Source organism: Calliphora vicina, chromosome 1 (genome assembly GCF_958450345.1).
Source record: "Calliphora vicina chromosome 1, idCalVici1.1, whole genome shotgun sequence".
Lineage (NCBI taxonomy): Eukaryota > Metazoa > Arthropoda > Insecta > Diptera > Calliphoridae > Calliphora > Calliphora vicina.
In genome coordinates, this window is record NC_088780.1 from 401,236 (window position 1) to 689,593 (window position 288,358).

Genomic DNA, 288,358 nt, shown 5'->3' on the forward strand with positions numbered 1-288,358 from the left:
ATTAAAAAAGTTCTTAACACATTCATATTGTATTTGAATTCAGGATCATGTCCAAATACCTCAAATTTTTTAAAGCATAGCTCCAAAATGGAAACCAATGGATTTGCTAGTCAATTGTTTTGTAGATTGTTCGGGAGTTAATCTGATTTTAATGATGGACTTTGTTTTTGAATGTTGTTTAACATTATCAATACTTGAATTGTTAACTTTTACGTTATTTTTTGTTTTTCTTTAACAATAAAATATTAAAAAACCGACATCAAAACTTCATTCTTTACTTTTTTAAAAAAATGTAAATTATTCGAATAGTCACCTTTCTAAGTGTGCCCTGGTTAAAGCCTTTAACTTAAAGGTATTAAAAGAATTAAACACAACAATCGAACAAAAAGCTTTTTCTGAAATGTTTGTTATTTACTTTCATGGTTAAAAACGGCTAAACAAAATAGAATAACAATATGGGAGTCAAGGCGAATTGTTTAAACAAGTGAACTGTCAATTCACTTGTGGTTGTTGTGGCGAAAAATACAACCAACTCAAAAGCCAGGTTCAAGGCGTATTTAACATGGTGACAGCAGTGGCGAATTGAAATAAATACAGGCGAATTCACTTATTTTTTATATATAGAGTTTGACATACGGACGTACGGGCGAATATTTTTTATATATGTAGTTTGACATTTGTGCGTGCTATTTCTATAATCAGCTGTGCTGCCGATGGCACCTTATTAAATGCACCTTGGCCAGGTTCAAAAGGCGAATTCATATAAGGTGTCCTCATTAGCCCAGCTGATCATCAACTGTTTTATCCGAACTGTCAAAATTTATGTTTGTGTTGGTGCGCGCCATATATATGTATTTGTGTGTTTGTATTTGTGTGTTTTTAATGCGTCCAATATTTTCTGTTTTATATATTCAATTTCTTCTGTCTCTCCACGCGTTTTAACTCATCATCGAATATTTTAACATCCTCCACATGAAATGAAGCAAAAAAAAAATATATTTCACTTATTTTTTTGCTAAATTCCACTTCAATATTGAATTCGCCATACTTGTGTTTTTTGACAGATTGGATAAAAAGCAAAAACAAAATGTATGTTGTTTTTGTATTGTTGTACTTGTTGTAGGGATGAGGACACCTTATATGAATTCGCCTTGAGCCAGGGCACACTTAGAAAGGTGACTGCGATGAAACAGCTGATTATTTTTTTATTCAGTTTGAATCGTCAATTCAATACAGCAAACCCAAAAGCAAAAACAACAACAGACAACTTTGACAGTTCACCTACTTTTTAACAAAAACAAAGTACCTGTTGTTTTTGTATTGTTGTAGTGATGCAGTCACCTTTCTAAGTGTGCCCTGCCCAAAAGCAAAAACAACAAGAGCAAGGTGCATTTAATAAGGTGCCATCGGCAGCACAGCTGATTATAGAAATAGCTCGCACAAATGTCAAACTACATATATAAAAAATATTCGCCCGTACGTCCGTATGTCAAACTCTATATATAAAAAATAAGTGAATTCGCCTGTATTTATTTCAATTCGCCACTGCTGTCACCTTGTTAAATACGCCTTGAACAAGAGGAAACTTTGACAGTTCAATTATCTTTTAACAAAAACAAAGTACCTGTTGTTTCTGTACATGTTTTAGTTCTCGCGTCACCTTCTTTAGATTCGCCTTGATGGGAGTGCAAGGTGCCATCGACAGCACAGCTGATTATAGAAATAGCACGCACAAATGTCAAACTACATATGTCAAACTCTATATCAAGGTGCATTTAATAAGGTGCCATCGGCAGCACAGCTGATTATAGAAATAGCACGCATAAATGTCAAACTACATATATAAAAAATATTCGCCCGTACGCCCGTATGTCAAACTCTATATATAAAAAATAAGTGAATTCGCCTGTATTTATTTCAATTCGCCACTGCTGTCACCTTGTTAAATACGCCTTGCTCTATATATAAAAAATAAGTGAATTCGCCTGTATTTATTTCAATTCGCCACTGCTGTCACCTTGTTAAATACGCCTTGTATAAACCTTTGACAAATTTAAAAAACTGTTTATGCATATGCGGGTAAATATGTAATTGTAGATAAGTAAATAGTTATTTTATAATATGTGCAGAACTATAATTGTGACGATTTTCAACGGTTTATCACTGCAAAAAGTTTAATGTTCGGGATTGGAATATTGGGCGTGGCACACCCTATACAAAGCATATAATTAATTTCGAGTATCTGTAGAACTATAATTGTAAAAGTGTTTAAACTTTTTACAAATTAATTTCTTATTACTGTGCGGAGTTTAGCTGAATATAGACGGAATTAGATTAGATGGCATAGCACTCAAAATGGGACAGGTCGGAAAAGGATGTGAGTCACCTCCCATAAAAAGTAATAATTGCAAGGTTTTTCAAACTTTGTCCGCATAGCTCTCTTACCATTTTACACAGATTGGCTGAAAATGGTCGGGATTGCATTAGTGGTTAGGCGCAAAGTAAATAATTAATTTTGAATATCTGGAGAACTATAATTCTAAAAGAAGTTATACTCTTTATTGCCATTCTAAGGAGGTTAGCTAAAAACGAATTTATTCCTGATACCTGTTCGAAGTTTAGCTAAGCATGATCGGCTTAGTAGGAATGATCCCTCCCTTATAAAGGAAAGTTAAAGTAAAGCTTGATATTTACATAAAAGGTTTAAAAATGGGTGGGATCAGAGCAGTGGAGTGGTATCTCCCATACAAAATTAGTTAGTTATTTTCGAATATCAAGTGAACTGTAATTGAGAGATTCTTAAATTTTGTATGTGTTATTTTCGTATTTCCATTCATATTTTTTTAATTTTACTAGGGTAGGAGTAGCGAAGTGCACCGGATTATGCTAGTATACATAGATTTTTTAAAAAAGGCCCAAAAAGTCAATCGTACGTATACTTTAGTAACTGTGTGTATGTACGTATATTTCCCCTTTGACTTTATTGCAAAATTCAGTTATCAAAACATTAAGTCAAGCAGGTGGTATTTTGCGAATACATATTATACAAGTATAAAATCAGATACATATGTATAAAATCTAAACAACTGCTGTTTGCTTTATGTTGCTTACTATTCACCGGTATATGTAGATGCATACATACATAAATACTTGTTTATACCCAGCGGGAAAAAGATGCAGTAAAGAGGCCTTCCTAAATGCCTCATTTTGCAGACACAAGGACTTGCAAAATCATTTTGCCGCATTGCAAAATCATTTCAATTTTACACGGCGTGTCATTGCGAGCCAAGGCCTTGCATACTCGCTGCTGTTAGAGGGCTGAGAGAAGGCCTACTTATGATGGGCTGTTGGCAGCCAACAAGCTCACTTGTTATTAGAAGGGGATTCATAGGGCTTCTTGAACACCTTCTAAGAGCAGGCAGGGTGGAATGAGTATCGGATCTTTTAGAATGTGTAAGTATGCCTTTTAGAAGGCCTACAAATTGAAGTCCTATCATTTTTTCCCGCTGGGTATGAATACATATACACTGTACATATACATATTTTTTTTTTTTTTTGTTAAAACGATCCCTTTTTTTTAATATGTATTTGGCAAAATTTGCACCTGTTCCCAAATAGCTAGACGTATTACTAAGTATATTTAATGAATAATATACAAAATAAGAGCTCTTTTCATAGGGATTCAAAGGATTTCAAAATTGTTAATTATTAAGTATTTTTTTCTCATAAACATCAAACATAAAAGTAGGAACGTTTTCGTAAAAGTTAATCAAAGTTTTATTTTTTAATCCATTGATTTCGAAAAAAGTTTGGTATAGTTAAATTGGTTAAATTGGCCTATTGAAACTGGCTGAAATCGATCCATTATTTCACCTAGCCCCCATACATACATATGTCCTCCCGCAATTGGACTTTTCGGTCATAAATGTTTAATTTATGTAGGTATCTACACTAATTTCGCTCCAAATAAGTTTTATATATACCGAATTCATGTCACCATATTTTATTATGATCGGTCCATAATTAGTCATAGTTCCCATATAAGACCCGCTTCCGTAAATTACTTTAACGTTCATAAATCTCATAAAAATGTTGGTATACACATAAAATTCAACAAAAATAACTTTCATATAGACATAAACTACGACCTAATTTCATGGTGATCGGTCAATAATTGGTCATAGCTCCCATATAAGGCCCACTTCGAAAATCACCCACTAATATAAATTATTGAATTTTTAAAAGAAAAATGTTACTTAGTGTACGGTATTATATGGTCGGGCTTGACCGACCATACCTTCTTACTTGTCTGTTAAGGAAATTTGAAGATATTTATGGGAAAATGCATGGTGATAATAATAAAAAACATATGGAAAAAACGTACGTTCGCTACCGGTACTTAAGCCAATTAAACAAAAACCAATGGAGATATTTTATTGTGAAAATATCGGATACAGACCTACATTAATACACATTTAAAATAAATTAATAGCCTTTAAATATTCCGTTCCATTTCGCAGATTTTTACATTTGACTACTGTCAGCCAAAGTTGACTTCTATTTTGCGTACGTTCGTTACCACATGTTTATAACTATCATTATGAAAACTTAAACTCGATGAAATCCATCGTTTGCACTAAACATAGGACTACCAAATGCTATCGAATCGCCAAAAAAATATGCTAGGAAATGTTTTGCTTTCTATATTTTTTAGACATCAAAAGTGTACGAACGTACGTTCGTGACCCCAATAAATGCCCATATACTAAATTCATGTCACCAAATTTTGTTACGATCGGTCCATAATTAGTCATAGCTCCCATATAGACCCGCTTCCGCAAATCACTTTAACCTGCATATGGGAGTATCCATATCAAAACGGACAGAAAACTGCTATTTTCGGATTTGACATCTTCGATTTTAATGAAATTTACCACACATATTTCAAAAATATCGCGAAGATATTGTCCTTAAAATGGTGTGAATAAAATTGTTTACTTCCAAAAGGTGCTGTGGCTTAATTGGTTAGCGCGTTTGATCATTAAGCATGATATGGTATTTGTGGCCTGGGTTCGATTCCCAGCCACTGCCAATCAACAAACAACAGTTTATAATAATTATTAATTAGTTAGTTAGTTTACTAATTAATAACCAATATTTATCACAGCGCCCTCCTTCGGTGGTATAACACTAAAACGCCACCGAAGTAAAATAATTAAATAAAGGTTGTTGGCTTGACTAATGCGCCATCTCACCACCAGGCGCTGCAACCGGCACTACTAACAAACATAACGCGCAATTGCAGAGTTGTCAATTAAAAGCGTTTCTCCTCCTTTCACCTGCAAAAAAATTTCGATGGAGACTCGATTAGTTCAGGAGTTATAAAGAAAAAGCTTATTAAAAATACGTTTTTTCATATAAATTCATATAAAAATTTAAGCACCTGTGTTTTACCATATATGTACATAAATTGAAATTGATTCAACAGTGTTCTGTTTTCTATTTGCTTAAATTTGTTTATGAATTCATATGAAACAACGTATTTTTAATAACATTTTTCTTTATAACTCCTGAACTAATTGGGTCTCCATCGAAATTATTTTGCACGAATATAGTAGAGTTTAGGTGTCCTCATACCATGTTCTTTTTGAATTTTTAACACCGCGATCTTTGATATTTTTTACATTGAAATATATACTCCGAATATTGACCATTAACCTTTTGGAAGTAAACAATTTTATTGACACCATTTTAGGGACAATATCTTTGGTTTTAGAATGTAGCCAAAAATTATGCTGGTCTTTGATTTTAAAAAAATTTTCAATTTTCAAATCGCGATATTTTTTAAATGGAAAGGGTTTTCGATGAAAAAGTCATTGATATGAAAAACATATTGGATATATTATATACAGTAGCCCAATAAAGTCTACATACAGGAATTCAAATTAAATTTCTTTCGTTGAAAGCTGCATTTGTAAGTTAAAATTAATGAAATATATTTGTTTAAAAAATAAATTCATATTAAAAAAAATTAAAACAACATCACTTAATTCGGGTTTAGCAACATTTCCTATCACGTCCAAAATTGCACCGTTATTAGAATTATTGATTCTGAGCCAAATAACGAAATTTTTTTTTGGTTTTTTTGGGCTTTAATGTTTAAAATATTATGAAACATAATAGCACCGCCCACCCAAAAGTAGGCGTTATTTTACTCAGAATCAATAACACTAATAACGATGAACTTTTGGGCGTTATTTGAATTTTTTTTTGCTAAAATCGACATAAGACATGTATTACTATATCTCATAAAAAACTGCTTTAAATTAAAGTAACACATTCATTTTTCCTGTATGTAGACTTTCTTGGGCTACTGTATGTGGTAAATTTCATTAAAATCGCAAATGGTAAATCCAACTGCTGTCTGCTTTCACATGGATCTTCCCATATCTCTTAAAAATATTGGTATACACACAAAATTCAACATAAATAACTTTCAAATAGACATATGTAAATCACACGACCTAATTTCATGACGATCGGTCCATAATTGCTCCCATATAAATTATTAATATTATAAAAGAGAAGTTTTTTTGCTCATTTACTTAGTGTGGGGTATTATATGATCGGGCTTGACCGACCATACTTTCTTACTTGTTTTTATTTATAACAGTGTTCTTGCAAATGAGCGGTATGTGTTGCATCCATACATAACCCAGCCGTTCTGGATGACTGTCCTGAACTAGTGATTTTACCTATCATTTGAAGTGACTATTAGTTACATAAATAGCTACGTGCTTTGTTAATTTAACACGTGCGTATAATAAGCATATAAGCTGGTCCGAAGTAGTTTACGGATTGGATTCACATACCGGTTACATATGTTTGACCCACAGAAAACTGATTGGTCGGAATTCGGTATTAATTATAAAACAAATAGTAAAGTAAACTAAAAATATATATGGGGGATTCAAACTGTCTCCTATTAGGTCGTATTGTCATAATGTCATAAAATATTTTTTTAGTTTAAATAAATTTTTGTTGGGTTTCAAACAAAAAAGTTATAAACTAATAAGACTTTTAGACATAGTTCTAATTATTGGTTTGTCATAAAATAACACTTTTTTTGTTTGCGGCACAACAAGAATTAGTTTAACCTAAAAAAAAATATTTTACGACATTATGACAATACGACCTAATAGCAGACCGTTTGAATCCCCCAATTATAATTATAAGAAAACTATATATTTAATAGTTTTTCTATGTAATTGAATTCCGATTTTAACAACTGTAAAATACATTTTCACACAAATTACAAACAAATAAAGTTATTAGGTCTGTTCATTTACTTTCCCAGTAAATACTTGCAACGAGAGAGTAAAATCAAAATTTACAAAATTCCTCTCTTAAATTCTCAATAATAGTAAAAAGTAAATGAACGCTTTTCCAGTAACAATTATTTTATACACACAATTTTCTTATTTTATTCCTTTTAAAATGTATAAATACTCACATTTTCTTCAATTTTATTGATAATTCTTTTTTTGAAATTTTTTCACCACAAAAATAAAATTGTAAATAAATAAACAATAATACAAAACATTTGAAATATAAGCTGCTAACTATTACTAGTTCCAAATAGAACTTGTAATAGTTTGCAACGAGAGAACACTCTCTAAAATTTATACGCTCTTGATTTTTTCTCTACTTGCAAGTTTTTTGAGTTAATGAACGCTTTTCCAGTAACAATTGTTACTAACTAGTAACAACTTTTAATTATTGAACAGAGCTATTGTTCTAAAAATTACTTGAATGAAAAAATGCTATTATGTATTGTGCAAAAATATTAAACTAATCGATATACATGTAGTATGTATATAAAGAAATAAATACACTTTAATGTGTGAGAGTCACATCTTATATTTTTGGGAAGTTTAATTTTTTTATTTTCTATTTCTACATCATCTAAATAACTTTCATCAGCCGAAATCCCAAACTCTTTGAATGCTTTAACAAAATTCGAAGCGTTGTCTGTAACAGTAGCCACAACCTGTTGAGGCTTAATTCCGAAAGTAGAATTTATTGTTGTTATAATTTCTGCAATTTTATCAAAAGTAATTGGACTCCAAAAGCGTTTGCATGACAATATCTTATCTTCTTATATATAAATAGACCACAGGTTTTTTTGTGGTACACTTTTAAGTATGTTATTGTCCACCATTATTGTTGAAACATATATGGTTTAAAAGTTATTTTCTCTAAATACCTATGCGCAATATACAATTTTTTCAAAATTCTTTCCATAAAAGTGGTAAAAAGAGTTTTCAAAGTGGTCGACTTGTCGACCACCAGGCGATCCTAGTATTAATTAAATGGGCGGTACATCCAAAGAAACTCTTTTTGTCAGCACTCCATATATCAGCCGTTGTGCAAATAAATCTTGGTTCTTTAAACATTTCTTTTACGCTAGTAATATATGGAAGATACTCTTTTTCCATTAAATTTTTAATTGAGCGCTACACGGAAATTTTTCATTTTTAAAAAAAATTGGAAAATACATATTTGGTTTCAACTATTGATACTGTGCTCATGAAAGACTATCATTTCAAAATTATAGTCCACAAATTCATTTACTAAATGGGGAGATTGATTTAAATATATTGAAAGTATCTCCAGCACTAAATTCACATAAAATATATCAGTCTGATTACATATACAGTAGCGAGCATAAAAAATGCAACGGCACTGATTTTGCTCAACAAGATATCCAATAGTCCACATCTGCTGTTTTTATATTCTTATTGATCATTGGCAATTATAGTATGACATTTTGTCCAACATTTTTTTAACGTAAGGATAATTATAAAATTTTTAGTAAAAACAGTGGTAAAATTGTGCAAGCAAAAAAAATGCAACCTACGGAAATTTACTTAATTTTGCATTACCATCATTTACTATTAATCTTATATATAAATAGGCCACACGTTTTTTTGTGGTACACTTTTAAGTATGTTATTGTCCATCAATATTGATGAAACTTATATGGTTTAAAAGGTTATTTTCTCTAGATGTGCACAATATAATTTTTTTTTCAAAAAATTCTTTCCATAAAATTGGTAAAAAGCGTTTTAAATTTGCTTGAAAAACAACAACAAGCATTTGTACACACACGTGAAAAATATTTTTGCATATATGTACTCAAAAGTAAATGTATAACATCGTTATTAGTGGTCGAATTTTGACTACCAGGCTGTCCAAGTCTTATATATAAATAGGCCACACGTTTTTTTGTGGTACACTTTTAAGTATGTTATTGTCCACCAATATTGATGAAACATATATGGTTTAAAAGATTATTTTCTCTAGATGTGCACAATATAAATTTCTTTTTAAAAATTCTTTCCATAAAAGTGTTTTTAAATTTGCTTGAAAAACAACAACAACATGTTTATGCACATCTAAATACACGTGTATTTGTACACAATCGTGAAAAATATTTTTGCGTATACTCAAAGTAACTGTATAATTTTGTTATTAGTGGTCGAATTTTGACCACCAGGCGATCCTAGTACAAATAAATTTAAGGACATTAAAATTCAAAAGGATAAACATTTTATCCAAAAAACCCCATACTTCTATTCCGTTATAAAAATTTAGATATAATTAAGAATTGTGTTATGATTAGAGTGCAGAAATAATTTTGATGGCTAGTTTTGAATTCGATTTTATTGAAATAAAACTAAAATATTAGACATAGAAGTAATCAAGGCTCTGTTACCAGATCCATGGAAGGTGACATCATATATTTGATGCTACCCAAACTAACACATGTGGACATTTATGGTTATTGCAACCTCCAAAAGATAATTTAATGATGCAAATATAATAAGGAGAAACCAATTCAATAAACCAGATATTATTTACAAAAATAAATTAAGCGCCTATGCTTTTCGAAGCAGGTCCTTTATGCTTAAAATGGCGCAGTCGCATGATATGGAAGGTCAATTAACGTAATTTTAATTTATTCATGTCTGATAGTTTCGATCTGTTACTCAGGCCGCTGGTCACAGATATTCGCTTAAATATTAAATTAAAATAGTAAAAAATTGCGATAGCTTAGTAATCACGTAAGCTAAATATAGGATTCTATGAAATAGGAACAGTGTCAAATTTAATATTATTTACAGTTGTCTTCCGCTGTTTTGGAATTCGTTTACTTACCAAAATAAATGGATATTTGAATATGATTTCATTATTTGTAATTTTTAAAGACCACATGATGTCATATGATTGTGAAAATATTATTTTAGCATTAATTTTCAGCACCCTTCTAACGTTAACTAGTCATATCCTTTTGATCTTGAGCTCTTGTGCACTCTGTTTTAGGCACACCACCACAATTATTTGATTTCTTTTTCATAGAGAATATCAGCAAGAATTTAAATTGTTAAAAAAAATAAATAAAAATGTTTAAACTTTCCTGGTTTTCGAAAAATTCACCATATTGAACGGAAAATGCTTCATTCGTTATCTTTTGTAGATTTCATATCCTTGAATTTATTAGCATGAACAGTAAATTACTGTATTGTAACATTATTATAGTTTTTAGCAATTTTTTATAATTATTTTTTTCAAAATTTTAAAAATCAAGTCAATTTTCTTACAGTTGCATTTTTTCTGCTCACAATTTTACCAATCCTATGATCAATAAGAATATAAAAACAGCAGATGTGGACTATTGGATACTTTTTTGAGTAAAATCAGTACTGTATGTACGAATTGTAATTTTAGTATGTACTTAAAAAAAGTTTTTTTGTTTGAAAATAAAGTTTTTTTTTAGAAATAGAATGTTTTTTTCAAAATTTATATGGCAACACTGCCATACATACATACATAATTTCTAAACATTACAAAAAAAACAGTTGCTTGCAAAGTCAAATAGCGCAGCAAAAAGCACAGCAAAAGTATAAGGGAGGCAATTGATGAGAAACTGTAAGCATAGCATTTTTTAGGTGCTTTTACTAATTTCAAACACTGATTTATTTTTCAGAACTATGTTTTCCCCTGATTCAAAAATAGAGACGAACGTTTATTTTTAAAAAAGTTTATGAAAATCAAACATTTTTTAAATATTTTTAAGTGTTAAAAAAATAATTTTCAATCAATCGGTAAACATAATTTTTTGTCTGCTGAATTCCTTAGCTTTTATTTGCATGTGCTAGTTAGGTTTAAATATCTAACACACATATTTTTTTTTTTAATTTTTGAAAGTACAACTACCCGATGAAGAAAAACTGAGTACGTGGTGTAATTATGTACTTCCACGTATATATGTATAAATTTTTACCAGCGTAAAATGTGCCTCTTCGAATTAATTTATTTAGTTTAAGCATAATTCACAAAAATCTTAATTAAAAAATGTCAACAATTTATTCCATAAAATCATTCCCAACTAAAAATAGTAAAAAGAGTGAAAAAGAAAAAAAAACGTATTGTTACGAAATTGTACTTGAATTCAAATATAAGGATTTTAACGTCTGATTTAAAGTTGAATTACGCTTTCAAATAGCAGTGCCTCTCAAACTGTAACACTGAATGTTTGCTGCGACTCGTATATTCGAATATTCAGTTTTGACAGTTAAAGAACATTGTAGAAAGTTCACCAGAGATGGCGTGTGTATTAGAAAGCTCTAGTCTTCGAATATACGAGCTTTGACAGTTAAAGAACGCTATTCAAATAAGAGACGCTATTCGAATAAGCTTCAACTGAGTGCCTTAAAGTGTGCTGTATTTTGCAAGTGAATTCGTGTACATTATAAAGTGTGTCTGTATTTCTGCGAATTTATAAACGTGTATAAAAAAAACACTGAGTGACTGACTATTTAATTCTGTTGTTGTACATTTTAAATAAATAAAGAGTTGTTACAATTTTCAAACTACTAAACGGCTTTTATTTGCAATCAAAAGTATCCGGTTTATTTAGAGGAAATAAACCAACGTTTTGAAAAGGTTAAAACGTAACAATTGGTGTCAGAAGTGGGATTGCAAAATAATAAGCATGATGTTTGGAGAACTAAAAGTTGAACAACTCAAGAAAGAATTGAGTAAGTTGAAGCTACCAACAGCAGGTAACAAGGCAGAATTGCAGAGAAGGCTCATAGATGAATTTAAGCGGCGTGATATTGACATTGGAGCTTATGAATTCGAGTATAAAGAAGAAATGGAAGTTTCTGCACGTGCAACAACAAGCAGCATGGATTTAAGCACAATGTTTGCTGCTATGGAACATTTGAAGGAAGTTAAAGCTGAAGTTCAGGAAAATTCTAGAGAAGTTCAAGAAACTTCTAAAATCAACAACGAGAAGCTGTTAGCTGAAGTTCTGGTCAACAATGAGAAGCTGGAAGCGAAATTTCAAGAAACTTCTAAAGCTACAGACGAGAAACTTCAAGAATTTTGTGTGGTTATAAAAAGCAGAGTAGATAACCTTGAAATGCAAGTATCCAAATTTGACAAAAAGGTGTCCGAATTAGAGAACGGAAGAAGTTGATAATAAATTTCTCGATCTGGAAATGAAAATTAATAATTTTCAATGTCAAGACGGACCGGTGCGAGTTATTTCAGAAACATCGCGTAGAATAAAGGCTCCTAGTTTTGATGGCACCACACCATTTAATGTGTTCAAGTTCCAGTTTGATACGGTGCCCATTAGAAACATGTGGAAAGACGAAGAAAAAGCTATCGAATTGATTTTGGCCTTAAAAGGAAATGCAGCGGTAGTTCTTGAAAGCGTTCCAGTGAGCAACAGAAATTGTTATGATGACATAATGCAGGCGCTACAACGTAAGTATGGTGGCGAACATAAAAAAGAATTATACCGAATGGAATTGCGTGGTAGAGTGCAGAAACCCAATCAGACGCTACAAGATTTTGCGTTGGAAATCGAGCCTTTGCTACAGCTTACTTATCCAGGGGAAAATAAACCATTACCATATCAAGACAGAGGCATTCGCCATCCTGAAATAAAACATGCGGTTTGTGCTACACCTAAACCATCATTTGCTGAAACAGTCTCATTTGCACTGGCGCAAGAAACGGCGAAAATAATTTCAAAGCCGCAAATATGCAAGGTGCGAAATATCGAGGTTGTTGCTGAAGATGAGAGAAATATAGTCGACGAATTAAAAATGGTCTTGGAGGCGTTTAATGATAAGCATAGCAAAGCCAGAGTAAAATTTTATAATTGCGGTAAATCTGGTCATATTCAGCGAAACTGCAAAGAACCGAGAAAACTAACCAGATCTGTTTCGCCTCCAAAAAACAACCAGCCTCAAATCATCAATCGTCACAAGAATCACCTTTAAACTAAATCGAGCTAGCACTATGGGGCAAGAGCTAGCTCCCACAATCTCCATATCAGTAATGCAGCAGAAAAATAGCAATATTACGGCTAGTGGATACATCAGTGGTCAGAAGCACATTTTTACTATAGACACAGGAGCGTCGCAGTCCATCGTAAAGAACACAATTGAACCATTACGTGGGGTAAGTCTGCGCACAACTACTGGGGAGCCAGCCACTGTCTATGGTAAAGTAAATGTGAAATTAACCATTGCCAATGTTAGTGTCAATCATGTGTTTATTGTTGCCGATATTGTGGACGAAGTAATCATTGGTGCTGATTTCATGATTACTCACGGCATTACTTTGGATATGGGACAAAAAGTTATGATTTGGCGAATTGTGGAAATACCCCTTGACGTGGGATATGAAAATAGGACTCAAGTAAGAAAGCTAATTACCGTCGAATATCAGAGACTAGGGACATTGTGAGGACAACAGTTTGTGGGTAGTAGAACCAGCAGAAATAAAAAGTGATCTTATAACAGCAAAAGCCCTCGTTAAACCCTGCAACAACAAAATAGTTCCTGTAAGAGTGCTTAACCTGTCCAGCTATGAAAAAGTCGTTAAGTCAAATTCCGAAATAGGTCAATGCACTTCAGTAGAGGCAGTAATCAATTGCGAGAAAAACCCGGATCCTGCCAATAAATCCACCAAAGAACATACGAATTATAATTTGATTATTGTATGGCAACAGTAAAATTCATTAGATATAAAATTCATATGCACATAAAACAATTCTGCAGGTATTTAGTTATAATTATAATAATTATACCCAATAAGTAATTTAAAATATTTTGGTATGGTATGTATATTTAGTTTACCCGTATTTTTTTATTATTAACTGTTACTACGTTTATACGCACGGCCTATTCGCAAATAAAAATATTGCAATTAGAAAAAAATGCCGCATAAACAGTGAATTAATTTTTTATTTGCGAATAGCTAACTCACGAAAACAATTCCTGATTAACGACACTATTTGCAAATAAGAGTTTAAGCATTGCCATATGTTTTAACGCTTTTAGTTTATTAAGACGTTTTTTAAATATTTCATTGCGTTTTTGAATTACTTGGATTGCTGTTTAACAGCTAGCTGTCAAACAGCATATACAATTTTTCGCATGAAAAAACCATGGCCCATAATCATAGTCAAACACTAAAGTCGGTTCTTTTTAAAAACAACTTTAAAATAAAAACCAGCTTTTTATTAATTTGCAACCATAGTCAAAATTAAAGTATGTTTTAAATTGAACCGACTTTAACTGGGTGCCACCGCAAATGTAGAAAATGTTTTCATACAATATACAACAAAAAACAGACAAGTGGCAACGCTGAACAGCCGGCATACAAAATTAAAAAAAAAAAAAACAAAAAAGGTAAACAAATAAAAGTAACCGGAACAACTAAAGAAAAAAAGTTATTTGTTGTGGAAAAATGGAAAAGATAAGATTAATATCATAATTAGGATATTTTGGTACTAATTTGATTGATAACTGTTCAATAATTGCAAAATCTCTACCAATATCTTGTAACTTAAACATTTTTAACTTTTTGACGAACTTTTTTGCTTGGTGAAGCTGATGCTGTTGTTAAACGAGTTAATAACAGCTTCAGCTAGTTTTATATTTAAAGTCGACTTCAACGTCAGAAGTATACTTTAACTTGTCTATGATAGACCTAAAGTCCACTCTTAAGTAAAGTCGAGTTTAATTCTCTTAAAGTATTCTTTATTTTTGACTATTATTATGGGCCCATAATTTTTCGCAAATATGAACAGAGTACTAGGCTTAAATGCCGATAAATGACGATTTTTTTGACAAACTTGCCGATTTTCCTTCAAAATTATCTGGCACCCTTGAATATATGTATGTGTGTATGTTTAAAGTAACTCATAGAGACGGATGCGGAAGAAAACAGTAGTATAAATATGTTTTTATTTATAGAGACATCGGTAAAATAAAACACTTATTTTCTTCTAAAGAATAAAACTTACTTTATTCAAGCTTATTCCAAATGTTACAATCCATTCAATCCAATAAGTTTTTATCCATAAGGAAGTGTCTCCTTTATTTTAATACTTATAGCATACATGAATATGTATACATATAAATTTTTTTCACTTAGTTATGTATATTTTTAGCAAGTTTTTTCACAAATGTTTTTTACTTTTCAGAATTAATCAATAATATTGAACACATTTTTATTTATTGCACTTTATGCTCTACGTACATAAATATGTATATTATTTATTAGCTTGTTTTTATTAGATTATTTTTTAAATACATATATTGTGTATTATTTTTAGTACAAATTAAATGTTATGTATCCGCTGCAAGGCACCGTACAATACGAAGTTTATTTTACGAATAAATGAACTCTCAATTTATCTAAATGCGCCAGTTACAGGGATGGAAAATTCAGTACTAATGTATTCATAGAGAATTATACATAGAGACGAGACACTACGATTTGTCAAACAAAACTACAACAAAAAATATATTTGATACAACAACAAAATACATTGACCAGCATGTATTTTGTTGTTGCGAGAGATAGGTTTTTGACAACAGACTTAGGTTTTTGACAATTACGTCTCGTCTCTATGTTACCCTATGATTGTATTTTTAAGTAGTCTTGACCAAAGTAAATTAATAAAGTAGACTCAGTAGAACAGCTGACTATTTTTTACTTTGGTCTGAACCAAGGCGAATTTATACAAGGTGGAGTCAGTCAAACAGCTGATAATTTTTTTTTCACTTTTTGGTTTTAACAGTTGTCAAAGCTTGTTTTTATATTTAAATATCTACATATTCTAATCGTATTAACAAAATATTTATTTTTTACATAAATAAGTAAAGCCCTCACTATACAATTATCTACACTACATTAAGTTTTAATACATATTTGTTTATTTTTTCATTTTTGTTTTTTGACATTTGTTAAGACCAATTGTTGTATTTGTAGAACTGATAGCACCTTGTATAAATTCGCCTTGGTCTGAACCAAGGTGCATTTAATAAGGTGCCATCGACAGCACAGCTGATTATAGAAATAGCACGCACAAATGTCAAACTACATATATAAAAAATATCCGCTAGTACGCCCGTATGTCAAACTCTATATATAAAAAATAAATGAATTCGCCTGTATTTATTTTAATTCGCCACTGCTGTCACCTTGTTAAATACGCCTTGGTCTGAGCTGTCAAAGTTGCCTGTTGTTGTTTTTGCTTTTGGGCTTGTTGTATTTTTCGCCACAACAACCACAAGTGAATTGACAGATTAGACCAAAGTAAAAAAAATAGTCAGCTGTTCTACTGAGTCTACTTTATTAATTTACTTTGTTCTACTGAGTCTACTTTATTAATTTACTTTGGTCTTGACCAAGGCGAATTTACTACAGGTGACGTTAATAAGCCAGTTGACTATTTCTTGCTCGATATGTGAAAACTGTGAATGTGAAACTTCTATCTGTCAAAGTTTGTTTACATTTCGTTATTAATTTAAATTAACGTTTTTGTTTCTTTTAATAAAAAATATAAAATAGTAGAAAAGTGAATAATTGATAATATAAAAGTGAATGGAGTACTTATTGAAAGTAAATTTCACGTATTTATTTATTTTCACCCCTGTTTTTGATTTTTGCAGTCTGCTGTTGTTTTAGACTTGCCACCTTTTGAAATTTCCAAAACGGGACACCACTAAATGATCTGGGAAAAATTATTTTATTATATTTTTATTAAAGTCAACAATCTAGACTTTAAAAAAACATAAACGTAAATAAAATAGGAATAGTTAATATTATAGGAATATGTTTATTTGTTTGTGACTTATAGCAGAATAAACCACTGGACCGATGGTCTTGAAATTTGTTATGTATGTTCCCCTATACCTGGATGGACCAATAGGCTATTTTAAAAATTCAAGTGTTCGTCGCACTTTCCATACAAAGTAAGTCTTACAACTTTATACAACCCAATTTCTTATCTGTGTATGAAGTCTTACCATAAATGGGACTGATCGGAATAGGGGGTGTGGCACCTTTCATAGAGTGTAAATAGTAATTATCGAATAGTGGAAGTCTTAAATTATTTCCCTAATATCACCCTTACTATTCTACATAGTTTGGGTGAATATGATATTGTGTTAGTGGGCGTGGGACCTCTCATATAAAGTAAATACATAATTTCGAATATCTGGAGTACTATAATTGTAATGTATTTAAACTAAGTATGAATCAAATTCTAATTACTGTACGGAGTTTAGCTAAAAATGGTCTGGATCGGAACAGTGGGTGTGGCACTTTCCATACAAAGTACATAGTCAATTTTAAATATCTGGATAATTAAGACTGCGAGATTTTCAAATTTTGTCTGACAATTTATTTTTTATAATTTTATCTAATTTGTTTCAAAAAATTGTTTATAAAATCTTTCACATTTTTTTATTTTACTACGATAAACTTTAATAAAGTTTAATTATTTCAGTCCATAATTTTGAATTTATATTTTTAATAAATTTTATCAGCTCTTATTAAATCTTTATTTGAAGTAATAAATTCAACAAATTTAGCACATCTTAGCTCTGAAATTGGAATGGACCAACAACTCAGCTTTAACTAAAGGTACAAGCATCCTAGAACGAGTATCGTGCCATTTATGTTTCATGAATGTATACTGTAAACATTATCTTCTTCATCTTGAGTCCCTGGATGGTTTAGATTCACAATTCGCACTTGATCAACAAGAGGGTATTAACTCAAAATTTTAAAATTTTCAGTAGAGGATAAAAACTGTTTGTGGTTACATTTTAAGAGAATTTGAAAATCTGAATACATCATAGTATGTAAATTCCATTTAAAAATATAATTACATTGTTTTTCTTTAAAAATTTTTCCAATTATTGCAAACAAAATCTGTTTTTTGAGTTAATACCATTTTTCTGAAAAAATGTGAACAATTTTATTACAAAAAGAGTCACAATTCGAATTAAAATCATAAAGTAAAACAAATTTTATCAACAAAACAGTATCAACTCAAAATACAACCAAGTATAAATAAAACAATTTGATTATTTTTAACTGGAATAAAGGCTCAACTCAAAATAATACCTTTTTTGTGAAAATATACGATGTATTTCTATTTAAATTTTTGTATTAACTCAAAATAATACCTTTATGTTGTATAAAAGTAGTCACTAAATTATCACGAAAATGGTCTCAAATGTTGTTTTCGAGATGAAAGAGTAATCGGAATACGTTGAAATTTTAACAGTAGATAGATATTGATGTTGTTAGTTGATTTCTTGAAAAAAGTGAAATTTTAAAAATTTTGAGTTAATACCCTCTTGTTGATCAAGTGCGAATTGACCTAAATAGGTACAATGGGCATGGCACCTCCGATACAAAGTAAAAATTTATTAATGCATATCTGGAGTACTATTATAGTGGGAGTCTTCAAACTTTGTGGGAGCTATGGTAGAACAACGTTTGCCGGGACAGCTAGTTTAATATATAATAGAAGTTAATGCACTAAAGGTTTATAAAAAATATTTTGTATGAAAATTTTATTTTATAAAGCTTTTATAAATTTAAAATATGAATATGGAGTAAGAATATGTTGTTAAATAGTGATTTTTTGAGAAAATACTATATTTCAGAAATTAAAGCATTCTTGTCTATTGGTATTTCCAATTTTTGATTTCTTTATATTTTTTGTGGTAATTAATGAAAAAGTTATGTTTTTTTTTTCAAAACGGGACAAATGGCGTCCCGTTCAGAGTATCGCCGGCACACGGGACATTCGACTCTAAAACTGGTCTGTCCCGTCGAAAACGGGACGGTTGGCAAGTCTATGTTGTTTAGCTGTTTGACAGTTAGAAATAATTTTACAAAAACAAAGTACATGTTGTTTTTGGTAAAGTTGTATTTGTTGTAGTATTGGGTATACCCAAGGAGAATTTATACAAGGTGAAGTCAGTCAAACAGCTGATAATTTTTTTTCGCTTTTTGGTTCTAACAACTGTCAAAGCTTGTTTTTATATTTAAATATCTACATATTCTAAGCTTATTAACAAAATATTTATTGTTTACATAAATAAGTAAAGCCCTCACTATTGAATTATCTACACTATATTAAGTTTAAATACTTATTTTCATTTTGGTTTTTTGACATTTGTTAAGACCAATCGTTGTTTTTGTAGAACTGACACCACCTTGTATGAATTCGCCTTGGGTATACCCAGGGCACACTAAGAAAGGTGACTGCATCACTACAACAATACAAAAACAACAGGTACTTTGTTTTTGTTAAAAAGTAGGTGAACTGTCAAAGTTACCTGTGGTTGTTTTTGCTTTTGGGTTTGTTGTATTTTTCGCCACAACAACCAAAAGTGAATTGACAGTTCACTTGTCTAAACAACTGAATAAAAAAATAATCAGCTGTTCTTCTGTCGTCACCTTCTATAGATTCGCTTTGGTGAGTGCGTCACGGCAACAAATACAACAATGCAAAAACAACAGTGTAGAGGTTTTCTTTTTATATAAAAATTTATTTTTATTGTTTTTTAAAAGATCTCTTACGAACAAAATATTTTTTATAAAGAAAAAATTTAACAGAAATTCAAAAGTAATTTGATTAGAAAAAATAATATTAAATGTTTAAAGTAGAAGTGCTACACTACATTGCTCCCCTCTGAATTTAAACTATGGATACAAATTAATTATTAGAATCTAAAAATGCTGGTTTAAGCATATCAATTGAAATATTTTGTAATCTGTTATTGATATTTAATGTGAAATATTTAGGGTTTCTTTTTGTTATTTCATATGGACCGCTATATTTACATCCCAAAACTCCAGTATTTGAACCAATTTTCATCCAAACATGGGAACATGTTGACAAATTCTTGCTTACAAAAATTTTGGGTTTAGAATGGATAGTTGTAGGGACAGGTTTTATTTGAGACATTGCATAACGTAAAGATGAAACGAACGAAAATGGATCCTCAATTATTGGATCTGTGAAGAAATCTCCGGGCAATTGTAATACTTCTCCGTAAATCATTTCAGCAACAGAAGATTTTAGGTCTTCTTTAAAACTTGCCCGAATACCAAGTAAAACAGGACCCAGTGAAATTGTCCATTGCGGATTTTCAGCACATCGTAATCCAGATTTTAAAGTTTTATGAAATCTTTCCAAAAGACCATTAGACTGTGGGTGATAGGGTGTTGAAAAACGATGAGTTATACCCATTGCAACATTTAATTCTTTGATGATACTTGATAAGAATTGTCGTCCCCTGTCTGATATTAAAACATTTGGACATCCATCCATTAAAAAAGGTTTTGCAAATAGTTTCAGCTTTTATGTCGAATAATGGAAACGCTTCTGGCCATCTGCTAAAGCGATCAATGCAGGTTAACAAATATGTATATTCCTCAGATGGTGGCAATGGTCCAACTATGTCAATGTGCACTTCTTTAAAGCGACCACTTTTAACAGGAATTGTTGTTATAGGACTGCATGTATGTCTTGACATTTTGTTTCTTTGACATGAAATACATTTACGTACCATTATACCAATGTCTTTATTCATTGAGGGCCAGAAAAATCTTTGTGTTATCATCTTTCTAGTATTTCTTATACCGCCATGAGTCAAATTATGGACACTAATAAAGACATCATTTCGAAAAGAAGGTGGAACGTAAGGGCGAACTGTTCCCGTTGAAACTTCACAGTATATTGCCAAATTTGTATTAGGAAAATTAACTAATTTTAACGAATATGAATTATTATTGTCAATTAACTGCTTAAGTTTATCATCTTCTTTCTGCAATTGTACGAGTTTTTGATAATCAAGACTTTTAACTGTGATTTCATCTATTCTTGACAATGTGTCTGCTACTATGTTCTCAACACCTGAGATATGATTTATATCCGTAGAAAATTGTGCAATATAATCTAAATGACGACATTGCCTTGGAGTGGCTTTATTTAAGTTTTGTTCAAAGGCAAAAATCAATGGTTTATGATCAGTAAATATTTTGAATGGCCTTCCTTCTAAAAAGTACCGAAAATATTTAATTGCTGCATATATAGCAAGTAGTTCTCGATCGTACGTGCTATATTTTAATTGTGCATCGTTAAATTTCTTTGAATAAAATCCTAAGGGTTTCCAACAACCATTAATTAATTAATTGTTCTAAAGAAGCTCCCATTGCAAAAGAACTGGCATCTACTTTAAGACCAATTGTCGCATTTGGAAGTGGAAAAGACAGAATAGTAGCTTGAGCTATCTCTTCTTTACACTTATTAAATGCTGCTATTGTTGCATTAGTCCAAGGAACAGGGCGTAAATCTTTCTTTTTGGCTCCAACTAACATTTTATTAAGTGGGGCTTGAGTTTTTGCACTTTTTGGTAGAAATTTACGATAAAAATTTATCAAAGCTAAAAATTGGCGAAGAGAATGGATCGTTTCAGGTTGTTTATAGTGAAGAATAGCTTCAACTTTCTTTTCCATTGGACTTATACCTTTATCAGATATCTTATGTCCCAAAAACGATATTTCTGTAACGCCTAACTCACATTTTCCGGCATTAATAACGATGCCATACTTTTGGAAACGGTCCAATAAAAGTTTGATGTGGTTAAGATGTTCTTCGGGAGAATTTGAAAAAACTAAAACGTCGTCCAAGTATACAATTACAAAATTTAAACCACGTACTACTTCATTTATGAAACGTTGGAACGTCTGAGCTGCGTTACATAACCCAAATGGCATTCTCACAAACTCAAATAAGCCAAATGGAGTTATGATTGCAGTCTTTGGAATATCTTCCTCATTTACTGGTATTTGATGATAAGCCTTCATCATGTCAAATTTTGAAAAGATTTTTGCATTTGCCATAACCATTGAAAAATCTGTGAGATATGGAATGAGATATTTATCGGGACCGTAATTTTATTTAGTGCCCGATAATCGCCACATGGACGCCAAGAACCATCTTGTTTAGGAACCACGTGGAGAGGATTTGCCCAAGGACTCTTACTAGGACGTATTATGCCTTTGTCCAATAAGTACTGAAACTCGGCTTTGGTGATAGCAAGTTTTTGTGGATCAAGTCTACGTGCGCGAGCTTTAACAGGACTTCCTTTTGTTATAATTTGATGAACTACAGTGTTTTCTTTCAAAATTTACATTATTCTGAGAAAGCAGTTGTGGATATTGCTTTAATAAATAATGAAAACTTGATTCACCAGAAACTATTTTAATTTGAATTTGTTCTTTATTTGATGTAAAAACCAGGTGATTTAAGCAATGTATTACCATCAACTAAACATTTTCGTTGAAGGTCTGGTAATAAATGCTAAAATTTTAAGAAGTCTGCCCCTATGATTGGTTTAGGGATGTCAGCTAAAACAAATACCCATTTAAATGCTCTTCTCAGTCCTAGATCTAACTCAATCAGTTTTTCACCATATGTATGAATAGGGGAATTATTAGCAGCATATAACGTTAATTTAGAGGGTGATTTGGATTTTTTGCAAGGAAAAATTGAAATGTCTGCTCCGGAATTAATAAGGAATGCAATTTTTGATCGGCGTTCAGTTAAAAATAAACGAGAATTATGTTTACCATCGCCGTTAGACGCCGCAATTTGAGACGATGGATATTTTAGTTTTTTGAATTTGCAAAATTGCATGGTTTAATGCATTTTATAGCTTTTTCAGCAAATTTCCAGTGATACCAACACATACCTGAATTTTTCCGGTTGCTTGAACTGGATCTTTCGGAAGACTTACTTCTACTACGTTGACGTGAATGTCTTTCTAAAGCTTCAATACGTGTTACAATAGTATCAAGCTTTTGAAATACGTCACCTGCTTTTTGAGGCTTGCCACTTTCAGAAATAATTTCCGATATTTGATTGAATTTGATGAATATTGTTCACATATCTTATCAGCTAAACCAGCTATTTTTTCTAAATCAGTAGATTCTGCTACAGCCAAGATACATTTGATTTTTTCAGGAAGACGCTCAATAAATAATGTTTTCAACATTTCATTACTTACTTTAGAACCAGATAAACATTTCATTTTTTGTAAGAGATGAGATGGTTTCTGATCATCGAGTTCGAGGCCACTTAATAATTTTTTTAGTTGTCCTTCACCGGATTCTGCAAAATGCTGGATTATTCTTGTTTTCATAGCTAAATATCTTGCTTCAGGGGGCGGATTCATAATAATGTCTTTTACAGCAAATAAAACAGATGGATCAAGATGACTTAAGATATATTCATATCTCGTAGAATCTTGATTAATTCCATTTAAATTAAAAGTGGAATCAACCTGTAGAAACCAAATTTCTGGTTCTTCACGCCAAAAAGGAGGTAACTTTGCAATACGTGCAGCACAAATTTTCGGATGTGATATTTCTCCATTATTTGAATGTTGAGAAGATTGTTGTTGTAGGCCAGAAGTCTGTGGATTCTCATTTGCAGAATGAGAAATTTGTACATCTTGTTCTCGTGGCGTCAACGGCATGATTTTTCTTTTTGATCGGGGTCACCAAATTGTAGAGGTTTTCTTTTTATATAAAAATTTATTTTTATTTTTTTTAAAAGATCTCTTACGAACAAAATATTTTTTATAAAGAAAAAATTTAACATAAATTCAAAAGTAATTTGATTAGAAAAAATAATATTAAATGTTTAAAGTAGAAGTGCTACACTACAAACAGGCAATTTGTTTTTGTTAAAATGTACGGTAAATGTCAAAATCAAGGCGAATTAAAATATTACTATCAAGGTGACAGCAGTGGCGAATTGAAATAAATACAGGGGCAAGGCCAAGGTGCATTTAATAAGGTGCCATCGGCAGCACAGCTGATTATAGAAATAGCACGCACAAATGTCAAACTACATATATAAAAAATATTCGCCCGTACGTCCGTATGTCAAACTCTATATATAAAAAATAAGTAAATTCGCCTGTATTTATTTCAATTCGCCACTGCTGTCACCTTGTTAAATACGCCTTGTGTCAAACTATGTTTATGTTTACATTTGTTATTGTAAATAACATAGTAATATATTAACGGCCATTTTCACAATGTACGATTATTTAATTTTAACCGGGAAATTAACTAACTGTCGGTTTGTTTAACGGGGACCATTTAACCAACGGTTACCGATTTACGTTTCACCATCATTTGATTACTTAACCAAAGCATTCAGTAGAAAGTATGGCAATAATGCATACATTTGTTTACGAAAAATAGTGTAATGAAAGATTGAAATATAAAAAATTGTCTAAAAGACGGTATAAAAGATAATAATTTGTGTTTTCTTAGTGGTATAATAAAAAAACGTATAAAACTCAAAAATATAAAGGTACCTAACTGTAAAATTTACAGAACAAACTGAACAACAATTACTGAAAACCAACAAGGAAAAGTGCACATTTGTTGTTTGGTTTGTAAGTGCAATATCCGGGTCAAGGTGCATTTAATAAGGTGCCATCGGCAGCACAGCTGATTATAGAAATAGCACGCACAAATGTCAAACTACATATATAAAAAATATTCGCCCGTACGCCCGTATGTCAAACTCTATATATAAAAAATTAGTGAATTCGCCTGTATTTATTTCAATTCGCCACTGCTGTCACCTTGTTAAATACGCCTTGATCCGGGTGGTATATGCAAAATTTACTTTTCTTCGCTTTACACTTTTAAAAATTATAAATATTGCAAAAATATAAATGTTTTTCCATGTTCTTTTATTACATTTCTTACAATTAAGATGCTAACCGGCGAAATTTGTTCGGTTATAGTTAACAGCAACTTTGTTGTTAAATAGTGTCAATTAAGAATTAATCGTACATTGTGAAATTCAAATTAGCCTAACTTGCGGTTAAAGTTCACGTTAACTTTTAATCGTACATTGTGAGAATGGCCGTAACTCGCCCAAGGCGTATTTAACAAGGTGACAGCAGTGGCGAATTGAAATAAATACAGGCGAATTCACTTATTTTTTATATATATAGTTTGACATACGGGCGTACGGGCGAATATTTTTTATATATGTAGTTTGACATTTGTGCGTACTATTTCTATAATCAGCTGTGCTGCCGATGGCACCTTATTAAATGCACCTTGCAGCTGACAAATAAATCAAAGCGAATTTTTGTTAAACAAAAAATGTTTATAAATTTGAATCTGTTTGTAATTTAAGTTCATGTTTTTAAAAATAAAACTAATATCGTGTAGTATTATTATTGGTTTTAAAACATAATCTAATTTAACAGCAAAACTGTGCCTTTAAATAACTCCAAAATATACCACAATCACACAATTCCACTTTAATCACAAATTTCACATATATAAAATGATAACAAAGTTTGACATTTACAAAATGTAAACAAAGTTTGACATTGATAATGTATTACGGCGAAAAATTAACATAGTAGCAAAAAACGATCAGCTGGTCTGATAACACTACCAAGGCGAATTCATACAAGGTGGTGTCAGTTCTACAAAAACAACGATTGGTCTTAACAAATGTCAAAAAACCAAAATGAAAAATTAAACAAATAAGTATTTAAACTTAATCAAGGCGTATTTAACAAGGTGACAGCAGTGGCGAATTGAAATAAATACAGGCGAATTCACTTATTTTTTATATATAGAGTTTGACATACGGGCGTAAGGGCGAATATTTTTTATATATGAAGTTTGACATTGGTGCGTGCTATTTCTATAATCAGCTGTGCTGCCGATGGCACCTTATTAAATGCACCTTGAACTTAATATAGTGTAGATAATTCAATAGTGAGGGCTTTACTTATTTATGTAAACAATAAATATTTTGTTAATACGATTGGAATATGTAGATATTTAAATATAAAAACAAGCTTGGACAACTGTTAGAACCAAAAAGCGAAAAAAAAAATTATCAGCTGTTTGACTGACTCCACCTTGTATAAATTCGCCTTGAACACTACCTTATAATTAATATACCTTGACACCTATCATTAGTTGCAAATCTGTATAATCTGTGATCACTGCCATAGGGTAACATAGAGACGAGACGTAATTGTCAAAAACCTATGTCTGTTGCAAAAACCTAACTCTTGCAACAACAAAATACATGTTACGGCCATTCTCACAATGTACGATTAAAAGTTAACGTGAACTTTAACCGCAAGTTAGGCTAATTTGAATTTCACAATGTACGATTAATTCTTAATTGACACTATTTAACAACAAAGTTGCTGTTAAATATAACCGAACAAATTTCGCCGGTTAGCATCTTAATTGTAAGAAATATAATAAAAGAACATGGAAAAACATTTATATTTTTGTAATATTTATAATTTTTAAAAGTGTAAAGCGAAGAAAAGTAAATTTTGCACGGGGTGATCCATATACCACCCGGATATTGCACAAACAACAAATGTGCACTTTTGCTGGTTTTCAGTAATTGTTGTTCAGTTTGTTCTGTAAATTTTACGGTTAGGTACCTTAATATTTTTGAGTTTTATACGTTTTTTTTTATTATACCACTAAGAAAACACAAACTATTATTTTTTATGCCATCTTTTAGACAATTTTTTATATTTCAATCTTTCATTACACTATTTTTCGTAAACAAATGTATGCATTATTGCCATTTTCTACTGAATGCAAAGTAAATTAATAAAGTAGCGACAGTACTACAACAAATACAACATTTACAAAAACCACAAGCAATTTTGTTTTTGGTTTAAGGTCTGAGCTGTCAAAGTTGCCTGTTGTTGTTTTTGCTTTTGGGCTTGTTGTATTTTTCGCCACAACAACCACAAGTGAATTGACAGTTCAGACCAAAGTAAAAAAAATAGTCAGCTGTTCTACTGAGTCTACTTTATTAATTTACTTTGACTGAATGCTTTGGTTAAGTCAAGGTGCATTTAATAAGGTGCCATCTGCAGCACAGCTGATTATAGAAATTGCTCGCACAAATGTCAGACTACATATATAAAAAATATTCGCCCGTATGTCAAACTCTATATATAAAAAATAAGTGAATTCACCTGTATTTATTTCAATTCGCCACTGCTGTCACCTTGTTAAATACGCCTTGGGTTAAGTAATCAAATGATGGTGAAACGTAAATCGGTAACCGTTGGTTAAACGGTCCCCGTTAAACAAACCGACAGTTAGTTAATTTCCCGGTTAAAATGAAATAATCGTACATTGTGAAAATGGCCGTTAGTCAATGTATTTTGTTTTTGTATCAATCATATGATTTGTTGTATTTTAGTTTGACAAATCGGAGTGTCCCGTCTCTATGTATAATTCTCTATGGCCTTGACCTTGTTAATACGCCTTGATAAACATATTAAAAGATAATTGTACTGCCAAAGTTGTCTGTTATTTTTTTCGGCACAACAAACAGAAGTCAATTGACAGTTAAAACATCTAAACAAGTGAAGAAAATAATAATCAGCTGTTCTACTTAGGTCACCTTATACTTTGTGGCCACCTTCTTGCGCCTTGTTTCTTTTATGTTTGCAATATTTTTTTTTGTAAAATTGTGCTGTTTTTATTATTCCTTATTCACAAAAATATAATATCTTCAGAATGGCTATGTGGCATGTAATGATGGGCTTTGGAATTGGGTTGCTTGCTACAATTTTAACAGTCATCGTAAATCAACGGCATTATCGAGGAATATCGCATAAACCTAATTCTAATTTCTTTTCGTAAGTTGGAACGATACAAAATTGTATTATGAAAAATATAATATGGATTTGATCCAATTGTAGACCACCAGGTGATAAATGTGCAATTTGCCTTGCTGATATGACAAATGACGAAATGGTTTATATGAATTGCGGACATGCAATTCATGAACAATGCTTGAAAGACCTAAGGAAACATGGAGACAATAAATGCCCGATCTGTCGCGAAAAAATATAAGTAACTAAAGCGGAATATATTTATAAGATTGTATATGGTATACTTACGTAGGTATATCCTTCTTTGATTTTATGAGATTGAATTGCTATTATTTATTATATACATCTAGATAAAACTTAAAAATAAAAGTACATACCTATAAAAAATTAATTTTTATTTCATACAAATTATTTAAATATGGGCAATGCGTGGTTTAGCCAGTTTTCGCGCCATCTTAAGCACTGGAATGTTTCGAAATTTTTTTGAAATAATTCTTTTGATTCCATCAAACTTGGGTTATTTGGAAAATTTTCAAACCAAAATATTAATTGTCGAGCAAGTTCCTGTTGACTTTCAAAGATAAAACCATTTTGCCCTGGACGTACCAACTCACTGAGACATTTAAAATTGTATGCACACACTGGCAGACCACAGCCAAACATGTCAACAACTTTCATTGGCAAATCCAATCCACTTGAACTCCAATGTAAGCACACACCTAAATCTGCAGCAGCCAATATTACAGGATAATCGTCAGTTTCAAGCCAAGGTGTAATTATACCAACTTTAGTGTAATTCAGTTTTTGTATTTGTTTCTGATATTTCTCCTTTTGTGGTCCTTTTCCAGTAATAATACATAGTACATACGGATACTTCTCTGGATGATTTGAAGCTTCTTTTTCATAAACTGAATGAATGATAAATATATGTATGTCAGAAAAATACGAATGCATTATTTTGCAATAAAAACTAATTTACCATCTAAAGCATTAAGTAATATACTAAAATCTTCGTCTGGAGTCCAACTAGTCGAGGACACTAATATGCCCATTCTCTGTGGTTTGTAGAACACTGTACCATTGCTAAATTTTTGTGTTAATGCGGTTGATTCTAATACGCCAGACTCCTTTAGATCATCATAACACTTAGGCAGAAATATAGGATTTTCCTTAGAGAGTTTCATAAATAAATCATGTTTTGCCGACAGATCTACTGGATGAAATTTGGAATGAGGTCTATCATACAGTACCGTAATATTTCTAAAAAAATGTATAAAATTTCAAATATAGTAAAACAAATGCAAGCAAATCGCACCTTATATTCCAGTTATCGGTTAAATCTTCTTTCATAGCTTTTGTGACACAGAAATTTGCATCGGCTTTACTTCCAAACCATTTTTCAATCCATTTTGCTATTCGACAAATCCTACTTTTTTCCCCATCTGGCATGCCTAGCCCCAATATTGTATACGTGTAATTATGCCAATCAATGATAAATCGTGTACGTGTTAACGCGCAGTACAAATAACACACTACTAAGGTTGGTATTCCTGGAGGATTTTGCACAAGTAGAAAATTCGGCCTTCTTATAGACACTAACGCAATCATTAGACTTAAAGTTTGCCAAAATGTTTTAAATATTAATTTTGGTATAGGTGTTAAATTTGTCACTAGTACTGGTGTCAGTTCATGGATCTTGCATTTTGATTCTGCTGCTGATAATTCCTCCAATGGTTTTGTTTCAACATACCCAATAAAATCAACATTATAATTTTCCTCCAGCAAGCTAACAGCATGATATTGCATGCGAGGACTTCGCCCAATATCTCCTAATACAATAATGCAAGCATTACGTCTTAATGTCTGTAGTTCGCCCATTATTGCTCTACGTTTCAAATGTAATATACATATATTTTAAATGATCTTTAAATTCTTTTAAGACACGATATCAAATTAATAATTTAATTCTAAAACCACAAAGTATCTAAAACAATAATATGATTAAAAATATGTCAAGAATTAAAAAAGTATACATGCTCATGGAAATGATAACACTAATATGACATTTGTAAAATATATGTTACCAGATTAAATATGAATTCTTTTAATTTGTAATCCCGTGCAATAATTCCCCAAAAGTTGTACTAAGTTTTTTAATATAGCTTATGGAACAAATCAAGATCACCGTAACAGTTTATATTTTCATAATTTTTTTTCTGTTAATATTCACATTTTCTGTATTGTCGGTCTTCGGCCGGGTGAATGGACTTTTAACTCTGGGGTGTATCGAACACCGGCTTCGCTAAAATCACTTTTCCGGTATATCAAAATTTTCTGAAGTACTGGCATATAAATTCAAAAAGGAATTTTTGGTTCACAATATTAATAAACTGTACCATATTATATATCATATTAAAGGTATAGTGAAGCACTATTCAATGATACCCATAACGATCAGTTTGTTTTCCAAATATATGAGAAATGTACAATTATATGTATTGACTTTAAATTCCTATAACTCTTAAACTAAGAGAGAGCAGGCAAAAATATTAACGTTTTTGTGCTTCTAATTATGAGAGCTATCGCTTATCTTGATTTATACCAAAGAATTTAATAATATCAAAAAAAAAACAATCATATCATTTCTTAGTACAGTTTTCACGGCCACTATCAAGGCGTATTTAACAAGGTGACAGCAGTGGCGAATTGAAATAAATACATGCGAATTATACCCGTGAAAATAACAAACTTTTTGAACAAATTTTTTTGTTTTCACTCATTTTGAAGAGAGTAAATAAAAAATACTCTCTGAGAATAATTTGAAGCAGAGAATTCAGTAGTTTCTGCCAAGGCGAATTTACTTTACAGGTGGCGTTAACAGCACAGCTGATCTACTTTTTTTTCTTCGCCTTTGTGGTCGACTTGTCAAAAGTTGTATATAGGGCTCCTGAGAAGATAACAAACTCTGGCCAACAAACTTTTTTGGTTTTAATCATTTTTAAGAGAGTAAATAAAAAATTCTCTCTGAGAATAATTTGCAGCAGAGAAAATTGAGTGTTTTCTGCTTTACAATCCGAATTTTAAGTGCTGCCAAGTTTAAATACACGAATTTACTACTTAATTTATATAAAAGTCAATTAACAGTGAATGCCTGTTCTTCTTCATTTTTGTGCATGGGAGAGGATTTTCGGCCTCTAACAAACTTTTATTAATTTTCTAACAAACTTTACAGTCACTTTAACTAAATTTTTAATTTATTTAAAATGATAATAAAAAATAAAATAAATTACATTTTTAATTTATATATTAAAAAAAAATTATTTTAAAAAACACTCATGTTATGTATGCTTCAAAAGCAAATAACATAGAGAACACATAGAGCGGAAACTCTGCTGTCAAAGACCTAACTCAGTTGTCAAAAACCTAAGTGGTGAGAAGGTATTAGTAAAAAAAACTATGTGAAAACAAAAACAACACTCGTATATGTAACTTTTTTGAGTAATTTTTTTGTTTGAGTTTTTTTCTAGTTTCCGCTCTATGTATATTTTCTCTATGGCAAATAATAACGTTTATACAAAAAAATCATTCAAACCACTTTTTAGCCTATTGTTTAAAAATGGTTACTTGTGCCAAAATTTGGAAAACGGGGCGTGATAGAGGAAGGCCTTGGCTACATTCCCCCATACTTTGTTTTTTCCTGTACGGGTAGTCGTTCGAACAAATTTTTCAAAAACCTGTTTTTTCAAAAATCACTCAAACTATTTGTGGACATATATGGCAAGAATGGTTATTTGTGCCAAAATTTGGAAAACGGGACGTGATAGGGCATGTTCTTGGCTACATTCCCCCAAACTTGGTTTTTTCCTGTTCGAACAAATTTTTCAAAAAACAGTTTTTTGAAAAATCACTCAAAATATTTGGGGATATATAGGGCAAAAATGGTTGTTTGCGCCAAAATTTGGAAAAAGGTCTGTGATAGGGGATGGTCTTGGCTGCATTCCCCCATACCAAGTTTCTTCCTGTACGGATAGGCGTTCGAACAAATTTTTCAAAAAACTGTTTTTGAAAAATCACTCTAACTATTTGTGGACATATATGGCAAGAATGGTTATTTGTGCCAAAATTTGGAAAACGGGACGTGATAGGTCATGTTCTTGGCTACATTTTCCCATTTTGGTTTTTTCCTGTACGGATAGGTGTTCGAACAAATTTTTCAAAAAACTGTTTTTTGAAAAATCACTCAAACTATTTGGGGATATATAGGGCAAAAATGGTTGTTTGTGCCAAAATTTGGAAAACGGGCTGTGATAGAGGATGGTATTGGCTGCATGCCCCCATACCAAGTTTTTTCATGTACGGATAGGCGTTCGAACACGTTTGTTTATTTCCTTTAAATAAACCGGTTACTTTTGATTGCAAATAAAAGCCGTTTGTTTAGTAGTACTCTTTATTTATTTAAAATGTACAACAACAGAATTAAATAGTCACTCAATGTTTTTTTTTTATGCACGTTTATAAATTCGCTGAAATACAGACACATTTTATAATGTACACGAATTCACTTGAAAAACACAGCACACTTTAAGGCACTCAGTTGATGTTTATTCGAAAAGCGTCTCTGATAAACTCACTAACGACTGCAACCTCTGCCACTATTTATAACACTGCCATCTGCACTCTAGATTGCTCTTTAACTGTCAAAGCTCGTATATTCTAGAGCTTTCTAATACATACGCCATCTGTGGTGTACTTTCTACAATGTTCTTTAACTGAATATTCGAATTCAAACAGCGTTGCCAACTTACGATCAATGGTCAACTGAAAGCTTTTATTTAATAATGCCCACAGATATGTTACAGTTTGCTATTACAGCACTGTTATTTAAAAGCATTATTCAACTTTTAAATCAGCCTTTAAAATTGTTATATTTGAATTCAAGTACAATTTCGTAACAATATTATTTAATACATTGTCGCCTTGATAATTTCAAAATGCGCATCAATAAATATATAAACCATTAATTGTTTACAAGATATAGTAAAAAGTCGATTAAAAAACAAGTCGAATGTTAGAAAAGTTGACTTTTATAAATTACAAAAGGTCGAAAAGTCGACTCTTTAATAGTCGATAAAAGTCAAAAGGTCGAAAAGTCGAGTTTTTGTTTCAACTAATAAATCCTATTATTCACAAATTAAATTTTACACAAACGAAAAACTTTTAAAGCAAATCAGAAAATGTCTTTATTAGTATTTCAGAAATTTGTAATAATATTTATTAAATTTATTTTATAAAAATTACTATTACATATATTTTTATTGGAAATGGAAATTTCTAAAAAAATAATGTGCTGTTTTTCTATAGCGAATGAGCGTTTTGAGTGGACGTTTTAAATGTATTTTGTTTTTGTTACAATAACAAAACACATGTTAAATTTCTACTCAAAGTTATAGAAAAACAGCACATAAATAAAATAAGAAATTTCTGAAATATAACCGAAATTTTCTGAAATACAATTAGAAATATCTGAAATACAGTATAAAATATATATTGAAATGTAGTTGTACAAATCACATAGAGCGGAAACTTGAAAAAACTCAAACAAAAATATTACTCAAATTAATCTCACATACGAGTGTTGTTTTTGTTTTCACATAGTTTTTTCTACTAATACATTCTCACCACTTAGGTTTTTGACATCTGAGTTAGGTCTTTGGCAGGAGAGTTTCCGCTCTATGTCTATTCTCTATGTTTAAAATGTTTGTATGAAAAACACTCAAAAATTATTTGAAAACTGAGTGATTTTCATACAAAAATTATAATATCGTTTTCCTTTCGTGTTTCTGAATTAGGCCCTTCTTTACAAAAAATTTCATGTAAAAGTTTTCTAATTTCAAGATTTTCAAAAATATTTTCTTAAGAAAATCTGATGTACAAAAAGATTTTCTTAAGAAAGTCAGTTAAATCAGTTGATTTTCTTAAAGGGATGTAGCCAAGAAATTCCTCTATCACGCCCCATTTTCTAAATTTTGGCACAAATTACAACAAATTTTTAACCAATTTTTAACACCTATCCGTACAGGAAAAAACCAAGTATGGGGGAATGTAGCCAAGAACATGCCCTATCACGTCCCGTTTTCCAAATTTTGGCACAAATAACGATTCTTGCCATATATGTCCACAAATAGTTAGAGTGATTTTTCAGAAAACAGTTTTTTGAAAAATTTGTTCGAACACCTATCCGTACAGGAAAAAACCAAGTATGGGGAAATGTAGCCAAGGCCTTCCTCTATCACGCCCCGTTTTCCAAATTTTGGCACAAATAACCATTTTTAACCAATAGGGCAAAAAGTGGTTTGAGTGATTTTTCAGAAAACAGTTTTTTGAAAAATTTGTTCGAACGCCTACCCGTACAGGAAAAAACAAAGTATGGGGGAATGTAGCCAAGACCATGCCCTATCACGTCCCGTTTTCCAAATTTTGGCACAAATAACCATTTTTGCCCTATATGTCCCCAAATAGTTTGAGTGATTTTTCAAAAAACAGTTTTTTGAAAAATTTGTTCGAACGCCTATCCGTACAGGAAAAAACTTGGTATAGGGGAATGTAGCCAAGACCATCCCCTATCGCAGCCCGTTTTCCAAATTTTGGCACAAATAACCATTTTTGCCCTATATGTCCCCAAATAGTTTGAGTGATTTTTAAAAAAACTGTTTTTTGAAAAATTTGTTCGAACACCTATCCGTACAGGAAAAAACCTGGTATGGGGGAATGTAGCCAAGACCTTCCTCTATCACGACCCGTTTTCTAAATTTTGGCACAAGGCCCCATTTTTAAACAATAGGCTAAAAAGTGGTTTGAGTGATTTTTTTGTATAAACGTTATTATTTGCTTTTGAAGCATACATAACATGAGTGTTTTTTAACATAAAATTTCTTTTTAATTTATAAATTAAAAATGTAATTTATTTCATTTTTTATTATGATTTTAAATAAATTTTTAAATAAATTAAAAATTTAGTTAAAGTGACTGTAAAGTTTGTTAGAAAATTAATAAAAGTTTGTTAGAGGCCGAAAATCCTCTCCCATGCACAAAAATGAAGAAGAACAGGCAATCACTGTTAATTGACTTTTATATAAATTAAGTAGTAAATTCGTGTATTTAAACTTGGCAGCACTTAAAATTCGGTTTGTAAAGCAGAAAACACTCAATTTTCTCTGCTGCAAATTATTCTCAGAGAGAATTTTTTATTTACTCTCTTAAAAATGAGTAAAACCAAAAAAGTTTGTTGGCCAGAGCAGCGTGGCCGTTTTGGGCTTTTCCTACAAAATTTGGTAGGATTTTTTTCGTTTGGTAGGAAGGTAGTTTAAATTGATTTTTGGTAGGTTGGATCAAAAGTATTTATTTACAAGATATATTTATAGCATTATTAGAGATCACTAAGGCAGATGCAGTTTCAATTTTCCAACTTATAACAGATTTCTTTTCGGCACATAACGTTCCTTTAAACAACTTGATCGGATTGGCAACAGACGGTGCTAACGTTATGGCTGGTGACGTTACTTACTAATGAAACTGACTTGTTTTACATTAAGTGCATATGCCACTCACTCCAACTCTGCTCTAGTTATGCATGTAATTTGTTGCCAAAACATATTGAGCTTCTTTGTGGTAATATATATACTTTTTTCTCACATAGTCCCAAAAGAATTAACGAGCTTAAAGAATTTCAGGAATACTGTTCTGTGAAATCTCATAAAATATTAGGTGCTTGCCAAACAAGATGGTTATTGCAAGAATTATAGAACAATGGGACAGTTTACAATTGTATTTTATATCATGTTTTTAAGACGTAAATGGTATAAGAGCAGCAGAAATGGCCGAAAGTATGTCTAATAAAGTCAAAACTTATTTTTTATTCTTGACATACATATATGTATGTATACATATGTATATATTGCCTATTATTAATAATCTCAATAAAGAATTTCATTCTGAAAGTTCACGTTTGCCATATTTATATACCAGTATAAAACTAACTTTTTACTAATTTTAAGTAATTTTATAAAAAAAGAACTGATTAACAATAATATTGAAATTTATTTCAAAAATAAAAATAATCATATTGAAGTTCAAAAAATTTGTATAGGCATACATAAAGCAGAAATGTATGTATATTGAAAACAATCTTAGCTCGGATGAAATATTTGAAGTTAATCATAATTAAAATTTAAACGATTCGAAATGTGTGCATATCTGTAGTTCTAATGAGATATAAAGGACAAAAACTGGTTACAAAATTTTAGAGACACGCCATTAACGTGTTTCAGGCCATTAGAACTAGAAATGTATGAACAGAATTAACATATTCTGAGAAATATTAAAATAAAAGATATTTTTACTTAAAAGATATCCATATTTACTTTTATTTGAATTTTTGTCTTCGTACGATACCGTTATCCTATTCGCAGGTATGACCCACAAAATTTAAATTTTTTTAACGGCAGTGTCAAATCTCCATTTCAAATTTAAAAAAAAACTTTGGTAAGAATTGTGCTGAATTTCCAATTATTGATAAATTCATAAAATTTATTGTTGGGGATAAGCTAGTTCCTATGCGCACTTCACTGGTTGCTTAGGCCAGATCATCATGAAACCTTTTTCCAAGGCTTTAGAAAAACTAAAGATATTATACATATAAAACTATAGAGTGAATGAGAATTACAGACGCTTTATTTGTAAAAATATCAAAGCTTAAACAAATACCAAATTTTGTTTAACAAATTTCAGAAGAGTATGAACAGAACAATGAACAGAAATATACGACTTGACAAAAAAACCGGTGACCGGCAAGAAATCAAATAGATGATTGTCCTCTAAAAAAAGGACGTATGGTCATCTTAACAAAAGTAATATTTCAATTGATCTTTTGAATCACTTTGTGGAAGTAGAATTTCACCAAATTTTGACCACATATAGAATCAGTTGTGTAGATTCGTATTATGCAATAAAAATAATGCTGTATATGCGTATACACTATTGTTTTATTGAGGGGACGATATGTAAATACTTTTTAAATAAAAAAATCATAATTTTCTCAAAAAAAAAATGTAGTATATGATTTTAAAAAAATGGTAGGTTTAAAACGATTTTGGTAGTTTTTTGAAAAAAATTTGGTAGGAATAAAATTTGTTCAGTGGCAACGCTGGGCCAGAGTTTGTTATCTTCTCGGGGGCAAACAATTTTGTGGTTTTTCGGTGTTTTTCGATGACAATACGTATTCATTACTTACAAGTAATTACTTGCATGTGGCAACGGGGGGTTACCATTGAAATGAAAGTGAGCCCGTTATTTTCGGTCTCTGGTATAAAATATAAAAAGGTTAATCATTTACAGTGAATTGATAGTTTTTTAGGTATAAACAAAACATAAATAATAGTTCTTGTAAAAATTACTTTAAAAATCAAAACGAAAATAAGAAGGAACTCGCGCGTCGATGCCATTATCGCATAAGGGAATTCGCTGCCTTCGAGAGTTTTGCGTTTAAATCCGTTTCTCAAAGTTTGCATTTGCCACATGCCTTCGGTTTGGTTATAGCTTGTAACATATGCCTTGCATGGTGGAGTACCAAACAAAACTCATTTTTGGAAATTGGTGAATAACCATATAAAACTCAATTTGGAAATTGGTGGAGAGCAAAATAATTAGAAGTTTAGTTCGAGAGTTTCCTCTTCCCATATGAAGTTATAAGTGGATTGGCAGTTCTTGGATAAGGCTCTTCCCATTCGTAAGCCGTAATTTGTGATGGCATTATGAATTTTTTCGAAGCCAATTTGTTTTCTTAAACATTTAAGTGGGCGATTTAGCCCTAAACAAACACAAATAAGAAAGTTAAGTAGGTATAGTAATAATTTGGTTTGGTCGTTAAAACTTTCCAAAACAATTTTCACTAAAATCTGTTTTATAAAATATATTTGGTCAATAACTGCACAAAAAATATTAAAAACAATAAGTTTAGTAATAAATAGTTTACTATCTACAAAATACAAGTTTTGGAGATATAATGTCGGTACCAGTTAAACGTAAACGTGGAAGGCCACGTTTAGATGAACCGAAGGAAATTAAAGATTTTGACAATAACCTTATTCTTGAATTTAAAAAATGTCCCGCTTTTTACGATCGGCAACATCCTCAACACCGCAATCGGGAGTACACGGATCGTGTTTGGCACCGTATAGCTCAAAATCTGAATGTATCGGGTTAGTATCATTAAAAAATTCACTTGGTTTGTTCGTTTGCTTGCTAGTTTTTAGTATTTTTAGTACTTTTGTTTCAACACAAAAAATCAGAGACCAAAAATAACTGTTAAATTTTTTTGAGACTGAAAAAGTTAGGCATAAATCAATGAATAATTTTTACGTTTTCAAATAAGAGTTATTCATAATAAATATTTTTTTCCTTGCTCATAACTTTTATTTTCGATTTATATTTTTTACGTTGCTAATAACTTTTATTTTCGATTTGTATGTTTTTAAGTTGCATAATAAGAGTTATTCTAAAGAATATATTTTTTTTCTTTGCTTATAATTCAAAAGAAGTTTCTATCGTCTCCTTGCTTGCATTTTATTAGTACATACATTGTATTTAACCTTTAAAGTCGCAAAAAATAAGCTTGGTATGAGACATTGGTATGGTTTTTATTGTGTGTTTTTTAATTATGAAGAATTTTGTTTCACAATCAATGTTTTAGCAAACGCATTGTCCGCCAAGTTGCACCTATTCTCAGTCAACAAAATACGCAAAGCAGAAAATGCTCTTTCAACAGAAAGCCGTTTAGCCGGCAGTGCATAGACAATATGAACCAATTTATTTAAAAATTGCAAAAGTATAATTTTTCACTTCCTAATATTGCAACAAATCGGCATCTACGTCCAGTCTCACAGGTTTAAAGCTCTCTATTTCAGTTATAGCTGCTTATAACTCTCGCGCTGTATTGCCTTTTTCATCTTCTGAAGATAAATCCACTTCAAGTTCTCTAAATGATGTTCCGAACAACGATGACGTATTTAGATTCGTCGTTTCGTCAATCAGAAAATCGGATATTTGTTGAAGTGGAGATACTTCAGGTGAAGTTAAATCGAAAATAAAAGTTATGAGTAACGAAAAAAAATATTTATTATAAATAACTCTTATTAGGCAACGTAAAAAAATATAAATCAAAAATAAAAGTTATGAGAAACGAAAAAAAAATATTTATTATGAATAACACTTATTGAAAAGCAAAACTTATTTTCATTGAGAATAACTATTATTTGAAGAAACAAAAAATTATTTCTACAATATAAATAACAGTTATGGCTAAATTTTTTTTGGATATTTCTTACAGTTATGTCTCTGCAAAAAATAGTAAAACTAGCTGGCAAACGATCAGACTGATAATTTATGAGTTCACTTATATCAAATATATCTTTTATAGCTAATCTTGTAAAGACACGAATGCTGCAGCTTCGAAATCGCTTTAATTTAGAAAAACGACGCGTCGAAGCTATGAAGGAGCAACAACCTCGCAGTTCCGTAGCATCACACTGGTCCCTTTATGAAAGATTATCATTTCTCAGTGATTATGTAAAAACTCGTCGTCCCTATTCTCTGCCAATAAGCTGTAACACTAAAGCTGATTCTACAGCTTCATCTAGTGATATTGATGAAGAAGAAAATGAAGAAGAGGATGAAGGCGCAAAAACGCAGGAGAGTGCCATAAGTTCTAATCAGATATTAACGTAACAATATTTAAAAATTTACTATCACTAATTATTAAATTGCAACTTCATTTATTTCCCTTAGAAATGGTAATCTGTCCAATAATATCCGAAATGCTGATGACTTTTCTACTAATGAAAACAATTTGGCTACTGAAATCGGAACTTCACAAGTTAATCGAACTTCACATCATCGACTGGAGGCAGCCAATGACTTTGGAAACAAATATAAAGCATTTGGTCAGTTTTTGGCATCTTCGCTTATAGAGATGAACGAGATTCAAGCATTGGGTTTGGTAGAAAAATTCACTACGGAACTTGTAAAATACCTGAAAACTGAGGAAAGAAAAAAGGAGTTGATTAAGTCATCTCAAATCAGTAATACAGGTGGAGATGATGAAAATAGTTTAACGGTTTATTGATGTACATTGTGTAAATAAAAAGGATAATGAAAAACATAATAAATAAACGAAGAGAATTTACTATGAATTCGTTTGCTTAGAGTTTGGTAGAAAAATTTACTATGAATCTTGTAAAATACCTGAAAGCAGAGGAGTTGAATGAGGCATCTCAAATCAGTAATACAGGCGGTGATGATGAAAATAGTTTAACGGTTTATTGAAGTACATTGTATAAATGAAAAAACATAATAAACTAAGATAGGGCCTTTTCGGAAATGCATCACTGCGCTGCATCTGATGCGCAGTACGTTCTAAAATGCAAAAGTTGGTAACACTGCAAATGTCTTGAGTTCTAAAAAGCAACAGAGAATCAGATGATGCGCAAAAAAACCATCAAACAAGCATCACAAAAATTGCCATCAGCTGATTTGCATCAGCATCGCAAACTAATCACAGATGCGCATCAAATGCAGTGCAGTGATGCATTTCCGAAAAGGCCCATAATTTGCGATGAATTCATTTGCTATTTGTATTTTGTTATTATACCCATCATCAAAAAGCATTGGGGTATAATAACAGCAGTGAAATTATAATGTAAAGTATGGCACAAATCGGCCAACATTTGTGCCTACCAACTTTTGTGAGAATCTGTCCATAATTATATTTTATTGTCAATAATTTTTATATAATAACATAAATTTCGACATAATTCATTTAAAGTTTTAAGAAATTAATCACTCTCAAATTCTGTACAGTTCGGACCATAACTGATTCAAATCCCCATAGAACCCCAAAACTACATATTGATGGTGGGTATACAAGATTTGGCACAGCCGTATAGAACACTTGCTTGAAAGAAATAAAATGATGTAATTGCCGAAATTGGTCTGGACAAAGTTTGAAATACATGTAAATTAAATATGTCAGTTGTTATACTCACTAAACATGATTTATGGATGTTCGAAAAAATATGTACAGTGCCGAACTTAAGTATTGGCACAGGATGATCATTGTTCTATAAGGTCGATTTAAAGGCCATATTGTTGACATTTTTAATAAAAATATATATTTATCAGATAGATTGATGAATTTCCTACAAAATACCACCAACTTCATTTCAACAATTTTGCAATATTATTTAAAAATAATAAAAAGACGAAAAATTCCACAATTCCGTAGAACAAAACTATTGGCACACTTAACCAGATTCTTCAAATTTGAATGATCTATCCACTTTTTTTCTTTGAAAATGCGATTTTATCTTCTTTTATTTAACAGTTTTCGTTTCTAAAACTGTTAATGTCAATTTGTAAAAAATGAGCACAATAATTATCAATTTTGCTGAAAATAGCTATCAAATAAAATGAAACAACAGAATCTGAGCTCAAAATCATACTTCACTTGCACAATCAAGGAAAATCATATGCTGAGATTGTAGAGATTATGGAAAGAAGCCGTTTTACAATTTGGAGTATCGTGCAACGTTTTAAGGCAACATCAACACTTGAAAGTGCTAAACATACAGGTCGTCCTAGATTCTTAAGTGAGCGTAAATACAGCCATATAATCAAAAAGGTCAAGTTATGTCCAAAAATATCTTCAACACAGGTTGCTGTAGAGATTAAGGAAGAGTTTGGGAAAGAAGTTCACGCAGCAATAGCCAGAAGAGTGCTCCAGAAGACAAACTATAGTTGTCGTATTGCTAGGCGTAAACCATTTATTTTATCTGTGAACCAAAAGAAGCGTTTAGTATATGCCGTTTAGGAATTTACGTAAGCCACATGATTTTTAGCACCAAGTGCTATTCTCTGATGCAAACAAATTTAATATTTTTCGTTCTGATGGCCGTCAAACGGTATAGAAAAAAAAACCAATAAAGAGCTGGAAAAACAAAATATTGCTTCAATAGTAAAACATGGTGCTGTTGAGGTAATTGTGTGGGGTTGTATGTCCGCTTCAGGGGTTGTAGAGCTGGTGTTCATTGACGAAATAATGGACAAAGTGAAATATACGGATACACCTCAAGAAAAGTACAGAAAAGTTAAATTTACCATTTTCTTTCACTTTTCAACATGACAATGATCCCAAACATTCGGCCTATACTGGACGTATGTTGCTTTCATACAATATTTCGCATGTCCTACCACACCCTCAACAATCTCCGGATCTCAACCCAATAGAGCATCTGTGGGAAGAGCTAGATAAGCGAGTGAAAAAGGCATTAGTTGAATAATGGCAAAGTATTGGGTTAGATATCACAAACAAGTTGGTAGATTCATGCCTAAGATACTCGAGGCAGTTATAAAGCAATAATCACTTGCAACTATATATTAAATTTTGCAATATTGCTTCCTAAATGAAATGTTTTTTTAGCTTTTAATGAAGTGTGCCAATAATTTTGTTCATTGAAATTAAGTATTTTTATGTAGTTTTGTTATTAATAAATAGTGGTATCAAATTGTTGAAATGAAGTTGTTTATATTTTGCAGGAAATTCATCAGTCTATCTGGTAAATATATTTTTTTATTAAAAATCTCTACAATACGGCCTTTAAATAGTCCTTAAAGTAAAATGAGCATCCTGTGCCAATACTTAAGTTCGGCACTGTATGTAATTTAAATTTTAAATTTGTATTTGAATTGAAACGGAAAAATAAATACAAAAATGTGTTAAAGTGCAAAAAAAGGAATTTCGGTTAATCGACACAAATTAATCGGTTTATACAATACAGTTAACCGTCCAAAATTAATCGGTTAATCGATTGAATACCCTAGTATATACATCAATCAAAATACTTAAAGGCTTACCAATTTAAAAGTTCTATTCGGATGTACAGCTTGAGTCCAAGTGTCGTTTATACATTAAGGCAATCATATTGTTACGTTTTAACCTTTTCAAAACGTTTGTTTATTTTCCTTTAAATATACCGGATACTTTTGATTGCAAATAAAAGCCGATTAGTAGTTTGAAAATTGTAACAACTCTTTATTTATTTAATGTTTTATTTTATACACGTTTATAAATGCTCAGCAATACAGACACACTTTATTATGTACACGAATTCACTTGAAAAACACAGCACTCAGTTGATGTTTATTCGAAAAGCGTATCTGATAAACTCACTAACGACTGCAACCTCTGCCACTATTTATAACACTGTCATCTGCACTCTAGATTGCTCTTTAGCTGTCTAGAGCTTTCTAATACATATGCCATCTGTGGTGTACTTTCTACAATGTTCTTTAACTGAATATTAGAATTCGAATATACGGTCGCAGCAAACAGCGTTGCCAACTTACGATCAATGGTCAACTGAAAGCTTTTATTCAATGTTAATAATGCCCACAGATATGTTAAAGTTTGGGCACTGCTATTTGAAATCATTATGCATCTTTAAATCAGCCGTTAAAATCTTTATATTTGAAATTAAGTACAATTTCGTAACACTGCCCCCGGCTTAAGCCTGTTCGTCCCGAATAGGCATAGATTCACTTCTCCCATAGGCAGCTAGTCGTTCCAGATGTTCAACCTCAATTCCCGATATCGGTCTCCCACATCTTTTCTCTGCTGGACAGACCAAGGACTCCAACAGGAACCGTTCTGTCGTTGCACTGTTCAACGAGGGCCTCCATTGTTACATGGCCACTTCTCACATCCGCTGGTTCCAACACCAATAAATCATTGTCTATAAAATCCTCCACTTCCTCACGGGCCCATACCAAATCCTCTGACTGCGGTGGCAACCTTTTGTGCTCAACAAAAACTAACTTTCTTACTTGAGACTTGCTCTCATATCCGACGTGAAGGGGTATTTTAACATTTCGCCAATTCATGACTTTTTGTCCCATATCCAAAGTAATGCTGTGACTAATCATGAAGTCTGCACCAATGATTACTTCGTCCACAATATCGGCAACAACAAAGACATGATTTACGCTAATATCACCAATAGTTAGTTTCACATTAACTTTACCATGGACAGTGGCAGGCTCTCCAGTAGCGGTGCGTAGACTTACATTGCAAATTGGTTCCATCGATTTCTTTACTAAATCTGTTCTGATGATAGATTGCGACGCTCCCGTGTCCATGGTAAGGATGTGCTTCCGACCGTTGATGTACCCACTAGCAGTAAGATTGTTATTTTCCTGCTGCAGTACTGATATGGAGATGGTAGGGCCATCAGGTGTGGGTGTCAGATCCTGTCCCTTAGTGGCTCCTGTAATGCTTGATGATTCGCCAGCTGGTTATTTCTTGATGCTGAAACATATCTGATTCGCTTTCTTAGTGCTCTGCAGTTTCGCTGAATGTGACCCATTTTTCCACAGTTATAACATTTAACTTTGGCTTTAGTTTGTCTCTTACTTAAAGCCTTTAAAACTGCCTCTATTAATTCCTTTAATTCGTTGACCATACTTCTATCATTTTCAGCGACAACCTCGATTTTCGCACATTACACATCTGGGGCTTTGAAATTATCTTTGCTGTTTCTTGTACCAGCGCGAATGAGACGGTTTCAAAGAATGATGACTTTGGTGTGGCACATACCGCATATTTTATCTCTGGATCGCGAATACCATTCACAAATGCCTCTATCTGTTACGAGTCCCGAAAAAGCACCATAACGAATTCGGTGCCGACCAGCTCACATGCATGATTCTTACTCACGGTGCGAGCACCTCCCTTCGTTATGGCCCAAAGAACTGTCACAATAAAATTTTGGTCGTTCGGTACTCTACTATCAAATGGAACACCTATGAAGTGGAGTTAGATGTTCACTCCAATCTGCCCTTTCCCTACCATAATCTCCCACACCTGTATATATTTACGGGGATCCCTTATGTTTCACAAACCACACCACTTACCTTCAATAAACCACTCTGTTAAATAAGATTATTCCTGCATTTTTTTCTTCATTCACTTAATCATAACATTTTCCTTTTATTTAATCTATTTGCTTAATATATAAATGTGAACTAATAGTATAAAACACTGTTTCAAAACTAAAAACTATAACTTTTATAACTATAACTATAAAAAAAAACGTGTAACACTAATTCCTTAATAATATTTCCTTGCCTCAACAAATACCCAAACTAAAACAATTAGATTTTCAAAGATCACAAAAAAAAATCCCTTTATATATTGGTTTCCTCATCAATTATATGCCCCAGCAATTTTGTTAGGGGATTCACTTTTAAATATAACCTAATATCAGCCTAAGAGAGCTCACTTAAACGATTTTTCTTCTGGCCTATTTATGCCTGATCTCTACTCTACAGGATTCGATGAGAAAACGGTGACGGGGATATTAAATGAATTTTAGGTAATCAAAACGTTAGGTATTTATCGAAAAGCTAGGGCACCTAATGATTAATATAATAACAAAAAAAATATAAAACACTAAAACTAACAAACTTAGACTAAAGACGTTAAGATTTATAATATATTTGTATTAAGATGGTTAAATTGGTAAAAGATAGAGGATTATTAGTTTTTATCACAAAACACTTCCTTGTTTAAAATGGCGTTTCCTTTGATGATATAAGAATGTCTTCGAGCTGAATTTGTTATGTAGTTGTTGCTTGTCCCAAATAAAAATGTTGTAGTCCCCTTGTTTTGTTCTGGCCCTGCTCCAGTTATAGGGGACTAAGGGTTTTAATTGTTCCAATATTATTAGTGCAGGGATGTCTTTAGCTTCTTGTTGTGACTCTAACCTGCTATAATTAATAAACTTAATCAGCATACATACTTCTATTAAATAGGCTGAGTCACTCTATCTTACCTTATTTCCTTGGCAAGTTTATTTTAAATATTTCACTATTCAGTCTAGTTTAAATTTACTATTCAGATCTTTATTTGTTTTACTTTTTGTTATGTTTAATTTAAATTATATTTTGTTTATTTAAAAATAATTCATGTATAGTGTTTATGGGCTGTTTACTTTCCTCTATCTCTTTAAGATGGCCGAGCAGAAACTTATATTTATACCCTATATGTTCCAAGAAATTGTATTCCAATTGGGCCTATTATATTCATGCTCCTTTAAATCATCCTTTTATCGCATTCTCACATTTCATATACAACCATCTTTTTCTAATTTTCCCACTCTTTGTATATAAACATTGAATAGCCTTATTTGAATTTAACGAACTATCAACATTTTTATTCATTCATAAAATTCTACGTACACATTTCTCTCACACTGTGTCCGACCATTCTCATTATATCAGATCTGGTAACCCTTTTTACTACTACATCTGTTACGGCGAATTCAATGCATGTGAGAAATCAAGGCGAATTTACTTTACAGGTGGCGTTAACAGCACAGCTCAAGGCGTATTAACAAGGTGAGTGCGTCCCGGCAACCTTGGTTCAGACCAAAGTAAAAAAAATAGTCAGCTGTTCTACTGAGTCTACTTTATTAATTTACTTTGGTAGACTCAGTAGAACAGCTGACTATTTTTTTTACTTTGGTCTGAACTGTCAATTCACTTGTGGTTGTTGCGGCGAAAAATACAACATGCCCAAAAGCAAAAACAACAACAGGCAACTTTGACAGCTCAGACCTTAAACCAAAAACAAAATTGCTTGTGGTTTTTGTAAATGTTGTATTTGTTGTAGTACTGTCGCTACTTTATTAATTTACTTTGGCTCAGACCTTAAACCAAAAACAAAATTGCTTGTGGTTTTTGTAAATGTTGTATTTGTTGTAGTACTGTCGCTACTTTATTAATTTACTTTGAGCTCTGTGGTTTAGTGGTTAGAGCATTTGACTAGAAAACGAGAGGTTATGTGTTCCACCCCGCTCTCAGAAAAATGTATTTTTTCTCAAATGCTGGAGTATTTTCACTATTGAATTTAATAGTGAAGTGTTATGCAGAGTGTGCCAATCGGCCACTTGCAATGACATCCCCGTGTTAAATTCACCAGTCAATAACGTTGCGAGTGGGTTGAAAATTCACTAGTAGTAGTTCTTAGTGGCCAACGAATTCGACGTAGCGGAACTAGTGCAATGAACTGCAGGGGGGTAAGTATTTATTAAAATATATTATAATTAATAGTTATTAAATTTTCTTTTCAGGAATGCTGGTAAAACTGTATCGTTTCAACCTAATTGAATTTCTTTTACTAATTTGACTGACTCCACCTTATATAAATTCGCCTTGAACAACGCCAAACAAAACAAAACACCAAAAAAAAAAACAAAAACAAAATACGCAAGGCAATGAAACCAACACATATCCAAACATACGTTTAATTGTATAAAAAACAACAACAACGCCAAAAGAAACTAAACACAAAAAAATACGTTTAAACGTCCCAGCAGTTAAGCAAGTAGTCAATGTATCCCTTAAAGACAGTAATTGTCACAAATGGCTGACTCCATTTTATATATTTTGGCCATTTGAAACGTGTGTGCACTTTGTAGTGCATAGAGAAGACAATTGGTTACTTTATGCACCCAAGTAATCTAGCGTGAAGACAATTGTCACTTGAGTGTCTCTAAGTAATCTAGAGTGTAGTCACTTTAAACGTTTTATGAGTAATTCGAACAAACTGGGTTTTTACAAATTGTGTTAATATAATTCTCATACAGTTTATTTTTATTTTTGCTTAAGTATACTTACATCCCATGTAACATAGCATGAAGTCAATAGTCACTTTAGTGTCTCTTAGTAACCTATGGTGAAGTCACTTTAAACTTTTTTTTGTACTGCACTTTATTTCACCCACCAGAAGCGTTGACTACTTTCGATCTGCTATCCGATAGTCACATTGTAATCAAATGGGTCAATTGAGCCCCTGCTTAGGACATGTACGTGTTAAAGTAACTAGTCAAGTAGCTAAACAAGTAACCAGTTACAAAGCTAGCAAGGTAATGACGCTATGTAACCAGTATGTGAATCGAAATACTTTGGACCAGCTATTAGACAGTCCCATTGTAATCAAAAAGAGACAATTGACCCCCTGCCTAGGACATGCCCGTGTTTAGTTTCTTTTGGCGTTGTTGTTGTTTTTTATACAACTAATTAGTTGTATAAAAAACAACAACAACGCCAAAATAAACAAAACACAAAATACTCAAAGCATGCACATCCAAACATACGTTTTGTTGCTTTTTTGTCAAAGCATGCAATACATTGTGTTTTTTGATGAAATTTTCAGAGGTTGTCTCGGATTTTTGCTCATATCTCCGTTATTTATGGACGGATTTTGCTGATTTTAAATAGCAAAATTCTCGAAAGTATGTCTGACAGAATTGTTGATTTGGATCCCGGAGATATGTGGGGCTTTCAGAAAACTGATTTCAACAGACAGACAGACGGACATGGCTTAATCGACTCCGCTATCTATATGGATCCAGAATATACAGTGAATGTCACTTAAAATCGTACACCATCGTAGTAAAATTTTATTCATTAGTTTTAGAAAGTTGATGTTTCGGAAATAATTTAAAATGCTATTTTTATATTGAGTGTGCTTTTACCTTTCAGAAAATATGGTATAATTTTAATTGCGCTTATCTACAAATAACAAAATTGGGTAATAGTCAGTGCCCAGAATATCAACGCTTCATTTAAAATCCTACAGGCACTAAAAAATAGCAAAGGATACCCTACAAAGTATTAGGATTATTTAATATTAACTTTTTTTTTAATTTTTAAAGTTTTAATTGTAATTTAATATAAGTGTACGAATTTAAGTGAAATATGAATTTTGTGATGTTCTTTAATTTTCATCAATATTTTTTTAAGGAATTGAGGTTTTGTTAACTTTTTTGTTGAAATACATAGTTTTTGTTCCAATTAATAAAATTACTTTTAAGTTTTTATATAATCACCTAGTATTGCCTGTATAATTTCATAATATTTAAAAAAAAATATGTTGTACGATTTTGAGTGACACTCACTGTATATACTTATAAACGGAATGACAAACTTATATATACCCTTCTCACGAAGGTGAAGGGTATAAAAACAGGATACTTATTTACAAAATGTGTATTCGGCCAATTATGTCCTATGGTTGCCAAGTCTGGTTTCATAAAGCTGCTAAAACTTATACCAGGAAATTGCAAATCAATCAAAATAAAAATCTGAAAATAATTCACAACCTACACCCCAGATATTCTACTGAATTACTGCACAGTAACTTTAACCAAATAATGTTCAACTCATTTGCAATGGAACTGACTATGTCATTTAATGAAAAATGCAGAAAGTCTACACATGAAATAATAAGAAATTTGCTAAATAACTCCTAAAACTCTTTTGTATATAAAGAGTAATAATTTAGTGGCTGTTTTTAAAATTTCCTATAACATTTATGTTTTTTACAAGGTTTTTTAGACTACTTTTCCTTAATACTGTGATATTAGTAGTTTCTTTATTTAATTATTTAGTTGTTAATTGTTGTAATACTTTTAAGTAAATCCTCAAAATATTGTAAATAATTATTTTATAAAGATTTCAATAAAGATCAATATATTATTATAAAACAATTAAGGGTGCTATATTCGGCTGTGCCGAATCTTATATACCCTTCACCAAATTATACTTCAAAATTTTAAATATTTTTAGGTAAACAAAATTTTATTTTTTTTAGTTATTTTTTTTAATTTTTTGGAAAAAAATTTATTTTAAATTTTTTTTTTTAAATTTTAAAAATTTTTTTTTGGTTTTTAAAAATTTTTTTTTTGAAAAAAAAAAATTCGGGTTAAAAATTTGTTTTCCCGATTTTGACCCATTGTAGGTCCAACTTAATATGGTCTTATATACGTCGTTGCAAATGTCTTTGAAATATCTATCATTAGATATCCATATTGTCTATATTAATGTCTTAGTAATCCAGATATAGGTCAAAAATTGGTCAAAAATCGAGGTTGTCTTGGTTTTTTCCTCATATCTCAGCCATTTGTGGACCGATTTTGCTGATTTTAAATAGCAAAATTCTCGAAAGCATGTCTGACAGAATTATTGAAGATTTGGATCCCGAAGATATCTGGGGTCTTCAGAAAACTGATTTCAACAGACAGACAGACAGATAGACAGAAAGACAGACAGACAGACAGACAGACAGACAGACAGACAGACAGACAGACAGACAGACAGACAGACAGACAGACAGACAGACAGACAGACAGACAGACAGACAGACAGACGGACATGGCTTAATCGACTCCGCTATCTATAAGGATCCAGAATATATATACTTTATAGGGTCGGAAATGAAAAATGTAGAAATTACAAACGGAATGACAAACTTATATATACCCTTCGCACGAAGCTGAAGGGTATAAAAAAAAATATATATAACAAAGTTACTTTAAATATATACATAATATAGTTTCAATCAAATATTCTGTTGTAACGCTTTTGGTTTCAGTGAGAAATAGAAGGAGAATTAAATAAATGGAACAAATCAAGATCCCCGCAACAGTTTATATTTTTATAATATTTTTTCTGTTAATATTCATATTTTCTGTTTTGCCGAAAAAATAATATGTACCAAATTTGATCGAAATATCTTCAAAATTGCGACCTGTACTCTGCGCACAAGGTTTACATGTACAGCCAGCCAGCCGGCCAGCCAGACGACTTACCAACATGTGCACAAACGCATTATACCCTCCCCACTATGGTGGTGTAGGGTATAAAAAACATATTTAATAACATAATAATTTAATAATAACATGCATTCTAACTGCATAATTTTATTAAAACAAGGACTTTTAATTTCTTTCGGTGTAGTTTCATTTTATTTTTCTTGGAAGTGTTCGGAATTTAATATCATCAAATTTTTCAGATACATACCGACCCTGTTTTATTTAATACTGTCATCAGGAAAAAATTTCTTGTTAGGCGTCGTGAGGAGGAAAATTTTAAGGATATTAAATTTTATTCAATTTGTTATAAATGAACATTTTTACAAAAGTATTTAAAAGTGCAACGTTTATCAGACAAGAAAATGTCTAGTTTATATATTTATATACAATAAGTGCAATATATTTGGCTTGAAACCGTCAACTTCATCACGAAATCGATTTTTGTTTATTTTCTTGTAAGAGCAAACAAAAGGCATTTTCTATCGAAACGGAATAACCATAGAATATTTATTTTCACCAGTGCATTGAGGTGTTTGTATGTAATACAATTTGTAGAAATTTAATGATTTTAACATATTAATATCAAAGAAATCAATTGAAAATGGCTCATTCAGTACATGTTGAACGTAGTATACATGAAATGTTAAAAGATACACCGTCCATGAATGAAAGTGATAACGCAGTACATACAGGAACAGAAGCCTCCAGTAGCTGTACACCTTTCAAAGCTCCACCTACTACTTTACCGCTCAGAAATCATTCAGGTATTTTTAAGTTATTTTTTTTTTGGTTATAAGTAACATCATATTGTTAAATATTATTTTAGCACCAACAACACCCATGTCACCTAAAAGTCCACAAATTGGTTTAGATTCGAATCTATTGAAAACTGGAGCATCAAAAATTGATAGCATAAAGAATTGGAGTATATCCACATACAAATGTACGCGTCAGATTATGCTTGAAAAACTTGGCAAATCTCAACGTACTGTGGACTCGGAATTGGAAGCCCACATTGAGCAATTGCGTGATACACAACGTAAATATTTATCTATATTGCGATTAGCACGGGCATTTAGCTCGCATTTTCATCATGTTGTGGTTACTCAGCACGCTTTGGCTGATGCATTTGCCGACTTGGCACAAAAAAATCCTGAACTACAAAAAGAATTTACTTGCAACTCGGAAACCCAACGATCTCTGACAAAAAATGGTGAACTTCTGTTGAATGCTTTAAACTTCTTTATATCCTCTGTCAATACACTGTGCAATAAAACCATCGATGATACTCTATTAACAATTAGACAATATGAGACCGCCAGGTACAATATTTATCAATCATTTAAATACATTTATAGTTTTACGATATTAAAATCGTAATAAACTAAACGTTATTATAAGGAAACGATATCATCTATGTCAAGTTGTATTAATACGCCTTTGATCTAGGTGATATAAACTATCATATATGATATCGTTCTTTTACCATAAACGACAGTATTAACAGACTCGTATTTACCCACAATTTAAATGATTTCCTATTCGTATTTATAATCAATTTTTAATTTTATAAAATGTTTATAAATCAACTTTTCCATACAAAATAGGTTTTGATTATGATTAAGGCCTATATTATTAATTTTGTTTTCATCTTTCGTATGTTTGAAAATGTTTAATTTAAATTATTTTTCTGTTTGAATTTTTTTGAAAAATAGAAGGTATTCTCACTTTCTCTTTTTGTCACCATATTAATGTTCTGACGTTTACTTTAATTATGAAAAATCGTGGTACCATATTCATCCTTAAAATCCCTTTATTTGAAATCAAATTTTGTATGGTAAATTTGCCTTAAAAGAATGTTTAAATTTAATTTTTTTATGAATACGGGGGTTAAACTATAGAATTTCGTTTTTGAAATAATTATAAAATAAAAAAGAAAAAACTATTTGTGCCATTGGTAAGGAAAATATCCCTTACAGACTCCTAGAAATAAAAAAAAAAACACAAAAAGTTACTGCCTAAAGATTCAAAATTAAACATATATTTAATTATCATAATGAATAACGATGTAAGATATTGCTATTTTTTTTTTTTTGCAACAAAATAAGATGAACATGTATCATATTGCTGAAGTCTGAGGGATGCCCCATCATAATATTAGTCTGCAAATTGGCCAAGAATACTTCTTCTGGTTCTGTTCTTCCCTTATTTATTGATTTTGTAAAAGTTGATTTCTTCAGACGGACGGCCAAACTCTCAGGCGGACATCGTCTCCCCTTATCCAGTAGTGTGTAAATTAATATATGTATTTATATTATAAAATTACAAAGCGAATGGCAAACTTATGTGAAACGTATGCATTCTGAAATTTATAAAAGCTATATGTATGGACGAAGCTATATTATCTAAGAACAATTTAAATGGTCGATTACATGTTTCTGATTTGACAAAATCTGGATGTGTGTGAAGATAAATATGCCGAGTTAAATACGTTTTTCAAAAATATCGCATGCGATAAAAAAGTACTCAAAATGTTAAATAGGCATATTTGCGTAAAATTTTAAGACTTTATTTTAAAAAAATTCATTACTTACAGTAAATTTATAACTTCTATAAACATTTTGTTCATAATTTCTTTGTAAAAAATTATATTCGTGCTTGAAAATATGACCGTAAAAATTTCTCAAAAATGAGTTCTCTGAGGTATCTGGACACTGTGACTAAATCCTACTTCCTCAAGGAATAAGGAATATAGACATAGAGCGGAAACTCTCCTGTCAAAGACCTAACTCAGTTGTCAGAAACCTAAGTGGTGAGAATGTATTACTAGAAAAAACTATGTGAAAATAAAAACAACACTCGTATGTGTGATTATTTTGAGTAATTTTTTCTTTGAGTTTTTTTCTAGTTTCCGCTCTATGCTTAGAGGAAATATACATAGAGCGGAAACTAAAAAAAAACTCAAACAAAAAAATTACTCAAAAAGTTACACATACGAGTGTTGTTTTTGTTTTCACATACTTTGTCTTACTAATACATTCTCACCACTTAGGTTTTTGACAGGAGAGTTTCCGCTCTATGAGTGGATCAACCATAAAGGAAATATACATAGAGCGGAAACTAGAAAAAAACTCAAACAAAAAAATTACTCAAAAAAAGTGTTGTTTTAGTTTTCACATACTTTTTCTTACAAATACATTCTCAACACTTTGGTTTTTGACAACTGAGATAGGTTTTTGACAGGAGAGTTTCCGCTCTATGTGTATTCTCTATGGGAGCAACCTTGTATTTTTGAATCATGGCTCAAATTATACAGATACAGTTGCCAACATGGTAATAGCAATACCACTTAATTTTGAAATATTTTAACTGCAGAAGAGGATGGAGAAGAGGAATATCTTGCTTACAGAATTTTCAAATAGACCAATTCATTTTTATATATATAGATATTGTTACGAAATTTCACATGGTTTGAGCTGAGGTGTTTTCGAGTTGATTTACGTTTGTTCAGCTTCCTAGCGATAATGGGGGCCAGTGCGTAGCCCCCCAAAGTTGGTCACCTAGTGTCTAAAATTTTTTAAAAAAATCGCCAAAAATCCATTTATGATCTGAATGAGCTGAAATTTGAAATATAAATAGTCCTTGAGAAAGTCATTTTTCACGAATAAAAATATAAAATTTGACTTAATGTAAAATTTTAACAATTAAAGATATCATAACAAAATTTGGAACCAATATAGACTCAAATGTCCTGAAATCAATGGCATTAGAATTTTTGACATTTTTATTTTCAAATCAAAAACAAGTAAAAACACTTAGTAAGTATTTAAGAAACATATGGGGTTATACAAACATGGAGCTTTTTCGTGGATTCGTGCTTTGCCTTTTTAGAATTTTCTACTCAAATCGAAATTTTTTTTTAAAAATTGGCAAAGTTTGGACAGGTCTGGGGGAGTGATATGTCTGCTTTAGAGCTAGTTTCTTACTTGTCAGTTAAACTCAGCTTAACACGCTGTTATATTAATCCTGAAACATAATTTGCCGGAATTTAACCAATGATTGTGTTTCTCACTAGTGGATTAATTTTGTTAGCATTGCCATACTTTTCAGTCAAATCACATGTTTATTCTTCAAATTTTTCCATATAAATATGGCAATACTATACATTTTATAAGAAAAAGCAACCGCGTTACATAACTTTTTTTGTAAATTTTAACTTTCTAAAAGAAAAAGCGACATAAAAGTATATAAAATGTATACTAAAAATTATATTGATGTTAATAAAGCAAATAAAAACAAAGAGCTGCTGTGCTGAATTGTTTATTTTATTTTCCATCTGTTTGTGCTTTGGCATTTTATACTTAGGTTTAACTCACCAATGATGCTCAGTTAAACCTAGATTATATAGCATATAAACAATAAGTGAGAAACACAATTTTTAGTTTAATTTAGGTTTAAGCGAAGAATGTAGATTATCTCTATCCCAGAAACTAGCTCTTAGTGAGCTAAATTTTTCTTAACACGCTTTTGCATTAAGTTATCTTTCCGAATCATAAAAAATTGTATATAGTCCCGAAAAAAAATTTTTTCTACAAAAGAAAAAATATATATGGTGTTTTTTGCGAAAAAACTTAAAAAATACGGCCCTTTTTACAAGTTCTAACTTCGCGAGATACCGAATTATTTCCAAAAAACCACTGTGCATCAGTGAGACACATTAATTTATGCATGTTATTGGTAAAAAAAACTGTCATATTGTTTCAAGATGATATCATATTAATTAGTAATGGGAGGTTGAATAATAGAGATCTTTCTCAAAACCTGCCACTAAAAGACTTCGGTTCCTGCAAAGTTTAAATGCATTACATTGAAATATATATAACACAATATTTAAAATAGACAATATAAACACTACAGATGTGGACGTGAGTGATAACTGGCTCCCAATACAAAACTTTAAAATTCGCGTGATCGCGCTAACTAAAATGATTTTTTTTATTAAGCTAAATTGCCTGCTATCGCATGACTTCGTATTAACCACAAGAAAAAACTTCGAATTAATCACAAAAAAAAACTTTTATGCCCAGTTTTTGACTTCGTATTTAAATACGTATTTAGTTAATTTTTACTTCAATTTAAGTGGTATTTTACAGTTTGAGTTTTTCAGTGCTATATAATTTTTCTTATTTAAATAAGATAAAAGTATGGTAGCACTACTAAATATCAAAAATTTATCGATAGTTTTCTTTAAATCGATAGTTTTCCCTAATAAGAAATAAAAGTTAATTAAACAATAAAATTACTGGTAGAAAAATGCACAAAAGAAGCTCCAAAGAAGCTCACTACAATAGAGTGAAAAAAACCAAACAACAAAAGTCAGCTGTCAAAAACATATGAAAAATGAAAATAGAAAAATGATTTATGTATCATTTAAAAAAGCACTGAGAAACTCATTTTCGTATTTAAATAGAACTTAAAAATAATTCATATTTAAATACGATCTCAAAAAATGGCCCTTAAACAAGCATATACAAGCGTGAGTGCGTGAGAGTTAAATTGTTAAAATCCCGCGTGCTATTCATTCGCGATTAGAAACTCAACTCAAGTAATTGGTATAAGTTTATTATTGTTTATCTCATTATAATACAAGAATATAGCATGGTCCAGGCCTGACTCACACATGACTCTCATATTAGTAATCACAACCTTTTCACATCTCTTATAAAACAAAAAATAATGACAATAACAACAACAACGACTTTTAGCAGAATCGAAAGGGCTTTTTTGTTGGTAGACTTAACGGGTGAAGCTGTTACTAATTTGCATATAACTTATGAGGCGCAGCGACGCATAACTGACCATGCTATTAAATTGTATTAAATTCCCTGTCCACTTCCAATATAAAAACTAATAACAAAGCGACTTCCGCAAATAATTCAAATTTAAACTTAACCAAAACATATCAATAAATACCTGAACTTGATGTTTGCATAATTAGATTTATTAATTATTTGAAATTACTTAGTACAAATAGTATTTATTTGCGCAAATTTTTAATTTTTTTTATCACTTTCGGTTTTTTCTCACAATATGTGATTTCAACACGTGACTATAAAAATACCATTTCATATTTCTCATTAATTTCTTGTCTGCTGATGTAGAATTTTGTGCTCTTTAAGCTGGTACTTTCAGTTTTCACGATACTTGAAATTTGTTTTTGCAATTAATCCGCAAAATTAGTATATTTTGCCCGAGTACCACTATGTATTTTTTAACAGTGGCTTTTTCCCCGGACTTCGGACAGCCATGTTTACATCTAGAAGTCTTCTCTTCTCAGTCTTATCGCTAACTTCAAAATTTACTTCTGTTTTTATTAGCATGGCAGATTTAAATGAATCACATTTGATGAGTTTTCTGTTTACACTACTTTATATTTGTTTCTTTATATTAAATAACCTTTGGTATAGATGTTGATATCTGTATACGATTCACTCGCTATGCTAATTTTTGTAATTTTTATTATTTTTTGTTGACGGTAGCTATTAGCTATTCTTTATTTATGTTGGGACTGGAACAATTTATGGAAATTATATTTCTAAAATAAATTTTCTATATGAGATTAAATCAAGAAAATCTATATAGAACTTGGTTAAATGTAGTATTTTATATAAGATTAATATATACTTTGTAGAATTGAATTTGATGCATATCGTATGGATTTGGAAAATGCCAAACCAGAACTGCCTCAATCACCAGTCGCAGAGGACATTCAAAAACAATATTCGCAACACAAAGAACTTTATGAAAAACTAAGGGCTGATGTGGCAATAAAAATGCAATTTTTAGATGAAAATCGAGTAAGTAATTATTTGAAATTTTTTAATTGTTTAACTCTTTATTCTTTTCCAAGATTAAAGTAATGCATAAGCAATTAGTATTACTTCACAATGCCATAGCTGCTTACTTTTCCGGTAATGCCACAGCTCTAGAAACAACATTGAAACAATTTAATATAAAGGTAGTTCTTATAGCCACATATAAAATAAATCTAACACATATTTTTGATTATTTTCAGCTTAAATCTCCTAATTCTGTAACAGGGTCTTGGCTGGAACAGTAGTAATTCTATTGTGTATTTGCATCACTATAAATATTCCTTAAACAAAACCAAACAAAGTATTTTTCTCTTGTCCACTTATATATTCTTATGGTTATTTAACTAAAAAACAAAAATAAATCGTATGTATATGTATTTAACATAAGAACTGGATGCTTTGTAATACGATTATGGTTCTTCAAATTAGTTAATTTTTTTATTATGAGTATTTCGCCTAACATCCTAAATAGATTTCAAATTAATATATTGCTGGCAAAATCGTAAATCAATACTTTCATTTCTTAATTGTATATTTTTGATGAATTATAATGCTCGTATATGTATATTTTTGATGACTAGTGTCCAAATCCTGTTTTAATAAGTTATACTGCTCGTAGTAACTTATCTTTTGCTACACTCGTTCAAAGTTCAATAATTTTTGTTAATTTAGCCTGAAGTGGCAAAAAGTGAAAATCAAAATATTTCAAGCGTACTTGTTATTTTTTTTAAAACTATTGCTCTTTTTTAATGGATCATCAAAATGTTGCAGAAATATTTTTAATAATTTTTTGAACAAAAAAATAAACAAATTTCCCTTTTAAGGTATCGTAATTATTTTTTAAATTTAAACAGAATATGTTTTTATTTAAGAATTATAGAACAAATAATTTTCAAATTAGTATAATTCTTATCTAATTGAATAAAATGATATTGATAATTTGATTATTTTTACAAAATCTGCTTCCCTGACCACGTTTTTGAGGGGGCGGTTAGTGTTTAAAAGGCAGATTATTTCTAATAAATTTGTTATTATAACATGTAAAAAAATAGATGTGAAATTTTTGTAATGATAATCTTAGAATTTTTTTAAAAAAAATTCACTATTTTCGACTGAACACATATGCGAAAAACTTACTAAAGTCAAGTTAAACAAGTAAGAGTGCTATATTCGGCTGTGCCGAATCTTATATACCCTTCACCAAATTATACTTCAAAATTTTAAATATTTTTAGGTAAACAAAATTTAATTTTTTTTAGTTGTTTTTTTTCATTTTTTGGAAAAAAATTTATTTAAAATTTTTTTAAATTTAAAATTTTTTTTTTTTTAAATTTTAAAATTTTTTTTTTGGTTTTTTTAATTTTTTTTTTTTTTGAAAAAAAAAATTCGGGTTAAAAATTTTTTCCCGATTTTGACCCATTGTAGGTCCAACTTAATATGGTCTTATATACGTCGTTGCAAATGTCTTTGAAATATCTATCATTAGATATCCATATTGTCTATATTAATGTCGTATTAATTCAGATATAGGTCAAAAATTGGTCAAAAATCGAGGTTGTCTTGGTTTTTTCCTCATATCTCAGCCATTTGTGGACCGATTTTGCTGATTTTAAATAGCAAAATTCTCGAAAGTATGTCTGACAGAATTATTGAAGATTTGGATCCCGAAGATATCTGGGGTCTTCAGAAAACTGATTTCAACAGACAGACAGACGGACATGGCTTAATCGACTCCGCTATCTATAAGGATCCAGAATATATATACTTTATAGGGTCGGAAATGAAAAATGTAGAAATTACAAACGGAATGACAAACTTATATATACCCTTCTCACGAAGCTGAAGGGTATAAAAACGGAAATGACAAAATTTAAACTTCAAGCCTGCGTCCTCTACGATTCGTTCAGAAATCATTTTGCAATCGGACCACTAGTTTAGTCGATTAAGATTTGTTACCAGTGAATTATTGAATTTAATCTTTATGAGAAATATATCTGTCAGGTGTATGTAAAATAATTGTTGAGTAATAAAATATTTAAATGTTAATTTAGCTTAAAAATAATTGTTCTTAAGGTAGGATCACACGATTGCCGCAATGCACCAATTATTTATTGGTCTATTTTATACGTCAATCGTGTGATTTCACAACTTATTGGCTCATATGTCAAACCACAACAATATTGTGCTTATTTGGCCCAATCAAATGCAACCCTGGTACGGCAATCATGTGAATGCTTGATAGGCAACATGCACCAATAAAAAAGTTAAAAATACACCAATATTTATTGTGTTCTAGTGCGGCAATCAAAGAAGACAATTAGCGCCAATATTAATTTTTGTAAATGAAATATTGTTTTTGTGAGCCACTCTCTGACCCACATACATCTTTTAACATTTCTTTATTAATTTTTTTATATGATAATTAAGGCCGACGCAATTTTCTTTTTATACCCTTCACCTTCGTGAAGGGTACATTTTTCATTTCCGACCCTATAAAGTATATATATTCTGGATCCTAATAGATAGCGGAGTCGATTAAGCCATGTCCGTCTGTCTGTCTGTCTGTCCGTCTGTTGAAATCAGTTTTCTGAAGACCCCAGATATCTTCGGGATCCAAATCTTCAATAATTCTGTCAGACATGCTTTCGAGAATTTTGCTATTTAAAATCAGCAAAATCGGTCCACAAATGGCTGAGATATGAGGAAAAAACCAAGACAACCTCGATTTTTGACCTATTTTTTTACCTATATCTGGATTACTAAGACATTAATATAGACAGTATGGATATCTAATGATAGATATTTCAAAGACATTTGCAACGACGTATATAAGACCATAGTAAGTTGGACCTACAATGGGTCAAAATCGGGAAAAAAATTTTGAACCCGAATTTTTTTTTTTTTTTTTTAAAAAATTTAAAAAAACAAAAAAAAAATTTAAAAATTAAAAAAAAAAAATTTTAAAAATTAAAAAAAAAAATTTTTAAATTTAAAAAAAAAAATTTTAAATAACAATCGAAAATTTTTTTTTTCCAAAAAATTCAAAAGGCAACTGCAAAAAAAATTAAATTTTGTTTACCTAAAAATATATAAAATTTTGAAGTATAATTTGGTGAAGGGTATATAAGATTCGGCATAGCCGAATATTGCACTCTTACTTGTTTTATTTAACAAATATTTTTTTCAAAAATAGATTGGTTTTACATTTATGTAAACAAAACAAAATTTAACATCTAGCACAACAGCTGTTTCTCTGAGTTGCCGTAAACTAGAACAATCGTGTGACTGAAATGCGACAATTATTGCCACTAAATCGCTTTGCGCCAATTTACGACAATCAAATTTATATAAAATGAAGCAATCATGTGACTGCAGAGAATTTGATTGGGACAATTTCTTTATTGGGCCCCAATTCAGCACAATAAAATTTGTATTAAATTGGTTCATTGCGGCAATCGTGTGATCCCTACCTTAAAGGTAGGAAGAACCAAAGTAAATTAATAAAGTAGCGACAGTACTACAACAAATACAACATTTACAAAAACCACAAGCAATTTTGTTGTTGGTTTAAGGTCTGAGCCAAGGTGCATTTAATAAGGTGCCATCGGCAGCACAGCTGATTATAGAAATAGCACGCACCAATGTCAAACTTCATATATAAAAAATATTCGCCCTTACGCCCGTATGTCAAACTCTATATATAAAAAATAAGTGAATTCGCCTGTATTTATTTCAATTCGCCACTGCTGTCACCTTGTTAAATACGCCTTGCTCAGACCTTAAACCAAAAACAAAATTGCTTGTGGTTTTTGTAAATGTTGTATTTGTTGTAGTACTGTCGCTACCAAGGCGTATTTAACAAGGTGACAGCAGTGGCGAATTGAAATAAATACAGGCGAATTCACTTATTTTTTATATATAGAGTTTGACATACGGGCGTACGGGCGAATATTTTTTATATATGTAGTTTGACATTTATGCGTGCTATTTCTATAATCAGCTGTGCTGCCGATGGCACCTTATTAAATGCACCTTGGTCGCTACTTTATTAATTTACTTTGTACCGTACACTACGTTTGTGAGATGATGTTCGCAAACACTACGAAACTATAGTATCAGTGAAAATGTGTTTGTATGTGTGACACCGACAACGCTTGATGGAAAATCAAAAACATTTTAATTTTTAGCATGCTTGATGTCACTTTTTGATAGTGTATGGTGCAAGGCGAATCTATAGAAGGTGACGACAGAAGAACAGCTGATTATTTTTTTTATTCGGTTGTTTCAAGGTGCATTTAATAAGGTGCCATCGGCAGCACAGCTGATTATAGAAATAGCACGCACAAATGTCAAACTACATATATAAAAAATATTCGCCCGTACGTCCGTATGTCAAACTCTATATATAAAAAATAAGTGAATTCGCCTGTATTTATTTCAATTCGCCACTGCTGTCACCTTGTTAAATACGCCTTGGGTTGTTTAGACAAGTGAACTGTCAATTCACTTGTGTTTGTTGTGGCGAAAAATACAACAAACACAAAAGCAAAAACAACCACAGGCAACTTTGACAGTTCACTTATCTTTTTACAAAAACAAAGTACCTGTTGTTTTTGTATATGTTGTATTTGTTGTAGTTCTGTCGTCACCTTCTATAGATTCGCCCAAGGCGAATCTATAGAAGGTGACGACAGAAGAACAGCTGATTATTTTTTTTATTCAGTTGTTTAGACAAGTGAACTGTCAATTCACTTGTGTTTGTTGTGGCGAAAAATACAACAAACCCAAAAGCAAAAACAACCACAGGCAACTTTGACAGTTCACTTATCTTTTTACAAAAACAAAGTACCTGTTGTTTTTGTATATGTTGTATTTGTTGTAGTTCTGTCGTCACCTTCTATAAATTCGCCTTGGATTCGCCTTGGTATGGTGTTTTCTCATCAATCACGAAGTCATTTACAAATATATTTCAATGCGTGAGGTTGATGAGTTTGTCGGATGAAGAGAATAATTTTTTTATTACATATTTCTCTTATTATTTAATTTTTTTTCTAAACATGTTGTCGATATTGCCATTAAAGTTGCATCCGATATTGAGATTTTTAAATACATTTTAGTCAATATAAAAATTAAATATAATTCGCGCTATTGGTGTTAACACTACACAATAAAATGCAGATTGACGAGTCATCAATACAGTGTACATCAAAGCATCAAATTACACGTACACGAAAGTGACATCAAGCATTTTGATAGTGTATTGTGCCCAAAGTAAATTAATAAAGTAGCGACCAAGGCGTATTTAACAAGGTGACAGCAGTGGAGAATTGAAATAAATACAGGCGAATTCACTTATTTTTTATATATAGAGTTTGACATACGGACGTACGGGCGAACATTTTTTATATATGTAGTTTGACATTTGTGCGAGCTATTTCTATAATCAGCTGTGCTGCCGATGGCACCTTATTAAATGCACCTTGGTAGCGACCAAAGTAAATTAATAAAGTAGACTCAGTAGAACAGCTGACAATTTTTTTTACCAAAGCGTATTTAACAAGGTGACAGCAGTGGCGAATTGAAATAAATACAGGCGAATTCACTTATTTTTTATATATAGAGTTTGACATACGGGCGTACGGGCGAATATTTTTTATATATGTAGTTTGACATTTATGCGTGCTATTTCTATAATCAGCTGTGCTGCCGATGGCACCTTATTAAATGCACCTTGGCTGTCACCTTGTTAAATACGCCTTGGTAGCGACAGTACTACAACAAATACAACATTTACAAAAACCACAAGCAATTTTGTTTTTGGTTTAAGGTCTGAGCTGTCAAAGTTGCCTGTTGTTGTTTTTGCTTTTGGGCTTGTTGTATTTTTCGCCACAACAACCACAAGTGAATTGACAGTTCAGACCAAAGTAAAAAAAAAATAGTCAGCTGTTCTACTGAGTCTACTTTATTAATTTACTTTGATTGTGCCCTTTATATTTTGAGTTATGACCCTTTTGCAAATAAGCGTCTAGGTCATATTCGTTATGGCAATACCAAGGCGAATTCATACAAGGTGGTGTCAGTTCTACAAAAACAACGATTGGTCTTAACAAATGTCAAAAAAACAAAAAGAAAAATTTAACAAACAAGTATTTAAACTTAATATAGTGTAGATAATTGAATAGTGCGAGCTTTACTTATTTATGTAAACAATAAATATTTTATTAATAAGCTTAGAATATGTAGATATTTAAATATAAAAACAAGCTTTGACAGTTATTAGAACCAAAAAGCGAAAAAAAAAAAATTATCAGCTGTTTCACTGACTCCACCAAGGCGTATTTAACAAGGTGACAGCAGTGGCGAATTGAAATAAATACAGGCGAATTCACTTATTTTTTATATATAGAGTTTGACATACGGACGTACGGGCGAATAGTTTTTATATATGTAGTTTGACATTTGTGCGTGCTATTTCTATAATCAGCTGTGCTGTCGATGGCACCTTATTAAATGCACCTTGGACTCCACCTTGTATAAATTCGCCTTGGGCAATACCTCGTTTACTTTACTGTGAATGTAAATTTAATGTTGACATTTTGTTTTGTCGAATTATTGTGATTGATTGCCAAAGATACAACTCAGGGCACACTTAGAAAGGTGACTGCGATGAAACAGCTGATTATTTTTTTTATTCAGTTTGAAGCATTAAACACATTCTAGACAGCAGGCTACCAACTTCAATCTGTCAAAAATAAAATGCACACGTTTATATGGAGACGATTATTTTAACGACAGCACAGCTACACGGCCACACGACTACTCATGCCGATGTAGCCGAATTAGGCTAATTTCTATTTTTGTCAGCTACAAAACAGAAATAGTGTTGCTAATATAATAAACAAATGTAAATCAAATTAGTGCTTAAAAAAAATATATTTTTTTACTTAATTAAGAGAAGTTTCTGATAACCATATTGAAATAAATTAATAACAGGTACATAATTAATTATAACCATATATATATTTTTACTCAAAATAATTGTTTCAATCTTAATTTGGAATTTTGTACGATCATTTTTTATTAAAGTGGCACCACTGAATTATAAATCAGCTGTTTACTTTGTAGCTGTCGTCTTTAAAATAATTCAGTAGCTGCCACACGACTACAACTGTAACCAGCAGAATTTGTGTTCGTGTAGTCGTGTAGCCTGCTGTCTTGAATGTGTTTAATGCATGAATCAAGGTGCATTTAATAAGGTGCCATCGGCAGCACAGCAGATTATAGAAATAGCACGCACAAATGTCAAACTACATATATAAAAAATATCCGCCCGTACGCCCGTTTGTCAAACTATATATATAAAAAATAAGTTAATTCACATGTATTTATTTCAATTCGCCACTGCTGTCACCTTGTTAAATACGCCTTGGTTTGAATTGTCAATTCCAAGGCGTATTTAAAAAGGTGACAGCAGTGGCGAATTGAAATAAATACAGGCGAATTCACTTATTTTTTATATATAGAGTTTGACATACGGACGTACGGGCGAATATTTTTTATATATGTAGTTTGACATTTGTGCGTGCTATTTCTATAATCAGCTGTGCTGCCGATGGCACCTTATTAAATGCACCTTGGTCAATTCACTTGTGGTTGTTGTAGTGAAAAATACAACAAACCCAAAAGCAAAAACAACAACAGACAATTTGACAGTTCACCTACTTTTTAACAAAAACAAAGTACCTGTTGTTTTTGTATTGTTGTAGTGATGCAGTCACCTTTCTAAGTGTGCCCTGATAGAACTCTTGCAAGGTGCCATCGGCAGCACAGCTGATTATAGAAATAGCTCGCACAAATGTCAAACTACATATATAAAAAATATTCGCCCGTACGTCCGTATGTCAAACTCTATATATAAAAAAATAAGTGAATTCGCCTGTATTTATTTCAATTCGCCACTGCTGTCACCAAGGCGTATTTAACAAGGTGACAGCAGTGGCGAATTGAAATAAATACAGGCGAATTCATGCATTTTTTATATATAGAGTTTGACATACGGACGTACGGGCGAATATTTTTTATATATGTAGTTTGACATTTGTACGTGCTATTTCTATAATCAGCTGTGCTGCCGATGGCACCTTATTAAATGCACCTTGGCTGTCACCTTGTTAAATACGCCTTGAACTCTTGTATGAGGTTGAGCAAGGCGAATTGAAATAAATACAGGCGAATTCACTTATTTTTTATATATAGAGTTTGACATACGGGCGTACGGGTGAATATTTTTATATATGTAGTTTGACATTTATGTGTGCTATTTCTATAATCAGCTGTGCTGCCGATGGCACCTTATTAAATGCACCTTGGCTGTCACCTTGTTAAATACGCCTTGGTAGCGACAGTACTACAACAAATACAACATTTACAAAAACCACAAGCAATTTTGTTTTTGGTTTAAGGTCTGAGCTGTCAAAGTTGCCTGTTGTTGTTTTTGCTTTTGGGCTTGTTGTATTTTTCGCCACAACAACCACAAGTGAATTGACAGTTCAGACCAAAGTAAAAAAAAAATAGTCAGCTGTTCTACTGAGTCTACTTTATTAATTTACTTTGATTGTGCCCTTTATATTTTGAGTTATGACCCTTTTGCAAATAAGCGTCTAGGTCATATTCGTTATGGCAATACCAAGGCGAATTCATACAAGGTGGTGTCAGTTCTACAAAAACAACGATTGGTCTTAACAAATGTCAAAAAAACAAAAAGAAAAATTTAACAAACAAGTATTTAAACTTAATATAGTGTAGATAATTGAATAGTGCGAGCTTTACTTATTTATGTAAACAATAAATATTTTATTAATAAGCTTAGAATATGTAGATATTTAAATATAAAAACAAGCTTTGACAGTTATTAGAACCAAAAAGCGAAAAAAAAAAAATTATCAGCTGTTTCACTGACTCCACCAAGGCGTATTTAACAAGGTGACAGCAGTGGCGAATTGAAATAAATACAGGCGAATTCACTTATTTTTTATATATAGAGTTTGACATACGGACGTACGGGCGAATAGTTTTTATATATGTAGTTTGACATTTGTGCGTGCTATTTCTATAATCAGCTGTGCTGTCGATGGCACCTTATTAAATGCACCTTGGACTCCACCTTGTATAAATTCGCCTTGGGCAATACCTCGTTTACTTTACTGTGAATGTAAATTTAATGTTGACATTTTGTTTTGTCGAATTATTGTGATTGATTGCCAAAGATACAACTCAGGGCACACTTAGAAAGGTGACTGCGATGAAACAGCTGATTATTTTTTTTATTCAGTTTGAAGCATTAAACACATTCTAGACAGCAGGCTACCAACTTCAATCTGTCAAAAATAAAATGCACACGTTTATATGGAGACGATTATTTTAACGACAGCACAGCTACACGGCCACACGACTACTCATGCCGATGTAGCCGAATTAGGCTAATTTCTATTTTTGTCAGCTACAAAACAGAAATAGTGTTGCTAATATAATAAACAAATGTAAATCAAATTAGTGCTTAAAAAAAATATATTTTTTTACTTAATTAAGAGAAGTTTCTGATAACCATATTGAAATAAATTAATAACAGGTACATAATTAATTATAACCATATATATATTTTTACTCAAAATAATTGTTTCAATCTTAATTTGGAATTTTGTACGATCATTTTTTATTAAAGTGGCACCACTGAATTATAAATCAGCTGTTTACTTTGTAGCTGTCGTCTTTAAAATAATTCAGTAGCTGCCACACGACTACAACTGTAACCAGCAGAATTTGTGTTCGTGTAGTCGTGTAGCCTGCTGTCTTGAATGTGTTTAATGCATGAATCAAGGTGCATTTAATAAGGTGCCATCGGCAGCACAGCAGATTATAGAAATAGCACGCACAAATGTCAAACTACATATATAAAAAATATCCGCCCGTACGCCCGTTTGTCAAACTATATATATAAAAAATAAGTTAATTCACATGTATTTATTTCAATTCGCCACTGCTGTCACCTTGTTAAATACGCCTTGGTTTGAATTGTCAATTCCAAGGCGTATTTAAAAAGGTGACAGCAGTGGCGAATTGAAATAAATACAGGCGAATTCACTTATTTTTTATATATAGAGTTTGACATACGGACGTACGGGCGAATATTTTTTATATATGTAGTTTGACATTTGTGCGTGCTATTTCTATAATCAGCTGTGCTGCCGATGGCACCTTATTAAATGCACCTTGGTCAATTCACTTGTGGTTGTTGTAGTGAAAAATACAACAAACCCAAAAGCAAAAACAACAACAGACAATTTGACAGTTCACCTACTTTTTAACAAAAACAAAGTACCTGTTGTTTTTGTATTGTTGTAGTGATGCAGTCACCTTTCTAAGTGTGCCCTGATAGAACTCTTGCAAGGTGCCATCGGCAGCACAGCTGATTATAGAAATAGCTCGCACAAATGTCAAACTACATATATAAAAAATATTCGCCCGTACGTCCGTATGTCAAACTCTATATATAAAAAAATAAGTGAATTCGCCTGTATTTATTTCAATTCGCCACTGCTGTCACCAAGGCGTATTTAACAAGGTGACAGCAGTGGCGAATTGAAATAAATACAGGCGAATTCATGCATTTTTTATATATAGAGTTTGACATACGGACGTACGGGCGAATATTTTTTATATATGTAGTTTGACATTTGTACGTGCTATTTCTATAATCAGCTGTGCTGCCGATGGCACCTTATTAAATGCACCTTGGCTGTCACCTTGTTAAATACGCCTTGAACTCTTGTATGAGGTTGAGCAAGGCGAATTGAAATAAATACAGGCGAATTCACTTATTTTTTATATATAGAGTTTGACATACGGGCGTACGGGTGAATATTTTTATATATGTAGTTTGACATTTATGTGTGCTATTTCTATAATCAGCTGTGCTGCCGATGGCACCTTATTAAATGCACCTTGAGTTTGAGTAAAAAAAATATAAAATTTTCAAATAAAAAATAATCGCTTAAGAAAAGTCTGTCATAATTTTAACAACATTAATATCTTGTATAATTTGACCAAAAAACTATAAGTAAGATCTAATACAATTAATAGGTAGGTATAAATAAGGTGCAAAAATAAAAAGATAAACTTTACAAAAGTGTTGTCGGATGTAGAAAATATTTTATTGCACTTTGAAAAAAAAATATTAAGAAGTATCTGTTAAGTTAATAATGTCGCAATGTATATTTATGCATTCGTTTGAATTCATATTTTCAATAATTTTGTTTTAAAATGTTAACAATTCGCAGAATTAACTTGTTTTATTTTTTATTATCGCCAGCAATATATGTACAATATTTAATCTGGTATCACTGTCTCATTTTCTAATAATCTTTTATTACGCGTCGTGGTTGTGTGTTTGCTCGTGTTTCTGCAGTTGTTTTTAGAGAATAAAAAATTGCAAATACAAATAAAATCGGAATATAACTTTAAAAAATATATTTATAATCAGTCATTGATTAATAGTTTCTAAAATAGTATTCTTTGTAAATGGTTGTGAGAGCTGAGTAAAAGTTTCATGAAAAAAATCACGTATAATAATTTATTAAATCTTCCATTGATAATAATGAAATAAAACAACAAAGGAACGAACAATTTATTCAGTAAAATCAAAATTGTGTCAACGTGTTAATTATTTTCAATGTTTAATTAAACAATATAAAACTACATACAAATAAATTAAATAAAACGACACAAAATAATACAACCACCAAAAAATAAGGTAATAAATAACTACATTCATTGTGAACACGGGAGATAATGGCCAAAATGTAAAAAAATACTATACACAAAAAATTAACAAATTCGCATTTCCTTCCACCATGTTCTTTAAAAATCAATGCTAACAAAACAATAACAATATAATTGTGTGGCATTGTTTTAATGCCATTGTTTTGTTTATATGAAAGATTTACATACTTTTAAAGGTATTTTTCATAAATTTATTTTAAATTTTCTGTCGAATTGTTGGGACATTGTTGCGGGCGTTTACCAAAATATTTATGTATTGTAGGTATATTGATAATTTTGCGAATAAAAAATATATTTTTTTCCTCTCATACATAGAAAATATTCATATGTAGGTATCTGCAGTATTAATGGAAATTCGCTTTTTTATGTTCATTTATTATTGTTAAAAAAGAATTTAATTGTGTCACTTATGGGTTATTTTACTATGAAATACTAAATAATAAAAAGTTATTTGAAAGCAAAACAGCGAGCCAAACAAAAGTTGACGGTCAAGCAAAATCAATTTTTAAGATCATTGAGTTCTGAGTTCCTAAACATAATTAGTTTAAGATGACTTGGAAAATATTGGCACATATGTATGAGTTTATTGATATTGCTCCGGGAGTTATCAAGGCCAATGTGGAAATATTCTTTATAATCAGCGAAACCGGAAATATGCTCTATAAAGTGTTTTATGCGCTTAAAAATTATCTTAAGATTTAAAAAATACGCTTTAAAAAAGAAAATCTATATACATATGGGCAATTCCATATCATCGTACGTGACATTTGTACGCCTACAGAGTGGAATAGATTTTGCAAAAATAAGAGTATCTGAAAAATAATTTGGTCTTTATGTTCCATTCAGAGGGTACTATATTTTAAAATAATAAAAAGTTCTTTCGAAATATTGTTGTCCAAAATATTGAGCGAAATAAGGGTATATCGTACGTGACATAAACCGGAACTCATTTTGAGGTACATGTTGAAATATGCGCAAATATTCGAATCGTGAGAGGCGTTATGTTTTCTTTTAATTCCTTACACTAAACGAAATATTTTTCCTTTACAATCCGTCATATTTAAATAAAAACAATCTTTGGATGATTTTATAATAAATAAAATTTAATATCGTACGTGACATACCGTACGTGACATAATAAAACAATATATATTCTGTTCAAAATAATAGATACACCAAAATTTATTTTTTAAAAACGAAAAAAAATAATGGTATATTGTAAAATTATAAAAAAAATTCAGTCGATTTTTATTTATAGTTAAAAGGAGAGTAAAAAACAAAAACAAAATATTTCATAATTAATAATAAATATTATAAAGTAAATTAAATTTCTTAAATTTCGAAAAATTTGGTGCTCATAATAATAGATACATTTTTAAAAATTCTTATTAAACAAAAGCTAATAAATTTTATCTTAAAAAAATTAGTTTATTATTAAAGTAAAGCTAGTATCCAGTATATCCACCTTTGTTTTGTAAAACATTCTCCACTCTTCTGGGCATACTGGATATCAAGTTCTGACACTTCTCCAATGGAATCTCGTACCATATTTTTTGCGTTTTCCCCCATAAATCGTCTTTATTTTTGAAAACTTCCTTCGAAAGCCTTATCTTTAATTCACTCCACAAGTTTTCTATTGGGTTTAAATCAGGGGATTGGCTGGGCCAGCTTAAAACAGGTACGTTATTCTCCAAGAACCAGTTTTTAACTAATCTTGAACTATGTTTTGGGTCGTTGTCCTGCTGGAATGTCCATATTAATGGCATATTTTCCGATGCATATGGAAGCATTACGTTTTCCAATATGTCTCTATACCCACTAGCATTCATGGTATCTTCTATTCGGAATATCGGACCAACACCATTCCATGAAAAGCAACCCCAAACCATTATGTTTCCCCCGCCATGTTTTACCGTCTTTTTTGTAAATTTAACGTGGAATTCTTTTCCTTTTGGTCGGCGTACATTTCTTTGGCAGTCGTGTCCAAACAAATTTATTTTTGTTTCGTCGCTCCATAAAATATTTCTCCATTTTTTTTCGCCTTCACACCCGGACCATTGTAAGTGCTCTTTAGCAAATTCTAATCTTGTCTTGATATTTTTTTGGCGCATTAGTGGCACTTTTCTGGCAATTCTTCCCGGCAATTTAGCTTGTAAAAGACGACGACGAACTGTTTGTGGACTGATTTCGTTACATAGCTCCGCAGAAATAGCTTTCGATGATATGAAAGGGTCTTTTTTAACCATAAGGCCGATCCGCCTATCTGTTTCTGGACTGGTTTTCTTTGGTCTACCGCGAGTTTCTCTTTTTTGTTTTTTAGATAAAGCATTTTGGACAAAATGTAAAGATCTTCCTATGCTCTTTGCTATTTCCCGTAATGATTTTCCTTGATTTCTCATCGTTTGAACAATTTTTTTCTCATCTTCGGTACAATGATGATTTCGTCCCATTTTCTTCAAAAGAGTCCTATTTTTTATAAAATTGTTGCTAAAATTTAAATTATACTTACTGTTTCACGTAAATAGGAACAAAAAATTGCACAAAAAAAAAATTGTATATAAACAAATTACAAATTACTGATGTGTATCTATTTTTATGAGCAAATAATTTTTTGTAATTAAATAAAATCGTTTTTAAAAATCAACATGAAAGCAAATAGTTGCCAGATTTTTGACTGACATGACATTGCCAGATAGAAATTTTAATAATATGATGTATTCTTAACCCTAGGTCTCCACGTAGCAATATTTATTGCTGCAATTGTCAAATTTGATTGCGTCAATGAAATTTGCGAATGTAGACCGCAAATTGCCATATGTAGCAATCCATTGCGCAATGATTGCTCTGCTGATTGTCTGAGCAATTATTGCTAAGCAATAAGCTGTCAGCACAGAATATACTTTGTGCTGTCAGTTCAGTTGTCATTAATGTAAAATTTCTTCTTTCTATGATTCGATGCGATTAATTCATCCATATTTAATTTATTTAAGAACCAAAACAAACAAAAAAACATAGAAATTAGTGAAAAAAATCATTTAACGTAAAATAAACCACAGTTTTTCATAGAACTTCTCGCTTTGAAAATTTTGTATTTGTGACGAACATTTTCTCCACCTAAAGCAATCAGCAATCACTCTGCTGTTGCTCTGCCGACGTTACTGCTTGAGCTTAGCAATAAAAATTGCTACTTGGAGACCTAGGGTAACGCTTGCGAGGAAATTTTCAATGTTACCGCCATTTAAATTTTTTCCAATTAGGTGTATCTATTATTTTGAGCAGATGTGTATGTATACAAAAACTAAAAAAGTGAATAGAAAATATACATTCGGTTTCAAAAAACAATTTGGCAATAGCAAAAAAACAATCAGAGTCAAATTCATTTCATACTACAAGCTAATTGGGAGCCTTGTTTTCGCCGCAATTTATTTTTGTCCTTAAAATGTTGTAATATGATCTAAATACTTTCACATAGTAACATTTTATTATTTTCTTCTATTCAAATCATCTTGAAAAAAGCTTCAAGTGTTTTCTTTCTGTCGTGGCACAGTGGGTTCCCAAAGTGGCGATTAATTCATAGAAGCCGTAGTTTTAAAATATAATTTTTTTTATTGATGAGTTATTATAAGCACATTAAAACACAGCATTTTAGTTTTTTTTGGAAAAAACACCTTTGTTAACAATTTATGCTGTAACTTTAGAATGGAAAGCGATAAATTATTGAATAAAATTGGAAATTAATGCATACTTAATGTGCTATTAAAAAATTTAAATAATAAATGTATTACATGTATTTATATTAGTATAAATTTAATTTAAATTTAAATTTTTGTTTTTCACAAAATTTTATAAATGTAAAATTTTTTTTTTAAAAAAAAAAGTCACAAAAGAGATTATTATAAATTTTTGTAACGAATAATCATGAATCATAAAAGCACAGCTTTAAAAAAAAAGATTTCAAACTGTTAGTCGTTTTTTGTTTTTCGCTGTAAGTTTGAAATCAAAATAAATTTAAAGAATAAGTTAATATATAATATGTATTGCTATTAGTATAAATTTGTATCCAGTTTTTCTTTCATTAATTCAGTAAATGTAAAAATTAATCTGAAAAAATAAAAAAATTAAAAGTTTTGGGGGAATCTTTGGTTTCGCTTTAACTTCTTAATAAAAAATACCTATATTAAAATATTTGTATTATTCTGCATTCTTAAATTCTCCACAAATATCCCAATTATCATAAGCTCATTATAATCATTATCTATATCATCATCACTATCTTCATCGTTGTTATCATTTACTGGTCTTGTTGAAAATGAAAAAAGGGCCGGGCATCGTCTGGGCTTTTTTTTTCTTAAACATAAGCTGATATCCTATACTATTCTAAAATCTATAAAACTAATTTCAACTATTACTAACTTAATACTTGTGGCCCATTAAATGCGGAAATGATCCCAATTTTGAACCTTTTTTAAAAAAATTATTAAAAATATTAGGTACACATAATTTCTATAAAAAAAAAAATTTACTATATTCTTTAATAACTGATGTTGAAGGTTCCATTATAAAAGATTTAATTTTAATAGATTTAATACTAACAATAATCACTTGAATTGTAAAAATGTCCAATTTTTTCACTTTTTTTAAAAACAGCAATAATTTGCTAACTTTGACCCACTGAAAAGAAAGTAAACAACTTAGTTGATTTATTTTTACAGCAGGTGATGTAGAATTTTATATACTTTTACCATATACCAAAATTTATTATCAAAACTTTATTTCTAAATTTGAATTAATCGCCACTTTTATACCATTTGAACCCAACGTGCGTGGTAGCGATTCTCGTGGAATTTCCCATATGATATTATGAAACCAAAACATAATTTTAAATAAAAAAATACGATACAATTCTATTATGTCGAACGTGACCGTCGCAAAAAAGGGAAATAAATCTGTAACTTCTAAAAAGTTGGTCCGATTTGAATGAAATTTGACATGCGCATAGAGGAAGTGTTGTCGAGTTTAAGTTTTGATTTTGGACCTCATAGCCAAAGTAGGATACCTCGGCTATGTTATTTTTAAAACGATCCAATTTCTTCGTTTTGGTCCCAATTCAAAAAAATATACATATCGCTCATTTGCTGCAACAACGTCATAATTCAAAAAAAGTCGTTTCAAGAAAAACGGCTTTGAATGTTTTATGACATTTTACTATTTCTTAAATAAATTTCCTACAAATCATGCAATTTTAGAAATAAATGCTGATTTTAATAGTAGATATCTTCCTAATCTGTATTTAAACAACACTCTCATAAAAAAATAATTGACTTTTTTTATAACTGATAAAACTATATGAAAGACTAAAGAACGGCGCATATCCCGATATCCCGACCCGGGGTTTCGGGATTTTCGGGAAATCTAAAATCCCGAAAAATTATAAGAAAGAAACGTAAATAATTATGTCTTTACAATTGAAAGTAAATTTTTTTATTTAGCAATTCATTTTTATTAGACACTAAAAAGCATACTATTACATCTATGGTTTCGTCTGCCATTCTGGAACGAATTTTGCTGCCGAAAAACATCTTTCACATTAAATCTTTGACATTGGCAAAACAAATCTGCCAGTATTTTCCTCTTGTTCCTTCAGAAATAAAGTGATCTATTTCTTTAGCAAGTTGCAAATCTACATTATAACTTGGTTTCGTTATTATTTGGGTTTTTTACATTTATTAATAATATGTTTTAGCCTTTGAGCAATCGAAATATTTTCATTTTGTTCGAGCTCCTCATCTGAGATAAAATCAATTTCGTTTGCAGAGGATTTAAATTGAGTTTTGTTAGATAACTTACAAAAAAAGGTGAAGAATTGATTTTCCAGAGCCCCACTCAAGGAAAACCAAAAATACCGCTTTCCTTTATTAACACAAAAATGACAATTTCCCCTATTTATTTATGAAAAACGGGACTTGGAAAATCCCGAAAAATTAAAATTAAAAAATCCCGGGCTTCGGGGTTGAAAAAATCCCGAAAACCCCGGGATTTTCGGGAACGGGATTCCCCGTTTGGCATCTCTAGTTATGACGTTGTTACAGCAAATGAGCGATATATGGAATCCATAGAATATATAATTCGCATGGGACAAATATGTATGTAATTCAAACGCCAATTTCAGCGAAACCTGAGGCAAAATTTCCTCATTTTAGAATATTAGTTATACTTTTTTTATTTATGAAGTTTCTGTTTTTCGAAATAATATATAAACAAGCAGAGTATAAATGTTTTTAAATTAACTGATACATGTATGTAGTATGAATAAAGTATTGTGTAGAAGTAAATACAATAAAAAAATAGTATCAGGATTATTAAACGCTGATTTTACTTCTTCACCATTGCAACAAAAGTATACCTTCTTTCCTTTTTTGTCTAAATTATATTGTTACGTTTTAACCTTTTCAAAACGTTTGGTTTATTTCCTTTAAATAAACCGGATACTTTTGATTGCAAATAAAAGCCGTTTAGTAGTTTGAAAATGGTAACAACTCTTTATTTATTCAAATGTACAACAACAACAGAATTAAATAGTCACTCAGTGTTTTTTATACACGTTTATAAATTCGCAGAAATAAAGACACACTTTATAATGTAGACGAATTCAATTGAAAAACACAACACACTTCAAGGCACTCAGTTGATGTTTATTCGAAAAGCGTCTCTGATAAACTCACTAACGTCTGCAACCTCTGCCACTATTTATAACACTGCCATCTGCACTCTAGATTGCTTTTTAACTGTCAAAGTTCGAATATTCTAGATCATACGCCATCTTTGGTGTATTTTCTACAATGTTCTTTAACTGAACATTCGAATTCAAACAGCGTTGCCAACTTACGATCAATGGTCAACTGAAAGCTTTTATTTAATAATGCCCACAGATAGGTTACAGTTTGCTATTACAGCACTGTTATTTGAAAGCATTATGCTACTTTTAAATCAGCCCTTAAAATTCAAGTACAATTTCGTAACAATATGTATGTACCTATAACAAGCAATGCTTTTCAAAGTCTCACTTTAAAAATTTGTATTAAAACAAAAAGTGGATTATAAATACATATTCAAATGAGAAAAGTTGACCTTGAGTGACTTTAAAAAAGTAAGTATATATATTTTAAAATAAAATTTTTTTGTTGGAAAAATGGAAAAGTTGTTAATGTAATTTTTGTTACAACAATCTCAGCATTTCTCAACATCAGAAGAATTTTTAAAAGCTAAAATTAAATTAACTTTACAACATTGTTAACCAAACTCTCACAACAATACATTTGCTTCGTATTCTACTGTTACGATATGTGTACACTAAACCAAATTTTCTTATAAAAATATGCTTCACTGCCAACTAGGGTATTCAATTAATCGGGTTTCTGGTTTAATCGGTTAATCGAGCAAATAATTAATCGAGGTTTAGATTTAATCGGTTAATTTAAAATTATTCGATTAACCGAATAATTTATATTTTCATTTCAAATTGAAAATACAACAACAAATTTTTTATACAAAAACATAAAAAATGGCAAATAAGGCATTTGAGATCATTTTTGTAAACATATCGCCTATTTGCTGCAACAACATCATTATTCAAAATCCGTGTTTATTGAACTGAGTAATACAAAATATGCGCTGTTCTATAATCTTTCATATAGTTTTATCAGGTTAGAAAGATATTAAAATCTCCTATTTAAATTTCTGAAATCGCATGACTTGTTTAAGAAATAGTAAAATGTCATAAAATATTCAAAGATATTTTTCTCGAAACGACTTTTTTTGAATTATGACGTTGTTGCAGCAAATGAGCGATGTGTGAGTTTATTATAGTTTTAGTGAGATCTTCTGAAATAATCTTTTATAAAAAGAATATAATTTAAACGATTTTTTCTTTAGATTTAATAAAACTTTTCTTGGAATAAACTGTCTCGATTGTATATTTTGGAGAAATCAAGAATATTCCTTTTTGGATTGTTTTAGATATTGATTAATTTAATAGTTTCGTTCAGTAATGATAAAAGACTCATTTCAAAAAAAAAGTTTACATGTAAATTAAATTTGTCAGTTGTTATACATACTCACTAAACATGTTTATTGGATGTTCAAAAAATATCTAATTTTAATTTGAAATTTGTATTTGAATTGAAATGGAAAAATAAATACAAAATAAAATTTAAAGTGCAAAAAAAGGAATTTCAATTAAACGGTTAATCGACACAAATTAATCGGTTTATTTGTTATTTGAAAATCGGCAATTTCAAATTATTCGAACAGTTAACCGTCCAAAATTAATCGGTTAACCGATTAACGGTTAATCGATTGAATACCCTACTGCCAACACTTGTAAAATAATTCATGTTCGTTTTTTAATTTCGGTTTCACATGTATAAGAAACTCACACATAGACGATGCCCGCGGGCGTACTGCCGGAGACCAATGCTTTAGAACCATTTAATTAGAGTTTCCATTTCGGTTTTAGCCGAAGCCGACAATTATTCTTCGGTTATTACTTTTAATCTACATATTTTCAGTAGACAAATTCAAGGTTTAGAAATTAGAAACAAACTTTTTCATCCAATATCCCTAAAAACAGATCGATAAAAATATCTTAAAATTTCTTTAAATTTTTTAAATTTTATTACTATAATTGTTTCAGATGATGTAGCAGGCTACCTTTCGCAGGCTATGCAAGGAAATAAAGAATGACACAAACTCATTTAAAAATATTGATCTACAAGTATTTCTTGATAATTAAACCAAATTACTCTTTATTTAATTAATTTAAAAAAATAATGTATAATTTTTGTAACAAAGACTTAGTTGTTTTCAAATATCTGATAAAAGTATGGAGTACTAGCTGGCTCGGTGCGCTTCGCCACCCCAATTGGAAGAAAGAAATAGTACTATTAAGTTTCCCTTAGTGAATTAATACTAATTCAGGATAACATTTCTCTAGTTTCTTGTTTATTGATTCATTGTAGTGTGAATTCTAGCTCATTCGCAACGTATTATTAGAATAAAAAAAGTACCATAAAGACCCACATTTTGTATTCCTAATCAGCATCATGATTCTGGGTCCATTATTATAGAAAATGCTAAAGAAAGATACCACTAAAGTCTCCTTTTGTTAATTCTAACTCATTCAGAGTCATATGTACCATTTTGAAGAACGAAAAATTACTCCTTAGTTTGGTTTAGTTCTCATTTTTTGTTATCATAATACCATTGAGTCCCCTATTCTTGATCATTTCTTTACTGAACAAGTAAGAGTGCTATATTCGGCTATGCCGAATCTTATATACCCTTCACCTTTGTTGTGGATGCATTATTATTTTTTATAATTAGTATATGGGGCATTTCACGTCAAGTGAACCAACTTTTGAAATCGATGTAACATTGGCACCAATGTTAGTTCTATTGGATAGTAATTCGGACACCATTTTTCAACAAGATCGGTAATGAACTCTCTGAGTTATAGGAGGTCAAAATTTGACATTTTGGCCAAACAGGTGTTTTTTTTTATCCATATAACTTATTACCTATTGTTCTTAGCAAAATGTGTCCCAAATAGTTTAGATAGCTATTTATGCAATCTTTCGAAAAAAAAAATTAAAAAAATTTAATAAAATATTTTTGATTTTTTTTTTTTAAATCAAAAATATTTTTGACTTTTTTTTCAAAATGGGCCCTTTTTATTTTTTTTAAGAAAGCTTAGGTCTTTTCCTAAGCGACCTATATGGTCGCTTAGTGGGATGCGAGTGGGATATCTATCAAAAAAAATATTTTGTAACTTAAGATTTAAAATTTTTGAATTTTTTTGCAAAATCAAAAACTTTGTTGACTTTTTTTAAAAAAATGGACCCATTTTTTAATTTTTTTTTTGCTCAGAAGAAAGCTTATGTGTTTTCCTTTAACACCCTTTTTGTCGCTTAGTGGGATGCGAGTGGGATATCTATCAAAATAAATGTTTTGTAACTCAAGACAAAGGTTTTTAAATTTGCACTATTTTAATTTTTTGGCCATTTTGGAGGAAGTCATTTTTCTCTGGAACCATTCACACGATTTTTAGCACGATTGTCTCATTATGTTCCAAAAACTGTCTTCTTTCATAATATATATGGCTTGTACCGAGCCACTTCCCATGTATCCCGTTATAAATCAGCAACGATTTTTTTTGGTCATTTTGGAGGCACCTATTTTTCTCTGGAACCATTCACACGATTTTTAGCACGATTGGTTCATTTTGTTCCAAAAACTGTCTACTTTCATAATATATATGGCTTGTACCGAGCCACTTCACATGTGTCCCGTAATAAATCAGCAACGATTTCTTTTGGCCATTTTGGAGGAAGTCATTTTTCTATGGAACCACTCACACGATTTTTAGCACGATTGTCTCATTATGTTCCAAAAACTGTCTACTTTCATAATATATATGGCTTGTACCGAGCCACTTCCCATATTTCCCGTGGTAGATCAGCAACGATTTTTTTTGCCATTTTTGATTAACCTTCTTATACCTAAATTCCAACTAGTAATTTTTGTTAAAATTAAATTATAGTTTTCTAGTATTTCTTAGGTTTTATGTTTTTTGCTTTTATTTCCATTTGCATTAATATTACTATATAATTGGGTATTTTTACTTCCCGATTTTCTTAATTCCCATAAATTGGGTATTTCGACTTCCCGGTTTTTTAAATTCCCAAAATCGACGCTATCTCGTCTATTGTTTTCAAGTTGCGTGCTGCCTACGTCACCGCTTTCAATTTTTATAAATTTTGACAAACAGTATATGTAAAAGACTATCAAGAAAAACTTGATCGTGTGGCTGCAGTGTTAGTGATCTCTAATAATGCGATAAATCTATCTTGTAAATGAATACACAGAGAAAACAGATTCGTGATAGCAACCGAATTTGTTGCCAATCGAATGCTACTATCTTAGTGACCGAATTTTACAGTTGTGGCTACCATATTTTGGAAGGGATAACTAAAGTTACCCCTTCAACTGAAATTCTGCCTCAACTGAAATTCTTCTTTATCAACTGACTTTTTGTTGTTAGAACTGAAAAATTCTATGTGTGCAACCGAATCATTCGATTGGAAACAAATTCGGTTGCTATCACGAATCTGTTTTCTCTGTGTACTTTTTGATCCAACCTACCAAAAATCAATTTAAACTACCTTCCTACCAAACGAAAAAAATCCTACCAAATTTGGTAGGAAAAGCCCAAAACAGCAACGCTGCTATTGACACACTCAAAGCTGATGCAGAAATAAACAAACATTAAAGAGAGTAAAAAGCAAATGAGAAAAAATAAGTTCTAACTTTTTTTTCTTCATGATTATGACAGTTAAAACTGTATATATTTGTTTTGTTTTTATTTTTAATCAGTATGTCCAGTTATTTGAGTTAGACGCAAACGGCTTAAAAATGTCGCTTCCCTGTCGGAATTTGAGTTAACTTAAAACAGCGTTGCCACTCATAAAATATTTTTCCTACCAAATTTCTAATTAAAAACTACCAAAGCCTACCAAAACCTACCAAATTTAAAATATTTGAGAAATGATATATGGATTCGTTTCAAAATTAATAGTTAACTATATAATTATATTATTGCTGCTATAAAATTACCCAGAGGAAGAAAGTTATTTAATTACACTACAATCATAAATATGTTAAAATCGTTCAGTTTTCGAGATTTTATTTTTGAGTCGATTTAACGATGTCCTTCGTACGTCTGTCTGGCTAGTTGTCCATGTATTTCACATAGCCCCCATATAAATGTCCTCCAGAAATAAGACATTATCCGTCATAAATGCTTGATTTATATAGATATTAAATAACATTTTTACAAATAAATTACACCTAAAAATTCAATTCAAGGGCCTCTTCCGAAAATTACTTAAACGAGCATAAAACTCCTAAAAGTGTTGGTATCCCGAAAAAATTCAACACAAATAAGTTTCATATAGAAATAAATTACGTGTCTTAATTTCCATAATTGGACATTTAAAGTGTCAGATGAAACAGAAATATTGAAGCAGAGTTTAACACATATTATTAGAAAATAAAAGTTTTGAGAGCGCTGTGGCATTTTTTGAACTCAACACTACTAAATAAATACACATTTAACTGACTAAACTAAATATTTATGAAAATGCTATCTTCATATTTTGCAAATATGTAGTTTTATTATTTTGGCTTAACATAAGTAGTTTTTTCGTTATTATTTCAATTATTTTGTTCTTAAAAATACTTATGTATTCAGAAATATCGTAGCCTACCAAAATACGACAAATATCGGAACAAACCAACCAAACTACCAAAAGTCAATTTGTTAACATCAAACTACCAATTTTGGTCCAATTGGACCAAAGCGGCAACGCTGACTTAAAACCAGTAATGCGCAGCCCATAGCACAATTGTGCAGAATCAAATCACACGTATTCTTATGCTCTTACATTTTAGTAGTCGTTGTCCACTCAACGAGACAACTAGGAATACGCATGAGTACATAAGAATACTTTTTCAACCAATTTTAATTTTCTTCACGAGGCAATAAAATATTTGCGTTTCTTATTTATGTATATGAATTTTTTGTGCTAACAAGTTTTTCGATTTTTTCATAGAAATGCTATATGCTTTTCTTTTTATAAACATATTTGGCTTTTTGGAGAGCATCTTGACTTTAACTACAGTAACTCAACCATTTGCCGATTTTCAGAAATATTTTTTTATGTTTGGAGGTAAAATTCATATCTTTCAAACAAAACAATTAAGTAATCAGTTAAAAAAAACATATTTATGATGTTTTCAAGTTGTATCACTAAAAAAATACTACACGAAGTGATCGAGAAAAACTAAAAAATCTATGGACTCCAACAAAACTGATTTGGCCATCTATTTCAAAAATATTTAATAAATTAAATCAAAACTGCATCCCTATTGTATAATGAACGATCATTCACTTATCAGTTGACCTTCATGTATCCAAATTATATACTAAGTATTTTTTATAATACTTAATCTACCATTTGTATTTGTTTGATATTTTTATAACAGGTTTTTTAAAGTGAAAGATTTTTGGATGGCTGTGAAGTTAAAAGCACATATTAATACTTGACATTGAAAGCATTTTCAGTTATAAACATTTTAAAGATCATTTACCATACACATGTTTTAAAATGCACTAGTGTTCAAATATTTGCAACTAAATCATAGACCGGCGGATAGAGCCCAGCGGCGAAAAGAAGTAGTAAGCAGGCCTTCTGGAAGGCCTTATTTAGCAGACACAAGGTCTTATTGACCCATTCCATACTCATATATTTTTTTACACACGATGTCCTAGCCAGACAAGGTCTTCTGCTTTACCTTCTTCAACAGGCCTGGTAGCAGGACTTCTTCACAGGCTTGTTTTCAGGCCTTATGTAAATAAATTTTGTTAAATAAATTGCATCTTTGATTAAGCCTAAACTATGTTTAAAATTTAATAACTTACCCGGCCTAAGCGATATCTTATTTATTTTAATTTTTTAATAATAAAAACCAATAATGACCAAGTAAAAAATTCGCACAACCGCTTTGTCCAAGAATTTAATCAAAACTATTTTAAGTTTACTTCTTTTTTTCTCTTCACTTTCTGCATTTTTTTGTATTTGTAGTTTTGTCTTTGGAATGTGAGTTTTTAACGGTATTTTCTGCTTGTACTACGTTTGTAGCAACAAAAAGAAGGGAGCAGGTAGGCCTTCCATAAGGTCTTCCTGAGAAGGCAAGCAAGCATGAGTACTGGATCTAATAAAAGGTCCAGGAAGGTTTTACAGAAGGCCTTATAGCCTCAAAAATTTCGCCGCTGGGAGAGAATTTACTATGTGCATGTGTATAGGTGACAGTGTTGCCAGGCAAAGTTTACCTCATATCCCCAATCTGAAAGTCGATGTCCCCAAAAAATCCCCATTTCAAAATTGAAATCCCCAATTTTGTCCCCATAAAAAAAATTAAATTATATTTTTAATACCAAATTTTACTATGTTGAGTTTAACAAGCAAAAGTTGCAATATGGCATAATTACATACGACAAGCATTTTTACATCTATTTACCTCATTGTCAGTTTTCAAAAAGTTGATTCATCGATTTTTTAACAAGTTGTTTGGAAGATGTCATTTACTTTGAAACCTTCCAAAGAATTCTTGATGTTTATCCGATTTTTGTATGAATTAGTTTTTATAACTCCTTGAGAAATCAAGAGCTTTATAATATTCGATTTTTTATTCCAGGAAAAAATGAACAAAATAAATAAATGAACAAAATAAGCCTTAATTTCACCGCATCGGTAGTGGAATCCATTTAAGTATAATTTAAAAACTCATTGTCGTATTAAAATAGAACTTAAAGAAAACACTCTGCTACAAAATAAAACTTTTTGTCAGAACTTGAAAAGCGACCTAATGGGAGTTGTAGGCCTAGGTGAGGGAATACTAAAACCGTTTTCAAAGTTTTTGAAACACCCTCAAAATTTTGAGTTATTTTGAAAAAACTGTTTTATGTAGTACTTTAGTACCTCTAACTCACACATTTTTAGACCGATTTAAAAATTTTCAAAATTTTTCAAAGAATTAAGCTTTCATAAAATGAAATGATGTATGTTTTTATAAAAAGTTTGCATATTTTTTTCGTCGTTTTTCAAATTCAACAAAGTTATTTTAATTTTTTTCTATGAAAACCTATTTTTTTACACAGTGTTTTAAAGACAATAGAATATAAATAAACATAACTTGTCGAAATCGGTTTATATTTGCAAAAGTTAAGTGCAAAAATATTGTCCCAACACCCACCTTAAAGTATACCAATCTGTTCTGGATCACTTTCTGAGTCGATTTTGCGATGTCTGTCCGTCCCTGTAAACCTTGTAATCAAACTACAGGTCGCAATTTCAAAGATAATTTGGTACAAGCTCTTGTATTGCCGCAAGGACGAAGCCTATTGAATTTGATTAGAATGGGTACATCATTTCTCATAGCCCCCACACGATTACCATATCTGATAATAGTTAAGCTCTCATAAATACCTTAGTTATATAGATATAAAAACCAAATTCAGCAAAAATAAGTTTTATATATGCCGAACTCGCCTCACCAAGTTTCCCATATAATGCCCACTTCCGAAAATCATTTTAATATTTGAGCAAATTAGCTTGTTTCAAGAATTCTAAACTAGATTTAAGCACGAATTCGTACTTGATATAATCCAAAAATCGGATTGATTTAAGAATGTCCGATATTGAATTAATCGCAAAATAAGCTTGTTTCAAGAATTCTGAACTAGATTTAAGCACGAATTCGTACTTGATATAATCCAAAAATACTTGATATAATCCAAAAATAGGATTGTTTTAAGCCCGAATTCGTACTTGATGTAAGCCAAACTAAGATTGATTTAAGAAAAACACATTATTTTTTATTTTTAATAAATTTTATTTTGTTTTTTTTTAATTTAAATTTAATACAATTTAACAATTATTACCTTGCTTAAAACTCGTTTGCCACGAAAGTCATCTTCTTCAATTAGTTCAGTTGTCAACTTTGGATTCAACAGAAATTGTGTCGTCATCGACGCCAAACTATAGATTAAGATTAAGATTTGTTAAATTATATTTGCAAAAATCTGTATTGTTAAATTCTTACCTGAATTTTGTCCACTTAAAAGTTTCTTCCTAAATTCGATTCGAAGACCAAGAGGAGGTATTGCTTCCTTAATGTTTTCACCATTGCAAGCTGTTGTATGTTACCTGAGAAGCTAAAAATGTACAAACAAATGATATAATATGAAAATTATTTATAAATTCATTTATAATATTAACTATACGATATTAAAGATTTACCCCCATATTCATAAACAATTTTCAAAGGTTTATAAAACAATGAAACAAAGTACCTAGATAATAATCGATAACGTCAGGATGATATTCTAAGCGATCAATCTAAGTACTTAGAGTATAATCTGTGCGTAATCCAACACATCATGTACTAATTATAACTTCGATTACGATTTAAGCGGATAGTCAGTAGCTATTTATTTTTTTTTTTGTTTTTTATTTTTCACTAAAAATAAATAAACTACCGTTTCTTTCTTGTTTATACATGAAAAACAAAATCGATAAAATTTATATTTGTGTTGTAAGTGAAGGTGTTGATTTTAGTTTAAGGTTTTTTCTCCAGAAATTTATATATGAAAATATACAAAAGTATTCCTTCAATTACGAAATCAGTATGCATGGTACTATTCCTTAACTTGCAAATGCAAATAGGATTGTAATCTACATTTATTACATTTTAATTTGCAAGTCTTTATAGGCGTATCATCAAGTTCGCTTAGAACTCCGCTTTTAATGTAAATTAAATAGTAGTGACACCTACTGATATTTTGGCTTACACTCTAAGTGAGAGCACACCGATTATACAGCCTATGACACTTTTATGTTAAATTGCTTAGATAAGCGCTTACGTAATGTGTATTTTTACCGCTGGGATGTTTCACTTTACTGAGTAAAGATTACTCGTCAATTCTGTAACATCCCAGCAGTTCGAGGAGACAGTACCGAACTAGTGATTTTACCCATCATTTAGGGTGGGAGCTAGTCACTTCAATAGCCACGTGACTAGTTATTTTAACACGGGCATGTCCTAGGCAGGGGGTCAATTGTCTCTTTTTGATTACAATGGGACTGTCTAATAGCTGGTCCAAAGTAGGCAACGCATTAAATTCACATACTGGTTACATAGCGTCAGTTACCTTACTAGCTTTGTAACTGGTTACTTGATCAGCTATTTGACTAGTTATTTTAACACGTACATGTCCTAAGTAGGGGTTCAATTGACTCTTTTGATACAATGTGGCTATCTGATAACTGATCGAAAGTAGTCAACGCTTCTGGTGGGTAAAATAAAGTGCAGTACAAAAAAAAAGTATGAAGTGACTTCTCCATAGGTTATAAAGAGACACTAAAGTGACTTCATGCTATGTTACATGGGATACCAGATACTTAAGCAAAAATAAAAATAAACTGTATGAGAATTATATCAACACAATTTGTATAAAACCAGTTTGTACGAATTACTCACAAAACGTTTAAAATGACTACACTCCAGATTACTTAGAGACCCTTACATAAGTGTCAATTGTCTTCACGCTAGATTACTTGGGATGTATAAAGTAACCAATTGTCTTCTCTCTGCACTACAAAGTGCACACACGTGTCAAATGCAGTGTTGCCACCAAGAAAATTATAAACTACACATGTCTCATACCTAAATTACACATACGAGAAAAAATTACACATGTAAATAAATGTTCGTGATTTCAATAGGAGAAATGGTCTAAAATGGTCATAAATATAAAAGGTTTGTCATAGTTGACTCTGGGATGTTTGGACCAAATACGATCACTTTATTGTTAATGGACAATTTTCACTTGCGGTGATTTTAATTTATCCAGGAATTGGATATATGAGGGATATTAAAGCAAGGTCTCTGTTTTTTAGTGAACTTTTCTAATTTAATGAATTCTTGAGATCGGTCAAATATATCAATTCCAAATACGCTTTTAACAAATATTAATCAATGTTCATTCGGAGATTGTTCCATTGGAAATTGTTACATTTCTATTAAAATTTAACAATATTTAAAAAATAGCACTCCGTTTGCTTTCGAATTTGAATTTATTCCTAATTTAAGTGCTTTGAAATCAGTTTTGTTTTCCGTTTCAAAGATAAATATTTTTTACTATTTGTTTAAAAATTATAGCTCTGATCATTTTCCTTCCCAGTAAATACTTTACCAGTAAAATCTTGTAACGTTTATATTTTTAAAATTTGTAGTTATAAATTTGAAATAAAGCTTCCAAAATAGTAAATCGTAAGTCAATTTTATTGTTTGTTATTTAAAACACACACCAGACACCAGACAGACAATAGCATAAACACAAAACAGTTCTTACGGGTATAAAAAATAACTAGTAACAATTTGTAAATACATTTTTCTCACACAAATTCCTACGTTCTTGTTTTTATACCCTTCACCTTCGTGGATATTCTGAATCCTTATATATAGCGGAGTCGATTAAGCCATGTCCGTCTGTCTGTTGAAATCAATTTTGTGAAGACCCCAGATATATTCGGGATCCAAATCTTGAATAATTCTGTCAGACATGCTTTCGAGAAGTTTGCTATTTAAAATCCGTCCATAAATAACGGAGATATGAGCAAAAATCTGAGACAACCTCTGAAAATTTCATCAAAAAAAGACATGTGTGTTGGTTTCATTGCTTTGCGTGTTTTGTTTTTGTTTTGACAAAAAAGCAACAATACGTATGTTTGGATGTGTGTTGGTTTCATTGCTTTGCGTATTTTGTTTTTGTTTTTTTTTTGTTTTGTTTCGTTTGTGACTTCTACAATTTTTAAAAGTGTTCTTGATATATTTAGGATGCTGTACTGAAAGTGGGCAATATACAGTATCGGCCATAACTAAAGCACCCCCTCAGTGAATTTTTTTCATATTATATTTTCTTTTATAAAAACCAATTTTTAAATTTCGAATATGTATTATTTTCATTTGTTAATATGTTTATTATTGATAAACAAATACTTTTAAAGTTAATCTTTTCATAAGTGGTAACATAAAATCAAAAAATATTTTAAGGTAGAAAATGAAACGGACAAAACTAAAGCACCCCTTGATGGATATAATATAACACTAATTTTAATTACTATTTTGTTGCAAATCCTTTGCATTGGATAACACAAACACATCACTTAGGCATAGATGATATTAAGTTTTATCTTGTCTTGCAATATTCCTTCCCAGGCTATTTTAACGGCTTGGAATAAATCGTGAAAATTTCCGATCCTTATTTCGGCAATTTTCACGTTTTATTTTCATATTAACAATATCCCTCAAGTTCTCAATAGGATTGATATTGGGAGATTGAGGAGTCCAATGAATAACTTGAATTTTATTGCTCTGTAGCCAAGTCTTACAAATTTTGGAGGTGTGCTTAGGATCTTTATCCTGTTGGAAGCTCCCTTTAAGTGGCCTCTCTTCACTGGCATAAGGCAACATTAACAATTTGTAAATACATTTTTCTATATCACGGTACATGAAATGATCCATAATCCCATTAATTTTATGAATTGGCCCAATTCCTTGACCAGAAAAGACACCCCAGACCATTACATGGCCTCCTCCATGTTTAGTTGTTCCTTTGCAATACTTAGGATTTAGTCTTTTTCCTTTTGGTCTGCGTACACGTCTTATTCCATCGGAACTTTTTAAGTTGTATTTGGATTAATCAGTGAATAGTACTGTCTTCCATTTTTTGACACTCTAGTCGATGTGCGCTTTGGCAAACTCCAATCTAGCTTTCTTGTTATTTGCTGATATAATGGGTTTTTTTTGCTGGTCGTCAACTGAATAATCCGACTTCTACTGCTCTTCAACGGATTGTTCTTTCGCTAACGCATAATCTTAAACTTGTTCATACTTGACTAGATTATGCTATAGGATATTTTTGAATTGCTCTTTTGATCAAGGAATCATAATACCGTGTTTTTTTTCGTGGACGTCCTCCAGAATGCACCGTTGATATGCGACCAGTCTGCAAAAACTTTGAAATGAGCCTGAAAAAAACTGATCTGTTAATTGAAAATTATTTACTCAATTCATGTCGTGATAAACCCGTCTTCCAGTCTTCAATAACTTTAATTTTAAATTCACTGGAGTACTTTTTCCATGCCATTGTTTTTATTACAATAAACTGTATAAAACTTAAATTATACACACTACGCCTTCCTTTATTTTTATCTTCTGGAATTTTTAAATCCATTCGTTGTCAGTCCCGTCAATTCACAATGCAAATATACAGTAACGTAGTCAAATTTTTAAACATCTTATAAGGGGGTGCTTTTGTTTTGTCCGTTGCGTTTTGTGTTTTTATATGATTTATCATTTTAAATTAATTGTTCATAAAATTATCTTTTACTAAATGAATGTTATATGGACATTAACAATATTAGTTAATAAAATATATACAAATCAGAATTCAAAAAAGAATTTTTTATCAAAAAAATTATGTTTTAAAAAAATCTATTGAGGGGGTGCTTTAGTTATGGCCAATACTGTACATACATATATACTAATTATTATAAAAAATAGTAATGCATCCACAACAAAGGTGAAGGGTATATAAGATTCGGCATAGCCGAATATAGCACTCTTACTATAACTGCAATTACCGTTACCGATATAATAGTTTATACCGTTATCTGTAAATACCTTTACCCTTATTCTATAAACAATTTAAAATTATAATTGAAAATTAAGTTTTTTCCAATAAAAATTTGTAATAACTTGTAAAAATGTATAAGTTATTGAATAATATTTGTTGTTTTATATTTTTTCATGTTGGAATTAAAAGTCTTTAATATAAACTAAAATTTAGTTTCTATTACCAATATTACGCAAACAAAACTATCACTAACGGCGAAATGTCCACTTGGAAAACCAAACATAGCAATCTCCAAATTACTTATCATATTTTTCTGCAAACCTTAATGTTAATTTTGTTAAAACTTGAGTCATATCCTCATACAATAATTCCATTATACTGAGTAACAAACGAGTACAATATAATAAATATGAATACATTTAGAGATACTGGATTTTTTATTTATCAACTAAAATAGAGGATATATGTAGCTACTTTCCCTCATATAAAGTACATATTTATTTCAGTCGGTTTTCAAATCTGAACAATCCATAATTCATTCATTCAATTAAAATCCAAAATGTAGATAAAAGACATACATTGACAATATATTTTGGATATAATTGGAATTTAAAATTACACATGAATTACACATTCACTCAATTACACATGGGCTACACATCCAAGTTAAAATTACACACAATATGTGTAATTACACATGAAGTGGCAACACTGGTCAAATGACCAAAATATGTAAATTGGAGTTAGCCAAGTGATAATACATTTGTGACAATTACTGTCTTTAAGGCAGCGAAATGCAATGAGCTTTCAAATGAGCTCTCTTGCTTTTATTTTCACATGTACGCAAGCACACACATTGCATAAAAACAGTCAGTCTCGCATGAGCATTGATAGAAGCAGGTTGTGTTACGCTTTTATGCTTGTTTATTTCATTATTTCAGCTATTTGTTTTTGCCAGAGAATAATTCTCAACTCATACAACTACAATATCTAAAAAGTGTAGTGGTGTGAGTTTGAATTTCGCTGCTTTAAGGGATACATTGACTACTTGCTTAACTGCAGTTCATCGCACTAGTTCCGCAACGTCGAATTAGTTAGCCACTGAGAACTACTACTAGTGAATTTTCAACCCAATCGCAACGTTATTGACTGGTGAATTTAACACGGGGATGTCATTCCAGGTGGCCGATTGGCACATTCTGCATAACACTTCACTATTAAATTCATTAGTACAAATACTCCAGCATTTGATAAAAAAAAAGAAAAAATAAATTTATCTGAGAGCGGGGTTGAACACATAACCTCTCGTTTTCTAGTCAAATGCTCTAACCACTAAACCACAGAGCTCTTATTTGTACTGTCTCTAATTGTTATTAAGAATAACATGTGAGTCTACTCTCAATTTTAGCATTTTCTACATCATCATTGAGAACGAAAACACAAACGGCCACATTCAGCATTACATGTGGCCATCGAAGTGGTATAATTTAGAAGATTTTATTTTTCTTGAATTTATTTTCAAAAACTAAAGACAAATATCTGACTATTGTTTATTACTGAATATGCTGGTGAAATGTAGTGCAAATGATAACCATTTAACTACCACTTTAGCAGCCACATCGAACTAGTTTGTTGTTCAATTAGTAATATAACTAGTATAAGGTTTTCAATTGGCACTTTTTAAACTGCTGGGTAGTAAGCCAAAAGAAAAAATGTAAAAAGAAACTTATCCAAAGTTTTCGATTGACTTGCTGTATTATGTTTTATAAATAGAATAACTGTATTATTTAAAAATAAATCACAATAATAAATAAATTATAGACATACCTTTTAAATAACCATAAACACTGGGCTGATGAAACTCCTGGAGAAGCTGGAGCAGGAGGGTGTCTTCTTTGTCCGGAACCACATCTGCATCACTCATTTTTTTCACACAACACAAAAAAACACAAAAGACCGAAAACAATACAGAACAACACGGAACACGGAACGCACAACCAGGGTTCTCAGATTTTTTTCGAGACTTATCCCCAAATTTAAATTTTTCATCCCCGTAATTCTCCAAAAAACAGTGTGATATCCCCAAAAATCCCCAGTGAAAATAATAGTTTAATTTTAATTCATACAGATTTATATATACTTTGTTTTACAATTCTTTTTATTTATGTAGTACAATAATTTAAAAAATAAAATGCATAATATATAAAGGTTATTTATTTACAAAAATGGAAAATTAAACTCTGATTTTTCTACACTTTTACACCAGAAAAAAATCCACAAAAAGTTGTATTTTTAACAAATTATAACCAAGTGCAAAAAAGAAAGTTCAGAGTGTAATTTTCCATTTTATTTTGAAATGAATTGCCTTCCTTATATACATTTAAATTTCAGATTTTATTCCATAAGAAATACCTTGAGCCCAATCTTCACTTTCCCAGGTGGAATTATGCTTTTTTGCAGTTGCAATTTTTTTATTGCCGTTTTTAACAATACAAATTCTTCTTCTAAAACAAACATTCACGTCTATTGATAACACATAATAAAATTTGTCGACTAACCACACTTAAATTTGTAGTTCAATGTTTTCTATTGATTTAAAATAAACTCCTACATAAATTAAATAGAACAATTCAGTAAATACGAAAACTAAAACGAAAAAATCAAAATCCCCAAAACATACAATATTGCCCCAACTGTTCCCCATATCCCCAAACCAAATTATTTATCCCCATTTACAAAATAAAATCCCCTAATCTGACAACACTGCGCACAACACAGACTGATGAAATTTATTCATATAACCAGTGTTGTCAGATTAGGGGATTTTTCCCCAAATTGGGGATTTTATTTTGTAAATGGGGATAAATAATTGGGTTTGGGGGTATGGGGAACAATTGAAGAAATATTGTATGTTTTGGGGATTTTTGGAATCTTTTTGGGAATTTTTATTTTCCTGTTTTATTTTTCGTATATTGAATTGTTTTATTTAATTTATGTAAGAGAATATTATAAAATCGAAAGAAAACATTGAACTTTAAGCCTGATAAGTCGTAAAATTTCAACAATATGCTATTTGACATTTTATACTGGCAATCCTTGTTATTATGTGTTATCAATAGACTTAAATGTTTGTTTTATAAGAAAAATTTGTAACGTTCAAAATGGCAAAAAAATAAAACTGCCAAAAAAGCATAATTCCACCTGGGAAATTGAATATTGGACTCAAGTTATTTCTCATGGAATAAAATCTAAAATTTATTCAAAAATTCAAAATTAAATGGAAAATTACACTCTGAGTTCTCTTACAGTTGGTTATAGTTTGTTAAAAATATAACGTTTTGTGTAATTTTTATTTTTTTTTTTATATAAGTAACCTTGGTATATGTATTATAATATATGTATTTTATTTTACATTTTATTTTTTAAATTATTATACATGCATACTAAATAAATAAAAAAGAATTGTAGAACAAATAAAGTACATATAAATATGTATGAATTAAAATTATACTAGTATTTTCACTGGGGATTTTTGGGGATATCACAAACTGTGATACTGTTTTTTGGGGAAATTCGGGAATGAAAAAATTAAATTTTGGGATAAGTCTCGAAAAAAATCTGGGAACCCTGCTTGTAACTAACCGACAGCGCGAGTAGAAAATTACTTTGAGAACAGCTCAGAGAGTAAATTTTATACCGCTCTTTTTCTATTATGGATCAATATAAGAATTTTTTTCTTATTTCAAGTTATCTTACTCTTAATTTGAAGTTTAAGAATTAACTACTTGATTTAACTTCTCACTTGTACTTAAAACAAGATTTTCTTACTTAATTGAAGAATTTCGTTCTTGTTTGAATTTTGTTTCTTGTTTTGTAATCAATCCCGTTTATACTTATTCTAAGTACAAATGAGTATGAATCGTACTTAAATTTTTAAGTACACTTCTGGCTAAATTTGAGTAAAATAAACTTAAATTTAGAAGTGCTTTTTTCTGTCTGTGCACTTATATGCAAAATGCTCTTAAGTGAAAGGCAGGTAAGTCAAAACTACTGTATACTAAAATTAATTAAGATCAATCCATTAGAAATTATAATTTTGAGTATATTTCTGAGTTACTAACCAAATTTAAAAACTTTCATGAGACTTCATAATCGTAGCAGCACATTTTATGGCGACAAAGGCAATTTGTAACAAGTAACAGAGCTATATTCGGGTGTGCCGAATCTTATATACCTTTCACCAAAGATTTTGATGTATCAATCATGTTTGTAAGTTATTTAGGGGATTTGGAAAGTTGATTTCAACACACAGACGGACAGACGGACATGCCTATATCGACTCCGCTATCTATAACGATCCAGAATATATATACTTAATGGTGTCGCAAATGAAAAATGTAGAAATTACAAACGGAATGACAAACTTATATATACCCTTGATACTCATGGTGAAGGGTATAATAAAATTAATTTGCTTAAATTATACATATACATACATACAGTGCCGGACTTAAATATTCACACAGCATACAGATTTATCTTTAATCTTCCATATTTTTTAAACGAAGGCCACAACTTTCGTACGGGTTTCAAAAAAATATTTATTTACGTATAACTTATTGAAATATATGGAAGCAGGGTAACAGTTTGTACAAGGCCAAACACTGAATTGGAAAAGTACAATGTAGTAAACACTGTGGAACATGGTGGATAAGGGGTCATGTTGTGGGGTTGTATGGCTGCATCTGGTGTAGGAAACTTAGTTTTCATCGACGGTTCAATGGACAAAACAGTGTACCTTAATATTTTAAAAGAAAGCCAACTACAATGCGCTCTAAACTTAAAGCTTGGGAACGTTTCTATTTTCAACAGTGCAATGACCCCAATCACACTGCCCATGACGTCAGAATATGAATAGTGCATCATGTTCCCCATATTCTCCCGACTCCTCCGCAATCACCTGACATGAATTCCATAGAACATTTGTGGGATAAATTGGCCGAACGTGTAGGAAAGCACAATATTATTAGTAAGACTCAAATTAAAGAAGTCCTGTTACAAGAATGGCAGAATATTGGAGCTGACGTCACCAAAAATTGATCGATTCAATGCCAAGACGATTAAAAGAAGTCATTAAAAAGATAGGCTACTCCACAAAATATTAAACTATTAAAAAAAAACTATTTTCCTATTAAAAATTAGAAACTGTGTGAATATTTTTGTCCCCTTAAAATCGAACTTCAAAACATTAGTTATTAATTTTTTCTGAAATGTGCCAACTTATGTTTATTTTTTCCATATATTTCAATAAGTTATACGTAAATAACTATTTTTTTGAAACCCGTACGAAAGTTGTGGCCTTCGTTTAAAAAATATGGAAGATTAAAGATAAATCTGTATGCTGTGTGAATATCTAAGTCCGGCACTGTATACTTTACTGTCAAAATTCCATTAACCATCTGAGATTGCAAACAAGTTTTTAAGTTTGATTTTACAATATTAAGCTGACTAAAAACTGGCTCAATTTCCGCATTTGACCATGGCATACAAATAATTTGCAAAGTAAAATCAGCTAGTTCTTTGAAAATATTATTTTCTGCGGAATCCTGATACTGTCTGTACAACATCCAAATTGTTCCAAATATGGAATAACATCTTTATTCAGAGAAGCCCATTTCATAGCACATTTGTGCAAGCTAACCACACACATATTCTTATTCTCTTTGATTTAGTAGTCACTGAGACTACGACGAATGAACAGCTAAGCGGATGTATTACTATTTTTTATTTTATTTTAAATTTTTGTTCATGATCACTGAAAGAAATATTTGGATTCTTTTAATATATTTCGAACTTTAAAAAATCATTGAAGTTTTGTCTATTTTTATACCCTTCACCTTCGTGAGAAGGGTATATATAACTTTGTCATTCCGTTTGTAATTTCTACATTTTTCATTTCCGACCCTATAAAGTATATATATATTCTGGATCCTTATAGATAGCGGAGTCGATTAAGCCATGTCCGTCTGTCTGTCTGTTGAAATCAATTTTCTGAAGGCCCCAGATATCTCCGGGATCCAAATCTTCAACAATTCTGTCAGACATACTTTCGAGAATTTTGCTATTTAAAATCAGCAAAATCCATCCATAAATAACGGAGATATGAGCAAAAATCCGAGACAACCTCTGAAAATTTCATCAAAAAACACAATGTATTGCATGCTTTGACAAAAAAGCAACAAAACGTATGTTTTTGGATGTGCATGCTTTATTTTGTTTTTTTTGTGTTTTGTTTCTTTTGGCGTTGTTGTTAGCACTCTTACTTGTTTCGCCTCAATTTACTTCTGTTAAAATTTTTTTTCTGATTTGAAATGATTTTAATCAAAACAACTTAATAAAATAAGCAAAAAAATATTTTTCATAATTTAAATAATTACAAATTTGTCGAAAATGATTAATATCGAACTCTCCATTAATGAGCTATGATATGTCGCCGTCAATTTGATTAAGATTGTTGACTTGATTATTATTAAAAAATAAAGCCTTAAAAATATTGGCATCTTTTATTTAGTACACTAAACTTTTCTTTCAGTGGATCTCTCTTTCGCTCACCAACACAACTACAGTTTTAGCTTTGGACATCTCTGTCTTAGAATATTGTTGTTGGGTAGAATATGCAATGTGGAATGAAATGAGAATTACAAATCAAACACACGCGTGCATAATTTTTATGTATTTGAGTGCGTTTGGTTTATGGGGCATTTCACGTCAAGTGAACCAACTTTTGAAATCGATGTCTTCCGATCGCGATGAAATTTGCACCAATGTTAGTTCTATTGGATAGTAATTTTCAACACCATTTCGGACACCATTTTTCAACAAGATCGGTCAAGAACTCTCTGCGTTATAGGAGGTCAAAATTTGACATTTTGGCCAAACAGGTGTTTTTTTTATCCATATAACTTATTACCTATTGTTCTTAGCAAAATGTGTCCCAAATAGTTTAGATAGCTATTTATGCAATCTTTCGAAAAAAAAAATTAAAAAAATTTAATAAAATATTTTTGATTTTTTTTTTTTAAATCAAAAATATTTTTGACTTTTTTTTCAAAATGGGCCCTTTTTATTTTTTTTAAGAAAGCTTAGGTCTTTTCCTAAGTGACCTATATGGTCGCTTAGTGAGATGCGAGTGGGATATCTATCAAAAAAAATATTTTGTAACTCAAGATTTAAAATTTTTTAATTTTTTTGCAAACTCAAAAACTTTGTTGACTTTTTTTAAAAAAATGGACATTTTTTATTTTTTTTTTTGCTCAGAAGAAAGCTTATGTGTTTTCCTTTAACACCCTTTTTGTCGCTTAGTGGGATGCGAGTGGGATATCTATAAAAAAATGTTTTGTAACTCAAGACATACAATTTTTTACTTTTTTTTGAAAAATCAAAAACCTTTTTGACTTTTTTTTTCCAAAATGGACACTTTTTTTATTAATTTTTTTTTCTCAAAAGAAAGCTTAGGTCTTTTCCTTTAAAACCTTTTTGGTCGCTTAGTGGGATGCGAATGGGATATCTATCAAAATAAATGTTTTGTAACTCAAAACAAATGTTTTTAAATTGATTTTTTTCATATTTGTGTGTAAGTGTTTCTAAAACCTTAAAAATAAAAACCACAACAACTGACCGATAATAGCCACTGGAGGGGTGCAATATGAGGCCGACCGCTATTAATTTTCCACCCCCAAAATTTGTCTGAGTTTTGTATCTTGCGGCTTTTTTAGTCAATCCTAGAGGAAGTTTTCAGCGCACGTGATTTTCATTGTTAAAATATCAGGTGCCCCAGAAACAAATTTTTGGAATCAAGTGGAAATATTTTATGGCCCTTCTCCGAAGTACCAGTTTATTATTTTATGACATTTGACTTTAAGAAGTGGGTGGAGAGGTAGAAGTTGACAGGTAGGTTATTTATATGGTGGTTTATTTTTATTATTATTTGTAACATTTGGTTAAACTAGGTACTTTAGTATGTAAGCCCTTCTTGACCCTAATAAAAGATTTTAGACTCATTCATTAAAACGTACTACCTATATGATCTTAAAAAACTATTTATTGTCATTCTGAAGACATACGGAAATCAGTTTTTTAGAAACAGCGTTAAAGTTAAGACGTGTGTTATTTACATAAATACTTACAAAATTCAAAATGTCTACGACTTCTAAAAAGGCTAAGGTTGAAAATGAAATTTATTCGTCTTTTTGTTTTAATCCCTTTAACAAAATGAAGCACAGATCATCAGATATGCGAAATATTTCCGACGGCTTATTAAAAAAATTCCCTACGCTGTCAAAACGATTGAAAATTTGTGGATCATGCAGGAAAGAGCTCGGAAAGTTGAACGAATTACCGAATTTGAATAGTAATGAGCCTTGCGTTGAAGTTATTCCAGATGAAGACAAAAGTAATTCCGAGAATGAAGACAGAACTGTTGATGATGATGGTTATTCTAACTTTTCAAATTCAACGAATGAGTGTCGAAACCAATACCATAATAAAAGAGAAATACAAAACGTCACAGAGTGAAGCTGAAAGAATTCAACTTCTCACGCTTGCTTCAAGAACATGGAGTTCTGCAAAAACAATGACTGAGTTTGGAACGTCTCAACGAAAAGCAAGAATTGCTAAACAATTGGTTGCTGAGCATGGGATTTTCACACTCCCAAACAAAAAGAAGGGAAAAACTTTGGAGTGCGATACTAAATCTCTAATAACTCAGTTTTATCAGCGAGATGATATGAGTCGCCTGATGCCAGGGATGAAAGACTGGATGTCTGTACGAATCGATGGCAAGAAAGTTCAAATGCAGAAGAGAATGGTTCTCTGTAACCTGAATGAATTATTCGCAACATTTCAATCTGAATACGAGGATGTCAAAATTGGATTCACAAAATTTACACAACTGAGGCCAAAACATTGCGTTTTGGCAGGAAGCAGCGGAACTCACACAGTATGTGTTTGTATTTACCATGAAAATGTTAAATTGATGTTGAAGGAAATCAACTTAAATTACTTAAAAGATGATTCATCAGAAGATTTACACCATTACCGCGATTGCCTTAAATTGACTATGTGCCCTAATGCTACAACTTCTTGCCACTTAGGTGAATGTTCGAATTGCCCGGAAACCACATCCATCAAAGAAAATGTAATCAACTCTTTTGATCGAGAATGTATTGAGGAGTTAAAATTTGAATCTTGGCTTCAGACTGAAAGATGCACACTGAAAACCATAATTTTAAACGTGGATGATTTTGTGGAAGAACTGTGTAGAGGATTGCTAAATTTGAGAACCCATGACTTTTTAGTCAAAGAGCAGTGGTCATTCTTCAAGGACTTGAAAACACATTTGAAGTCTGGTGAATTCATTATTTCATTTGATTTCGCAGAGAACTATAAATATGTTCTTCAGGATTCCATACAAGCATTCCACTTCAATAACGACCAAGCAACTATATTCACAGTAGTTATTTACTACATGAAAGAAGAAAACCTGGAACACAAAAGTATGGCAATCATATCCGACGATTTAAAACATCACACCGTTGCAGTTTATGAGTACCAGAAGATAATACTAAATTATCTAAAATCAAAATTTACAGTAGAAAAGGTATACTACGTTTCGGACGGAGCTCGTCAACATTTTAAAAACAAAAGTAGCTTCGCAAATCTTACAGCTCATGAAAAAGATTTTGGAATGCCAGCTGAGTGGCATTTTCATCCTACTGCTCATGGTAAAGGAGCATGTGATGGTATTGGAGCAAACCTCAAAAGAAATGCAGCGAAGTATAGCCTCCAGTGCTCTCATCAAGATCGCATCTTAGATCCAACTGCTTTATTCCATTGGGCAAAGAATTATTGTAAAGAAACTAAAATAGTTTTTAGTAGCAAAGAGGATCATGAGGAAACATTGAAAACACTAAAGAGCAGATTCGATGCTGCGGTAACAATCGATGGCACTGCTCAATACCATGCTTTCATACCGCTTGTCGATGGAAGACTCAAATTAAAAAAGTTTTCTGCATCTACTCAATGCGATTTCTTTCCAAAGCCAAAAAAGAAGCCAGCAGCGAAATCAGTAGCTGAATCTAATAACGCCAAGAAAGGATTGACAACAAAAAAAGCAGCTAATAAAGGTGACAAATAAGGAGGATAAAAGTATGGATATTTGAAAATTTAAAAACTTCATAAATTAAGTGTAAAAATAGTTATTATATAAATTGATCTATTGTGATTAAGATTAAATTTTACTAAATTATTCATCTTTTTATTATTATTATTATATATTAAATTAATTATTATTACAAATAAATAACAAAATTAAATTATTCAACATTTCCATAGAAAAAAAGTGATTTTTATTCCTGAGGTTAACATATTATGGGTATTACAGTATCGAGGCTATGAAATTTTAGTTGCGTATGTTACATACCATCGGAAAGGCTAATGTGTCTAGTTTCTCTGCGTAAGTTTAATTTTTAAGGTTTACACACAAATATGAAAAAAATTAAAATGGTGCAAATTTAAAAACCTTTGTCCTGAGTTACAAAACATTTATTTTGATAGATATCCCACTCGCATCCCACTAAGCGACCAAAAAGGTTTTAAAGGAAAAGACCTAAGCTTTCTTTTGAGAAAAAAAAATTAATAAAAAAAGAGTCCATTTTGGAAAAAAAAGTCAAAAAGGTTTTTGATTTTTCAAAAAAAAGTAAAAAATTGTATGTCTTGAGTTACAAAACATTTTTTTTATAGATATCCCACTCGCATCCCACTAAGCGACAAAAAGGGTGTTAAAGGAAAACACATAAGCTTTCTTCTGAGCAAAAAAAAAAAATTAAAAAATGGGTCCATTTTTTTTAAAAAAGTCAACAAAGTTTTTGATTTTGCAAAAAAATTCAAACATTTTAAATCTTGAGTTACAAAATATTTTTTTGATAGATATCCCACTCGCATCTCACTAAGCGACCATATAGGTCGCTTAGGAAAAGACCTAAGCTTTCTTAAAAAAAATAAATAAAAAGGACCCATTTTGAAAAAAAAAATCAAAAATATTTTTGATTTAAAAAAAAAAAATCAAAAATATTTTATTAAATTTTTTTAATTTTTTTTTTCGAAAGATTGCATAAATAGCTATCTAAACTATTTGGGACACATTTTGCTAAGAACAATAGGTAATAAGTTATATGGATAAAAAAAAACACCTGTTTGGCCAAAATGTTAAATTTTGACCTCCTATAACTCAGAGAGTTCTTGACCGATCTTGTTGAAAAATGGTGTCCGAATTACTATCCAATAGAACTAACATTGGTGCAAATTTCATCGCGATCGGAAGACATCGATTTCAAAAGTTGGTTCACTTGACGTGAAATGCCCCTTATATATTTTTTTATTTTTGTTATTTTTTTTCAACACAATTAAGGTATACTTTGGCACAGAATATACATAAGTGTCAAATTTGACGTTTAAAAAATGCCAAATCAGATGATAGGGCAGTTGTCATAAAAAGAGATAGCAATATATTTTGTACTACAATATCAGTGATGTGTTAAAGCAAAACGCTATATACAACACGAATTTGGTAGACAAAGAAATGTGAACAAAACAAACAAATACATTTGTAAGACAAATTTTTCGTAGTTTGTGGCAAAGTAAATTAATAAAGTAGCGACAGTACTACAACAAATACAACATTTACAAAAACCACAAGCAATTTTGTTTTTGGTTTAAGGTCTGAGCTGTCAAAGTTGCCTGTTGTTGTTTTTGCTTTTGAGCTTGTTGTATTTTTTTTTACTAGGACCGCCTGGTGGTTAAAATTCGACCACTAATAAAGATGTTATACAGTTACTTTTGAGTACATACCTATATGCAAAAATATTTTTCACGTGTGTGTACAAATGCATGTGTATGTATTTAGATGTGCATAAACATGTTGTTGTTGTTTTTCAAGCAAATTTAAAACGCTTTTTACCACTTTTATGAAAAGAATTTTAAAAAAAAAATTTATATTGTGCACATCTAGAGAAAATAACCTCTCAAACCATATAAGTTTCATCAATATTGGTGGACAATAACATACTTAAAAGTGTACCACAAAAAAACGTGTGGCCTATTTATATATAAGACTAGCTAAAACCCGGTGTGCTTCGCTACCCGTACCGTAAAGATTTACAATATATTTAGTCTATCTAAAATTAGTTTCTGTTCATGTGAAAAACATGGATTTTCTAGATTTAGTCCGCAAACTTGCAAACACTGACGTTGGGCTTTATCAATTGTCATTGCAAATACTAAGCAAATAGGAAACTGTAATCGAATAAAATCAAATGGCATTTCCGAAGTTATAATTCCCAGTTATAAAGGTCGCTCCGATTACATTGTTCATTAATTGCCTTACTGTAAGTCGAGTGCCATTACAAATACGCAAACAATCATACAAACAAACAAACACACATTGACTTTTATATATGGGGCATTTCATGTCAAGTGAACCAACTTTTGAAATCGATGTCTTCCGATCGGGATGAAATTTGCACCAAGGTTAGCTCTATTGGATAGTAACTCAGACACAATTTTTCAACAACATCGGTCGAGAACTCTCTGAGTTATAGGGGGTAAAATTTTGACAATTTGGTCAAACAGGGGTTTTTTCTTATCTATGTAACTTATTACCTATTGTTCTTAGCAAAATGTGTCCCAAATAGTATAGATAGCTATTTCTTCGATCTTTCGAAAAAAAATATTAAAAAAAAAAAATAAAAAAATTTTAATATTTTTTTTCCAAAATCAAAAACTTTTTTTACTTTTTTTTAAAATTTTTTTTTTTCTTAAAATAAAGTTTAGATATTTTCCTTGAACACCTACTTGGTCGCTTAGTGGGATGCGAGTGGGATATCTATCAAAATAAATATTTTGTAACTCAAAACATAAAATTTTTGACTTTTTTTGCAAAATCAAAAACTTTGTTGACTTTTTTTTTTCAAAATGGACCCTTTTTTAATCTTTTTTTTAGGTCAAACAAAAGCTTAGATATTATCCTTGAAGACCCTTTTGGTCGCTTAGTGGGATGCGAGTGGGATATCTATCAAAATAAATATTTTTTAACTCAAGACTTACAATTTTTGACTTTTTTTTTTGCAAATACGATTTTTTTTTTCCAAATGGGCCCTTTTTTTAAAATTTTTTTTGTAGTCAAAAGAAAGCTTAGGTCCATTCCTTTAAGATATTTTTAGTCCCTTAGTGGGATGCGAGTGGGATATCTATCAAAATAAATATTTTGTAACGCAAGACATACAATTTTTTAATTTTTTTTTGCAAAATCAAAATTTTTTTCCAATATGGGCCCTTTTTTAATTTTTTTTTTGCTCAAAAGAAAGCCTAGGTCCATTCCTTTAAGATATTTTTAGTCCCTTAGTGGGATGCGAGTGGGATATCTATCAAAATAAATGTTTTAACACAAAAATTGTATGTCTTGAGTTACAAAACATTTATTTTGATATATATCCCACTCGCATCCCACTAAGCGATCAAAACCATCTTAAAGGAATAGGCCTAAGCTTTCTTTATAGCAAAAAAAAAAATTACAAAAAGGGCACATTTTAAAAAAAAGTCAAAAAAGTTTTTGATTTTGCCAAAAAATCAAAAATTGTATATCTTGAGTTACAAAATATTTATTTTGATAGATATCCCACTCGTATCCCACTAAGGGACCTAAAATATCTTAAAGGAATGGACCTAAGCTTTCTTTTGACTAAAAAAAAAATTTTAAAAAAGGGCCCATTTTGAAAAAAAATTCGAATTTGCAAAAAAAAGTCAATAATTGAATGTCTTGAGTTACAACATTTTTATTTTAATAGATATCCTACTCACATCTTCCTAAGTGACAAAATAGGTCTTAAAGGAAAAGACCTAAGCTTTCTTTTGAGCAAAAAAAAATTTTTAAAAAAAGTCCCATATTGGAAAAAAATTTCGATTTTGCAAAAAAAAATTAAAAAATTGTTACAAAATATTTATTTTGATAGATATCCCACTCGCATCCCACTAAGGGACTAAAAATATCTTAAAGGAATGGACCTAGGCTTTCTTTTGAGCAAAAAAAAAATTAAAAAAGGGCCCATATTGGAAAAAAATTTTGATTTTGCAAAAAAAAATTAAAAAATTGTATGTCTTGCGTTACAAAATATTTATTTTGATAGATATCCCACTCGCATCCCACTAAGGGACTAAAAATATCTTAAAGGAATGGACCTAAGCTTTCTTTTGACTACAAAAAAAATTTTAAAAAAAGGGCCCATTTGGAAAAAAAAAACGTATTTGCAAAAAAAAAAGTCAAAAATTGTAAGTCTTGAGTTAAAAAATATTTATTTTGATAGATATCCCACTCGCATCCCACTAAGCGACCAAAAGGGTCTTCAAGGATAATATCTAAGCTTTTGTTTGACCTAAAAAAAAAGATTAAAAAAGGGTCCATTTTGAAAAAAAAAAGTCAACAAAGTTTTTGATTTTGCAAAAAAAGTCAAAAATTATATGTTTTGAGTTACAAAATATTTATTTTGATAGATATCCCACTCGCATCCCACTAAGCGACCAAGTAGGTGTTCAAGGAAAATATCTAAACTTTATTTTAAGAAAAAAAAAAAAAAAAAAAAGAGAAAAAATTTAAAAAAAAAGTCAAAAAAGTTTTTGATTTCGGAAAAAAAATATTAAAAATTTTTTATTTTTTTTTTAAATATTTTTTTTCGAAAGATCGAAGAAATAGCTATCTATACTATTTGGGACACATTTTGCTAAGAACAATAGGTAATAAGTTACATGGATAAGAAAAAACCCCTGTTTGACCAAATTGTCAACCCCTATAACTCAGAGAGTTCTCGACCGATGTTGTTGAAAAATTGTGTCTGAGTTACTATCCAATAGAGCTAACCTTGGTGCAAATTTCATCCCGATCGGAAGACATCGATTTCAAAAGTTGGTTCACTTGACATGAAATTCCCCATATACATATATAAGGGTTTCAAATGTATACATACATACAAATTTTAGCATTTACTTAATATTTTTGGTAGTCCGCGCATTTCTGTACTAAATATTAATATTGATAGCTGCTATAGCTGTCCCTATATATAATTTTTCATCACATCTATGGGAGGTGCCACGCCCACTATTGCTATTTTGCCCATTTTTGGCCTAAATAAGTAGTTCATACAAAATTTTAACGCTTTACATACTACAATTATACAGATAGATATGAATTTTAGTATTTAGATTGTTTGGGAAGTGCCACGCCCACTATTTCAGTCCGCCCATTCTTGTCCTAAATATTAAAATTGATGGTAGAATATCCGTACAAAATGTATGGATTCTATCTCTTATTGTATCCCATATATAAGATTTTTTAAATAATCATCATATAGGAGGTGCCACGCCCTCTGTGGCTACTACTCCCATTTTGCCGTAAATATTTAAACAAACAGTGGAATTGCTCATGCAAAATTTGAGGACTATAGCTATTATAGTTTCCTAAATATTTGATTTTAAAAATTAACTTTGTATGGGAGGTACCACGCCCACTTAAAATTTCAAAACAAAAAGTAGCCTATAGCTCCTTCCAGACATACATAAATATACTGTAAAAATTTCAAGCAAATCGGTTCAGCCGTTTAGCCGTCTATAGATCCCAAACTAATAATAATAAACATACATACATACATACAGACACACATTCACTTTTATATATATAGATATGCTACCTTTTATCGCTTCATGCTTTTAAAATACTCTTGTAAAGACATTATAATGATTTTTTTTATACAATTCTATGTTATAAATGATATATATGCAACTAATTTTTTTTTGAAAATTAAAAAAATAAAAAAATTTACTACTATAAGTTGTCCAAAAATATTTATTTTCTCCAATTTCTATGGTTTGTATATATTGATCTCCAACGACCTCTAGCCCGAGACTTATATAAAATTAAAGCTTGAAGTCTCAGCTAACGAATTGTTAAAAATTCAGTTGCCCATTTTTGCCCCTAAGCAATTCCGGTATAAAAAACTATAAAAAAGTTCGGAAAAGTTTGCTTCACAAGCATGTTATTGCGCATGCAATATCAGCTTTTTTTTTAAAAAATAATTCGTTATCTCGGGAACTATTAGAAAAAACCGCCAAAAATCAATTTATTATCCGAATGAGCTGAAATTTAAAATATAAATAGTACTTGAGAAGATCTACTAAAAATGCGCTCAGATGAGTAGGTTGTCTATATTAGTTGAAGAGATATTTAGGTTTATTGATTTTTTTTTAATTTAGCTCGATCTTTTTTTGGATTTTTAGATATGGCGGGCCTACGGAGGTCAACATTTTTTTTTTTACAAAGTCAGCTATATTGGCGATAAAATTCTAAAGTAACAGTTATGTCGTCCCTATAAAAAGTTACAAGCATCCAAATTTGGAACATGTAAAAACTAAAAAAAAATTGTAATATGGTGATTTTCTATGAAGAAAAATATAAAATTTGAATTAATGTAAAATTTTAACGGTTAAAGATATCATAACAAAATTTGGAACTAATATAGACTCAAATTTTTTCCTACAAAAGAAAAAATGTAGGGACTTTTTTTGGAAAAAACTTAAAAAATACGGCCCATTTTACATGTTCCAAATTTGGATGCATGTAACTTTTTATAGGGATGTATGTAACTTTTTTTAGCAAGTTGTTTTTATCTGATTTAGAATTTTATCACCAATACAGCTGAGTTTGTAAAAAAAATTTCGACCCTCCGTTGGATCGAAAGATTCTATATATGTGTAAATTTTCATTAAAAACGATTCATAAAAAAAACTGTTATTGCATTTTAAAAATTAAAATTTTCAGCAAAAAAATCAGCTATAATTTTTTATTCCCATATTTTTGAAAAAAGTCTTTTATAATTTTTTTAATTCTTAAAAATTTTATACATTTTTGAAAAGAGGACATAATTTCCTACACGTTGATATATAATATGTATATCTTTTGCGCTAGTCAAATTAATGGCTTCCAAATATATAACTCGCAGTAATTAGCTTCATCTTGTAGTTGTCTCGCATGTTTGGTAATGCAGATTATTGGCAATGCAGTACACAAAAATATATTACCAAACAGTAATTTTCTATCAATTCCCAAACAACTTTCCAAAAATCCCAAAATTGGGATTTTTAGATTTTTTGATTTATTGATTTATTTCGGAAGGCTCTGGACCACGCAATAATACGAATTTTGATATTATTTTGCTTTTATAATATTTCCCGAAGTGTTGTCTTTTTTACTTTTTTCGAAAAAAAAAAAATGGCGAAAAAACTACTTTTTTATTTTTTTTTTAAGTTTGAATGCACATAACTTTTGACTCAGTAGAGATTTTTAAACAATTCTTTCTTACTATTATTAATTAATTAAGAAAAGAATTGGATCTGTTATTAGCAAAAAACCAGCCAAGGTGGGTAAATAAAATAAAATGTTACTTTTCAAATGCGAATAACTCGTAAACTATAAGAGATAATATATGGCTAACGCAATGTTTTTTGTAGATTTCGTCTAGTACATTTCACATATACATAAATAAATCTTTCAAAATTTGGCATCATTTTTAATTTTTGATATACCCGAGGTGCCCCACTTTGGGCATTGTGGCTCGGCCCCCCTTGGTGTTATAAGCCCAAATTCAAAACTAAAACTTATCAACACTCCTCTATAGCCATGGGAAATTTTATTAAAATCGGGCTATTCGTTTAGAAGTTACAGATTTATTTCCACTTTTTTTTCAAATCCCCCACTGTGTGTCAGTTCTACAAAAACAACAAACAAATCTTAACAAATGTCAAAAAACTAAAATGAAAAATTAAACAAATAAGTATTCAAACTTAATATAGTGTAGATAATTGAATAGTGAGGGCTTTACTTATTTATGTAAACAATAAATATTTTGTTAACAAGCTTAGAATATGTAGATATTTAAATATAAAAACAAGCTTTGGCAATTGTTAGAACCAAAAAGCGAACAAAAAAGTTATCAGCTGTTTGACTGACTCCACCTTGTATAAATTCGCCTTGATACACTCCCTGCCACATGAATACTTTGTGCAATTGCAATTTTCTCCGATATTTGCAAACAATTATCGGTGGTTTGTTTTGTGTTTTAAAGGTGTTTATGTTTACTTGAGATCAAATTTGTGTTCTGGTTGTGATTGACCAAAATTGTCTATATTTTTTGCGTCACTTTATTTCTTAAGCAGGTGAACAAGTGCAATAGAAAAAAAGTAGTTTTAATGAAAATTGTGTTGTTTTAATAAAAACAATTTTTTAAATGGGTCGAGGAAAAACATTAACAGACGCTGAAAAAATAAAAATTTTAATTTATAATGAATGTGGACAATCGATCCTCAAAATTGCTGAACGAATCAAAAGAAGCCAAAATGTGGTATCTAATTTTTTACGGAATGAGACAAACTACGGGAAAAATATGAAAGGTCGTTCTAAAAGTGTACTTTCGGCAACTGGTAAAAGTGCTATTCTCAGAGCAACATCAAATTCTCTCGACTCGTCTGCACAAATTGAAGCTAAAACTGGTGTTTCGGCAAGCGTAAGAACAGTGCAGCGTGTAATTTCGAAGGCTGAACATCTGAATCGATTAAAACATAAGACAAAAACAACACTTAACGATGCTCGAAAAAATAAGCGATCGGGTTTTTGTCGAACTCACATGACGTGGAATAACGAATGGCAGCGTGTCCTTTTTCAGATGAAAAAAAATTTAAGTCATGGCTATGCGATCAAAATGTTAATGCGCTCGATTGGCCCCCTTACTCGCCGGACCTTAACATCATTGAAAATGTTAAGGGATGGCTAGCTCGCACCTGGAAAGCAGTAAAATCATGGTATGATTCTTTTCCCAATCTAATTTACGAAACAATGGGTGAATTCCAAAATGTATGTATGCAATGCAACCTTAAAAAGTCGAGCGATTCTTAACGCAACCGTGTAAACTTTTATAATGTTTCATTCGCAAAATCTATGAAAAAGTAAAAACAGGCAGTATGATAAGTTTTTTTTTTTAAATTTTAACTACGCGTTTGCATGCATACATAAATTTTGGAATTCACCCAATCTGTAAATATAGAGGATCTATTCATTATTGAAAAGGCTTTAAAATGTACAAATTGTCATAAAATTTTTATTGCAAACTATCCATAAACTGTTTTTTTTATAGTAGGGTCCTATTCATGTATGTATGTTCAATATTTATGTTAAATTTTTAAAACAATCCTATTTCTTTGGCCGATTTTAAAACCATTACACATATAGAATCTCCTCGTCGAGCCCTACAAAAAACCTATCTATTATCAATTATCTCTTACAACTTAGGAGATATTCGCACTTGAAAACTAAATTTTCAATATTTTTACCCACATTTACCCACAGTTTTTTAATAACAGCGGGTCTAAATATTTCCCGAGTTTCTCAATTTTTCTTTTATTGGACTAAAAACAAACGTATATGTCAAACAAAAAAAGAATTGTTCAAAAATCTTGACTGACTTCAAAGTTATATGCATTTGAATTTAAAAATTTCAAAAAAAGCAATTTTTCGCTAGTTTTTGGGAAAAAATTCCTTTTTTCTTTTTAAGTTATCTAAACAAATTCTAAGAAGGTGTTATATGAATTTATACTTTTTTAAAGCTAACTTTACATTAAATATTTTAGATGAAAATAAATTTGAAAATTGTTGATACCGAGGGGACCAGGTCCATCCAAAAAACGCCTATTTTTTTTTTATCTAAAATTCAACTTTAGGACAAAAATTCTCAAATCGCATACTCGATATCAAAATATAGTAACACATTTTAGATGGCCAAATATGTTTTTAATTGTTTTGTAAAGGGTTCCGATAACCCCGCCCTTGGTATGGATATTATAGCCAAAAAACTAAAAAAAAACATTTTTGGGATTTTTCACCATTTTTTTTGGAATTGCGGGATTCGTTAATACAAATTTTAAAATTTGTTTTCAGTTTTCTATTTTCAATGGCAAAATCTATGTAACTATAAAATTTTTTAAAAAATATTCATAAATAAAAATTTAATTTCAATTGAAAAATTCGTATCTTATATCAATTTTTGTTATATTTTTCAAAAAAGGATTCCATGTTTTTTTTAATTGTCAAAACTTATATATATTTTTGAAAAATAGACAAAATCCCCTATCCATTGATATATAACATGTCCACCTTTTCTTTTTTTATGTGGCAAATTAATTAGGGAAAATTTAACAAGAGACCACCCGTGGTTGTTGGCATTAACAATAACTGTGATAAAAATTTGTGTTTCGTATAAATTTTTTTGAAATCGAATATTTTTAACTAAATTTTCTGACCGAACAACCGAAATATCAAAGTAACACTGAACTCGATGAACAATAAACACTCTGTGCTTTTTTTTATTGAATGCGTGAAAGTCTCTTAAAAAAACAGATTTTTACAATATTTTCAAATTAATATATTTATCTAACCAGAGCTCCCTGACGGCAAACTTTTGCAAAAAAATCAAAAAATATAATTGTTTAGCAAAAATGGCAATAGATGCACATAAACTATGTTTTAAAGACTATAGAAAATGTGTTTAGTAAAGTGACCACTCAACCGCAGAGTTAAAAGTCATCTAGCTTACAAAACTAATTTTGAAATACACAATAATGTTAAATTTTTAATTTATGAATAATATTTCTCTATATTTAATGCGTGTCTAATATTTCATTACAGATATTCAACATACCTATGAAGACAATATAAGACGAAAAGCATAATTCGCTTTACTTCAATTCCCAAAAACCTTAAAACTGGCAAAACTTAAAATGCAAAACGACGTTGTTCGATGGTCTTCAACAACATGCAATTTATATAGCTGTAATAATAAACATACTTATGTAAATAACAATAATAAATTATATAGACGAAGCGTTCGTAAGTTGTGCATTGGCAAAAAACATCAACGTCAAAATGTGGATAAAACATCACATGATATTGATTTATTACCAACCATAGCATTTAATGAATCAAATAATCAATCCGTCAAATGTGATACTAATGTGTATGACTTATATTTAGTGCAAAATATAGTTAACTCCAGTAGATATTTAAAAGATAATAGGAGCCATAAATATTTTCACCAGCCGCTTGGCGGTAGTAAATGCAGTAGGCGAGGCTACAATAATATTACTAACAACTATGGTACCCGATTGTTATTTTTATTGCAATTAAGTGTCCTAGTTATTTTGTGTTCATTAAATATCGGTTTCGTGACGGGTGCCAACGTCGAGGAGAAAGATCTTTCTCAGTTGCAATATGGATTGCATAACAAAGAAAGTGTTAACGACATTGCTGGACATTATACACATACGTGGGCGGTTCATATACCAGATGGTGATACGGAGGGAAAAGCACAAACTGTAGCAAATGATCACGGATTTATAAATTTAGGAAAGGTATGTGTTAATTTCAAATATTTGTCATTATTGTTTTTTTTTTTACATATTTCTAAACCATTTAGCATGTAAATACTAGAGCATAATAAATCATAATCAAAATAACAAAATTTTATCAGATTTTTTAATTTGATGTTCGAAAGTCGATTTTTTTTATTAAATTAATTCAAATCACATTAGGCTTATAACTATCTCACATTCCAGCAACAAATTTCATTAAAAAGAAGTAGTTTAAGCACGGGTTCAAGTCAGAACAAACTAGTTCGATTCAGGTGAAACATGCATGATTTTTACATTAGCGTGTCTTGGAGATCATGTGTTTATTCGAGTATTTAAAAGAAACGTGTACCCATTGGAATACGTGCATAGAAGAGCAATGCATGTTCGATGTCTTTATAACGATGTTTCATTAGTGAAATATATAATTTTTTAAAAGCATTTTTTTTTATTTTATTTATTTATTTATTTATTTATTTCATCATTACCTAGCCTATTATAGGCCATAAATCGGTAACAAATTTCTACTTAAAAATATATAAACAACAATAAATATTTTAGATGCTATTTTAAATGATTTCCCGGAATAAATACAAATGTATACTTAGAAAGGCCACATTAAAAATAATATGTATTAATAAATATCATAATTATCAGATTTTTAAACGAAAGGCGTTGTTAGAAAAATAAAAAATACGTAAGATAATAAGCAAACAGTTCCAGAGTCTTGCTATCCGCACAATAAAAGATTTAAAAAAAAGATTTTGAGATTCTTGTAGATCGCATAAAAACAAAGGTGATGCATTAATCAGGAAGGTTTGGCATATGTGTATATTGTTGAAATATACCGATTTCAAGGGCTGATTTAAAGTTGCATAATACTTTCAAACAGCAGTGCCTCCCAAACTGTAACATATCTGTGGTGGGCATTATTAACATTGAATAAAAGCTTTGATTTGATCATTGATCGTAAGTATGGCAACGCTGAATGTTTGCTGCGAACAATAATATCGAAAGCTCTAGAATTCGAATATACGAGTTTTGACAGAGAACATTGTAGAAAGTTCACGAGAGATGGCGTGATTACAAATAGTGGCCATGGTTGCAGTCGTAAGTTTAGTTTTATCAGAGACACTGTTCGAGTAAACATCAAGTGTGCTGTATTTCCAATGAATTCTTGTACATTATAAAGTGTGTGTGTATTAGAACTAGAGTTTTTCACTGGAATTCCCGGGACTGTAAATCCCGGAATTCCGCAAAATTTTCAATCCGGAAAATTGTGCGAGAATTCCCGGGAATTATTTTCCTTTGTTTTAATTGATGTTTTTTGAACATGACTTTCTCCAAAAGAAACTTAAAGCTCCAAAACAAATGCAGAATCTATTCTATAGAAAGTGGAATTATTTTAGTATTTTGCTTTTTCAACAAAACGTTTGGAATAAAACCAATAAAACCATTGACTTTTCTTTAAGTTTTAATTAACATCTTTACTTAATTTTTGATTTAATAAGCAAAACATTTCCAATTCAAAATTAAAACAAATTAAATATTTATTTTTTGCGAATTAACAGAATTAATTGGAATCTAATGAAGGTAGAAGAAAATCTAATGAAAATTAAAGCCATTCAAATGACAAATGGTGACAGGTTTGTATATAATTAAAATTAGAAATCGTGTCAGCTTATATCTTTATATTAAATGTTTATTGGATTTTTATATTTGTATCCAATTACATTTAAACCCAAAGACATTTTTTAGATTTTAACAAAGTCTACATTCTTAAAATTGAATAATTTGTTCTAGACGGGAGTTCCCGGGAAATTTCAAAATCAATCCCGATTTCCCGGGAAATGAAAAAGTGCGGGAAAAGAAAAACTAATTAGAACACATTTTTATTTTTTACAATTTAAATTGTTGTTGTTGTACATTTTAAATAAATAAAGAGTCGTTACAATTTTTAAACTACTAAACGGCTTTTATTTGACGATTTGAAAAGGTTAAATCGTAACAATATACGTTTCGGCTATGCCGGATCTTATATACCCTTCACCTTTGTTGTTGATGCATTTTTATAATAATTAGTATGTATATATTTATGTATGTATGTTGCCCACTTTCAGCGTATAGCATCCTAAATATATCACGAACACTTTTAACCCTCCGACGGTTGAGTCATCCGTTACCCTTATACGAATTACACAGGGCCTTTAGGGAATTTTATATGAAAACGCATTTTTTTAAATTTTTTTTTGTTTTGATTTATTATTTACTAATTATACATGTACAATGAATGTTAGAAAAAAATTTTCTTTTATATATAAAAGTTGTTACTAGTTAGTAACAATTGTTACTGGAAAAGCGTTCATTAACTCAAAAACTTGCAAGTATAGAAAAAATCAAGAGCGTATAAATTTTAGAGAGTGTTCTCTCGTTGCAAACTATTATGCATTGAACACATTGAAGACAGCAGGCTACACGACTACACGAACACAAATTCTGCTGGCTGGAGTTGTAGTCGTGTGGCAGCTACTGAATTATTTTGAAGACGACAGCTACAAAGTAAACAGCTGATTTATAATTCAGTGGTGCCACTTTAATAAAAAATAACCGTACAAAATTCCAAAGTAATTAAGATTTAAACAATTATTTTGAGTAAACATATATATATGATTATAATTAATTATGTACCTGTTATTAATTTACATCAATTACTTCAAAAACTTCTCTTAATTAAGTAAAAAAAATATATTTTTTTTAAGCACTCATTTGATTTACATTTTTTATTATATTAGCAACACTATTTCTGCTTTGTAGTTGACAGAAATAGAAATTAGTTTAATTCGGCTACAGCGGCAAAAGCAATCGTGTGGTAGTGTAGCTGTGCTGTCGTCGAAAGAATCGTCTTCATATAAACGTGTGTATTCTAATTTTGACAGATTGCAGTTGGTAGCCTGCTGTCTTCAATGTGTTCCATGCATTACAAGTTCTATTTTGAACTCGTAATAGTTAGCAGCTTATATTTTATATGTTTTGTGTTATTGTTTATTTATTTAAAATTTTATTTTTCTGGTGAAAAAATGCCAAAACAAAAGAATTTTCAATAAAATTGAAGAATATGTAAGTATTTATACATTTTAAAAGGAATAAAATAAGGAAATTGTGTGTATAAAACAATTGTTACTGGAAAAGCGTTCATTTACTTTTTACTATTTTTGAGAATTTAAGAGAGCAATTTTGTAAATTTTGATTTTATTCTCTCTTTGCAAGTATTTACTGGGAAAGTAAATGAACAGACCTATTATTAATTTTTTATGAGTTTTATATGAAAAAAGTCTAAAAAACTATTGTTGAAATTTCAGTACAAGGTCCCACCGAACCTTCTCACACGTCTCTCTAAACCAGTGGTGCCCGAAATCACAATTTCCTAGCACGCGTAATAGGGCATGGTATGTGTTCGGGCACCACTGCTCTAAACTATTGGTCGGATCGCTTTGATTTTTTTAAACGATTCTAGATAAAATTTCCTTGGAATACATGTGGGGGGTATACTTCCCATGGACCATCATGGAGTAATTTCAGTTTGAAAATGAAAAATGTCCCCAGGGACCTTCTCACCCGCCGGAGGGTGAGATATACGCAGAGCAATAAAACCAACACACATCCAAATATACGTTTTTTTGTATAAAAACAATAACAACGCCAAACAAAACAATAAAAAAATACACAAGGCAACGAAACCAACATACATCGAAACATACGTATTGTTGCTTTTATTACAGAAGTTATAAACGAAGTTACAAACCAAGGCGAATTTATACAAGGTGGAGTCAGTCAAACAGCTGATAACTTTTTTTTCGTTTTTTGGTTCTAACAATTGTCAAAGCTTGTTTTTATATTTAATCTTCCGTTACTCGGAACTGATCTGGTTGATACAGGCAAACATTTTTTTATTGTAAATTTGTTTAAAAACCCTAAATTTGAAGCTATTTTTTTGATAAAAAAAAATATTGTTACTGCAATTTCTTTTTTATTACTCTTTTAAATACATTGCATTTAATATTCATGGATATTCCTGTTCTTACTTTCACCATTCACCCTATTTTTGAAAGCATAATTACAACAATATAATATAAAATAAGATTTCGAAAATTATGTAATTAAGGTTAAAAAAATCACTTGTAAACATTTATAATTAGAAATGCTGAGAAAATTAGATACTATTGTTGTAATTATGCTTTCAAAAATATGGTGAATGGTGAAAGTAAGAACAGGAATATCCATGAATATTAAATGCAGTGAAGAGATTATTTTCAAAAGCGTATCTTTTTATTGATATCAATTTGATACATTGCGATTAGTCTCGATTGAAAATGATTGCGACCAACGGAGGGTAAATATCTACATATTATAAGCTTATTAACAAAATATTTATTGTTTAAATAAATAAGTAAAGCCCTCACTATTCAATTATTTACACTACTAAGGGTCCTCATGTAAACGCTTAAAAGCCTCGCAAACTGTGCAATCTGTGCATTTTTACACTCTCGCAAATGAAATGTTAAAAAATGTATGGAAATTCGTTTGCACAACTCCGATAAGTTTGCGCGACAATTTAGACTCGCAAACTTGAATTTATTGTGCATTTGATGAATCAGCTGCTTTTGTTTACTTTTATTTGTAAGAAATAAAAATCAAATAAAATATAAAAATTTTGTGCATGTGAAAATTGTGTAACTTTGGAACAGAATGATTGTATTAAATGACATTGTGTATGAAAACATTAACCAACAGCTAGTACATAAACAAAGTCCTCCAAACTATGTATACCACCGTTTGTTCCAAAGATTTAACTTTCATTCAACATTTTAAAATTAAAATTTATACAATTTGAAAAAAAATTATTAAAGCTTTTGTTGAATTTATGTATTTTTATTTGACAAATATAAATTTTCTGTATAAACTTGCACAAAATTGAAAAGGTGGGTTCATGAAACATGTCGCGCAAATTTGCCCATTTGCACAAATGGGAAACTTAAGCGTTTAAATGAGTACCCTTACTATATTAAGTTTAAATACTTATTTGTTTAATTTTTCATTTTGATTTTTTGACATTTGTTAGGACCAATTGTTGTTTTTGTAGAACTGACACCACCTTGTATGAATTCGCCTTGTTACAAACGAAACAAAACACCAAAAAACAAAAACAAAATACGCAAAGCAATACAACCTACACGCATCCAAACATATGTACGTTTCGTTGTATAAAAAACAACAACAACGCCAAACAAAACAAAACACCAAAAAAAAAAAACAAAATACGCAATGAAACCAACACACATCCAAACATACGTTTTGTTGCTTTTTTGTCAAAGCATGCTATAACAATCTTTGCCTGGATTAGCTCATTCGGAGTCAGGATATAAAACACACCTTGTATTTAATTATTATTTTCAAAGTGTTTTATTCAGAAACATTACACAGTACAACACATGATTTTGGGACTCAATTCTGATAATTGCACGTGAAAGTAGCCCCAAAAATAAGAACTTCTGCATCATTAGTTTTGTCAAGATGGCTGCCGTATAAAGGAATTTTTTTTCCTCAAGGTGGATTTTTATCACTTTTTCTATATTTTAGCACGGTTATATCTCGTATACCGCACGGAATATCTCTCTTGTGGCTGAAGCAAAGTTGTTGATATTGAATAGTAGAAAAAAAGTACGGAACATACCTACCCGAAAAAGATGCATCCAGTGCCTTAAAAATCGCCAAAATGCCCATTTTTTAAATTTTGGATTTTTGATTTGTGTCTACACAGAAAAAAGTTTCAACATAAATATTATGATTCGAATTCATTGATTTCAATTCATAACATTTATAAATAATTACTTAAATAGTATGATTTTTTTAATATTTTATGTTTTTAAATAAAATCTAGAAGGCTTGAAAAATATAATTTCAATTTCATTTTTATTTTTATGTTGTTCAAAAATGTTTGAAATATTTCATGAAAAATTTTTAGTTTTTTTATGATTTTCAGCTACAAAATGATATAAAAAGCGCGAAAACGATTAAATTGATTTAAGAGGATGATATGCTTTTATATTTATGAATGTTTTATTATGTTTAATGATAATTTTTAAGTTTCAGATATTCTCCTTTTTATCTTAAAATATTGGCCAATATATGGCTATTATGCAAATATTCTTGCACTAATTCATTATATAATACAATTATAATGCAATTTATTAAAAAAATTAAGTAAAAAAAGCAAAAATTTCCGTCATGTATAATTTTATAATATTTATGAACATGTTCTTATTTTGAATGAAATAAGTTTGGGGAAAAAAAGTCAAGTTCGATTAATAATATTTATTACAAAATTCATTCCAATTATGAATTTCTTTTTTCTGTGTATATAAAAGTTATTTATCATGAATTTTGTATGTATACCATAAGTCCATAATTATTCATAGCTCCCATATAAGACACGCTTCCGAAAATCACTTTAAAGTGCATAAATCTATTAAAAATGATGGTATACATACAAAATTCATGATAAATAACTTTCATAATTGCATTTGTAATCCAGTTATTGAGCAAAAAAGGTGAAAAATTGTTAAAAAATGGGCATTATTGCGATTTTTAAGGCACTGGATGCTCCTTTTTCGGGTAAGTATGTTCCGTACTTTTTTTCTACTATTCAATTTCTACAACTTTGCTTCAGCCACAAAAGAGATATTCCGTACGGTATACGAGATATAACCGTGCTAAAATATAGAAAAAGTGATAAAAATCCACCTTGAGGAAAAAAAATTCGTATGGCCATTAAACTATTACGGCAACCAACTTGACAAAACTAATGATGCAGAAGTTCTTATTTTTGGGGCTACTTTCACGTGCAATTGTCAGAATTGAGTCCCAAAGCAATTAACTGAAAAATTTTGTACTGTGTTAGTATTATCCATGTACACTACTACTTGAGTTGGGCTTATTTGTGTTTATATGCGGTTAGTAGTAAAGCCATTACAAACTTGTACCAACTGTCCGCATACGAGCACAGCCTAAGCACAACTAAAGTTGTGGTGATCAGCACTTCGACCACTAACCGATCGTCACATAGTAGTAGTGATAAACATTACTACTACCATTATTTGCTGAATTCACAACAATTTGTATCGTGTATATTTTATTAAATACAATTTTTGTTTATTAGTTTGTGAACACCCATTGTATATTGTATGAATGTTTTTGAAAGCGTAGTATGCAGCGTTGCCACTGTATTCAGAAATATTGTAGCCTACCAAGATACGACAAATATCGGAACAAACCAACCAAACTACCAAAAGTCAATTTGTTAACATCAAACTACCAATTTTGGTCCAATTGGACCAAAGCGGCAACGCTGGTAGTCAGGGTTGTCAGATTTTTTTTACCTCCATCGCCAAAAGCTAAACGAAAAATCGACAAATATCGCCAAAATAATTTGTTTGAGTTCTTTATTGTAAAATACAGACATACATACATACTTATTTTATGTATTATAAAGATAAATTATTTTGGTTTAAATCTAGTGCATTAGTTATTTATATTAAATTGATATCAAAAGTATACATTGTATTAGAATTAAACTTTTTTAACATTTTATCTGTAGGATGAAATGAACTGAAACAACATTTATTAACATTCTATAACTTATTATTATCATCAATGAATCTAAAAGTTCATATTGAATTTTTTTTATTACGTAAGCGAGTATTGGTATAAGTCGTAATAGAAATTACCCTTTCTACGCAAGCGTTGCTGGTTGGTAAAATTAACATATTTAGAACGGCCAATGTTAAGTCTTTAATCTAACAAAAATCTAACAAATTTTGTCGGAATTTTAGATCTAAGTTCAATTGATATATGATATCAATTGAAAGGAGTAGTCATGAAATTGTTGAATCCAAATTCGAAAAATAAAAATTTTAAATATTTTTTGTTATTTTTAATGAAATTATTAGTCTTAAGTTTTAAATTATTGTACAGAAATAAACTTAAAACATTTTGAACTTAAAAATTTAGTCCACAATTTGAAGTTGCACTCAAATTAGTGCACACAAAAAAGTTGCAATAAACTGATGATTGCATTTTTTTAAATCAACTAATTTAATTTTGAGTAGAGTTGGGTTTATTAGCTCAGTGAAGTGACCGCTCTTTTCAGCTCAGCTCACTGAAATGAACTAGGTCGCTCTTTTAGCATTAGCTCAGTATGTTGTATAATGACCATTTCATTTTGAGAATTGCTTGTAGGGAATTAAATCAATAATTTCTGTTGTTAGTTGTAAAAACACACAGTCTTTTGACAATTAGAGATTTATGCGTGAAATAATTGATTAAAATTTTAAAAAATCAAATTGTATTTTATTTAAACTAATATTTTTGCGGAAAAAAGAGTTAATTTTTTATTATTTCTAATTTTCGATGGTAAGCAAATGTTTAGACAATATTTGTTAAGCAGAACATTCACTAACTATAAGGTATTATTTTACCACAAAATAATAAAATTAACAAAAAACTCAAGATATTAACTGGAATTTGAAAAAGGAAAAATATTTTGATGATCTGATAATTCTGATCCAAAATAAAAATGTGACAATAACTAAACCAAAATTAATATTGTTGCAATTTTTTGGGGGTTTTCCCATTTACATAATGTTAGTTATCAATTGGCAAAATATATATTTTTTACCTGACTTTTACAACTTATATATGTATATATGATCAACAAAATTTCTACTAAAAATACGAAAGAAAAATTTTTTTGTGATACAATTTGTATAAAAATATTTTCAACATTACCTTAATTATTTTATGATATAACAATATATACATAAATAGAATTTCTGAATTTAAGGAATAAGATTTTATTGTTTTACGAAATAAAAAATAACGTAAAACTGTCATTCCAAAAAACAGCGAAAACCCACGATAGGTCGCTCATGGCAGCTGACAAATGTTCTGTTGATGTAGCAGTATTAGGGTTGCCAGATTCAGATTCGCAAAAAGCTGGACATTGGGGTTTAAAAAGCTGGACAAATCCAAAAAAAAACTGGACATTTAAAAATTGACTGAGAAAATGTTAATTTTGGTTGTTTTAAAAATTGTTTATCATACCTGCGAATAGGTTAACGGTATCCTACGAAGACAAAAACTCATACACAAGTAAATATGGATATATTTTATGTAAAAATAAGCATTTATTTTAATATTTCACAAAATATGTTAATTTTGTTTCTACATTTCATGTTCTAGACGCCTGAGAAACGTTAATGGCCTTGCGAATTTTTAATAACTTTAAAATTTTTTAACCAATTTTTGTATTTTATATGTTATTGAAACGACAATTACGTACACATTTTTATAATTGCAAAAGTATTTATTTAATGGCAAAATTTTTACAAAAACTAAAAATATTTTATTTTTTCCCCTTGTGAATGCACCTTAAAACTTCAGCGTCCTTGCGGCACCAGTTAACGTTATCCTATCATCATAATATTCTTCACAACTTGTTTCTACAATACATGAAACAATTTTTTTGGAGAACACTAATGTATATGTATGTAAGAATTAAAATTAAATAATAAAAACAATGCCACTTTTTTTCGTTTTTGAGCTTACGGATTTGGCCAATTCCAAATCTTTAGTGATCTGTAAGCAATTTTGAAAATATTTACAAGATTCCTCTAAATTTGTTTGTATTATTATTTCAGTAATATTTCTTTCTTTAGTATAAATACTGTTTAAAATAGTAAAAACTCTTTCACAAAAAGTGTTGCTTGCTGATATTTAAAATACAAAACATACAACTTTTCTTAAATTCTAGAAATCATTCCTTTCGCCTTTGGTAAAAAAAAATAGGACCATATCATTTGACAAATCTCTTGGTATTTATTTATAAGCTTCACGAAGGCAGCAGCAATCGATTTTTTTAATCTATAAATGCTATGAATGCTAAAAAGTTATCTACTTCAGTCTTAAAAGATTTTTGGTCATTAGTCGAAATATTTTTCAAAATGCTGTTAACTTTGGTGCCAAAAAAATGTTAATTTATTCTACATTTGAAGCTATTCCTAAGTACGGTCATTATATCGTGCAACTCTAAAACTGTACAAGTGTCATTCTCAATAGCAAAAATAGTTGTATGAAATTCCTGCATTGTGTTTTGCATAAAATATAAATTTGCTTCCGATAATCCTGCACTTTTATATTCTTCGTTGACATCATTATCAGAAATTCCATATGACACGTATTCCCATACAACTTTTTGATATTTTTTTTTTCGTTCTTCAAAAAATCCATACACTTTTTGCATAAGTTATTACTGTGTACTAATTAGTAGTAAGTTAATTTGAAGGAATAAATAATATAGATATTATTGTCGAACATTTCTATTTAGCTGGACAAATTAAATTTTAGCTTGAAACTGGACAGGCATCAAAAAAGCTGGACAATCCAGCCAAGTCCAGCCCGGCTGGCAACCCTAAGCAGTATAGTAAAAAAGTGCATAAGATATATGTTTTCTAAAAATTAATTAAGAATATCAGTATGTACTTTGTATTTTTTTAATTATGTTTTTTGGTAGATATAATCCCACTAATGTATTTTTGAAATAGTATTTTTTTTACTAATTACATAATTTCAATTACAATTATTATTTTAACAATAACAATTATGTATTTCCCTTTTTCATTATTATTTTATGAAATATACTTACAAACTGTAGCAATACTCTTTCTTTATTTCATTCTACATCACCATATCATAAACAAATTCACACTCATTCAATAGCACACATATAAAAATTCCTTCTTGAAAACAAAAACAATTTGAATAACTCTAATAATTCTTGAAACAATTCATACAAATGTTGTATCATATCAAAGCAAAAATATATTCGCGGCAGCATACGATCATATACATACATAACAAACCCTACATTCGAATGATCGTTTTATTTTTGTAGGACACAATACTCACTCACTTTTCAATGTCAGTGAGCGAAAGAATGTTACAGAATTGACCAAAGTAAATTAATAAAGTAGCGACAGTACTACAACAAATACAACATTTACAAAAACCACAAGCAATTTTGTTTTTGGTTTAAGGTCTGAGCTGTCAAAGTTGCCTGTTGTTGTTTTTGCTTTTGGGCTTGTTGTATTTTTCGCCACAACAACCACAAGTGAATTGACAGTTCAGACCAAAGTAAAAAAATAGTCAGCTGTTCTACTGAGTCTACTTTATTAATTTACTTTGGAATTGACGAGTAAAGTGAAACATGTGAAACATTGAAGATGACAAATGAATGTGCTTGTGCAGCTCTTTCATGAGTACTGAAAGAAACATGAGCATAAAACAAAACCGCTCAGTTGAAAACGCTCAGTGCTGAGCTGAAAACGCTCTGTATGATCAGTGATGTTAACTTTTTAATTTCGATTACCGTACGTACAGCCCTGAATAAATTACCGTTTTTTAGGTAAAATTACCGTATCCAAAGTTGTATTCAAAAATAATAATATTTTCTTATTGAAACAGGTTTATTTCAATAAGAGGGCATATATTCAAAACTCTATATCTTAAAAAACACAACTTTTCAGGAAAGCCAAAAAACAGTTTTTTTCGCGTATTACTTGAGTTATTAAAATTCGGTATGCTACAATTATTATTTTAAAGCAACTACTGAATCTCACATATAATTGGTTTTAAAATTTTGCATTATTGGAGACTTTTCTCAAAACATTCAATGTATATGTATAAAAATGATAAGATAGAGGATTTTGTATTTTAATAGAATTAAATTATTTTGATTTCATTTATGCCATCTCTCAATTGTTAACGTGATTTATTTAAGATAATGGCTAATAACACAACATAAGATAAAAAACATATACAATGAAAATATTCATGGTAATTAATTTTTTTAAATGATTGAAAAAATGTAAAATTCATGTTCCGCATTCAAAAATTAGTAAGAAAACATGAAACATGAACATGCAAGAAGAAATTATTCCAAAAAAATATTTGAAAATTAATTATTTTTTGCATAACATAGAGAAATAACAAAAATGCAAATAAAACAGCAAAAACAATATGTTTGTAAGAAAATCTCTCAATACCTAAATGATAATAAGAAGAATTTTTATACCTATCAACTGAAAAGTAGTAAAGGGTTGACAGTTATTATTAAAGGCATATAGTCCAGTGTTGAGACTAATGATATCAAGGAGGCCCTGCAGGAATTGGGCTACGAAATAAGAGCTGTAGTTAATTCAAATTTTTAAAAATTTTTTTAAACAAATTTCAGAATTTTTTGATCATCTCATTGGGATTTATTAAGAATATAATAGGGAATAAAAATGTGAAAAAATTATAAAAATATCTCTTATAGTTTTTCCGTACCTGCGATTTAAATTTTGAAATTTTCGAGAAAAACCAATTATTTGGCAATTTTTAGGCCAATTGAACCTTCCATACATTAAAAAAATGCCATAACTAATATAGAGAAAATGGACGTTATTTGAATAAAAATTGTTAATGTTTTACGTGCGGGTCCGGGCGTTTATCATAAATAGGGTTTAATAGAATACTTTAAACTTTATCTGGGCGATGTATTTTTTGATCCTTTTGAAGGTTAGGTTCCTCTAAAATTAAAATTTGATGTAAATATAATACTTTAACAAAAATTGTAAAAATTTTAAAATGGAGTTTTGAAACTGCCGTTAAAAAAATTTTATTTTTTGTTCATACCTAAGAATAGGTTAACGGTATTCTACGAAGACAAAAACTCATATACAAGTATATATGGACATATTTTAAGTAAAAATGAGCTTTTATTTTATTATTTATCAAAATATTTTAATTTTGTTAATACATTTCTTGTTTTAGTGGCCTGAGACACGTTAATGGCCTGGCGAATTTTTAATAACTTTAAAATTTTTTGACCGATTTCTGTTTTTTATGTATAATTAGAACGATAATTACGTATACATTTCGATTCTTTTAAATTAAATTACAAAAGTAATTTTTTAATGGCAAAATTTTTACAATAAATGAAAAAAATGCATTTTTTCCCCTTGTAAATGCATCTAAAAACTTCAGAGGGCTTGCGGCACGTCTTAACCGACGTGCCTAAATTTTTTAACCGATTTACCTAAAATTTTTTCAGGATGATTTTTTTACTAATGTTCACCAAACTGGGGGGTGAGAATGGCCAAAATCCAACTTTCGTTTATTAAGGGCCACCCTAGTGTGGCATGCGGAGACCTTCATTCTTAATCACAATGTGATATCCTAAAGAATGGCCTCAGAAGAAAATGTGGTAACTGTGGTGGCGACCATTCAGCCAACTACCGCAGGTGCCCAGTTTATAAGGAGTTATTGAACAGATTAAGAGAGAGGCAAAAGCTAATAAGAGGGAAAACATCTGAAGTACCAGCCTACAAATTTGAAAACACCTATCCACCAGTCAATTCTGAAGTTCCGCTATTGAACAAACAAGCAGCCTCAACACAATTAAATTCACAATCCACTCAAATTGATCAGCCTAAGAATGTAGCAGGTTCTTATGCCAATGTTTTGAGAACGGGTTGCCAGCAACCTGGTGTTCCCCAAAATAGGGAGGGTTGGAAGCACTTATGCACGCGCTTACCCAGAATATTACCTCTCTTAATCAAAATATGACAAACTGTATGTCATCCATGCAAAACACAATACAAGAGCTTTTAAGAGCGCAGAACCAAATGATACAAATCCTCTTAACAAAAAAATGAGTTATTTGAGACTATGTTTCTGGAATGCAAACGGTTTAAAGCAACACAAATCAGAGGTATCCCACTTCATGCAGAATAAAAACATCGACGTGCTATTGGTTTCGGAATCTCATCTTACCAATAGGTATAACTTTTATATTTCGGATTACACATTCTACTGCACAAATCACCCTGATCGTAAGGCACATGGTGGCACTGGTATTTTAATTAGAAATCGTTTAAAACATTATCCCCTAGATGAATTCTCAAAAGACTATATACAGGCAACATCCATTCATCTGGAAAGTTTTGCTGGAGATTTAAAAACATTTCAAAATTTCATACTGAAACATATTACTTTAAAACAAATTGGCTTAAATATAAAAAATATATAAGCAGTCATATCCACACAGATCTTTGTATTCAGTGTGAGGAAGATGTAGATACAAGTGTCAATGACTTTACGTCATTAATTGTATCGGCTCTAAATCATTCAAAGAGTCAAATATTTCCTAAAACTGATATGCACATTTCCAACTCAGATATTGAACGACTTCTTTTAGAAAAGAGAAAACTCAGAAGAGAATGGCAACAAAATAGATTATCTGCTGCAAAGCAGAGGCTGTCTGCTGCTAATAAAAACCTGAAAAAGCCCTTCAATTAGAAGAGGATCGCAGAAATAGAAATTACATTCAAAGTTTGACAAATACCAAACAAACAAATTTTTCCCTTTGGAAAGCAATGAAAAATATAAAGCCACCGGTAGAGGGGCAAAGCCCTTTAAGGAAAGCTGATAGTACCTGGGCTCGCAGCATGGAGGAAAAGGCTAAAATATTTGCCGATCACTTAAGTACAGTCTTTCAACCAAACTCGCCAACAACTGTTTTTGAACTTGAAGAGCCACCTGTGTCAACATTATCTAATGATGACATATTAGATATAAGCCCAGAAGACATTAACGAAGTAATCAAGGATAATATAATATTAAAAAAATCACCTGGAAATGATTCTGTTACACTTACTATGATTAAAAACCTACCGAGTGTGGCAATAATTGAGCTGTCTACAATATTTAATGCGATCTTTAAACATGGAGTTTTTCTGACAAATTGGAAAACTTCTCAGATAATAATGATACCAGAGCCAGGTAAGGACTTGACCGTACCATTCTCCTATAGACCAATAAGCTTGCTTTCTTGCTTATCGAAACTGTTCGAAAAAGTGTTCCAAAAGAAAATCATACCATTTTTAAATGAGAAAAACATAATCCCAGTTCATCAATTTGGTTTCCGGGAACGCCACGGAACAATCGAACAAGTTAATTGTATAACCGGAGAGATAAGAAAATCCTTTGAATTAAAGAAATATTGTTCAGCTATATTTTTGGATGTCGCTCAAGCCTTCGACAAATTATGGCACAAAGGCCTGGTATATAAAATAAAATGTTTGCTGCCACCATCTACTCATAAACTATTGGAATCTTATCTATCGGACTAGATGGCTACTTAAGATGTGTGGAAACATGGTTAAACAAATGGAGAATACGTGTAAATGAGTTAAAAAGCAAACATGTTACGTTCACACTGAGGCATCTAGCCTTCACTTGTTAATGGGTGACCAATCAAAGTTAATCCTGGACTATAAAGTCACCCTGTACAATATCATTTAAAAACCAATTTGGACTTATGGAATCCAATTGTGGGGAACGGCCAGTAATTCCAGTATTGAGCTTATACAGAGGGCACAGTCGAAGATTCTTAGGACCATGACGGGTGCACCATGGTACATAAGAAATGAAAACATCCAAAGGGACTTGGAAGTGCCACTAGTGAAGGATGAGTTTAAGAAAGTCCGCGATAAATATATACTGAAACTGCAATCCCACCCAAATCCGCTTGCTCGGCTTCTCGCACAGAGCCAAACCAGATCAAGGCTTTGTAGAGGAGATCTACCACCCCGCTAAGATGAGGTCCATGCATCAAGCAGTGCTCTCTTTATAAGATTTATAAGATTTAATCACTTATTGTTAGGCCTAATGATATAGGCAGATTCAATAAATAAATAAAAGTTTAAAAAAAAAAATATATATTTTTTTGGAATAATTTCTTCTTGCAATTCATGTTTTCTTACTAATTTTTGAATGCTGAACATGAATTTTACATTTTTCAACCATGTAAAAAAATTAATTACGATGGAAATATTTTACCTTTTTGTTTTTGGAAAATATAATTTCCATGGCATACAAATTAATGGTTAAAGTTGGAGTTTGCTCAAAAAAGTGTCTACTTTTAATTTTTTTTATCTTATGTTGTATTATTAGCCGTTATCTTAAATAAATCACGTTAAAAAATGACAGATGGCATAAATGAAATCAAAATCATTTAATTCTATTAAAATGAAAAATCCTCTATCTTATAATTTTTATACATACACATTGAATGTTTTGAGAAGAAAACCCTCTATCTATCATAAAGTCCCCAATAATGCAAAATTTTAAAAACTAATTATATGTGAGATTCAGTAGTTGCTTTAAAATAATAATTGTAGCAATATTTCGACTTAAGTCGACTTTTATCGACTATTGGGAAGTTGGGAAATATTACCTGCTAAATTTTTGTCATGATAAATGTCAAAATGGTTGTCAAATAAAGTTTAAGTTTTGACTTTTCACCTAATGGGACCACCAAATTAGGTGCTAGGGGTCCCGAAGTAGGGCACCTCGGGTATGTTCAATTTTAAAAATTATCATATTTCTTCGTTTGTGTTTCGATTTCAAAAAATTACACATATAGAATCTTCTCGTCGAGCACTACATAAAACCACGTCGTAGTTATCAATTATCTCTTATAGCTTAGGAGATATTCGCATTTGAAAATTTAATTTTCAACATTTTTACCCTCCCTACTCCAGTTTTTTGATGACCGCGGTTCCAAATATTTCCCGATTATCTCAATTTTCTCAAAAAAAATCATAACTGGGTCCAAAGTTACACGCATTTGAATTTAAAAAGGCGATTTTTCGCTATTTTTTGGTAAAAAAGTACTTTTATTCTTTTTAATGGTAAAAAGCTAAAAAGCGTAACCACTTTTTTAGCACAAATTTTTTTGACGTGTTTACTCTTACAAGTGTTTTGTACGATCAAACAGCATCAAAAAAATAAAACTAATTTTTTTGTTTTGAATCATCATGAGTAAAATAAGTTATTCAAATAAATAAAAGAATTCAAATGTATTTTATTTAGTGGTTACTAGGGTATTCAATTAATCGGGTTTCTGGATTAATCGGTTAATCGAGCAAATGATTAATCGGGGTTTAGATTTAATCGGTTAATAATCGGTTAATATTAAATTATTCGATTAACCGAATAATTTCTATTTTAATTTTAAATTTAAAAGAAAAACACGAATTTTGTATACTTATATAAGCATTTTTTGTTACTAAAAAGAACAAAAACATAAAAAACACACAAAACATAATAATTCAACAAAACAATAAATAAAAATATACACATGTGAGTTCCTTTTTTAGATTTTAAGGAGATCTTCTAAAATAATCTTTTAAAAAAAGAATGTAATTTAAATGCTTAAATTTTGAACGATTTTTTTAGTTTTAATTAAACTTGACTTGTAAAAACTACCTCACTGATTGTAGATTTGGAAAAATAGAAAATAAGGCACGATAAAAAGTATCCAATTTCTCAGTTCTTTTTTTAGTTTTTTCTAAGCATATTTTTTTAGATTTTGAATACTTTAATAGTATCGTTAACGGGTAAAGACTCGTTTCAGTAATGTCTTTAGTTTCGTCTATTACCATGTCGTCCTTCAACTCATTATCACAAAGTTCATCATAGAATATTCTAGAAAAAATGTCATTTCCAAATTCCTTAGTTTCAGTTTCCGTACTATACTTCAAATAACTATTGCTAGAAGGGAATGTTCACGAGTTAAGAAATTAAATTTTAAAAAATAATTCTGTATAAAGTGCAAAAAAGAGACATTTCGGTTAATCGGTTAATCGACACAAATTAATCGGTTTATTCGTTATTTGAAAATCGTAAATTTTAAATTATTCGAACAGTTAACCGACAAAAATTAATCGGTTAACCGATTAACGGTTAATCGATTGAATACCCTAGTGGTTATGTATTTTTCGTCAAATATTTCACATGTGTGACAAATATTTGTCAAGTTATCTAAAAAATTTCTAAGAGGATGTATAATGAATTTATACTTTTTGAAAAAATAACTTTACATCAAATAATATGCACACAAATGACTGAGATATAAAATGAAAGTAATTTCAAAGATGGTTAAAAATCGGAACAAACACAATTGGGGTATTCTCACGGTCTACTATTTGGTCATATTGTCATAATGTCCTAATATATTCCCCTTATCGTAGTTGGCGTTTTTGTATCGTTTATTGAGCGTTTTTATAAAATGGTATCGTGGTTGGCGAAAACGCCAATAAATACGACTCTGTATACAAATCTATTACAAACTACCCGTTAAAACGGTATCGTGTTTGGCGTATTCACCTGTCGTTAGAAAATTTACTCACGACAAGAGTAGAAAAAGTGATAAAAAGTAATAAATTTTGCTTAAACAATTTTTTCAGATGATTTTCAAACATTTTAGATTACAAATTAGGACGCAAGCACAATATTTTAAGTTGGTTAAAATAATTGAAAAGAAAACGTATTTGGCTAGAGGCTTTAATAAAGGATTAAATAAACATAAAAAAGAGTGGAATGAAATCGCAGACGACCTAAATTGTATTGGACCACCATTCCGTATTTGATTCTGAAGCAGCCTGGTGAGGGTTGGTTGCAGGTATGGGCGGATTTCAAATTTAAATAAAAAAAACTGGCGCACATGGACGAAAGTCATGCAACAGGTGGTAGAAATTTGAAACAGTTTATGTTATCACCATTAGAAGAGGCTGCAGTAAATTTATTGGATATGCACACTATTGTACAACACAAAGAACCTTTCGGTCTTAAGCAACCGTTATGTGTTTCTCCAAAGCAAAATATGTATATCGGTCATTATTTTAATCAAAGAAAACGATGAAACTGCTGCTAAAAGGCGCAAAATAAGTTCTAGTGTTACTGGTAATAAAAATCGTCATCATCTTCTTCTAAAGATGAATAAAAGCCCACACAACATACATATTTATTTAAAAATATAATTAATTTTTATTTATGCCGCGTTAATAAAATTTAAATTAATTTTTGTAAACAGCTGTTATTTTTGACAGTTGTTATAACAGGCTGCTTCAGAATCAAATAAAATTAGGTAATCTGTTACAATAGGTTCTTTTACTTTTCTGGCGTAGTCGAAAATTTTTCACGTTACAATTGAATTTCAAATACGCCTACAAATACGACAGTCGTCAAAATACGCCTACGCCAACCACGATAAGGGTGATTATGTTTTTAGTATTATCTTTATATATACTAGGATTGTGCACATCTACAGAAAACAACCTTTTAAACTATATATGTTTCATCAATATTGGTGGACAATAATATATGTACATAAAAGTGTACCACAAGAAAACGTGTGGCCTATTTATATATAAGATATAATTCTTCAGTACGTGTGTTAGTAACTGAACTCCTCCTTAACGGCTGAGACAATTTCGATGATTTTTTTGTGTGTGTTTGAGTGTGTCTCTGGATGGTTTAGATTCACAATTGACCTATATAGGTACAATGGGCGTGGTACCTCACATACGATATAGAAATTTATTATTGCATATCTGGAGTACTATTATAGTGGGAGTTTTCAAACTTTGTGTGATCTATGGCAGAACAACGTTTGTCGGGACAGCTAGTATTTGAATAAAATTACTTATTGAAAGTATCATACAAAATTGTTTATGATTCTTTTTATTCTTTTCCAACAAACTTTTTTCACCAAGAATTTTTTTACAACAATTCTTTTCGGTGAAATATATTTATTTATTTATTGAAAGCACCATATAACTTTAAATTAAAGGCTAAACTGGGCTAAACATAATATTTATAGTATATCGTTTCCTTAATATAGAAAGACCCTAACTCGTGTTTTTTTTGTAAGCTCAATTTTTTGTTTATTTCTATAAAATCTCGACTTAAAAAAACACGAGTTAGGAGCTTTCTATATTAAGGTAACGATATAAAATACATTAGAAACAACTTTATCTGACCCCATCGATTTAGCTATAAGTGTTTCTATGTAATTAATAATGATACTGTTGAGGTGAGAAGCTGGGTGAAGGGGGAAAGGCTGGATAATTGGAAGTGATGTTCAAACTCTCTGAGCCGAAACAAAATTGTTTAGATTTTGTTACTCAGAACAATTGGACAAATGAATATGGAAAATAGAAAGAAATAAAACGAAGTAATTAGCATATTTTCGAATTATTTATTCAATTATTTGGAAGGTGGATTCTTACCATAAGGAACAATATGAGTAGAATAACGAAGTGCAAAGTTCAGAGTTAGACTTGTATCTCTCCAAAAAGAAGTATTTATGACTATTGACGTTTAATTTAGAACTTATGACAATTGGAAGTATACTGCAACACATAGCATTCTGCATTTATATATATTAAGGAAAAATAGGAATTGCAGGGAACTGAGGAAAATCGCTAAGTGTTGTTTTTGGCGTAAACAGATACAAAAAAGTATTATTATTGTTTTTACCTAGAAAAGTACTTAAATTTAAATAAAATATGATAGGCTTAAAAATTATACAATTTTAATAATAGCATTAAGCATAGAATAAACACATAGAACGGAAGGAGAGAGTAATATATATGGAAAAATTACTCTCTTTTCACACATACGGGTGATACAATAACAAAATACATGCAATACATTCTCATGAATTAGGTTTTTGACAACAGACTTAGGTTTTTGGCTCTCAGTTACCTATCTAGTTGTTGTCTATTAGGGATGCCAAACGGGACTGGGTTTTACAAATCCCGGGATTCGGGATTTTAGAAATGTAAATACCGGGATCCCGGGATTTTTCGGGATTTTAGTTAAACGTCAAAAACATCAAATTTAACAATAAAAACTATTGATTTCATTAATATATTTAAGTAAAAATATAACAAATCAAAAACTAATGCATTAAATTAAAATAAATGGTCCATGATTTCCCCTTGCTCCATACAATTGTCCCCCGGAGTACTGTTTGAGCAGTCATAAATATCTTGATTATGCGGCAATCCTTACAAAATTTTGCACAAAATAAGTTGTAAGTACTCTGAAATTATACTGTAAAGTACTGCGGAAATCGGACTACATTTGCCCCTTCAGAAAATAACTTGAACATAAATTTCGTAAAAGTGTAAATTATGTAAAAGCCTGTCAATGGAAGGGAGACGTGCTGCTTCCTGATTCAAATGAAAAAATCTGGCTGCGTTTGGATTTGAAGCGAGATTATTATAAATATGCTGAAATTTAGCTTTCTAAGTATTTTGGGTGCTTCAAAAATCTTCCTAAAATATCAAAAATCTCATATTTCGGGATTTGTTAATCCCGAAAAATCCCGGGATTCTTTTTCACAAATCCCGGGATTCGGGAAATCCCGGGATTCGGGAAATCCCGATCCCGAAAAATCCCGGGATTTTCGGGATCGGGATTTTGTCTATGGCCTTAAGTACATACCTTTCATTTTCAATAATAATCAAAAATGGCTTTTAGTTTAGAAAAAGAAAATCCAAAAAAAATTTTGTGATTTCTATTATTTTTTCCACCACTAATATATGATACAGTTGGTTATTATGTTTAAATACAAGTGGTCAATCAATATACACACAAACTGGGTAGTAATATAAAAATGATATTAAATTAAATGCTAAAAAAAATTGTTGTCAAAATTGAAAAGTGTACATTTCCTATTTAAAAAACATTATTTTCCAACAACAACCTCAAATATGTAGCTCAAACTGGAAATCTACGAAATCATTTGATTTCAAATCAAATAACCACAGCACAATTACAAATACTGTGGAAAAGTAGAAGCGGTAAATATTATATCAAGTGATCACAACGGATGGATACTTAATTATATTCAATTCAAGAGTACTACTACTAAATTTTGATGTTGATGGTAAAGCAGTGGATGTATTTGCAAGAGATGAGACGTGCATTGTTTCGCGTGATTTATTATTTGCTTTTGAATAGGGTTTGTCTGAAAAGTGGACATGAAAATGACATGTATTAAACATAATATTAGTTGATAAGTAGTGATCACAGATTACACATCGTAGACGCGGTTTACCGCTGTCAAAAAACGAAATGCCTTTTTAAGGCAAACAAAAATAATAAATTTAGTATACAAATGTGGTGGCACTTTTAAGGAGAACTAAATATAAGCAGATTTTCACAAAACTGGGAAAAATGAATTGGTTAAAGTTCGCGATCGGGTTATTGCTGATCCTTCTGACTAATGTAGTTCGTTGTGGGCAACTACGTAGGATATGGATGCAAGATCATTGTCAAAATGGTGTTTGTAGTGAAATTGAAATTGGACGAGATGACTATGTTATTATGTCCAAAGCGCCGTTTGAAAAACAAACAATGCTTACTTTCATCACATCATCAATTAGGAAAATACCTCACTTAATGTTTGATACTTTTCCAGATCTTCAAGTATTGCACATGGAAAACTGTTCGGTTGAAACGTTTGAAAAGCCTCAATTCGAGGGTGCCAGCAATTTAATGAGTTTATTTTTGGGCCACAACTTGCTAAAAGATATACCCAAGAATATATTTTTGGGAGCTGATAATTTAAACACCCTGTTTCTAAATAACAATCAATTAAAAGTGTTGAATAATCAAAGTTTTAATGCTTTAAAAGAGTTAAAAATACTGTCATTGGAGAACAATCAGTTGGATATTTTGCCATCGGGAGTGTTTGTTCATATGAATAACTTATTCGATTTAAATTTAGCTGGAAATCAGCTGGAGCTATTTCCGAGGAATATTTTTGAAAAAAACACCAACCTAAAACGGATTAGCCTGGCAAGAAATCGATTTAAAGTTTTTGAATCGGAATTGTTCAAAATTCAAACTCATTTATCGTATTTAGATCTTTCGGGGAATATACTGCAGGAGTTGACTATAAACATTCCAATTTTAGATACTGTTATTGTCAATAATTGTGATTTACGCAAGTTGAATGTGTATGGCACTGTCAAAGAACTGGAATTGCGCAACAATTCCTTAAGAGAAATTCCACATATTCCAAACGCTCTTAACGTAACAAGTATGGATTTATCACTCAATCCTTTGGGTTCTCTCCAAGGTCATCCATTTCGCAGATACACTAACTTGTTGCGGTTAAATTTGAGTAGTACTAACATGCACGAGATTAGTGAAGGCATATTTAAAAAACAATCACTACTAAAATTACTAGACATATCATCTAACTCCCTGTTCAATTTGAAATTCGTCGTTTTCGATAGTTTAAAAAACTTGCAGTATTTTCACTTTCAGCAAAATAACTGGAATTGTGATTTTTTGCAACTGCTAATGAATTCGTTTGTCAAAAAACTCAACATCTCTTTTATGGAAGATTCAGTTGCTCCTGAATTAGTTGATGATTACGTTGATGGTGTTGCGTGTTGGTATGAAAATAATAAAAATTCTAAAAAATGTGACGATGGCTCAGTTTCCGATGCAGCCCTGGAGTTGGCGATCGTTCGGAACGATATTAAACAAATGATGGATACGATTGAAAAAAAATTTATCAAAGTCTATCGATTATTAGAAGAAATGAAATTACGATTGTAATCATAACAAAATCATAATATGTCAATTCACAGCTGGTTTTATATTATTATAAGCTATATTGTATATTTTTGAATACATGTTACAAATTATCTTGAAACACTAAATAAAATTAAATTTCTTACAATTTATTTAATATAATATAATATAATAATAATTTTGTGAATTCTCAGAAAAATATATATATATGTATGTACATATATTAGAGTTCGTTTGTGACCAGGTCACTTCATTTGTTTTTCGGGTATCATCATTTTTCTGAATGCTTTTGCGTAAATAAAAATAATTTTTGGAACAATTTTTAAGGATTCAAAAAAAATCAATTTTATTAGTTTTTAATGCAGAATCGACTAGTGAAATCAGATTTGCAATATATTCAGCCGTTTTCGATCTTCAGAAAAATGTGCTCAAAATGCCCGTCTTTAGGTACGTTGAACCACCACAAGGAGTAAAAATTTTCCAAAAAAAATTACGCCATTATTTTTATTTACGCATAAACCTCCAGATAAATGATGATACCCGCTAATAAATTTTTTAAAATTAACTCTAATGTGTATACATAGTATTAAATTACTAACACAATTTTCATGCGTGTATAAAATAATATGAAATACGAAAACTATTACTGATAAGCTAGCTTCTCCTTTGAATTGGCCTGTTTGTTACACTTTTCAACTGTTTAAATGGCCAATGATGCTCTGTTACACCCAGATTATAGATTAAAATTATGTATAACACCGTGCGACAGCAATTATTGGACTTGAACGGGACCATATACATATGAAACCTTATGTCATATATAGTAGAACTGCGTTTTCAGTTTTTCATTTTGTGATCTTTTCTCCCTTTTAAAGGACTTCAAAGTTTTAAGGATATACAAATTTCAAAAAAATTATTTAAATAGTTCTGCTCATTAGTTTTTCTTTATATGGATATCAAATGAAAGGGGACAATTTCTAGAAGTAGATAATTTTTTTTATTTTTACTTTTCAGGACGAAAAGTTGTAAAAAATGTCCTTTGAAAAATGTATCCTTTTATATCCTTGAAAATTTCCAATATATTTTTCTAAAAAAAATATATGTTGAAACCATGTTCTTATAGCTTTATAAGTTAAGCCTAAACAGAAAAAAACATATTATTAAGTTCATTAAAAAAAAATACTTTTATCGATACAGCAATTAAGATTACAAAAATATTAGATAGTACTTTTTGGACTTGAACAAGTCCACATACACATGAAACTGGAGATCGTATATAGTAAATCTGCGTTCTCAGTTTTTAATTTTCTGATCCTTTCTTCTTTTTAAAGGACTTCAAATTTTCAAGGATGTACAAATTTATAAAAAATTAAATAAATATTTTTATAAATGTTTGTCAAATAAAAGAAGACGGTCACCAGAAATGGAAACAATATTTTTTTAATTTCTCAGGACAACAAATTTCAAGGAAAATCCTTTAAACATTTTTTCTTTCATGTCCCAGATAATTTTCCTACTAATTTTAAAAAAGGGTTGAGTCTATTAAAAGTTAATTCGTTTTTATTTATCAGGATACAGTATGTGGATAAGTATGAACAATATTTTTTAATAAACATGGTTCCGAAGGCATGGTATATACCAGAAGTTGTGTGTAATTATTGTTACAAGGGGTTACTACGATCTAAGCAGTTCCCAATAAAATATGTGTACCCAGTAATTTGGTTGAAGCTGAGTGAGCATTAGCGCGATTTGTGTTACTTTTGCCGAAATCAGCCGAATACCATCAGGCTGAAGAATCAAGATAGGGAGAAAATCGTTTACCATAAATGTGATTCAGTGCAGCCCGCGGTACTACGTTCAACATCAAATCCAAAGGCTCCATCGGAAGAGGTTCGCACAATTCCATGTGATGATTTAGAATTACTGAGTATCGGCTCTAGATCAGAACTTTCTTCGGAATTTTTACCAATAGGAAATATGCTCCATCCATCGCATGTTTCAAAGGGGATGACCAAACTGGCATCACTTACGCAGATGATGTTGAAAAACTTTTCGAAACTATTGGCCATTCCTATGACCCAAATGAATGGCGCCTCTTTATAGATGGATCAACGAAGAGCCTCAAAGGTGTGTTGCTTCACGTAGGTAATGTGTATCCATCAGTGCCAATTATTTATGGTACAGATGTTAAAGAAAATTATGAAAATATAAGCGCTATTCTAAAATTAATAAATTATGACCGACATTGTTGGATGATTTGTTCTGACCTGAAAATAGTTGCCATTTTAATGGGTTTAAATAAGGGTTTGCCAAACACCAATGTTTTTTGTGTCTTTTGCGCAAAGGTCTTCATTACACCGACCACAAATGGCAGCCTCGGTATTGTTCATCAGCTTGGACAGGATAGCATTGAGAATATTCCGCTCGTGCCGTCATCAAAAATAATACTTCCACCGCTACACATTAAATTGGGACTTATAAGAAATTTTGTTAGTGCACTCGACGTTGACAGTGCAGCTATGGTGCACTTGAAAAAAATTGTTCCCAAATTAAGCGAAGCAAAGATTGACGCCGGTAGGTTCGATTGCTAAATACTTATATTATTGTATTACCCTAAGTAATCTTTTATACTTTAAGGTGTTTTTAATGGACCCCAACTAAAAAATTGCAAGGAATATCCCAACCTTCTATCACCTATTGAGAAAAATAGTTGTAGGAGTTTAGATGCCATAATAGAAAATTTCTTAGGTAATAGAAAATCTGCAATCGCGTTCGCAACTTCGGTGAATTGGGTGTGAATATGTCACTGAAAATACATTTCTTAGATAGGCACCTAGATTTTTCCCCCGATAATTTGGGTCATTTTAATTTTTTTATAATAATTGTTCCTGCTGGTACTAATTGGGAATTTGTTAGAATTATACTAAAATATGAAAGAATAAAATTTAAGTAACTCTTTTGTTTCATTTCCAATGATTGTCTTTTTTTATTTGATACACATATTGACAAACAATTATAAAAATATTTATTTAATTTTTTATAAATTTGTACATCCTTGAAACTTTGAAGTCCTTTAAAAAGAAGAAAGGATCAGAAAATTAAAAACTGAGAACGCAGATTTACTATATACGATCTCCAGTTTCATGTGTATGTGGACTTGTTCAAGTCCAAAAAGTACTATCTAATATTTTTGTAATCTTAATTGCTGTATCGATAAAAGTATTTTTTTTTTAATGAACTTAATAATATGTTTTTTTCTGTTTAGGCTTAACTTAAGCTATAAGAACGAAATTTAAGCATGTGTTAAAGTATATGCATGGTTTCAACATATATTTTTTTTAGAAAAATATATTGGAAATTCTCAAGGATATAAAAGGATACATTTTTCAATGGACATTTTTTACAACTTTTCGTCCTGAAAAGTAAAAATAAAAAAAATTATCTACTTCTAGAAATTGTCCCCTTTCATTTGATATCCATATAAAGAAAAACTAATGAGCAGAACTATTTAAATAATATTTTTGAAATTTGTATATCCTTAAAACTTTGAAGTCCTTTAACCCATTCCCAGCCATTGTACCTGCTTGAGTACAGAAAAAAGGCAATATTCAAATACTCATAAATTTGTTAACATGATAAATTTGACAACTTTTTTTGTGATTTTGCATTCAACACACTGTGCTTTTAAACATCACACATTAAAATTTAAAAAAAATAATACCCTTAAGGTATATTTTGTCCTGTTTTTATAATGCTACATAATTTTTTGGAATATTAGCGAGGTTAGTAACAATTGAGCTGCGGAGAGCAAACACAGTTTTACGAAAGCAAGAGTTTTTTTTATAATTTTGTGAAGTAGAGTGATTATGTGTACATTTTATAAAAATGTATAAGAAAAATAATTTTTTGGGACAAAGTTGTGTGATTAGGAAAATCGGTGATATGTATTATTTTTTTTAAGACCATCAAAACGTGAAGTTTTTAATGCAAATGTTTTAAAAACTAGATTTTTTGGAAAACTATGAGCACCACTATTTTGATAGCTATTATTTTATCAGATCTGGATTGTAATATGGATGAAGATGAAGGTGTTGCTGACGACTTTGTTAGAGATCGCATGTACCAGGTGAAATATAAGTATTTTGTGACAGTGATAGCGACGATGATGTTCAACTTGAGATGTTCTGACAGAAAATAATGCCCGCAAGATCAAGCAAAACAAATTCTATTTGGATAATAAGACCATGCGATGTTCAAATGTCTGAAACTATTTTTTTGGACAATGAGTTCAATATTATTTCATACTTGAATGGGAAAAGGTTATTAGTTTAACCATTTAGCAGACTTGCATTTATGCATCGCAAGCTAATAAACACAATTTATCCTTCAACGCAGAAGATTTGAATATATTCTTGAGTATTTTGCTTTACAGTGGATTTCGCTCTATGCCAAAAGAAGATATGTATTGGGTGCTCTGCGAGGATACTGGCACTCCAAAATTTCCGAAATTATATCACGGAACAGATTCAATGAAATAAAACGTTTTGTTAATTTGGCTGATAACACTGACTAGGTGAGACCCATATACAAATTACACTGGCTTCTGGTGTCGCAACTACTCCTGGAAACCAATTTCATTAAAGGATAAAAAATCCCCTACGATGGGGTGAATGTCATAACAAAATAAGAGGGTTGTCTGAACAATGCGATATTGCTTTGTGTTGAAAAAGTAATGTTTTAAAAATTTTCACACATTATAAAAATAGCATACACTTTACGCCATTGTACCCCTGAATGGGTACAAAACAGCCCCAAAAACACGTTTCCTAAAACTTTTTTTAATTTTTTTTTAATGTTCTATGTTCTTTGACCGTATTTTAGTTTAAATAAATAAATTAATTTAAAAATTTTTCATTTTAAATGGTCTTGGTTTTTAATGGGTTAAAAGGGAGAAAAGATCACAAAATGAAAAACTGAAAACGCAGTTCTACTATATATGATCTCAGGTGTCGTTCAAGTCCAACAAAAAAATGTAAAATTGTATCACGGTGTAATCTACAATTGGTGTTTTTAACTTCGATTAAAATATTTGTGTAGGAAAACATCAAAAAAACTTATTATTTGAATAGATTTGATTTTTCGGAATTTTTTTTTCAATTAATTTTCACCAAGGTGTATTCAATAAGGTGAAGTTACTAGCACAGCTGATTATTGTTTGTTTATTTATATTGAGTTTGAAAGTGTCAAATAGTTGTTTACTCTTTGTGGTTGACATTTATAATATTTAAATTGAAAAAATAAAAAACGAAAAATTATTCAAATAAATTTGGAGTTGCGAGTATTTTACATATACAGCTTAATGCTTAGAACTCCTTTCGCGAATTAGGTTGTGTATTTTGGACTTGAGAGTATTTTAAACAGACAAAGCTAAATGCTGATTTTCATTACAAACTCCTTACAAGAATTAGTTTGTGTATTTTGGACTTGCTACAGTTTTACACAAACAGATGGACACTGTTAAATGGATAGTTTAAAAGTTTTATTGTAATCACTAAGCTTTTTATTCACGTTCGACGCATTTATAAAAAATTACCAGTAATTTATTTATTTATTTTTTTAATTTTTCTGTTTTGACATTCTCAATCTCTTGACAAATAAAAAATATTGTCTTTGTTGTGTTTTTTGCCGAGACGCTCTCACCTGATTAATACGCCTTGATTTTCACAATTCACACTCAATGTTTTGATAACAAAATGTGACATTTTCTGATGTTGTGTATGGCAATACTACGAAGTTTAAAGTAAAACACCAAAGTGGATTAACGTTAGATTAGACTTATTTTTAGATTAACTAATCTTATTATTAATTAGGAATTAATTTTCAAGTAAAAAACCCGCTGTAAATAAACTATCAGCCCAATTATAAAAAAAAATTCCCCGGGAGTTTTTTCCCTTTTCTCATTTTTCCTATTCAAATTCTATGTTAAAAAAACGAAAAGGGAAAAAACTCACGGGGTATTTTTTTTCATAATTGAGCTGTATAATGTTATGCCATAAACTAGCTATAAATGGCCAAAAAACATGTTCTTGTTCAGAATATCGAGGGTTTATAATCAAATAGTGCTATCAAACATTTTTTTATAGCAACGTATTCCCTGATTAAATTGTCATCTGTCATTTTAATTTAAAAAAAAAATATTTTTATATTTCCAATGCTTTTTTTCATACAATTTGTATTGTGCTATAACACACAAGTTATTTTGTTAGTAAAATAGTGCTATCTACATATGAAATATTTGTGTATACATATTAGAGTTCGTTTGTGACCAGGTCATGTCATTTGATTTTCGGGTATCATCATTTTTCTGAAGGTCTTTGCGCAAATAAAAATAATGGTGTCCTTTTTTTTGGAAAATGTTCACTTCTTGTGGTGGTTCAACGCGCATTTTGAGCACATTTTCTGTAGAGCAAAAACGGTTGAATATATTGCAAATCTGATTTCACCAGTCGATTCCGAATCAAAAATTAATACAATTGATGTTTTTTGAACCCTTAAAAATAGTTCCAAAAACCCACAACAGCGGGCGCAAATTTCATAAACAAAATAAAAAAAAGTATTTTAGATTATTTTACGATGAAAGGGCATTTTAAGCTTATCAAAATGGTACCAATATTTCCTTTCTATGACAACCCGTTAAAAAGTTATGTGGCTTTAAAAATGTTTTGTTAAGGCAAGCTAATAAAAAAATAATATTTTCTTGTTAAAAAAATAACTTTGAAGCCACATAACTTTTTAATGGTTAGTGATAGAAAAGAAATATTGGTGCCGTTTTGCTAAGCTTAAAATGACTTTTCATCGTGCATGTTTAAAAAAAACTAATATTCTGTTTGCTATTTTTTTATGAGATTTGCGCTCCCTGTTGTGGGTTTTTGGAACTATTTTTAAGGATTCAAAAAACATCAATTGTATTAATTTTTGATTCAGAATCGACTGATGAAATCAGATTTGCAATATATTCAACCGATTTTGCTCTACAGATAAATGTGCTCAAAATGCGCGTCTTTAGGTGCGTTGAACCACCACAAGGAGTGAAAATTTTCCAAAAAAAAGGACGCCATTATTTTTATTTGCACAAAAACCTTCAGAAAAATGATGATGGCCGCAAATCAAATTTTTGAAATTAACTCTAATACATATAATAAAATAATTAGAATAAATTAGTTTTTTATAAAATATAAAATTAGATGACGACAATATAAAACCTACATTTTAAACGTTTTGGAGTATGTCCTGAAAAAGGAAGCAAGTTTTTTTAAAGACCAACTCAAAAAGAAATTCTGTGGAAAATTCTAGAAACAGATTAGCTTTATGTATAAACTTTCTTACAACCACGAAGTTCTTCACGTATGAAGAACTATGTCCTATTCAACTCAATTGGAAGCATTTACAAGAATTGAAGCCTGTTATTCCGAAAGAATATCATTATTTTTATGATAATTTCAAACATGCGGGTAAAGATTAATTGTTTTATGCATTTCAAAATGGTTTAATATAAAATTAATTAACTATTATTACAAATTCTTTTAACAAGATAACGTGTTTCTTAATATGTATTTTACTTATCTATAATATATTAAAGGCCGTATTCATAAAAAATTTTAAATTTAAACAACATTTAAAAACAACATTGTTTTCATTAAAGCTCATTTTTATTTTTGTTCAAATGGTGCTCTCTGCTTATTTCAATGCTAGAATTGATAAAACTTCAACTTGTAAAAACTGCTATCTAACATACAGTTGCGGTCAAAATAATAGCACCACGACATTCATATCGTTTTATAATAATATTACGTAAAAACTGTTAAATTAATTTTTGTTGTTTTTGTATAAATTTATACTTAATTCAATGAACTTTCAAACCTTAAAAATAATTTTTAAAATTAGATGCAAATTTTAAAGAAAAAAGTCATCTATATACATATATAAAAGAGTAACGTTACTGACTCACTGACTGACTGACTGACTGACTGATTCATCATCGCACAGCCCAAACGGCTGAAGCTAATATCATGAAATTTTAACTGTGGGTTCCTCCCTCCCCAAAACGATCCGATAAGAATGGATTTTTGGAAATTCGAACGTTTAGGGGATAAAAACGGGTAAATTCGGTAACCTCATATCTTAAAAACTAATAAAGATACAAAAAAAGTTAAAATTGCATGTTACTCTATTCAAAAAATAAGCTGACAGGTGTTTCGTACTTTTTCGAAATTCGAAACTTTTAGGGCAGAAAACGGGTAAAAACCGTATTTTGGTACTTTTTTGGCACCCTATGTATCTTTTAAACCAATAAACATAGAATCAAATTTTAAATCGTATTCTTTACTTATCAAAAAATAAAAAATATTAGTTTGGTACTTTTTGGAAATTCTAAACCTTAAGGGATAAAAATTGTGTTTATTTTTGGTACTTTTTCATAAAATATGTTTTTCTATAATTTGACATAGACATACGAATATTTTATTATGAGCTCCCACCACGTTACAGAAATTTATTTGAATAAAATTGTACCACCTCAATGGGGATAAAAAAGGTACCAAAAAGGGGATAAAATAGGGAAAATACATTATATTTGAAATTATTAAGCCAATTTTGATAATTTTTTTAACATTGGTTCCTGGATTCATACAAAAATTAACTAACAGGGTATTATTTGGAACTCGAGTACCAAGGTGTATATTGGGCCAAATCCGGGTAAACAGTTTGGTACTTTTTTTAAAACATATTTATTCTTGGGCACATTAACACAGATTTTAATATTTTCAGACATGCCTGTAGCATAAACAATTTTGGCAAAATGGAATATTTTTAAATTTCAAACTTGAGGGGTGTTCAAGGAAGAAAAGGGAAATTGGTACTTTTCTCCTAATGGTACTTTTTTAACATTTTAAATTAATTCAGTTATCGACATTAAAGTTAGCTGATATGTATCTGAGTGAAGTTAGTGTTAGGAATAGGGGATAATATTTAGGTACCAAATTGTGTGAACTGAACTATAGGTACTTTTTTGTTCTTCTAATGGTACTTTTTTGAAATTTCTATAACAATGGACTTAGAAACAAGAAATTAAACATATATGGTCCTAAGTGAGTGAGAATTCTAGGGGGAGACTTTTTGGTATTTTTCTTTATTGGAATGGTACTTTTTGTAATTTCTTCACCAATGAACCTAGAAACATGAAATAAAGCTTATATATAAACCGAGTGAGTGGGAAACCACAAGTGTGGGTTTTTTCGTACTTTTTCTATATTCTAATGGTACTTTTTTGAATTTTCTATAACAATGGACTTAGAAACATGAAATTAAACATATATGGTCCTAGGTGAGTTAGAATTCTAGGGGGAGACTTTTTGGTACTTTTTCTTTATTCTAATGGTACTTTTTTGAATTTTCTATAACAATGAACTTAGAAACATGAAATTAAGCATATATGGTCCTAAGTAAGTGAGAATTCTAGCGGGAGACTTTGTGGTACTTTTTCTTTATTCGATTGGTACTTTTTGTAATTTCTTCACAAATGAACCTAGAAACATGAAATAAAGGTTATATGGACCAGAGTGAGTGGGAATCCACAAGTGGCTGCTTTTTGGTACTTTTTCTTTATTCTAATGGTACTTTTTTTAATTTTCTATAACAATGGACTTAAAAACATACATGGTATTAAGTGAGTTAGAATTCTAGGGGAAGACTTTTGGGTACTTTTTCTTTATTCGAATGGTACTTTTTGTAATTACTTCACCAGTGAATCTAAAGCCATGAAATTAAGCTTATATGGACCCGAGTGAGTGGGAAACCACAAGGGGGGATTTTTGGTACTTTTTATATATTCTAATGGTACTTTTTTGAATTTCCTATAATAAAGGACCTAGAGTTTCCAAAAAATCGAAGAATTTCAAAACCGCGGTTTCGGTTTTAAAAAATTAAAAACCGATCGGTTTCGGTTTTGTGATAATTTATTAAATATTAAGTATTATAGAAACAAAATTAGTTGATAATATAGGAAATGATATACAAATCTAAAATTCAAACTAGACGGGTTATGGTTTAGTGAATGCGAATTTAAAAGTGATAATCAATGGTAATATTTCCTTATTGCAATGGTACTTTTTGAATATTTTATAATAATAAACCTAAAAATTTAAAATTAGGAACACATTTTGCATTTTCTATAATAATGGACCGAGAAATATGAAATTAGACATTTACAATTAGATTCACAAAGTGAGACTTGATAGTACTATTTCTTTCTTCTAATTGGGGTGGCGAAGCGCACCGGGTCAGCTAGTAATATATAAATACCTAAGAAATTCATCAGTCAAAAAATAGCACCAAGATAGAAATCGATTAAAATAATCAAAAATTAACCAGGACAAAATTTAATTTAGCAACAATTATTATGGTTTGTAACGTTCTTAATACGTTATATATATAAATAAAAATCAAATGTCATTCGTTGGTAATTGCATCAGTAGAGAACGGCCGGACCGAATTAGAAAATTTTTTGTTTAAATGATCTAGTAATCCAATTTAATTTTTTACTGAAAGAAAAATTGACCACGCCAATTTTTTTTCGATATATCTAAAATCGCAGGACGCCTGGACCGATTTAACTAATTTTTTTTTAATGTATTGCGACATGGTCTGCAAAAAATTTTACATAAATAAAAATTGTCCACGTCCACTAATACATCTGCAAAATACATCGGTCTGTGATCACTCATATTTCTGACCAAAATTTAATTTTTTATATAAAAACTCAAAATATCTAAATTCGCTAATAACTTGGCCAATAAGCGTTTAATCAAGAAAAGGAGCTCGATCTGTGATCACTCATATTTCTGACCAAAAATCGATTTTTTATATAAAAACCCAAAATATCTTAATTCGCCAATAAGCTTTTAATCAAGAAAAAGAGCTCGATCTGTGATCACCAGGGAAACCGGAAATATGCTCTAAAAAAAGCGTTTTAGGCGCTTTAAATATGCAGTAAAAACTTTAAAATATGCTCTTAAAATTTAAAAAATATGCTCTTAAAAAAAAAACTTCTACATAATTTTTAACCAAAAAAAATTTACTTAAATTTTCAAATAAAAATTGTTGTCTATTGGATCTGAAAACATTTTTAAACATAGAAAATGTTCTTTCGACATCAACTGATATTACAGGAACAAATTTAAAAGACAATATTTCTTTAACACTTAGAACGGTTAAGTTTGAATTAGAACTAAAATTTGATATTTAGATGGAGCTATTATTAAAATAGTGCTTATTTTATATTAAAACAAGTAAGAGAGCTATATTCGGCTGTGCCGAATCTTATATACCCTTCACCTAATTATACTTCAAAATAAAAAATTTAAATATTTTTAGGTGAACAAAATTTTTTTTTTTTTCAGTTTTTTAATTTTTTTCGAATTGTTATTTTAAATTTAAAAAAAAAAAATTTCTGTTTTTTTAATTTTTTTTTTTGGTGAAAAGCCATCTATTTTTCAATTTTGAATTTTAAACAAAAGAAGTAAAAACCTGTAACACAACAGCGAAAAATAAGTAAGACAAAATTAGTTTTTGATAAACTCAAAATATGCTATTAAACAGCAAAATATGCTCTAAAAATGCAAAATATGACATAAATATGCTCTTAAAACAAATATATGCAAAAATATGCAAAAATATGCACTAACAAATCGATGCCAAAATTCTTAAATAGTTCTGAAACGTGTAAATATCTTATCCATGTGCTCATTAGACTCACCAGAAAAAACATGCATTTGCATATTTTGGTTTCCCTGGTGATCACTCATATTTCTGACCAAAAATCAATTTTTTTTTATATAAAAACTCACAATAAATAAATTTATTAATAACTTGGCCAATAAGCGTTTAATCCAGAATCTCGATCTATGATCTCACTCATATTTCCATTTCAAACTGCTTCTCACAAATTCACAAATCGAACACAAGCATTTTTTTTAATATGGACAGGACAACGTCTGTCGGGTCAGCTAGTTAAAAATAAAATATTGTTGTCTTTTGTTTTCGTATTTTTTGGCAAAAAAGAGAACGACAGTTTATCATTCCATAGATCATTCCTGTGTATTTGTAAGATAAGATGAATATATTATCTTAAATTTTGGTTGAAATTGGATTCGGAGGACTTTCTATAGAACTGTGATATCAAACAATATAATTTGTTTAATTATTTGACCAAAAAGTGTTTTGGTACTTGAATGTTGAAAAATGGTAATGCGACTTCGGAAATTTTACCTTTAATAGAGGATGTTATATTGTTATTGGTGAAACTTTTCTAGGATTTAAATAATTTAAATTTTGTTCTTGTAATGGTCAGCGAATAACTGCAACACTAGTCGTCACTTTTGACCACCGTGCAAAACATAAAAGCCTGATTATCGAAACGGTGGGCCAAGAGTTTTATGATTAAAAGCGATAAGCGGTTGCGCAACCTAAAATATATATTTTTATTTCAACGCAATGGTTTTTAAAACCATTTCTAAATGTCTATAAATAGTTTTATTCTGAATTAAGCTAATTTGTATGTTCAGAAATCATGATTTTTTTAAACTAGAGCTCACATGTACCACTTTTTTTGTTACTAAAAAAAATTAGAAAAGTAAAATAAATTTTTTTGATTTTAATTTTATTCATTTCGATATAAATAAATTCAAATTATAATTTTATGGCGATTTTTTAAAACGAAAACATGAATATTCTGTATTTTTTCGACAATTTCTTACGATGGTGCTATTATTTTGACTGCACAAAATCTGGGTATTTTTCAAAAATACCATATAATTGATTGAAAGGTTAATATTTCTTAAAGAAAACTTTACTCTTAGAAGAAATAGAGATTAATTAACGATATTATATTATATTTAATTAAAATTACTATGGAAATAAAAATATTTCCCATGTTAATTGCTTTAAGGTTCTGTGGTGCTATTATTTTGACCGGCACTGTATAAGCGCGAATATCAGGAATTAATAAAAAATTAACATATGTAGGATTTAGACGTCGCACAGTGGTATGAGAAAAAAAGGAAAATAAATCTGTAACTTCTAAACCCTTAGTCCGATTTGAATAATATTTCACATGCGCACATGGGAAGTCGAGTTTAAGTTTTGAATCTGGACCTCATGAGCCCAACAGGAGCTGGGTCAGGGGTCCCCAATAGGGTTGCCAGATAACAAAAGTCAAATAACTGGACCATAAGAACTGGATTTTTAAAAAATAACTGGACAATTTAAAACTGCACTTATAGTTCAAAAAAGTTAAATTTAAGTTAAGATTTTTTACATATCGTCACCTAAAATCCAAAATTCAATTCGATTCAAAAGTAAAGAAAACACATTTTACACTAATTTAATTTAACATTTAACACTAATATTAAACAAGACAAGAAAAAACCTTTGACTTTACAGCTCTATAAATAACAATGGTACTGTATATTCTGAAGTGTTAAAAAAATTGACTATCAAAATTAATAAAAATTAAAAAAAAAACATTTTTGGCCGGAATTTATATGGTTATAATTACCACTCATTTTCTAAAAAACTGGGAAAACCCTAGTTTGAAATTTTCTTAATTAGCTTCAAAATAGGTGTAATATACAATTTTAGGCAAACTTAGTGCGGCGAAAAATGGGTTAATCCCGGCGTCAATTGATAATTTATATGGAAAACAAATTTCAATAAATGGATTTTCTTAATTCTATTTTCTAAATCAAATTAAATTTTATTTCGTCAATGAATTAATTAAAAGGTTTAGACCAAGGTCTATTAATAAGGTCTGTGCAACTAAACAGCTGATAATTTTTTGTCCCTTTGTGTTTACATACTGTGTTTGTCAACATTTGTTTACATTTTTAGAGCGCCATTGTATTTTTTTAAAATTTGTTTACTTTTCTAACGTTTCGTGACAAAATTGAAAACTGGAAAAATAAATTAAAAACATAAAAAAATAAGAAAAAGTGTCGTGAACAAATTGAAAGCGGAAAAAATAAATTAAAAACATAAAAAAATTAATAAAAAATGCGTTAATGCTCTTCAATAGTTCTTTAATTTCATATATCTAAAAAATAAATGTATGTTGTTGAAAATAAAATTATATTATGTATGTTTGTTTTGGTAATGTTTTTGACAAGTTCAGTATAGTTTTACACAAACAAAATGCCTGTTTTTCTTTTTGTTTTTGAATTGTTGTAGAGTTGCACAGACCTTATTAATAGACCTTGGTTTAGACCTTAATTTTGTAAATTACGTCAACAAAGTGATATTTATGTGGAAAGCAAAAAAAAATTTTTAATAAATTGTTTTTTCTGTTTTATATACATACATATATGTACAAAATTTTCAATTCAGAATTTGTATACAAAACAAAAACAAATTTTTGAAATTTTGTTTGATATGGAAAGATAAATATCACTTTGGTGACGTGATTTACAAAATTAGGGCCTCTATTCCTTTGTACTTCAAAAGTATTGAATATATTCCTTTAAGAATTCATTCTTTATAGATTTAATTCCTTACACAGAAAAAAGTTTCAACATAAATATTATGATTTGATTTTATTGATTTCAATTAATAATATTTATAAATAACTAACTAATTGAAGTCTTTTACAAAAAGGATACATTAGCTATGTTCAATAACTAAAAGTTGTTACTAGTTAGTAACAATTGTTACTGGAAAAGCGTTCATTAAATCAAAAAACTTGCAAGTAGAGAAAAATTCAAGAGCGTATAAATTTTAGAGAGTGCTTTCTCGTTGCAAACTATTACAAGTTCTATTTTGAACTCGTAATAGTTAGCAGCTTATATTTCATATGTTTTGTGTTATTGTTTATTTATTTTCCATTTTATTTTTGTGGTGAAAAAATGTCAAAACAAAATAATTTTCAATAAAATTAAAGAAAATGTGAGTATTTATACATTTTAAAAGGAATAAAATATGAAAATTGTGTGTATAAAACAATTGTTACTGGAAAAGCGTTCATTTACTTTTTACTACTTTTGAGATTTTAAGAGAGTAATTTTGTAAATTTTGATTTTATGCTCTCATTGCAAGTATTTACTGGGAAAGTAAATGAACAGACCTATTTTTATACCCTCCACCACCATAAGTGATGAATGAGGGTATATATAAGTTTGTCATTCCGAGAAATATTCATCTGAGACCCAACAAAGTATATATGTATATTATTGATCCTTATGAAATTCTAAGTCGATTGAGCTATGTCCGTCTGTCTGTCCGCCTGTCTGTGTAAAACACGCTCACGTCCAAAATAGACAAACAAAATTGGTAAGCTTGCAAGAAAAATGTTTATTGTTCTCCTAAGCAGTTTTTTATTGAAAATCAGCAAAATCTGTTCAGTGGAACCAGAGTTATGAACTAAAATGTGAGACAATGTGTTATTTAACTAACTCTGGTAAAAATTATAAGAATCGGTCCATGATTTCTCCTAGCCCCCATACAAATTTCTTCCCGAAATATGGTTCTATGGTCTGTAAATGCCTACAAAATTGCAGTATCCTTACCAAATTCAGGAAAACTAAGTTTCGTGCTTATAAAAATCACAACACCAATTTTTTTGTGGATCGGCCCATATTTGACCATAGCCCCCATATAAAGTTCACTTCCGAAAATCACTTAAATAAACATTAATGTCTTATAAATGTCGCTATTAAGTTGAAATTCGTCATAAATAGTCCCCATATATACCAAAATCGCTATACCTAATTCTATGAAGATCGGCCAATAATTGGTTATAGCTCCCATATAAGGACCACTTCCGGAAAACACTTTAACCTACATAAATATCTAAAAAATATCAATATCAAAACAACATTTTACACAAATCTCTAATTTATATTTAGAAATCATACAACAGGATTTTGTGAATATCGGTCCATATTTGACCATAGCTCCCATATAAGGTCCACTTCCGAAAATCAGTTAAGTACATAAATCTCTTATAAATACCTTTATCATGCTAAAATTCGATACAAATAATACTCATATAAATAGAAATCACTGTACCAAATTTTACGCAGATTTCCGAAAAAGATATTAAACTTAATAAATATTTAAAGCAAATTGATATTTAAATGAAATTGCGCACAGATCAGTAATTTTTATCCAGAAATCATACTACTTGATTTTGTGAATATCGGTCCATATTTAACCATAGCTCCAATATAAGCTCCACACCCGAAAATCACTAAAATCCTCATAAATTTCTTACAAATTTAGTTATCAGGTTGAAATTCGAAACAAATTTGTTCAATATATACAAAAATCGATGTACCAAATTTTACGATGATAGGTCCATAATTGGTCATAGCCTCCATATAAGAACCTCTTCCGGAAAACACATTAACCTGAACAAATATCCAAAATCAAATTTTTACGCCGATCAGTAATTTGTATCCAAGAATCGTACTACAAGATTTTTTAAATATTGGTCCATAAAAAATGAAATGGAACATGTATGTAATGACATCACGTGAGAACGGCTGCAGCGATTTAGCTGACTTTTTTTTTATTCGATTCGAAATTTAATGAAAGTAATGAAAAAAAATTCAAAAATTTTGAGTCCAGCCAATTGTAATAAAAAGGCTCCCTAAAGTATGCAGTACAAATTTAGATATTTTATTTGCAAATAAATAAGAACAGGGCCCTATTCTACAAAACAACTTATCAACTTTTCACTTATAAAATTTTTGGTCAATTTGCAAAACTTTATGTTCCTCAGAACTATAAAATTTGATAAGTGATAAGTTGAGTGATAAGTTTTTGCAATTTTTATATTCTCTTTACAATTTCTGTTCCACGTACGTTGTCTTGTTCAAAGTGCAAAGTTAATATTGAAAAGTGTAATTTGCAAAGATTTTGCAAATAATTATGCTGTTTCGTTCCACAAAAACTGCAAATTCTATTTTTGCACTGCAAATTTTGATAAGTTTGTCAAAAATTGCAAGGTAACCGATCTCTTTACAAATTCATAACTAGTGAAGCTTTAAAAACGTTAAGACGTGAATTTTTGTTCGACGATAGTGAATACGCGGTTATAACAAGAAATTATAGACACCGAATTAATTTTTCATGACTACAAAACTTTAATTTAAAAAAAAATTCAAAATTTAAAAAAAAAATGGAAAAATATTAAAAAATAAATTTTGAAAAAAATGTTTGGCATGAAATTGTCACTAAAAAAATAACAAAAAAAACATTTTTTAAAAAATTAATTTTGAAAAAAATATTTGTTTACATAAAAATATTTAGAATTTTTATTTTAAAGTATAATTTTGTGAAGGGTATACATCCGAATATAGCTCTCTTACTTGTTCTTTAATCACATGTAACAGTGCAAGTATTTTTTCCATGTTATTACGTGTTAAAACGTTCTATTTAGCAATACAAAGTGAAAAGTAATAAGGCAGAAATGTAAAGATGATTAAATGCTTTGTGGAACACTTTGCACACAGAGCGCAAAGATTTTGCAAAGAGAGCAACGAATTTGCAAAGAAAGCAAAGAGAACAAAGACTTTGCAAAAATTTGCTTATTGCAAAGTGAGAATATTGTAGAACAGAAACACTTATCACTTTGCCAAAAAATGAAATTTCATAAGTGCAGAGTGAAAAGTTGTTTGTGGAATAGGGCCCAGATAGGATTATGCGGGTTGGAGAAAACCGGGCGAAGCCGGAAGCCTAGTAAATACATAAAAATCACTTTAAAATATTTTATGACAATCGACTCATAATAGGTCATATCTCCCATATAAGTCCCACAACCCAATATCTTGAAATTTGTCTAAATATATTTGTATACCCTTTTTATACCCTTTTTATAATCTGTTTCTTCAGTGAAGAATCTTCACTTGAGGTTAAAAAGGAAAAATGTTGATCCAAACGTATTAACTTATTATTAAATATATAAATTGTTAAATTTCATACGTTCTAATAGGAATTTCAATTATAAATTGCTGAATTAGATCTGCGTAAACTAGTCTTACTAACAATTGTTATATTATTTCAGTTGTTATACCATCATATTTAGGTGGAGGGTATTTAAGATTCGGCACGGCCGAATATAGTACTCTTACTTGTTTCAATTCATTTTGTAAATAATGAAAAGAAAAACAAAACTGGATAAAGACAAAATAGTTTAATTCAGTTTGTATTAATTTGAATTAACAAAAATTTAATCATTCAAAGGATGAATTAATTTTGTTATGGATTAATTCAATTTAATTATACGATGAATTAAACACCTTTGACATTTTTTAATTCCGAATTAAGATTTTAGTGAATTAAGCTCAAATTGATGAATGGGTACGCCAACAAAGAAAATCCCAAAAAAAATCAAAAAGTCACTGTTTGGTGTGGATTTCGGTCTGGTCTATATTTCTTTGAGAACGACGTTGGCCAGGCCATCATCGTCAACTTCGAGCGCTATATGTCTATGAATAACAACTTCTTTTTTATCTTAATTCGTAGTTCTATGCGAATAAGCCACAAACTACAGCGGCCATCAAAACCAACATTTGCTTAATCTAAATTGTTTGCTACCTACTAGGGCATTCAATCGATTAACCGTTAATCAGTTAACCGATTAATTTTGGACGGTTAACTGTTCGAATAATTTAAAATTGCCGATTTTCAAATAACAAATAAACCGAATAATTTGTGTCGATTAACCGATTAATTGAAATTCCTTTTTTTGCACTTTATAATTCAAGTTAAAATTAGATATTTTTTTAACATCCAATAATGTTTTTTATTTTTATCATGTTACATGTCATTTGCTGATGTCATCTATCAAAACACTATAAATAGTTGATTATTGTTTGGAGTTGAGTGGAGTTTTTTTTAATTCGTACAATTTGTGTTAAGCATTATTTATATTTATAATTTATATTTATATTTTTATTAATTAAATTTTTTGTAAAGAATTTTTATTAAGTAGAAATTTATGGCCAATAAGCCATAATCGGTGTTTTGTTGAAAAAATAATAAATAAACATGATTAGTGAGTATGTATAACAACTGACATATTTAATTTACATTTAAAAATATTGTACAGGATCAACAATAGGAGCTTCTGCTAGTTTTATTTCTGTCCCATCTATATAACCAATGCAAAATGGAAGCTCATCTAACGTATCAGAAACAATTTCAGTCCGTTCCGTTTCATTTGGCCAGTATATATACTTTGATTTTAAAGACAACAACATATTAAAAGTCCTGCTTGTAAAAGCGGATATTGTTCCACCATCTCCGATTCCAAATATTGAGGCTATCTTCCTATACGCTGCGCTTTCTCCAGAAGAACCCAAACGGAAGAGCACAACAGCCAGCTGTAGTTCCACTGAATATTGCTTACATGAATGAGCCCCATTAAACTCCTTGGCATCCTTTATTATGCTAACGAGTTCTGCAAACTGCTCTCTGTTAACCCTTAGCATTTGCTTAAATCTAGAGTCGTCTAGAGTTGTGAGCACGTTGTTTCGCCAAGTAGAGGCTATTGAAACACGATCAAAAATTCCACGGCGACAAGACATTGCAATATTTATATTTTCCTCAAACTCATCTAGAACATTTTCATAGGCGTCGTCATCATCCAACATTTCTGGAATCAAAGTATTTAAATGTTATACACATAGGGTACAACCAGGGTTGTCAGATTTTTTTTACCTCCATCGCCAAAAGCTAAACGAAAAATCGCCAAAAGTCGCCAAAAATATTTTGTTTGAGTTCTTTATTGTAACATACATACTTATTTTATGTATTATAAAGTCAATTTATTTCGGTTTAAATCTAGTGCATTAGTTATTTATATTAAATTGATATCAAAAGTATTTTTTGTTTTCAAAAATTAATTGCATAAATCAATAATATACCGCATTCTCTGAAGTTTCATTATCACTACTTTGTATATCATACATTGTATTATAATTAAACTTTTTTAACATTTTATCTGTAGGCTGAAATGAATTGCAACAAAATTTATTAAGATTCCTATAACTTATTTTTCTTATCAATGAATCTTAAAGTTCATATTGAATTTTATTACACAAGCGAGTTTTGGTATAAGCCTTAATAGATAAGCCTTAATATCCTTTCTACGCAAGCATTGCTGGTTGGTAAAATTAACATATTGAGAACGGTCAATGCCAAGTCTTTAAAATTAAATGTTCCTGCTGTATAGCAATAATTGTAAACTGCTGGCTAAAAATCTAAAATTTTTTTGGAATTTCACCTTTAAATATCTAAGTCCAATTGATATATGCTAATTTTGACCATTGCAATTCATATTCCCCATCAGATACTTTTGGATTTAAAAATAAAGTTAATGAATTTTGAACTACCGACAATATTGATAATTCATTATATAAGTAATATTGAAAATTCATTATATACACTGAATCAATTAAGTCTCCGTACAGACATACTCATAATATAAACTAGCTATTTATGGTCACTTTTCAATACATATTTAAACCTTTTTTTAATTAATTTTATAAAAAAATTTATAAACTAGAAATCAACATAAAAATACACTATTTTCATTAAAAACATAAAACATTTTCATTAAAAACATAAAAATTTACATAAATTCAATAATTGTACTAAAAGTATCACCAAAAAAGTCTCCGTACAGTTGACCGTTTTAAGGCAAGGAACCACAATATTAAAATTAATTGCATTTAATATGTGGTAGGTCCTCCTTTCTGAACAATTGCAGCATTTAAATGGCAGTGCATGGAATGGACCAGCTTTGTTGTTGTCAGGGAATCTATTTTGTACCACTCTTCCATTATAACAGCTTTTAGCTGATCATTACTCGTTATATTGTGCTGCCAAATCTTTATTTCCAAGTGATCCCATAGATGCTCAATCGGGTTGAGATCAGGTGACTGAGCTGAGCGATTTAAGTGCTTAGGAACATTATAAATAAGTCACTTTACTAATCTAGAGGTGTGTTTGGGATCGTTGTTTTGTTGGAAGCAATACAAACGTCCCAAGCCTAATTTTTCAGAACTTTGTCTTAAGTTTTCTTTTAATATATTAAGGTATGCATATTTATCCTTCGTGTTTTCAACAAAAATAAGATTTCCCACTCCAGATGAAGCCAACCAACCCCAAACAATAACGTTACCTCCTCCATGCTTTACGGTTAGCGTCAAATGCTTCGGATTCGTTTCAGTATTTGGCTTTCTCCATAACATTTCTCTTCCATCAGATCCAAAAACATTCAATTTACTTTCATCGCTAAAAATAACTCGATCCCAAAATAAACAAGTAAGAAAGTATGGTCGGTCAAGCCCGACCATATAATACCCTACACTAAGTAAAAGAGCAAAAACATTTTTCATTTAAAATTTCAATAATTTATATTTTTGAGTGATTTTCGGAAGTGGGCCTTATATGGGGGCTATGACCAATTATGGACCGATCACCATAAAATTTGGTAGTGTGATTTATGTCTATATATAAGTTTACTATAAGTTTATTATGTTGAATTTTGTGAGTATACCAAAATTTTTAAGCGATTTATGCACGTTAAAGTGATTTTCGGAAGCGGGTCTATATGGGAGCTATGACGAATTATGGACCGATTGTAACAAAATTTGGTGACATGAATTTTGTGTATATAAAACTTATTTGGAGCTCAATTTGTGGAGATACATTTATAAATTAAACATTTATGACCGATAAAGTACAATTTCGGAAGGTCATTTGTATGGGGGCTAGGTGAAATAATGGACCGATTTCAGCCAGTTTCAATAGGCTTGGTCCTTGGGCCAAATTTGATCGAAATATCTTGAAAATTGCAATCTGTACTCTGCGCATGGACAGCCAGCCAGCCAGCCAACCAGACGGACGGACGGACGGACGGACGGACATCGTTTAATCGACTCAGAAAATTCTAAGTCGATCGGTATAATTTAAGGTGGGTGTTAGACTAATATTTTTGGGCGTTACAAACAAAATAATGGACCGATTTCAGCCAGTTTCAATAGGCTTGGTCCTTGGGCCAAATTTGATCGAAATATCTTGAAAATTGCAATCTGTACTCTGCGCATGGACGGACGGACGGACATCGTTTAATCGACTCAGAAAGTGATTCTAAGTCGATCGGTATAATTTAAGGTGGGTGTTAGACTAATATTTTTGGGCGTTACAAACATCTGCACAAACGCATAATACCCTCCCCACTATGGTGGTGTAGGGTATAAAAATCTTTATCAATATGCTTGATAGCGTAATCCAATCTCTTTTTCATGTTCACTTTTCGAACAAGGGGCTTCTTACGGCTTACTCGACCATTGTATCCATTTAGTTTAAGAGCGTTTCTTCCAGTTTGGGGGTTTGCCGTTAATTCATCACTAATTTTCAAGTTTCCTTCAATTACATATGCATCAATTTTTGGATTACATTCTACAAATCGTACAATTCTTCTCTCTAAGTGGTGGTCTATTTTTCTTGGATGGTCAGTTCTTTGTTTATTTGCCATTGTTCGGTTTTTTTTAACTGTTGAATAACGTACTGAATAGAAGATTTTTTTAGATTTTTTCCTTCATTTTGCAAGTTAATAATAATTTTTTTTCTATCCATTTAAATTTGCTTATTTTTGGATTCCCTGACAACAACAAAGCTGGTCCATTCCACGCACAGCCATTAAAATGAAGCAATTGCTCAGAAAGGAGGACCTACCACATATTAAATGCAATTAAGTTTAATATTGGGATTCCTTGCCTTAAAATAGTTAACTGTACGGAGACTTTTTTGGTAATACTTTTCGTACAATTATTGAATTTATGTAAATTTTTATGATTTTAAAGAAAATGTTTGTATTTTTTTATGTTGATTTCTAGTTTATAAGATTTTTTTTAAAATGAATTGAAAAAAGGTTTAAATATGTATTGAAAAGTGACCATAAATTACTGGTTTATATTATGAGTATGTCTGTACGGAGACTTAATTGATTCAGTGTAAGTACTAAAAAAGAGTTATATTTTCTGGTAACCATTTAGCATTTGTTTTAAAAGCTTTTTAAGTACAAAAAACTAATTTCTTTTAAAATTTCTACGTCATATGTATTCTTCCATTTTTATATTTTGTAATTCCGTTTCAAATTCTGTGCAAATTCGGCGAACAAATGATCATATTAAGCTATCAATATTTCCATTATTATTTAAAAATGACGGCTTAAATATTTTAGAAGAAAAAATTAATATTGTTGAAACTATTTGATCATGCATCCATATGATCAGATTATAAATGATTCATTTTATTAACTATTGGGTTAAAAACTATAAAAAAAAATATTTCAAGAAAAACAAATAATTTGTTAAGAATTCGCCAAATAATTCGCCAACTAGTCTGTAAATCACCAAAAAATCGCCTTGTCGCCAATTGGAAATTTTGGTCGCCAAAAGCAATGAAAAATAGCCACATCTGACAGCCCTGGGTACAACTAGAGGCGCAAGAGTAAGCTGAGAGTAACAATAATTCCTCTCTTCACGGGTACTTGTGATATGAGAATCAGTGATGTTCAAAAATAAAAATGAAGATGTATTGGTGAGAGAGCTACCCAGCAAACATAATGTCAAACACTTAAAATAATAACAAAATGAAGAAAGTTTAGATTTAGAATTTTTGTCAAATAAAACCAATTTATTAAATGAATGTAATTTAAATTTTAAGGAAATGAAAAAATATACATTGTAAGTCCGAAATTCTCTTAAATTTTGTATTTATTTTTGACTTTGTTTTATTGTGTTCAATTGTAATCAGTGATGTTATACGTAGGGAAAAATCCCTATTCGTAGGGATTTTCTGCTAAAAAAATGGCCGTAGGGAAAAAATGACAGATTTGTTGAAATCATTAAAATGTAGGGACTTTTCAATAATGTGGGAGAAATATATTAATTTCGCATCCCTTTTGTTATCTGTGACTACATACTAATAAAATTCTTGATTCGGCAATATTACAAAATATCAAATGTCTTTGAATGATCGCTTGCCGCCATTTCAGCTTTGATTTTATAGTAGATTTGTAAAATATTGTTTTTTATATTTATATGTATATAATATAATACATATATTCAGCAGAATGAACTCTTCGTATTTTTCAGACTCCTCGACACGCTTTGAGGAAACCAAAAAGTACCACAAACAAAAAGACCAGTGAATTTTTTGATTTTTTTAAGATCATAAAAATCATTATATTCCGACTTAAATCTTCTTTTTTCAGGACTGAATCTATTATTCAACTCAATCTGCATCAAACCGAAACTTTTAAAATTTAATCGATTGATAGATTTTAGGATTTTCATTATCTTAAAAAAAATCAAATAATTTTTGGTGTTTAATCACTTTTGAGGCTCACTGTATGTACGTTTGTATGTTTTGAGTTACAAAAAAAAATTTATTTTGATAGATATCCAACTCGCATCCCACTAAACGACCAAAAAGCTATTCGAGGAAAATACCAAGGCTTTCTTTTCAGAAAAAAAATCAAAAAAGTTTTTGATTTTGCAAAAAGAAAAATCAAAAATATTTTTTTGTTTTAATTTTTTTTCGAAAGATTGAAGAAATAGTTCTAAATTATTTAGGACAAATTTTGCTATGAACAATAGGTAATAAGTTACAGGGATGAGAAATAACACCTGTATGGTCAAAATGTCAAATTTTCAGAGAGTTCTTGAGCGATATTGTTGAAAAATTGTGTCTAAACTACTATCCTATAGGACTAACCTTGGTTTCAAAAGTTGGTATACCCCCATATACACATCTGCTCAAAATAATAGATACACCAAAATTTTTTTTTTAAAAACGAAAAAAATAATGGTATATTGTAAAATTATAAAAAAAATTCAGTCGATTTTTATTTATAGTTAATAGGAGAGTAAAAAACAAAAACAAAATATTTCATAATTAATAATAAATATTATAAAGTAAATTAAATTTCTTAAATTTCGAAAAATTTGGTGCTCATAATAATAGATACATTTTTAAAAATTCTTATTAAACAAAAGCTAATAAATTTTATCTTAAAAAAATTAGTTTATTATTAAAGTAAAGCTAGTATCCAGTATATCCACCTTTGTTTTGTAAAACTTTCTCCACTCTTCTGGGCATACTGGATATCAAGTTCTGACACTTCTCCAATGGAATCTCGTACCATATTTTTTGCGTTTTCTCCCATAAATCGTCTTTATTTTTGAAAACTTCCTTCGAAAGCCTTATCTTTAATTCACTCCACAAGTTTTCTATTGGGTTTAAATCAGGGGATTGGCTGGGCCAGCTTAAAACAGGTACGTTATTCTCCAAGAACCAGTTTTTAACTAATCTTGAACTATGTTTTTGGTCGTTGTCCTGCTGGAATGTCCATATTAATGGCATATTTTCCGATGCATATGGAAGCATTACGTTTTCCAATATGTCTCTATACCCACTAGCATTCATGGTATCTTCTATTCGGAATATCGGACCAACACCATTCCATGAAAAGCAACCCCAAACCATTATGTTTCCCCCGCCATGTTTTACCGTCTTTTTTGTAAATTTAACGTGGAATTCTTTTCCTTTTGGTCGGCGTACATTTCTTTGGCAGTCGTTTCCAAACAAATTTATTTTTGTTTCGTCGCTCCATAAAATATTTCTCCATTTTTTTCGTCTTCACACCCGGACCATTGTAAGTGCTCTTTAGCAAATTCTAATCTTATCTTGATATTTTTTTTGGCGCATTAGTGGCACTTTTCTGGCAATTCTTCCCGGCAATTTAGCTTGTAAAAGACGACGACGAACTGTTTGTGGACTGATTTCGTTACATAGCTCCGCAGAAATAGCTTTCGATGATATGAAAGGGTCTTTTTTAACCATAAGGACGATCCGCCTATCTGTTTCTGGACTGGTTTTCTTTGGTCTACCGCGAGTTTCTCTTTTTTGTTTTTTAGATAAAGCATTTTGGACAAAATGTAAAGATCTTCCTATGCTCTTTGCTATTTCCCGTAATGATTTTCCTTGATTTCTCATCGTTTGAACAATTTTTTTCTCATCTTCGGTACAATGATGATTTCGTCCCATTTTCTTCAAAAGAGTCCTATTTTTTTATAAAATTGTTGCTAAAATTTAAATTATACTTACTGTTTCACGTAAATAGGAACAAAAAATTGCACAAAAAAAAAATTGTATATAAACAAATTACAAATTACTGATGTGTATCTATTTTTATGAGCAAATAATTTTTTGTAATTCAAATAAAATCGTTTTTAAAAATCAACATGAAAGCAAATAGTTGCCAGATTTTTGACTGACATGACATTGCCAGATAGAAATTTTAATAATATGATGTATTCTTAACGCTTGCGAGGAAATTTTCATTGTTACCGCCATTTAAATTTTTTCCAATTAGGTGTATCTATTATTTTGAGCAGATGTGTATATATATAAAATACATCAAACACAAAGGGTATTATTTGCATTGATATACGAATTATCATTTGAAAGTTGTAGGGATTTTTGTAGAGACAATCTTTTGAGCGCGTAGGGAAAAATAGGGATTTTTTTCGGGCTACGTAAAGACTTCTTAAAAAAGTATATAACATCACTGATTGTAATTGAAACGCGTGTGTTTGCTATGCTTCAAACAAAAACAACCAACAACAATGCTTAATAAATTTCTGAAAAAAATTGCGATAGTCCGTCACATGTGGTTTCTTCGCATTCTCAGCGATGAATGAACAAAAGTTTTTAAAAGAGCATAACAAATGTGTGTAAATTTTTCAAACAATTGTTGTATGGCGTGAACATCACTAATGTGAATTCAACATACTTGTGAGAGAAATTAACACATTAAAATACTTGAAATTTTACCTTTGATTTTCCGACTAAATACAGACCGAACCACTTTATTACACTTCTATACACTATTTTATGATTTTTTTTTAACAATTTACAGCACATTTTATTTCCGAAACACGTTAATTTTGCTCAAACGAAAAAAAATATTTATTATTAATTTTTGACACTTAATTTTATTTGTGGTGGAATTTAATTTATTGAACAGAGTTTCAATTTTTGGTATTGAAAATAGAAGAAAATTTACATAAATTAAAATTTAAACATTTTTATACAACTCAGTGTGTCTGGTGAAAATAAAAAAGGCACCAACACAATCTCAAAACTTTGTACTAATACATTCTCACGACTTAGGTTTTTGACAACAGACTTAGGTTTTTTCCCTCTCAGTAACGCTTCTATGGATATATTATTCTATAGTTATAGGTACATATGTATATTATTATCACTCGATATTTATGAATATACATACCTTCGTTCAGAACTATTTCCTGGGCAACTTCTTCTACTAATGCTTCGATAATATTTTCTTTTGCACTGCTTCGTGGCATTTTAAAATAAAATCACAAAATAATCAACAATTTTTTTTGTAAATTTTCACAACCAATAATTCTGTATATCAGCTGTTACCTAATTTGCATCTAGCATTGCAAAGTTGCTTAAAATACCGCTCACTGTCAATGACAATATATTTGCAATAACAAACAGTTGCAACTTAAAACGCACCAAACACTGAATACCGCTAGTGAATACCGCTAATGTAATAAGTAAGGTGAGAGCGTTTCGACAACAAACACAATATTTCTTGCTGACAAGCAGTGCTGCCAACTTTTTTTTTGGAGAAATCGTCAATTTTTAAAAAAAAATCGTCAAAATCGTCAATTAAAAAGAAAAATATCGTCAAGACAAAAATACGTTAAAAATACCAAAAACATTTTTTTATTAACTTTTTAAATATTTTTATTTTATTTACATGTAAATAAAGTTATTATTTAATAAAAAAAAAATGTTTAATTAATTTTGGTATTATGTGACTTTACTCTGGTACATTTCTGTGTAACATTTTTTTAATAAGTCATTTTTAATTGCAAACACTGAGAATTATTTAACTTAAGATAATCTTTTGAAAACAATATTCCTTATAATGTTGAAGAATCCAAAGCATTTCTGAAGGCCTTTGCATTATTGACTCGCTTTAAAATAGAAATATGTTTCCAATGTTTGGAGTTCGGTGAATTTCATATTACGTAATTCTCGAACTTCATTATCAAGTTCTTTTCCATTTAATAAATTTGGAATAAGTTGGCCAATTAGAAAATTGAATAATTTTTTTTGTTCAATGGAGTTTAATCCTTCAAAAAGTTTATCGCAAATTTTATTTTGGCATCTTTTACATTTTTTAATGGGATGTTTATTTTTTAAGTTTAATTTTATTGATACTCCTGATTATTTTGTATCTTTTATTTATTATTTTTATTAACGTTGATTTTAGCAAAATTTTGCTTTTCGGAATTAAAGAGATTTTAATTTTTGTTAGAATTTTTAAATTTATTATTTTTTATGTCAACACACAATGTAAATAACACAGTACAACACATGATTTTGGGACTCAATTCTAACAATTGCACGTGAAAGTAGCCCCAAAAATAAGAACTTATGCATCATTAGTTTTGTCAATTTGGCTGCCGTAATAATTTAATGGCCATACGAATTTTTTTCCTCAAGGTGGATTTTTATCACTTTTTCTATATTTTAGAACGGTTATATCTCATATACCGTACGGAATATCTCTTTTGTGCCTGAAGCAAAGTTGTATATATTGAAAAGTAGAAGAAAAGTACGGAATATACCTACCCGAAAAAGGTGCATCCAGTGCCTTAAAAATCGCAAAAATGCCCATTTTTTCAAATTTTTTACCAATTTTTACCTTTTTTGCTCAATAACTGGATTACAAATCCAATTATGGACCGAACACCATGAAATTAGGTCGTGTGATTTGTGTTTATATGAAAGTTATTTATCATGAATTTTGCTTCTATACCATCATTTTAACAGATTTATTTACTTTAAAGTGATTTTCGGATGCGGGTCTTATATGGGAGCTATGAATAATTATGGACCGATCATAATAAAATTTGGTGACATAAATTTTGTATACATAAAACTTATTTGGAGCGAAATTTGTGTAGATACATATATAAATTAAACATTTATGACCGATAAAGTCCAATTTCGGGAGGACATTTGTATGGGGGCTAGGTGAAATAATGAACCGATTTCAGCCAATTTTAACAGGCTTCGTCCTTGTGCCGAGCAAATTATATGTACCAAATTTTTTTATGATCGGTCCATAATTATTCATAGCTCCCATATAAGACCCGCTTCCGAAAATCACTTTAAAGTGAATAAATCTGTTAAAAATGATGGTATACAAGCAAAATTCATGATAAATAACTTTCATATAAACACAAATCACACGACCTAATTTCATGGTGTTCGGTCCATAATTGGATTTGTAATCCAGTTATTGAGCAAAAAAGGTGAAAAATTTGTAAAAATTTGAAAAAATTTGCATTTTTGCGATTTTTAAGGCACTGGATGCAACTTTTTCGGGTAGATATGTTCCGTACTTTTCTTCTACTATTCAATATCTACAACTTTTCTTCAGCCACAAAAAAGATATTCCGTACGGTATACGAGATATAACCGTGCTAAAATATAGAAAAAGTGATAAAAATCCATTTTGAGGAAAAAAATTCGTATGGCCATTAAATTATTATGGCAGCCAACTTGACAAAACTAATGATACAGAAGTTCTTATTTTTGGGGCTACTTTCACGTGCAATTGTCAGAATTGAGTCCCAAAGCAATGGACTGAAAAATGTTGTACTGTGTAATCTTTGACAAAACCGTTACCAATGTAAAAACAAAGCTTTTGTTATTGTTGCATATTAACTAAAAAACGGCCGTTAAATTTAAATTATATTTGAAAAAGAACAACGGTTTAATAGTGCTTTATCCAAATTTCATTATATGAAATCTTTTTATTCACATTTTCATTCGTTTTTTGATTTAAAAATTTTTTCTTTGAAAATAAAATTTATTAATTTTTCTAAATAAATTCAGTTTGACAAAGCTCAATCACTTTCACCTATTGATTTCACCTTACTTAGTGCATCCTGGTATAGACGAAACTTTTTTCAAAAGATACTTTTATCATAACTAAACTAAACTATTAAATTAATCAAAATCTAAAACAATCCAAAAAGGAATATTCTTTATCATGCTTTGGATTTCTCCAACATATACAATCAGCGAGAGAGTTCTTTTTCCAAAAAAAGTTTTATTAAATCTAAAGAAAACAAGTAAGAGTGCTATATTCGGCTATGCCGAATCTTATATACCCTTAACCTTTGTTGTGGATGCATTATTATTTTTTATAATTAGTATATATGTATAGTCAGCGTCAAAAGAAAGTGTACAACTTGTTTTTACATTTAAAACGTTTTATTTACATATTAAAAAACAATTTTTTCTCCAGTTCTAGTATATTTAACAAAACACTTAATTGTTCTCTTGCAATATATAAACAAAAAACTAAACTATTTCTACTGCAACAAAAACAGTAACAACAAAACCAAAAATACTCCATTTTTAACGCGTCAGAAAAAAGTGTACACATTTAGAATTGCAATAAGATTTTTCTAGCTACATAAAAAATATATTGTTATTCTTTATTTTTGCCTAGATTATATTTTTTTGTGGATGTTGCTGCTAGTCTCATGAGATTTTAAGATAGTAGCTTTTCTTGTTTGATCGCGAGAACTTTAAAACCAAAATGGGAAAACAAACTGCAATTGAAACAAGAAAGTAAGTCATAAAATTTAAAAATGAAGGCAAATCGTCACGTGAAATCTCCTCTATAATAGGAAGAAGCCATAATACTGTAAAAAAAATTATAGACAAACAAACAAATTTAGAACACCAAAATGCCTTAACAACCTTGAAATACGATCGATTGTGAGCGCAGTGAAGAAAGTATTCACAGTAAGTGCAGTAAAATTATGCGAAGAATTAACAGATTCGTCTGGAGTGAGAGTTAGTAACAGTACGGTTCGCCGAGCGCTACACCCCACATTTCCAAACGAAATAAAGAGCGACTTCGAGAATTCGCAAACAGGTATAAAAACCAAGAAAATTGTTTTGGAATAATGCGCTGTTTACGGACGAAAGCAAGTTTGAGATTTTCGGAAGTAAAAAAAGGAGTAAAATTTGGAGAAGCAAAAATCAAGAGTTCGACCAAAAAATGTACTATCCACCGTAAAGCATGGTGGTGGTTAGGTGATGGTGTGGGGGTGTATGGCGGCAAGTGGCATGGGAAAACTCATATTTATTGATAGTTTGATGAGCAAAACCGATTACCTAAACATTCTTATAGAAAATATGGAACCCATCATTAGAAAATTAAATCTAGACCGAACCTGGATCTTCCAACAGGACAACTATCCGAAGCATACTTCTTAACTTGTTAAAGAATGGTTGTTGTATCATACACCGAAACAACTGGAACAACCCCCACAGTCACCGAACATTAATGCCATTGAACATCTGTGGTAGCATTTGGACAGACAGATCAGAAAATTAAATATTACCAGCAATGACTCTCTACACGAAATCCTGCAAGAAGAGTGGTTCAACATCCCAACATCGGTGACATCAAAATTGGTAGAAACAATGCCAAGGAGGCTTGAAACTGTTTTAAAACCCAAAAGATGTCAAATAAAATACTAAACACGTTTTTTCTTCTAATTTCCCTAAACTGTACACTTTCTTTTGACGCGTTAAAAATGGAGTATTTTTGGTTTTGTTGTTACTGTTTTTGTTGCAGTTGAACTAGTTTAGTTTTTTGTTTATATATTGCAAGAGAACAATTAAATGTTTTGTTAAATATACTAGAACTGGAGAACAAATATTTATACCCTACACCACCAAAGTGGGGAGGGTATTATGCGTTTGTGCAGATGTTTGTAACGCACAAAAATATTAGTCTAACACCCACCTTAAAGTATACCGATCGGCTTAGAATCACTTTCTGAGTCGATTAAACGATGTCCGTCCGTCCGTCCGTCCGTCTGGTTGGCTGGCTGGCTGGCTGGCTGGCTGGCTGGCTGGCTGTCCATGTAAACCTTGTGCGCAGAGTACAGGTCGTAATTTTGAAGATATTTCGATCAAATTTGGTACATATTACTTTTTCGGCCCAAGGACCAAGCCTATTGAAACTGGCTGAAATCGGTCCATTATTTCACCTAGCCCCCATACAAATGTCCCCTCGAAATTGTACTTTATCGGTCATAAATGTTTAATTTATCTATGTATCTACACAAATTTCACTCCAAATAAGTTTTATATATACAAAATTCATGTCACCAAATTTTGTTACGATCGGTCCATAATTAATCATAGCTCCCATATAGACCCGCTTCCGAAAATCACTTTAACGTGCATAAATCGCTTAAAAATGTTGGTATACACACAAAATTCAACATAGTTAACTTTAACATAGACATAAATCACACGACCTAATTTTATGGTGATCGGTCCATAATTGGTCATAGCTCCCATATAAGGCCCACTTCCGAAAATCACTCAAAAATATAAATTATTGATATTTTAAAAGAAAAATATTTTTACTCATTGACTTGGTGTAGGGTATTATATGGTCGGGCTTGACCGACCATACTTTCTTACTTGTTTTTTAATACCTATGTAAATAAAATGTTTTAAATGTAAAAACAAGTTGTACACTTTCTTTAGACGCTGACTGTATGTACATTGCCCACTTTCAGCGTACAGCATCCTAAATTTATCAAGAACACAAAAAACAACAACAACGCCAAACGAAACAAAACACCAAAAGAAAAAACAAAAACAAAATACGCAAGCCAATGAAACCAACACACATCCAAACATACGTTTAATTGTATAAAAAACAACAACGCCAAAAGAAACAAAACACAAAAGAAAAACAAAATACGCAAAGCATGCACATCCAAACATACGATTTGTTGCGTTTTTGTCAAAAAAACCAACACACAACCAAGCAAACGTTTAGTTGTATAAAAACAACAACAACGCCAAAAGAAACAAAACAAAAAAAAAACAAAATACGCAAAGCATGCACATCCAAAAACATACGTTTTGTTGCTTTTTTGTCAAAGCATGCAATACATTGTGTTTTTTGATGAAATTTTCAGAGGTTGCCTCGGATTTTTGCTCATATCTCCGTTATTTATGGACGGATTTTGCTGATTTTAAATAGCAAAATTCTCGAAAGTATGTCTGACAGAATTGTTGAAGATTTGGATCCCGGAGATATCTGGGGCCTTCAGAAAATTGATTTCAACAGACAGACGGACAGACAGACAGACAGACAGACGGACAGACAGACAGACAGACAGACAGACAGACAGACAGACAGACAGACAGACAGACAGACAGACAGACAGACAGACAGACAGACAGACAGACAGACAGACAGACAGACAGACAGACAGACATATATATACCCTTCTCACGAAGGTGAAGGGTATAAAAATCGTTTAAATTATATTCTTTATATAAACGATTATTTCAGATGATCTCACTAAAACCATAAAAAACTCACACATCGCTCATTTGCTGCAACAACGTCATAATTCAAAAATAAGTCGTTTCGAGAAAAATGACTTTGAATGTTTTATGACATTTTACTATTTCTTAAATAATTTTTTAACAAATCATGCGATTTCAGAAATATAAATAGTAGATGTTAATATCTTTCTAATCTGTATTTAACCCAAATTTTTATTTATCAAATATACGAGAAAACATGAATATTAAATTTGAAGTTTACAACAAAAAAAAAACACACACTCTCACACAAAAAATAATTGACTTTTTTGAAAACTGATAAAACTATATGAAAGATTATAGAACGGCGCATATTTTGTATTACTCAGTTCAAAAAACATGGATTTTGAGTTATGACGTTGTTGCAGCAAATAGGCGATATGTTTACAAAAATTATCTAAATTCCTTATTTGCTGTTTTTGTATACAGAATTCGTTGTTGTATGTTCAATTTAAAATAGAAATTATTCGGTTAATGGAATAATTTTAAATTAACCGATTATTAACCGAATAAATCTAAACCTCGATTAATTATTTGCTCGATTAGCCGATTAAACCAGAAAACCGATTAATTTAATACCCTACTACCTACTAATAAATAATACTACAATTATTTGTTTAAACGTTCATATTACACAGTAGAACATTTTTCAGTTCATTGCTTTGGGACTCAAATCTGACCATTGCACGTGAAAGTAGCCAAAAAAATAAGAGCTTCTGCATCATTAGTTTTGTCAAGTTGGCTGCCGTAATAATTTAATGGTCATACAAATTTTTATTGCTCAAAACATGACCGATAAAGTCCAATTTCGGGAGGACATTTGTATGGGGGCTAGGTGAAATAATGAACCGAAAAAACTCTCATATAGATACAAATCACTCGACCTATTTTCATGGTGATCAGTCTATAATCGGATTTGTAATCCAGTGATGAAAAATTGGTAAATTTTTTTAAAAAATTGGCATTTTTGCGATTTTTAAGCCACTGGTGCACGGGTAGGTATGATCAGCTTTTTTTTCCAAATATCTACAACTTTGCTTCAGACACAAAACAGATATTCCGTACAGTATACCGAGATATAACCGTGTTAAAATATAGAAAAAGTGATAAAAATCCACCTTGAACAAAAAAAAAATTCATATGGCCATTAAATTTTTAGGGCAGCCAACTTGACAAAACTAATTATGCAGAAGTTCTTATTTTTAGGGCTACTTTCACGTGCAATGTTCTGATTTGAGTCCCAAAATCATGTGTTGTATTATTTTCATAACAAAAACATATTCGAAATGGATTTTTACAAATCCTTATAGAATACACAAAAGCAATCATGTGGTTATAAAATACCATGGTAGAACCAACCAGGTGCAATTATTAGGGAGAGTTTTCAATATTTACCCCTACAACGTCAAATAACACATTTACTCTCATCACTTTTTATTTTGTTTTCCCATTGTTTTGCACGTTATATTAAAACTAACACATATTTATTTGGAAAAAATTTAATTTGAATTGAATATTTCACAAAAAAAAGTAAATACACAAAAATTTGTTTAATTTATTTATTTTTGTCTTAGACATTTCGTTTTGTTTTTTTTTCTAATTTTTTTAATTTTCTTTTGTTTGACGTTATAGGGAATGTATAATTGAGAACGTACTTTTTAATAATTGTACCTTGCTTGTTCTGCCATGATAAAATACAATGTTTTTTATATTTTCAGATTTTTGACGATCATTATCACTTTGCTCACCATAAAGTTTCTAAGCGATCTTTAACAGCTGCTTTGACTCACCAAAATCGACTAGATGAAGATGACCGAGTTAGCTGGGCTCAGCAACAAATCGCAAAGTCTCGTAGAAAGCGTGATTTTATACACATGAGACCTTCACGTACTTCTTCTATGTCTGCCTATTCTATGGTAGATGCAGTTGCTTTTAACGATCCTAAGTGGCCACAAATGTGGTATTTGGTAAGTTTGGTTAATATGCATGTCTTATTTATTGTTTATTGAAATATTAATGTATTTTAGAACCGCGGTGGTGACTTGGATATGAATGTAATACCTGCCTGGAAAGATGGCATAACTGGCAAGGGTATTGTAGTGACAATTTTGGATGATGGTCTCGAATCTGATCATCCAGATATTATTAGTAATTATGTAAGTTTTTATGTTATAAAATAAAAAAAATACATAAACAAGTTATTAAAAAATATATTTCAGGATCCCAAAGCGTCTTATGATGTGAATAGTCATGACCCGGATCCAATGCCTCACTATGATTTAACCGACTCAAACCGCCACGGCACAAGATGTGCTGGAGAAGTTGCAGCAACTGCCAACAATTCAATATGTGCTGTAGGTATTGCTTATGGTGCCAGTGTTGGCGGTGTCCGAATGCTGGATGGTGATGTCACAGATGCGGTAGAAGCACGATCACTATCACTAAATCCACAACATATCGATATATACAGTGCTTCTTGGGGTCCAGACGATGATGGGAAAACGGTTGATGGTCCCGGGGAGTTAGCGTCTCGGGCTTTTATTGAGGGAGTTACCAAGGGACGAAGCGGAAAGGGAAGCATATTTATATGGGCTTCAGGAAACGGAGGCCGAGAACTTGACAATTGCAACTGTGATGGTTATACAAACTCTATTTGGACACTGTCAATATCTAGTGCCACCGAAGAGGGTCATGTACCCTGGTATTCGGAAAAATGTAGTTCCACGTTAGCAACAACATACAGCAGTGGTAGTCAAACGGAAAAACAAGTTGTTACAACGGATTTACATCACTCTTGCACTGTCTCTCACACTGGCACTTCGGCTTCGGCGCCATTAGCAGCGGGCATTGCTGCGTTAGTGCTAGAGTCAAATACTAACTTAACGTGGCGGGATTTACAACATATTGTTGTCAGAACCGCAAAACCAGCCAATCTTATTGATCCTAACTGGTCCAAAAATGGAGTGGGGCGTAGAGTGAGCCATTCATTTGGATACGGTTTAATGGATGCTTCAGCGATGGTAAGATTGGCACGGAATTGGAAAACTGTGCCTGAACAACAACGTTGTGAAATAAATGCTCCGCATGTTGATAAGTAAATTTTATTTGATACCTGCAGTAAAACTAAAACCAATAGATATTTACATATTTCTTTACATTTTTAACAGAGTAATTCCGCCCAAAGGACATATAACCTTACAATTGTCAGTAAAAAATTGTTTGAATATTAACTTTTTGGAGCATGTTCAAGCTAAAATTACGTTAACGTCACAACGAAGGGGAGACATTCAACTAAACCTTATATCACCAGCAGGCACTAAAGTTACTTTATTAACCCCTAGGTAAATTGATCATAATAATGATTATAAAAACTAGGCCATTTATATGGACCGATCAATATATAATTTGGAGAGTATGAAAATTGTGAATTCTGTGTAATGGACGACGAAACATACATACCAGTTGACTTTATACAACTTCATGGTCTAAAATTATATTTTGTTCTTGCAATGCAAATGATTTCATGTACATAAATACATCCAACGTTTGGCAAACGATGTATAATTAAAAATAGATAATTCAAATGTTTAATTTTTAGTTTTCCAATAAAAGATTATTAATACTATTGATCAATTTAAATTGGTGCAATCTTAATTTTCAGAGTTCACGACACATCACACTCTGGCTTTAACCAATGGCCCTTTATGTCCGTCCACACTTGGGGAGAATCGCCTCATGGAAATTGGCAGCTTGAGATACATAACGAAGGACGATATATGGGTATGCTTTAATTAAATTTGCTCAACAGTAACCTAACATACATATCTATATACTACAAACATACATACATAAGTGATAGAACGTTTCACCAAAAACCTTTTTCATTTTAGATTTTTGTAACTCTTACACCGTTTTAGTTTGCAACTGTTTGTTATTGCAATAATTTTGCCATTGACAATAAGCGGTATTTTAAACTTAATATATTGTAGATAATTGAATAATGGGCTTTACTTATTTATGTAAACAATAAATATTTTGTTAATTAGCTTAGAATATGTAGATATTTAAATATAAAAACAAGCTTTGACAATTGTTAGAACCAAAAAGCGAAAAAAAAGTTATCAGCTGTTTGACTGACTCCACCTTGTATAAATTCGCATTGGTTTGATTATTTTGTGAAATTGTTTTAAAATGCCACGAAATAATCCATAAGAATTTTTATTTCATCTGGCGTCCACTTTATGTTGGGTTTTTCTCTTTTTTATTTAGTGTGGTCGTCTTGTTTGTTTGCCGATTTTAAATTATTTTTTACAAATGTCAGCTGTTCGAGTATCAGTGATGCAAACACAATACAAGAAGCAAAAAAAGCTATATAGTTTTAGAATTGCGCAAAAGCAATGATGTGACAATTGAAATTTTTTTATTTATTTATTCATTTATGTAATATCAAGCCTTATAGGCAAAAATAACAATATTACAAGTAAATAATATCTGAGATTCTTATATATATATATATTAATTCCTGTTGTTCCTATAAGGAGCATAGGGCCGTATTCTTATAACTATTTTTAATTAATAAATTGAATAAAAACAAAATGAAATTATCACTTTAGATCAGTGGTACGCAAAAAGAGGCACAAGGTGCATTTAATAAGGTGCCATCGGCACAGCTGATTATAGAAATAGGACGCACAAATGTCAAACTACATATATAAAAAATATTCGCCCGTACGCCCGTATGTCAAACTCTATATATAAAAAATAAGTGAATTCGCCTGTATTTATTTCAATTCGCCAAGGCGTATTTAACGCCTTGAATAGGCATTTAATTTGTGTGCTCTTTTGGGTAAAAAATAAAATATCCACAACAACATCAAGGCGAATTTATAGAAGGTGACGACAGAACTACAACAAATACAACATATACAAAAACAACAGGTACTTTGTTTTTGTAAAAAGATAAGTGAACTGTCAAAGTTGCCTGTGGTTGTTTTTGCTTTTGGGTTTGTTGTATTTTTCGCCACAACAAACACAAGTGAATTGACAGTTCACTTGTCTAAACAACTGAATAAAAAAAATAATCAGCTGTTCTTCTGTCGTCACCTTCTATAGATTCGCCTTGAACAACATCAAGAAACTGAATGAATTGTGTGTATTTTTACGCTCTATTACGCTCTTTTATTCACATTCGGGTTGTTTGACGAAAATCATCGTAACCTCAACAATATGAACGCCTAATAGTGATGGGATTTGTGGCACAATTGTGCCATTTTTGGCACTATTACGTTTTGAGTGGCACACTCGCTACTATTTTGGCACTTTCTATACTTTTCAAAATAAATCAAAATAAAAATAGTTTTTTTGAATTAATTTCGGAAATAGCTATTAAACATTTTCAACTTTTATTTTCTTATTTGAAAAATAACGAAGCTTTGACAGATACCAGCACTTTTTGCAATACAAAATAGAATTTAAAAAGAACTGTGGTTCTAAAATTATTGAAAAAAATTATTCTTCTTCAAATCGAGCCATTAAATTAAACATCTGTACTAAAGTTCGATTATTATTAAATAATTGCCTGAAAAACTAAAATGTATCAGATTTAGTTAGACATGTTATATTTTCAGTAAAAATTTATGATTGTCACAAAATATACAAAGAGGTTGTACATATTTTTGTTAAAGTTTGTTGTTATTTACTAATTATTTTTAAGACGGTTTGAGTGAAATTTATTTAAAATGGAAAATTTTTATAAATAAACAAAATAATGTAGAAATGATTAAGAATATTTCAAATTTTATTTCGTATAGCTATTGGCTCATAATCATTGTCAAACACTAAAAAATGTAAACAATAGAAGTAACCGGAATCTGAAGAAAAAACTTTTTCTTTTTGCCGAACTTTTTTACTTGGCGAAGAACAACTGATGCTCTTGTTAAACGAGTTAAAAACAACTTCAGCTAGTTTTATATTTAGAGTCGACTTCAATGTCAGAAGTATACTTTAACTTGTCTATGATAGACCTAAAGTCCACTCTTAAGTAAAGTCGAGTTTAATTCTCTTAACATATACTTAATTTTTGCCTATGATTATGGGCCAATCTCTTTCATTGTCCGAAGACGATGTCTGTGGTGGTACATACACACCACACGTTTCGTAATTTATTCATAGTAAAATTTGCTAAAGTTAACTTAAACTAATTGAATGAAAGGTTCGGAAAATTTATCAATCCGACCAGATACATTTTGATCAAAATTATAATTTTTATCTTGAGGAATTCCTTAATAAAATAATCGACAACCCAAAACATCTTGCCTAATAGCAAATGACGTAGTATGTTTCGATTGAATTACCATTACTTTTTAACAAATTGTATAAAAATTCGGTTTATTTTGTGAAAAGTAGTTTGGACACTATTGGACCCATTTTGGCACAATTTATACATCAATGTGGCACTAAATATAAATGTTCAAATCCCATCACTGACGCCTACCATGGCTTTAGATTAAAAAAATATGTATTAGAGTAACTTCAGGTATTGTGGACTATGCGTCTAATGTGGACCAGTGTCTTTTTTCAGAAACTATTGAAGGTATGATAAAACTGATTTGTTGTACATTTTACAATTTGTTTGAAACGAAAATTGCTTTCATGAGTAATTGATATGTTGGCTTTTTATTCTTGTATTGAAATTAATGCGCGTGCTCAACATTTTTTTTGTTTTCGGCGAAACGCCATAAGCTGTAAGTTATGCAATTTATTGTAGTGTTTATGTATGAAATTATATTTTTAAGATATAAAAATGTATGTATAAAAGCGTATGGTAGCTAGTTTTTTGTGCTTAAACTGTTATTATAAATAATGTTTTTCATTTATTTTTAAAATACTGCGGCTATGGAAACTTTTAAAAATATAACTGCAATTAAAATATAAAAAATACTTATATATATAAAAAGGTCATGCCTTATTGAGGGAGTGGTCACTTATATTTTATGGTACAACACAGCCGATTTATCCAAATGATCCTATATCAACAGCTCGTACTGCACTTGTTGATATTACAACGCCAAATTCTAGTTCCGCAAGTACTAATTTGCACCAGATTTACTCCGCGCAATATCCCCGTATGTCAAACAACAACTTTAATTTCTCAAAATTGGGATTGACCGGAAAACTTTCTTCGTCAAAATTACCCCTGAATAAATCAGTTTTTGTAGCGGCCAACAGCGATATAAGAAATGATGCACTATTTAAAGCAATAAATCAAGGATCAGTCAGTAAAAAACAACAACAGGCTTCAAAAAATACAAAACTTAATAAGAATGGTAAAGGAAAATCTATAGAAAGCAATAAATCGAGTAAAAATTCAAATAATGGTGGAAGACCTTTGAAACAAAAAGAATCTTCAACGCAGGTAACACCCGGTTCACAAAAAAATAAATTTTATCGCATTTCTCAGCAGAGCAAAACAGCAAGTTCAAAGCCTCAAAACCCGCTTGATGTTAATCTTAAACAAAAAGTTAATAAACTACAGCAATCTAGTGAAAGATTCCAATCGCCTGATGATAAATTGGGCCATAAAGTAATAGGAGATTTACACTCAACTACATCCACAAGTGTCAATAACGGAAAATTAAATTCAAAGTTGGCTGCGAAGGCCACTAAACAAGTAAAAGAATCATCCGCTACAAAGCAACCTTCGTTGTCGACCGATATTTTAATTCCAATTCGTGGTGGATCTATTTCTATGCAGCCTAATCAGCGTATAACGAAACTATTCGAGCGATATGAAAAAATTCAATCCATATTTCCAGAATTTCAGCCATACCAACCTATTTTGAAAGATAAAAATGACAATGCTGTTGTTTTCAAAAATACTCCAAAACATGGTCATTTGGAAGTCAATTTGCAGTCAAACATAAGTGGTAGTAGTGGTACAACACTTACAAAACCTTTACGCGAAAATTCAAAAAAATCTTCTCCAAGTTTTGTGCCTGATAAAAAAATTTTGAAGAAACAACAATTGCTTTTGGCTGCTGCCGGTGTTGTCGGAACTCAGGGAACCAGTGCGGCCATAGCTACATCAAATAAAATAAACTCCAATGGTATAGGAAAATAGCAATTGTTAAAAGTTTAATTCGTTTTTTATTTTATTATTTATAAAAGTATTAGTTTATGTATATGTATTTACAATTGCCTTTTTTAATATCTTCTATTCTTATTTAATTGATATAATTTTACCAATTTCATAGCGCAAATCACGCAATGGGATTTAATATTTTATGGAACGGAGACCCCTGCTCAACCAGATGACCCAACACCTACAAATTCTAAACAATTTAGTCCATTTAGGAATGACATGGTGCATAATGATATTGACTATGAACCCAACGATCAATGGAATAATATGCAACAGGTAATTACATATCACTCATTTGCTGCAACAACGTCATAATTCAAAAACCCAAATTTCGAGTTAATAGTTTTAATAACTGACAAAGTCTTGTGAACTAGCTTCTAAAATTACACGCAGGATCGCCATAGAAGCATTTTGTCATAATTTCATTACCTATTGTCTATTAATTTCAATAACGTATTAATTTTATTGTGCGTTGCTGTTTGTGTGTTCAACATCGTTAATTTATCTAGAAAAGTGACATATGTACATATTTCGTTGTGTTTGTTATTTTCCTTAAAAAATTTAAAATATGTAAATATAACGGTTTAAAAAATAAAAATGCGTCGTTGCAGCAAATGAACTGAATTTTTTTTAGTTGACATTATTTACACTTTTAAAAATATGTAATAACATATACAGTGGCGGACTTAAATATTCACACAGCATACAGATTTATCTTTAATCTTCCATATTTTTTAAACGAAGGCCACAACATTCGTACGGATTTCAAAAAATATTTATTTACGTATAACTTAATGAAATATATGGAAAAACTAAACATAAGTTGGCAAATTTCAGAAAAAAAATTAAACTAATGTTTCGAAGTTCGATTTTAAGGGGACAAAAATATTCACACAGTTTCTAATTTTTAATAGGAAAATAGTTTTTTTTAATAGTTTAATATTTTGTGGAGTAGCCTATCTTTTTAATGACTTCTTTTAATCGTCTTGGCATTGAATCGACTAATTTTTGGTGACGTCAGCTCCAATATTTTGCCATTCTTGTAACAGGACTTCTTTAAGTTGAGTCTTACTAATAATATGGCGCTTTCCTACACGTTCGGCAAATTTATCCCACAGATGTTCTATGGGATTCATGTCAGGTGATTGCGGAGGAGTCGGGAGAATGTGGGGAACATGATGCACTATTCATATTCGGACGTCATGGGCTGTGAGTTTGGGGTCATTGTACTGTTGAAAATAGAAACTGTGTGAATATTTTTGTCCCCTTAAAATCGAACTTCGAAACATTAGTTAAGTTTTTTTTCTGAAATGTGCCAACTTATGTTTAATTTTTCCATATATTTCAATAAGTTATACGTAAATAAATATTTTTTTGAAACCCGTACGAAAGTTGTGTCCTTCATTTAAAAAATATGGAAGATTAAAGATAAATCTGTATGCTGTGTGAATATTTAAGTCCGGCACTGTACTTAGCAAGTAAGTATAATAATGAATGCGAATGGGTAGCAAGAAGCGAATTATTTTCATTTGCGAATGCGAACATTCATATAAATTATAATTTTTGAGAGAATTTTTTCTCCGTGAACACAAAACTGTCCAAAATATAGTTTCCAAATGCCATGAATCCGATCCGTAATAACTAATATTTTTAATGAAATACTTACTATGTTGTTGTTATAACAATTCTACTGTTGTCGAGGGTTCATTCCTGAACGTAGGCCCAATTGTCATGAGATTCTAGTGATTAGTTCGAGCTTATTTCTATTATAGTTATTGTTATTGTAGTTGTTTGATCAAAATCGTTGGCTTATAAATTATTTAAATTTTATGTTGATAGACAAATAATAATAGCTCTTTTTTTAATTTACAGATGGGTAAACCAAGTATGATGACTCACGACCGTACAAATACAAGCTGTGTCAAAACCACAATTAATCAACATTGCTTAGGTTTGTCTTTGTTTATAATTTTATGTTTACGTTTCCTACTTATTAGTCATTTTAACTATACAAGCTAAGTTCTATTACATTACATAAAAAGCGCAATTTTTTTAACAAGTCGAAAGTTTTTAAATATAATATAGACTGTATATTATTTATAATTAATATACAATACATAAATGTGTATATACATACATACATATATACTTATTAAGGGAACCTAATATGACTACATAAAAACGATGTTTAGGAAAAAAGCAATTGAGACGGAAAATACGTAATGAAATTTCCGTATATGTACTTAACGATATATAAAAAAAAATTTATTATACATACATATTTTTAAATACAATATTTTTTCTATTCAATCAATAATGTTCTTCTAAATGTGGTTTAAATTAAAACGTAACATTAAAACGGCCTACTATAAAAAAGATAATTCTGTTCTGCAAATTAATTTGGTACTAGCTAAACCGTTCGTCTGCAATGATGTTTACCATATTGACTGTCTGATACCCACGATTTAAGACCATTTCTGAAATCAAGAAAATTTTTAAATATTTGTATGCACTTTCAAATGAATAAACACTCTCATAAAAATACATGAGAAATCGTATAACCGCAATCTTATTGGCTTGAAAATCCTTATGCCATATTGCTGGGATAAGGATTTTAATTAACAGTACAACTTACGAACGTCTAACACTAGACCCAAAATATTTTGAAGAACAGCATTAAACCAAAAACGCCTCTTTGTTCTCCATAAATTCAAAATTTAAATTCTTATACCTAAATAAAATGTGAATGCTATGTACATTTAATATGATTTAAATGTCAGATATCAATATATATATGTATATTAGAGCTTCATAAATGTTGGAAGGCTGGAAAAAGAGCTACATATCGCAATACGCTTCATTAGCCCCAAAGCATCCTTCTTAACGACGTTTATGTAAAGTTAATATTGCGTAAACGAAACGGAGCATGAAACCGTTTCGGTTCTTCCTAATCTGCAATATTTTGTGTTAGATAATACTTATACTATGTACATATCGCACACCCAGTTCAAAAGTGACACAACTCAAAATTAATTTGTCAGGTTATATAAACCCGAAAAATGGATTTTAAGCTAAAACTATGTACAATACACTTGTTTATCTATACAAAAGATACCAGTGTATTCTGTTGTTGTTAACTGTGGCTAAAAAAACACATGTCTTTCATTATGTTTGAATTGGTATTATTTATTTTTGATTTCTGAAAAATTAAAATTTTGAATTGTGTCACTTTTGAACTGGGTGTGCGATATATTAAAGTTTATAACTTTTTTTACATTCCGTTAGTGCATTTAAATTGAGTATTGGAAGCAATCCCCTGTTCCGTAAATCGAGTGATTTCAAAAACAAGCGATTTTCAAAATCGAATAATCGACAAATTTATGTTCTGAAAATCGCACGATTATGTACACTGAGACTGGTTGGCTTACTCGAAAGTAAAACGAGTAAATCAGTTAAATCGTTACTCGGATTCGATTTACAGAACAGGGGGATTGTTTATTCAATCTGTTAATTAGATTCAATAATAAAGGTTCTACAACAATGTGTACATAATTTAGTTTTCAGTTGAACACAATCGATTTCAAATAAATTGCAATCACTCTTGCCTAAGATATTTAAAATCAACGGAAATTGCATTTAATATCTATTTACAAAATGTCTGATTTTTAGAATCCAAAGTTTTATAAGTCACCATGATATGATGTTGCTTTTAGTTTTTATATAAACAGCCAAAATTAGTAAGTTGATACCAAAGTTATTTATTCCTAACAACGCCGCACAAATGACAGTATTCGGTTTAGGTCTATTTTAACCTAAACATTTGAGCCAAAATTATTATTGCCAATTTTTCAAAAACAATATCTTCTAGGAAATAGACAATTATTTAAAATTACGATATATATATTTTTCGCGAACGTAGAATTCCTGAATCGCAATCCTTTCAGATATAGAGAAACATACAGTACAAATTTCAAGAGGATCGGTCCAGTGGTTTAGGCTCCTATAAGTAACAGGCAAACAAACAAATAAACGGACATCCATTCATGTTTATATACATATCTATGTATATAGATTACCCCGACAATTGTGTGTACATTTGTACATTATGTATGTATACTAGGGTGGCCCTTAATAAACGAAAGTTGGATTTTGGCCATTCTCACCCCCCCCAGTTTGGTGAACATTAGTAAAAAAATCATCCTGAAAAATATTAGGTAAATCGGTTGGGGTTAAAACGTGCCGCAAGCCCTCTGAAGTTTTGAGATACATTTAAAAGGGGAAAAAATGCATTTTTTCAGTTTTTGTAAAAATTTTGCCATTAAAAAATTACTTTTGCAATTTAATTTAAAAGAATGTGTACGCAATTATCGTCCTAATAAGACATAAAAAACAGAAATTGGTCGAAAAATGTTAAAGTTATTAAAAATTAGGCATGCCATTAACGTGTCTCAGGCAACTAGAACAAGAAATGTAGGAACAAAATTAACATATTTTGATAAATATTAAAATAAAAGCTAATTTTTACTTAAAATATGTCAATATTTACTTGTATATGAGTTTTTGTCTTCGTAGCATACCGTTAACCTATTCGCAGGTATGACCAAAAAAATAACAATTAACGGCAGTTTCAAAACTCCATTTTCAATTTTTTAAAAGTTTTGTTAAACAAAGTTCAGAATATTTTGATCATCTCATTGGGATTTATTAAGAATATAATAGGGAATAAAAATTTGCAAAAATTATAAAAATATCTCTTATAGTTTTTCCGTACCTGTGATTTAAATTTTGAAATTTTCGAGAAAAACTAATTTTTTGTCCATATTTTGGCGAATGAGCCCAATTTCCTTACTGTTATGAATTTTAAGTAAAATATATTCAGAATATATATTCCTATATTCCAGATTATTCTTAATTCTTAACCCCAACCGATTTGTTAAATTTCATCAAAATCGGCCCAAAAATATACAACATTTCCTTCACCAAAGTATACCTTAATTGTATGTTGAAAAAAAATAACAACAAAAATAAAAATAAACCAAACGCACTCAAATACATACAAATTATGCACGCGTGTGTTTGATTTGTAATTCTCATTTCATTCCACATTGTAGATTCTACCCAACAACAACATTCTACAATGTAGAATGATTTTCAATATTGAAAATTCATTATATACCCAGCAGTTTGAAAAGTGCCAATTGGAAACCTTTCACTAGCTATATTACTACTTGTACAACACACTAGTTCGCTGTGGCTGGTAAAGTGGTAGTTAAATGGTTATCATTTGCACTACATTTCACCAGCATATTCAGTAATAAACAATAGTCAGATATTTGTCTTAAGTTTTTGAAAATAATTTCAAGAAAAATAAAATCTTCTAAAATATATCACTTCGATGGCCACATGTAATGCTGAATGTGGCCGTTTGTGTTTTCATTCTCAGTGATGATGTAGAAAATCAGTGATGTTAACCGTACGGTAATTACCGTATTGTACGGTAATTAAGTCCTCCGTACGGTAGGCTGGTAATTTCTACATTTAAATTTTTAAGAATTATATCCCAAAAGTTATATTTCCATAATGTGTCTACATATGATATACATATTTCTCATTAAAATCTTATATATAAATAGGCCACACGTTTTTTTGTGGTACACTTTTGAGTATGTTATTGTCCACCAATATTGATGAAACATACATGGTTTTAAAGGTTATTTACTCTAGATAAGCACAATTTAAAAAATTCGTTAAAAAATTTTTCAATAAAAGTGGTAAAAAGCGTTTTAGAAGTTGTCGAGCGTCGACCACTAGGCGATCCTAGTAATAATAAAATTTGATATTCACGAAAATTACTTTTTGATGGTAAAATGTTCAGTAAAACAGTCCTCATCTATGAATTTCGTACAAACATATTGTTTTTTGCTGTTTTATTTGCTATTTCTCTATGTTATACAATTAATTTTTTCAAATAATTAATTTTCAAATATTTTTTTGGAATAATTTCTTCTTGCAATTCATGTTTTCTTACTAATTTTTGAATGCTGAACATGAATTTTACATTTTTCAATCATTTAAAAAAATGAATTACCACGAAAATATTTTACCTTTTTGTTTTTGGAAAATATAATTTCCATGGCATAAAAATTAATGGTTAAAGTTGGAGTTTGCTTAAAAAAGTGTTTTTATCTTATGTTGTATTATTGGCGTTATCATAAATAAATCACGTTAAAAACTGACAGATGGCATAAATGAAATCAAATTTTTTATACATACACATTGAATATTTTGAGAAGAAAACCCTATATACAGTGGTGGCCACTAATTTAAGACAAATACTTGAATTTTTTTCATCAACTGAATTTTAAGTGCGATAGAGCCAAAATAAAAGGACCTCTAAGGGTATGAAATTTATTATTAATATTTCTAGTTTCTGAAAAATGTTTGGAAAAATCGGTGTAACATATATGGACAAAGATATGTGGAAATACGTTGACCACCTCAGCGAACATCCGCTGTTAATAACATGATATGACCGAAACTAGTGGAACTAAAAATACGAAATTTGGTCCGAATATTTTATAATAATAAAAATATAATGATATAAATGTGAGAAAATATGTTTATTTAAAAAAAAATTTTTTTGGTCAAGTTATAGAAAAATTTTAAGTGTTCGTGGTGAATATGTATGAATTGACACAGTCGAATAAAACACACTTGTGTTTTAAAACAGTCCTCATGCATACATATTTGTGGAAATATTTAAAAAAATAATTGACGATCACGTGGAATTTAGCAAACAATTTTTGTCTTAAATTCCTGGCCACCACTGTATATCATAAAGTCCCCAATAATGCAAAATTTTCAAAAACCAATTATATGTGAGATTCAGTAGTTGTTTTATTTTGAAATAATAATTGTAGCATACCGAATTTTAATAACTCAAGTAATACGCGAAAAAAACAGTTATATATTGAATTATAAAAATAAACCTGTTTCAATAAGAATATATTATTATTTTTGTACAAAACTTTGGATACGGTAATTTTACTTAAAAAACGGTATTTTTTTTAGGGATGTACGGTAATCGAAATTAAAAAGTTAACATCACTGTAGAAAATGCAAAAATAGAGAGTAAACTCACATGTTATTCTTAATAACAATTAGAGAACAGTACAAATAAGAGCTTAGTGGTTTAGTGGTTAGAGCATTTGACTAGAAAACGAGATGTTATGTGTTCAACCCCGCTTTTTCTTTTTTTCTCAAATGCTGGAGTATTTTCACTATTGAATTTAATAGTGAAGTGTTATGCAGAATGTGCTAATCGGCCACTTGCAATGACATCCCCGTGTTAAATTCACCAGTCAATAACGTTGCGAGTGGGTTGAAAATTCACTAGTAGTAGTTCTTAGTGGCCAACGAATTCGACGTAGCGGAACTAGTGCAGTGAACTGCAGGGATACTTTAAAAAGAGTTATATTTTCTGGTAACCTTTTAAGAATTTCTTTTAAAAGCTTTTTAAGTACAAAAAACAAATTTCTTTTAAAATTTCTACATCATATTCCTCCATTTTTATATTTTGTAATTCTATTTCAAATTCTGTGCGAAAATCGATAGATTTCTGATTCCAAAGAATCCGTCGAACCAATAGCCAATTTTAATATTAAGTTATCAATATTTCCATTATTATTTAAAAATTACGGCTTAAACATTTTAGAAGAAAAAATTAATATAGTTGAAAATATTTGATCATGTATGCTACCTGAATCCATATGATCAGATTATAAATGATCAATTTTATTAACTATTGGGTTAATAAGTATCAAAAAAAAATATTTCAAGAAAAAGAAATACATAATTTGTAAAAAAATCGCCAACTAGTCTGTAAATCGCCATGTCGCCAATTGGAAATTTTGGTCGCCAAAGGCAATGAAAAATCGCCACGTTTCGCGAGAAATCGCCACATCTGACAGTCCTGATGAGAACTCATTATAAACAACTCTCTCTATTTTGTTAGAGAATAAGATTTACAACAAGGCGAATTTATACAAGGTGGTGGTAGTTCTACAAAAACAACAAATGGTCTTAACAAATGTCAAAAAACAGAAATTAAAAATTAAACAAATATGTATTAAAACTAAATATAGTGTAGATAATTTAATAGTGAGGGCTTTACTTATTTATGCAAAATATAAATATTTTGTTAATTAGCTTTGAATATATAGATATTGAAGTATAAAAACAAGCTTTGACAGATGTTAGAACCAAACAAGCGAAAAAAGAGTAATCAGCTGATTGACTGACTCCACCTTGTATAAATTCGCCTTGATTTACAAAGAAACAAAATAGAATTGGTAAATATACTCAATGTCAGGGATGTCAAAGTTGGTACAATTGTACTTTTTTTGGTACAATTCGATTTTGAAAAGTACAATGGTACACCAATGACTTATTTGGTACAATTTGAAAAAAAGAGCATGCTATTGTTAGTGAGATAGATGGCTATGTAGGGTTTTCTGAAAAAGACCGTAGAGGAAAACGCAGTATGTATATTAATTAAACCTGTAGATGAACAAATTTCTCCAGTTGAATATTTGGTATCAAGAAGTAAGCATGTAATAGTCAATGAAGGTGATTTTGTGCGTAAAGGCGATCTATTGATGGATGGTGACCCTGATCTCCATGATATTTTAATATTTCATACTGAAACAAATTTTGGAATTGCTGTTCATCATGAAGTTTTATACATTCAGTTTTTGTTCTCTAACAATTACCAAAATATCAACAAATAAACTGCTTAAAAGTATAGTTATTATATCTCTAATAATGGTTTTATTAAATAATGAAATTTATATCAATTAATACAAACGTTTTTGAAATAAAGAAGAAATAGTTTGACCGGTCCTAGTTTTAATCATTATTCAAATATTTCTCAAGTACATACACAAATTTAAGCTATTATTGTCATTATTTTCCTTAAATATGAAGAGGTTGTAGATATTGCTAGTTTTCACACAAATTTAAATTGTACAAACCATAGAGAATAGACATAGAGCGGAAACTCTCCTGTCAAAGACCAGTGGTGAGAATGTATTAGTAGAAAAAACTATGTGAAATCAAAAACAACACTCATATGTGTGATTATTTTGAGTAATTTTTTTGTTTGAGTTGTTTCCTAGTTTCCGCTCTATGTTTCTCTATGGTACAAACAATTTAAATTTTATAGAAATTTGGGAAATAAACAAAATTTAAAATTTGTTCATTATACATATATTAATGCTCATAACGTAAACAATCAATAGAAAAAAATAAAAAAATAACACATTCTTATGTTAAAAACGATGTCAAATCTAAAAGACTAAAAAAATATGCGACGAAAATGATTAAAAATAAAAAATCATCATAAGAATTCGTTGTTTTCTTAATATATTGTTGCATATCAATTATTTCTAATAACAGCATCAAATCTTTTGGGGATTGAATTTAACAAACTTTCGCATGTAGATCGGGAAATTGCATACCATATTTCCTGAATTTTCTGCCAAAGTTCTTCCTTGTTTTTCAATTTTTCAGGTCCGAGTTTGTCTTTTACTATTTTCCATAGGATTTAAGTCTGGTTATTGAGTCGGCCATTACATAACATGAATTTTGTTATATAAAAACCATTTTTTGGCAAGACCTGACGTGTGCTTTGGGTCATTATCTTGCTGGAAGAGACATTTTAAGGGTATATTCCATTCTGCATGTGGCTTTATAACATTCTCCAAAATATTTACATACAAGTGCTTATCCATATTTTCTTTAATCCAATAAATTGGACCAACGCAATACCAAGAAAAGCATCCCCATATAATAATATTTCCCCAACCATGTTTAAACGTTTTTGGTTTTTGCCATTTTTTGGACGTCTAACCCATGTCTTATCATCACTACCAATTAAATTAATGGTCGTTTCGTCCGTCTACTACACATTTTGCCACTTTTTTATATTTTCTGGCCCACACCAATCCTTATGATTGCTCCTGGTTTTAAATGAAATATTGGTAGTGATTCTATTGTAATGTCCGTCACTGTATACCCTTGCCACTCATGGTGAAGGGTATAATGAGCTTTAATTTTAGAATTTTTCAAAATATGTTAATTTTGTTCCTACATTTCTTGTTCTAGTTGCCTGAGACACGTTAATGGCCTGGCGAATTTTTAATAACTTTAAAATTTTTTTACCAATTTCAGTTTTTTATGTCTTATTAGAACGACAATTGCGTACACATTTCTATTCTTTTGAATTAAATTGCAAAAGTAATTTTTTAATGGCAAAATTTTTACAAAAACTGAAAAAAATGCATTTTTTCCCCCTTGTAAATGCATCTCAAAACTTCAGAGGGCATGCGGCACATCTTCACTCCAACCTATAATTTGTTCAGGATGATTTTTTTTACTAATGTTCACCAAACTGGGGGGGGGGTGAGAATGGGCAAAATCCAACTTTCGTTTATTAAGGGCCACCCTAATGTATACGAATTCAGTATATCGCACTTGATCAACAAGAGGGTATTAACTCAAAATTTTGAAAATTTCACTTTTTTCAAGAAATCAACTAACAACATCAATATCTATATCTTTCTACTGTAAAAATTTCAACGTATTCCGATTACTTTTTCATCTCGAAAACAACGTTTGGGAGCATTTTCTTGATAATGTAGTGACTACTTTTATACAACAAAAAGGTATTATTTTAAGTTAATACAAAAGTTGAAATAGAAATGCATCTTATATTGTCATAAAAAAGGTATTATTTTGAGTTGAGCCTTTATTCTAGTTAAAAGTAATCAAATTCTTTTTTATATTTGGTTGTATTTTGAGTTGATACTGTTTTGTTGTTAAACTTGGTTTTACTTTATGATTTTAATTCAAAATGTGACTCTTTTTATAATAAAATTGTTCACATTTTTTCAGAAAAATTGTATTAACTCAAAAAACAGATTTTTTGGCAATAATTGGAAAAATTTAAGAGAAAAACAATGTAATTATATTTTTATGTGGAATTTACATACTAAGATGTATTCAGATTTTCAAATTCTCTTAAATTGTAACCACAAACAGTTTTTATCCTCTACTGAAAATTTTAAAATTTTGAGTTAATACCGTCTTGTTGATCAAGTGCGATATGTACATATATTTCATTTATCCTCGTAAATATAATCTTCATTTTTTAGAAGTCGTTTAACAGAATATGAATTTTGAAGATGCTAGTTGGCTATGACATTTTCAATAATAAATTTTATATAATTTTTAAAAGATAATTCTACGTAGATTACGATTCCGTTATAACCGAATGCGATAGCACAGTACCTTTTGGTTCCTTACCATTGCGTGTTTGCAACATTCAAAATGGTTTAGCTTCTTCGCAATATGAATTGCGTTTGCATGACTCTATTTTCTCAATATGAGAAATTAAACCAATAGATGAAATTAAAGAATAGAAGAGTGTATAAGAATGTTAAAATTTTTATATTTACGTAAATAACTGAAAATTCTTTGAAATTGGTAAATCTCTAAAGATATGTATTCTGAAATATGTTTGTTGTTTTTGTTTTTTATATCATACTTATTAACTAAAAATTAAAAGTTTTATAATTTATAAAACAATTTTCAGTTTATACTTTAGGAATCCACTTATTTGCACAGCTATGATTTTTTTTTATTGATCGTTAAGTATGCTCCATTTTTGTGTCCATGTGTATTAAAATATTCAATTGAATATTGTTTAAATTGAGATAAAAAATTACTCATATCATTACAAATTTATTTAAAAAAATAATAATTTAAAAAGCTTAATATGTATATCAAATTCTTATATACATACATATGTATGTATATTAGAGTGGCAGTCAATTGTATCACAAAAAAAAAAAAAGAAATATTTATTCTGAATATTGTGATTCTAGGTCTTAAATTTTGGTGCTGATATGATTAGGTAATTTTGACAACGTGCACTGAGATCGAAAGATCGATTTTACAGAACGCTATATGAAATGGCTCCCACTCTAATGTATATATTATTATATACAAGAAAGTTCAATATATATTTATATCATATTTATTATGTATATGAAATCAAAGTTACTTATGTGCAATATTTTTTATTATTACTATTACATACTTATAAATATATTCTTTATATTAGTTATTTGTTATCAATTTAATTAAACTTACATATAATTACTTTATTTAGAATACATAAAAGTTAGCTTTTTTCAATGCGCAATGTACAATTTAATAGCCCTATTATTTGTTAAACATCTTACTGGTTTAAGTTATGTTGAAGTTATAATGATCTTTCCGACTGCAAAAATTCAATAATATTTTTCGGACTGCAATTTGCCAAAAGTTAGTCATAAGAAACATTTACTAAGGGATTCAAAATAATACTGCCACATAAAATGTTACGTTGCAAATGTATAATTAATTATCTTCATGATGTGGAGTATTTATTATAAGGTCGGTTAGATCAAACACAACATATAGCTGGATTTTATTTTTACCAAATGTTTTTTTTTTTTATTAATTTGTCCAGGACGGTAAATATATATACTAATAATATATCAATTCGAAAAATAGAAAGAAAGAAGTACCCTCTAGTTAATTAGAATCAAACATATCTTTAAAGTTTTAGAAATTTTGTTGATTTTTAATCAATATACCTACCCTATTATTATCTAAAAGAACTAATACAACCACAATAAACTAACGTAAAAGTTATGGCGGTTATACATAATATATATATATATATATATGTTTTAAGAAAATCGCGACTTAATAACGTTGAAACAGAAACTTCATTATTATTTTAGCATCATTACTTTTGATAAAAATTCTGATTTTTTGTCTTGCTGGAACCCACTGACTTTTGCACAACCTTTCTATTCCCCGCTTTCTTATTCGATAATAAGTTGAGTGTGTTTAAACATTTAGTTGCACTTAGAGATGCCAAACGGGGAATCCCGTTCCCGAAAATCCCGGGGTTTTCGGGATTTCTTAAACCCCGAAGCCCGGGAAAATCAATTCTTCACATTTTTTTGTAAGTTATCTAACAAAACTCAATTTAAATCCTCTTCAAACGAAATTGATTTTATCTCAGATGAGGAGCTCGAACAAAATGAAAATATTTCGATTGCTCAAAGGCTAAAAGATATTATTAATAAATGTAAAAAACCCACATAACAATAACGAAACCAAGTTATAATGTAGATTTGCAACTTGCAAAAGAAATAGATCACTTTATTTCTGAAGGAACAAGAGGAAAATACTTGCAGATTTGTTATAAGTATTTGCAAACAGTTGAAAGATGTTTTTCGGCAGCAGCATATGTCGGAAACAAAATTCGTTCCAGAATGGCAGACGAAACCATAGATGCAAAATAGTATGATTTTTAGTGCATTTTTGTTAACGATCAGTGCATAAGGTTCACCAGTAATGTTTAGTAAAAATCATTCTCCATACTTTTTGGAAGCTTTCGATTTTTTGCAATTATCGTGACTGACAGTTTTGGCCAGGATTTTCTAATGGTAACGGTAGGTGTATTTAGGAAATCATATTAAATTCTTATTAGATTTTGTGCGACCGGATTGGAAGTGAATAATGCTTTAATTTCTATATGTACATATTCCTTTAAAGTAGATCGAGTGTGCTTAATATTCCTTATTAATAAACTTGAAACTAATACATTCACAAGTATCAAGGATCGTCTATAGATAGATCTTTGTTAGAATTTTATAAAAAAGAAATGTAATTTATAAAACTCAATAAATATTGAAATGATGACTGTTGACATTAAAATAATGTTGGGTTTTAATAAAACAATGAATAATTCGTTTAATAATTTAACATTCAAAAAGCTGTACATATCATTTCACGCCATAGAATAGTAATAGTATACTTTTTTTTTTTTAACGCTTTATTGATTTATTGAATCTGTCTGTTTTGACCTTACAATAAGTATTCAAATCTTATAACTAAAATTAAAACTATTTGCTCTTCAGCAGGAGAGCCATAATGGTAAACTGTCACTCATCTTAGCGGGGTGGTAGATCTGCTCTACGGAGCCTGGATCGGGTTTGGGTCTGCACAAGTTGTCTTGCAAGCGTATTGGGATGGTTTCGCAGCTTCACAATATATTTCTCACGGACTTTCTTGAACTCTTCCTTTACCAATGTCACTTCTAGGTCTCTGTGGATGTTTTCATTTCTTATGTACCATGGTGCTCCCGTCATGGTCCTAAGAATTTTAGATTGGGCCCTCTGTATAAGATCAATACTGGTGTTGCTAGCCATTCCCCATAATTGAATTCCATATGTCCAAATTGGTTTTAAAACGGTCTTATACAGGATGACTTTATATTCAAGGCTTAATTTTGATTGGTCACTGATTAACCAATGAAAGCTAGAGGCTTTTAACTTCATGTGAAGTCTCTTGGTTTCTATGTGTCGGCGCCAAGTAAGCCGTCTATCTAGATGAATACCAAGGTAGGTGACATAATCAGACTGCGGTATATTAACGTTGTTGAGTGTGACAGGTGGGCAATTTCCTCTCCTTAGAGCGAACGTAACATGTTTACTTTTCAGCTCATTTACCTTTATTCGCCAGTTTTTCAACCATGACTCCACACGTACGAGGTAATTCTGTAGTTGACTAGATGCCATGAGTGGGTTTTCGTCTGAGCTAATAATGGTGGTATCATCAGCAAATGTTGAAATTGTTAGTTTATCGCTCGTAGGGAGGTCGGAGGTGTAAATCAAATATAGCGTAGGTCCTAGTACACTTCCCTGTGGAACGCCAGCTCCAATCTTGTATTCTCTCGTCACATAATCATTGTACTTAACTCTGAAAAGTCTATTCGATAAATAAGACTCCAGCAATTTATGAGTACATAGCAAGGTTGCCAATTTAGCCATTTTCCGGCTAGATCTAGCGATTTTATTTTCATTTAGCTATAAAAAAATGGCTAGATTTAATCTAGCCGGAAGATCTAGCCATTTTATTTTGTCCTAGCCTTTTTTATTTTATACTTTTGTTGAACATTTTTGGAATTTTTTAAAAATAAAACAGTATTGTTTTGTCAATTGACATAGTAGAGGTCTGCATCGAATCTTTTTAAACAAATTCGTCTGTTGTTGATATGATGAGAATATTATTGGTTTTATAAAAAAGGCTTCGAAATTGTTTCCAAAGCAAACATATCAGGCATATTCAAAAATCAATTTTGCATTTTTTCAATGGATCCGATTTTGTTGTAAGTGCCCAGAAATTTATTTGGTTTATCAAAAGAAAAATAAATTATATTGATATTACAATCTTTATCCCCATTTTCTCAATATCTGGTTATTTTTTATCGTGACGATATACTGACAGTTCTCATACAAAATTTATATTAATTGGAAGTATATCGTTACGAAAAACGATAACCGGAGATTGAGAAAAAGGGGGTTAATCTGCTATTAACACGAAGTCGGTAAATATTATTTTTGAAAACTGTCAGTATAACTATTAGTAAACACATAACCAGACTTCATAAATGTAATATTTATAAATTTGTATTCAGTTATTTTTGGGTTTTAGCCATTTCTAGCCATTTTTAATTCAAAATCTAGCCATTTTCTGAGCTGAAGAGTTGGCAACCTTGGTACATAGTGGTAGTAAACATTTGATTTTATGTACTAGACCCTTATGCCATACCTTGTCAAAAGCCTGAGCAACGTCTAAAAAGACGGCAGAACAATATTTCTTTAATTCAAAAGATTTTCTAATCTCTCCAGTTAAACGATTGACCTGTTCAATGGTGCCATGATGTTCACGGAAACCAAATTGGTGTACTGGGATAATGTTTCCATCATTCAAAAAAGGTATTATCTTTTCCTGGAATATTTTCTCGAATAGCTTCGACAAACAAGGGAGTAGGCTAATAGGTCTATAAGAAGATGACAGGGTTAAATCTTTACCCGGTTTAGGTATCATTATTATTTGAGAAATTTTCCAATTTTTTGGATAAATTCCTAGTTTCAAGATCGCATTAAACAATATAGATAGCACAATTATTGCCACATTTGGTAGGTTCTTAATCATTGATGGCGTTATTAAATCATATCCCGGTGATTTTTTCAAGTTTAATTTATTTTTAATTACTCTATTAACATCCTCAGGACTAATATCGAATTGGGCTGCATTAACCATTGTTGAAGCTGGCAGTTCTTCTAGTTCAAACTCATTTGCCGTGGAGTTGGGTTGAAATACTTCACTTAAATGTTCAGCAAATACTGAGGCTTTTTCTATAGCACTTCGTGCCCAGGTTCCGTCAGCTTTTCTTAAAGCGCTTTGTGCCTCTACCGGTGGCTTAATGTTCCTCGTTGCCTTCCAAAGAGAGAAATTTGTGTATTTTGTAGTCGTCAAACTTTTAATATAATTTTCGTTTATGCGATCCTCTTCTAAATGAAGGGCTCTTTTCAGTTTTCGTACTGCTGCGGACAGCCTCTGCTTTGCAGCAGGTGATCTATTATGTTGCCATTCTCTTCTGAGTCTTCTCTTTTCGAGAAGAAGTCTTTCAATATCCGAACTTGAATTAGGCGTATTAGTTTTTGGAGGGATCTGGCACCTAGAGTGTTCCAGAGCCGAAACAATCAATGACGTGAAGTCATTGACGGTCCTATCTATGTCTTCCTCACACTGTAAATTAGGATTTGTGTGGATATGACTGCTGATATATTTCCTATATTTTAGCCAATTTGTCTTAAAATACAAAGAGTCCTTAGGAAATCTTGGGATGTTGGGTCTCTCACAATAATTAATAATTACAGGAGAGTGGTCAGAAGATAGATCATAGGATATTTCTGAGGATATTGCATTCCGAATAATATTTCTGCATATGGCGAAGTCTATTAGATCAGGAATTGTTCAGTTGGCCAATAAGTTGGGTGTCCAGGAGACACAAAATCTAAGCAATTTTTGCGATCAACTAGAGCTTTATACAGCTGTCTACCTCTGGGATTTACCAATCGCGAACCCCAATATGTATGTTTGGCATTGTAGTCTCCACATGCCAGAAACCGATCTCCTAGTGTTATAAAGAATTCTTCAAATTTCTCCTTGGTCATCGAAAAACGTGGTGGGCAATATATAGAACTCAGAGTTAAGTCTCCAGCTGGGTATTCAAGGCGAATAGATGTTGCTTGCATATAATCCTTTGAAAACGCATCTAGGGCATAGTGTCTCAATCGGTTTCTAATTATGATACCGGTACCGCCATGTGCCTTACCATCCGGATGGTTTGTGTAATAAAATGAGTATCCTGATATATTAAAGTTATATCTATTTGTAAGATGTGTCTCCGAAATTAACATCACATTTGTGCTGGTTTAAACCATTTGCATTCCAGAAACATATCTTCAAAAAATTCATTTTCTTGTTAATAGAATTTGAATCATTTGGTTCTGTGCTCTCAGAAGCTCTTGTATTGTGTTTTGCATGGATGACATGAAGTTAGTCATATTTTGATTAAGAGAGGAAATATTCTCAGTAAGTGTTTGCATAAGGTTTTCCAACCCTCCCATATTTTGGGGGACTTTTGGCTTTTGATAACCCGTTTTTAAAATACTGGCGTATGAGCTGGCTCCACCATTAATTGTAGCTCCCTGGCCATTTTCCTGTGATACTGGATGAGCCGCATTTATTTTATCATTTGAAAAATCTACTCCAGAGCTTAGTGATTCAACTATTTCACCTCTCAACAGCTTTTGCCTCTCTCTTAATCTTTTTAGTAACTCCTTGTAGACCGGGCATCCGCGATAATTAGCGGAATGATCTCCACCGCAGTTACCACATTTCCTACTGAGACCATTCTCAACTATATCACATTGTGACGAAGAGTGCAGGCCTCCGCATGCAATTCGTCTATAGATAGATCTTTGTTAGAATTTTATAAAAAAGAAATGTAATTTATAAAACTCAATAAATATTGAAATGATGACTGTTGACATTAAAATAATGTTGGGTTTTAATAAAACAATGAATAATTCGTTTAATAATTTAACATTCAAAAAGCTGTACATATCATTTCACGCCATAGAATAGTTATAGTATACTAAACTTAGTTAATTCAGTACATATATTCAGATTTACATGATATGTACTGTACATTATAGTACTAAGTACATATTTTTAAAATATTGTGAGGCGTCGTTTGTATCGTCGTGAATGTTTTAATATTTGCCAATATTTTTAATCCCTATATATATATATATATATATACATATACATATATGATATGTCTGTAACGCACATTAAGGCTTCGTCTTTATCCGCATCATTTGAAAGGAAATTCAAACAAAATTTTAATAGCACAATGTTCTTATTTTACAATATATATGTAGGTACATACAAAATACACATTAACTAATAGACAAATTGTATTATTACGAGTATGATATAATTTATATACAATTTTTTTATGAACTAACATGGTACTTAATAATAAGTAAAAAAAAACGCCAAATTGTTGAACAAATTTGATAGGGAAAATAACGTTTACTAAACCATTAATTATTAACACGATAATCTTAAGATAAAAATAATTACAAAAAAAAAAACAAATTGCTAAATAACATGTATAAATTAAAAAAATAAATAAATAAAAATACTACTAACAAATTTGTAAAAGGAAATATGTATACTTATATTAATTAATACATAAGATTATGAAAACAAAAGTAAATACATACCTACTTATACATAATACTATAGTATGATAATAATGTATGTAAATATATACATATGTAGTACACTATAGTAATTTTAAAAGCATTAAAATAAAAATTGACGAATGAAAATGTTTTCACAAAAACTGCTAACATTAAAATTTTATTAGTTTTTCTTTTGCAAGGTAAGCGAAAATATGCTTAATAATTGACCATTTCAGGTCAAAGATTCAGAAACAATGTTTTATAAGAATGAAATCAAATACCATTTTTCCTTGTCGTGTAATTGCACTCTTATAATTGATTGATAAATAAATAAAGCCGCCATGCAAAAAGACGATTTCAATAAATAAAAGGTGAGTGGATGATTTGCTATGTTAATGTTTATTGTCCTCATTTGGCAATGTTCTTCTTTTCTGGTATTCAATTATTTTTTTAATTTGTATTTTTGTTAAATTAACTCAACCTTTTGTTTTATATTTTAGTAATATTTCCATTGTTCACCTAAACTCACCTTTTTATAAGTGATCTTCATTTCAATAACAATTCATATACAGTGGTGGTCAAAACATATGTAACTAGCAACAGAATTTTACAAAAGTTGTTTAAATTAGTTTTAAAGGTAAACAAAAATATTCATTTGCTTATATTTTTTTATTAATGCTTTAAAAATAAGAATATGTAATTTAATTCAGAATTTTTTGCATTGAAAAGAGAAAAAAATTAAAAAATTAAAAAATCGATATTTCATTGGCCAAAACATATGCAACTAATTGCTTCGAAAACATTTATGTCTATAAAACTTAATATTTGGTGGCAAATCCTATATTTTCAATGTCGGCCTTACATCGGCAAAGCAGTGATGCTGTCAAATTGGCAATAAAATTTGCAGGAATAGAGTTCCAAGCATCTACCAATCCTTGAAACATAATATCTGAATTAGTGCAATTTTCGGGATTGATTCTTTGATTAACGATTTCCCAAAGGTTCGCAATGAGGTTTAGATCTGGTAATTGTGGTGAACATTCCATTACCGAAACTCTTTCTTGTGCTAAACACATTTAACAACATGTGAAAAATTTTTGGGGTCGTTATCGTACTGAATAACCCATCGAAGAGGTATTATCCCCAGAATTTACGTTTACGAAATTACGTTGCATCATGCATGCTTCACCGACGTTTTCCCTACGCGCAAAAAACCGTTTATATCTAAACGTAATCAAAATAAACGTTTGAAGTTTGCTATGGAGCATTTAAATTGGTCAGAAAACAAATTGACGACTGTCCTATTTAGCGACGAATCAGAATTTAATATCAGCGGAAGTGATTTCATGTGTTACGTAAGACGACCAGTTAATACGCGGCTTGAAGCGCGATACTGCAAAAAGACAGTGAAACCTTCAGGATGCAACGTAATGGTATGAGGGTTGTTTTTCAGCTGTTAGAGTTGGCCCTTGCTCAAAATTAATGAAATAATGGATGGATTTATCTATAGAGACATCTTGGAAAGAGTAATGCTTCCAAATTCTGAGGATAATATGACTCTTCGATGAGTTATTCAGTACGATAACGACCCCAAGCACTCTTCACATGTTGTTAAATCGTGGTTAGCACAAGAAAGAGTTTCGGTAATGGAATGGCCACCACAATTATCAGATGTAAACCCCATTGAGAATATTTGAGAAATCGTTAATCAAAGAATCGATCTCGAAAATTGCACTAATTCAGATATTATGTTTCAAGGGTTGGTAGATGCTTGGAACGCTATTCCTGCAAATTTTATTGCCAAATTGACAGCATCACTGCTTTGCCGATGTAAGGCCGTCATTGAAAATATAGGATTTGCCACCAAATATTAAATTTTATAGACATATGTATGTAAATGTTTTCGAAGCAATTAGCTGCATATGTTTTGGCCAATGAAATATCAACCCATACGTATTTTTTTAATTTTTTTCTCTTTTCAATGCAAAAAATTCTGAATTAAATTACATATTCTTATTTTTAAAGCATTAATAAAAAATATTATAAGCAAATGAATATTTTTGTTTACCTTTAAAACTAATTTAAACAACTTTTGTAAAATTCTGTTGCTAGTTGCATATGTTTTGACCACCACTGTATGTATATGTAAAAGCTTTATTATTTATTTTTTTTTTTTGGTGGCTGATTTTTTACACTTTTATTTTAAAGTTGTGTTAAAAGCATGTTTTCGCTAGTTGTGTAAACTAATTTTTATTTTGCTTGTTATAATGTCGAATTTAAATTTACTAGTACTTAACATATTAGAAGAAATTTTTAATTTTATCTTGAACATTATTTTCAGAGAAACATTTTACCCAGGGTTTAAAATTAGTTAAACGTTTTTTTACATTTGACTACCGACTGCGCAATAAATATAGATCGTTTTCATATTAATGTGCACAAATACTGAAAATAGACAAACTATAAACCATTGCCATATATGCACAAGCTTCATGGTAGAAATGTCGCAGTTTTTCCAAAAATATTTTGCCTTACAAAATATTTTACGTTGCAGCTAGAAGACAAAATGAAAATTTTTCATTTTTAAAACATTTGTTGCCTAAATATATGTATTAGACCGTCTCACTTTTAAATTTTTTTCGAAATTCCTTCATGAACATCGATTTTCTTAATCTACTCTAAAAACCAAGAATTTTGGTGTATAACACTTAAATATGGATGAACGGGAAGTGGTCTCTCAAATCGCTTTTTCGTTTTTTTAGGCAAAATGCATTTTTTCCAAAAAATTAAAAAATCTTGATTTAGTAATTTGCTTCTAATTTAAGCAGTTCCAAACGGATTTGAACCTAATTACATGCATTAGATAGCTAATTAAATTTCCTAAATGTTTTTTAAAGTAACAATGCCATTTTGTTCGATGGTTTTTTATTCATAGCATTACAAATTCAGATTTTATAATACAAACTTATCATGTTTTTTTAAATTTTGCTTACCTTTTCTTTTATAAAAATTGAACGAGGAACAATTTTTATATTCTGTGAATGCAGTATGATAGGAAATTTTAAAATGAAGATCTTGATGTAAATAACAGTAGCATTCTGTTAAGAAAAACTGCAGTTTTAGTTGAAATGATGAAATGACTAAAGTTGTTTATTTTTAAATTTGCTTCAATTTCATAATAAAGTAAGAAGAGATTGATGTTATTTTTTTATTTTTTTCAAATTTGATAAAATTGTACTTTTGTTGGACGAAATGGCATCCGCTTTAAAAGTGTAATATTTTTGAAGGACGGTTAAAGGGAATCCCAAAATTTCTAAAAATTGGAGGAAATCCCAAAAATGGTATTTTTTACAATTTTGCCAATAGGGCCCACATTTCCATCGGGGCTGGGAAAATACTTTACGGTAAAATAGGGAACACATCGGGGTTTCCAAGGCTGCTTTCCGTGTTCTGATCCCAGCTTTGGATCCATAATTGCTCTAACATCTATTGTATATTATTGGCGATTTAGTTGTCTAACTAACAAAAAAAAAGCGGACCAAGGTATGGCAAAATTTTTAAATTTCAATTTGGAAATGCGTATAACTCGGAAATTGTAAGAGACAAATAGCACATGTAAACATGTTTTTCAAGACCTAGCCAAGCGCTTTCCAAAAATCAGATGGGAAACAAGAAATGGAACGTGTTTAAAAATTTTACAAGTCGATGTTACCCTACTTTGAGCCCCATAGCGCCGTCCCTGGAGCATTTGTAGGGCGCATTTTAAAACATTAAACTCGAATACTCCTGGCTACCCACATGTTAAATTTTATCCCGATCGGACCCGCCGTTTAGAAACGCATGATTTATTTCCAAAAAATGTTGATTCTGAAAAACAGAGAGCAAAATGATTTGATTCAAGTCTTTTTAGCATTTTCCCAAAATGAATCCAAACTGCAACCAAAGTACAATTTTAACAAATTTGAAAAAATAAAAAACCAACATTAGAGTAACTTCGGGTATTGTGGACTATGCGTCTAATGTGGACCAGTGTCTTTTTTCAGAAACTATTGAAGGTATGATAAAACTGATTTGTCGTACATTTTACAATTTGTTTGAAACGACAATTGCACATTTGCTCTCATGAGTAATTGATATGTTGGCTTTTTATTCTTTTATCGGAATTAATGCGCGTGATCAACATTTTTTTCGGCTCAAGTAAGAAACAAAATTTGGTACAGTTACTTGGTAGAATTTAATGTTTGGTTGTTTTATATAGTTAAAGTGGACACATAGTTTTGCATATATTTGGTAAGAATTTAAGCACATTTAGATTCTTAGGTAAAAATAATTTTTTACCACTGTAACCCAAGTTCGTGTAATGTGGACCACTTAAAATACTTGATTATGTACTACTGGTCCATATTATCTAAGACAAGAACGCGACTTTTTAGTTTATATTAATACAAATATATTGAAAATAAATTTTTTAATCATTCATGATTAGCTGGTTCATGAATTTTATCTATTAAATACTAGTCCACATTACCCTCATATAATGGTCCATATTACCCTCCAATTTTTTTAATGCTGGTTTTTGGGTTCCTTACAATATTTTCACATAAATTTTTTATCCTTTGACGGAAAAAATGTTCAACTGCAAAAACAATTAGAGAATACATTAGCTAATTTATTGCTTCACATCTTTTTATACCCTCCACCACCATAAGTGGTGAATGAGGGTATATATAAGTTTGTCATTCCGTGTGTAACATTGAGAAATATTCATCTGAGACCCAACAAAGTATATATATTATTGATCCTTATGAAATTCTAAGTCGATTGAGCCATGTCCGTCTGTCTGTCCGTCTGTCCGTCTGTCCGTCTGTCCGTCTGTCCGTCTGTGTAAAACACGCTCACGTCCAAAATACGCAAACAACCTTAGTAGAGTTGCAAGAAAAATGTTTATTATTGTCCTAAGCAGTTTGGTATTGAAAATCAGCGAAATCGGTACAGTGGAACCAAAGTTATGAATGAAAATGTGGGACAACCTCAAAAAAAATAGATAACTTTCACATATTTTTGGACATTTTTTGTAAATATATTGCAGCTAATATCATAAAATTTTGCACTCGTTACTTTTATGATAAAAGGAGTAACTCTGGTGAAAATTATAAGAATCGGTCCAAGATTTCTCCTAGGCCCCATACAAATTTCTTCCCGAAATATGGTTATATGGTCTATAAATGCCTACAGAATAGGAATATCCACATGAAATTCAGCGAAAATAAGTTTCGTGGTAAAAGAAATTACATTACAAAATTTTTCGTGGATCGGCCCATATTTAACCATAGCCCCCATATAAAGTACACTTCCGAAAATCACTTAAATAAGAATAAATGTCTTATAAATATCGCTATCAAGTTGAAATTCGACATGAATAATCCCCATATATACCAAAATCGCTGTACCTAATTCTATGAAAATCGGCCGATAATTGGTTATAGCTCCCATATAAGGGCCACTTCCGAAAAACACAATAACCTACATAAATATCTAAAAAAATATCAATATCAAAACAAAATTTCACACACATCCATAGTTTATATTTAGAAATCATACTACTGGATTTTGTGAATATCGGTCCATATTTGACCATAGCTCCCATATAAGGTCCACTTCCAAAAATCAGTTAAGTACTCATAAATCTCTTATAAATACATTTATCATTCTAAAATTCGACAAAAATTATACTCATATACATAGAAATCACTGTACTAAATTGTATGCAAATTGGCCGATAATTGGTTATAGCTCCCCTATAAGGCTCATTTCCGAAAAAAGATATTAACCTTAAAAAATATTAAAAACATATCGATATCAAAATTAAATTACGCACAGATCCAGTAATTTAAATCCAGTAATCATACTTCTGGATTTTGTGAATATCGGTCCATATTTAACCATAGCTCCCATATAAGGTCCACTCCCGAAAATCACTAATATCCTCATAAATTTTTTACAAATATAGTTATCAGGTTGAAATTCAAAACAAATTTATTCAATATATACAAAAATCGATGTACCAAATTTTATGATGATAGGGCCATAATTGGTCATAACCTCCATATAAGAACTACTTCAGGAAAACACATTACCCTGCACAAATATCCATAAAAATCTACACTCAACCAAAATTTTACACCGATGAGTAATTTGTATCCAAGAATCGTACTACAAGATTTTTTAAATATTGGTGCATAATTCGGCATAGCTCCCACATAAGATCCATTCTTGTTAATAGCGTTGTTTATATGAAATTCTACAAAAATAGCCCTTACACACTTAGGACCATAATAGGTCATAGCATCCATATATTAAACCAAAATAGTACACAGATAAGTAATTTGTATTCAAAAATCATAATACTGAATTTTGTGAATATTGGTCCATAATTGGCCACAGCTCTCATATAAATACATAAAAATCATGTAAAAATATTTTATGACAATCGAATCATAATAGGTCATAGCTCCCGAATAAGTCCCACAACCAAATATTTTGAAATTTGTCTAAATATATTTGTATACCCTTTTTTATACTTTGTTTCTTCACTTGAGGTTAAAAGGGAAAAATGTTGATCCAAACGTATTAACTAATTAATAAGTAAATAAATTGTTAAATTTCATACGTTCTAATAGGAATTTCAGTTATAAATTGCTGAATTCGATAAAATTTTTTGTACATTTGAAATAAAATATCTTCTGCGTAAACTAGTCTTTCTAACAATTGTTATATTATTTCAGTTGTTATGCCATCATATTTAGGTGGAGGGTATTTAAAATTCGGCACGGCCGAATATAGTACTCTTACTTGTTTAATATCCATATATATTGTGGCCAAAATTTAGAAAAAACAAAATGGTAGTCAACATTACCCGAAGTTACTCTAATCTCTTCTTACTTTATATTAATGTATTTATGAAATTGATGCAAATTTACAAATAAACAACTATAGAAATTTCATCATTTTAACTAAAACTGCAGTTTTTCTTAACCGAATGCTACTGTTATTTACATCAAAATCTTCATTTTAAAATTTCCTACCATACTGCATTTACAGAATATAAAAATTTTACCTCGTTCAATTTTTTATATAAGAAAAGGTAAGCAAAAATTAAAAAAAAAATTATAAGTTCTTATTTGAAAATCTGAATTTGTAATGCTATGAATAAAAAACCATCGAACAAAATGGCAATGTTACTTTAAGAAACATTTAGGAAATTTAATTTGCTTTCTAATGCATGTAATTAGGTTCAAAGCCGTTAAGAATTGCTTGAGTTAGAAGCAAATTACTAAATCAAGATTTTTTAATTTTTTGGAAAAAATGCATTTTGCCTAAAAAAACGAAAAAACGGTTTGAGAGACCACTTCCCGTTCATCCATATTTAAGTGTTATACACCAAAATTCTTGGTTTTTAGAGTAGATTAAGAAAATCGATGTTCATGAAGGAATTTCGAAAAAAGTATAAAAACTGACACTGTCTAATATGTATGTATATTTTTGGTTAGCAAAAACAAATGAAATTGCTTGTGTATAATATACAAAAAACTTACTACAAAAACATCATACAGCAAACAAATTGCAGCGTGAAAACCATAAACTGCAAACGATATGCGCTGTGAAAAATTCATACAATGAAAATATGGAAGATTCTCAAAGTAGACTGCCAAACCATACGAAGTTGAAAAATGTAAAATACGAAATTGTGCAAAGTTAAAAAAGTTTAAAGCGAAAATGTTTATTTATAAAATATTTCCGCCACATATATGGAAATATTTCGCCGCATATAGTCACTGTGTAGAAAAATGTGAAAAAAAACTATGAAGTTGATTTGGGCGTACAAAATAAAAAATTGTATTGAAATGTGTGTTAATAAAGAATTTTAGTGCAATAAAATATAAGTTTTATTTTTTGAGGTAAGTAATTGTATGTATTGTGAAAGATAGCAATGCAATGAAAATATATTAAATACGAGTGCAGCAGGAGAAAAAGGAAATACAACAACAACTACTTAATTACTACCTCAAGTAATTGTGAAATACATTTGTTGCATGTGCGTCCTCTAGCTGCATAAAGCAACAACAACACATGCTAAAAATAGGAACAAATACAAAGCAAAGGAATTTCTAGACATACATATGGTGGAGTACCGTTGCAATTAATTGCATTTTGTTGTTTCTTTACTGTTAATGTAGAAAATTAAAAAGCCAAAAAAAAAAAAGCTGAGTGTTTGTAACAGGAGTAAAATAAAACAAGTAAGAAAGTATGGTCGGCCAAGTCCGACCATATAATACCCTACACTAAGTAAAAGAGCAAAAACATTTTTCTTTTAAAATTTCAAAAATTTATATTTTTGAGTGATTTTCGGAAGTGGGCCTTATGGGGGCTATGACCAATTATGGACCGATCACCACCAGGTAGTGTGATTTATGTCTATATTAAAGTTTATTTATGAATTTTGTATATGTAAAACTTATTTGGAGCTCAATTTGTGGAGATACATTTATAAATTAAACATTTATGACCGATAAAGTCCAATTTCGGAAGGACATTTGTATGGGGGCTAGGTGAAATAATGGACCGATTTCAGCCAGTTTCAATAGGCTTGGTCCTTGGGCCGAAAAAATAATATGAACCAAATTTGATCAAAATATCTTGAAAATTGCGACTTGTACTCTGCGCACAAAGTTTACATGGACAGCCAGCCAGCCAGCCAACCAGACGGACGGACATCGCTTAATCGACTCAGAAAGTGATTCAAGTCGATCGGTATAATTTAAGGTGGGCGTTAGACTAATATTTTTGGGCGTTACAAACATCTGCACAAACGCATAATACCCTCCCCACTATGGTGGTGTAGGGTATAAAAAGTATAGAATGCTGAAAAAAATATGTATTCTGAAGGATAAGAATGCAGTGAAATCACATTAAAGAAGGTTATGAGCAAAGGATAGCGGATGATATTATTATTGTATTGTTTGTATAAAACTGATTTTTGTTGAATACCGTTACAGATAATTTATTATTACGCATTTTGGTTTATTTTTAGATCCAGGAATTTTTGTCATTCCTTCATAATAGATGTCTGAAGCCCCCCGTAGAATGACTGTTGAACGCGCCGAAAACCAGACCCTGGATGAGATCGTTGCTGATGCCGGCTCGAAATGTCGCCTTTGTAAAAAGAACCACCCCCTAAGTAAGTGCCCAAAATTCCGGAGCATGAATCCATACCGTCGACTGAGTGTGGTGAAAAGGTATAAGTACTGCATAAACTGCCTAGCCCACTCACATTTCCTCAAAAATTGTCGCAGTAGGGATAGATGCATGGAATGCTTAGAGGAGCACCACACCATGCTGCACTTTCATAAGAACACAGCAACCAACAACAATAGCACATCAAGCAGCAGCAACAACAACAATAACCCATCAAGCGGCAGCAACAACAACAAACACAAATCAAACAACAGCAGCAAAAACAAAAAATTGTGAATTATTAAATATGTAATGTAATAAAACGAAAAGAAGTTTATCTCGAACAACCCCCAAACCCGAAGGTACGTTTTTTAATAAACCGCCAAATAAATAATTATTATTTGAAACTAATACCCTTTTGTTTTTCTTTTAAACCCAATTAAAATATTTTGTTTATTTTTCCCCACTCAACCCCAACAGAGTTGTTGTTTTTTGTAAAGGATTGTTGTGCGTATTTGTTTTTTATTAAAATAAACGGTATTTTTTTTGTACACTTGTACAAATTTTGTTCAAAATTCTATTTTTTTAGGATACTCGTATACTGAAGAACTGAAATTCTTGTGGTCTAGAAAAAAAATAAAGAAGAACAATAACTACTCTATTTTATGTATATCAAACAAAACAAATAACATTTTATGAAATTGAATTCACTTAATTGTAAAGAATCCACAAATTTGTATGACCAATTTTATATCATAATTACATACTTGTGTGTATAAGTTGATGTTGTTGCAGTTAATTTCCTTTTGCTCCTGTTGGGCGTTTTTTGCATTTACATATATCTTACACATAAAATTGTTATTGCACAATTATTTTCTATGCTGCTTATTTTTTTTGTATGTTCTCCTGTTACAAATTTTACGAAAGGATACATTTGAATGTAAAACACTTTATATGATAGATTTCATTCATGATAAAATGTTTTTGTTTTTAGATCCTGTTATTTATTAATACATGTTGTTGTCACATTTTGTTGTTGCATTATCTATCCTTTTTTAACCGCTTTACATACAAAATTATTTTTTTTTGCTTACTAATTTTTCTGGACTCCTATTACCACCAGCATGAATACATTTGAATTCGTATTAAAAAATCAAACAATCAATCAAAAAATTCAATAATAATATCCTCCGCTATCCTTTGTCCACAATCTTATTTAATATATTTTCATTGCATTGCTATCTTTCACAATACATACATACAATTACTTACCTCAAAAAATAAAACTTATATTTTATTGCACTAAAATTCTTTATTAACACACATTTCAATACAATTTTTTATTTTGAACACCCAAATATTTCAGAAATTTCTAATTTTATTTCAGAATTTTCCAATTATATTTCGAAATTTCCATTTGTATTTCAGAATTTTTAATTTATAAGTATATATACTTAAAAAGTTTATAATTGTATTTCAGAAATTTCTATTTGTATCTCACAAAATTTCCAAATTGGAAAATTCTTAAAAACAATTGGAAATTTTTGAAATATAAATGGAAAACTCTGACATATAGTTGGCAATTTATCCAACATTTTTATTTTAATTTTTTATTAAAATATCCATTACAATTAAATTTGCAACATTTACATTATTTACCCTTCATTTTCGAACAAATTATAAAACAAAATTGTGGAAATTATCATTAAAAAAAATTTTACAATTTTTGTATGGAAATTGTTATTAAAACATTATTGTCATTGTTATAAAGTTCAGAATTCGATCTTGCAGATGACTTGCAATATCAAATAAAAAATTACCCAAAATGGAGGAAAACATTTGCTATTTAGTGGTTACACATTGGTCACGTTACAAATGTTTACTTATTATTCAGCTGTTTTCTTGTTTGCCTTGCAAAAATATTTTGTGTTTAAACTAGAAACATATAACATTTGACGTTTAAATAAAAGTACTCAAATTTCACACTTGTTGGATATGTAAATCAAAATCTATTAAAATTTCACTTTCAAGAAATGTTTGATTTATCCAAAAAATAAATAAAAGTTGTTCTGCAGCTTTATTTGATAACACTGCGCATGAAATTGACAATTTTTTTTAAGAGGGGCACCCAGCAGTTTAAACTAATTCGGGTACGCTGAATTAAGTGGTACTAACCGTTTTTTTAGGTTAGCTCGTATTTTCGAGATATACCGTTATTTCGAAAATGGAGGAGGTGCATAATAGAGGTCTGCACAACACTATTTGTATGTGCGTAGTACACGTGCATTTGCGAAACAAGTACTCTTATTCGAAGTATCGCTAAAAAAGGGTACTCTTTTTTTGATTACAACTAAATCATCGATAAACTATTTGTTGTTATTCGACTATGTTCGGACCTTGGAAATGAAAGTACAAAGATCGTTCATGTAGAGTACGTTGCGACAACTAAACTGAACGAAGTACTCACATGTACAATGTTCAGTTCAGTCTCACAAAGAAAAATAACGGTTATGCTGAATTTCAATTCTTTTTATTAGGGATGCCAAATACAAGTTATTTTTATAATTCACGGTATTCTCTAATATTAAATAATATAAGTATAATTTTTAAAAAAAAATTGCATCCTTATAAAATAGCTAAATATCTATTATTGTGTCCTAATACAAATAGGTATGTTATTTTTACCGTATATATTAACACTATAATAATAACATAAATTAAAAATATTAAATCTAATATTTTTAACTAATTAATAAAATAATGTTATGTTTTACATAGTTTCTGAAATGTTTCTTTATAATAAAAAAAATATTATGATAATGTCTAATTTTTCGACCTTTTTTTATTATTAATTTTATTTAAGCTTGAGGTCACTTTTTTTATAAATAATTATATTTATTTATTTTCAATATTTCGCTACTCTTTGTGTAGCATCATCAGGAAAATAGTTTAATAAATTAATTATAATAACCAGGGCAACCAAAAGTATGCAATAATATCATATTTTTTGCTGTGCGTCGTATAAACATATGAGTTAGTTATTTATCCGTTTCAGACAATTTTAAGAATTTTGCCATCGATTTGTTAGTGCATATTTTTGCATATTTTGCTCTTTACAGCATATTTTATCATATTTTGCTTTTTATAGCATATTTTGGCATATTTAGCTCATAACTGCATATTTTTGTTGCATATTTTCTTTTTTTTATTTTATTATTTTGTTTTCTTAATATAATTTTATTGTTTGCATTGTAATTTTTCATTTCTATATTTTACTATTTTTCGGGGTCCAAGGATACTTGTCCTAAGTTCCTTAAATAAAAAATTAGAATACCCATAATCGCTTTATCTTCATTGAATTTTCGTGGATTTAAGGGAGCTTAATTTCCGTATATTTGTGGTTTTTAAATCTACATGTAGAATAGAAACATTTAGAGAAATTTATGCAGAATATCCTCTCCCTACTGATCCTATACATATTTTGGCACATGAATTCAGAAAGTCAAATATTATCCTAGTAATTACTAAACAAATTTGAAGTATTAGACAGTTTAAAATTGAATTGATCAATTGATTATGATTGTCTAAGAAACTCTATGGAAATCTAAAACAAAGATTCAATTTGCAAATTTGAAAACTTAAGTAAATACATAGTCACCCCTATCGGCAATAACATGTGAAATTTTGTTCCCATGAAATATCCATTTCCCTCGAAGGGAAAATTGCTATCGTGATATTCCCCTGAACTTTTCATTCACAATAGTTAATTTTGTTCGTAGAAGCTGTTTATTGTTTACAAAATTCCATCCAAAAATTTCAAAACAATGGGAATTTTTTCATGTGAACAAAGTTGATGAACGAAAAAAGGAAAAGGGAAAATATTTCATGTGGAATATTGATTCGCGATAGTGAGTAATTTATTGCAATAATAAAATGAAATGAATCAGATTATTTTTATGTATAATAACCAAATTTAATTTATGAGCTCAATATTTTTTTTACTTTATATTTATTTGTTTAATAAAACTTTGAAATTCAACAAAAAACAACTATTTTTAAGTGCATATTTTTTTATATTTTAAGAGCATATTTTTCGTTTTTAAGTGCATATTTTATGCGCATAAAACACTTTTTATAGAGCATATTTTTGGTTGCCCTGATAATAACAAATTGTTTTTTCAATATTTCAATAAAATTGTCAAAATGAAAAAATTTTAAATATTACACTATTTTCCTGATGATGCTACACAAAGAGTAGCGAAATATTGAAAATAAATAAATATAATTATTTATAAAAAAAGTGACCTCAAGCTTAAATAAAAATAAATAAAATTAATAAAAAAAATATGTTAAAACAATAAAGCATTTTTTTTAAATAGCAAAAAAAAAAAATTACCTCACTTTAAAAATGAATATTTTTTTTTTTTCATATTTTATTTATTGTATCTTCACAAAATAATGTGAACTATCAATAATTTGTTCAAATCTTAAATCTAAATATTAATTTTTATTTACGTCCCACTACAGTTGGACGAAAAATTATGTTTAATTTATAGATCCTATCATCAGCGCAGGTCTGTTGGGATCCTTCTTCTTAGTCGGATGTAGCCATTACTTCTCATTAATGTTTGTGCAAGTGGATTTGGGTGAACTTCTAACTTTTTCAAATATGAATCCGCTTGTTTTTTATTTCATTTTTCACCAGGGAGACACCTAGGTCCTTATGGATGTTAATATTTCTCACATACCAAGGCGCTGCTGTTGTCATTCTTAATATTTTATTTTGTAATCTTTGAATTTTTTCAATATTAGAAGCTGAGGCCGTGCCCCATAATTGAATTCCATAGCACCATATGGGTTTTATTATTAAGCTGTACAGCAAAAGTTTGCAATCTAAACTCAATCTCGAATTTTTACCAATTAGCCAGTAACTTTGTAGTAATTTTAACTTCATTTGAGTCAATTTCGTATCTATATGCTTTTTCCAGGTAAGACGTCGGTCTAGATGCAGACCTATGTAGATATTTAACTTCAGTTTGTTCAGGTATTATATGATTATTTATTAGGATTGGAGGGCACGATATTTTTGCTCGTTTACTTTTATTCTCCATTGTTTTAACCACCTTTCTATGTCGAGTATATGGTCTTGTAAAAGTACAGATGCTTCTTGGGGGTTTTCATGAATGGCTAGTATAGCTGTGTCATCAGCTAAAGTTGATATGTGGGTTCGACTGTGTGTAGGCATATCACAAGTATATAGCAAATATAGGAAGGGACCCAGTATACTTCCTTGATGTACGCCTGCTTCAATAGGCTGTGGTGAACTTATGAAGTCTCCCTCTTTAAGAACGAACTTTCGATGACTTAAATAACTTTCTATCGGCTTTAACTTATGCATTAACAGTTGTTCAAATAGCTTTGATATATTTGACAATAGGCTAATGGGTCTATATGATTCTACTTTAATGTGATCTTTTCCCGGCTTAGGTATCATTGTAACTAAAGAAACCTTCCATTCTGGTGAATAATATTCAAGGCGTAATATAGCATTAAAAATAAATAGGATTATTCTTAATGCAATTTGGGGTAGCTCGAGGAGCATCTTGTTACTGATTTTATCAATACCAGGTGATTTTTTGGAGTTTAAATCAACAATAGCCTTGTCAATCTCTGAAATCTCAAAACGAAGTGGTTCAGCTGCAGTAATATGGGGTAAAGTAGGTGGTAACTCTATTATGTCGTTTGACTCATTTGGGGGAAAAAATAATATTAATAAAAAATCACATGTAAAGAGTTATGCATTTATTTTAAATATGTTTTTCAATATGAATAATATTGGAAATCATCACAAATACTCATTAGAGTGACAGCTGATTTTTTTTAGATTTCAAAGAGTGCCGGGTGGAATATTGTGACACTAGTCCTAATAGTTATGTGCTGAAAATTTGAGCCAAATCGGACAACGATTTCTGGACGCGCATCGAGGTCAAAGTTCAGATATATCCAAAATTTTACTATTTATATGGAATAAATAGGTAAAACTCGTTAACTTTCTGCATTGTTTTCTAGAAATATGTAGATTTATTTATATTAATTACTATTACATTAAAAAAAAATTGGAAATTAACCCTGTATCTCGTTTGGGTCAAAATGACCCAAACTGTATTATCGCCAAAATTAGAGAAAAATGCAATTTTTCTGTTTTTGAAAAAATTTTGCTACTAAATAAAAACCTTTCCAATTGAATGCAAAAGAATCGAAATATGTACGTAATTATCATTGTAATGAGATATAAATGACAAAATTTGATTTAAAAATGTTAAAGTTATTACAAATTCGCCAGACCATTAAACTTGTTTCAGGCCACTTGAACAAAAAATTTAGGAAAAATATTAACATATTTCGAGAGAAATTAAAATAAAGCTAATTTTTATTTAAAATATATCCGTATTTACTACCGTTAACCTATTCGCAGGTATGGCCAAAAAAAATATTTTTTTAAAGGCCGTTTCGAATCTGCATTTTAAAATTTTTAAAAATTTTGTTAAACAAATTTCAGAATTTGTTGATCATCACAATGGGATTTATTGAGATCAAAATAGGGAATAAAAATATGAAAAAATTATGTTAATACCTCTTACAGTTTTTCCGTACCTGCGATTAAAATTTTGCGATTTTCAAGAAAAACTAATTTGTTGTCCATATTTTGGCGAATGAGCCCAATTTCCTTACTGTTATACATTCTATGTAAAACCTATTCATAATATTATAGTCCTTGTAATTTTAAATATGGTCTGAAAGTTTTACTAAAATCGGAAAACGATAACCTTTAAATCGTGAAGGTCAAAATTTTCAATATGTTTGGAATTTCTGATGAAAAAATAGCGAAATGTTATATATTTTATGTCCGATTTTAATGAAACTTGAGGAAAATATACATTGTGGTCTAACATTTATAACAACAGTGCAAAAATGGATTTTAACCTTTAAGGGTTAATTTCCATTTTTGTGCTGTTATTTTAAATTCTGGACTTTATGTTATATTTTCCTCAAGTTTCATTACAATCGGCCCAAAAATATATAACATTTCGCTATCTTTTCATTAGAAATTCCAAATATTGAAAAATTTGACCTTTGACCTTCACGATTTAAAGGTTAACGTTTTCCGATTTTAGTAAAACTTTCAGACCATGTTTAAAATTACACAGACTATAATATTATGAATAGGTTTTACTTAAAATGTATAACAGTAAGGAAATTGGGCTCATTCGCCAAAATATGGACAAAAATTTAGTTTTTCTTGAACATCGCAAAATTTAAATCGCAGGTACGGAAAAACTGTAAGAGGTATTGACATAATTTTTTCATATTTTTATTCCCTATTTTGATCTCAATAAAACCCAATGTGGTGACAAAAAATTCTGAAATTTGTTTAACAAAATTTTTAAAAGTTTGAAAATGGTGATTCAAAACAGCCGTTAAAAAATTAAATTTGTTTGGTTACACGTGCGAAAAGGTTAACGGTATCCTACGAAGACAGAAACTCATACACAAGTAAATATGGATATATTTTAAATAAAAATTGGCTTTTATTTTAATTTTTCTCGAAATATGTTAATTTTTTGTTCAAGTGGCCTGAAACATGTTCATGGTCTGGCGAATTTGTAATAACTTTAACATTTTTTAACCAAATTTTGTCATTTATATCTCATTACAACGAAAATTACGTACATATTTCGATTCTTTTGCATTCAATTGCAAAAGTATTAATTTAGTAGTAAAATTTTTTCAAAAACTGAAAAATTTGAATTTTTTTTCGAATTTTGGCGATAATACAGTTTTTGGGTCATTTTGACCGAAAGGATATAAAGGGTTAATTTCCAAAAAAAAAATTTATGTAATATTCATTAATATATTTATATTAATCTACATATTTCTAGAAAACAATGCAGAAAGTTAACGAGTTTCACCTATTTATTCCATATAAATAGTAAAATTTTACATATATCTGAACTTTGACCTCGATGCGCGTCCATAAATCGTTGTCCGATTTGGCTCAAATTTTCAGAATTTAACTTTTAGGCGTAGTGTCACAATATTCCACCCGGCACTCTTCGAAATTTTAACATACATTTCTTTCCATACAACTGATTGTCACTCTAATACTCATGGATGGGGGTAGTGCACTAATTTTGCAGTTTGCACTAATACTTAGTGATAGTGCAATCATTTTGTTCATATTTAGTGCTGGGTTGAAAATTAGCAGCCTCACTAAACATTAGTGATAGTGAGTAAAAAAATTTTGCACTCAAAATTAAATTAGTTGATTTAAAAAAAAGCAATCATCAGTTTATTGGAACTTTTATGTATGCACTAATTTGAGTGCAACTTCTAATTGCGCACTAAATTTTTAAGTTCAAAATGGTTTAAGTTTATTTCTATACACTAATTTAAAACTTAAGACTAATATTTCATTAAAAATAACAAAAAATATTTAAAAATTTTATTTCGAATTTGGATTCAACAATTTCATGACTACTCATTTTTGAAAATTTTGCACTAATTAATTGTAGTGCAGATTTTTGCACTAAATCTTCGTTTAGTGATAGTTAAAAAATTATCACTATCACTATTTTTTTTAGTGCTAGTTAAGAAATAAGCATTATCACTAAAGCTGATAAAAAATAGTGCAAACTAAATTTTTTGCAATTTTAGTGAGTGATAGTGCAATGCTGATTTCAATCAACATTTAGTGCACTACCCCCAACTATGCAAATACTCGTGGTACCACATGAAGTGCACATAGTAATTGTAATACATTTTGTTTATTGTACTTATTTTTCGTGTATTTACTTTTATCGGAACTCGTTCATTGTGTCTTCAACACAGAAAGAATGAAAATAATTTTATTTTCTATAAATATTTTTATAGATTCTATTAATGTTTTTGTTTGATTTTTATTTTAATACAACACTTGGGATAAAACAACAACACAAGCAAGTAAATAAGTGTGTTTGTTGTTATTATGTGCATCTTACTCTCATTCGGTAATTTCGTTTGCATGCGTGTTTTTAACATGAGTTGATATAATTCTCATTTGATTAAAAATATTTTTTAAATAAGTAGTTTTGTTTTTGTCAAAGACTTTGCAAAAATTGTATGATGTATGATAAATGTTGTTACGAAATTGTACTTGAATTCAAATATAACGATTTTAACGGCTGATTTAAAAGTAGCATAATGCTTTCAAATAACAGTGCTGTAAAACTGTAACATATCTGTGGGCACTATTAAATAAAAGCTTTCAGTTGATTTGATCGTAAGTTGGCAACGCTGTATTCGATTTCGAATATTCAGTTAAAGAACATTGTAGAAATTACACCACAGATGGCGTATGTATTAGAAACCTCTAGAGTCTAGACAGTTAAAGAGCTTTCTAGATGGTAATGCAGTGTTATAAATAGTGGCAGAGGTTGCAGTCGTGAGTGAGTTTATCAGAGACGCTTTTCGAATAAACATCATCTAAGTGCCTTAAAGTGTGTTGTGTTTTTCAATTAAATTCGTGTACATTATAAATTGTGTCTGTAATTCTGAGAATTTATAAACGTGTATAAAAAAACATTGAGTGGCTATTTAATTCTGTTGTTGTTGTACATTTTAAGGAAATAAAGAGTTGTTACAATTTTAAAACTACTAAACGGCTTTTATTTGCAATCAAAAGTATCCGGTTTATTTAAAAGAAATAAACCAAACGTTTTGAAAAGGTTAAAACGTAACAATATCTAAAAACATTAAACACTGTTTTAGATGTTTATTTATTATTTTATTTACTTAGCTTTTTCTTTCCTTATTTGTAGTTTTTTCTTTATTTTCTTATTTTTTTTTGTGATATTATTATTTTTAAACATTTTTTTTATTGGTTCTAATTTAGCTTAAAAATAATTTTTTGGTCCAGACAAAAATTTTACTGTTTTAAACAAATTTTTGTTTGAAGTTGTGTTGTAAATTCAAACAACTTTTTTATTTAATATCATACTTTTTTTTAATTGAAAAATATTGTTTTTTTTCAATTAAATTTTTGCAAAATTTCTTGTTTGAATTTACAAATTTTGTGATAGGTCCTAATTCAAACAAAATTTTGTCTGATTGAGCAAATTTCTTGATTGAATCAGAAATTTAATTCTTTCTGTGAATATTTGCGCTCTAAAAGAGAATACATGTATTTGCTTTACTCGAAGTCGAGTATGACACGTGCAGTAAAAAAGTTATTCGATGCAGACCTCTATTGCATAACATATATTCGCGTAGCTCAAAAACGTTTTAGTTTATTGAATAAACTGAAAAACCCGATAAAATTAAATAAAATTACCTTTAAGTAAGGCTTAATATGTTTTTAATCTTCGTAATCGTTTTAGAAATATAATTTCTTTTGGCTGCATTTTCCAATTTTTTATGCCGTTTTAAAAAACAAAAATTTCGAAATTTTCCTAAAAAAATATTTTTGTTTTCCAAAAAAAATTTATATTTCTAAAACAACTGCGCAGATTAAAAAAAAGTTTTAGTCTTAGTTAAAGGTAATTTCTTTCGGAATAAAACCACTTTCAGTTTTGAAAGTGGAATTGATATTTCATTGTAATTATTTGTTTTTCTAAAATTTTTAATCAATTTCCGTACCAAAAACTTCATTTTTGTTTTAATATACATATGTTGAGAAATATTAAAATTTTCTATGTATAATTGTTAATCGACCTTTTCTTTAATTTCCATAGATAGTTATATAGTTTCCTATATACAGGCTTTCAAGGTCAGTGATTTGATGTAAATAAAAGATTATTTATATCATTTTCAATATAATCCGACGTTTCGTTGGTATTATTTCCAACTTCTTCAGGGATTGAATTTTATTTTAATCTGGTAACATTATAAATGTACAAAAGGAAAAATTCTGGTCAATAACAACAATAATTATAATCTACATATTCAACAAATTTACTTACATATAATCTTTTTTGTCAAGTTTACATCATTTATAAAATACTAGTATAACCCGGTGTACTTCGCTACCCCTACCCTAGTAAAATTAAAAAAATATGAATGGAAATACGAAAATAACACATACAAAATTTGAGAATCTCTAAATTACAGTTCACTTGATATTCGAAAATAACTAACTAATTTTGTATGGGAGACACCACTTCACTGCTCTGATCCCACCCATTATTAAACCTTTTATGTAAATATCAAGCTTTACTTTAACTTTCCTTTATAAGGGAGGGGTTATTCCTACTAAGCCGATCATGCTTAGCTAAATTTCGAACAGGGATCAGGAATAAATTCGTTTTTAGCTAACCTCCTTAGAATGGTAATAAATTGATTGAGTTTAAATTCTTTTAGAATTATAGTTCTCCAGATATTCAAAATTAATTATTTACTTTGCGCCATAACCACTAATGCAATCCCGACCATTTTCAGCCAATCTGTGTAAATTGGTAAGAGAGCTATGCGGACAAAGTTTGAAGCACCTTGCAATTATTACTTTGTATGGAAGGTGACTCACATCCGTTTCCCACCTCTCCCATTTTGGGTGCTATGCCCTCTAATCTAATTCCGTCTATATTCATTTCATTTATTAAGTCAATGGAAATACAAATTCCTTATAGACTACGATTAAGTATAAAAATATTTTTTGAAAATATTATTTAAACTATTCAATTATTTTACATAACAATTTTTTAAAGAAACATTTTGATGTGCAGAACTCTATTTTTTTTCCGACCCTCCCCATTTTTCATAAAACTTCATTCAGTGATAAACCGTTGAAAATCGTCACAATTATAAAATAACTATTTACTTATCTACAATTACATATTTACCCCCATATGCATTTGTCCCCCATTTAAATTTGTCAAAGGTTTATAAAACAAATTTTATAAAAATTTTAAAATTGTTTATGCATATGTGAGTTCGAAAATAAATAAAACACCTTCAAAATATATTTATTAAAGCGAATTTAAATTACTAAAGTCTTCTTCTTTCTTTTCTATAACAACTCTCACTTAAAACAGAGCGAAATCAATACAGTTTAATTGTTTCTCTTATTTATTTACAACAACAAATTGGACCAACATGCATTGCTTTGTTTACTTTTTAGCTTAAGGTTCACATGTACACGTTTTTGCATATGTGTTAGTAACATCTTTAAACGCTTATAACTCCTAAAAAACTGAACCGATTTCAATAAAATACATATTCTGCACTTCTGTGCATAAATCCCTTTAAAGTGGTATATTTCTTGCCCAAATTAAATGTATAATGTGAGCGTAAAAGGGGTCTAAAGAAATCGACTTGGCTATTAATATTATGATATCACAGTTTTTTGTATAAGTGGACAACACAACACAAAACTTAAAAATATTAAAATGAATGTATGCAAAAATAAATAAAATATCACAGTAAATTTGTCTTATTCGATCACAGTTGTTGTTATTACTAAAATATTGCAATGGTGTAGATTGCATTTGTATTATCTTTATCCTCTTTTGTATTTATTGCACTTTCTGATTTTTGCTGTATTCTCAAGCTCTCCAACGTATATCTCTTATTTTCCCTTTTTTCTTTATCTAAAATCTTCACTCCTTCAAAGTTTGGTTTGTGTCCGTTTTCAATGCAGTGTTGTGCTAGTGCAGTTGATTGTTTTCCTCTCTTTACAGTGTTTTTTCAATTTGAAATCAGAAATACAGAATTATTAAATATTTTTAGATTAATAAAAACTACGGAATTGAAACCATTCCGACGAAAATGTGTGACAGGCCTGTATATCTTTTACGAAATATTGTCAAATGATAAAATTTTTCTATAAAATAAATCAATATTTATAAAAATGGTAAAAAAAATTTCAAAAATATGATTAAATGAACTTTAGAAAACAGTCTTACAAAAACCGGTTTATCAAAAAACCGAAAAGTTAAAGAAAACCGAAACCGGTAGAGTTTATTAAGATGAAAAAATCGGTTGACCGGTTTTCGGATTCGGCAGATTAGACTGAATGAGTGTTATGTGCTGTTTTTCTATAGCGAACGAGTACTTTGAAATTTTGTAACAAAAACAAAATACATGTAAAACGTCCACTCAAAGCACTTGTTCGGTATAGAAAAACAGCACATTAGTGTTTTTTGTGCAATACAAAATTTTTTTCTGAATCAGGCCGTAACAAATTAATTTTAAAACAAATTTATATCTTTCTAATATATGCTTAGATATACATATGTATTCAACAATATGTATTAATTTTCATAATTTAATAAAATATGAATGCATATTTTACTTGCTTAAACGACATATCAGGCGGTCTAATCTAATGACATATCATACAACTCGCAATCTAGACTGGAGTTTTTAATTTGGAAATAGATTTTTTGACAATATGTATAGAAAAATACAAAATATAAATAATTTCCTACTCACCTATTGAATAAAAAAAAATCCGGGAACAACTCTAATCTAGGCACGTATACACTATTTTGGCAAAAAGTTCACTACTTCAGTGTGCATTTATATACAATGTAATTCGTTGATGTATGTACATTCTGAGTGCTCCAAAAAAATAAAATTGCGAATTTTGATTGTCCCCCCATCTAGAATTGTTCTATGTATTGTAGAAACATGTTGTGTAAAATATTAGGATGATAGGATAACGTTAACAGGTGGCGCAACGACGCTGAAATTTTGAGGTGCATTTACAAGGGGAAAAACAGCAATTTTTTCAGTTTTTGTAAAAAATTTGTCAATTTAATTTAAAATAATCGAAATGTGTACGTAATTGTCATTATAATAAGATATAAAAGACAGAAATTTTTTAAAAAATGTTAAAGTTATTAAAAATTCGCCAGGCCATTAACGTGTCTCAGGCCACTAGAACAAGAAATGTAGAAACAAAATTAACATATTTTGAGAAATATTAAAATAAAAGCTCATTTTTACTTAACCTGCGAATAGGTTAACGGTATGCTACGAAGACAAAAACTCATATACAAGTAAATATGGCCGAATCTTATATACCCTTCACCAAAGTATACCTTAATTGTATGTTGAAAAAAAATAACAACAAATTATGCACGCGTGTGTTTGATTTGTAATTCTCATTTCATTCCACACTGTAGATTCTGTTTACGTATGATCAGTGTTGCCATACATTTTTTGAAGAAAACTTTTTATTTCTAAAAAGAAAACTTTTTTTTCAACAAAAAAACTTTTTTTAACTACATACATACTAAAATTACAAAACCCTATTCGTACATATAATTGGACTGAGATAATTTATGTGAATTTAGTGGTGAAGACACTTTAGCTCCTAAATAAATCAATTACCATATTTAGTAAATGAATTTGAGAACATCATTTTGAAATTGATATCATAAATTTACAATTTTCCAAAAAAACTTTTTTTTTTTTAAAATAAAACTTTTTGCATCTCAAAAACCAAGGTGCATTTAATAAGGTGCCATCTGCAGCACAGCTGATTATAGAAATTGCTCGCACAAATGTCAGACTACATATATAAAAAATATTCGCCCGTACGCCCGTATGTCAAACTCTATATATAAAAAATAAGTGAATTCGCCTGTATTTATTTCAATTCGCCACTGCTGTCACCTTGTTAAATACGCCTTGTCAAAAACCTTGCAAAAAAAGGGAAAACTTGACATATGGTAACGCTGCGTATGATACAGTTGCTCATATGAGAACTCATTGGCCCATAATCATAGTCAAAAATAAAGTACATTTTAAGAGAATTAAACTCGACTTTACTTAAGAGTGGACTTTAGGTCTATCATAGACAAGTTAAGTATAGTTCTGACGCTGAAGTCGACTCTAAATATAAAACTAGCTGAAGTTGTTTTTAACTCGTTTAACAACAGCATCTGATGTTCTTCGCCGAGTAAAAAAGTTCGACACAAAGTAAAAAATGTTTAAGTTACAAGATATTGGTAGAGATTTTGCAATTATTGAACAGTTATCAATAAACTTAGTACTAAAATATCGTAATTATGATATTAATCTTATCTTTTCCATTTTTCCACAACAAACAACTTTCTGTCCCGGTTACTTTTATTGTTTACGTTTTTATACCCTTCAGCTTCGTGAGAAGGGTATATATAAGTTTGTCATTCCGTTTGTAATTTCTACATTTTTCATTTCCGACCCTATAAAGTATATATATTCTGGATCCTTATAGATAGCGGAGTCGATTAAGCCATGTCCGTCTGTCTGTCTGTCTGTCTGTCTGTCTGTCTGCTATTTAAAATCAGCAAAATCCGTCCATAAATAACGGAGATATGAGCAAAAATCTATAATATTATTTAATAAAACCATTATTAAATAATATTATAGATTTTTGCTTAATGAATTTTTAAATAATGAAATTTATATCAATTAATACAAACGTTTTTGAAATAAAGAAGAAATAGTTTGACCGGTCCTAGTTTTAATCATTATTCAAATATTTCTCAAGTACATACACAAATTTATGCTATTATTGTCATTATTTCCCTTAAATATGATGAGGTTGTAAATATTGCTAGTTTTCACACAAATTTAAATTGTACAAACAATTTAAATTTTATAGAAATTTGGGAAATAAACAAAATAATTAGAAATTTTCAAAAATAAAAATGTTTCTCCTAATTTGGCTCTTTTGTTATTTTTCTATTTTAAAATTTTCACATGTTGCTCACAAAATTAAACTGATTGTTTGAATTAGTGAAAAACTTCACGGGAATTTCTAAAAAAATCCCACCTAGGAATCCTAGTTTTGGTACAATTAATGTCGAAAAAGTACAATTTTTAATGCTGAATGGTGCAATTTTTAAACTGCATTTGCCATCCCTGCTCAATGTGTATTACACACATCTACATACATATATACACACAACTAAACTTTTGTTTTCTTTTTATAATGCTATTACATATGTACATGATTTCATGAAACACTAACAAAATACATGGTTTTTGGGTTTTTTGCTTATATCTCGGCCATTTGTGGACCAATTTTCTCGATTTTAAATAGCAACCGATCCAGAATATATATACTTTATGGGGTCGCAAATAAATGTGCTGTTATTGTAAATACTAGACTTCATGTTATATTTTTCTTAAGTTTCATCAAAATCGGCCCAAAAATATATAACATTTCGCTATCTTTCCATTAGAAATTCCAAATATTGACAAATTTGACCTTTGACCTGAACGATTTAAGGGTTAACTTTTTCCGATTTTAGGAAAACTTTCAGACTATATTTAAAATTACATGGACTATTATATTCTGAACAGATTTTACTTAAAATTAATAACAGTAAGGAAATTGGGCTCATTCGCCAAAATATGGTTTTTCTCGAAAATCGCAAAATTTAAATCGCAGGTACGGAAAAACTATAGGAGGTATTGTCATACTTTTTTCATATTTTTATTCCCTATTATGTTCTCAATAAATCCCAATGTGATGATCAGCTAATTCTGAAATTTGTTTAACAAAATTTTTAAAAATTTTGAAACCGACGTTAAAAAATTTATTTTTTTTGGTCATACCTGCGAATAGGTTAACGGAATCCTATGAGGACAAAAACTAATATACAGGTGAATATGGATATATTTTAAGTAAAAATAAGCTTTTATTTTAATATTTCTCAAAATATGTTAATTTTGTTCATAAATGTCTTGTTCTAGAGGCCTGAGACACGTGATTGGCCTGGCAATTTTTTAATAACTTTAACATTTTTAACCAATTTTTGTCTTTTATATCTTATTATAACGACAGTTACGTACACATTTCGATTCTTTTAAATTAAATTAAAATAAAATTTTTACAAAAACTGAAAAAATTGCATTTTTTCCCCTTGTAAATGCATCTCAAAACTCGTTGCGCCACCAGTTAACGTTATCCTATCATCCTAATATTTTACACAACGTGTTTCTACAATACATAGAACAATTCTAGAGGGGGGACGGCCTGTACCTAGACATTTTTGTTTCGCCCATACAATCTTGGAGCACTCTAATGTACATATACAAGAAATTGGCAAAAATTAACAAAATAAAAATGAAAACATTTGAAATATGGTCAATCGTTTTTTTGGTCGTCGAGTACATACAGGTAAGCCTCCATTTACGCGGTACTTTGTTTACGCGAATTCGATATAACGCGAACTCAAATTAACAACCATTTTTTCAAATACGGGACTTTTTTTACACGATTTTTATATAACGCGGCAACAAACAACAAGTATCGAAACAAGTAAGAGTGCTATATTCGGCTATGCCGAATCTTATATACCCTTCACCTTTGTTGTGGATGCATTATTATTTTTATAATTAGTATATATGTATGTACATTGTCCACTTTCAGCGTACAGCATCCTAAATTTATCAAGAACACAAAAAACAACAACAACGCCAAACGAAATAAAACACCAAAGTAAAAAACAAAAACAAAATACGCAAGGCAATGAAACCAACACACAACCAAACAAACGTTTAGTTGTATAAAAAACAACAACAACGCCAAAAGAAACAAAACACAAAAAAAAAACATAATACGCAAAGCATGCACATCCAAACATACGTTTTGTTGCTTTTTTGTCAAAGCATGCAATACATTGTGTTTTTTGATGAAATTTTCAGAGGTTGTCTCGGATTTTTGCTCATATCTCCGTTATTTATGACGGATTTTGCTGATTTTAAATAATTTTAAATAAAAATTCTCGAAAGTATGTCTGACAGAATTGTTGAAGATTTGGATCCCGGCGATATCTGGGGCCTTCAGAAAATTGATTTCAACAGACAGACAGACGGACATGGCTTAATCGACTCCGCTATCTATAAGGATCCAGAATATATATACTTTATAGGGTCGGAAATGCAAAACTAGCATAACCCGGTGCACTTCGCTACACCTACCCTATAAAAATTAAAAAATATTAATGATTTCTGATACAACCTAACTTCGTACAATGGTACGAAAATAACACATGCAAAATATAATTATCACTCCACTGTTCTGATCCCACCCAGTTTTAAATATTTTGTGTAAAGAAATAACTCATATCAAGCTTTACTTTAACTTTCATTTATAAGGAAAGTTAAACGCTGAGCTAAACTTCGTACAGGGATCAGGAATAAATTCGTTTTTAGCTAACCTCCGTAGAATGGTAATAAATTGATTGATACAGAGTTTAAATATTTTTAGAATTATTGTTCTCAAGATATTCAAAATTAATTATTTACATTGTGCCACAACCACTACTGCAATCCCAACCATTTTTAGACAATCTCTGTAAAATGGTAAGAGAGCTATGTGGACAAAGTTTGAATAACCTTGCAATTATTACTTTGTATGGAAGGTGACTCACCTACTTTTCCGACCCCTCCCATTTTGGATCCCCAGATATTCGAAATCAATATTTACTCTGTATGGGAGGTGCTACGCCCTCTAATCTAATTCCGTCTATATTCAGGTAAACTCCGCACAGTAATAAGAAATTAATTCGTAAAAAGTTTTAAACACTTCTACAATTATAGTTCTATAGATATTCGAAATTAATTATTTACTTTGTATAGGGTGTGCCACGCCCACTATTCCAATCCCGAACAATTTCAGCGAAACTATGCAAAATTATAAATGAACCATTTTGAAGTTTGAAGAATCTTGCAATTATAGTTCACAAAATATTTAGAAATAAACCATTTTTTATTAAACTTCATGCCGTGATAAGAAATTGATTCGTATGAAGTATTTACCCCAATATGCATAAACAGTTTTTAAATTTGTCAAAACAAATTTTGAATGGAAATTTTGTTTTATAAACCTTTGATAAACTTAAAAATTGTTTATGCATATGGGAGTTAGAAAACAAAAAAAAAAAACACCTTCAAAATATATTTTTTTTAAGTGACTTTGAATTACTAAAGTCTTCTTCTTTGTTTTCTATAACAACTCTCACTTAAAACAGAGCGAAATCAATATTTAATTGTTTCTCTTATTTATTTACAACAACAAATTGGACAAACACACTTTGCTTTGTTTACTTTTTAGCTTAAGGTTCACATGTACACGTTTTTGCATATGTGTTAGTAACATCTTTAAACGCTTATAACTCTTAAGAAACTGAACCGATTTCAATAAAATATATATTCTGCACTTCTGTGAATAAATCCCTTTAAATTGGTATATTTCTTGCCCAAATTGAATGTATAATGTGAGCGTAAAAGGGGTCTAAAGAAATAGACTTGCCTATTAATATTATGATGATGATGATGTAGAAATTACAAACGGAATGACAAACTTATATATACCCTTCTCACGAAGGTGAAGGGTATAAAAAACACAAGCGAATAAACGATTTTTTTTTAAATCTTCGTTAATTTTTATGAATTTTTTGTTATGTTTTGATCTCTTTTATGCATTAGAATATTTTGTTTTTTTAACTGACATTTTTTCCTTAATTTTCGATAAGAAATAATTTTTTTTACTTTACTTTTGTTTTAAGTAAGTTTTTAAAAGTACAAATAAAATAAGTTTACTTAAAGTATGCATATATCGTCGCCTTAAATACAAACGGACGTAACTACATTTTTATTGTTTTTACAGGATACGTTCTAAAATCAATAATAGAGTATTCTTGGCAATTGTTCAATCAATTAAAAACTAGATTTTGAATTGTTGTGTGGTAACGTCCGCTTTCATTTAAGGTGACGATATGTGTTTTCTATTTAACGCGAGTTTTAGGTCCCAATTTCTTTTTTGTTATGTGACAGATGTATTGTTTTATGCGAAATAAAAAATTGTTGGCCCCACAAAAGCATTTCGTTCTAAATTAGAACCTCGTTTTACGCGAATTTTATTTACACGCTATTTTTTTGAGCCCAACAAACCGCGTAAATGGAGGCCTACCTGTATATCGTGATAAACAAATATGTATGTTGTAGTATAATATTTGTTGTATGACGATATGGTGAAAAAATAAATGTATTTATATTAATAAATAAATGCTCGAACGTTACTTTTTATCTCTTCATCTAAATATTTTAAGAAAACACTGAGACTTTTTAAAGCATACATACTAAATTGATTTTAAACAAATTTTTATCTATTTCCAATTTAGCTTGTGCACCACCAACGCTTTACTACAAAGGACGATGTTATGATATATGCCCAATTCGCACATACTCCTTCAATCATACTACCAATGAAGAGGAGTTAATAAATGACACATTGAAAAACAAGGAAGAAAAAAATCTATACAATAATTTACAGGATGAAGAAGAGCTACAATCCATAGACCGCAAAAAGAGAACTAAGCATTTGTATAGAAATACTGGTAAACTAAGTGAATATAATCAGAAAAGAGCTGCTTTCCCAGTAAAAAATTTGATAACGCTGAGTTGCGAACCTTGTGACAAATCCTGCTTACGATGTTACGGTCCTCTAAACTCACAATGTAGCACTTGTTCACTTGGAAGTCAATTAAAACAAATGGCACATACAAATGAAACATATTGCATTAACTTCTCAGAGCGAAGCTCCGGAAATGCTTTCACCAATCTATCAACTAATAGCTTCAATGCTAATTCAATTTTGTTAATTCTAGTTCCTTCCATTATTATTATAATGCTAATTATCTTTTTTGCTACATATAGAAAAAGAAAGAGTCTGTTAAGCTGCCGAAGAGAACAAAATGAAAATGATATCATTGCAACGTACAGTTATGACCGGGTTGCTTTATTTTCAGATGAAGACAAGGAGGAGGACAATGATTATGAACAGTCACTTCAATCTACTGTTAAAATTTACACAGACGACAATGAAAACGGCGAATTTATCAATAATCAATAATTGATATAAATATGAGAAATTTTATTAATCCAATATACATACACACATACTTGTACATATCGCTCATTTACAATAATACCGTCATGACTACAAACGATTGAATTAGCGTTAATATATTATATACATACATATCAAAAATTATAATTTTCAAGGTTTGAGATTTTTGTCTTCATGAGGCAATTGGTAACATTTAGGGTATTCAATCGATTAACCGTTAATCGGTTAACCGATTAATTTTGTACGGTTAACTGTTCGAATAATTTGAAATTGCCGATTTTCAAATAACAAATAAACCGATTAATTTGTGTCGATTAACCGATTAACCGAAATTCCTTTTTTTTTTGCACTTTAAATATGTTTTTTGTATTTATTTTTCCGTTTCAATTCAAATACAAATTTCATATTAAAATTAGATTTTTTTTTGAAGATTGAACATCATTTTGAATGAACATGATTAGTGAGTATGTATAATAACTGACATATTTGAAACTTTGTATTTACATGTATAGACGAAACTTTTTTTTGAATTAGTCTTTTATCATAACTAAACGAAACTATTAAATTAATCAAAATCTAAAACAATCCAAAAAGGAATATTCTTTATCATGCTTTTGATTTCTTCAACATATACAATCAGCGAGAGTTTTTTTCCAAGAAAAGTTTTATTAAATCTAAAGAAAAAAATCGTTTAAATTATATTCTTTTTATAAAAGATTATTTCAGAAGATCTCACTAAGACCCTAAAAAACTCACACATCGCTCATTTGCTGCAACAACGTCATAATAAAAAAAATCGTTTCGAGAAAAACGTTTTTGAATATTTCATGACATTTTAATATTTCTTAAATCAATTTTCAACAAATCATGCGATTTCAGAAATATAAATAGTATATGTTAATATCTTTCTAATCTGTATTTAACCTAAATTTTTATTTATCAAATATACGAGAAAACATGAATTTTCATTTTGATGTTTACAACTAAAAAAAAACACTCATACAAAAAATTCAAAATTAAATTAAGAACAGCTCGTTTTTTGTAGTACTCAGTTCATAAAACACGGGTTTTGAGTTATGACGTTGTTGAAGCAAATAGGCGATATGTTTACAAAAATGATCTCAAATACCTTATTTGCTGTTTTTAATGTTTTTGTACACAAAATTCGTTGTTGTATTTTCAATTTAAAATGAAAATAGAAATTATTCGGTTAATCGAATAAAAGTTCTGATGGTTTTGTGGCAAAATAGCGATATAAATTTTTAAATGCCGAGCATCTCAGAAAGCAAATTTTCCTAAATAATAATTTTTATTATTTTCAGCAGAAATAAATGTTATTTCCTGATTTTTAATTTTTTCAAGCAATAACGTAATAATTTCATATTTTTAAATGTTCGGGTTTTGGTATTATTACGACTTTTTCTAATTAGGTAGGTAATTCGAAAAAGTCGTTACAAACTGTTAAGTTTTAAACGATTATTAAGAAAAACTAAATCCGCATAAAAATAAGTATAAAATAAATAATAGTAACTACTTACTTTGCCGAATACGTAATTACTGTTTTCAAGAAATGAAAATCGCGAATTAAAAATAATAATAATGTCACAATTTTTGCATAGAAAATGCCGAATATGAACAAAATCTATAAACCCATGACTAAGTTGTGATGTCTCATGAAATGAATGTTATACATATATGTAAATTAATAAACGAATAGCTTATTTGTTCACGCAAATATTTTAATATAATGAAGTGCTATTATTGTAGTTAAGACTGAATTTAAATTAAAAACTTATTTATTTTTAAAATATTAAAAATATTTTTATTATAAATGTATTCTAAATAAAAAATACATACATATGTATATCAGAGTTGGGGGTAATGCACTAAATTTGCAGTTTCCACTAAAAGTTAGTGATAGTGCAAAATTGTTCACTATCACTAATAGCTATTTAGTGTTGAGTTGAAAAATAACAGCCCCACTAAGCAATAGTGGTAGTGGTACATGAACGTTTTTCACTAAAATTAATTTAGTGATAGTGAAAAACCTTTTTTTACAGCTTAGTGCAAATTTTTTTTCCTCCACTAACAGGATAGTGGAAAAATATAATCATTCACTAATGTTAATGGAACTCAAATACGTATCATTATATTGAATTATTTTATACTTTTTTATTTTTATTATTTATTAAATTAATTAATACTAATATTAAAGTAATACAAAAAAAAAAACAAGTAGGAGTGCTATATTCGGCTGTGCCGAATCTTATATACCCTTCACCAAATTATACTTCAAAATTTTAAATATTTTTAGGTAAAGAAATTTTTTTTTTTTAAATTTAAAAATATTTTTTTTTTAAATTTAAAAATAAAATATTTTTTTGGAAAAAAAAATTCGGATTAAAAATTTTTTTTCCGATTTTGACCCATTGTAGGTCCAACTTACTATGGTCTTATATACGTCGTTGCAAATGTCTTTGAAATATCTATCATTAGATATCCATATTGTCTATATTAATGTCTTAGTAATCCAGATAGAGGTAAAAAATATGTAAAAAATCGAGGTTGTCTTGGTTTTTTCCTCATATCTCAGCCATTTGTGGACCGATTTTGCTGATTTTAAATAGCAAAACTCTCGAAAGCATGTCTGACAGAATTATTGAAGATTTGGATCCCGAAGATATCTGGGGTCTTCAGAAAATTGATTTCAACAGACAGACAGACGGACATGGCTTGATCGACTCCGCTATCTATAAGGATCCAGAATATATATACTTTATAGGGTCAGAAATGAAAAATGTAGAAATTACAAACGGAATGACAAACTTATATATACCCTTCTCACGAAGGTGAAGGGTATAATAAAGAAGTTTCATCAATATGTATATTAATATAAGAAATCAAATTAAATTAAAATCATATTGGACTTAAAAATTTAAAGTTTTTATTTTATTTTTATACAATAAAAAATAATAAAAGGGAAATATTTTGACTATATTTTCAATATGTTTGGAATATTTCTATAAACAATATTTTTTTTAAATTTTAGAGCATATAATATAATTAAAGCATTCATGTAGTGACTTTTAAAAATTTGCACTCTTTTATTGTAGTGTAAAATTTTCACTACCACTAATGTTTAGTGGTAGTGGAAAAATTTTCGCTACCACTAATTTTTTTAGTGGTAGTTAAAATATGTTTCACTACCACTATAGATGATGATGGAAAATCAAAATGTTGTCACTATAGTGGGATTTAGTGGAAACCTTAGTGCACTAAATATTTTATGCACTACCCCCAACTCTGACTTAGTAAAAAAATTTAAAAAATGTTGCTGACTTGATTGTTTCTAGACGATAACAGTGCTGTAATAGCAAACTGTAACATAACTGTGGGCATTATTAAATAAAAGCTTTCAGTTGACCATTGATCGTAAGTTGGCAACGCTGCGACCGTATATTCTAACTTGAATATTCAGTTAAAGAACATTGTAGAAATACAGCTTTCTAGATGGTTATGCAGTGTTATAAATAGTGGCAGAGGTTGCAGTCGTGAGTGAGTTTATCAGAGACGCTATTTGAATAAACATCAACTGAGTGCCTTAAAGTGTGCTGTACTTTTCAAGTGAATTCGTATACATTATAAAGTGTCTGTGTTTCTGAGAAGTTATAAACGTGTATAAAAAAACTTTGAGTGACTATTTAATTATGTTGTTGTACATTTTAAATAAATAAAGAGTTGTTACAATTTTCAAACTACTAAACGGCTTTTATTTGCAATAAAAAGTATCCGGTTTATTTAAAGGAAATAAACCAAACGTTTTGAAAAGGTTAAAACGTAACAATTGGTGTCAGAAGTGGGATTCCAAATAATAAGCATGAATTTTGAGGAACTAAAAGTTGAACAACTCAAGAAAGAATTGAGTAAGTTGGAGCTACCAACAGAAGGTAACAAGGCAGAATTACAGAAGAGGCTGATAGACGAATTCAAGCGGCGTGATATTGACATCGGTGCTTACGAATTCGAGTATAAGAAAGAAATGGAAGCGAAATTGAACGAAAATTCTAGAACCATCTTAGAAACTTCTAAAGTAAACAACGAAAAACTTCTTGCCGACAATGAGAAACTTCGTGCTGAGGTTAAAGCTGAAGTCAAAGAAACAATCAAACAATTAGCTGAAATGGAAGCGAAACTTCAAGAATCATCTCGAGCTACAGATGAGAAAATTCAGGAAATGTCTGAGGTTATTAACAGTAGAGTGGATGTCGTTGACAAAAAGGTGTCCGAATTAGAGAGCAGCCTAGAAAAACAATCCCAAGATGTTGATAATAAATTTCTCGATCTGAAAATGAAAATTAATAATCTTCAATGCCAAGACGGACCGGTGCGAATTATTTCAGAAACATCGAGTAGAATAAAGGCTCCTAGTTTTGATGGCAGCACACCATTTAAATTTTTCAAATTCCAGTTTGGTACAGTTGCCAAGAGAAATGTATGGAGTAATGAAGAAAGAGCTATAGAATTGATTTTGGCCTTGAAAGGGAACGCAACAATAGTTCTTGAAAGCGTGCCAGTGAGCAACAGAAATTGTTATGATGACATAATGGAGGCGCTACAACGTAAGTACGGTGGCGAACATAAAAAAGAATTATACCGAATGGAATTGCGTGGTAGAGTGCAGAATACCAATGAGACGCTACAAGATTTTGCGATGGAAATATAGCGTTTGCTACAGCTTATTTATCCAGGGGAGAACCATCCGATTTTGGAGCATTTGAAGATAGAGGCATTTGTGAATGGTATTCGCGATCCAGAGATAAAATATGCAGTATGTGCCACACCAAAGTCATCATTCTTTGAAACCGTCTCATTCGCGCTGGTACAAGAAACAGCAAAGATAATTTCAAAGCCTCAGATGTGTAATGTGGTTGTCGCTGAAAATGATAGAAGTATGGTCAACGAAATAAAGGAATTAAAAGAGGCAGTTTTGAAGGCTTTAAGTAAGAGACAAACTAAAGACAAAGTTAAATGTTATAACTGTGGAAAAATGGGTCACATTCAGCGAAACTGCAGAGCACCAAGAAAGCGAATCAGATATGTTTCACCATCAAGAAATAACCAGCTGGCGAATCATCAAGCATTACATGAGCCACCTTTAAAGCGAGCTAGCACTGAGGGACAGGATCTGACACCCACACCTGATGGCCTACCATCTCCATATCAGTACTGCAGCAGGAAAATAACAATCTTACTGCTAGTGGGTACATCAACGGTCGGAAGCACATCCTTACTATGGACGGGAGCGTCGCAGTCTATCATCAGAATAGATTTAGTAAAGAAATCGATGGAACCAATTTGCAATGTAAGTCTACGCACCGCTACTGGAGAGCCTGCCGCTGTCCATGGTAAAGTTAATGTGAAACTAACTATTGGTGGTATTAGCGTAAATCATGTCTTTGTTGTTGCCGATATTGTGGACGAAGTAATCATTGGTGCAGACTTCATGATTAGTCACAGCATTACTTTGGATATGGGACAAAAAGTCATGAATTGACGAAATGTTAAAATACCCCTTGACGTCGGATATGAGAGCAAGTCTCAAGTAAGAAAGTTAGATTTTGTTGAGCACAAAAGGTTGCCACCACAGTCAGAGGATTTGGTATGGACCTGTGAGGAAGTGGAGGATTATGGTTTGTTGGTGTTGGAACCAGCAGATGTGAGAAGTGGCCATGTAACAATGGAGGCCCTCGTTGAACAGTGCAACGACGGAATGGTTCCTGTTGGAGTGCTTGGTCTGTCCCGCAGAGAAAAGATCATCAGGCCGGGTTCCAAGATGGGTGAAGGTGCTTCAGCAGAAAAAGAAATGCATGAACTCGTTCGGAGACGAATTAAAATGACAAATGACCAAATGAAAACCAGATATAGCTCACAACGTAATAAGGGTTTGTCATCCAAATTAAGGAATCACTGCAAAGGACAACATAGGGTAATTAAGAAATTAGACGACATGGTTTATAGCAGTCATGCCCAAGCCCTATACTCTTGGTACTCTTTTGTTATTGTAATTGCTCTTAGCTATAGGCTGTGTGTTTTGTATACTCACTAGAGCACTCAGCATTAGCAATACAAAATACACAAACAACTTTGTCTTATTATTATACCCTTCAGCTTCGTGAGAAGGGTATATATAAGTTTGTCATTCCGTTTGTAATTTCTACATTTTTCATTTCCGACCCTATAAAGTATATATCTTCTGGATCCTTATAGATAGCGGAGTCGATTAAGCCATGTCCGTCTGTCTGTCTGTCTGTCTGTCCGTCTGTCTGTCTGTTGAAATCAATTTTCTGAAGGCCCCAGATATCTCCGGGATCCAAATCTTCAACAATTCTGTCAGACATACTTTCGAGAATTTTGCTATTTAAAATCAGCAAAATCCGTCCATAAATAACGGAGATATGAGCAAAAATCCGAGACAACCTCTGAAAATTTCATCAAAAAACACAATGTATTGCATGCTTTGACAAAAAACAACAAAACGTGTGGTTGGATGTGCAAGCTTTGCGTATTTTGTTTTTTTTTGTGTTTTGTTTCTTTTGGCGTTGTTGTTGTTTTTTATACAACAAAACGTTTGTTTGGTTGTGTGTTGGTTTTTTTGACAAAAAAACAACAAAACGTATGTTTGGATGTGCAAGCTTTGCGTATTTTCTTTTGGCGTTGTTGTTGTTTTTATACAACTAATCTTTTGTTTGGTTGTGTGTTGGTTTTTTTTGACAAAAAATCAACAAATCGTATGTTTGAATGTGCATGCTTTGCGTATTTTGTTTTTCTTTTGTGTTTTGTTTCTTTTGGCGTTGTTGTTGTTTTTTATACAATTAAACGTATGTTTGGATGTGGTTTGGTTTCATTGCCTTGCGTATTTTGTTTTTGTTTTTTCTTTTGGTGTTCTGTTTCGTTTGTGTTCTTGATAAATTTAGGATGCTGTACGCTGAAAGTGGAAAATGTACATACATACCTATATACTAATTATAAAAAATAATAATGCATCCACAACAAAGGTGAAGGGTATATAAGATTCGGCATAGCCGAATATAGCACTCTTACTTGTTTTTTTTGTCGTTCTTCACTGAATACACGCATGTTGAAAGCAACAACACTTTCGTATGCTTGCTGGTAAACATTGACGACTGCGATCATCCATGTAGATTTTGTTTTTGTTTATCGTATGATATTTTAAAAATGTGTGTGTTGAAAGTGAGTTTTTTTTTTCTTTTTTCTTTGTATGAATTGGTTTTAGCAACAACAAATATTGAATAAAAAGTAGATTTTCATTAACTGCATTGGTGTTTACTCTTCCATAAGGAACTTGTGGGCACCCCTGGTTTATAGAATACGGAAATGTGGAAGACCGATATTGGGAATTAAGGTTGAGCATCTGAAACGACTAGCTGCCTATGGGAGAAGTGAATCTATGCCTATTCGGGACGAACAGGCTTAAGCGGGGGGCAGTGTTACGTAATTGTAATTGAATTCAAATATAACGATTTTAACGGCTGATTTAAAAGTAGCCTAATGCTTTCAAATAACAGTGCTGTAAAAGCTTTTAGTTGACCATTGATCGTAAGTTGGCAACGCTGCGACCGTATATTCAATTAAAGAACATTGTAGAAATAGAGCTTTCTAGATGGTTAGGCAGTGTTATAAATAGTGGCAGAGGTTGCAGTCGTGAGTGAGTTTATCAGAGACGCTATTTGAATAAACATCAACTGAGTGCCTTAAAGTGTGCTGTATTTTTCAAGTGAATTCGTATACATTATAAAGTTCTGTATTTCTGAGAAGTTATAAACGTGTATAAATAAAAACATTGAGTGACTATTTAATTCTGTTGTTGTACATTTTAAATAAATAAAGAGTTGTTACAATTTTCAAACTACTAAGCGGCTTTTATTTGCAATCAAAATTATCCGGTTTATTTAAAGGAAATAAACCAAACGTTTTGAAAAGGTTAAAACGTAACAATATTTTCAGATGAAAATATGTGGGGAGGGTATAATGCGTTTGTGCAGATGTTTGTAATGTCCAAGAATATTAGTCTACCACCCACCTTAATATGGTACATATAGTTTTTTCGGCCCAAGGACGAAGCCTATTTAAATTGGGTGAAATCGGTCCATTATACCACCTAGCCCCCATACAAACTTCCTCCTGTAATTGGACTTTATCGGTCATATCGGTCACACGACCTAATTTGACGATCGGTCCATAATTGGCCATAGCTCCCATATAAGCCACTTCCGAAAATCACTCACGAATATAAATTATTGAAATTTTAAAAGCAAATGAGACTCTTGCCAAAGTTTCTTTGCAATCTATTTTACTTCATATTGCTGACAAATTGTTGAGATGCAAAAAGACTCTGTAATGGACACATAGAAGAGATATTTTTTAAGCTCCGAATTAATATTAATATTAAGCTGTACCTCAGATCCACATAATTTTTAGATAGGCGCTTACAAAACCGGAAACGTTCCACACTTCTACCAGAAGTAATTCAACTGTTATGTTGCAGTGAACCCATGGAAGAATTTCACTTTAGCCACCAAGACAATGAAATTAATGAAAGCGAAGAGGACCCTTTTAATTTATATTTACAAACAGGTATGTTCTGCAAATCACATTTTATAGAAGTGGTTTGAAACCACAAAAATGGTGTTCTGTGCACATAATTTTGTGATTTTAAAACGTTCAGCTAAGTGGCTGTCGATTTCAAATCACGTGCTTATTTTTGTAAACACTTTGTAATAAATTGCTTAAATGAATAATTCGATGCTCTATTTAATCATTTATGTAGTAAAATTAGATATTTCATTAAAAAAAAACATACAAATTTTTAAAGAGGTGTCTTCTGCTGTAAAAAGTTAGTTCATTTTTGTGATTTTCTATTTCTGATTTAGTTGTTGGACAATACAGAGCAGCTTGCCAAAGTAACAAATATAATTAATTTGACGAAAAATATAATTAATAACTATTTAAAATCTAAATTTATTAATTTTTTTAAGTTTATTGATAACAGTAAAAAATTTAATAGTTTTTTGTAATTTAAAAATATTAAAGCTTAAATGGCAACAATATTTTTTTTGAACAATGTTTTCTTGTGATTTCGGTTTTTAAAATCACACCGAAAAATTCTAAAATGTGTGATTTATAGAACAGGCACAAATCACACGTGTGATTTCAAAACGATTAGTGATTTGAAATCACGTGGATTTCAGAACAGGCCTGAAAATGAATTAAATTTAAGCAATTACTAAAAGTTTTAGTATAATTAAAATAAATTAATGTATTAAGTTTGCATTAATGATTGTAAATGGGTCAATTTTTGGTCGTTAGTGGGTTAAATTCCATTTTTTAAATAGAATTATTCTTACTTATGAAATTCTTTAAGGTTTTGGTTTGAATACCATGATTTTATAGTCGTTATTAATTTAGCAAAAAAAGTAGTGATTTAACCTTCGCTTTACCAAAGATTTTTTTATGTACATGGTTTACCAATACCCACCCGGGTGGTCTGCACTTCTATAAATATATGCGACGAAGTAAATTTTAAAAAATCGAAAAAACCTCATAAAAAGTTTAAAATGTTTCTATTTAATTCTATAGAACTGTAAAATTTGTTCAGTGAATATAAATTTCATTTAAATCGAAACAATATTAAAAAAAAATATTAAACCAATAAAAACGAAGTGGTCACCCGGGTGGGTATTAGTAAAGCGAAGGTTAACCTATAGTGCTCTGCATTAATAACTCCTTATAAAAACAGTATTAAATACTACATTGTTTTTTTATTTAATTTACGCGCATTTTCCGGCTAGTTCGCTAGTTCTAGTGAAATTTATGAAAAGTGTTATAACTTCCGGTTATTAGTGCAAATAATTATGCGAATTTTGCAAAAACATATTATTAAACGTGTATTTTACACGGGTAGTCTAAAATGTTAGCGTATTTTTAGGAATATAATAGGAAAATTGTTTTTTAAAATAGACAGTAATTTTGAAGAAAAATTAAAGCTTCTATAACCTTTATTGTAGTTTAACATAAAATGTTATACAGTAGTTTTGACTAACCTGCCTTTCACTTAAGAGCATTTTGCATATAAGTGCACAAAACTTGTGTTTTGTATATTTTTTTACCAAACTCCATATAAATTCGTTAATTTAAGTGCATTGTTCATACCTGCACATTTAAGATAAGTGCATAATACTTTTGAAAGCTATAACTGGTTTTCATGAAAAAAATTTAATTTAGCTGCCTAATACAAAATTAAATTAAATCAAAACAAATAAGAAAAATACGATTTTGAATGAAAAAATATGTTGTTAACTTCTTAATAATTTTAAAAGTTGCTAAAATATCAATTTGACGTTATTTTTAGACGGAAAAATCACAAATCTTCATGCAAATTATTTGCCGTTAGCTGCTTTTTTGGGCAGTAAACTGTAAATGCACTTACCAGCATCAATGAGCAGGTAAGTGCATTGAGGTTAACTGCATTTTTAACTTACCTGCACAAAATATCGTGCAAAGTTGATTGTGCAGGTAAGTCAAAATTACTGTACTATGTTATATATTAACATATCTCATTATTGGTTACATTATCATTCTTTTAGAAATAATCTGATAATAAGATTTCACAATATGAAATAGGTACCTACACTAGTATTTTTCCTTACTCGTATAAAATTATCACAAACTCGTGTAAAATAAAGTTATCGGTTATAATAGTATGATTTATGTCCAAATACATACTCCTAAAGAGACAATAAAATAATACATATTTGAAAAACTTTAGAATTCGTAATCGTTTTTTCATCAGTGTGAATGTGATTAAACTAGGCTAGGAACAAAATTTAATAAATAATTTATCAAACTTTGGTAAAGTTCTGTTAAAGAATCAAATACCTACAAATAAATCAATAAAACCGAGCCGAAAGTAACGCAAAATATTTCATTAATGAAAGAAAATGTTTGTTAGTAATAAAATCAAATAAATTTTAAATTTAAAAATATTAAAAAAGTGCTGATAATACAATAATTAACATAAATTAATAAAACGTCGCGCGAATGCAATAATTTATAAAAAAAAAACATGCAAACAACATATCCCATATATATAATATGAACAACTATATTTTGATATTAAAATAAAAGTATACCAATATACAATTAAAAAATGTGTTATTTATGTAGCATGAAACATCTTAAGTTAAGATTCTTAACATACCAAATTATTTTATTAGCAAATAACGTTTGTATATAATCAAAATATTTAATCGTCTTATTCCATCTGATTTCTATTTAATTTAATTTTTCCAGATTATAGAAAATTCAAAAAGTATCATTAAAATAAAGAAAAAGTACCATAAACCCTAACTTGTGGATTCCCACTTAGTCAGGTACATATAAGCTTTATTTAATGTTCATTGGTGCAGAGTATTCAAAAAGTACCATTCGAAATTCGAATAAAAGAAACGTAGCAAAAGTCTCCCCCTTGAATTATCACTCACTTGTGAACATGTTTCTAGGTGAATATACAAAATTCAGAAATGATCATTAAAATAAAGAAAAAGCACTGTAAAGCCCCCACAGCATTTCCACTCGATCGTGTCCATATAAGTTTTATTTCATGTTTCTGGCTTCGTTGATGAAGAAAATACAAAAACAACCATTAAAATAACGAAAAAATACCATACATTTTTAGAAAATTGAAAAAGTACCGTTAGAATAAACAAAAAGTTCCATATTGTCACTACTTCTAGATTCGGGTACATACATATAAACTTAGCATAATGTTTCTAAGTTCATCGGTGAAGAAAATAGAAAAAGTACCATAAACTCCCCCTTTAAATTATCACTCATTTAGAACCATATACAGTGGCGGCCAGCTATTTAGGACAAATAGGGTGAATTCCAAAATGTATGTATGTATGCAATGCAGTCATATCTTTATCAAGACAAAGCATGCTGTTAAATGCATGGAACACATTGAAGACAGCAGGCTACCAACTGCAATCTGTCAAAATTAGAATACACACGTTTATATGAAGACGATTCTTTCGACGACAGCACAGCTACACTACCACACGATTGCTTTTGCCGCTGTAGCCGAATTAAACTAATTTCTATTTCTGTCAACTACAAAGCAGAAATAGTGTTGCTAATATAATAAAAAATGTAAATCAAATGAGTGCTTAAGAAAAATATATTTTTTTTTACTTAATTAAGAGAAGTTTTTGATAACCATATTGATGTAAATTAATAACAGGTAATTAATTATAACCATATATATACGTTATGTTTACTCAAAATAATTGTTTAAATCTTAATTACTTTGGAATTTTGCACGGTTATTTTTTATTAAAGTGGCACCACTGAATTATAAATCAGCTGTTTACTTTGTAGCTGTCGTCTTTAAAATAATTCAGTAGCTGCCACACGACTATAATTCGTGTAGTCGTGTAGCCTGCTGTCTTCAATGTGTTCAATGCAAAAATTTAAAAAAAAAAACTTATCATAATGCCTGTTTTTACTTTTTCATACATTTTGCGATATGAAAAAGTTTTGAAGTTTACACGGTTGCGTTAAGAATCGCTCGACATTTTAAGGTTGCATTGCATACATACATTTTGGAATTCACCCATACTTGAATTTGCTTTTATCGTTTTCTGGCACCACGAACGATATCGGTTTTAGGAATGAAAAACTATATATATATAGTGTTACTCTTTTTACAACTTTATATGGTATACCCTGTAAACGGCTAATTTTTCGAAAGTGACAACACCCTAGCGTGATTCCTTGGACATTACCCTATCGAAATGCATTAGTCGTTTGTCGTTTTTTAGCACCACGAACGATATCGGTTTTAGGAATGAAAAACTATATATATAATATTACTATATGAATATAATATTATTATATAATAAACGTTAAGTGCTATAAAAAATGTTGTGTAATATTGCTTTTTTATTATACAATATTTCATTAATTAATTAAATATCAGAAGTGACCAATACAAAATTAGGTTCCTGAAATGTTTTTCTATTGATTACCGTTTAAAAAAATTTAATTCGTCCTAAGTTGTCGTGGTGGCAAATGCTGAAAGTTACCTCTATTTTTGTCACGTTTTGTTTACATTTATTGTTATGTATTGTTACGCACGTGTTTTTTTGGTAACAACAACAACATGCATTAGATTACTATACTACACTTTTAAATAGTAGTAGACACAAAAATACTGCTACTATTTTATGCAGCTCTGAAAAAAAGTGTGTTTCAAAAGTATGTTTTGTTCACATCGGTACAAATAAGCATGGTGTAATGATATACAAGGTGACATTAATCAAACAGCTGATTATTTTTAGCTCGAGTTTGTTTACAACTTTAATCTTGTCAAAAAATTTTTTTGCTGTAATTTGTATACATTAATCAGCTGTTTTTGACACTATAAAAGTTATTTGTTTTTGTATTGTTGTATTTGTTGCCGTAACGCATACACCTTATAATCATTACGCCATGCAAATAAGTATTTAAACTTAATATAGTTTATATAATTGAATAGTGAGGGCTTTACTTATTTATATAAACCATAAATATTTTGTTATTAAGCTTAGAATATGTAAATATTTAAATATAAAAACTTGGACAGTTGTTAGAACCAAAAAGCGAAAAAAAAATTATCAGCTGTTTGACTGACTCCACCTTGTATAAATTCGCCTTGAGTACGATAGAGCCAAAACAAAAGGACCTAAGGGTATGAAATTTATTATTAATATTTCTAAAAGAGTACCAAATATTCATTCACTTGCCTTCATGTTCTTGAAGAAAAAATTTTGATTTTTGTTGAGTTACATATCGAGCCCTTAGCGCCAAATTATCGTAAGCGACAAAACACAAATTTTACAGGAGAAGGTTTTTTCGATTATTTTGAAATTTATACTACACAAAATTAAAAATGTTATGATGCGATATAATATAATTTCGTTCAAGCTATTTGTCTATTTTTCAAAAATATTTATAACTTTTAACAATTAATAATTCATGGAATACTTTATTGAAAAATATGACAAAAAATGTTTTTTATTGAATTTTTGCATAGATAAAAATTCTTCGAATTGTAATAAAATTGTTATTTATGAATAAGTTTTAATGAAATTTCACAGTTATGTAAACTTTTCTATTTAAAATGGAAAAATTAAAATGAATTTTGAAATTTATTATCAGCAATCCCGCAATTCCCAAAAAATTGTTGATAAATCCCAAAAATGGAAATTTTTAGTTTTTTGGCTATAATATCCATACCAGGGTCAGAGTTATCGGAACCCTTTACAAAATAATTAAAAGCATATTTGGCCATCTAAAATCGGTTACTATATTTTGATATCGAATATGCGATTTGAGAATTATTGCCCTAAATTTTAATTTTACATAAAAAACAGGTGTTTTATTAATGGACCCCCTTTTTTTCAATTAAAATATTTTATGAAAACTTAGCTTTCAGAAAGTATAAACTCCTTATACATCCTCTTAGAATTTTTTTTGCGATAACTTAAAAAGAAAAAAGTTATTTTTTCCCAAAAAATTAGCGAAAAATCGGTTTTTTAAAATTTTTTAAATTAAAATGCATATAACTTTGGACTTAGGCCTTATTTTTAAACACTTCTTTTTCTATGAAGGAAACCTGGAGAAAATCGGAAAATATTTGGATACGCTGTTATCAAAAAACTGGAGTAGGCTGGGTAAAACTGTTGAAAATTTAATTTTCAAATGCGAATATCTCCTAAGCTATAAGAGGTAATTGATAGCTATGACTAGGTCTTTTGTTGCGCTCGATGAAAAGATTTTATATGTGTAATTTTTTTGAAATCGGAACACAAACGAAGAAATAGGATCGTTTTAAAAATGTAACATACCCGAGGTGTCCTACTTTGAGGACCCTTGGTCGCGCCCCTGGTAGGCCCATGAGGTCCACATTCAGAACTTAAACTCAACAGCACTTCTTTTTTGCGCATGTGAAATTTCATTCAAACCAATCTAACCATTTAGAAGTTACAGATTTATTTCCCTCTTTTTTTTCTATACCACAATGCGTCGCTTACGATAAAATTCGTTTACTGTAAAATGTAAACATTGACTTACGATAAAATCTTACCCCCTATAATTTTGAAGTTATTAACAATTTTGATATTCTGAGAACGCTAAAACATCAGTCGGTCCATAATATTTTAATTTTTCCAATAAAAAAAAGTTTTGAAAATGTCGCTTACGATAATTTAGCGCTGAGGGCTCGATATGTTCTATTCGTGTATGAAGAGGCAAACAATTGTTTGCTTTATTCATTCATGTACATATGTATGTATAATAGGATTTGTATTGTTTTTTATTTTCACTCAAAAATGAGAAAATAATAGGAACTTTTTTTCATTCAATTTTGAGAAGTAACATTTTTGTAAATTGTTCACAAATGAAGAGCAACAAGTTTTATTTTGCACAAACGTTCAAAAATGAAAAGCAAGGCGAATTTATGAAAAGCAAATTTAATAAAAAAATAAAAATTTAATTTATTTACGCTGCATACATGAAGATAGTCACCCCTATCGGCAATAACATGTGAAATTTTGTTCCCATGAAATATTCATTTCCCTCGAAGGGAAAATTGCTATCGGGAATATCACGATGAACTTTACATTCACAATAGTTGAATGCGTGTAATTTTGTTTTGCATTGTTGAACAGAGGTTTAGAAAAGATTTTTTTTTAAATAATTCGGTATCTCGCAAACTAGTATATGGGCAATTTCATTATGTCGCACGGGACCATCGTACACATTTAATGTGAAAAAAAATGTCAAAATAAATCGAATTTTTAGTTTGAGAAAAGGCTTAGTTTATAGCTCTCAATTAGGCTTATAATGTGTGCTAAGTTTGATTTTGGGCATGTTTTCATTTTCAAAATAATTGCAAATAACCCAGGCATTCGCACTGGACAAATACAGATTTCGCGGGCAACTATTCGAACGCCAATTTCAGCGAAACCAGATGCAATATTTAAATGTGACTAATTTTAGAATGTTGTGCATTGATGTCTCTTAAAAATGGGTTTGATTTTACGCAAAAATTAGAAATACTTGTTTTTAAATTAATTTTTTTTTCCATCATCATTTTTATGTAGTTTCTGTTGCTTTTTTACGAAATCCATATAAATATATATGTAAATGTCTTTGTAAGTTTGTTGGTTTGTTTCAGCATCACGCCTAAACGGCTGAACCGATTTTATTGAAATTTGGAACATAGATATTCCTTTACTTGGAAGCAATAATAGACTATATAGTTTTTCTTAACTTGGACCACAAAGGGACAAAAGAGGGCAACATTTTTACCACCCATACAAAGTAAATAGTTATTTTCGAATATCTGCAGAACTAAAATTGTGACTATCTTCAAACTTTATACGAATCAATTTCGTATCACTGTTTGAAGTTTGACTAAAAATGAGACGGATCGGAACAGGGGGTGTGTCACCTCCCATACAAAGTAAATAGTTATTTTCAAATATATGGTGAACTATAATTGTGGAAGTCTTGAAATTTAGTCCGAATAGCACCCTTATCATTTTACATGGTTTGGCTTAAAATGGGCGGTATTAAATTAGTGGGCGTGGCGCTTACCATACAAAGTAAAAAGTTATTTTTGAATATCTGGAGAACTGTAAATCTGAAAGGCTTCAAACTTCATATGAGTTAATTTCTTATTCTTGCAAGAAGTTAATCACCCCTATCGGCAATAACATGTGAAATTTTGTTCCCATGAAATATTCATTTCCCTCGAAGGGAAAATTGCTATCGGGAATATCATGATGAACTTTACATTCACAATAGTTGATTTTGTTCGTAACAGCTGTTTATTGTTTACAAAATTCCATCTAAAAATTTCACAAGGGGAATTTTTTTCACGTGAACAAAGTTGATGAACGAAAAAAGGAAAAGGGAAAATATTTCATGTGAAATGTTGATTCCCGATAGGGGTGAATAAAAAATGGCAAGGATCGGAACTCGGGGTGAGTCACCTCCCATACAAAGTAATTAGTTATTTCTAAATATCTTGAGATCTATAATTACTAGATTCTTCCAACTTTGTCCGAATAGCTCTCTTATCATTTTACATAGAATAGCTGAAAATGGGCGGGAGTGGATAAGTGGGCGTGGAACTTCCCATGCAAAGTATATAGTAATTTCGAATATCTGCAGAACAATTATTGCGACAGCCTTCAAACTTTATACGAATCAATTTTTTATCAGTATATCAAGTTGATCCAAAAATGGGACGGATGGGAACAAGGGGTGTGGCACCCCTTCTTAAGTTCTGGCATAACAGGACACTTACAAAGACTCCTACAATTAGATTCACTTGATATTCGAATATTTATATATTTTATCTACAATGGTAACAAAATAACTCATTTGAAGCATTACTTTAACTATTATAATAAATAGCTTTCATATCTTTATAAGGAATCTGACTAAAAATAGGCGAATGTCTTAGAAAAAGCTTCAAGATTTTTTAAAATCACAGGATATTTTTATACCTTCAACGGCATAGTATGCAATTAATCACAAACAAGAAACTCCGGAATTAATTATATTCATTTATTATTTACTTATAAAATCTTTTCACATTTTTTTATTTTACTTCGTCAGGGGTAGCGAAGCGCACCGGGTAAAGCTAGTAATATATAAACAAGTAACAGAGCTATATTCGGCTGTGCCGAATCTAATATACCCTTCACCAAAGTATACCTTAATTGTATGTTGAAAAAAAATAACAACAAAAATAAAAAAATAAACCAAACGCACCAAACACTAGAGTTGGGTTTATTAGCTCAGTGAAGTGACCGCTCTTTTCAGCTCAGCTCACTGAAATGAACTAGGTCGCTCTTTTAGCTCATTAGCTCAGTATGTTGTATAATGACCATTTCATTTTGAGAATTGCTTGAAGGGAATTAAATCAATAATTTCTGTTGTTAGTTGTAAAAACACACAGTCTTTTGACAATTAGAGATTTATGCGTGAAATAATTGATTAAAATTTTAAAAAATCAAATTGTATTTTATTTAAACTAATATTTTTGCGGAAAAAAGAGTTAATTTTTTATTATTTTTATTTTTCGATGGTAAGCAAATGTTTAGACAATATTTGTTAAGCAGAACATTCACTAACTATAAGGTATTATTTTACCACAAAATAATAAAATTAACAAAAAAAACTCAAGATATTAACTGGAATTTGAAAAAGGAAAAATATTTTGATGATCTGATAATTCTGATCCAAAATAAAAATGTGACAATAACTAAACCGAAATTAATATTGTTGCAATTTTTTGGGGGTTTTCCCATTTACATAATGTTAGTTATCAATTGGCAAAATATATTTTTTTTACCTGACTTTTACAACTTATACATATATAGGGTGAATGCACCAGTAGTCGGCAGTTTAACTTTTTTTCAGTTTTTAAAGTGATACCATTATGAGTGCGAACATGGTATTGGGATGTAAATGGGTTATTGTTGTTTAGTAATTTGTATAGTTTTAGACTCAATTAATTCTTTTCAAGCTGTTTTTATTAAATTTGAGCAATTTACGTTTTTTTGAAAAAACACGATTTGTACCCGAAGTCGGCACCCTTGATCCTAATGTCGGCAATTTGTGACCCAATTGTCGGCATAGCATTTTTTATTAAGAAAAGAATAAAATCTTAAAAGAATTCAAGTTATTTATTATTTAAAATATCAGCCATTTAAATAAATACTAATAAAAAACATAAATTAGTGCATTTGAGGTGAAACCACTGTGGGCAAATATCATATCCTACGTTTTTAGACCATCATCCTCAGGATCTGTGTCCAAATCCTCTTCACATGTGCCCCTAACTCGTTTTATCTTCCTTTTTTAATTTGTTTTGGTTTATTTTATTTTTCTATTATGGTCACTGTAATTATGTATATGTTTGCGGTAACCATTTATGTTTATTTTATGTTTAAGTTACCATTCACATCATTGTAGCAATCATATATACATATGAATGTAGTAAATATTTATGTGTTTGTGGCAACCATGTTTATGACAACATATTGTCTTGTTCTAGGATTATGGTTATCATATCCTGAGATCAACATATTATGATAAATCATTATCATGAAAATGATTGCCATAAATATATATTTATTTACAATCATGTTAATAGTAACGTAAACATATTATGGTTACCGCAATCATATACAATATCCCAGTGACCATAATATTATTAAAAAACTTTGAAAAAATTTGAAATGTACAACTACAACTTGTTGGGATTGGACTTGAACAGTTAAAAGGCTGAAACCAAGTATTTGAATAATTATTTGATAAAGTTGGAGATGAGTAGTGAACAGGTTTCAACGTTTCATTGTGATTTTCTGCAGCTAAAGTTGGCGATACTACCATATTTTCAACTTTTCCTTGTTAATTATGAACGTGCCTGCCTCTATGGTAAGATTACTCACAATTTCAATAGTTTGATAATTTATTTTTAAGTTATTGTTCTCTTCGATAATGTCATCGGAATCAATTCTACGCTCATATTAGGAGCTAGTCGGTTGACTATTTCAAAAGCTAGATCCAAATCCGTTTCTTTTCTCATTTTCAGGCCGATCACCTACTAATAACTCCAACTGATTTAGTAAAGAGCCTGTTTATTAAGGTACCTTACATGATTATTTTAGAGAGAACAGTTTAAAAACCCCTTTATACCATTTCTTTCCGGGTAGATCATATACAAATGGTGTGGTTTGCTGCTCTTCCTTCACGATTGATTGAACCGTGTTAAGTTAATCCTCACTTTCTTTGGAATTAGATAATACTGTTTGCGGCCCCATTCTCATAGGACCTTCGGAACCGTATAATTTGTCCTATATTTTTGAACGCGGAACTCCATATTGTTTACTGGCACCTAATACAGAAATCGGGCCTTCTCTCGCATAGAAAATATTTTAAGGCTTTTTCAGGATATTGGTGCATGGGTTTTTTTTCTGGAGTGTCCATATTTGGAATTCTAAGATGTTAGAATTAATAATACCTACTGAATCTCTAAATATTACTCTGTTTAACGATCTCCAGTCAAATAAAAAGCTGCTGCCGAGTTCAGGATGCTTGGTCTCCTATACTCGGCAGTTCTTAAAATGCTCAATTAAAACTGTGCCGACTATTAGGTAAACTCATTTCAAACTCATTTTCTCCAAATCTATTGTCAAGAGAGATGAGTAATAAACAAATTTGTAGAATTTGAGCTTAATACAAAAAATTAGCAATTTTCCTGAAGTCGGCATCACTATGCCGACTATTGAAAATCATAGAAATTTTTGTTCCTAATGACGACATCAATTAAAATAACCAAAAAAAATATATTTTGTGAAAACTTTCATATTGTAGGTAATATTTAAACAAAGTTTTATCTGTTAACACCACTCTGGTAAAAATATTACTTAAATTGATATGGTTACTAACTTGTTTTAGTTGGTCTTGCCACTAAAAAATTTCTTAAAAAACAGGCACTTCCGCACCAGTTGAAAGATGGTCACTTAATGAGGACAAAAATAGATGAAAATACTCATCTCACCCAAATTTAAACATTACATAAAGATAAATGAGTGTATGTTTAATTAAAGTTAAATCTTACTTTTGTATAAAATTATCGTTATTCTTATTTATTAAGCTTTTAAGTCAAAAATGCCGACTACTGGGTCATGCCGACTATAGGAGCGTTTACCCTATATGATCAACAAAATTTCTACTAAAAATACGAAAGAAAAATTGTTTTGTGATACAATTTGTATAAAAATATTTTCAACATTACCTTAATTATTTTATGATATAACAATATATACATAAATAGAATTTCTGAATTTAAGGAATAAGATTTTATTGTTTTACGAAATAAAAAATAACGTAAAACTGTCATTCCAAAAAACAGCGAAAACCCACGATAGGTCGCTCATGGCAGCTGACAAATGTTCTATTGATGTAGCAGTATAGTAAAAAAGTGCATAAGATAGGTATATGTTTTCTAAAAAAAGTGATTGAAATAATATTGCTAATTTAATTAAGAATATCAGTATGTACTTTGTATTTTTTTAATTATGTTTTTTGGTAGATATAATCCCACTAATGTATTTTTGAAATAGTATTTTTTTTACTAATTACATAATTTCAATTACAATTATTATTTTAACAATAACAATTATGTATTTCCCTTTTTCATTATTATTTTATGAAATATACTTACAAACTGTAGCAATACTCTTTCTTTATTTCATTCTACATCACCATACCATAAATAAATTCACACTCATTCATAGCACACATATAAAAATTCCTTGAAAACAAAAACAATTTGAATAACTCTAATAATTCTTGAAACAATTCATACAAACGTTGTATCATATCAAAGCAAAAATATATTCGCGGCAGCATACGATCATATACATACATAACAAACCTACATTCGAATGATCGTTTTATTTTTGTAGGACACAATACTAACTCACTTTTCAATGTCAGTGAGCGAAAGAATGTTACAGAATTGACGAGTAAAGTGAAACATTGAAGACAAGGCGAATCTATAGAAGGTGACGACAGAACTACAACAAATACAACATGTACAAAAACAACAGGTACTTTGTTTTTGTAAAAAGGTAAGTGAACTGTCAAAGTTGCCTGTGGTTGTTTTTGCTTTTGGGTTTGTTGTATTTTTCGCCACAACAAACACAAGTGAATTGACAGTTCACTTGTCTAAACAACTGAATAAAAAAAATAAACAGCTGTTCTTCTGTCGTCACCTTCTATAGATTCGCCTTGATTGAAGATGACAAATGAATGTGCTTGTGCAGCTCTTTCATCAGTACTGAAAGAAACATGAGCATAAAACGCTCAGTGCTCAGTTGAAAACGCTCAGTGCTGAGCTGAAAACGCTCAGTATGATGAATGATTCACTTCGCTCAGTTGAGTGAATCGTTCAATTGAACTAGGTCATTCATGAGCTACACAACTCTACCAAACACACCAAAGTAAATTAATAAAGTAGACTCAGTAGAACAGCTGACTATTTTTTTTATTCAGTCGGAACTGTCAATTCACTTGTGGTTGTTGTGGCGAAAAAAACAACAAGCCCAAAAGCAAAAACAACAACAGGCAACTTTGACAGCTCAGACCTTAAACCAAAAACAAAATTGCTTGTGTTTTTTGTAAAAGTTGTATTTGTTGTAGTACTGTCGCTACTTTATTAATTTACTTTGAATGGACTTAGAAACATGAAATTGAACATATATGGTCCTAAGTGAGTGAGAATTCTAGGGGGAGACTTTTTGGTACTTTTTCCTTATTCGAATGGTACTTTTTGTAATTTCTTCACCAATGAACCTAAAAACATGAAATTAAGCTTATATGGACCGGAGTGAGTGGGAATCTACAAGTGACTGCTTTTTGGTACTTTTTCTATATTCTAATGGTACTTTTTGAATTTTCTGTAATAATGGACATAGAAATATGAAGTTAAACATATATGGTCCTAAGTGAGTGAGAATTCTAGGGGGAGACTTTTTGGTACTTTTTCTTTATTCGAGTGGTACTCTTTGTAATTTCTTCACTAATGAACCTAGAAACATGCAATAAAGCTTATATGGACCCGAGTGAGTGGGAATCCACAAGTGGCTGCTTTTTGGTACTTTTTCTATATTCTAATGGTACTTTTTGAATTTTCTGTAATAATGGACATAAAAATATGAAATTAAGCGTATATGGTCCTAAATGAGGGAGAATTATAGGGGGAGACTTTATGGTAATTTTTCTATTTCTAATGGTACTTTTTTGAATTTTCTATAACAATGAACTTAGAAACATGAAATTAAGCATATATGGTCCTAAGTGTGAATTCTAGGGGTAGACTTTTTTGTACTTTTTCTTTATTCGAATGGTACTTTTTTAATTTTTTGTAATAATGGACATAGAAATATGAAATTAGGCGTATATGGTCCCAAGTGAGTGAAAATTCAAGGGCATACTTCGTGGTACTTTTTCTTTATTCTCATGGGTACTTTTTTGAATTTCCTATAATAAAGGACCTAGAGTTTCCAAAAAATCGAAGAATTTCAAAACCGCGGTTTCGGTTTTAAAAAGTTAAAAACCGATCGGTTTCGGTTTTGTGATAATTTATTAAATATTAAGTATTATAGAAACAAAATTAGTTGATAATATAGGAAATGATATACAAATCTAAAATTCAAACTTGACGGGTTATGGTTTAGTGAATGCGAATTTAAAAGTGATAATCAATGGTAATATTTCCTTATTGCAATGGCACTTTTTGAATATTTTATAATAATAAACCTAAAAATTTTAAATTAGGAACACATTTTGCATTTTCTATAATAATGGACCCAGAAATATAAAATTAGACATTTACAATTAGATTCACAAAGTGAGACTTGATAGTACTATTTCTTTCTTCTAATTGGGGTGGCGAAGCGCACCGGGCCAGCTAGTCAATAATAATTGGGTACTATTGAGAAAATGAATAATGGTCATGTTTCTGTTACGATTTATTTCAATCAAAATGTATTATTCTAAAATATTCCGCCAATTATTTTTTAAGATGTTTTGTTTTAGTAACAAACATGAATTATTTCTTCTATGGACAGATAATGTTTCAGGATGATATCCCATCGAAAACTTGTGTGTACTTTACGCTAATAAGATTTATAGACATGGATGACAGTTTTTGGCGTTTAATCAACTTAGAAATATTATTTATTACCGCTCCAATAATAAGTTAACTCAATGCCTAACGGAAATTCTTCAGTCGCCGATTTTTTATTCAATTAAATAAATTGTGTACAAACAATGTCTATCCAAAATTTAATTTTTTTTATCTTAAATTAATAATACAGTGAAATAGATTACAATTATTATCATAATTTATTAATTATGATGTTGTCCAATCGCGTTGTAAAAAAGTATACAATAGTGTTATTAAAAATACGAGAATATTTTTTAATATAGTGTTATTAAAAATACGAGAAAACATGTTACGTACAACCAATTGTCTATCACTGTATTAATGTTTTAAAATATAATTTGGTGGAGTTTAAGTTCAGTTTTATTTAAAATAATTTATGCCATTAACAATTTATTTTATATTTATAATTTGTTTATGTTTTTTTACTATTATATTTAAGTGCAAATTTATAACCGACTTGCCTATAGTCTAGGTTGTTCAAAATAAATTAAGAACATTATAGGTGGCTATCAAAGCTAATGATCTTAGTACGAAGTGCGTGCTACTGGTAATTTGTTATTATATTATTAAAACTATACGAGTTTGGCTTTTAGTCTCATTTTTTCTAATTACCGTTAATTGCAAATTATTGTTTTGGTTTTAAGTTAATTAAGCCCACGAATTGATCTTTGTTGCATCTAAGAAAAATATAGAAAATAACTTTCTACATTGTACATACATTCATACTTATGGAACCTTTTGTGCCAAATTTTATTGTCGGACTGACTAATACAACAGACGGACTGAAATAAAAACATTTTCGATAGAAAAACGTTTATTATTATATTGTATTTCGTCTTTTGCATTATTATTATTATTATTAATTGGAGTTTTTGGGTAACATACTTAATTTTATTAAACTACTGCTACTACGAGTTTCTACAAACTGTTTTTAATTTATAAATGTTCAGCCCAATTATGAATAAAAATTCCCCGGGAGTTTTTCCCATTTTTCCTATGTAAATTCAATGGTAAAAACTCCCGGGGAATTTTTTATTCATAATTGGGCTGTTTATTATTTAACACAACATTATTGCGAAAATTGTTAGTTTTGGCTTTTCATTAAAAAGAGGAAATCATTTTAATGTACATAATTAAATAATTGGCAAACCATGATGATCGACAATAGATATTTTTATGAAATGTGTATCAAAAATTGGACGCATACATTGATTGCTGTCATTGAGGCTTTGTATTGTTATTATTTGTTATTACATACTTTTATAAAGATTTTTATATTAAATATATGTACATATACATGTGTAAAACATATTTTACTTTTGCTGTATATGCTAGAAATAAGAAATTTGTAATCGTGTCCTCTTCTAAACATATTAAGTTTATAGTACAATTATGTACTATGTGTGTAATATATAAATGATTCATACAATTGTCATTGTGGCGGAACCTGAGATAAAGCCGTATACATAAATAGTTTAGAATGAAATAAACAATTTCATATTGGATTTGTGTTTAAGTCTGCTCTTTTGTGTCAGGATTTTTAAATTAAAGTGATAACGAGAAATGTAGCAAAAGTTTATTTATTGATTAGTGGACAATTAATACCAAAATATTATCTTTGAAATTACTTAAAATTAAATGCATTCATTCATATTGTTATGTGTGTATAAAAGCAGTGATTTATTTTTCTTGGTATTGAACTGATTACTTAACGATATGATTTGTATTTTTTACATATTATTTTTCATTTAATTGGTGTTTCTTCTATTCCTTATTGGTTGTGACTTGTGTTATCCGGAAATGCAACTAAAATTATAATTATTATATGTATGTATTTTAATGTTTAATTATGTTTTTACATTTTATTTAAAAAATACAAGGCAAAACATTACTAAACTTTAAGCTTCAATTTTTAATTTAATTTGTGACCTTTTTATAAAGTCTACTTTTGTTTATTTATTTCATATTTATGTATATGTTTATTTTTTTTTTTAAGAAAGCCTACAGCTCAATATATTTTTAATTACTTTTAGTTATTATTTTAAACTACAGTTCTAAATGTTTGTTAAAATACGTTTTAACAACACTTTACCTTACTTCCTAGCATGTAAACAACAATAACTTTGTTTTTCCTAAAAGGAGATGGATTCTTTTTTCTTAGTTCTTACGCTTATTTTTTTCCTAAATGATTTTCTTTTCTAGATTTGTTTGTTGTTTTTCTTAGTTGTAGGAGTTGTTTGTTATGATAACGTTTAAAGTTTTCTACAAATTATTTCCATTAACTTTCGGCTGGTTGATTTGTGGTGAATTGTGTGATACCATCCTGCTCCATGGCCTCCAAAATATCGGTCACATATGCGGCAACATCGGTGTTACTGCGTTCACCACGCAATATAAATGGCATTTGAAGGAGACGATCATATTTAGGGCGTTCACTTTCATTTTTTATTAAGCTGAAATAAAAAAGGTATATACTTCAGATTAACAGGACCAATAGACGTTTAACATGGTACATAACATGGTTCTAATTGAGAATAGAACAAGAACAAGAGAATAGAACATTTTTTGGAAAAAACAAATTTTCGAATTGTTTTTTTAATTTTTTTTTTAATATTTAACAAAAACAAACTTTTGGTGAAAAAAAATTCGGGTTAATACATTTTTTTTCCGATTTTGACCCATTGTACGTCCAACTTATTATGGTCTTATATACATACGTCGCACAGTGGGGATTTGAAAAAAATAGTGGAAATAAATCTGTAACTTCTAAACGAATAGCCCGATGATTTTTTTGAAAAATTTTAATTTTTAAAATGCAATAACAGTTTATGAATCGTTTTTAATGAAGTTTTACACTTAAGCCTATATATGCTGTTTGACAGCTATAGCTGTTAGTTTTAATTTCGTGCGAAAGAAGTGCTGCATATGTTATTTCGTGTGGAAAAATAAGGTTGCCAGATGTATTTCACATGTTTTCCACAATAAAAACAGAGTACTGCTTTTGCGAAATTATTTCGCATATATTTCATTCCAAATATTTTATATGTAGTTTGACAGCATTTCGCACGTAATTTTGAACAGAGTACCTAGCTTTATATAGAAACTTTCGATCCAAATCCAAATATAAAAAAGATATTTGTGAATTGTTAATGACAATCCCACAATTCCCAAAAAACTTTCCAAAAATCCCAAAATTGAGATTTTTAGATTTTTTGATTTATTGAAGGGACCAAGCTCGGGGCTATGAAATCCCTTTGCACAATATTGAAGAACATATTGGGACATGGAAAACAGGTCTTAATTTTATGAAATTAGCTATGCGATTTGAGAAAATGTTGTCTAAAGTTGAAATTTATATAAAAAATAGGTCTACATCGGAAGGCTCTGGACCACGCAATAATACGAATTTTGATATTATTTTGCTTTTATAATATTTCCCGAAGTGTTGTCTTTCAGAAAAATATAAATACACTTTTTATCATTTTCTTATTTTCTGTATAATTTAAAATTAATGTAATTACTTTTTTCGAAAAAAAATGGCGAAAAAGTTTGAATGCACATAACTTTTGACTCAGTAGAGGTTTTTAAACAATTCTTACTATTATTTATACATGTCTTGTTAATTCAAAAAATTATATTTGAAGAAAATCGAGATCCATTATTAGCCAAAAACCAGACCAAGCTGGGTAAATAAAATTAAATTTTACTTTCAAAATCGGATCGCAAACAAAAATTTGGCATCATTTTTAATTTTTGATATACCCGAGGTTCCCCATTTTGGGGCATTGTGGCTCGGGCCCCCCTTGGTGTTATAAGCCCAAATTCAAAACTAGAACTTATCAACACCTACTCTATAGCCATGGGAAATTTTATTAAAATCGGGCTATTCGTTTAGAAGTTACAGATTTATTTCCACTTTTTTTCAGATCCCCCACTGTGCGTCGTGGCAAGGGCTTTGAAATATCTATCATTAGATAACCATATTGTCTATATTAATGACTTAGTAATCCAGATATACATAGGTCAAAAATCGAGGTTGTCCTAGTTATATCTCAGCCATTTGTTGACCGATTTTCTTGATTTTAAATAGCAACCGAGCCGGAAGAATTCCGGAGATATTGATGCATGAATCGTGTTTGAATCAACAGACAGACGGATATGTCTTAACCGACTCCGCTATCTATAAGGATCCAGAATATATATACTTTATAGGGTCGGAAAATTGACAAACTTATATATACCCTTCTCACGAAGGTGAAGGGTGTAAAAATACAAAAACTAGAATAGGGAAATTTCCGAAAATGTAATCAAATAAATTTTAAATCTCTTAAAATTAAGAGCTTTAAAATTTGAAGTTTTTAATTGTATTTCAGAAATTTCCAATTGCATTACAAAAATTTCTAATTATATTTCAGAATGTTCTAACACTCTTATATGTGATTCTTTTTAGTAATTTTTTGGTTTGAAGTTTTTTCTGTTTCCGCTCTATATGTGTTTCTCTATGAACCTAATGATTTAGAAATTATTTTAACAGCTTTAAAATATTTTTAGTTCTCATTTCCGAACATAATATTGCATTGTCATCAGGTTCATAGATGATATCGTCCCCTCAATAAAACAATAGTGTATAAGCATAAACACCATAACTGATTCTATATGTGGTCAAAATTTGGTGAAATTCTACTTCCACAAAGAGGGTCTATTGAAATATTAGTTTTGTTCTAGATGTCTACTAACACAAAATTTTAAACTCAATTATTTCGACATAGCAAAAAATTATACGCTATTGTTTTATTAAGGGGACGATATATACATAGATTACACTATGCGACAAAAAATAATACCTGGAAAGTGATACAATTCTTCTGGAAGGTGATGTCGAGTATAACAAGAATCTGTCTTTGAAATTAGCTAAACACCTCCAAAATCTTAAGTTACAGGTAAAAACCCGGATTTTCATACCTTTAAGCACTTATAAGCCATTAACTAAGCTGATTCTCAATCGATTTTAATTTTCTAAACGGATTTAAAAAGAAGGAACTTTGGCCTTTCCAATGGTATATATATTATTTAAGTATTTTGACAAAATTTGTGTGCATTTCTTCAGTAAACATAATTTTGTTTTTATTTTTTCACCATTTTCCAACTTTGAAGAAGATTTTATATAGCATTTTATAAAGGAACCGTACTATTTATGCATTGATTTAAAAAATAAGTTTATATATGAGTAAAACGCAATATTGCTTTTAAAAATCTATTGGAAATTGACTCGTTATCATCAGTTTGCCGTAAAAGTGACCAGCAATATTCGGAAAATAGTTTCCTTGTTTTTTTTTCCTTCGAAATGTTTTTCTATTGTGACCATTTGGTGAAAACGATCGCCATGTTCGTTGCTGAACTGCCCTAGATTATCTGGAAAGAAGTACAAATGAGAATACAGAAAATACATTTTTATAGACATGTGGCAGCCCATTACACCATAGGCACTCAAAAATTCATTAACCACAGCGACATAGTCATGGCTTGTTTTATTTCCAAGAACATTTTTACAAAGCGACACAAAACTCTTCCATGCGCGTTTTTCAATGGAACTTAGCTTATTCAAAAACTCCTCATCTTTCATAATTTTTCGAATTTGAGGTCCAATGAAAATACCTAAAATTTATCAAAACAGGTAAAAACGCGAAAAAAAGGCTTGGAATGATATTGATAAAAACCTCCTTTTATTTTGCCTTCGCTTAATTTTGGGAAAATCGTTTTAAGATAGCAGAAAGCTTCGCCGTTTATATCAAGCTTTTTAACAAATTGTTTCATATAACCTAACTTAAGGTGCAGCGGAGGCAAAATTATATCATGATAACGAGTTAAAAAGAAAGCGGATAAGCAAACATTTCTGAGTAAAATGTCTAGAAATTATATTTTTAAAAAATTTAGTTTTAGTACAATATTTAATAACTTTGTCAATTTCCAATGGATTTTTAAAAGCAATATTCCGTTTTATGCATAAATAAATTTATTTTTTAAATCAATGCATAAATAGTACGGTTCCTTTATAAAATAATATGTAAAATCTTCTTCAAAGTTGGAAAATGGTGAAAAAATATAAACAAAAATATGTTTGCTGAAGAAATGCACGAAATTTTGTCAAAATACTTAAATAATATATATACCATTGGAAAGGCCGCAGTTTCTTCTTTTTAAATCCGTTTAAAAAATTAAAATCGATTGACAATCAGCATAGTTAATGGCTTATAGGTGCTTAAAGGTATGAAAAACAGGTTTTTTATCAAGATTTTGGAGGTGTTTTGCAAATTTCAAAAATATATTCTTATTGTACTCGATAAAGCCTATCAGAAAAATAGTATTACTTTCCAGGTATTTCTACTTTAGTATTTTTTGTCTCATAGTGTTATTTCAAAAGCTTTAAAATTTGTTCGAAGATAACTTCAAATTTTCGGACATAATATTGCATTGTCATCAGGTGTACACATGAATGTCAAATTTTATCCTATTCTGGCAGTGAGAAAGAACCTTTTCAAAATTCGGTTACAAAAAAAATGTTGGATAAATAATATTTGTTGAACACAAATAATAAAATAATAAAAAATACATTTTTTATAATATGCCCAAAATTATGATTTTTTCAAACATTTAACAACTTTCTTTTAATTATTCAGCACTAAACTGTACATATACAGTTTTTTATTGAAAAAAAATTATTTAATACTTACCATGTATTTACAAATTCTACGAATTCGGTGGAAAATTCTTGTCCCTGTTGAAGACGTGGAGGATCCCCTTGAACCACCTAGAAGGAAAAATTATTTTTCTAAAAAGAACTTAATAAAAATGTGTAAATATGTACGCACTTGGCATAATTGTTCAAAAACAGAATCCCATCTACGATAGGGAAATGTACCGGTGGCTACTTCCATAAGAGTTATGCCTAATGACCAAACATCGCTTCTAACGTCATACCCCTTCGCACGTTCAGGATCGATTCGTTCAGGCTATAAAATTATGAATGATAAATAAAGCTAAGGAAATACTTCGTAGGTCTACTTACAGCCATATAAGGCCTACAACCAGCATCTTTAGTTTTAGCAATGGAATCGACCAACTGTCCGGATATGCCAAAATCACACAATTTAATATCCCCGCGTTTATGAAGCAAAATGTTACTTGGCTTTACATCGCGATGTATGATCTTTAAATGCTCCTTAAGATAGTTAAGTGCATGTACAGTGGCCACCGTAATTTTAGCTAAAATCGATTCCGGTATTCTTTGCCTTTTGTGTTCGAATATATATTTGTAGAATTTGTCTAACGAAGTATCCATTAATTCCATACAGATCCAACAATCACCCTCCTTAAAAAGAGCTCCGTAGAATTGAACAATGAAGTTGCAATCATTTGACTTCATGACCACTTCGAGATCCATAAGAAGTTGTTTTTGTTCTTTTTCATCTACGGTAGAACGAATTCGTTTCACAGCCATAACCATGTCATTTTGTTTGAACACCATCTTGTTGACAGCCCCAAATGCACCACGGCCTATTTCTCCTAGATCTTCCAAGTCATCTGAAGTAAACTGATAAACGTCATGAGGACCAGGTCCTAGTTGTAATTTGCCACATGCTTGTTGTCGTATACGTTCGCGTGTGCGTTCCGTAGGTACGTTCATCGGAAGTCCGCCCGGTGGAATACTATTTGCTGATGAAGCTGAACCAGACGAATTGGATGATTGTGATGATGGTGGATGTCTCACTGCAAGTGGGTTCAAGTTTAATTCACTGGGTGGGACACGAGGCCGACCTACACAGGCAAACAAATATTTAATACTGCTCAAGCTTTTTCCTAAATACATAAATTTGTTTATACTTACCGGCAAATAAACTTTTAGGACGTTCAGCCATTCTAATTGTTACCGTAATCAATCGAATTGTATTCCTAAAAGTCAAGATCGCGATGTTACTTTACTGTTTGATTATAATTACTTCACCGTTTTGCGGTTTGCTACAATTATTATGCGGTACAAAAGGGTGCGACAGACCGTACAATTATAAAGACAACTTTTCAATGTTTATAATGAAGTTAATATCCTTTTAGGCGATTAATTCCGCACGATTGAACCGGAAAATAAAAGCACCCTCACATTCGTATGAACACAAAGCAACCATCTGACTGAATGGCGAACACTAATTTAGTTACAGAAAGAATTTTAATTTGTTTATCACAATATTCTTTTGCGTTTGGGAAATCGATAATCAAAGTTTATTTTTATGTTCTTTTCATTTATCGACACTACGATTTTAGATTAAAAAATTCCTTTTTTTCCTTCAAAAGAAACTGAAGCAATTCGATTTTTACGACCACAAACTACAAATATTCTTCGCTAGATATCAAGCGCAAAGGAGACACTTTTATACAATTGGTGAAAAATATGTGATGATAAAAAAAGCAATTAGGAAGTGTCAAATTTAGAATGACAACCGCTTTTTATTTCAACTAAGACGGTTTCAATGTTTTTGTAATCAAATTAGAAATTTGCATCGTATTTGTGAAAATCAAGAAATTATTTTTAGAATCACTCTAGAATCTTGAGTAAACTATTTTATTTTGCTAGCAAAGTGAAAACGGTTTAAATCCTGCAAAGAATTGATGGTAGGGTTGTCATAACTCTAAAACGCCATTATACAATTCGCAAAAGTACCCATTTAATGCGACGACAATATATTTTGCTCGAAATAAGGAGATAAACAATTCAATACACTAGAATTATTAAATTAATAAGTTAAATTATTAATTTAAACTGTATGTTGTTATTATATTATTATTTGCTCATACAATAATTTTCTGTAAATGGTCTGAAATGAGATAAATAACGCAACATATGCAAATCATATATAAATGGCAACTCTGATGAAGAATGGGGTTTTGACATTTCTTTTCCATTAAATCATTTCTGACACTTGCTTTATTTACCTCATTCGTGGTCAAGGCGTATTTAACAAGGTGACAGCAGTGGCGAATTGAAATAAATACAGGCGAATTCACTTATTTTTTATATATAGAGTTTGACATACGGACGTACGGGCGAATATTTTTTATATATGTAGTTTGACATTTGTGCGAGCTATTTCTATAATCAGCTGTGCTGCCGATGGCATCTTATTAAATGCACCTTGACACATATTGTACAAAAACAACAACCACGTTGTTTGAGCACGTTGCGTTTGCGCTTATTTCATTTTTGTTGTTGTTTGTTGCTATTGTCAACAAATAATTGAGCAACGCAACCACTCCAAGCAAGGCGAATCTATAGATGGTGACGACAGAACTACAACATGTACAAAAACAACAGGTACTTTAGATAGTACTTTAGTAGTCTATCAGATAGATAGTAGTCGACAGATAGTCGAACTGTCAAAGTTGCTGTTGTTGTTTTTGCTTTTGGGTTGGTTGTATTTTTCGCCACAACAATCACAAGTGAATTGACAGCTCACTTGTCTAAACAATTCGCCTTGACTCCCATATAGTTATTCTATTTTTTAGCCGTTTTTAAACATGAAAGTAAAAAACAAACATTTCAGAAAAAGCTTTTTGTTCGATTGCTGTGTTTAATTCTTTTAATACCCTTCACATAAGTGGCAAGGCTATATACATATGTATGTATATGTAAGTTTGTCATTCCGTTTGCAATTTCTATAAAATTTTATGAATGTTCAACAGATTATGTAAACGATTCTATATTGGATTTGCTGTTACGGTTCCATATGTGTTCTCCTATTTTAAGATTTTCTTTTCTTTTAATCTTATATACAGGGATGGAAAATTATATTTTTGTTCCGTATTAAAAAATTACTTTCTTCATCACCAGAGTACTTAAAATTTTAATATTACTGTAGCTTTATGTTGTAAACAGTCGTCTGTTATCACAAAATTGTCTATAGAAAGTGCTGTTGAATACGAGGTTTTCTATAGAAAATGCTGTTATAATAGACAAGACTTTTAAAGAAAATGCTGTTTTTCATACGATTTTCTATAGAAAATACTGTTATACGCAACATGTCCAAAAAATATAGTTATAGACAAGATTTTCTATAGAAAATTATTTTATTTTCTATAGAAAAATGTTACACTCAAGATTTTCAACAGAAAATATAGTTATACTTAAGATTTTCTACAGCAAATATTGTTATACACAAGATTGTTTATAGAAAATATTGTTCTACGCAAGATTTTCTATAGAAAATATTGTTCTATACAATATTTTCTACAGAAAATATTCTTCTATACAAGATTTTCTATAGAAAATATCGTCATACACAAGATTTTCTATAGAAAATATCGTCATACACAAGATTTTCTATAGAAAATATTGTTCTACACAAGATTTTCTATAGAAAATATTGTTCTACACAAGATTTTCTATAGAAAATATTGTTCTACACAAGATTTTCTATAGAAAATATTGTTCTACACAAGATTTTCTATAGAAAATATTGTTCTACACAAGATTTTCTATAGAAAATATTGTTCTACACAAGATTTTCTATAGAAAATATTGTTCTACACAAGATTTTCTATAGAAAATATTGTTCTACACAAAATTTTCTACAGAAAATGTTGTTCTACACAAGATTTTCTACAGAAAATGTTGTTCTACACAAGATTTTCTACAGAAAATGTTGTTCTACACAAGATTTTTTAATAAGGTGCCATCGGCAGCACAGCTGATTATAGAAATAGCACGCATAAATGTCAAACTACATATATAAAAAATATTCGCCCGTACGCCCGTATGTCAAACTCTATATATAAAAAATAAGTGAATTCGCCTGTATTTATTTCAATTCGCCACTGCTGTCACCTTGTTAAATACGCCTTGTTCATAAGGTTACACAAATTTTTGACAAACGAATAGAAATTTTGACAAACTTAAAATAAATAAAAAAAATATGCAAACTAAAATATGATAAGATATGTTTGAATTTGTGTTATTTTATGTTTATTTAATTTGTAAATCCTAAATAAAATTCAAACATATTTAAACAGACTGGAAATCGTATAAATTCTTGGTATGTATTTTGAATTTTCTAGACAGTTGTCAGAATTTATCAGAGTCAAAAGATATTTCATTTGGCACAGCAGAATTATAAAATTTGCTCACCATAGGAAAATTATAATTTACCATAGTACTTTGCTACCGTTTGGCACACGCTCATTGTATGAAAACATTTTCTACATTTGAGGTGTCACCCAGTTAAAGTCGGTTCAATTTAAAACATACTTTTAGTTTTGACTATGGTTGCAAATTAATAAAAAACAGGTTTTTATTTTAAAGTTGTTTTTAAAAAGAACCGACTTTAGTGTTTGACTATGATTATGGGCCATTGCATTTAATATTGTTTTTATGTTTTCGAAATAAAAAGTGAAGAGATTATTTTCGAAACGCGCCTTTTTTTTATTGATATCAATTTGATACATTGCGACTAGTCTCGTTTGAAAATGATTGCGACTAACGGAGGGTTAATAATAACATTTTTTAATTTTTAAAGTTTTAATGATAATTTAATATAAGTGTACGAATTTAAGAGAAATATGAATTTTGTGATGTTCTTTAATTTTCATCAATATTTTTTTAAGGAATTGAGGTTTTGTTAACTTTGTTGTTGAAATACATACATATTTTTTGTTCCAATTAATAAAATGACTTTTTATTTTTTATATAATCACCTATTATTGCCTGTATAATTTCATAATATATAAAAAAAATTTGTTGTACGATTTTGAGTGACACTCACTGTATAAGTAAACGCAACCAATGTACAGTTGGCCAGAATCAATATTTTTTAAAATAAATCTGGTATTTCTAAACAACTAATCCGATCGAGATAAAATTTGACGTGGACATAGACAAGGAGTATTAGAGTTTAAGTTATTAAAATGGAACCAACAAATGATCCAGGGGCTCAAAGTAGGGTGCCTTCGACATGTAAAATTTTTAAACACATGCAATTTTTTGTTTCCCATCCGATTTCAAATATCGGCTAGCTCTTGAAAAAACATGCTGGCATGTGCTATTTATCTCTTATAATTTCCGAGTTATTGGCATTTGAAAATACAAATTTAAAAATTTTGCCATACCTTGGTCGGCTTTTATGAAAATATAGGTCGTACTTTTAGTTAGACAACTAAATTGCAAATCACATACAAAAGATTTCAGAGCAATATCAATTATGGATCCAAAAATAAACGATTTTCAATTTAGATATTTAAAAAATAGTTGATTTTTGCTGTTTTTTGGGCGAAACGGTAACTTAACTCTTTTTTTATTAAAAATAAACTTTCTTTAAGAACATATAACAATTTTATATTTTTCTATAAGGTATCTTTGCGGAGAACAATTTGGTATAAAAAATATGTCCTATGTTTCGAATATGTCGCCCCTACACCCTTCGGAATGTAACTTATTTTTTTATCAGAATTTCAACTTTGGGATCAAAAAACGGAACAGCTTTAGAAACCTTGATATGTTCCATATTTATCCCCAAAGTATTTCCCAGCCCCGAAGGAAATGTAGACCCTATGGTTAAAATTGTGTAAAATACCATTTTTGGGATTTTCGTCAAAATTTTTAGGAATTGGGATACCCTTTGACCTTTTGACAAGTTTTTTTACACTTTGTTATTTGGAATGACAAATTTAAAAAACGTTGAAAATTTCATTGAGTTTTGTTAATAAATAAAGATTTTATTACATATTTATTGAGTTTCTAAAACTAAAATTTATATTAACATTTTAATAGGATTGCAAATACATATTAGGAACAATTTGATCCACATTTATTCGGAATTTTTTTTTTTGTTTAGACACAGTATTGGCCAAAACATAATTTTTTTGATAAAAATGCTTTTTTGAATTCTGATTTGTATATACTGTTACGAAATTGTACTTGAATTCAAATATAACGATTTTAAGGGCTGATTTAAAAGTAGCATAATGCTTTCAAATAACAGTGCTGTAATAGCAAACTGTAACATATATGTGGGCATTATTAAATAAAAGCTTTCAGTTGACCATTGAACGTAAGTTGGCAACGCTGTATTCGAATTCGAATATTCAGTTAAAGAACATTGTAGAAATAGAGCTTACTAGATGGTTATGCAGTGTTATAAATAGTGGCAGACGTTGCAGTCGTGAGTGAGTTTATCAGAGACGCTTTTCGAATAAACATCAACTGAGTGCCTTAAAGTGTGTTGTGTTTTTTCAAGTAAATTCGTGTACATTATAAATTGTGTCTGTATTTCTGCGAATTACAAACGTGTATAAAAAACATTGAGTGACTATTTAATTCTGTTGTTGTTGTACATTTGAATAAATAAAGAGTTGTTACCATTTTCAAACTACTAAACGGTTATTATTTGCAATCAAAAGTATCCGGTTTATTTAAAGGAAATAAACCAAACGTTTTGAAAAGGTTAAAACGTAACAATTGGTGTCAGATGTGGGATAATGTTCAATGTCAAGAAGAGGCTTTAAATGAGAAACAATGTAAAACCAAAATTAAATGTTATAACTGTGGTAAAATTGGTCATATTCAGCGAAACTGTAGAACACCAAGAAAGCGAACCAGATATGTTTCACCATCAAGAAATAACCAGCTGGCGAATCATCAAGCCACCTTTAAAAAGAGCTAGCACTGAGGCAGAGGATTTGGTATGGGCCCGTGAGGAAGTGGAGGATTGTATAGACAATGGTTTGTTGGTGTTAGAACCAGCGGATGTGAGAAGTGGCCATGTAACAATGGAGTCCCTCGTTGAACAGTGCAACGACAGAATGGTTCCTGTTGCAGTGCTAGGTCTGTCCCGCGGAGAAAAGATCATCAGGCCGGGTTCCAAGATAGGTGAAGATGCTTCAGCAGAAAAAGAAATGCATGAACTCGTTCGGAGACGAATTAAAATGACAAATGACCAAATGAAAACCAGATATAGCTCACAACGTAATAAGGGTTTGTCATCCAAATTAAGGAATCACTGCAAAGGACTACATAGGGTAGTTAAGAAATTGGACGACATGGTTTATAGAATACGGAAATGTGGAAGATCGATATCGGGAATTAAAGTTGAACATCTGAAACGACTAGCTGCCTATGGGAGAAGTGAATCTATGCCTATTCGTGACGAACAGGCTTAAGCGGGGGGCAGTGTTACGAAATTGTACTTGAATTCAAATATAACGATTTTAAGGGCTGATTTAAAAGTAGCATAATGCTTTCAAATAACAGTGCTGTAATAGCAAACTGTAACATATGTATCTGTGGGCATTATTAAATTAAAGCTTTCAGTTGACCATTGAACGTAAGTTGGCAACGCTGTATTCGAATTCGAATATTCAGTTAAAGAACATTGTAGAAATAGAGCTTTCTAGATGGTTATGCAGTGTTATAAATAGTGGCAGAGGTTGCAGTCGTGAGTGAGTTTATCAGAGACGCTTTTCGATTAAACATCAACTGAGTTCCTTAAAGTGTGTTGTGTTTTTCAAGTAAATTCGTGTACATTATAAATTGTGTCTGTATTTCTGCGAATTACAAACGTGTATAAAAAACATGTAGTAACTATTTAATTCTGTTGTACATTTGAATAAATAAAGAGTTGTTACCATTTTCAAACTACTAAACGGCTATTATTTACAATCAAAAGTATCCGGTTTATTTAAAGGAAATAAACCAAACGTTTTGAAAAGGTTAAAACGTAACAATATATTATTAGCTTATATTTTTAATATTCATATAACATTCATTTAGTAAAATATAATTTTATGAACAATTGAAAATGATAAATCATATAAAAATACAAAACGCAACGGACAAAACAAAAGCACCCTCTTATAAGATGTTTAAAAATTTTACACGGGACTGACAACGAATGGATTTAAAAATTCCAGAAGATAAAAATAATGGAAGGCGTAGTGTGTATAATTTAAGTTTGATACAGTTTCTTGTAATAAAAACAATGGCATGGAAAAAGTACTCCAGTGAATTTAAAATTAAAGTTATTGAGGACTTGAAGACGGGCTTATCACGACATGAATTGAGGCTCATTTCAAAGTTTTTGTAGACTGGTCGCATATCAACGGTGCATTCTGGAGTACTTCCGCCAAAAAAACACGATATTATGATTCCTTGATCAAAAGAGCAATTCAAAAAGATGCTACAGCATAATCTAGTCAAGTATGAACAAGTTTAAGATTATGCGTTAACGAAAGAACAATCAGTTGAAGAGCAGTAGAAGTCGGATGATTCAGTTGACGACCAGCAAAAAAACCCTTTATATAAGTTAAGAACAAGAAAGATAGACTGGAGTTTGCCAAAGCGCACATCGACTAGAGTGTCCAAAAATGGAAGACAGTACTGTTCACTGACGAATCCAAATACAACTTAAAAAGTTCCGATGGAATAAGGCGTGTACGCAGACCAAAAGGAGAAAGACTGAATCCTAAGTAGAGATGCTAAACGGGGAATCCCGTTCCCGAAAATCCCGGGGTTTTCGGGATTTTCTAAATCCCGAAGCCCGGGATTTTTTAATTTTAAATCCCGGGGTTTTCGGGATTTTCCAAATCCCGTTTTTCATAAATAAATAGGGGAAATGTAATTTTTGTGTGACTTTTTCATTCATTTTGACATTCTACATGCCCGAATATCGCAAAGTGATGTTCAGCAAAGTTGTTAAGCTCAACTCCTGCTACAATATAGTTAATAAAGGAAAACGGTATTTTTGGTTTTCCTTGAGTGGGGCTCTAGAAAATCAATTCTTCAACTTTTTTGTAAGTTATCTAACAAAACTCAATTTTAATCCTCTTCAAATGAAATTGATTTTATCTCAGATGAGGAGCTCGAACAAAATGAAAATATTTCGATTGCTAAAAGGCTAAAAGATAGAAAAAGATTATTAATAAATGTAAAAACCCCAAATAACGAAAACAAATTATAATGTAGATTTTCAACTTGCATTTTTATTCTGAAGGAACAAGAGGAAAATACTTTCAGATTTGTTATAAGTATTTGCAAACGGAAGATATTTAAAATAAACACTTTTTATACTAAAGTACGGTTTTTCACCAGTATGTCGATTTTTTTCACGAAAAATCGTATAGCAGAAACGCAAGATAGGATTTGATTTTAGACCTATGGTTTCTTGGGGATAATTTCATAGAATTTTGCGTAGATTGCGTTTCTGCTATACGATTTTTTACGTTTTGATCGTCCATACAAATCGACCCGGCCTAATGTACATACTATTGTTATTTCTTCTTATATAATGACTCATGCAAGTATTTTATGCTTTTTAGTGTCTAATAAAAATGAATTGCTAAATAAAAAATTTACTTTCAATTGTAAAGACATAATTATGTACGTTTCTTTCTTATAATTTTCGGGATTTTAGATTTCCCGAAAATACCGAAACCCCGGGTCGGGATTTCGGGATTCTTTACCAAATCCCGAACCCCGGGATTTTTAAAAATCAGTCCCGATTAGAATCTCTAATCCTAAGTATTGCAAAGGAACAACTAAACATGGAGGAGGCAATGTAAATGTCTGGTGTTGCTTTTCTGGTCAAGGTATTAGGCCAATTCATAAAATTAATGGGATTATGGATCATTTCATGTACCGTGATATAATGAAAGATGTAATGTTGCCTTATGCCAGTGAAGAGATGGCACTTAAAGGGAGCTTCCAACAGGATAAAGATCCTAAGCACACCTCCAAAATTTGTAAGACTTGGCTACAGAGCAATAAAATTCAAGTTGTTCATTGGACTCCTCAATCTCCCAATATCAATCCTATTGAAAACTTGAGGGATATTGTTAATATGAAAATAAAACGTGAAAATTGCCGAAATAAGGATCGGAAATTTTCACGATTTATTTCAAGCCGTTAAAATAGCCTGGGAAGGAATACTGCAAGACAAGATAAAAAACTTAATATCTTCTATGCCTAAGTGATGTGCTTGTGTCATCCAATGCAACGGATTTGCAACAAAATAGTAGCGGAGTTCATTATTAAGTACGAATCCGCTAGTAATTAAAATTAGTGATATATTTTATATCCATCAAGGGGTGCTTTAGTTTTGTCCGTTTCATCACTGGAAGTTACGGGAATCGGTCCGTTTACTTTTAAAAACTTGTAACGAGAGAGCAAGAGAGTGTTAAAAGTGACAGTTCGTAGATAGAGAACATGATATTTTTTACTGGACATTTTTTGTCCAGTAAAAAATATCAACATTTAACATATAGTTGCAAATGCAAACAAAACTAAAAAGTTGAAAATTAATACAATTTACAAGTTTTGCAAAGAAAATAAGTAAAATAGCCCAAAACAAACATTTTAAATTAATTTACAATAAAATACAACTTATTTTTACAAATTGTTGTTCGCGTACTTTATTTTTGTTACTTTTCAGATTGAGAGTAATTTATTTTTACTCTCTAAAATAAAGTTACTGGATATTTTTTACTGGAAAGTACGCGAACACACCTATTAGCAGAGTTATGCAAAATTATAATAGTAACTTTATTTTTAGAATGCGGATTGAAAAAATGCATATTTACTGCAATTGATGGCTAATACAGTAGCAATTGTAAACACAAAGTATACAGAGGCGTCAAATTTGACAGTTCAAAAACACTAATATCAGCTTTTTTTGAAATTGTTTCGATAGAAAGAGAAACAAATTTGCGGTTTATAAGCACAAAACCAAACCAGTTGAAATTGTTTCGAGCGAAAGAGACAAATATATTTTTTTTGCCGTGTCGCCTCTGTATACTTTGTGATTGTAAACACTGATAAAAAAAGCCTGAAATTGAGGTTGATATGTTATATCTGTGGTTGATATGCTCAATATTTTGACAGCGGTTATGTTGAAAAAAAAGTTACCATCATTGAGCTAAGCGCAAACAAGTTATGTTGGCAATGCTACCATTGAATTGAACAACTCTGTAGTGGTTCATTTTCATCGTATTTGTTTATCAATTGTAAGAAATTAAGAACATTTCTGAATGTAGAAAAAGAGGAATAATGAAATATCGCACAGTAATTTGAATTGAATAGCGAGGAAAAATTGTGATTAGACAAGCTTTAACAACTAGCGTATGACTACAATGATGAATTTATATTGTTTAACCAATTTTATCGATTATTCGCTGGCCATTCACCAGCCACTGAAACATAGCAACCGCATCAAGGTAAAATCAATGTTTTAATCAATACGACAATTACGTTGAATATATGTAGAAATGTGTCATTGATAATTTGCGTAAATCTTTGTTTTTGTAGTACACATGCTTTGATATATCTGAGAATTATATTGTGCTTGGGGCCACGTCGGGATCGTTGTATCTGTTTAACAGACAGGGTAAATTTTTACATCTCATCCCCAGCAAACACGGAGCAGTGAATCATTTATCGATATCAGCTAATGAGAAATATGTTGGGTTTTCAACACAACGCTCAGTTGTTTGTGTATACGCTGTGAACCTATCCGCACAGGCTGCGCCGCAAGTTATATTTACAAATTTGTGTAGTGACCAATCCGTTCAAGTCAACTGCATGCATTGGACACAAGATGAGAAACAGTTCTATTATGGTGATTCAAAGGGACAGGTTAACTTGGTTTTGCTGTCAACATTTATTGTAAGTTTCCTTCTCGTTGGTATTCTAAAATTTACGCAAATTGGCGAACTAATTTATATAGTAACTGTTATGGATGCAAAGAAATTATATGGAACGTTTCGTTTATCATTTTAGGGTACCAGCCTTATTAATATGTCCATACATCCAATACTCTTTTTGGAATCTCCTATTGTACAAATAGATGATTTTGAATCTCTGCTTTTGGTTTCAAATTGTTCCAAATGTATTTTATGCAATACAGAATACGAGGAATATAAACAGGTTTGTAGGCTTATTGCTAATTAGAAATTATTTCAGCACTATTTTTCTAATTTAAATTTGGTACTTTATCAGATTGGTAATAAACCCCGTGATGGCGCTTTCGGTGCATGCTTTTCAATTTCCTTAAATGAAACACAGCATCCATCGCGAATATTCTGTGCCCGCCCAGGCTCTCGAATTTGGGAAGTCGATTTTGAAGGTAATGTCATTCAAACGCACCAATTTAAGTTTGCATTGGCATGTCCACCAGCTAAAATTCATAGAGATCAGGATAATGACAATGCAAACTTGTCAGTGGACAATGATGGCAACGATGAAATGTTGGATTATCAACCACAAAACTTACAATTTGCTAAGCTGCAGAAACTAACACATGACTTTTTGTTAACATATACTGAATTAGGCCTGTATATATTCGATGTACGTAATTCTACAGTAGTTCTTTGGTGTAATCAGTTTGAACGCATTGTGGATTGTAAAGTTTGCAAGGGTGAAATTGTAGTGTTTACACAAACTGGATCTTTATATTCTGTGCAAATGCATTCGCTGCAGTCACAAGCATCTGCTCTGGTAAGAGAAGACAAACTGCTGGAATGTGCTTGGCTAATGCGTAAGAACGTTAAGTATTTTGCTGACAAGGCTAGAGAAGACTACGAATTAGGGTTATTGATTCAAATAAAAAACTTTTTGATGGATCGTCATCAGTATGAATTGCTAAATGACCTCTCGGTTATATTTGACGCCATTGCCCAGTGCGAATCTAATGGAGACAACAACAGCTCCGGCGGCAGTTCGGGTACCGTAGATAGAAGTTGTAGTTTAATTGCCACGGCAGTGCAAAATCAAAAGACATCCGCTGAAAGTTCTCCTCAAGGGGTTTATGTGTTGGAAAACTCTTTCTGTGACAATTTAAAGCCACATAAAGGCGAAAAACATTTTAAGGACGCGCTATTAACAGTGACTGGAAAATTTGGCAAAAATATAATCAAGTATAAATTTAACATCTTCGCAGAAGAACAACAAAAACTCGTAAGAGATTTGATACCTGCCAACGAGAGATCTCTACCCTTTAAGGACATTAAAGCAATGTATGAGAACGACGAGGATATTGTGTGTCGTGTAAAGAAATCGAATCAACAGTCAACCGGTAGTAATAGGGGAACAAAGGCCTCTACCGGGATATCTAGTCAACACATTACAGCTGAAGAGAAAACAATTTACAATTTGTATTTAATTTGCAAAAGTTCTAAATTTAGTAACACTAATTTTGTTGAACGCTATCGTTCATTATTTGACGAATATTCAGCACCTGAGTTACTACAACTTTTGGAAAAATTGTCTCAAGTGATGATCGAACATGGTGATGACCCGGAGCAAGCCCAGCGGCACTGTTATGAAATGTATTTTCATTATTTAAATCCTGAGCTTATTTGGGAAATGGATGACTCTTCTAGGGACTATATAACGCAAGGATTCGTACTCTTGAATTCATCCGATGATATTGTACGTTGTGATAATTGTATGTTCCCTTTAAGATTCGATAACTCGTGCTCATTCCACGAATTGGGTTCAGTGCTGTTGCGCTACTACTGGTCACGCAATGAACAGGTAAAATGTTTTGATGTGTTGACACGTGTCCCAGCACTTTTCGATGTGCTGGCCAAACTTTACTTGGCCGAATACAACATGGACAAGGTATTACCCATTGTCTTGAATTATGGCCAGCCTGATCTACTAATGGACGTGGGCAAAGGTTTCTCACTCAACTCCTGGTCAAAATGCTTTGAACAGTTTGTCGATTTACAACAAGGTCGTTTGACATGTGTAAACTGCGAGTGCGTAACAACAGTAGAAAATGTGAATCGTCATTTCTTTTACACTTGGAATTGCTTTCTGGGCATTATTTTGGAATACATGAAGACTGAGGACATTCTTTCCCTAATATTAAAATGGTCAAATTCCATTCCCAATGATGCCATCGATAGAGAGTTCTACTCACGTTGTCTTCTCAAAGGTTGACAAAAGTTTCAAATCTCATTAAGCAAAATACATTCTACGTATTTACCAACAACTTTTGAATATCATAGACAAAAATCTATTTAATGTTTAACTCCTAATTACTTACTATTCATATATACTAAAATATTGTATAAGTACAATTTATGTAACTCTTAAAATAGCCAAATTATATAGCATTTATTTTGGCTGACTTCATAAACGCAGTTTGCAATGCAACACTGCAATGCATAGTGTTCATGAACGCAATAGATTTTGTGTTGCCAATGTCGCAAGTTCATTATTGTATGGCAGTGCTTTTCAATGATTCTTTACAAAACATTTATGCGTTCATGAATGTCACAAAGTATTGCTTTGCTATGCATTACTGCGTTTATGAAGTCAGCCTTTATTTTATATATGTACATCCAAATCTGTGCATGTACGTATGACCATATGTACATTAGGGTGGCCCCGTTTCTATAGAGGAAAAATAAATAGTCGATGTTCTCAACTAAAATGAAAGTTTAGTTTGTTTGAGGAGACCATTTCTCAAAATGTTTGTCTTGGCGTCAGTATTTGGTGAGCCGGATCAAAAATATTTTTTCAATTTTTACATCTAGTTAATTATAAATTAAGCAAAACTTTTTTTTCAGCATTTGAGTTGTTAAAAACCTATTTTCAATCATAATATCGATATAAAAATAGGCGTAATTTCATAAGTTTCCATTGGTATATAACACTTTATAATTTCAATGGTTTATAAAACAAATATTATAATTTAACAAAAATACTTGCAATTTTTTTTATCATGAATTCTTTGTGATTACCGTTTTTAGAGTTTTTTTAGGGATAGATACGGAAGAAAATAGATTGAATTTGGAAAAACAGAAATACCCATTTGGGTGATATTATATAAGGTTTAAGGCCTCATTATGGCAGTTAGTTGTTCTGTGACAATTTGTTTTTCCAAATTTATATTAAATTTCACACAAATCATTAACAGGTTCGTCCGTCACAGAACGAAACAGCACAGAAAACCTAACTACTTATACATGTTTTTAATGTACAAAATATAAACAGCTGATTCGGAACGTAACGTGATTCGTAAACTAATTTTTATAAATTTCTAGCTGTCCCTGCAAACGTTGTTCTGCCATACAAATTATTTCTAGTGAATATTTTGGTTCCAGCGGTATGAAATATACTTCACGACCAATTATACATATGTACATAATTTCATAAAAATCGGTAGTGCCGTTTCGTTTTGTTTGAATTATGTATTTGGATATTGCTAATATAAAAATACTTAAATCGCGATTAAAAAATGTGTAAATTTGGGGTTATATGTATTTTTTGATGCCAAATAAAACAAAAGCAAAAAAAAGTTTTTGGCATACATACAAAATTTCATAAAAATCGGTTGAGCCGTTTCGGAGGAGTTCAAACACTAACATTGTGACACGAGATTTTTATATATTAGAAAGGTTTTATAAATATGTATGTATGGGTAAATTTAAAAAACTTTTTGAGAAAAGGTATCTTTAAATGAATTAAACTTTTATTTTAGTTTGGAACAACCGCAACTTTTTTTGGGCTCACCCTAATGTACAACATATGTTCGACAAGAACATATAAATTAAGACCTTTTACCATAGAATAATATATCCATAGTAGCGTTACTGAGAGCGAAAAAACCTAAGTCTGTTGTCAAAAACCTAAGTCGTGAGAATGTATTTGTACATAGTTTTGAGATTGTATTGGTGCCTTTTTTAATTTTCACCAGACACACAGAGTTTTATAAAAATGTTTAAATTTTAATTTATTTAAATTTTCTTCTATTTTCAATACCAAAAATTGAAACTCTGTTCTATAAATTAAATTCTACCACAAATAAAAATAAGTGTCAAAAATTTATAAAAAATATTTTTTTTCATTTGAGCAAAATTAACGTGTTTCGGAAATAAAAGTGTGCTGTAAATTGTTAAAAAAAATCATAAAATAGTGTATAGAATAGTGTGATAAAGTGGTTCGGTCTGTATTTAGTCAGAAAATCAAAGGTAAAATTTCAAGTATTTTGATGTGTTAAATTATCTCACAAGTATGTTGAATTCACATATCATGTATTTTGTTGTTGCAAGAGATAGGTTTTTGACAACAGACTTAGGTTTTTGACAATTCCGTCTCGTCTCTATGTTACCCTATGGCCAAAAACCTAAGTCTGTTGTCAAAAACCTAATTCATGAGAATGTATTGCATGTATTTTGTTATTGTATCACCCGTATGTGTGAAAAGAGAGTAATTTTTCAATATATATAGAACGGAAGGAGAGAGTAATATAATATATATAATATAATAAAATAATATAATAATAGGCATAGGGCATAGGGCATAGAATAAACACATATGTGTTTATTCTATGCCCTATGCCTTTTACCCAAAGAATAACAAGAAGGGAAGCCTCTAATTTTTTCTACAACAACAACTTCTCTCTCTTCTCACATACAAGTAGTGTGTGAATTCAACACACTTGAGAGAGAGATTTAACTTCAAAACTTTTTCTTGAAAATTGTACATAATTGCAATTATAACACACACTTTCACCATCACATAATATTTTTTATTCTTTTTTTCACACATTTAAACCATTTAAATAACCGAGACGTGTATATTTTGCACAAACGAAAAAAATATTTTTTTAATTTTTTTTTGACATAAAATTCAAATAAACTTAATTTTTGCAGAAATTATGGAATAAAAAGCGGAAAAATCTATTTATAAAACCTTTCCAGATCAAATATAATTCAAATAATTTGAGAATTGTTTGAATTTTTAAATTTAATTGCAATAAAATTTTGTTATAATTTTTTGAGGTCGCTTTTTACAACTCTGTGTGTTTGAGGAGTGTGGTAAATAAAATGATACCAATACATTCTTATAGTTAGGTTTTTTTTTTGACAACCGACTTAGGTTTTTTTGACAGCGTTTCACTTCTTGTTATTATTCTTTGTTTAATACCTTAAAATATTTTTATTACAACTAGGGTTCGGCGTTTCCCTGAATTTTTTTCCCCGGGAAACGGGAATGAAAATCTTAATTTCCCGCCAGCAAAGCATAAATACAATCTAATTAGTTTGTCCGATTTGTACTTGTTTCAAATAAAGCTAGTTGCCATTTGAAAACATGTTTAGCTTTTGATATTAGATTTTTGGGGTTTCTTATTGTAACATATTTTTCCATTTGTGATTCGGCAAAATCATCATCATCGCTATAAACTGATGAGGAATCATTATGGTCAAATATGCGTTCATGATTTTGCTGTCCACATGTGTTGAACATTTCCTTTGTTACATTATATAATTTATCGATACTAGCTGTTCATAAGAAGTTTTCGTTATAGCATCACCAGTAAACGTTGGTTTAATGCTTCAACTTTATCCTTAATCGATTATAAAACATCCTCTAATATTTCTAAATGTGGAACAAGCTCTTTTTTATTGCGTCATTTAGTTTAACAACAGACTGGACTATCACAACCATGCTGTTCCATCTGGATTTAATGATGCTCATTGCTAAATTCTTCCTTTATATATTTCTTAATGTTTAATTTTTTAATCAAGTTTTAAAACATATTTTTGAGTTTTCTGCTTAATAAATTAAGGGCCTGTTTCTGAATTAGGCCCTAAATTATTTTTATTTATTTTTCAAGAAATAAAATGTTCCTACTCACTGTGGTTCCAAATCAAAATCTAGGTGGACAAAATTATGAAAATCGGTATCTTCAGAATTTGGAAAAACTAAGTTTTTTCGGAAGCTGACAATCTGCTCTCCTCCAATACAAATGGGTTTTTCAATTGGACATTTCGTTTTCTCGACAGAAGCGCCAGAAGTTCAACAAATTTTGAATCATATTTTCGTTAATTTTTTTTTTATATTTTACTGCTTTACTAAATTAGATATATCTCAATTGTTTTACCATATAATAATTCATACTTCAAAACATAGATAAACATTGATATAGGCTTTTATTAAGTGTATATCTTATATTTATGGGTCTCTTTATTTTCCTGTATTTTGGGTCTCAAATACTGATATTTTTTTTTCTAAGAATGTTATATAGCTTGCAAAACAAAAGACCATCGAGGCCCGTCCAAAAAAAAATTAAATGTTTTTTTTTTAATTTTTACGAAATGGAATTTTTAGAAATATTTCTTTATTTATTATTAATTTTTATAAATCTAGACCCTACTGTAACTTGAAATATAGTAAATACAGATCTTTTTAAAAATTTAGTTTCAGAAACACACGAAAACGTATTTTTTTTAATTTTTTATTAATGATTTTTATATGTATATCTAGACCCTAATGTAACTTGAAAAAAGTTTATATTGATCTTTTAAAAAAATTGTTTGGAATCGGGGATACTAATTCTATATAAAAAGAGCGCCAAATAATTTTGTCCACCTAGATTTTGATATGGAACCTCAGTGCAACTGTTTGATTTAAAGTTCAGTTCTTATTACAGTTTTTTTAAATTAAAATGTTTTAAAGAATTTTTTTTATAACATTTTTGTACATGAAGGTAGTACATCATACTTTATTACTGATATACAAATTTTATATTTCCCGTTTTTCCCGGGGAAAAATTACAAATTCCCCGGCAATTATTTTCCGGGAAATCCCGAACCCCTTATTACAACGCTTACGATGTTAAAGAAATTATATACATATACAGAACATATTATTGTACATCTAAACATATAAATTAAATTAAAATTAAATCTCTTAAAATAGCTTTAAATTTATTATTTACTCTTATGGTATTAAGAAGCACATACTATCTATTTATCTATATATATATATAAAAATTAAATGGTCCATGTATGTAATGTCATCACGTGAGAACGGCTGGAGCGATTTGGCTGATTTTTTTTTTATTCGATTCGAAATTTTCAGGAGATGGTTTGTATCATGATAAAAATATAGAAGGTAGTTTCAATCAAATTTTTTTTTTCAAATAAGGTTTTTTGAAGTTTCCTTATTTTGTGAGCATTATAAAAAGCGTTGCCACATTCCTAAAAATGATTTTTATTTTAGAGAAATTTGTTTACAAAAAATATGTAATTTATAATTTAGTATTTAAATAAAAATGTATTAAGTATGTTGTGTTGGTAGTTAATGATTCAATTCCTAACATTCGCTTACTTATAATTAAAACACCTTGACCATTTTTATAGGTATATTAAGTAAGAATTTTTTTAATTTTTTTATTACTAAGAACATATTTTGTATCTTTTAAATGGCGGTTTAAAAACCGAATTCGAAAGTTTTACATACATACAGCCACTGTTGTCGTTTGTTAGGTAATATAGGGACTTTAAAAAAATTTACATTTGAATTTGGTATTTTCGCAGTTGGTTAGATGCATTTTCCATGTTTGTTAAATCTTAAAATAATGATTGAAATATTTGAAAATGAAAATCTTACCTTTGATCCCAATTTGATAGTAAATATTTTTTATATTTTTTTTTAATATTTTTCAAATTAATGAAAATTATGTATTCATTTTTTCACAAACTTCAAAGTATATATGGGAAAATTTGTAATTAATATGGTATTACTATTTTAACGAAAACGTCAAAATCCTTAAGCATGTCAGACGTAGAATTTTAAAAAATAAAGAGAGAATGAAACTACTACTTTTCTACTATGGTTTGTATCATAGGGTACAACTAGAGCAGTGATGTTCACGCCATACAACAATTGTTTGAAAAATTTACACACATTTGTTATGCTCTTTTAAATACTTTTGTTCTAAGGACTAAAACGCAAAACCAAAAAAAAAACTTACCAAAAATGTCCAATACAAATTTGAAAACTACTGTACAGGAATTAATAACTCCAGTGCCGGCGGCTATGGAGGGTGTGCAAACGGGCCCTCAGGCGTCGATATCCTGCGACCGTAATGCTGTTTTAGTAGGCTTGGCTAAAGCTGCAGATAATGTTACAAGTCCACCAAAAAAAACATGTGTAAATAACACCTCGTTAGCGAGTACAGAGCAATACAGTCCAAGCAATGCTAACCAAACGAAGAGCACTAGTGAAATGTGAAAGGCTGAGGAGGAAACCTTCAAACTGCTTGGTGAAAAACTTAGTGCTGCTTATAATGTGGCATACAAGGCTAATAATATCCACAAAACTATCCGTGAAAACCTAAATTGTGCGTTTGCATTATACCAGGAGTTGAAGGAACAACGAAATGAACTTTCTGTGAACATGTGTTATACAGAACCAACGAAACTGAGGAAGTCAGCGGCTACGCAGACTGACCACATCAATACCAGAAGAGATGACGAGACCCTGAATGTTTCTCCAACAGAAGATAGAAAAAGGAAAAAGGCTAAAACTACCTCATGAATAGCAACACTACAAGTGCACAAAGAGATAAACACCCCAACACAGGTGGCTAACATTCCACACATAAAAGATGATTGGATAGTAGTCAAAAGCCAAGAAAGGAAGAAAAAACCTAAGGAAACTAAAAAACGAAGTATAATTCATGATCAAGGAGAAGCCCTTGCAATTAAAGTTAGCTCATCCGAATCATATGCGGATGTTATCAAGGAAATGAAGAGCAAGATAAATCCCGTAGAAATTGGGGTCCAGATTAAGGGAATAAGGCGAACAAAGGCGGGCGAACTACTTCTTAAACTGAGCAAAGGTGAAGGCCAGGCAGAAAAACTCAAGAGTGCAATAAACCAATCCCTCGGAAATGATGTCAATGTTCGAACGGTAACAAATGACCTAATTATAGACATAAGAGACATGGACGAAGCAACTGATGAAGCTGAGTTATTGGCTGCTCTTCAGGATGCTACAAAGAGCGAAAACTAAGGTAGTTTTAGAGTGTTAAATATAAGAGAATCTTATGGACGTACAAGACAGGCCCTAGTAAAATTACCAGGACATCTTGCAGTAACTCTTATACAGATGAACAAAATCAGAATAGGCTGGGTAATGTGCAGAGTGAGAACTAAAGATCGAGAAACCAAATGTTTTAGATGTCTGGAACCAGGCCATATAGCCAAAGTATGTGAGGGGATTGATAGATCAAACCTGTGTAGAAGATGCGGCAAAACGGGTCATATATCAAATAAATGCACTGGAGAGCTAAATTGTATACTGTGTGAAGAAGCTGGTCTCCAAAATACCCATCATTACATTGGTAGTAATATATGCGTAAAAAATCGTAAAGGTACAACATGCCCTTAAAATTTCTTCAAATAAATCTAGGGAGAGGGAGGGAAGCACAAGATCTAATGATTCAAAAGGCTTCGGAAACTGAAACAGACATATTAATAATAAGTGAGCCATATAAAAAACCACAAACACAGGCCTGGTATGAGGACAAAAGCCATGGTGCAGCCATTATGATATGAAACAATATTCTTACAATACGCAACATATGCCAGGAATATTTTGGGTTTGTATATGCAACAATAGGAAATCTTCGAATATACAGTTGTTACATATCACCAAGTATAGAATATCGTAAATATAATTCAAAATCTAGAGAATTCCATCAGGTCAACGCAACATGATGTCATTATCGGAGGTGATTTTAACAGCAAATCCCAGGAGTGGAACTCAAACATCCTTGACAATAGAGGTACAACAGTATGTTAAAAGATAGCAACCGAAGGACTAACCGTCTACAATAACGGGCACAAATTAACGTTTAGAAGAGGAAATGGTGGTAGCATAATAGATATCACATTCGGAACAACGAGCTTATATAATGAGGATATGAACTGGAAAGTATTGGAAGACATCACGCTAAACGACCATCAATATATCACGTTTAAAATATACGAAAACCAAGCAAATGCACAGAATGACATACGTTTACCAAAATGGAACACTAAGAAACTAGACGCTGGAAAACTCACGCAGTTTATAAATTTGTTGAGGGAGAGAAGCGTACTTGAACAGCCAGAGAACGAAACACCGTATAACTCCGTCAAGTCACTAAACAAGATATTACAGAAGGCTTGTAATATTTCTATGCCAAAGTCGAAGACTTTCAAAAATAAATCGCCAGTGTACTGGTGGAACGATGATATACGAGAACTAAGGAGAAAATGCAAAGCAACACGTAGAGCAGCAACACGAAATTACAGTAATGAAATACTAAAAAATGATTTTAAGAATGCCCGGAAGACACTTAAAAAGGCTATACGTGACGTGAAAACCCTATAAAATAGTAATGAAAAAATTTGGCATAATAAAACCTATACCAGGAATAAAGGAAGAGAGTTGGGCAAGGAAAATAGTTGAAACCCTATTTCCTACAGATAACGACGTAGAATTCATTGTCCCAAGACTCGGCAGGAAAGCTCTTCGAAAGTGTAATTCTCAGAAGACTAGAAAACACGGTAGAGGAAATGGGTGGCTTATCTACAAGTCAATATGGTTTTCGTAAAGGAAGAAACACTGTAGACGCTATTTTCGATGTAACAAACATAGCAGCGAGAGCCAAGGAAATGAAACAATTCTGTGTGATTATAACATTGGATGTCCGAAAAGCATTTAATAGTGTAAAATGGAAAGTTGTTAAAGATGCATTTAAAACAAAGGAGTGAACGGATATCTCTACAACATAATAGATGACTATCTTAAAAATAGAACACTTATATATGAAACAACAAATGGTATGAAGGAACACCAGATAACAGTTGGAGTACCACAAGGATCAGTTCTAGGACCTTTCTTATGGAACGTTATGTATGATGGCCTTCTGAATATGGAACTACAAAAAGGTGCAAAATTAATAGGCTACGCTGATGATATTGCTCTAGTCATTACACAACCAACTACTGAGCTTATGCAAATAGTAGGAAATGACAGCCTAAGAAGATGTAACAATTGGCTTGAAAAAAATGGTTTAGAACTAGCAGCCGCCAAAACAGAAGCGATACTAGTGACAGATAAAAGAAAATTTACCACACCAAAGCTGCGTCTACAAAACACAGAGATTAAATTCAAACGAAACCTATGTTATTTGGGAGTACAATTAGATGACAAACTAAAATATACACAACATATTAAAAACATAAGAAATAAGGCATTACGAACGGCGACATCGCTCAGTCGAATTATGCCAAATATTGGAGGTCCTAAACCACAAACTAGAAAGTTGATCAACAGTGTAGTGCACTCACAACTTCTCTACGCATCTCCAACCTTTGCGTTAGCGTTGAGGACCAAATGCAGAACAAAAGAACTCGAAAAGCCGCAAAGAATAAGTGCACTGAGAGTAATTTCGGCTTACCGCACAGTTTCCACAGCAGCAGCATTGGTACTAGCAGGTATACCACCAATCGATCTTTTAGTTTTGGAAAGAAAGGAAATATACATGCAGTCAAGCCAATTACAATGTTCTAGCAACATTATAACGAGAAAAGAGAGAATTAAAGATATACGAAAGAATACCCGAGTAAACCTTATAACTAAATGGCAGGAAAGATGGCAGCAAGAGGAAAGGGGAAGATGGACCCACCACTTAATACCCAACATAAAATTATGGCACGAAAGAAAGCACGGTAGCATGAGCTTTTTCTTAACGCAGGCCATGACAAATCATGGAGATTTTAATCAATACCTACACAGATTTAATATAAAAAGTTCCCCATTTTGTGCAACTTGTAATACAGAGGAAGAGACAGCAAGGCATATGATATTTGAATGTAAAAGGTGGGAAGTACAAAGACAACATTTGAACAACTCAGTACATGAAGTTGTAACACCAGATAACTTACTGCAGATAATGTTTAGCTCACAGCAGTCGTGGACACACTGTGAAAAATACATGGACATGATTTTTAGAGCCAAGAGAACACAATTTCCGAACCTCCTAGATAGTGGGACGTAGGAATGTGAACAAGAGAGAGACGGAAAATTCGCACTTAACCAGACAACCTGAAGAAATGCCACAGTAGTACCGGGTTGAACTGGAGGAGTTTGTTGTGGGGCCACTAGTTGATAGCGCGCTATCACTACGTCCAATAAAAAAAAAAAAGTTAATTCAATAGCCACGTGACTAGCCATTTTAACACGGGCGTGTCCTAGGCAGGGGGTCAATTGTCTCTTTTTGATTACAATGGGACTGTCTAATAGCTGGTCCAAAGTAGGCAACGCATTGGATTCACATACTGGTTACATAGCGTCAGTTACCTTGCTAGTGGTGTAACTGGTTACTTGATCAGCTACTTGACTAGTTATTTTAACACGTGCATGTCCTAAGCAGGGGGTCAATTGACCCTTTTGATTACAATGTGATGAAGAAAGTTTAGATTTAGGATTTTTGTCAAATAAAACCAATTTATTAAATGAATGTAATTTAAATTTTAAGGAAATGAAAAAATATACATTGTAAGTCCGAAATTCACTTAAATTTTGTATTTATTTTTGACTTTGTTTTATTGTGTTCAATTGTAATTGAAACGCGTGTGTTTGCTATGCTTCGAACGAGAACAACAATGCTTAATAAATTTCTGAAAAAAATGACGATAGTCCGTCATATGTGTTTTCTTCGCATGCTCAGCGATGAATGAACAAAAGTATTTAAAAGAGCATAACAAATGTGTGTAAAGGCCCAACCAGGGCACACTTAGAAAGGTGACTGCGATGAAACAGCTGATTATTTTTTTTATTCAGTTTGAATTGTCAATTCACTTGTGGTTGTTGTGGCGAAAAATACAACAAACCCAAAAGCAAAAACAACAACAGGCAACTTTGACAGTTCACCTACTTTTTAACAAAAACAAAGTACCTGTTGTTTTTGTATTGTTGTAGTGATGCAGTCACCTTACTAAGTGTGCCCTGGGCCCAACTATAATGTGCATAAGCTAGCTTAAGTTAATGTCAAAACCGAACGAAAAGACTGTCAAATGCTTAAGAAAATCCGAAGAAACTTTTAGGTGGCCATAATGTACTTACAGTGAGTGTCACTCAAAATCGTACAACATATTTTTTTTTAAATATTATGAAATTATACAGGCAATAATAGGTGATTATATAAAAAATTAAAAGTCATTTTATTAATTGGAACAAAAAATATGTATTTCAACAAAAAAGTTAACAAAACCTCAATTCGTTAAAAAAATATTGATGAAAATTAAAGAACATCACAAAATTCATATTTCACTTAAATTCGTACAATTATATTAAATTATAATTAAAACTTTAAAAATTAAAAAAATGTTAATATTAAATAATCCTAATACTTTGTAGGGTATCATTTGCTATTTTTTAGTGCCTTTACGATTTTAAATGAAGCGTTGATATTCTGGGCACTGACAGTCTTACCCAATTTTTTTATTTGTGGATAAAGGCAATTAAAATTATACCCAATTTTCTGATAGGTAATAGCACACACAATATAAAAATAGCATTTTAAAATATTTCCAAAACATCAACTTTCTAAAACTAATGAATAAAATTTGACTACGATGGTGTACGATTTTAAGTGACATTCACTGTATGTGCATTCAAAACAATTTAGCCCCATTTGCACATTTATTTGCAACACGTAATTAAAAAAATACGTATTTCTTATTATTTTATGAAAATAAATTAATTTTCTTCATCCTCTTCAGTTTTTTTTTGTATACATAAACAAACTTACGGAATGTGCGACCAGCTTTGCTCTTTGCTTAAGCAAATAAAATTTGACGAAACTTGACGAAACTCTCTTAAGTACATTATAGTTTGTCACATACGTTTTATATGTATTCGAACAGTTGCTTAAGCTGACTTAAACTAGTGTATGCATATTATAGTTGGGCCCAAAGTAAATTAATAAAGTAGCGACAGTACTACAACAAATACAACATTTACAAAAACCACAAGCAATTTTGTTTTTGGTTTAAGGTCTGAGCTGTCAAAGTTGCCTGTTGTTGTTTTTGCTTTTGGGCTTGTTGTATTTTTCGCCACAACAACCACAAGTGAATTGACAGTTCAGACCAAAGTAAAAAAAATAGTCAGCTGTTCTACTGAGTCTACTTTATTAATTTACTTTGGTTGGGCCTTTAATTTTTCAAACAATTGTTGTATGGCGTGAACATCACTGAACTAGAGGCGCAACTAAGAGTAAGCTGAGAGTAAAATAATTACTCTCTTCACACGTACTTGTGATCAGTGTTACTGTTGGAAAATTTCAGAAAGTCGCACAAAAAGGGGATTTCTTAAAAAAAGTCGCACAAAAGGGGGATTTTGACATTAAAAAGGGGCATCACTTTAAAAAAGAAGGAAAATAAACAAAATAAAAATCGTTTAAATGTTGTATATGATGTATGTATGTTTTTTAATTTTCGGAATTGTGATATATTTAATTTTGATCATAATATTTACAAAATCTTAACAATTATTTTTTTTATATTATACGTACACTTCTTGATAAACGTATCACTTGGCACCCAGTTTTCCAAATCTTCATTCAACAAATTTTGTGCTGAAAGCATTAACTCACATGTGTCTACTTTTAGCATATTTATTATACCCTTCACCTTCGTGAGAAGGGTATATATAAGATTATCATTCCGTTTATAATTTCCGCAATATAATTTTCAGACATTATAAAGTATATAAATATATTCTGGATCCTTATAGATAGCGAAGTCAATTAAGCCATGTCCGTCTGTCTGTCTATCCGTCTATCTGTTGAAATCAATTTTCTGAAGACCCCAGATATCCTCGGGATCCAAATCTTCAATAATTCTGTCAGACATGCTTTCGAGATGTTGCCTATTTAAAATCAGCAAAATCGGTCCACAAATGGCTGAGTTATGAGGAAAAAACCAGGACAACCTCGATTTTTGAACTATTTTTGACCTATATCTAGATTACTAAGTCATTAATATAGACAATATGCATATCTAATGACAGATATTTCAAAGACCTTTGCAACGACGTTGGAAGTTGGAAAATATTTTTTAACCCGAATTTTTTTTCATTAAATTTTTTTTGTCATAAATTCGTTTTATTAAATTAAAAAAAAAAAATTTTAAAAATTTAAAAAAAAATTAGGAAAACAATTTTTAAAAAAAATTAATAAACCAATTTCGAAAAAAAAATTTAATTTTGTTTACCTAAAAATATTTATTTTAAAGTATAACTTGGTGAAGGGTATGTAATATTCGGCACGGCCGAATATAGCTCTTTTACTTGTTTTTCATTAAAGTTAATTTTGAAAATAAACTTTCAGTGGACGCACTACGTACGTAGCTAAATAATATAATTAATTTAAATTTTTGTTGAGCTGATTTTTGAAATTTCCTATTATGTGTCTAAATTCTTCTAAATTAGAAATTCGAAATATATCCTCATATGTTTTATCAAATTAGTTTTTGGGTCATTTATTGTACATATCATTGTATTCCGAAATCAATTCAAAAAAGTTAATTTCCTTATTGGAATGAATTAAAACTGAAAATTTATTTCAATTCTTGAAATTATTTCTTTACAGAGTTTGTGATAAAAATTTAATATATTGGTTCAATACTACAAAAAAGCTTTACGGAACATATCTTCGTTTCTGCATCATGTCCAATATATATTTTTAGTAGTTCTTTAACGTGTGAATTGCCCATAAAATCAATTTATTTTATATTTATTATACCCTTCAGCTTCGTGAGAAGGGTATATATAAGTTTGTCATTCCGTTTGTAATTTCTACATTTTTCATTTTCGACCCTATAAAGTATATATATTCTGGATCCTTATAGATAGCGGAGTCGATTAAGCTATGTCTGTCTGTCTGTCTGTCTGTTGAAATCAATTTTCTGAAGGCCCCAGATATCTCCGGGATCCAAATCTTCAACAATTCTGTCAGACATACTTTCGAGAATTTTGCTATTTAAAATCAGCAAAATCCGTCCATAAATAACGGAGATATGAGCAAAAATCCGAGACAACCTCTGAAAATTTCATCAAAAAACACAATGTATTGCATGCTTTGACAAAAAAAACAACAAAACGTATGGTTGGATGTGCAAGCTTTGCGTATTTTGTTTTTTTTTTGTGTTTTATTTCTTTTGGCGTTGTTGTTGTTTTTTATACAACTAACCGTTTGTTTGGTTGTGTGTTGGTTTTTTTTGACAAAAAAGCAACAAATCGTATGTTTGAATGTGCATGCTTTGCGTATTTTGTTTTTCTTTTGGCGTTGTTGTTGTTTTTTATACAATTAAACGTATGTTTGGATGTGTGTTGGTTTCATTGCCTTGCGTATTTTGTTTTTGTTTTTTCTTTTGGTGTTCTGTTTCGTTTGGCGTTGGCGTTGTTGTTGTTTTTTGTGTTCTTGATAAATTTAGGATGCTGTAAGCTGAAAGTGGGCAATGTACATACATACCTATATACTAATTATAAAAAATAATGATGCATCCACAACAAAGGTGAAGGGTATATAAGATTCGGCATAGCCGAATATATCACTCTTACTTGTTTTTATCTTTCGTTCTACATAGAAACGAGATGTATATTGTTTGCGATGATTCGCTTTGAAAATTTGTATTTAATTTGTTCATAGTTTTAAGTATATATACTAAAAAATTTTAATAAATTTTTGTAATTGTGGACAAACCAAAAAGGGTCAAAAATCTGAAAAAGTGGCAGATTTAGTTCATTTTAGGAAAGGTACACAAAAAGTGGCACGGTAGCTGTTCATTTCATTGTGCTTTCGCGCTGAGTAACAACACACATATTCTTATTCTCTTTAAAAGAGCGTAACAAATGTCTCATTTTTTCAGAAATTCATTAAGCATTGTTGTTGGTTGGTTTTTGGACGAAGCATAGCCAACACAAGCGTTTCAATTACATACAATTGAACACAAAACAACAAAGTCAGAAATAAATAAAAAATTTTAGAGAATTTCGGTCGTATAATGTGTATTCTTTTATTTCCTTAAAATTTAAATTACATTCATTTAATAAATTGGTTATATCTAGCAAAAATTCTAAATCTAAACATTCTTTATTTTGTTCTTATTTTAAGTGTTTGACATTATGTTTGCTGGGTAGCTCTCTCACCAATACATCTTCATTTTTATTTTTGAACATCACTGCTTTAGTCGCACAACGGTAACGCTGCTTGTGATATGTGCATTCAACATACTTGTGAGAGAATTAAACACATAAAAATACTTGAAATTTTAACTTCGATATTCCGATTAAATAGAAACCGAACCACTTTATTACACTTCTACACAATATTTGTCATTTTTTTTTGAAGACTTTTCAGGACACTTTTTTGCCGAAACACGTTAATTTTGCTCAAACGAAAAAAAATATTTTTTATTAATTTTTGACACTTAATTTTATTTGTGGTGGAATTTAATATATAGAACAGAGTTTCAAGTTTTGGCATTGAAAATAGAAGAAAATTTAAATAAATTAAAATTTAAACATTTTTATACAACTCTGTGTGTCTGGTGAAAATTAAAAAGGCACCAATACAATATCAAAACCATAGGGTAACATAGAGACGAGACGTAATTGTCAAAAACCTAAGTCTGTTGTCAAAAACCTATCTCTGGCAACAACAAAATACATGCTAGTCAATGTATTTTTTTGTTGTATCGGACATATGTTTTGTTGTATTTTTGTTTGACAAATCGGAGTGTCTCGTCTCTATGTATAATTCTCTATGATCAAAACTACCCAGCGGTAAAAATACACATTACGTAAGCGCTTATCTAAACAATATTTCGTAGCAGTCATTGGTGATTCTTTCGCTTATTTTCCCACTTAGATTTAACATAAAAGTGTCATAGGCTGTATAATCGGTGTGCTCTCGCTTAGAATGTAAGCCACAATATCAGTAGGTGTCACTACTATTTAATTTACATTAAAAGCGGAGTTCTAAGCGAACTTGATGATGTGCCTATAAAGACTTGCAAATTAGAATGTAATATGTAGATTACAATTCTATTTGCATTTGCAAGTTAAGGTATAGTACCATGCATACTGATTTCGTAATTGATAGAATACTTATGTATATTTTCATATATAAATTTCTGGAGGAAAAACCTTCCATTTTCATTTAATTTATTTATAATTTTTAAGGCACTAAAATCAACACCTTCAGTTACAGCATAAATATAAATTTTATCAATTTTGTTTTTCATGTATAAACAAGAAAGAAAAGGTATTTATTTTTAGTGAATTTTAGTGGAAAATAAAAAACAAAAAAAATTAAATAGCTGCTGACTATCCGCTTAAATCGTAATCGAAGTTATAATTAGTGCATGATGTGTTGGATTACGCACAGATTATACTCTAAGTACTTAGATTGCTCGCTTAGAATATCATCCTGACGTTATCGATTATTATCTGGGTACTTTGTTTCATTTACCGCTGGGTATGTACTAATACATTCTCACGACTTAGGTTTTTGACACAGACTTAGGTTTTCTCCCTCTCAGTAACGCTTCTATGGATATATTATTCTAGGGTTTGTATGTAATGAAAAAGCCCCTAAAGTATGCAGTACAAATTTAGATATTTTATTTGCAAATAAGAACAGGCAGGGTTGGAGAAACTTGACGAACTAACATTAGTAAATGCTACCGGGCGAAGCCGGGGCGGTCAACTAGTAACTATATAATATATTTATGGCCTTACTTACTGCTATGTATTATTCAACTCAACATCTTAGTACATAATAAATACATCATATTTCCAATTACATATTTATTCAACACTAGCTGACCCGGTGCGCTTCGCCACCCCAATTAGAAGAGTGAAATAGTACTATTAAGTCTCCCTTTGTGAATTTGATTGTAAATGTCTAATTTCATATTTCTGGGTCCATTATTATAGAAAATGCAAAAGAACAGTGGTAACACTAAAGTCACCTTTGGGAATTCAAATTCATTCAGAATCATGTGTGCCTAATATTAAATTTTTAGGTTTATTATTATAAAATATTCAAAAAGTACCATTGCAATAAACAAATAGTACCATTGATTATCACTTTTGAATTCGCACTCACTAAACCATAACCCGTCAAGTTTGAATTTTAAATTTGTATAGCCTTTCCTATATTATCAACTAATTTTGTTTCTATAACAATTAATATTTAAAAATTATCACAAAACCGAAAAAAAAACGAAACCGCGGTTTTGAAATTCTTCGGTTTTTTGGAATTTCATATTTCTATGTCCATTATTGCAGAAAATTCAAAAAGTACCATTAGAATATATAAAAAGTACCAAAAAGCCCCCACTTGTGGTTTCCCACTCACTCCCATATATGCTTAATTTCATGGTTTTAGGTTAATTGGTGAAGAAATTACAAAAAGTCGAATAAAGAAAAACTACCAAAAAGTCTATCTCTAGAATTCTCACTCACTTAGGACCATATATCATGTTTCTAAGTTCATTGTTATAGAAAATTCAAAAAAGTACCATTAGAATAAAGAAAAAGTACCAAAAAGTCTCCCCCTAGAATTCTCACTCACTTTAGAACATATACGATTAATTTCATATTTTTATGTCCATTATTACAGAAAATTCAAAAAAGTACCGCTACAATATATAAAAAGTACCAAAAATCAGGCACTTGTGGATTCCCACTCACTCCGGTCCATATAAGCTTTATTTCATGTTTCTAGGTTCATTGGTGAAGAAATTACAAAAAGTACCATTCGAATAAAGAAAAAGTACCAAAAAGTCTTCCCTACAATTCTCACTGACTTAGGACCGAGTATGCTTAATTTCATGTTTTCATTGTTATACAAAAATAAAAAAAAGTACCATTATAATAAAGAAAAAGTACCATGAAGTATCCGCTTGAATTTTTACTCACATAGGACCATATACGCTTAATTACATATTTCTAGGTCCATTA

General features: G+C 30.4%; 7 protein-coding genes and 1 long non-coding RNA gene across 8 annotated transcripts; 6 read left to right on the forward strand and 2 right to left on the reverse strand.

The window, feature by feature from the left end:
• Window positions 1–27,754: 27,754 nt before the first annotated feature.
• LOC135949125 (uncharacterized) lies at window positions 27,755–28,508 on the forward strand. The gene is made up of 2 exons (XR_010575849.1): window positions 27,755–28,145; window positions 28,209–28,508. It is a non-coding gene; the product is annotated as an uncharacterized LOC135949125 (long non-coding RNA).
• On the reverse strand, window positions 28,440–30,073 carry Alg1 (ALG1, chitobiosyldiphosphodolichol beta-mannosyltransferase). The gene is made up of 3 exons (XM_065498587.1): window positions 29,437–30,073; window positions 29,101–29,381; window positions 28,440–29,029 (listed from the first exon to the last, which is right to left on the reverse strand). Exons 1-3 carry the CDS (start codon window positions 29,997–29,999, stop codon window positions 28,530–28,532), a joined length of 1,344 nt encoding a protein of 447 aa, XP_065354659.1. The 5' UTR covers window positions 30,000–30,073; the 3' UTR covers window positions 28,440–28,529.
• A 7,555-nt stretch (window positions 30,074–37,628) lies between these two features.
• On the forward strand, window positions 37,629–40,366 carry LOC135963338 (transcription factor Adf-1-like). Its single transcript, XM_065515146.1, has 3 exons — window positions 37,629–38,377; window positions 39,595–39,898; window positions 39,963–40,366. Exons 1-3 carry the CDS (start codon window positions 38,182–38,184, stop codon window positions 40,297–40,299), a joined length of 837 nt encoding a protein of 278 aa, XP_065371218.1. The 5' UTR covers window positions 37,629–38,181; the 3' UTR covers window positions 40,300–40,366.
• Window positions 40,367–51,131: 10,765 nt separating this feature from the next.
• On the forward strand, window positions 51,132–58,149 carry Arfip (ADP ribosylation factor interacting protein arfaptin). The gene is made up of 5 exons (XM_065515147.1): window positions 51,132–51,648; window positions 51,711–52,206; window positions 57,576–57,741; window positions 57,795–57,902; window positions 57,960–58,149. Exons 1-5 carry the CDS (start codon window positions 51,486–51,488, stop codon window positions 58,002–58,004), a joined length of 978 nt encoding a protein of 325 aa, XP_065371219.1. The 5' UTR covers window positions 51,132–51,485; the 3' UTR covers window positions 58,005–58,149.
• Window positions 58,150–69,158: 11,009 nt separating this feature from the next.
• Fur1 (Furin 1) lies at window positions 69,159–225,770 on the forward strand. Its single transcript, XM_065498593.1, has 11 exons — window positions 69,159–69,568; window positions 110,751–111,472; window positions 170,362–170,610; window positions 170,671–170,799; window positions 170,863–171,737; window positions 171,811–171,984; window positions 172,305–172,423; window positions 175,600–176,748; window positions 176,896–177,059; window positions 178,656–178,734; window positions 224,902–225,770. Exons 2-11 carry the CDS (start codon window positions 110,843–110,845, stop codon window positions 225,630–225,632), a joined length of 4,299 nt encoding a protein of 1,432 aa, XP_065354665.1. The 5' UTR covers window positions 69,159–69,568; window positions 110,751–110,842; the 3' UTR covers window positions 225,633–225,770.
• On the forward strand, window positions 133,824–135,126 carry alrm (astrocytic leucine-rich repeat molecule). The gene has a single exon (XM_065498592.1). It carries the CDS (start codon window positions 133,838–133,840, stop codon window positions 135,050–135,052), a length of 1,215 nt encoding a protein of 404 aa, XP_065354664.1. The 5' UTR covers window positions 133,824–133,837; the 3' UTR covers window positions 135,053–135,126.
• Window positions 225,771–251,157: 25,387 nt separating the features above from the next.
• Window positions 251,158–258,051, reverse strand: Mkk4 (MAP kinase kinase 4). Its single transcript, XM_065498596.1, has 5 exons — window positions 257,390–258,051; window positions 256,571–257,319; window positions 256,374–256,514; window positions 256,236–256,312; window positions 251,158–251,957 (listed from the first exon to the last, which is right to left on the reverse strand). Exons 1-5 carry the CDS (start codon window positions 257,418–257,420, stop codon window positions 251,783–251,785), a joined length of 1,173 nt encoding a protein of 390 aa, XP_065354668.1. The 5' UTR covers window positions 257,421–258,051; the 3' UTR covers window positions 251,158–251,782.
• Window positions 258,052–267,536: 9,485 nt separating this feature from the next.
• pink (WD40 repeat domain-containing protein pink) lies at window positions 267,537–272,378 on the forward strand. Its single transcript, XM_065498597.1, has 4 exons — window positions 267,537–267,750; window positions 267,842–268,198; window positions 268,313–268,459; window positions 268,532–272,378. Exons 1-4 carry the CDS (start codon window positions 267,658–267,660, stop codon window positions 270,476–270,478), a joined length of 2,544 nt encoding a protein of 847 aa, XP_065354669.1. The 5' UTR covers window positions 267,537–267,657; the 3' UTR covers window positions 270,479–272,378.
• The last annotated feature ends 15,980 nt before the right edge of the window (window positions 272,379–288,358 follow it).

Bases quoted from the DNA above. Each gene is read 5' to 3' on its own strand.
- Mkk4 (XM_065498596.1), bottom strand. From the start codon at position 257,420: ATGGCTGAACGTCCTAAAAGTTTATTTGCCG. The intron at 257,320-257,389 runs GTAAGTATAAAC...TTGCCTGTGTAG, and splicing joins TCCTAAAAGTTTATTTGCCG to GTCGGCCTCGTGTCCCACCC. The intron at 251,958-256,235 runs GTAAGTATTAAA...TTTTTATTTCAG, and splicing joins GTAGAATTTGTAAATACATG to CTTAATAAAAAATGAAAGTG.
- Fur1 (XM_065498593.1), top strand. From the start codon at position 110,843: ATGCAAAACGACGTTGTTCGATGGTCTTCAACAACATGCAATTTATAT. The intron at 111,473-170,361 runs GTATGTGTTAAT...TTATATTTTCAG, and splicing joins GATTTATAAATTTAGGAAAG to ATTTTTGACGATCATTATCA. The intron at 171,985-172,304 runs GTAAATTGATCA...CTTAATTTTCAG, and splicing joins GTTACTTTATTAACCCCTAG to AGTTCACGACACATCACACT.
- Alg1 (XM_065498587.1), bottom strand. From the start codon at position 29,999: ATGGGCGAACTACAGACATTAAGACGTAATGCTTGCATTATTGTATTA. The intron at 29,382-29,436 runs GTGCGATTTGCT...ACATTTTTTTAG, and splicing joins ACCGATAACTGGAATATAAG to AAATATTACGGTACTGTATG. The intron at 29,030-29,100 runs GTAAATTAGTTT...TCATTCATTCAG, and splicing joins ATTACTTAATGCTTTAGATG to TTTATGAAAAAGAAGCTTCA.
- Arfip (XM_065515147.1), top strand. From the start codon at position 51,486: ATGGCTCATTCAGTACATGTTGAACGTAGTATACATGAAATGTTAAAA. The intron at 51,649-51,710 runs GTATTTTTAAGT...ATATTATTTTAG, and splicing joins ACCGCTCAGAAATCATTCAG to CACCAACAACACCCATGTCA. The intron at 57,742-57,794 runs GTAAGTAATTAT...TTCTTTTCCAAG, and splicing joins AATTTTTAGATGAAAATCGA to ATTAAAGTAATGCATAAGCA.
- pink (XM_065498597.1), top strand. From the start codon at position 267,658: ATGACTACAATGATGAATTTATATTGTTTAACCAATTTTATCGATTAT. The intron at 267,751-267,841 runs GTAAAATCAATG...TTGTTTTTGTAG, and splicing joins AACATAGCAACCGCATCAAG to TACACATGCTTTGATATATC. The intron at 268,199-268,312 runs GTAAGTTTCCTT...TTATCATTTTAG, and splicing joins TTTTGCTGTCAACATTTATT to GGTACCAGCCTTATTAATAT.
- alrm (XM_065498592.1), top strand. From the start codon at position 133,838: ATGCTTACTTTCATCACATCATCAATTAGGAAAATACCTCACTTAATG.
- LOC135963338 (XM_065515146.1), top strand. From the start codon at position 38,182: ATGTCGGTACCAGTTAAACGTAAACGTGGAAGGCCACGTTTAGATGAA. The intron at 38,378-39,594 runs GTTAGTATCATT...TATCTTTTATAG, and splicing joins TCAAAATCTGAATGTATCGG to CTAATCTTGTAAAGACACGA. The intron at 39,899-39,962 runs GTAACAATATTT...TATTTCCCTTAG, and splicing joins AGTTCTAATCAGATATTAAC to AAATGGTAATCTGTCCAATA.